Here is a 225,181-nt window from a genome sequence, read left to right as displayed (position 1 = left end):
CTAGACAGCCACGTGGGTCAGAACACAGATCAGCATTTGGAAAAGGCCAGAGATTGGCAGGGAGTGGGACTGCCAGAGCAAGACAGCTGGGAGGCAGCAGGAGCCAAGGGAGACCCCCACCAGAAGCAGGACCCCTTCCTTCCCTGAGCCAGAGAAGGAGCAGGACCTCCTGGAAGGCTGATCTGAGAGGCACTGCAATGCGAGAGACACCTCTCTGGTTAAGGTAAGGCAGCAGGTGGCAGGATGGCAAGTGCAGCAGGGTGCAAGCAGCTGGGAGCTCCCAAGGACAGTGCTTGTTACTGCCAGATGGTTCGGTGCTCTTCGCTATCCAAAAACCTCCGTGCTGTTACAGGCCTTGTTACTGTGGTATGTAGGCACCAAGCACAATGCAAACGGGCGTAAAGGAGGTTGGTACTGGTGAGAAAGTTCAGCTTCTAATAAACCCTTTGATGGCAAAGTGAAGCTTTTATTTTTGCAAGCCTTGAACTGTGAAACCAGAAAGCACGTCACAATAACGATAGCTCATCTGACTACCTGCCTACCAGACCAAGGAACTTCTTACCCAGCCATGGGGATTCTGGGAGCAGTAGCTGTGGTTGAGCTAGTGCATGTAGTTTAGAGGTCATCTGTTTGAAAGCTATCTCTCGCTGAAGAATCCAGCACATTGCCTGGTAAGTCATTCCTCACCCTTGTTACCTTGTGCCTGCTTCTAGTTTGACCTTGTCTAGCCTCAGCTCCCAGCATTTGATGCTCTTTAATACTGTTTCCCCCTAGGTTGGCGAGCCCTCTGATATCAAGATCTTTCCCTGTATGCAGCGACAGGCTCTGACTACGATCAGTTTATCCTTTTTGCCACCACACTGTTCTGAGTGTCTGCCTGGGCTGCTCATCCTCCGCCTTCCCCATGCTGCCTTGAAGTTGCTGATTTCCAAGCTGAAGTCCTGCTTCCTGTAAGTCCAGCCAACATTCTTTGTACGTTCTTGTGTTCGGCTGTATTAAAACATGGGTCTGAACAACCTGCTTTACTGACACGATCCAGCTTGTGCTGTGAAGCTGAGCTCTCCTGAGTATTTACCTTGTCACCAACTTTTCACCTGCAAACTCAAGAATGTGGCAAGCAGGCAGCATTGGAATGCACAAGCTCTTTTGGAAACAAAGCTGCCTTGGCTCTGGGAGAGGGACCTGATTCACCTGCTTGTTTTAACTGCGGTTGCTCCATTAGGAAGATCCTGTAGTAGTGCATACAGGAATCGAGGTTTGGTTCTAAAACCCAGTAAAGAAGAGACTGCAGCTGCTGCTGAGTGAAGGCAGCTCACAGAGCCCACGCCTCCAGCAGGGCAAGCACTGAGTCGGAGGCATGGGTGTAAAAAGTCCCTGCAGTCAGGCTGCTATCCTGTATGCTTAGTAAATCCCAGATTTGACATTTAGCATGAAATGCCGGAGGAGAAAGGACACACGCCAGTACAAGGTGCTGGGCCCTGAGATTTGTGGCCTGACCTGCACCTTATTTCACAGCTGGGGAACGGGCACAACTTCATCCTACCCTTTCAGAGGGAAGCAGTGGGAGTCCCTTAGACCATGCGCCGTCAGCCTAAGGATGCTGAAAGAATGTTCCTCCTGTTCTTTCTGCCCCAGTTCCAGCTCTGCAGCCTGAATGATGGATTGTCGCTTTCGGGGGATGCTTCAGAGCAAAGTGGCCTCATGCGAAAATTCTAGGAATTCAGGAGACTTGTTTAGTTTAACTTTGGCCATACACAGCCAGGGCAGGGCATTGAGACAGATTTCATGGTGTGGCCCAGAGCTTGGGTGACTACTGAGCTGACTTGTCGAAGAGCCAGTTCACACTAAGGTGCTTTTTTCAAAATGCCTTCATGGGGTAGGCAGGGCACATAGCATGTCAGTACTGGGTAGGAGACATGAAGCTGCTGAGATGTCCCCTCTCTGGGGTAGCTCGTGGTAAAGGGTACGTTACCCTGTCTATAGCGGGCTGTTAGGCTGTGCCAGATAACATCTGTCACTGCACCCTCAAATCCCAGCCTAGCCATAGGGGGAGGGCACAGAGAGTTTGTCTCCAACATCTCCTAAAAAACAACCACTCTTCCTCTTTCCTCTGCACCATTCCAGTGGTCCCGGCACGTGCAGGGTCTCCTCTGGGTCGCAGTAACCAGGGTGTGCGTGGAAAATCTGTTTGTCCTCAGCTGCTTTTCTTTGATGTCTCTCCAGTATATTTCTCTTGTGGCCAGAACTGGTCACCCACCCGCGCCAACACGTGGGGACCCATCCCAGGGCAGGGAGTGGGGAGCAGCATCCTTCTCCGAGCAGCCTGGGGTGTTTGTGGTCACCGCAGGGCGGCATCAGGATCAGGGTGAGAGGCTAGCTGCTGTTGGGGCCTGCGCCTGGTCCAACAGGGCAGGATGCTGGTACTCTTCCCCCTGACCCAGCAGCTGCACTCCTGTTTCCCCATTTGCCGGCCAGCATTTCTGCAGGGCCTTGGCACGTCCAGGAAGCTCCTGCGTTGCCCGCAAAGCCCTTCCCCAGGTTCTGTACTGACAGAACAAGGTTCTCCTGCTGCTCCCTTCCTCAGTTTGCGTGTTCCTCTGTGCTCTAAAGCCCCCTGAACAGGAAGAGTCTCCCCTCACTGCAGTGCTGCACGCACAGCAGTGCGCCGGCAGCAGTGGAGGAGCCCAGCTCTCCAGGCTTCATCGCCCCCTGTTAGAGACCCGGCAGGTGAGTCATTTCCCCTGCCGGTGGGTGGGAGTTGCATGGTCCTGAGAACCATGCCGGGGTCTCTCCAGCTAGCCAAAGCTAAGGCTGGACATGGCCTGTCAGCAACCACAGCAGCCAGGACCTGGTACCCAGATGGGGCCTGAGCACCAGAGGGAAGCAACATGCAGTGAAGGGGACTCGTACATAAAATTAATTTATTTTTCCCTCTGTTCGCAGGCTGCCTCCAGAGTCCACGCCCAACCGTGCTGCCCAAGCAGACACCTGCTGGTGCTATACTGCTCCCTTGGGCAGGGGCAGAGCCAGTCCCTGGGCCCGGGAGGGGCAGCCAGGCCCCATGCAGAGCCCCTCAGGGGCATGGAGCTGCCCAGAGCAAGGTGCTGGCGCCGTGCAACAGAGGGGCGTGGTCCCTGGCGTGGCCCTCAGTGCAAGGTGCTGTTGCTCTGCTCCTCAAAAGCCATCTTGCCCAGCAGCTGGCTCTCCAGCTCCACGCTGCCCACTGGCAGCTGGAAGAAGTTCATCTCGGCAGCCAAGGCCGCCATGGCAGAGGAGTCCTGGCCAAACTGGGCCCGCAGCATCATGTCCATCTTCTCCAGGCGCCGCTTGAGCCGCTTGGCCTCGCGCTCCCGGATGAGCCGCGCCTGCCGCTTCTCAGGGGTCTCGTTGGCACGCTTCAGCCGCATGGCCTCGCGGTCCCGCTGCAAGCGCCGTGCCCGCTGCTCATCTGTCTCCTGCATGCGCTGCAGCCGCTTGGCCTCGCGATCACGCATGCGCCGCACCTCGCGCTCCTCCGGCGTCTCATTGTCGCGCCGGCTCTTCTTGGCTGTGCGCTCCCGCTCCAGGCGCTGCAGCCGCACCTCCAGGGGCTCGTTCTGCCGTCGCAGTGCCCACTTGCGCACGCCTGGGGCCTGCGCCTCCAGCAGCTTGCGGTAGGCCGCGCAGTTGTTGCACACGAGGAGGACGCCTGCAGGGTACACAGGGCCGTGGAAGGCAGTGTCTTTGCCCTCAGCACCAGAGGGGCCCTCAGCACGGGGGGTGGGGAGGTGATCTGCAGTAAGCACCTCTGGCAGCTTCTCACTGCAAAACACAAATAGCACAGTCACGGCGCTGCCACAGATGCCAGGAGCCCTATCAGGCACAAGGGGCAGTGCAGAGGGTGGTGACAGTAGCTGGGCTGTGGGGGGAGCCTCCCTGCCTCTGCATGGCTAGGGACTAGGAGCATCTGGGCAAGGGGTCATGGCAGCCCTGAGCTAATGCTGGGCGGGAAGAGAAGGAATGAAGGGGGAAATGCATCTTGAGCTGGCACCTCCTGGTTCTACCTGCAAGTCCTTGCAGTACCAGAGAGGCAAACGGAGCTGGGCCGTGAGCTGCTGGGAAGATCCCATAGACTGAACAACAAAGGGCTGGGAGCAGCGCAAGCCAATGTGACTCCCTTGTGCTGGCACCGGGGACACAGCTCTCTAGAGCACAGGACGCAGCACTGGCTTCTCTCCTACAGAAGTGAGGCCCGTGTTCTCATGAAGCGAGGCTGGTGTTCACTGTGCAAGGGAAGCCTCTTGGACCAGCACTGGGTGTAGAGTCCCATCAGCCTGGGATCCGCATCCACCAATAGGCAGGGACAGTGGGAAGCAGGGTCCCTGGGGGAGCAGAGCCAGCCCTTCCCCAGCTCAGTGCTGTCGTAATTCATGATGCACTTGCTCCTGCAAGTGTTGTGGGAGGCAGCCCAAGGTAGGGCTGGTGCCCCTACCTGTGGAAGGTGGCGTGGGTGGTGAAGCGAGCCCCACACACGGCACAGTTGGACAGCTGGTCCTCGGAGTGGATCAGCAGGTGCCGCCCAAGGGATCCTGGGGAGCTGAGGGCTCTGCCGCACACAGGACACATGTAGCTCTTGGCGCTGACCACAGCTGCTGTGTGCTGCAAAGCAACCACAGGCGTTCAGTGACCCGGAGCCTGCCTTGCACGCAGCAGGTGCTCATGCATCCTTTGGGGCAGCCCTTGTCTAGCCCTCAGCTTGCCTCCTTGTGCTGCCCTGCACGAGTCCTGAGTGTGGGAAGTGGTATTCAGCACTGCCCTTTAAGCTACCATTTAGCACCTGGTCAGGTAGTGGGGTGGGTGCTCCTGAAGCACCATTGCTGTGGGTGGGTGAGCACCTCCTTGGCAGGAAGTCGACTGCCCTAGCAGAGAGGCAGCTGCCAGAAGTGTGCAGAGCTGTGCTCACCAACCCAGAGAGCTGGGGACCGTCTGGTGGGCCAGCCCTAATGCTGCCCATTCTGTCTGGGGATCGGCATCATGACTGGCTCCACAAACCCTTGCAGCTGTGGGTAGTGCACCCAGTGTGGGGTGGGGCAGGGCAGAGTGCTCTGAGAACTGGTCTCTCATCGGTAGGAGGGAGGAACAAGAACCTGCAGGACTGGGAGGACATGGCTCTGCCTGAGTACTGCTAAGTTCTGGGGCTGAGGCCAGTGGCAGCTGGTGCCCTGAGCTGGGGCTGGGGCCAGTGTTGGTTGTGCTCTGCGCTAGGGCTGGGGCCAGCAGCGTTGGCACCCTGGACTCTGAGCTGCAACTGGGGCTGGGGTCAGCAGCGTTGGTGATCCGAGCTGGGGCTGGCGCTGAGGCCAGTGATGTTGGCACCCTGGGCTCTGAGCTGCAGCTTGGATGAAGACTGATTTCCAGAACTCTATCCAGGGACCTGCTCATCCTTGCAGCCAGGATTGTGGTTTGGGAGATTTGCTGTCAACTTTGAGAACGTCTCAGATAGGGCTAAGAGTCTCCTTCTGCCACAATCAGCTGAGTAACCCCAGCACCCCTCTGGCAGCGTGGCGCCTAAGCACAGGGCCACAGAGGGCTCCCAACTGCCCTTTGCCACTGGGAAGGGAGGAGCCCCTTCTACAGAAGTTAGAGATGCAAGAGGTTTAGGGTCACAGAGATCCTGCAACAGAGAAGCTTTGTACCTGGTACACGTGAGCAATGAGCTGCTCTCTGCTGCCACACTCCAGCTGGCAAAGCGGGCACTGTGACAGCCCCAGCATGGGGTCTGCATTCAAATTCTCTGTTGCCTACAAACAAGGAGAAGCCAGATCAGGAAGACTCCCCGCTCAGCCCTCCCCAGGGCCTCCGCGGGCACCTGCTACTGGAACCAACTGCAATGCAGTCCATGGTGTGTCCAGTAACAGGCCCTGCCTCGCTCTGTGCCAATCTGTGCAAGCAGGAGGAAGAACAAGCCTACAACAGAGGCTGCAGAGCCAACGGGAAAAAAGCGAGCTCCCCGGAATATGATGGGGCCCAGTTCTGTCAACTGCTGACCATGGGAGGTGCTCGGAGCCTTGGGAGGGCCAGCAAAATAAACCCAGCGCTTGGGAAGCAGAAGCAGATCAGAGGGAGGGGAGCTGGGACACCTGCCAGCTCCTTGGAAAGGGTCAGGGAGTGTCAACAGGGACCATCCCTTCCATGGCAGCTCTGTACAGCCAGTCTTGGCACTGCCTTCCTACCTCCTACCAGCTATGGCTGAGGAGCAGGTGTGAGCAGTTATGCTGCCAGGAAGAACCCTGAGCCCAACCTGGCTGGATGACCAAACTCCCCTGTCCCAGGGGAGGGGCCGGGATGCGCTGCAGGAGCGGTAGTCGCCTGCCTCATTCTCTGCCATATGTTGGGTCCTGGCTACAGGCTGCTCTGTGTTCTCCAGTTCCTTTTTCACTTTAACCACTGCTCTGTCCTCCTCAGAGGTGTGGGAAGAGGCCTCATCCTGCGTGGTCTCCTCTTCATCGCTGTCGCCTGGAACAGAAAGGAGCTACGCTAGGGCCCTGCAGCAGCCTGAGGCAGTGGACTGTCATCACCACGCATGCACCACTCTGCTGCGCCCTCCAGCCACCCCATCCCATGCCCAGACTGTGCAGAACTCACTACTGCTGGAGTCGTGATCTTGCAGCTGGTGGATAGCTGGCCGCGGGTCCCCAAGTGCCCCAGGAAAGTCCGTTTTCATCATGGCCTGGCGGGCTTGTTCCTCCAGCCCTGCGAAGACCTGTTCCCCTGGCAGCCAGAAGAATAGAGGGGTCAGGCTCAGCAGCGCATTCTCCCAGGAGCTAAGCACATGCACACCAGAAAACCCCTCTACGCCAGCCTTGGACGGGCTCTGCTGTGACCCCTGCTCTCTCCTGCTCAGGACACCTGCACCCTTGCATTTGCCCAGGCCCTGGTCCTGAGAAGCTGTTACTGACACACAGCCCCCTCCTTCCCAGCAGAAACATGGCCACCATTCTCCGCTTGGCTGTCACTGCACTGGAGAAGATGTCTTTCAGCTGCCAGGAGCCCTCCTAAAGCCCAGACATATCCACGACCCACGTTCAGGTAAGCCCTGCACTGTGCTCTCACTGGGGCCCTAAGCTAGCAGCTGAGCTCTGCGATAGCAGTCATCACTCATTTAGGGGAGAAGCATCAGAGGGATGTGGTTATCACCAACTGCAGAATGTCAGCACCCCCCATCGTAGGCAGGCCTGTGCATGCCTGAAATCTGGAGTCAGTAAAAGAAATCTGGACACAGTGAGGTCTGGAAATCCATAGGCTGGGCCCTAAAACCACCTTACATCTGCTGGCAGCAACAGCCTTCACCTGGTATGGGTGCAGGTTAGTGTTTCGGATCCAGATTAGATCAACCTGATCTTCAAGATATTACATCAGACGTGTTCTCTCAAACCGTCCCTAACACCTCCCCTCTCTCCTTTCTGCCCCCCAAGACGTCTCCACAGGGCGGAGTTAGGATTATTCAGGTGTGAAAGATGACTTGGAGTTGAACACACAGGGCCTTTTCGGAGCGCAGTCTAGCTCTGGGCTGCCGCTGTGGGGACAGTTACAACCTTCCTGTGAAATACATTCCCCAGATGACTGCCAGCCACTCTCCGCATCCACCACATCTCCATAGGGGCTTTACCTGCAAAGCTATTTTAGTCATGTAAGGAGTTCAAGAACAGCAGGCCCCAGGATGCAGGCACTTGTGGCTATTTCTGATAATTTGAAGATAACAAGTGATACTTGTTTAACTCAGTACATTGAGCCGGATGTGCTCATATGCCCCAGGTGCTTTGCGGGTTCTGCAGCCACACAAAGCAACCAGATGACACTGGCCAGTCATGCTGGGCTTACAGCTGCCATGCACTGTCAGAGCATACATCAGGTCCCCTCCCTGTCCTCCTCACCCCCTGCACGCACTGCTGAATCCTCCCTCTGTTTGGAGGGCCACCCCTTTCTTCTGCAGCCTGAGCCCCTCTGGTGCAGGCCATGCTCTAGCTCTCCTTGCCCCATTTGTCAGCACCTCCCCCCCCCCCGGCACTGTTGAGTGGATCTGGTGCAGCTCTGGTGAGTTAGTTCTTTAAAAGTATCTTGGGTTGTGCTTTTTTGTCCTTATCTTCGTAACAGAAATGGGTCCCTCCCCTGAGGCTGGATGTATAAAAATGCTTTTTCTGAGAAGCTCCTGAGGAAGTGCCCTTGTGCACAATGGTTACCATGTCCCATTGCTCTCAGTGGGACTGAGGCAGTGGCTTCCCATAGCAAGGATCATCAAAGCCTTCCTTTGTTCTCCATGGGAGTGAAGCCAAGCTGCCCTCAAGGAGGTTGGTGCCACCCAACATGGACAGAAGACAGAGGAGGACACTTGGAGGAGAAAGTGAATAGAGGAAGTTGGCATCCTTGCCAAGGATGCCCTGTGTATAAGTTCAGGCTCACTGAGTGCAATGAGCAAAGATGCATTGGAAACTACTTGCGTTGCTCTGAAAGGAAACATTTGCAGCTTCTGCCAACCAACCAAACTTGCAGTTAGAAGGACAGCGGGGAAGAAACTGACTGTTTTGGAAGTAAAAATTTACTTGTAAAAACTACCATTGCTCCAGATCCAAGAATCTGCAGTTTGAGCTGAAATCGCTCAGGACAGAAAAAAGGTCTGCTGTAGGGTTCTAAATATCAGTGAAATAGTTCTTAATAAATTAAACTCTGATTGATAGATTTACTGGTAAAGTCTTAGGAAATGCCATAGTTATTCAAAGAGCAAATACGGTAGCACAGAGGCAGACACAAAGTACTTTTCATATGTGACAAAGCCAAACCTCTGCTTTAAGTGGGAAATTCAGCTTTAACCTTGGAGCCACAGCTGGTCCCAATACAATGAGAAAACTGCCCCACAGAGAGCCAGCCCTGTGGCATATAGCAGGGTAAGCACCATTGGTCTGGTGCTCCATGCTAGCCAGACTGCTTCAGTCCCCATTCTGCTCCGCCGCTGCGCTTGTGCTCCTTTCCTAGCACATATCCCAGAGCAACTGGCACAGCTTCAGGAAGCAGTGACTTGTGGGAGATTGCAGAAGGCCTTCAGACATGCCAGGGGCACTATGGAAGAAAAGGCTGAACTGGAATCCTGGAAGCTCCTGGCACCTCGGGGTACTATTGCTCCCTCCTGCTTCTCTCAGAAGGGAAGGTCAGGATGTGCACTTTATCATGAAAGGTTTCTGCTGGAGCTTTTGGAGTCAAGAGGACAGAAGCGAATGCCACAAGGCCTTGTCTTAGAAGATGTGGTGGAGGGTGTTCTGGTGGTGCTGGCTACTGAAAGCAGCAGTGCCTAGGGTAACTTGCAACACAGGCACACACACCCCAGTAGCACACAATTGTGCACAGTGCAAGTGAAAGGATGGAGCCACGTGCGTGTTGTGATAACTCAGACTTGCAGAACCGAGTTGTTCGAGGCCTGGGGCAATCAGCAGGTACTGCAGCATTTCAGCACCTCTGTTGCTGATCTCAACAGACCACGAAGAGCCCCAGGGAAAATACACTGATCACCTGCTGGTACCTTGCTACCGAGTGGCTGCCAGCCAGGGGGAATCATTCTGGAACCAGGTCTGTGGTGTGCTGCAGGGGTGCATCAGCAAGCAGTTCCACAGTGCTAGAGCTACTGGGGGAAGCACATGTCTGTGCTGTCCTCTTCCCTCCCTCCCCCAAGCCTGCGATGGGTTGTGGTCCCTGGGGAAGCAGGCCTTATAGGCCTGTTGTGGCAGGTTCCTTATCAAGTATGCAGAATGAGTGGACAAAGGTATGATGTCAGTTTCCAAAGCCTGGTACTTCACAGGAGTGGGCAGAGCACAGGACATGATTCCTGTGAACAGCACTGGCAGCAGTCATAGAGCAAGGCAGTGATGCTTGCCCACTGCCCTGTTACGCATGTGAAGCCAAGGCGGTGCCTCCCAGCAGCAGTGAAGCGCGGAGGCAGTACAACTTACAGCCGTTCCTTGCGTTGGTGCTGCATGCTCTTGGCATTCTGCCCACGCCAGCAGTGTGTTAGGGTTGCACACGTTCAGAGCAAACATATGCAGTTGAGAATAGAGGCAGGAATGTTTCGTTTGAACTCTGAGTGTTCCTGGGGCCACATTTCTCCCCACATACCCCACTGGCCTGGTCTCTAAGGAGTTTAGAAGAGTGCACTGTTGGTAATGGAGGAACCAGCTGCTGCTTTTCTGTGATTGGCAATGGCAGGGTTATACTGTTTGTGCATTTACACCTCTCCTGCTTCAGTGATGTTTGCTTCCCTTTGGAAAGGGAGCAGTGTCAGGAGAGGACAGCATGCATGATGCTGCAATGGCAGGCCCTCCTCCAGAAGTTTCTTTATTAAACACAGCTAACTGCAGCGCCAAACCCAGCAGCTATGCTTGAATTACAGACAGCTAGAGACAGAGAAACTTCATGAAAAAGCCTCTTCCCTTGGGTTCTTCTCTCCACAATCCTGTGAAGGAGCAGGACAGCCGAGAGTAGGGGCAGCCTCTGAGACTGTGCAGGAGGGACGTGCAGCAGCCAGAACCAGGTGGAGAATCGATGTGGCAGGCAACAATTCTTTTCCACAGTCGTCATCTCTCTGATCCATGCAAATGCAGGACACAGCTCTTGCTACTTCTGGGAAAAAGGCCAGCAAGGTTCCCTTGCCTTCCTGCTGAACCTGACAGGTCTCTCAAAGACGAGCACTTTATTCCCTTGTAGGACAAGTGTTTGGAGTCGCTCTTCACGTAGGGCTTCTGCATTTCCTTTTCCTGGACCTGAAATTTGCAAGGCTTTCCACCATTGTGGTTCCAATCCACTGCCTTTGTGCCTATTCTGGGATGTCCACAGTGGTTTAGGAGTCTCTGAAATGAAAGTGACAATTGAAGAGTCAATAACCACAGCAATACTCATGTAGTGCTTTTAGTGTCAAGGAGTGTAGTAAGAGTAACAATTTCTGCTCAGTTTCTGAAGCCATGAAGCCCTTCTCCTCCAGCCGCAGCTGACAGACAAAGCAGAATTCACACGCTGCACTTACAAGAACAAGAGATGGGAATGGAGAGTTCATGTGACGACGGCATCAGGCAAATGCGACCAGGAAGTTGGCAAGTGGAACTTACTGCAGACACCCCGAGCGCACCATTTTGCAGAGTCCCAGCAAGAAAGACAAAAGCAGCTGAGGGAAGAAGGAAAAGACTGACTCCTGCAGCAGAGCTGTGGGTTTGGATAAGAACAGGGGAGTCTGTAGGGGAGGTAGTGGTGGTCTTCTGCATAGTTGGAAGTAATTAGGGCAGCCATAAAGATTGATGCTAGGAGGATTACTTGTGTAGGAAGGTGTTCCTATATAAATCCTGACAACTGGGGAAAAGTAACAGCTAAACTGAATAGATTTGGTTTTAATCTGCAAGAGGAATACACCTGCACCAGATATTCTCAGTCAGCATGGAGGAGGCAGCATGTGGCCATCCTGTCCTGGTATTAGAGCTTGCATGAGCTGTGCACTGCTTTTCTACGTACGATTGTATTTCATGCACTAAATGCAAAACAAAATGAAGTATGTTAAAAGCGATTTATGAATTAGTGGCTGCCGACCTGTAAAGGGGCACTGGATGCAGTCACATGTGGATGCGTTGGCCATAGCACACAAGATGATGACTTGCAGTTATGCTCATTTGTCTTGTGGTTTCTGTGATGGTTTGAATTTTTCCCCCCATTTTCCAGCCACCTGAGTGTACCCACTAAGGCTGCTCATCCGGTGGCAATGCTTGCCAATTAAAGTAGGTCTGTACTAATTGGGCACAGCAGGCCATATGGTTGAAAATGCAGGGTTAAGGAGGGAGGAGGGCGAGCCTGGAGACAATGGGGGACTGAACCAGGCAGGCTGGGGAGGGACTTGCAGCTGTCACTTATCCAGAGGCTGATGGAAAAGGGAATGTGGACTGGCCCAGCAGGTGCAGAGGCAGAGACTTCTGCCTTCTTGCGGCTCTGCCAGTTGAACGGTGAACGGTGGTGCTCCTAGGAACTTTGGAGAACTCCTCCCAGCCCCCAGCTTGCAAAGTCGCACCGTAGTGGTAGGTATCACATAAAAGGCCGCATACCTGCTGTCCCAGCTCCTCCTCACAAACCATCTTTCCCTGAGAAGAAATTGCAGTAACATGCCTGACTGCATCCTGCTGGTTCACACCGTCTGCGAGCTGGTGCTCTCCACAGTCATGCTGCCCTGCACAGCAGTCCTGCATTCTTCAGATGCTTGGCTGGCGAGCCCTAGTCACTTGCTGAATATTGTGAGACAGGTAAGGTTTCTACTCTGCACCCGAGAGACCAGCATCGCCCTGGGCTCTGTACAGCCCATTCCACTCCTTCGTGCGCTTGTAGTGCTGCCTGCTGCTCCGGCCGATGCTTCTCTCACACTGGTACTCGGATATCTGGCTTTAGGCTAGTGTAATGCATGTGAAAGGGTTCAACTGGTCCCAGACCTCTCCCCAGGTGGCTACCAGAGCCATATGTCAGTCTCACGCCAGCTGGCAGCATGTTTATCAGATGGTCTCCTCCGAGACAAGCTGGTGATCGAATCAGTTGTGTTTTCAGAAACAGAAGACGACGTTTGCTGTGGAAATAGTGCACAGCTGAACTCCTTAATGTGTGCAGTGCTACTGCAGGAGTTCCTAGCTCCTGGACAGCTTGGCCCCATACAGCATAGTGCAGACACGGGCCTAAGCAGTGCGGGGCTCCTGTTCGCGTTGTTAGAGCTCTTGCATCACATCTCCATCCACACTGGCCCTGCTGAAGGATGCCAGCAGGCTGGAGACCCTGTGCTCAAAGCAGATCTAATCCAGACGACAGCTGCGGTGCCCGTACGCTGTTGGGGACAGCATGTGCAGGGACACGGGGTGCGTTACTGCCATGCCAGGAGAGCTGCACCATGGTCAGCGCCCCGTTTCTCCAGTGGAGGCAAGGCCTAGGCGTTAACGCGCTGTAGGCTAGTCACACCTGCAGTGCTCAGGTGGAAAGCAGAGTCAGAAGGCCAGGAAGAGGAGGCATCCTTAGCACTGCCCCTGGGGAAAGCTCTCGCCCTCCCTCCCCTCCCCTACCCAGGTGGGACCGCGTGCGCTTCCGCCTCCCAATCCGAGGCCTGCGTCTCAGTGTCCGAGACACGTGCTGACTTTTGCAGACACCCGTGTACATTTCTATTGCCTTACCCATAGAGACAGCAGAGAGGAACAGAGGCATGCAAGCCAGCAGCATCAGCAAAGTCAGGCAGTCACTGGAGCTCACACAGCTTAGCGCCGAGCCCTCAGGCCCAGACCCTACCCGTCACCACACCCCAGCAGCGCCCTGCCCCGCCCCGCCCCGCCCCGCGGCATGCCGCCTGCCTCCACCTTTCCCTAGGAAAAGCACAGCCGTGACAGGCTCCGGCCGGCCCCGCGCGCGCCCCTGCTGCACGGCTCCCCCGCCCCGCGGAGGCAGTCGGCACCAGCAACGCGCAGCGCTCGATTCACCGCCAGGTCGGTCGGTCTGTCTCCCTCCCAGCGTCAGATATCTCAGTCCGTGTCTGCCCACGGCGCTGACACGCAGCCGCTCCAACTGTCTCAGCATCAAACGCTGGGGCTTGACGCTGCTGAGAGACAGAGGGCTTTTCTCCCAGCTGGAAGGGAGCAGAGTCCAACGCCTCGTACCTCCGCTCACCCGCCAGCCACCAGCCAGCCGCTGGCCCGGCCCGGCCCGGCCCCTGCCGCAGGCGCAGGCGAGCGGAGGTACGGGCGGCTCGCGCAGAGTCCGGCCGAGCGGGAAGCCGAACCCAGGCGTCCCTGGCTCCCAGCACACTCAGGACACCTCCCACGACGCCGCGTCTCCTGCAACGAGGCCGCGCCAGCGCCCAGCGCCAGCCTGCGCTGCTGCCCCGGGCCTGCGCCGGCCCCACGGCCGCTCCCCACCGCCACCTCCCCCGGGCCCGGCCCCGCGCGGCGCCGTACTCACAGTGCACTTTGTTCGGAGTGGTCTGTTTCCGCCGGGACATGGTTCCCTGCGCCCGGCGCCTGCCGGCCTCCCAGCACCGCGCGCGCCTGGGGGCAAGAGGAGCGCGTCACCCGCCGCCGCCACCGCCCCGCCTCGCCTCGCCTCGCCTCCGGCAGCCGGACACCGCGGCACCGCCCCACGGACACGGACACGGCCCGGCCCCGCGGACAGGCACGGCCCGGCACGGCCCCACGGACGCGGCGCGGCCCGGCCCGGCCCCGCCCCGCACGGACTGACTGACTGACTGACTGACTGACGGGCGGGCGGTGGACAGCGCGCCCTCGCGACGCCCCGGCGGGCGCGCGTGCGGGAGCGTCCCCGGCCCGGCCCGGCCCGGCCCGGCCCGGCCCTCACCGTGAGGCGGCGGCGGCGGCGGCGCGGGGCGCGGACAAAGGGACCGGCCGGACAGACAGACGGAGCGAAGATGGCGGCGCGGCGGGAGCGCGCGGCTCGGGCGCGGGGGCGCGCGGCGCAGACCGCATCCCGGCCCGCACGGCCCCGCCCCCCACGTGCCACGTCCCGCGGGGCTCCGGGGCGGCCCGCACTGGCGCAGCCGCAGCCGCCTTCCCGCGGGGGCCCGGCCCGGCCCGGCCCGGCCCGGACTCGGCGCCCCCGCGGCCCGGCTCGCGCTGCTGCTCTGCCGCCGCGGCCGGGAGCGAGCCGGGCTGGGCGCTGCGGGAGCGGGGAGGGCCGCGCCTGCCTGTGCCCAGCTCCGGCCTGGAGGCGGGGCTACCCCTGTGGGCGGGGCTCCGGGCTGCTGGGGCGGGGCTACCCCAGTGGGCGGGGGCTGAGGCGGGGCTACCCCAGTGGGCGGGGCTATCCGGGAGGGGGCGGGGCTGGGTGTCAGTGGGCCGCAGCTGGCCGGGGCCGGGCCGGGCCGGGGCGGGCGGAGCGCCCAGACCGCGGGCGCGCGGCGGCTGGGCCGGGCGGGGGGCGGTTCCGCCGTGACTCACCGCAACGTCACTGCGTGCGAGCACGCGCCGCTGATCCCTCCGTCAGGTAAAGTAGTCCCGGCCCGTCACGCCCCCTGGCGGGGCCGCCCCGCCCCGCGCCGGGAGCTGCCGCTGGCCGCCGGCGGGCAGGGCCGGCAGGGGCGGGGCCGGGCGACCCGCTGCGGCGCGGATCCCTCCGCGTCGGTGCTGAGGCCGCGGCGCTGCCATCTTGGGTCGTGCCGCGCGATCGCGCTGGTGAGTGGGGCGGGGGCCGCGCCGGGCGGGCGGCCGCGGGGGTCGGCGGGTTCCCGCTCCGCGGTGGGACGGTGCGGGCGCTGGGGCAGGTGGGCGCTGGGGGGCCGGGCCGGAGCGCCGCAGCCCTGCTCCCGCGCTGGGACCCCGCCTGCCTCCGCGAGACGCGGCCCGCGCAGCCCCCGCCGGGGCCCTGGCGCTGCTCGGCGCGGGGGCCAGGATGCGGCCGTGCGGGCTCCCGGGGTTGCATCACGGGGCCGGGATCACAAGACTGCCCGCGCCGCGCCCCGCCCCGCCCCGCTCCTGGCTGCTCAGCTGGCGGAGCACACAGAGCCATTGTAGCCGGGCGGGCGGGCGGCCCCCCCCCCCCCCCGGGGCGCTGCCGTATCGTCTCCTCTCGCTCGGCCCGCACGGCGTGGGCGATCCCCGGTCTCTGTCTGCCCCGCGCTGCCTCCGGCGAGAAGGGCCGCAGCCCCCGTCCCACGAGAGCGCGCCCCTGCGGCTCCTGCGCGCAGCGGCGCCTGGCCCGCGGGCCCTGCGCTGGCCGAGCCGTGGCTGCTGCGGGGCAGTTCTCGCTTGCCGTGCCTTCCAGGGGCTGGCTCGCCCGGGAGGGCTCGGTGCTGCTTGGACTCCTGGCCTGGGGAGCAGCAGAATAAGATCGAGCGAGCCCTGGGCCCTCCCCACCCCCGTCTCTCGAAGCATTTAGATGCGCCTGGGTAACGCCGCCCAGCGCACGCTGCCCGAGGAAGGGTCACTGTGCGGCGCGTCTGCCCCACGCAGCGGGTTATCGACCTCATTTTGCAGCCAGCTTTTCCACGTGTGGCTGAGTCGTGTTCCTCAGGGTGGGAGACGCAATAGCTCTGAACTCCTCTCCATAACTGCTCCTCCGCTTGTACTGAAACCCGAAACTTCTTATGTGACAGCAGCTTTCTAACCTGAGGAAGGGCAGTTTTACCCGCCTTCCCGAACAGGCAAAGCGGGAGAAATCTCGGCCCAAGGATGGTGTGTCTGAAAACAAGGGCTTGTTCTGAAGTTCCTCCATATCTCGGATCTGTTCGTTGTATTCTCAGAACTGCTCCTGAACACAACATGCTGTTCACTGAAAGCTGTGACCGTTGTGTAACAGACGGTGTGGAAACTGCCCCTATGAGCATGACCGCCGTTAAACAGTAAAAGCAGGGGTGCGGGAGCCTGGGCTGCGCAGTTGCCAGTCTCTCGTTTGCCAGCCGACCGCTGCCGCAGTTCCGGTTCTGGGCTTTCTCGTAGACTCACGAGAGAAGTCGCATCAGACATTCCCCTAACAGCCTGAACTCTGAGCTAGGAGTCAGCAAGCCAAGGCCCCTAGGTTTTCCAGTTGCATACCTTCCTGGTGTGTGACTCACCCATCAGAAGGGCAGTGCAGAAAGATAACCTGAACCATTTCCTCCAGCAGTAAAAGGTGCGCGACTTGGCACAAGTTGTCTGGCACGGAAGGGGCCACAGGGCTCTCCTTGTGCTGACTGGACAGGATGGAGTGGGCTGTTAATGGAAGTGGCTACCCACCGGGCGTGCTCTTGTGCACATATTCATTTGTGCACGGCATATGCTACACAGCATGTACGTTGCTTGTATCTTGTGTAACTTATTTCAAGCTCCATGAATGTGTTTGTTTTGCAGCAGCATAATTGAATTACAGAAGGCTAATAGCTACGTAACTGCATCTACTGCTGCATTACTTCACAGCAGTGCTGCCCAGGTGGCAGCTATGGGCCGGCCGTGCTCGGCCTGCGAGGGTTCATTCGGGGCCCCCAGGCTCCCTCCCTCCTGTGGCAGTCAGTCTCCAGGCTCCCCTTCCCTTCTCCACCTCTTGTGCTCTGCCTCGGGGTGGTGCGGAGCACAATGCGCTGTGCAGGGGGGTCACCTACACATGGCATAGCGCAATGCAGCCGGGGGGAGCCTCTGTGTGTGGTGGGATACGGTACAGGGTGGGAGGGGGAGGAAGAGGGGAGTGTTCATGTGTGTGGCACGGTTGGGGGGGCAGCCCCGGGTGCAGCGTATGGCCTGGGGGCACGTGGGGCAGCCCTGACTTGCAGCATACAAATATGTTTCTATATCGGTAGTTTCCAGACTTTGTGTTGCATCCAGGATGACTCTGGAGGCTTTGTATTTTTTCAGGAGAAGCACAAAAGCCAAAACAAGCTTCTCCAAACTATATACTATATACAGGGTCTGTGGAGTCTGTCTTTGTAGTTAGGGCAAGTTCAGACTCCTGCACCTGTGCCTGTGTGTCGAGGAGCTTCTACAATGCAGATTCAGATTTCTGTATTCCCACCCATTTCTCTTCAGATGATGATCTCTTGGCTGTCTCCAGTAGGGAGCAGGGCAGCTCTGTCTCTTCTCACCTGGGGTCATCTTCTTAGCACTGCTCATCACAGGCCTCGGCACTTCAGTTCACTGAACTGTCCCCCCTTTTCTTACATACCGATCAATCACAGTGGTTCGGACTGAATGGCTTCTGTGATTTGGTTTCACTGCTTGGAGGAAGGGAGTGACAGAGCCAGCAAGGAGGAGTTAGAGTATTCAGGACTCCCTAGCAATTGGTTCACATACCATCATTTAAAAAAATGAAGGATTGCGTGCAAAATTTCCCTTGTACACATTTATATTAGGTGTGATAGGCTTAATTATTTCCAGACTATGGCAAAAGAAAATAATACTTCTTCAAATATGGCAGGGCTTTGCACAGTGAAAGCCGGAGGAACCGTGGTGAAGCAGCGGCTGTTACTGACGTCTGTCCTGTCGCTAAGATTACAAGAGACACGTGACATGAGCCACATTTCAATAGGGGTTAGTATGCTGCAGTGCTGTCAGCATCCTAGCCTTTTAACTCGGCTAACTGTAAAGAGCCTGGTAATTCTTGTCTGGATGTATTGTTTGATTAAAGTCATTCTGCTTACCTCTGTAAAAAAGTTGCATCGAGAAAAGCCGGAAACATCTGAGGAGCTCCTGGAGAAGGTGAAGACTTGTTGATGAGAAGAGGGGTACTTGCTTCCCAGAACCCCGCTGCTTTGTCACATGAGAGATCAGCCAAAGGCCTAGTTCTGCATGGAGCTTTGCTCTGCACTTATTTTGTGGCAGCCAGGGCAGAATAGCCAACCTCCCTCCCCCAGGGTAACCCGATTCAGACTCTGCTCTTTGATATGAACAACAGGGTCAGGATACATTTCTGAATCTTCTCACTGAGGACATTTTCCAGCCCGGGGAGTGATCGGCTGTTTCCCTGTCTCATGCTGTAAATTGCACTTCAACACTGCCCTCGTGTGTGTTAAAATCATAGTTTTTAGTCCTCCTACTGGCATCCAGATCATTGCAGGTCAGTCCTGACAGCCACATAACTCATTCGCGCAGTAATTGGCACGTTCAAAATTAGACCAACTGCATGACGTCTGAGCTTTGGACTGGAACTGGGGTGAGTCAGCACCTTCCCATGTGATAGCTCCCTTCTCGCTGGAAGGAGACGCTCTCCATTATGTCATACTTTATTGCACAAACCTGAAAATGAATGAATTCAGTGTTGATCCTTCAGGAGCATCCAGCTCTGTAGGCTGATCCAAAACACTCTTCAGAATGGCTAAGTAAGCATACCCTGTTCCTTCAGCCTTCCTCGCAGGTCTCGTTTCTTTTGGCCATCTTTGCTCTCCAGCTTATCTGAGCACTTTATTTCATAGATTTCATAGACATTAGGGCTGGAAGGGACCTCGGAAGATCATTGAGTCCAGCCCCCTGCCCAAAGGGCAGGAAGTCAGCTGGGGTCATAGGATCCCAGCAAGATAAACATCCAGTTTGGTCTTGAAGGTGTTCAGTGTAGGTGCTTGAACCACCTCCGGTGGCAAGGCTGTTCCAGACCTTGAGGGCTCGGACAGTAAAGAAATTCTTCCTTATGTCCAGCCTGAAACGATCTTGAAGTAGTTTGTGACCATTCGACATCGTCATCCCTTGGGGCGCTCTGGTGAACAAACGTTCCCCCAGATACTGGTGGTCACCCCTGATAAACTTGTAGGTGGCCATCAGATCACCCCTGAGCCTGCGCTTTTCCACGCTAAACAGCCCCAGAGCTCTCAGCCTGTCATCGTAGGGTCTGCTTCCCTGACCTCTGATCATGCGCGTGGCTCTTCTCTGGACTCTCTCAAGCTTCTCCACATCCTTTTTGAATTGTGGAGCCCAGAACTGGACGCAGTACTCCAGCTGCGGCCTCACTAAGGCCGAGTACAAGGGGAGAATGACTTTAATGGTATGCTATTCCACATCTTTCCACCAGGCCTCTCTGTTTCTGTGCATTTCCTTTTATGTTACCACGACTTAGCCACAGATCATTTGAGGAGGATCACCAGGATTTTTAAGGCAGGTTCACAACCCTGCATAGGCTGAAACGAGTGATGCCAAAGCTTCTAGACACCTTCTGCCATTGCGGGACGCATTCAAGAGGCTTAGCTGGAGAGTCTGGATGCGAGTAATGTGAAAATGGGTTGGGGGGAGATCCTGCTAAGTAGGAGATTCCTTGCGTAAGAGAGCTTCATGTTTCTAGGAGGCATTTTGCTGCTCAGCAGCTCCAGTCCCCTCTCGACCACGGCCCCAGGGTGCCTGGCTTCAGACTGGGAGATGATGCTAATTGCATCCAGCTGTGAAGAGCCCACAAGGTTCTCCTTAACCCTGTAGCCAGGCTTTTATGCCTGAACCCACCACTTACCCCATCCTCTCTGCTTCTGAGTTCCCCGTGACTCCCTGCCCTTCAGGCAGGGGCGGAGAGGGCTGCCTGGCTGCTGACCTTGGGACTTCCTGCAGCAGCAGCTTCAGGAGCTCGGAGCTGGCCATGTAAGGGTGCCTGTCTCTGGACGAGAGAAGCTCTGGTGGTGAGAAGTTCCTTCTCACAAGCTCCCCCTTTCCACATCACCCTGCAGCTCTGTGCTGGCCAAAGGACAGAGGCTGAGCAGGAAAGCAGCCAGCTGTGTGCCAGGCAGGAGTAGAGCCCCCGCACTGCCACATGCATAACCTGCTGCTGAATGACACTGCTGCACCAGCGTAAGCCTCTGAGGCCAGTGGGGTTTCACTTCCCGGCCTCTCCTGCCTGGCTACAGGTGCTGGTCAGGAACAGCCTCTGTCCTGGTTCTCGTTCTGCCACACAGGAGCCTCTAGGTCACATATGCTGAAGCATCCTTATGCTGAGCTGGGTCACTCAAAGGGGCAACAGAGATGACTCAAGGGTTTGCTGTTACTTGTCGCACCATCCCTAGACCCTTCTAGCTCTGCTGATGTTGGCTTACACTGACCCCAGGATTCTCCAGCATCTGTGCGTAGGCAATGCTTGATCCGGTGGTTGTGTTGAAGGTGCCTGTGTCTTGTGGTCTCTTGATCTTGCCTCCTCTGGCAGAAATAGCTTCTCGCAGAGGAAAAATCAAAGGTCAGAAGTGACTTCCTGCTGCAACCCGCTCCCTATTTCCAGCCCCAGCTCCTGCATCCTCCTCTTCACTCCCCATGCATGCCATTCTCCCCTTTTTGCAGTCTGCTCCCTGCCCCTGCTTCCCTTGGCCCTTTCCTGTAGGAAGACTTGCCTGCACACGTGGCTGAGCTGCCTGTCCCCCTCGGCCCTGTGCATTCTGCCCTCCTGGCATGATGAGCATCTGCCCTGTGGATGGCTCCAGACTCTTCCTCTCCCCTTGCAGCTGTGCCGTCCTATGGACCTCTCCTCGTTCTGGCTGTTTTCCATGTACTCATCCTCAGCTGGGGATGAGCAGGAGCTGGTCTCTGCAGGAGTTCTGCCTGGGAGGACTGAGCTACATTAACATAGCTAATTGGTCCCATACTCTCAAGGGTTGGTCTAAAATAGCCTTTCCTGGGCTGCGTTTTGTTGCTGCAGGTGATGTTGTTGCCTTGCCTTCCCTACTTGCAGCACTGCCGCATTTCTTTTGTGGGCACTGAGTCTGTGGTGAATTTGAAATAAAGCTCCACATGCATTGGTACTGTTAGATTCAATTAAAATAAAGTTGATTTGCATGTGCACATTCAGCACATCCACATATCTCAGCGTGTGTTGTACCTCTGCCAGTGCTGCTGAGCTGCCTGTAGTGTGCCTTGATGCAAGCAGCTGTCTGCGTGCCTGTTGTATGCACAAGCCACTGAAGTGTGCAGTACCTTACAGCCCTGCTGTCTGTGCTGGACATGAGGGGAGCTGGACAGCTGAGGGCTGCCGTGCCGTGCACCTGATGAATACTGTTCATGGGCAGTTTGGATCCATATGTGCTCTGTCAGTGCAATGCAGGGCTGTGCCTCCATGGAGCAGGCAGGGGCTGGCACTGGTGGGCACCTCTGCCCAGTACAGGGGTGGATTCTCCCAGCATCTCCTGGCAGCAGCAGGAGACCCAGTGACCGTCCTCTCTCCTCCCCATAGGACGTGCACCATGCTGGGCTCTGGGTTCAAGGCTGAGCGCCTGCGGGTCAACCTGCGACTCGTCATCAATCGCCTCAAGTTGCTGGAGAAGAAGAAAAGTGAGTAAAAGGGGGAGTTGGGGGGAGCCCAGGCACGCAGTTCAGTGCTGCTAGGGCAGGCTGTGAGCAGGTTGTGCAAGTCCCATCCTGTTTCCCTCTGCTTGCCCAAAGGGTGTTGGCTTTTCTGGGCAGAACCTCCGGTGCTTGACAGACTAGGAGGGGGCTCAGGGCAGGGAAGGTTACATCACTCCGTCATGGCCAGCATCTTGTGCCCTCTACACACTCTGAAAGTGGGTTTGGATTGGGGCTTGAAGGCCCCAGTTGCCCTGGAGGTCTGGGGTCTTCCCAATCTGGCTGTAGCCACTTCTAGCTTGGCCCTTGTGCAGGGGCCCTGGGAACCAGAGTGTTCATCTCATCTAGCCCAGGCAGCGGATTGTGTGCACCAGGGTGGGATCTGCGGAGCTTGTGCTGCCCCTTCTGGGTCAGGGTTGGACTTGGACAAACCAGGCACTGGGGAGAGACCCAGGCCTTTTTCGTACCCACCGCAGTGCAGGAGGGGCCTTGTGGAAGGTGTGGAACCCAGGTCCTGCTCGGAGGAGCCTGCACTGTGAGGGCGTGACCCCCGGGCAGGGCAGGCCTGGGAAGGGTGCCCCCAGCCTGGGTGGGGCAGAGAAGAAGAGGACTGGGAGGGGTCCCTTCTCTGCGGTCCTGAAGTACAGGGGTGGCAGGTTGCCCTTGCCCCTGGCATGACCCTGTGACTTGCCCTGCAGCGGAGCTAGCCCAGAAGGCACGGAAGGAGATTGCGGATTATTTGGCTGCTGGTAAGGATGAACGTGCACGGATCCGGGTGGAGCACATCATCCGGGAGGACTACCTGGTGGAAGCCATGGAAATCCTGGAGCTGTACTGCGACCTGCTTCTGGCTCGCTTTGGTCTGATCCAGTCCATGAAGTAAGGCCCTGGGCATCAGGCATCCATGGGGCAGGGGCTTCCCTTTGCACAGGGATGGCTGGGTCTGGGTCTTAGTCCATGAGGCCTCTTGAATGGCCTGGCTATGCGATGGGATCCTCTGGTCTGGGCAGCTCATGCTGCAGACATGGCTAACGCATTGTCCGGCCTTCTCCTAGGGAGCTGGACTCTGGCCTGGCAGAAGCTGTCTCTACACTGATCTGGGCTGCCCCACGGCTGCAGTCTGAAGTAACTGAGCTGAAAATCGTGAGTAGGGCGGTGCCCGAATGGGCAGGGTGGTGTGTCTGGTCAGGGCTGTCTAGAGCGACTCCCAGGGAGGTCTTGGTGCCTCCTATTTGTGTTGGTGCTGCAGGGCGCCTGACCAGGGGCCCCAGGCAGGGAAGGCAAAGCGCTGCTGCTAGGGCTGGTCTGCATGGGGCTGGGGAGCCCAGGGTGTCAATATGCTCTGACTCTAGGCTTGTTCCCTGCTGCAGGTTGCAGACCAGCTGTGCGCAAAGTACAGCAAGGAGTACGGCAAGTTGTGCCGCACCAACCAGATCGGGACCGTTAATGACAGGGTAAGTGGTGGAGCTGTGACAGCCGAGCACAGGGTGGGGGCAGGAAGCAGACCCTTCCTCTCCGGGGCAGTTGTGGCATGCATCTAGCACAGACCTGCATCCTGCTTCCTGGGATGTGGTGCCTGCATCGTTCGTGGGAGAGCCCTGGGGACAGCAGTGCTCAGAGCTGGGATGTCCCTGCTGCAGAGTCGCAGCCACCACTGCAGAACTGCTTGGGGCCAGGGGCAAGGCCTCCCCTTAAACTGTTGTGGCCAGAGAAGAGCAAGGCAGCTAGAGCCCTTGCTCTGCACCTCAGGCAGAATCTCCTGGCAGCTGGTCCCAGGCAAGGATGGCTCCAGAAGCCTTGGTGCCAGCACCCAACAGAGGGGTCCTGGCCAGGCCTGGCCTCTGCAGGTGCCAGTCACAGCCCAGCCACACCCCAGTGCTGGCACAGTGCCTGAGAGCCATGTCCCTGCCTTGCAGCTGATGCATAAGTTGAGTGTGGAGTCTCCCCCCAAGATCCTGGTGGAGCGGTACCTGATCGAGATTGCCAAGAACTACAACGTGCCCTATGAGCCCGACTCCGTGGTAATGGTGAGTGAGGCCCAGGCTGCCCCTCCCCAGATGCCCTTCCCCACGCCCGAGGCATTGCCCTGGTGCTGGGGCATCTCTGAGAAAAGAGGAGCAGACATGGCCACGAGCTGCAGCATTCCTAAAACATGTCTTCTCTTGTGGGCTCCCATCCCCTGCCCTGCACCCCCTCTCCACCCAGGCCCTTCCAGCCTGTGCTGCCGTGCCCCACCCCAGCCCCGTAGGCTGGGTCTGCAGTGCAATATTCAGGGCCCCAACCTCACACAGGCCCTCGGGACTGTGGTACCAGTCAGTCCTGACTCCTTGTGCTCCATTTCTGTGGCCTGCCCATGCAGGCCTGGGTTCCTGTTGCAGAGCTGGCAGGGGTTGCTGTGGCCACCAACACGAGCCTCTTCCTCCCTTGTCAGGCCGAGGCCCCTGCCGGCAGTGAGGCGGACCTGATCGGGTTTTCAGATGACGTGAAGAAAGGCGGCCGTGGAGGGGGGGGCGGTGGGTTCACTGCCCCGATGATGGGTGCTGATGGAGTTGTGCCCATGCCTATGCCCATGCCCATGCCATCACCAACCCCCCCCTTCTCCTACCCACCACCCAAGGGACCGGTAAGTGTTTCTCAGCTGGCTGCTGCTGCATGGGGCATGTGTGCTCTGAGGGGAGGGCCCCAGTGCACCTGTGGTGCAGATCTGTTTGGAGCCCAGGGAACTGCCCACCTGACAGCTTGGGCTTTGGGGAGAGTGCCTGTCCCAAAGCTCCCGGGCAGTTGTTTCTCTTGCACCCAGATACTTTGAACACTGAGTTCTAATTTCCTTGATGGATGTCTCGTTCCCTAGTGTGGGTCGCCTCCTAGGGCGAGTTTCTGTCCATGACTCTGATCAGTGTTTCTGAGACCAGTGTGCTTGGTGATGCTGTGATGTTGGGCCCCTGGGTCACTGCTGTGGGCACCAGGGGTGGTCTGGTGTGGGAGCAAGCACAGCCCCTGCTGGCAACACCTGATCTGCTTCTCTGTGCAGGAGAACTTCAACCACCTGCCTGTGGGGACCTACCAGCCTTTCACCAACCTTCACCCACCTCCAATACCACCCATGCCCCCGACCTATGAGTCTGTAAGTACCTGTGCCAGTCCCAGAGGAGGGCACTGAGGGCCACTGAGAAGACGGCCAGCTTCTTGGGTGTACTCCTCCCAACCCTTTCCTATAGGGATGTTAAAGGATTAATTGCTTAACCAATAAGCCCAGTTTAGTTTGAGGTGGGTGCCATTCGTCAGGGAAGAGGGGAAAGCTAGGGAGCTGTGGGGTGCTTCAGCAGGAACCAGAAGGCAGCAGGAGGGGAGGGGGGCTAATACCCATAGTCTAAAAGGAAAACAGTAGGGAGGTGGTCTAATGACTCATCAATTCAGCAATTGGTTGCTAGTTCAGGGTGCTCCCTCCCAGGGTGGGGCTGCATCTGGCCTGTGTTGGCTGGCTGGGCTTCCCCACCTCCTAGCAGCAGCTGTGGGAGCTGCTGTGTTACAGGGTAAGGGTTCAACCAATATAATTAGAAGAGGTTAAAAGAATCATTTTTAAACGGTATTTGCATCCCTAACCTGGGGGTGGCTGTGTACTGCTTGGTGGCATGCTGGTCCACAGGGCATGCAGGAGCCTCTGCACGGGGCGGGGAGCTTGCTAGAGGGCTGAGCCAGGGGCCCGAGTGTCCAGAATGCAGAGTAGTGTCTGGCCGTGAAGATCAGGAGGCTGCAGCAAGCTGTCCAGCCTGCCCATGGGACAGGCTCCAGCCTGTCCCATGGGCAGGCTGGAGCCCTGCAGCTCGTGTCACAGGTTTGCCTCCTGCAGCTTTCCCTGGGCACCAGACATGTAGCTCGGGGACTGCTGGAAATGGTGCAGTCTGCACCAAGCAAACTCCCCCTTGCTGGTGACTTTGCACCCAGCCCCAGAGAGGCAGGCAGGGCTCTGCATGGCCTGTCTGCATGCACTTTCCCAGTCAGTCACTGTTTTCTTGGAAGCTGCCTGTTGTCACATCGCCTTCACCCCATCTTCAGGCTCCATGTTCCCAGCCTGGGCCTGGCCCTTGTAAGGCCGGGGGCAGCCTGCTCTTAGTGTGTATAAGAGCTGCAAGAGCAGCTGTTGGCTTCTTGCCCCGGGACCACTTACAGCTCGGTGCCTTCCCCATTCTGACCTGGAATGAGTCCTCCCAGTGCGTATGCCAGGGGCCTTTGCAATTCATCCCTCCCTTGGGGCAGCCTCCTTCCTTGATGCTGAAGACAAGTTGTGCAGGTGCCAAGTCCTGATTAACCAGGACAGCATTCATCTGGCACATCTACCTGGGTGGCCCAGGCACGTGGGCAGCCCGGGGGGAGGCCTGGCCCCATGGTAACAGCTTGTCTGTTCCAGATTGACAACATTGGCCCTGACCAGGACGTGCCTTCTGCTCAGGTGGCTGGTGAGTGTGGCAGGGGCTTGGGGGCCTGGGCTGGCTGGGACCCTGAGGGAAGGATGCATCTGTTGGAGATGGCAGGGCGGGGGGCCCAAAGCAGGCGCTGGTGACAGGGGATGATGAGGTTTGGAACCTTGCAGCAGAGGCTCAAGGGAAACAGAGCAGGGCGCGTTAGAGGAGCAGGCCTGTGTCTAGCAGCGCAGTCTGCCCCAGTGTGGCTCCCTCTGAGCAGGCCCTGTGGGCTGGGGTCGCCAGCCCAACCCTGTGCTTCCCTGGCAGCGGTGGGTGGGCAGGCAATGCAGAAGCCCTTGTGGGGCAGTGGGGGCTGGCTCTGCACCTGTGGGAGCAGTGAGCACAGGGTGAGTGGGAGGTGGGACTGATCCCCAGCTTGTAACGCTGCCCTGTTGCCCTCACCAGGTCCCGGGCCGAAGCCAGAGACCTCTGCAAAACCCGCGGCCAGAGCACCAGACCTGCATGACAACTTCGTGCTGCCCGAACTACCGTCCGTGCCAGACACGCTGCCTGCTGCGTCTGCAGGTGCCAGCAGTGCTGCCTCTGAAGACATTGACTTTGACGACCTCTCTCGGAGGTTTGAGGAGCTGAAGAAGAAGACGTGAGGCCAAGGGGGCTGGGCTGGGCTCCCGTACGGGGCAGGAGCTCAGACTGGGCTGCTTCACTCCAAATGGTCTCCCCTAGCACCCGGGTCCTGTATTAACTGAAAACAAATGTTCTGTCCTCTCAGCTCTTCTGCAGTGCTTGTACCAAATGCTGCTGCTTCCCAGGCCCTTGCTCCAGCAGGCACAGGCTGGAGCCGCTGGGAGAGGGAGCAAGGAGCGGCTCCGCTGCTGTCTGTGGGGGTGCAGGGCTGGGGTGATGTTCCCCGTTCTCTCCCCATGGGCTCTGTGACCTTCCCACAGGGCAAGGTGACTGGGATTCCCTGTTCCCGGCCTCTCAGGGAGCTCTCCATGGCCTTGGCTGCTCCACAGGGGTAGGTCTGTTCCCCTCACAAGAGGCAGCACCGGGCAGGCCCCTGGGCACCGGCCTTGGGCGTGCACTGGCAGGGCACCAGCAGGTGGGTGTTGCACTCTAGCCCTGTCCTGAGCAGGGTGCGGGGCTGGCTGTGCCCTGTGCCCCCCACATCCTCTCAGCCCTGCAGTGCCCATGGTGTAATGTACTTGTACATAATATTTTCACTCCTCTTTTCTCTAATGGGTTTCAGTGGGTTTGTATTGGGTAGATTCCTTCCTAATAAAGGCTCAGGCCACAAGCAGCATGAGCGGGGCAGGTGTGCTTCTTTCAGCCAGCCTTGCACTGGGGGGAATTACTAGGCTGCTTCTGCATGGTCCTGGTCCTGGTCCTGGTCCTCTCCCTCTCTCTCTCTATAGGAGCCTCCTAGCTGCCTGGGCCCTTGTGTGGGGCCTGACACCCAGTGCTGGGCCAGTCCTGGGCACAAATTTAACATGCAGGGCAGAGGGGCATATTCACCCAAGCCCTGGGGGGTTGATGCCCTGCCCAGGAGCTGCTTCCTGGTGTCTCGCAGGGCTCCTGAGCTCCCTTGGTCCTGGCTGCTGGTGCCTGGCTGTGGGACTCCCTTGGGCAAGGGGGCCTGTGCCAAAGGCAGTAAGAGCTCAGCCCCCCTATCTTGGGGGGAGGCAGCAGGCTGGCTGGGAGTCCTCGACCAACCCTCTAAACTCCTCCCTTTCTTGAACAGGCAGGTGCCTGATGCAGGGGGGCAGCAGCTGCCAGTACCTGGAGGTGGTGGTGCTCTAAGGGAAGTGGAGGGAGGTGGGGATGGGCCAGGCTGCGCCATGAGCTGTAGTTCTCCTGGCCTGTGTGGGGAGGGGTCAGGGCATGGGTGAGGTGGGAGCTTGTGCTGTTGAATGGACAGTGTTGGCTGCAGGGTGGGGCAGGGAGCTGGGGGCTGCAGCTCAGGGAGGTCCCAGCTCCCCTCCATCCCTGCCCCCCTGTGCCAACGGCCGAGCCTCCCTCAAGCTCCCGGGCTAGGCCTGGAAGCGGCACAGGCAGTTACTGTAGGGCTCTGCTCCCCCACAGGCTTGGGCTGCGTGGGGCCTCGTGCTGCCGGCTCCGGCCCACGGGGCTCCCCGGGACTCGCAGCTCCCCCGCCCGCCGGACCCAGCTACCGTCCAGCCCCGCCCCGCGTCGCAGCACCGCAGACCGCCCTTGCCAAAGCACGCGTTTATTGGGACGCCGGGGCCCGCGGCGGGGCCGGGAAAAAGATCGGGGCCGGGGCAGGCGAGGCGGGCTCAGGGCGGGGCGGCGCAGGATGCAGGATCCCCAAGAGGCTGCGGAAGTCCCGCAGCAGCAGCTGCAGCTCCAGCACCAGCGCCGGCTCCTGCGCGGCCTCCTGCAGCGAGAGGGGCCAAGGGGCGCGTCAGGCCGGCGCGGCAGCCCCGACCGACCGACCCCTGCGGGCTGCGGGGACCCGCGCTCACCTCCCGGGCGCAGGCGGCGGGCAGCGCGGACACGAGGCCGAGCAGCAGGCAGACGAGCGAGGCGAGGCTGCAGCCCGCGAGCAGCGCGGCCGGCGCCGGGTCCAGGCTGCACACCTGCGTGGGGCGGGAGTGAGCGGTGGGCCCAGGGCGGGACGGGCGCGGGGCCGGGGCCGGGGCCGGGGCCGGGGCGCTCACCGCGGCGTGGTCCCCGGAGCCGGCCAGGAGCCGCAGCAGGGAGGCGGAGGCGCGGGGCGCGGCGCGGGAGGCGGCTGGGCGCCAGCTCAGCATCACGGTGCCCTGGGGGAGGCGGGCGTCAGTCCTTGCCCCGCGTTGGCCGGGAAGGGCGGGGTGCGGGGCGAGGTGCGGGGCCTCACCGCGAGCGCTGAGCCGAGCGGCAGCACGAGCAGCGCGAGCGCGGAGGCGGCCCCGTCCCGCCAGGCGCGGCGCAGGGCGCGGGGCACGGGGCGCAGCAGCCCGCACAGCCGCGCCGCGCCGAGCGCCAGCAACGCAGCCAGCACGTGCGTGAGCGCCGCGTCCAGCTCGGCCGCGGGGGAGAAGCTCACGAACCTGCGGGAGGGGAGTGGAGCCCGTAGCCCCCGCGGCCCTCGGTCGGGCCACGGGGCCGTGTCGTGTCCCGTCCCCCCTCCCGCCCCGCTCACCTGCCGCGGTCCCGGCGCTGCTCGGCCACGAGGCGATCCCGCACCGCCCCGCGCTGCACGTGCAGCGCCACGGCCGCTAGAGCCAGCAGCACCGCTCCCAGCTCCAGCGCGTTCCCGCCGCCGCGGAAGTAGCCGCTCCGCTGCCGCCACAGCCGCCGGCCCTGCGCAGCGCCCGTCACCGCAGCCCGCACCGCTCCCCGCATCCCGCGCCCGCGCAGCGCCCGTCACCGCGGCCCGCACCCCCCCGCACCCCCCGCCCGCGCAGCGCCCGTCACCGCGGCCCACACCCCCCGCCCGCGCAGCGCCCGTCACTGCAGCCCGCACTGCTCCCCGCATCCCGCGCAGCTCCCGTCACCGCGGCCCGCACCCCCCGCCCGCGCAGCGCCCGTCACCGCGGCCCGCACCCCCCGCACCCCTCGCCCCCACCGTGCGCAGCGCCCGCCCGTCCCCGCCTCACCTGCCGCGCGGCGCGGAGCAGCAGCAGCCCGAGGCCGAGCGCGAGCCAGGCCAAGCCGGGGCCGCCGCCGTGCAGCCGCAGCGTGAGCAGCTCGGCCCGCGGCACCAGGGCTCCTGCGGGGGGGCGGCCTCAGTGCGGGGCGGGGGGTGCAAGGCGGGCCGGTGCGTGTGGGGGGGGGGGTGCGGGGCTCACCCAGGCCGTCGGCGCGGAGCTCGAGCGCGGCCAGGCCCAGGAGCCCCGTGGCCGCGTTGTAGGCTGTGAAGTCGAGGCGCAGCGCGCACGTGCGGCCGTCCAGCCACGCGCCGTCCCGCAGCGCCCGCAGCAGCCTGGGGGGAAGCGCTGTGAGCGGGCGCCGGGTCCCCCACGAGCCCCCAGGCCCGGCCCGGCCCGGCCCCTCCCCGCCTACCTGCGCGCGTGGCTGGAGTTGGCGCCCAGCTCGGCCACGTAGCCGCCGCCCGCATCCCGGTGCGCCCACGGGTGCGGGCGCGGGTCCGGGTCCGGGGCGCTCCAGCCGGGACCGTAGGCCGCCGTGTCCGGGAGCTGGCAAGAGGCCCGCGGTCCCGGGCGCGCCCGCACCTGCCGCAGCTGCACCGCACCCAGCAGCAGCGAGGGCCCGTCCGCCACCAGGCCTGCGGGGCGAGGGGAGCGGGGGGGGGGGGTGGGCAGCTCGGGGCACACGCGGGCCGGGCCCCGCACAGCCCCCAGCGCTGACCTGGGACCTGTCCGGACCCGCGCCCCCGGGACCCGCCCCGCCCCGCCCCGCCGCCCGCGCGGAGCTCACCGGGGCGGGCCCCGTCCGGGGCGGGCAGCAGCGCGCGCTCGGCCCAGGCCCAGAAGGCGGGCGGCTCCCGCACGGGGCCGAGGCCGCGGAGCCCCAGGCTGAGGGCGCGGGCGAGGAGCGGCTGGGCCGGGCTCCGCTCCGCCCCGCACAGCGCGCACAGCGCGGCCAGCCACAGCGCCTGCCCTGCGGGGACCGGGGGTCAGCCCGAGGCTCCGGCTCGTCCCGCGGCCGCTCCCGGCCCGGGGCCCCGGCCCCTACCCAGGATCTCGCGGAGCTGCGGGTAGCGGCGCCGGGCGCTGTCCCGGTGCGGGGGGCGGGCGGGCGGCGGCGGGGGACGGTACACGGGGTCGCTGCGGTCGCGGATGGCGGGAAGCTCCAGGCGGGGCGAGGCCTCTGCGGGGAGGGGTGTCAGCGCGGGCCGGGACCCCTGTGCCCCCGGCCCCGCACCCCCGTCCCGCGGGACTCACCGAGCAACGCCAGCGCCCGCCGCAGCTGCGGGTCCCCCGCCGCCTCGTGCCACAGCCAGCGCGGCCGCAGCTCGGAGTGCAGCAACCGGAGCGCCGCGATCTGCGGGACGGGTCCGGGGGGTCGAACCGGGCCGGGCTGCTCGGGGCGGGGGGTGGAAGGGGGCCGGACCGGGCCGGGCGGTACCTTGACCGGCTGCACCAGGGCGCTCTGCAGCAGCGACAGCCCCGCGGAGCGCAGCCAGCTCGCGGCCCCGGCGCGGTCCAGCGTCAGGCTCAGCAGCAGCGTGTAGGCGGCGGCGACCAGGCTGCCGGCACCCAGCACGGCCCAGCCCGCCGCCCCGAGCAGCCCGGCCCCGGCCCCGGCGCCGGCCCCGGCCTGCAGCGCCACGCTGGTCTCCTCGCTGCAACGGAGCGGCCGGTCACGGGGCGGCCGGGGCGGCCGGGGCTTGGGAGGAGGCGGGGGTCGGTCGGTACCTGCCCGCCCCGTCGGGCCCGCGCTGCTCCAGCTCCAGCTGCCCCACGAGCCCCCGCAGGTCCCGGGCGGCGTCGGCGAGCTCCGGCCGCGGTCCCAGCGCCTCCAGCGCCGCCGGCAGCGGCCCCAGCGCCCGGCTCAGGTAGCGCCGCAGCTGCCCCTCGCGAGCTGCAGGGACCCGCGCCGTCAGCGCCCGCCCCCGTCCCCGTCCCCGTCCCGGGCACCTCCAGCCCCTGCCCCTGCCCCTGCCCCCGGGCGGTACCGTCAGGGCTCCGGGGCCGGCGGGCGCGCAGACGGCGGCACAGGGCGCGCAGCAGCTCGGGGAGGCGCCGGGGCTCGGGCTCGGGCTCGGGCTCGGGCTCGGTGCCGGGCTCGGGCGGGTCCGCGGCCAGCAGCGCTAGGGCGTCGCCCAGGTCCTGCGGGCGGGCGGCGGGCGCGGGCCGAGGTGGGCGAGGTGCCCGGTCCCGGTCCCGGTCCCGCTCCCCGCCCCGCGCGGGCCCCGCACTCACCTGGGCCAGGCGGGCGGCGGGGCGGCGGCGGCGGCGGCGGGCGCGGGGCAGGCGCGGGGCGGGGGGCGGCCCGGGACGGGCGCGGGACGGCGGCGGCGGCGGCGGCGGCCGGGCCAGGACGGACACGACGAGCCCGAGCGGCAGCAGCGCCAGCGCCGTGAGGGCGGCGGCCGCCAGCTCGGGCGCGGCGCGGAGCGGGGCGCGGGCGGGTGCGGGTGCGGGGCCGCGCCAGAAGAGCAGGTTGAGCACCAGGCCGCCCAGGAGCAGCGCGCACAGGCCCAGCAGGCGCCGGCCGCGCGGGAAGCGCCAGGGCCCGGGCGGCGGCCGCGCCAGCGCCCACAGCCACGGGTGCTCGCGGGCCAGCGCCGCGCCCAGCCCGGCCCGCAGCAGGCGGCGGCGAGCTGTGCGGGCGCCGGGGGCGGCGGCGGCGAGGACACGGTCGGGCCGCCCCGCGCACAGCCACGCGCCGCCCGGGAAGAGCCACGCGCGCCCCGCGCCCGCCTCGCCCACGGCCACGCGGCTCACGTACCTGCGGGAGCCAAGCGGGCAAGCGGGGCTCGTGGGGCCCAGCCCGGCCCGGCCCGGCCCGGCCCGCCCGCACCCCTCTCCCCTACCGCGGCGCTCACCAGGCCCCGGCGCCCCGCAGCCAAAGCCGCAGGCTGTGCAGCTCGCCCAGGCGCCGCCGCGCTCCCAGCACGAAGACGTCGGCGCCGCCGCGCTGCAGCACGCGCTGCCCGGGCCCGCGCAGGAGGTGCGGGCCGCTGCGGGCCTCGGCCCCGTACAGCGTCAGCGCCACCTGCGCCCCGCGCCCGTCAGCCGGAGCCGCGCTGCGGGCGGGGGCGGGGGCGGGGGCGCGGGGCGGGCGGGCTCCTACCTACCTGCGCGGTGGCGCCGGCGCCGCGGCGGAGCCCCGTGTGCACCTGCACCGCGTAGCGCGCCGTGGCGCCGGGGTCGCTGTCGGGGACAAGGACGAACTCCGCCTGCGGCCGCGGGAGCAGCGTGAGGCCCCGCATGGTGCCCGCAGCCCCGCACGGCCGCGGGGCCCGACGGCAGCTCCCGTCTCGCGGCCCGGCCCGGCCTGCCCACCTGTCGGGCATCCGCGCGGTCGCTCCTCCAGGCCCAGAGGCCAGCCAGGCCGAAGGCCAGCAGCAGGCTGCCCAGCAGTGCCGCCCCCACGGGATTGCTGGGCATGCGGGCGAGCAGCTGCCCGGCGTCCTGCAGGCGCACGGTGCGGGGCACAACCAGGAAGGAGCTGCCAAAGAAGCTGAGGTGGTTGCACAGGCAGCGGGTGCTGCTCATGTTGCTGCTGGGCCCCACCTGCAAGATGGGCTGTCAGTGCCTCCTGCTGTGCCCCATGGCCTGGCTGGCAGCAGCACCAGCTCCAGCTCCAGCTCCACTCACCTGGCAGCCACCTGTGGCCCAGGCCCGCTGGCTCTGGTCCCAAAAGTAGCAGCGTGTGGTGGCGGTGGTGACCGAGACACCCACGGGCCCCTGCTCTGGGCTCCATGCCACGACAGCCATGAGGTGGTAGCGCCCGGGGCCAGGCCACAGCCTCTCTGGGGGCAGCGCCCAGGTGTAGGTGTCTCCTGGGCACAGGGAGAGGGGCCATCTCACGAGGCTGCCCGAGGCCCAGGCCAAGCCGCAGAGCCAGGGCAGGACAGGGCCTACCGTGGGGTGGGCTGCGGCCCCGGGGCAGCGTGGTGCTGAACAGGAAGTGGGTGCGGTTGGGCGGGTGGCCAAAGCCCAGGTAGAGGTCAACAGGCAGGGGGGCATCGGGCTGCACATGCACGAGCAGGGCGTCCTTTGCCGACGTGAGGTTCAGCTCCATGTGGAAGTGCTGGGCACTGAGGTTGAGGCATGTGGGGACTGGCGCCACGGCCTCATCCCGCCACAGCCCGACCTGCAGGGGCAAGTGGAGGCCAGGGCTGGGGAAGGCTGGCAGCCTGCTCCCCCATGGCCTGCTCCCCGGCTGGCACTGGGGGCTCAGAGATGGGGATGGACCCCTCCAGGCTGTGCCCACTGGGCCACACCTCAATCTCCTCGCGCAGGCCGTGCACGTCCAGGGCACCATGGGCCGAGGTAAGGGAGACACCGCCCACGCTGCTGATCTCTGTCCTGTCCAGGTGTTTGAAGGGGTTGAGAGCCAGGACCGTGAGCTGCAGGCAGAGACTCCCTGAGCTGCCTGCTCCAGGGGCAGCTGGCAGCACTGAGCCTGCAGCTGGGCTTGGGCTGGGCTCTGGGCCCAGCCACCTTGGCTCAGAGCTCTGGGGCTTGCAGCGCACACTGAGCTCCATGCATGCCCCAGCACTGGGGCTAGGTCTGGGGAGAGCAATAGCCCTGGGGCACCGTGCGTCAGCCCACCTGGAGCTGCACGTCAGGGTGCGCAGGCAGGAACGTGGCCAGCACTGAGGCAGTTGGGAAGGTCACGTCCAGCAGGCGTGGCTGGGCCAGGCGGTGTGAACTTAGAGGCAGGCAAGTGATGCCACAGCTGGAGGGGAGGGACTGGGTCCATGCATGGCACTGGACCTCACCCCTTACCAGAGGTCCATGCCCCACGCCAGCACCGCCGGTACCTGCTTAGCTGTGTTGCCACAGTAGGCGTGCTCACAGTCACAGGGGTCCCTGTGTTGTGGTTGTACCACAGCATCGTCTGCACAAGGGGCAGTGCAGCCAGGGTGTCCTCCAGGGCCTGCAGCACGTGGCACCAAGAAAAGTGGTCACTGGTGCTCCCACAGGCAGCATCAGGCCGGTCTTCCCATGGTCAGGAGGCATGAGGGAGAGCCCCAGCAGGGGCAGTGGGGCCAGGCATTGCCAGAGGCTGGGCAGGAGGGTGTTCTCCCAGTCTGATGCCCCCTATCCCAGCCCCTGGGGCCTACCTGCTCCAAGGCTGAGCCAGGAGGGCCTGTGGTGGAGTCCAGTGCCATCAGGATGTTGCTGAAAGCCTGGAAGAGTGCCGTGGCGGCGGTGGCAGTGCTGGCGCCTGGGTGGCTGCTGTTGCTGGGGTCAGGGGTCTGCAGCAGCTGTGAGCTCAGGTACAGGAGTGACGCGCTGGCCTCTCTCTGGGGACGTGGAGCTGGGTGGGTGGGGAGCTCGGGCAGCCAGGGACCTGGAGCAGGCACCCCGCCCCAGCCCCAGCTGTACCTGTGCCGCTGGGGACAGCAGCGGTGGTGCCTCTGTCAGGCACTGGAGGATGTGGCAGGCTTGCTGCAGCTCTGGGAAGCGGTGGATGCCACGGATGGCCTGGCCAAAGCCCATCACCGCATCCTCCACGGCCTGCAGAGCCCAAGTACGTGGCTGGTCAGTCGGTGCTTGGGGCTGGGGGCAGCAGGGCTGGAGAGGGCCCCGCCACCCCAACTCTGGAGACCCTGGCCAGGGAGAGCACGCAGGCCGCTGGCCCCTACCTGCACTGCCAGCTCTGCAGAGAGGTTCTGGAGCAGAGCCCGAGGACTGAGCGTGAACGGGCCCAGGACGGAGCTGGGTGGGGGGGCAGACAACCCTGGCGTGGCTGATGGCACGGCCTGCCCTGGCCACAAGGAGGTGGGCACTTTGGGGGTGGGCTGCGTGGTGAAGTGTGTCATGGGTGGGGGGGTGAGGGGGGAGGTGGGAGGTGTGGGGTGGTGGAGGGTGGGCCACTGGGGCACGTCATTGTCACCCTCCTTGTCACGGCCATCGTCCTTGTTATCATCACGGCGGTCACCCTCATCAGGCTTGTCATCATCTGCCCTAACTGCATCCGTGTCCCTGCGCCATGGGCGGTGCCCTGTGGGGGGAAGCAGCTGGGCAGCAGGAGCCGACACTCTGCTCCCACTCACTCCCCGCCCTCCAGGTGGCTGCTGCCCCATCCCTCTGGGAGGCTGGGGGCCAGACTCAACCCGGGAAGGCAGCAAGCTCAGCCCAGCCCCTGCGCTGGCACTGCAATAGCCTGGCTGCCCCAGGGCTGCTGTCTTAGCACCGCAGCCACGATCAGCCACAGCCAGGCCAGGCCAGCTGGCATGAAGCAGGACACCCACTGGCCCAGGCTGGGCTCCTGCAGCCCGAGCAGGTGGGTCCTTACCTGAGGGGGCTCTGCTGTGGTTCATCCTGGCTTGGCGCACATCACTCAGGCCCCTGTCTGGGGAGAGCACAATGCGGGGATCAGCGTGTCCCACAGGGCCCCGATGCTGCACCCAGCTCTGCCAGAGCTCCGCAGGGAAGAGCTCGTAAGTGCTGAGTCCTACAGCCCCGGGCTGGGGTGGTGGTGTCAGCTCCTCTGTCTGGCCCAGATGAAAAGCAGGGCTTGGCCCCATGCAGCAGGGGCAGGAACCTGAGCCCCCTTCCCTGTTGCATGGGGCGCTATGCCCCATGTGCCCAGGGCCTGGAGCAGCCTGTGCGCCATGGAGCCCTGCTCCCTAGTGGCCCTGAGCATTGTGGTCCTGCAGCCACAGCCCTGCGCAGGGGCAGCCGCAGCCTAGACCGGCACTCACCGAAGTGGCAGATGAAACGCAGCTCCTGCGCACACGTGCCCCTCCCAGCGCGGACGGTGCCTGAGGCCCAGATGAGGTAGCTGCAGCTGGTGGGTGGGAGTGGGGGCAGCATGGCCATGGCTGCCCCTCTGGCCCGGAGCTCAGTGGAGGAGATGCCGCGTGTTGTGCTGCTGTGGCCCGGGCCAGGGCCGGAGCGAGGTGGCAGGCGGAGGCATGAAGCAGGCCCAGAGCTCTGGCTCCTGCCCCGGAGCCCCTTGCCTGGCTCCGTCAGGCTGATCCACCACCTCTCCCCCTTCCCATGGCGGCTGTGCACAGGGGGCCACGCAGCCAGGTGCGAGGGGTGTGCGAGGCGCCCGCCGCCAGCCTGGCACCAGCCCTGTGCTTCCCAGAAGCTGAGCTGCAGCCTGACAAACTCATAGCAGTTGTTACCCAGGCACTGCCGTGGCTGGGGGCGGCTCAGGGTGGTGCCGGCGCAGGCAACGCTCGCCCCCAGCCAGAGGCTGAGCTGGAGCCGGAGCTGCATCTGCATCCCCGTGCACAGCCCCATTTCCCGTGGCCTGCTCCTGCCGGCCCTCCTTTTATGCCCAGCAGGGCCTTTGTCTACGGCAGCAGGTGCTGGATGATCTGATCTGCTGCGAACAAAGCCACCGGCACTGGAGGCAGCTGCAGCCCGGGGAGGCCTGCATGGGCAGTGTTTACAGAGGGGCCTGGTTGCTCTCGCTGCCCCCCCTGCACCAAATGCAAGCTGGCGGCTGGCACGGGACCGCACACCTGCTGGGCAGGGCCCTGCCACACGCACGCCCCTGCCACCAGGGACGTGCAGCCGCAGCTCATCCCTGCGCATCAGGCAGCCCCGGCCCTGGGTCCCGTGCCTGCCCCGGCCCCAGAGGGTGAGCCAGGCAGGCCTGACCCTGCCTCCCCCCAGGTTCCCTGGAGCTGCAGCCAGCCCTGAGCGCTGTGGCCGGGCATGGTGTGCAGGGATGGTCCTGCCAGCGCCTGGCTTGTGCAGCCCAGCCCTGAGTTGGGCCCGGCCAGCATGGGGCAGGGCCTTGCACTGGGCTGGGCCCGGGACACAGCCCCCGCTTGAGCCTGCCCCTGCTCCCCGCCGGGGGCGCGTGGCCAGGGCACCCCAGGGACGGGATCCGGCCGCGCGCTGGCCTGGCCCTTGGGCGTGTGCACGGCCTGGCTCCCCAGCGGCCGGCTGGGCTGGGCTGGGCAGGTGTGCACAACCGCCGGGCTGCGGCCGGGCCGAGGGGCAGGCGCGGTTCGGGACCGAGCAGAGCCCAGCCACGCAGACACCAGGCAGCGCACGCGGGGCCGCCCGCCCGGTGCTGCCGGGTACGGTGCCGGCCTGGGCTGCCCGGGTGGGCTCCCGCCCCCACAGCTCCGGAGAGCGCCACGTGCCAGGGCGGCGAGTCGGGTAGGGGCAAGGGTGGCCAGGAGACCCCCGCCGGATGCCTGGGCTGTGCCCCCCTGGGGGGGCTGCAGCGTGCAGTGGTTACAGCACGAGCCGGGGGCCCGCGGGAGGGGACTCCCGCGTTGAGGCAGCAGGGCGGAGACACCCGCAGCGCAAGGCCCCGCCCCTCGACAGAGCGCGCGGCGATTGGCTGTTCGGACCGAGCCGCCACCAATCGGCGGGCTGGGCCTCGCGGAAGTGCGGGGCGGGGCGGGCACGTGGGCGCGGCGCGGCGCGGCGCGGCGATGGCGCTGCGGGTGGGTGTCTGCCCCTGTTCTCGGGCCGGGGTTGCGGGCCCGAGGCTGAGGCTGAGGCTGCGGTGCGGTGTTTGCAGCGGCTGCGGTGGGCGGCGGCGGCGCTGGGCGGCGGGGCGCTGCTGGGCGCGGCGGCGCTGGCGGCCGCGGGCGACGAGCGGTTCTACGCGGAGCGGCTGATGCCGGTGCTGCAGCGGGCGGCGGGGCCGGAGGCGGCGCACGGGCTGGCGCTGCGGCTGCTGCGCCTGGGGCTGCACCCGCGCGACCCCGCGCCAGACCCCGACTGCCTGGTGGGTGCCGTCGCGCGTCTGCACGTGTCCGCGCGTCTGCGCGTCCGCCTGTGCACGTGTACACACGTACATGTGTTTGCGTACTTGTGTCTGTGCACGTGTGTGTGTGTGCGTGCAGTCACGTGTGTACATGGGCTGCTCCCTACTTGGGGGTGTCCGAGCGAGTCCCTCCCCGCTTCCCACTCCCCACCGTGGCACGGGGGCCTGTGCGTCGGGGCCTGCGGGCGGGTGGGGGCCGCCCCCCGCGGCGCTCACGGCCGCGCTCCCCCAGGCGGTGCAGGTGCTGGGCCGGCGGTTCCAGAACCCGGTGGGGCTGGCCGCCGGCTTTGACAAGCACGGGGAGGCAGTGGACGGGCTCTATCGCCTGGGCTTCGGCTTCGTGGAGGTCGGCAGCGTCACGCCCCAGCCCCAGGACGGCAACCCCCGGCCCCGCGTCTTCCGCTTGCCCGAGGACCAGGCCGTCATTAACAGGTGGGCACGGGGCCGGGGTGGTTGGGCTTCGTGGCCTGGTGGGGTGGGCACCGGGGCTTCTGGCGGTGCTGTCCTGTGCCCATCTCCACGGTGCTGAGCAGCGCATGCAGGCCGGGTGCTGGAGGCCCAGGCCTGCCCCAGCTGAGGCTCCCCTCCTCGCCTGTCGCAGGTACGGGTTCAACAGTCACGGGCACGCTGCCGTGGAGCGCCGCCTTCGAGCCCGGCAGGATGCGCAGCTGCAGCTGACCGCAGGTCGGGGTGCTGCGGGCTGGGGGGCTTGCCTGGGTAACAGGGGCAGCAGGGTTGCGCTGCTTGGGAGACATGCAAGGCTGCAGCCCTGAGCCAGCACCTGTAGCTTGGGGGTCCTTCCCCTGTGGCCACAGCAGGCTGCTCTGCAGCTGCCTTGGGGGCTGCTGCTCGGGTCTGGGCAGCTCCGGGGCCGCGCGGCAGTGGCTGAGGCCGGGGGGGCTCCCTGCCATTGGCCCAGTGCTGGTCTGGCCTTGCTCTGTGAGCCTGGTGCTGGCTCTGGACCCCAGCAGCTGGCAGTGTTCATGCCTCTGCATTGGACCTCGCCTGTCTTGGGGGTGGGGGGCTGCGTCTCCTGGCCTGGGGTAGGGACCCTGTGGCTGGTGGCTGACCAGTGCCCGTGTGCTGCAGCGGGGCGGCCCCTCGGGATCAACCTGGGCAAGAACAAGAGCTCGGTGGATGCCGTGGCCGACTACGTGGCTGGGGTGCGGGTGCTGGGCCCGCTGGCTGACTACCTGGTGGTGAATGTGTCCAGCCCCAACACCCCGGGGCTGCGGGACCTGCAGGGCAAAGCAGAGCTGCGCTGCCTCTTGGCCAAGGTGAGTGACTGCCCAGCTCCTGGGGCCTCGTGTGCACTGGCCACCTGTGATGGGTTTGTGAAGTCAGGCCCTTTTCCAAGGGGGCAAAATGGGTGCCACCATCTCCAAATGGATGTGGGGCAGGGACTGGGATGTGCCTGAACATGGGGTCCAGCGCTTGGAGAGTGCAGTTGGTCTTGTACCGCTCTGCACCCTGCTCCGGGCTGTCCGTGCTGTGCTGCTGGTGGGCAGCTTGCACCTCTGGCTCTGCCAAGCCGTCTTCTCCCTGCTCAGACATGCCCTATTCTCCCCGGGCAGTGGCTGGGTGCCAAATGGGGGTGAGCTTGGCCTGGCCCAGGGCAGCACTACCTGGTGCTCATGGCCCAGCTTCTGCAGGTGCTGGAAGAGCGGGATGCACTGCCCTGCGTGCCGAAGCCGGCCGTGTTGGTGAAGATTGCGCCCGACCTCAGTGCGCAGGACAAGCGGGACATCGCCAGTGTCGTGAGCGAAGTGAGGCAGCACCGAGGGGGAGCATGGGGATCTGGGGCCCAGCTTGGGCCACAGACAGTGGTGCTGCAGAGCCCCCTTGGCAGGTCCAACGGCCGTGTTGGGCTGGTCTGGGTTTAATCCTTGTTCTGTCAGGTCCCAGACACGGCCCCCAGCCAGAGGCAGAGGTCATGCCCCGTGGTGCTAACCATGCCTGGATCTGGTAGCCCCCAGCCAGGCAGCTCTGCCTGCCCCTACACAGGGCAGGGGCTCGAGCCATGGGCAAGGGGCTGTGGGGAGACCCCTTTATGCCCTGTCTCTCTCCCAGCTGGGGGTCGATGGGCTGATTGTCACCAACACCACCGTGAGCCGCCCCAGCAGCCTGCGTGGTGCAGCACGAGCAGAGGCCGGGGGGCTGAGTGGGCAGCCCTTGCGGGACCTCTCCACGGAGACCGTGCGCGAGATGTACTGCCTTACCCAAGGTACTGGGTGGTGCAGGGCCTGGGTGCTGACTCCTGCCTCTGCCTGGCGCTGACCCCCTTCCCTGCTTGCAGGCCGCGTGCCCATCGTCGGTGTGGGTGGTGTGAGCAGTGGGCAGGATGCGCTGGACAAGATCCGAGCCGGGGCATCGCTGGTGCAGCTGTACACGGCGCTCACCTACCGTGGGCCCCCTGTGGTGGGCACTGTGAAGCGGGAGCTGGCTGCACTGCTGAGGTGAGTGCAGGGCCTTGCCGCCCAGGGCCACCCCACAGGACCATGCTTGCAGTGATGGGGGCTAGGGCCCTGTTGCCTGCCTCAGCCCCCCAGGAGAACTGCCTGGGCCTTGGCCTTGGCCTTGGCCTCAGTCTGTGGTCAGGGGCAGCTGGAGGCTGGGATGAGCTGCCCAGGCCATGCCCAAGAGGCACGGGGTTGGGAGGCCTCTCCCTAGCAGTGCTGCTGCGGGTGCCCTGGCCCCGTCTGGGTCTGGTCCTCGCAGCTGGGGTGCTGGGTGAACAGCGGTGAGTTCAGGGTCAGGGCAGGCATGAGGCTGGCAGCTGGCTCTGAGCTTGGGCCTGGGGATCATGGTGCTTTCATCTCGCTGCAGGAAGCAGGGCTTTGCCAGCGTCACGGAGGCTGTTGGGGCAGATCACCGGCCCTGAGGATCATGGGGCCAGGGGCTGGCTCTGCCTGCCCTCGCTCAGAGGAGCTGTGGGGCCTGAAGACCAGCTGTCAGCACTGCCTTGAGCGTGAAGTGACTTGGACTCCAGCCCAAGGCCCCCAGGCGGGTGCAGGGTGCAGCAGGAACTCAGGCCCAGTGCCCGTGTTGCCTCCAGGAGGCATGGTGGAGTGGGGGTCTTGGGGCAGCACTGCTTGGCCCAGCAACTGCTCTGAGTGTCACCCATGCTCGCACTGCCCCTGGGGCTGGGGTGGAGCCTTGTGCCGGTGGCCATGGGAAAGGGTGGCAGTGCCCAGCCTCTGGCCCTTTTGTGGCAGGAGGAATCCCCTGGGCTGCTATGGCCCCCTCTGCTGCCAGGCCCTGCCCTGAGCTGCTACCTCTGGTATTGTCCTCAGTGCTCAGCTGTCTTTCCCTGGGCTGGGGTCTCTTGGGCCTGGCCCTGTGTGGGGCTGGTGGTATCTCCCCAGCTCGGGGGCTGCATAGGGTCTCTGCCTCCTGCCATTAAACTTGGTGCTTGCTCACTCCATGGGCCTCATCCTTCCTTTGCTGCTGCTCCATGCCTTCCCTGGGCCCTGTGCTCGTGGCTCAGCAATGGGGAGGAGGGGGGCCCGCATGGGCCTGGCAAGGAGATCCCTGAGCAGGAAGGACGGGGGCCCTGGCATGGCATCTGAGGGGCTCTCCTACTTTCCTGCTTCTGCTGCGAGGGGGGTGGGCAGGCCTGTGCCCTCTATCCGGTGCCGACGGGCTGCGGGTCAGCACTTCCCCAGGCGCTGGTTCCGTGTGCGAACGGCTGCTCGTAGCGCAGGGGCCTGGTGGGAGCTCTGCCTGTTGCAGGCTGCGTCGGCCTGGTGGGCCTCAGCTGAACACGGACAGGCCAGGTCTGCTCCACCTGCGGTCAGCACAGGGCAGTTGGGTGAAGGGGGCTGGGATGCAGCCCATGCTCAGCTCCGCACAGCTGCTGTCGTGCTGCCCTTGGGGTGTGAGACGCCCCAGCCCCAGCAGGCTCCCACCCGGCTGTAGGCTCTGTCGTGGCCTTGACCAGGAGCTTGCTGTGGGCAAAGGAGCTGCCCTTTCCCTGCGCTACCTTGCCCAGTTCCCCAGCCCCCAGGCATAACCACCTCTAGCCTGGTTTGAGCTGTGGTTGCTGCCTCTTTCAGCCTATCCCAGCTGGCCTGGACTCCATCTGCACTGGCCCAGGGCTCCTGGAGCTTGTTTCCACATCCCTTCCTTGCTGCAAGCCCTGGATCCACTGTCCTTTTTGCCGCCGGGTGATCACTGGAGCCACAAGACCCCCGCCACACAAGGCCAGGGGTGCTGCACCAAGCCCCCAGCCCTATTGGGCTGCAGGGATGGTGCCACAGGGCAGAGGCGGAGGGATGGGCCCTGGCACAGAGCACTGCGCCAAGGCTTCCTGGCAGCCCCTGTGCCAGGTGAGCCCTGCAGCTGCGGCAAAACAGCACCAGCTGCCCCAGACCGTTTGGCACCCAGTAGGGGAAGGGATGGGAACATCCTTGCGCTATAGTTCCCAGAGCAGACAAAGGGAAGAGCACCTCCCCCCATTCCCCTGTGCGGCCAAAAATCACTCTTTTGCCAGTTCCCAAAATGAGCACAGCACGTCCCGATCTGAGCAAACGCCAGACTGGGGCCAGCTGAGCCGGGTGCAGGGGAACAAGGACATGCCTATTGCAGCCCCCTTGCCCCCGGCCTGGGACCCTGGGCTGGCAGTGGGGCAGGCTGGGCTGTGGGTGCCCCTGTCCTTAGCAAGCAGACATCCTCTCCCAGGGCCCTCACTGACCCTGTGGTTCTACCATGAGGAGACCACTCTGGAGGTGTTGAGGGTGGGCTCACCTCCGGGCCCTGCCAGCTGGGCACAGGGCTGAGCTACTGCACCCTTCCTGGACCTGCTGTGCAGCCAGGCGTGGTGGCAAGGGGCCTGGCCTGGTCATGCTCCCAGCTCGGTGCAGAGGAGAGATCTGAACCCAGGTTTCCCAACCATCCCACCCCCCCGGGTCCCCTTTGCCCCATGCATCAATTCCGGGCAGTGCCAGGGTGCTGCAAGCACCTGGGCAGCTGGCCACATGTTTGTTTGTGGCTCACTGCTGGGAAGGTCACTGCCCGGGCAAGGCTGCATTGGGGGATAAAGGCAGCGTGGAGGGAGCCCCCCTGCACAGGCAGCCGCAGCAGCCAGAAGAACAGCAAGCCACAGCTATGGGGTGAGTGCTGCAGCTGCTCTGGGGCCCAGGGGATAGGGTCTTCAGCTGCTGGGGCCGCGGGAGGGTGTGGTAGGCACTGGGGGAGGCTAGGACATGTGCTTTAGGCAGTAAGCGACTTCCTGGAACAACTGCGCCCCAGCCGTGGCACTGCTGTGGGGAAGCCTGCAGCACTGTGCCTCAGCAGGTTACAGTGGGCTGAGCAAGCCCCAAGCTCACGGGACCCAGGGGACGGGAGGATTCTCAGCCCGACACCAAGGGCCCGGCAGCTCTGCTCACACAGCTCTTCTCACAGAGCCCCGATGCTGCTGATCGCCACTTTGGTGTGGGGGGTGCTTGCCACCGCCAGCGAGGGCCCAGACACACAAGGTAGGGGCAGGGGCCTTGGCGGGAAGGGGCTGGGCTGGGTAGGAGGACTTGTCTGCCCCACCGGCCAGCGCTGCCAGGTGAGCCCGGGGGGTCGGGGCAGGGGCTGCCCAGCATCTGTGGGCCCGCCTCGCTGCTGCTGTCACTGTGGGGTGCAGTGGAGCGGATCCACTCCCGGAGGGGCTGCTGCCTGTCCCCAGTGTCCCCTGCTGGGACCTGGCAGTGCAGGAAGGAGGGTGCCTGGGGGGCCGTGGGGGCCATGTGCCAGCTGCAGCTGACGCCGGTGCTTGCCCCGCAGCGTGCGGGAAACCCAAGAACTCGCCGCAGCCGTTGCAGCGCATCATCGGTGGCCGTATGTCCGGCAAGGGCCTGTTCCCGTGGCAGGGCCGGCTGGTGTCGCCACACAACCTCACGGCAGGGGCCACGCTCATCAGTGACCAGTGGGTGCTGACCACAGCCAGGAACGTCTACCTGGGGCAAAACGCATGCGCCAGCCCTGAGGACATCGCCCCCACCCTGAAGCTCTTCCTGGGCAACAGGGGACAACTGCCCGCGGGCGCCGTGGAGCGTGTGGTGCTGCACCCCAACTTCAACTCCACCGACTGCAACGCCACCTCCCACTGCAACGCCACCTCCAACTGCAACGCCACCTCCAACTGCCACGCTGCCCCCGGCACCGGCACCGACCTGGCACTGCTCAAGCTGCAGCACCCAGCGCCGCTGGGGCCTGAGGTGCTGCCCATCTGCCTGCCGCAAAAGGACTTTCTGGAGGTGGGGCGCGTGGGCTACGTGGCAGGCTGGGGCAGGGGCGCCACCCTGGCCTTCGCCGAGTGGCTGCGCTACATCATGGTGCCCGTGGCTGACACCAGCCTCTGCGCCAAGTACTACGCGGACGGTGGCCCCATCGGCGTGGCGCCCGACCTGGGCCCCGACAGCTTCTGCGTGGGCATGAGCAAGCTGCGTGAGGACACCTGCCACGGGGACGCCGGCGGCGCCTTCGCCGTGCACGACCCCGACGACGACACGTGGTATGCGGCCGGCATCCTCACCTACGACCGCACCTGCTCCGCCGCCAAGTACAGCGTCTACGCCAGCGTGCAGCACGCCCTGGCCTGGATCCGCCAGACCATGGACGAATCCTAACCCCCCCACCCCCACATCGACCAATAAACCTTGTGCTCTGCCAGCCCTGCGTGGTCTCTGTGCGGGGTGGCTGGACGGGGGGGGGGGGGGGGGGGATCAAGTGCCCCGGTGCTGTGGGGGGGGGAATCAAGTGCCCCAGTGCTGTGGGGGGGGAGGAAATCAAGAGCCCCAGTGCTGCGGGGGGAGGGGGGGGGAAATCAAGTACCCCGGTGCTGCGGGGGGGGGAGGGGAAATGAAGCGCCCTGGTGCTGCGGGGGGAGGGGGGGGGAAATCAAGTGCCCCGGTGCTGCGGGGGGGGAGGGGAAATGAAGCGCCCTGGTGCTGCGGGGGGAGGGGGGGGGAAATCAAGTGCCCCGGTGCTGCGGGGGGGGGGGGGGGTGATCAAGTGCCCCGGTGCTGCGGGGGGGGAGGGGAAATGAAGCGCCCTGGTGCTGCGGGGGGAGGGGGGGGGAAATCAAGTGCCCCGGTGCTGCGGGGGGGGGGGGGGTGATCAAGTGCCCCGGTGCTGCGGGGGGGAGGGGAAATGAAGCGCCCTGGTGCTGCGGGGGGGGGGGGGGGGGAAATCAAGTGCTCCGGTGCTGCGTGGGGGGGGGGGGGAATCAAGCGCTCCGGTGCTGCGTGGGGGGGGATCAAGCGCCCCGGTGCTGCGGGGGCGGGCGGGTACCGGTGCACCGAGGCCCGGGCTCTTCCCCAGGATCGGGCGGGTCGAGGGTCAGGGGCCCGGTGGCTTCCTCCAGCCACCGGCCCCGCCCCGCCCCGCCCCTAGACTGCCCCCGGCCCCGGCCCCGCCCCCAGGTACCCCCCACATAGTCCCGTCCCCGGAACGCCGCGGCCCCACGCGACGCCCCCTGCCGACTGGGAGCGAAGGGGTGCTGCTGCCTGCGCATGCGCACTGCCAGGTACCCCCCCCCCAGGGGGCGGACCGCGCTAGGGTCCTCCCTAGTCGCCCCGCGGCCTCTGTAGTGTCGGGCCGGGCGGCCTGTTCCGTCTCTATGGTGCTGGCGGACTCCAGTGCGGGCCTCTGTACCCTCCCTCGGACTCGATGGTGTTGCGGATCCAGGCCGCGTCTCTATGGCCTTGGCTGACTGGGCCGCAGTCCTCTCTAGCCCCGCCCCGCGCTCTGTGGTGCCGGCGGACAGAGTGGCTGCATCTCTATGGTGCGGGGTGGGCAGAGCGCCGCTGCCGCGCTGCACTGTGGGGCGGGCATGGCGGCGCCGGGCGCTGAGGCGATGGCGGAGGCGGAGGCGGAGGTGGAGGAGCCGGAGCCAGAGCGGGAGCGGGAGCCAGGGCTAGAGCCAGAGCGGGAGCCGGAGCCGGAGCCGTCGCTGCACCGGCTGGAGGGCAGCGGTGCCGAGGAGGGCGGGCTGGTGCTGCGCAAGCACGGCGCGGCCGGCCCGGGCGAGCCTCACGTCTTCCGCGCGCCGCGCGCCTCCCTGCTGGGCCTCGACGTGCTGGCGGCCCGGCGGCGGCGGGAGCGCGCGGGGCCCGGGCCCGGGCCGGGGCCGGCCGAGCAGGCGAAGCGGCCGCGGGGCGCCGGGGACGGGCCGGGGCCGGAGCCGGAGGAGGAGGCGGCGGACGCGGACGCGGGCAGCGCTGGGCCCGGCCGGGGCGGCCGCAGGGACAGGTGCGGGGGGGGCGGGTGTTGCTAGGAGACGCGGGGGGGTTGCTAGGAGACGCGGGGGCCGCGCTGACGGTGCCGCCCGCAGGCACTACCGCTGCGCGCCCGCGGAGACGCCGTCGCACCCGGGCGGGGTGAGCGAGGAGTTCTGGGAGCGCAGCCGGCAGCGCGAGCGGGAGCGGCGCGAGCAGGGCGTCTTCGCCTCCTCCAAGGACGACAGGGAGCGCCGGCGCGAGCGCGGCCGCGACCGGGACCACGACCACGACCGGCAGCGGGAGCGCGGTGAGTGCTCGGCGCGGCGGGGGGGGGGGGGGCGGCTCCCGCGCGGCGCTTGACGGCGCTTTCCTTGCAGAGGAGCGCGACAGGAGCCACCACGGCAGCAGCCGCTCGGAGCGGGACGGCTGGTCCGAGAGGAGCGGCAGCAGGAGGAGCGAGCCGGAGAGCCCCCGGCATCGGCCCAAAGGTAGCGCGGGCGACGGGGACGGGGGTGGGGCGCTGGGGCGGTGGCCTGGGCCCGCTTGGAGGCGCGATCCATCCCCGCGGGGGAGCTGCAGCCCTTGGGGGAGCACGCCGCCCGCCCCGCCCCGTCTTGGGGGGCCCCACGCGGGGCTGCTGCCCCTCCCCCCACACGAGGTCCGTGCTTCAAGCGCGCCGGGGCCCTGCGTAAGCAACGCCAGGCCCGGCCTGCGCTGCCTGCGGGAGTCCCCGAGCCCGGGTGGCAGGGGCTGCGTCCGGCGTCAGAGATCCGCTCCCCTCCCAGATGCCGCCACGCCGTCCTGCTCGAGCTGGGAGGAAGATGACAGCGGCTACAGCACCTCGCGCCGCTCGCACTGGGAGTCGCCTTCACCTGCACCTTCCTGCCGGGACCGTGGCCACCGCACGCCCTCCTCGCGGGACACGGACAGGAGGGATCGGGAAAGGTGCTGGAGCGAAGCCTGGGTGGGGGCAGAGGTTGGGGCAGGCGGAGACGGTGGGGAGGGGGCAGCTTCGGGGAATGCCCCGTGGAGGTGCTGAGGGGCGGCAGGTGCCTGCCTTGCAGGAGGAGGAGGAGAGTGCTTGGGCTGCTAACCAGCAACGCTCCTCCGTGCTGGTGCTGTCCCAGGTCTGTGAGGAGCAAGTACCCAGACAGGACACCGCTTCCTACTCCTTCGTACAAGTACAATGAGTGGGCAGACGACCGCAAGCACCTGGGCTCCACGCCGCGGCTGTCTCGGGGGAAAGGTGAGGGGTAGGGAGATGGGGCTCTGGGGGCCTGACTCCTCTCACGGGAGGCACAGCCAAGAAGTTGGCTGCTTGGGCTCTCAGCAAAGGTCTGGCACTTGCGAGGGCTCCGTGCTGATCAGCTTGTTCTCCCTCAGGGAGGCGCGAGGACGGGGAGGAAGGGATTGCCTTCGAGACGGAGGAGGAGCGACAGCAGTGGGAGGATGATCAGCGGGTAAGAGCCTGGGAGGGAGGGGTGCTGCATGTCTCTGGGTCTGAGGCCCTGAGCCTGGAGCTTTGTCCCAGCGGGGTGGCACCAGGGCTGTCGGGGGAGGTGTCCCCTTGAAGCCTGCTGGGCACAGCTAGGGCCAGCATGGGTGCGTGAGGCACCAGGGCTGGTATTGCAGTAGCAGGTGCCTGCATGAGGAGAGGGGGTCGGTGCGGCATCGGCTGTGGCTTTTGGAGGAAAGGCTGAGGTGTGGGCCCTTTAGTACACTGGGATGGGGCAGGGATGGGTGGGGCGAGCAAGTGTGGCTTGGTGCAGAGCTCAGGCAGTGTGCTCATGGCGTGGGGGTGCTTGCAGCATGGGGCCCTGGGGGAGGGGCCGTCCCAGGGAACAGGAGGGGCTGGCGGCCTGCACGGGCTGCCTGGGGATGGCGGGGGTCGGCCCGCACAGGTAGCCGCCTGGGTCCTGTCCTGGGTCCTGCGCGAGCCGTTGGCTCCCCCGCGTGGCCAGCCTGGGCACAGCACCTCTGCCGTGTTTCCGTGTGGTGGCTCGGTGCAGACGTGGGACAGCCCTCTCCAGGCGCCCGGCTGCACGCTCCCGGGTTGGAAGTCCCCAGCCTCCAGGTGCCTGCGCGTGGGCAGGATGCGCAGCCTCCTGAGTCCTCCGGCTTTTCCCTTCTGCCTGCCCCTCTCCCCCTGGCTGCCACGTGTGCACAGCAAGCCGACCGGGACTGGTACATGATGGACGAGGGCTACGACGAGTTCCACAATCCCCTGGCCTACTCATCGGAAGAGTATGTGCGGAAGCGGGAGCAGCACCTTACCAAGCAGAAGCAGAAGCGCATCTCTGCACAGCGGAGGCAGATCAATGAGGTAGGAGTCGGTCCTGGGCCGGGCCAGGCTGACTCCTGGGGAGCCGGCCTCACCACCTGTTCAGCCAGTGTGTGCATGCGTGTGTATATGCACAGGGGTTGCAGCTCTGTGCTGGGTTGGGGCTGGATCGTAAGAGGATCTGCAGGTGTCGTGGATGCCTCGGCTAGGCAGACCTGGCAGTTCTGGTTCCTTGGCGGTTGGTTCTCCAGCTCCCCAGCCCTTTCTAGGGCCGTTTTCTGGATTCCTCCCTGGACCAAGATTTTCCTGCTAATGAGCGACCCAGACCTGAGTGTCGCCTTCCAGTGCGGTCTCCCTAGAGCCCAGGGAAGCTGTCGCTTCTCTTCCGCGTTGGCCGGTGGATCTGCGCAGATGCATTCAAAGCTCTACCCTGTGCTTTGCAGCACAGCTCAGCTGGAGTCAGACATGGTTTCAAGCCTCTGATTGTTTTCCCATGGAGCTTTTGCTGATGTTTTCCCAGAACGACCCTGCCTGCTCCTGCCCACATTTTCTCCCCTTCCCATCAGGAAAGCTGTCGCCCCTTGGCTGCATAGCCTCCTAAGCCTAGGCAGTCTGGCTGCCCCACAGCCTGCCACGTTGCTGGTTCCGTTGCCTGTTAGGCCACGGAGCAGTCCTGGGCTAGTCAGAGTGATGGCTGTGGGCCGTGTTACAACACAGCTGGGCCGTGCTGCGTCTCCCCTGTTCCCCAGCACCTGTGAAGGAAGCTGGTTAGGCAGGGCCCTTGTTTGAGATGCTAGGCAGGGAGCTGATGCTGCTGCATGTGGCTTCACAGGATAACGAGCGCTGGGAAACCAACCGCATGCTGACGAGCGGTGTGGTCCATCGGCTTGAGGTGGATGAGGACTTTGAGGAAGACAACGCAGCCAAGGTGCACCTGCTGGTGCACAACCTGGTGCCCCCATTTCTGGATGGCAGGATCGTCTTTACCAAGCAGGTGGGACTTGGCCAGCGCTGGCATGCTGCCACCAGGGCGCTCTGCAGGGGCTGGCAAAGATTTGTGGCTGGGGCTCACCGGCATCTCTCCAATCCTGTTCCCACAGCCGGAGCCAGTCATCCCGGTCAAGGATGCCACGTCAGACTTGGCAATCATCGCCCGCAAAGGCAGCCAGCTGGTGCGCAAGCACAGGGAGCAGAAAGAGCGCAAGAAGGTATGGGGCAAAGCTTAGCTGCCTTCACCTGTTCACCCACAGGCCCCTAATGCTGGGGGCATAGGCCAGGGGCTGGACCCTGCTGTGCTGGGCACAGGACAGACGGAACAAAGTGGGTGTTTCCCCTAAGCTTCCAGTTGAGGCATGGGACAAGAGGGAAAGGGGAAACGGGTAGATGAGTCCCAAGTAAGTAACCAGGCAGTCTGGGGACTGGCAGGGCAGCCGAGGGCATCAGCTGAGTGAGGCAGAGAGAGTCCCCACAAGCCTGGAAGTTCTTGGAAGTGACCAGGGGGGAGGGGTGTCAGGGTGGTTCACAGGTCTGGGGGTGGCTGGAGCAGGGAGTTGGCCAGAGAGGCAAGCGAGTGGCTCCTTCAGGACAGGACAGCTGACCCTGGGCTGTGTATCTTCAGACGAAGAGAGGCCACCCTTGTGCACCATGCCTGGCAGGGGCTCAGCTTGCTGTTGCCCAGCTCTCTCCTTTGCAGCACAAAGCTGTTGCATCCCGGGGGGTGGAGGGACCTCTCTGCGCATGCCCCAGCTATGCAAGTGTTCATTGAGGACATGAGCCGCAGTTTGGGGACAGAAGGTGGAGTTGAGCCAATCCAGGCGCAGACAGTAATGTCCAACCTATGGGCAAGGAGGCAGTTGCCACATCTGCATTTGCTGCAGTTTGCTCCCACGGGGAACAAGACAGGCTCAAGCGTGCTGCCAGTTTGCACTCATGCTGTACGAGGAGCAGGGAGCTCTGACAGCTGCATCACAGTCACTGACCCTGCCTTATCCTGCAGCTGGAGGCCACAGCTGGCCCTGTGCTCCAGCTGGAGTGAGGACATGGCTACAAGAGCGAGAGGGGTTACCCGCTGCAGCAGCCAGGGTGGGGCCTGGGCATGATAGCTGCTCCACTGAGGGCTCTCTGTTGAGACCTTTGTCTGCCTGCTTTTGCCAGCCAGCACCCAGAGCACAGTGCAGGAGGGGACAGGCTGGGGTCTCAGGCTGGGGGTGCAGAGGGTCAGGCTGGGGGCATTCTCTGGATGCACAAATGCTCACTTGGTGTGTGGTGCCAGAGGGGGTGCGTGTGGGGTCTGCTCCAGCTGGCCAGCCTGCGGTGACTCCTGCTTTCTGTCCTCCAGGCTCAGCACAAGCACTGGGAGCTGGCGGGCACCAAGCTGGGAGATATCATGGGCATCAAGAAGGAGGAGGAGCAGGACCAGGCTGTGGCAGAAGATGGCAGAGTGGATTACAGGTAGGGGCTGTCCAGGTCTCGTGGCTGGGGGTACAAGGTCAGGCAGTGGTCCCGTGCTCAGGCATGAGTTCATGTCCCAGGACAGAGCAGAAGTTTGCTGAGCACGTGAAAGAAAAGAGCGAGGCCAGCAGCGAGTTTGCCAAGAAGAAGTCAATCCTGGAGCAGCGGCAGTACTTGCCCATCTTTGCTGTGCAGCAGGAGCTGCTCACCGTTATCAGGTACTGCCAGGAGCTGCTAGGCCCAGGCTATTGGGTGTCCTGCCTGGCCATGTAGCATGTAGGGGAGAACCCCATCCACCCCCTGTGCAGTTGATGGCAGCCAATGTGGTCGCCACCCCTGATGGGAGCCTGGTGGGCAGAGTCACCTTCCTGGGCTGTGGGGCTGGGCTGGGTCGTCACTGCCTCCTTCCAAGCTGCAAGTGGCCTCTTTGGCTGCAGTGCCGCTGCCCAGGAATGCAGCATGGAGATCTTTCGCCCCTTCAGGGACAACAGCATCGTGATTGTGGTGGGGGAGACGGGCAGCGGGAAAACCACACAGCTGACACAGTACCTGCATGAGGATGGCTACACCGACTATGGCATGATTGGCTGCACCCAGCCTCGCAGAGTGGCAGCCATGTCCGTTGCCAAACGTGTCAGCGAGGAGATGGGGGGGCGCCTCGGGGAGGAGGTGAGTCAGGCCGGGCTGGGCTGGGGTGGGAGCAGCTGCCTAAGCCCTGGCCCTTGACCCGGCCCCGGCAGCACTGACCTCTGCCCTCCCAGGTGGGCTATGCCATCCGCTTTGAGGACTGCACATCAGAGAGCACAGTCATCAAGTACATGACTGATGGGATCCTACTGCGCGAGTCGCTACGTGAGGCTGACCTGGACCACTACAGTGCCATCATCATGGATGAAGCACACGAGCGCTCGCTCAGCACCGATGTGCTCTTTGGGCTGCTGAGGGAGGTCCGTGCTGCAGGGCAGGGCAGGGTGGGGCCCACCATGGGCAGTGTGCAGGCTGCAGCCTGGTTTCCAGCATGGGGGACTTCAGCTGGGTGAGAGGCACAACAAAGTGGGAGCAGAGGTGAAGCAGGGCTTCTGTGCCACGTGGGAGCTTCTGAGGCTGGCCATGTAACTCAGCAGCCTGCAGAAGTGTTTGCTGGCTGCTCTGGTCTTGTGCTGGGCAGCAGCAGCCTGCATATGCTGGGCAGGGAAGCTACAACATGCAGGGCAGGGCAGCAAGTCCTGTCCTGTGCAGCAAAGGTCATGCGTGGCCTCAGAGCTCTCCAGGGCTGCGTGCTTCTTGCTGCCCCTGTGCTCTCTACCTCCAGGTGGTGGCCCGGCGCTCTGACCTGAAGCTCATTGTCACCTCAGCTACCATGGACGCTGACAAGTTTGCCTCATTCTTCGGGAATGTTCCCATCTTCCACATTCCAGGCCGCACCTTCCCTGTTGACATCCTCTTCAGCAAGGTGCTCTGGGTGGAGTCCTTATGGCTGGGGTCATGTGCACACAAATGTGGTTTTGGGTTGCAGCAATAGAAGCGGTGTAAGGTGCGGAAAGTGAAGGTGCCTTTCTGCAGGGCGCTGGTCCAGTCTCATCTGGATACTGTGCTGCTTTGGGCTCCATGTTTTTAAAAGGACATAGAGAGGTCAGCTGAAGGCGACAAGGGATGATAAAGGGTTTGGAAAGCAAGTCATAAGAATAGAGGTTGAAGGAGCTGGGCATGTTCAGTTATAGAAAGGGTGTTTAAGGGACACAATAGCAGGTTTCAGATACTTGAAGGGCTGCCGTTAAGAAGAGGAAAAGTACCTTTTCTGCCTTGTTGCAGAGAGCAGAGCCATGGACCAATGGCTTGAAGTTGCAGGATCTCTTGAGTGCAATTTATTAGCAATTCATATTAACAGTTTTTTATAGAAGCAGGTTGTTGGCTGCCACGGTTCCTGTTTTTCCTATGGCAGATTAGAGAGCTGTGTGTGCTGTTGTGTCAAGGTTCACGGTTGTCTTACGTAAAGTGTAGTTGTTAGATAGATGTGTCTGGGTTGGTTTGGGCAGGGCTGATCCTGCCTCAGGCAGGGGTTGGACTAGATATGAGCTCTAGGGATCCCTTCCAGCCTCACTGCTCTAGGATTCTGTGGGGCTGGGACCAGAGTGAGGTGGGTTGTGCCTGGCCCTGTGGGGAGGGAGGGGTGCAGTTGGCTGGGCTCCGCTATCAGCTGCTCCCTGCCTTGCAGACCCCGCAGGAGGACTATGTGGAGGCTGCAGTGAAGCAGGCCCTGCAGGTGCATCTGTCCGGGGCCCCTGGGGACATCCTGGTCTTCATGCCCGGGCAGGAGGACATCGAGGTGAGCTGGGGCGAGTGTCTTATGCTGCTGCCCCCTTCTCCCTCCACGGACTGCCTGATGCGGCTCCCTTCTTCCCCTCCCCCCACTGGCATGCTTGGTCACCCCCTTCTTTGTGCCTAGGTGACCTCTGAGCAGATTGTGGAGCACCTGGAGGAGCTGGAGAAAGCACCAGCTCTCGCTGTGCTGCCCATTTACTCCCAGCTGCCCTCTGACCTGCAGGCCAAGATCTTCCAGAAGGTGCTGCCTGGGGAGCAGGCGGGGCCACCAGCCCTGTGCTGGTGCAGGGAGGGGGAGGGGGAGGTCTGACTGGGGTGGATATGAGCCAGGGGCTGCTCCCCTCAGGCACAGACATTGTCACCCTGCCCTCTCCCTGCTGGTACTAGTGCTGACCCCTTTCTGAGGTACCCCTTCACCCAGGATGCCAGCATTACCCTAGACCCCCGACTCCAGGTTGGGGGGACCCTTTTGTTCCCACCGTCTTGGGCCCAGAAGCTGAGGCTGGTGCCCGGGGTATTTACAGGCTCCCGATGGGGTTCGCAAGTGCATCGTGGCTACCAACATTGCTGAGACCTCGCTGACAGTGGACGGCATCATGTTCGTCATCGACTCTGGTTACTGCAAGCTGAAGGTGAGGAGAGGGTCTGGTGAGGGAGGTTGTGGGACTTGTGTGGGTCATAGAGCAGCTCCTCCTCTCCCCTCCCCTGCAGTCGGGCTCATTCTGTTGCTCACCTCCCCATCAGGTATTCAACCCCCGCATCGGGATGGATGCCCTGCAGATCTACCCCATCAGCCAGGCCAATGCCAATCAGCGGGCGGGCCGTGCTGGCCGGACGGGCCCAGGTCAGTGCTTCAGGTAGGAGCCAGACCAGAGCTGGTCACGTTTGCCCCCGGGCACTAAGCAGACACACCTCCTGCCTCTGCAGGGTTGGCTCCAGTGGCTCTCCATCTTCTGAGTTCTTTTGCTGGGGACGGGAAGGGGAAGTCAGCCACCAAGACAGGGCTCTCACCTGCGGTGTGTGGGGGGCATGTGCCTATGCCTGCAGGGCCTGATGGCACTCGCAGCCCCAGTGCTGGGCGAGGCCCCTGGCAGTGCTTGACCACAGCCCCTGGAGCCGGGCCCTGCTGCAGCGCCCTGCGGCAGAGCAGCTGCTGCCATGGGAGGGCAGGCGGAGGGAGTGGCACTCACAGCCTTTGCTCCTAGGCTCTACACACAGAGCGCCTACAAGAACGAGCTGTTGCCCACCACGGTGCCTGAGATCCAGCGCACCAACCTGGCCAACGTGGTGCTGCTGCTTACATCGCTGGGCGTGCAGGACCTGCTGCAGTTCCACTTCATGGACCCGCCGCCTGAGGACAACATGCTCAACTCCATGTACCAGCTCTGGATCCTGGGCGCCCTGGACAACACCGGTACGCTGCATTTGGGGGGCAGGGGAAGGGACAGGTGCCACTGGTGGGGCTCCCCCAGCAATAGGGTGAGTAGTGAGGTGGCCACATTTGTGGATGATACAATGATTGCAAGCCAGAAGAGCAAGGTGGACCGTAGGAATGAGCCTGTGGGCAGTTAAGTGGCAGATGAAATTCAGTGCAGATAAGAGTAAAGTGACACTCCAGGGCACAAATAGCCCAGCCTGTCCCTGCACTGTGGTGGGCTCTACACTAGCAGTTACAGTGCAGGGAAGAGCTGTGGGAGTCGCTGTGAACACTTTACTAAAAGCATCAGTCAGTGCTCAGCAGGCGTGACGGCGGCCAGCAAAGCATTAGGGATTGTTAAAAAGGGAATTGTTAGCAAAACAAAGTATCGTGATATCTATTTGTAAATCCACGGTGTGACCACACCTTGAATACAGTGCCCAGTCCTGGTCCCTGCATCTAGAAAGGAGACAGAATTAGAGAAGGGCAGCGAGGATGAGTGGTGTGGAGGGGCTTCCATGTGAGGAGAGACCGAGGAGGAGGCCAGGTCTGCGCAGTTCACACGAGATGTTTGAGGAGGGGCATGAGAAGCATTTACAAAATACTAGATGATGAAGAGAAAGTCAGCGAGGCTTTATTATTTTACTCTCTCTCTCAGTGCGAGCTCACAAAGCCTAACCAACAGACATTCTTTTTCCACCCGGTGTCACTACAGTGTGGGCCTTGTTGCCACCAGATGTGGTGGAAACGGACAGTCTAGCCAGATTCAGAAAAGGGATTGGACAAATTCCTGACGGGCATAATTGGTAGCTCTTGAGCAGGGAGTGAGGGGCATGGCCTCTGAGTCGGAACATGCTAGATCTTCAGTGCTGGAGGCTGGAAGTGGGAGAGGAGAAGCCCCTGGTCAGATCAGATCACTCTTCCCATCAGCATCCGCTCCCTGCTGCTGTGTGACGTGGGAGACTGGGCAAGACAGACCTGGGGTCTGACCCGGAGAGTGGTGCCTCTGATGTTTTATGTACCAGCCTGTGTTGTTCTTGCAGGCGGCCTGACCCCCACAGGGCGCCTCATGGTGGAGTTCCCGCTGGACCCAGCACTCTCCAAGATGCTCATAGTCTCCTGCGACATGGGTTGCAGCTCCGAGATCCTGCTCATTGTCTCCATGCTCTCTGTGCCCGCCATCTTCTACCGGCCCAAGGTACCTGCTGCCCACCCCCCTCAGGGGACTCCTGCTTCCGCCACTGGTGGCATGGCTGACCCCACGCTCTGCTCTGCACCCCCAGGGCCGGGAGGAGGAGAGCGACCAGGTGCGGGAGAAGTTTGCCGTCCCGGAGAGCGACCACCTGACCTACCTGAACGTCTACCTGCAGTGGAAGAACAACGGCTACTCCACGCTGTGGTGCAACCAGCACTTCATCCACGCCAAGGCCATGCGCAAGGTGGGGAGCTCGAGGCGGGGAGTCTGGGGGCCAGAGGGGGCAGGGCAGACCTTGACTGGCATGTGCTATGGCAGGTGCGGGAGGTACGGGCCCAGCTGAAGGACATCATGGTGCAGCAGCGCATGAGCCTGGCCTCCTGTGGCACCGACTGGGACATTGTGCGCAAGTGCATCTGCGCCGCCTACTTCCACCAGGCAGCCAAGCTGAAGGTGAGAAGGCTCCGGGGGGCTGGAGGAGGTGGGGGCACCTGCCTGCGGCCGCGCTGACCAGGCTTCCCTTCCGCAGGGCATCGGGGAGTACGTGAACATCCGCACAGGGATGCCCTGCCACCTGCACCCCACCAGCTCCCTCTTTGGCATGGGCTACACACCCGACTACATCGTCTACCATGAGCTGGTGATGACCACCAAGGTGAGCTGTGGGGAGGCTGGGCAGAGGGTGGAGCAGCGTGTATGGGGATTGCCGGCCCTGGGCCAGGGAGCTGATGGCGGCTCTGCCTGCAGGAGTACATGCAATGTGTCACGGCTGTGGACGGGGAGTGGCTGGCGGAGCTGGGGCCCATGTTCTACAGCATCAAACACGCTGGCAAATCGCGCCAGGTACGTCTGTGTGACCGTTGGGGCTGGGGCATGGAGGGAAGGGCCTGGCCCCAGCCAGGGTGCTGCCTCCTCTGTGCACTAAAGCCGGGGCGCAGGCAGGGCTGGGCCCTGGGGTCCTGCTGCGAGGCTGCAGCTCTGCAGGGAGCCTGCAGCAGCCCGAGCTAGACCCCCCACCCACGTGACTGTCTGGCTGTGGCAGGAGAACCGTCGTCGGGCCAAGGAGGAGGCGTCTGCCATGGAGGAGGAGATGGCCCTGGCTGAGGAGCAGCTCCGCGCGCGCCGGGAAGAGCAGGAGCGCCGCAACCCCCTGGGCAGTCTGAGGTAGGACCTGGGCTGTGCACCAGCCGTGTTGGACTTGGCCGTGGCCCCCCGCCTTCCTTGGTGGGTATGGGGTTCCCTGGGGCTGTGGACTGTGCTGGGTGGGTCCTGCTGAGGCTGGGCCCTTCTGCAAGCAGTACCAAGCTGGCACAGGCTGGCGGGATCCAGGCCTGGCCCCTCTGACCAGCTGTGCCCTCTCCTGGCAGGTCGGTGAAGATCTATACCCCTGGGCGCAAGGAGCAGGGGGAGCCCATGACCCCACGACGGACTCCGGCCCGCTTCGGCCTGTAGCGCCCGGCGGCCACATTCTGCGGGCACTGGCTGCCCTGAGGGCTGCAGGGCTGTGCGGGCCGTGCCCGTGGACTGTGCGCCCAGCGCTGGTCACCCCAGTGCCTGGCACCACTTTGATACAGAAGGGAGACGTGTTCATTTGTAAATATGCTGATGCCTCCTGTCCTTGCTGCAACGCTGCGCCAGGGCAGGGCAGGGCCAAGGGGAGGGGAAAGGTGGCTGCTGCCTCCTGCTGAAGTGAAGCCCCCAGGCGGAGCAGGGCCAGCCTGTGAGTCTGTGCTGCCCGTGGGCCACAGGCTTGGGGACAACGATCTGCCCCTGCTGTGGGCAGCGCGGGGCACAGGGGCCTCCCTTTGCGTGGCAAGGGGCATGGCGCATTCACAGGTCTGAGCGGGGCCCTGTGGGCAGCCTACCATAGCTTGACCCTCCACTGCAGCCTGTCAGCTTGGCACAGCCCTGCCTGCTCTGCGACCACCTCCATGCAAGGTGGCGGTGAAAAGGCAGCACCATGGCTGCCGGCATGTGCCCCCTCCACCCCGCTTGTGCTCCCTGCCCTGTTGCAGGAAACGCTGGGGCTGCAAAGACTGTGCCTGCACCACTTTAATGACACCAGGGGCTGCGCTCCTGCTTGCTGGGGTAGTCACAGTCCCTGCAGGTGCTGGCCTCATGCAGCCCTGTGCCCCCTGCCCCCCCCCAGAGCTGTTGCGCATGGTTTCTGCCAGGGACAAGGCTGTGCTGCCTGCCGGGGCTCGTGGTCAGCAGTGCTGGGAGGTGGAAGCGGTTGCTGTGCACAGGCAGGACTTCAGTCTTCTCCGGGCAGCGGCAGCCACGGTGAGTGCAGCAGCGCCCCTGCGTCCACGCTGCGGCCCTGGAGCGCCTGAAGGGAGATGAGCGGGCACTGAGGTTGTGGTAGCCTCACCACCCCCTGCCCCGCAGCCTCCACTCCAGCCAGGGTGGAGGAAGGGCTGGTGCCCTCTGACCCTGTGGCAGCCCTGGTTGCTGGTCTCTGCGGCAGCCATGCCCACTCACCCTGAGACGCTCGCAGGTGATGCGCTGCTGCTCTGCTGTGGCTGCAAGGCGCTTGTTCTGCTGCTGCAGCTGGACCAGGGCCTCCTGCAGGTGCCTGTAGCCAGGCAGAGGAGGCTGAGCTGTGGCTGTGCTGCTGCCTGTCCATGTGCCCAGCGCGGTGGTCACCCGCTGGCAGCACAGGGAGGTAGCCCCCTTCCCCCCCAGCACAGCCAGCACTGCCTCCCATGCCAGCTTCCCACTCCCTGCGCTGGGGGCTGCCCGCAGGGTTGGGGGGGGCCGCGGGCTACTTACTCCCGCTCCCCTGTCAGCCGCACCAGCTCCTTGCTCTGCTCCCGCAGCTTCTGCCCCAGCCTCTCGTTGGCTCGTCTGCAATTGAATGGAAGCAGGGAGAGGTGGTGAGGGCTTGGGCAGGAAGCATGGGGGGCCCTGGGCCCTGCCCTTGGCCCCCTGCTGCCACTCACTTCTGCTCCGTGGCCCACTGCCGCACATCTGCCAGCACCAGCTCGCTCTCACGCTGCAGCCGCTGACTGTCGGCACGGGCAGCTTCAAGCGAGGAGCGCAGGACGTCAGCCTGCAAGAGTGACACCGCCCTGGGCACCAGCACAGCCCGCCCCAGCCCCTGCCCAGGGGGCCCCAGGGCGGGCAGCAGTGGAGTAACTGGCCCCAGAGCATGGGCCCTTTGCAGCAGGGTGTGTGCATGCATGGGTGGGTGCAGACTGCTCCTGGGGGCCCCCCTGCTCGGGGCATGGGTGCTGCTGGCACCTGTTTGTTGGGCCTGTGCCCTGGGTTGGCGGGGGTGCAGTGGTCTCTTCCTTACCTGTCCCAGGGCAGCAGCCAGTTCCTGCTGGCTGCTGGCACGTGCCTGCTGCAGCTCCCGCGCAGTTTCCATGGCAGCCACCTGGCTCTGCCCTGCGCGGGCCTCTGCTGCCTGCAGCGCCTCCTGCAGCCGCCCCAGGGCAGCCTCATGGTGTGTGGCCTGCCGGGAGCAGCCCCCTGTCACTGCTGCAGCCACAGCAGGTGTGAGGGGTTGGGCACGACCCTGTGGCCACTCACCTGCTGCTGGGCCCCTTGGAGCTGGGCCTGGCACTGCCGCAGCTGCTCCCGCAGCTCCCGTGCCTCTGTCTCCAGCTGGCTCCTGTGGTGTTGCAGGCTGTGGCTTTGCTGCTCCTGGTCCCGTAGCTATGGCCAAAGTAGGGTCAGCAGCCATGAGCCTGGCCCTGCACCCCGGGGACCCTGGTCCTGCACTCACCGCCCGCTGGCTGCTGTTCAGCTGCTGTTGCAGCACGGCACCTGCCAGCTCCAATGCACTCGCCCGCTCTGTGGCATGCTGCAGCTGCTCCTGCAGCTCGTCGGCACGGCACTGCTGCTGCCTCCGCTCCTTGCACAGGGCCTGCTGCATTGCCTCCTGCGCCTGCAGCTGCAGGCAGAGACAGGGCTGGGGGCTGGTGTCATGCCAGGAGGCTGCAGCCTTGGGGCGGGGGTGGTGCTCACAGGGGCAAGCTGTGCGGGTGGCAGGGCATGATTGCCTGGTCCCCACCACCACCCCCAACCGCCCCCCCTACTCCCACCCTGCCAAATGCCTGGGGGTGGGGTGGAGGTGCATATAGACATGTGCATGCCCACCTGCTGCTGCAGGACCTGCGCCTGCTCCTGGCTGCTCCCCAGCTGCTGGGCAGCGATGGCTGCAGCCTGCTGCAGCTCCAGGCCCCGCTGTGCAGCCGCCTCGTGCTTCTCCTGCCACTGACTTAGCTCCTTCCTCAGGCGCTGGAGCAGTTCCCTGGGAGTGATGGGCAGGGCTGAGGGATGCCTGGCCTGGGGCTCAGAGCTGAAGCACTCACCCGGAGGCCGGGCCCTACCTGCTCTGCTGGGCCTCTTGCTGGCTGGTGGTGGCCTGGTCCCGCAGCACCCGCAGCTTGGCCTCTTGGCGCCGCCCATCCTGCTGGAGCCGCACAGCCTCCGCCTGGCACTGCCGCAGCTGCTCCTGCACGCTCTGCAGGCTGCCCTGGGCCAGCAGTGCCCGCTCCTCCTGCTGCGCCCGCGCCGCAGCTGCATAGGGACAGTGGCGCAGGTCTGTGCCCGCTCGGCTATCTCCAGCCTGCCCCATGTGGCCCTGAGCCAGCTGGGGTGCGCAGCTGGGGGCGGGAGGCACCCCAGCAGGCAGCAGGGGAAAATTGGGAATACCTAGTTTCTCTGTCTCTCGCTCACACACACACGTAGGTGTGTGCATATATCTAGTCACAGAAATTGATGGCTATACATGTACAGACATATATGTACACACAGAGCTATAAATAGGTACACATATGCGTGTGTGTGTGTGTGTATATATGCACAGGTATATATGTGTATGTATATGTACTTACATATAGGTAAGAGTGTGTGTGCCTACACACACACACCTGTGTGCAGATCTAGTCATAGAGAGATGGCTATACATATACACACACATATATAGATGAATAGGTACATGTGTGTGTCTTTGTGTATGTATGGGGCTCACTAGCTAGCTATGACTGTGTATTAATATACATACATGCGGGTGAACTAGTGTGTGTGTATGTGTATGTGTGCCTGTGTACACACACACACACACATACACACACACACGTGTACCTATTCTACATCTAGTCACAGAAATAGATGGCTATACATGTACACAGTGTACACAGAGATATATGGATATGTACGTGTGTGTGTGTGTGTGTGTGTGTGTTTATATACAGACACGGATGAGAGAGTGTGCATGTGCTATACACACACACACACACACGTGTGTGCAGTCACTCCAACTTTACTGGGGGGGGGGGGGGGCGTGATGGGGAGGGGAATAGGAGGATACTCCAAAAAAGGTGCCCAACCCCCAAATGGGTTTTGAGCGGACTGTGCTATACAAGGGCCCTGGGTGGTAGCAGCAGGATAGACAGAGATGATTTTCAAAATCATGTGCAATAATAAAAAGCAACTTCAGCCCCTCCGTCATTGCCAATCTAGTCTAAATTGGTGCCCCACCCAACGCTCCAGTCCTGAGACAGTCGCCACACTGATACCTAGGGGTGGATCCAAGGACAGTGCTATACATATACACACAGCTATATGAATAGGTACACGTGCACACGCGCGCGTGCGTGTATCAAGTCACAGAAATAGATAGTTTTACATATATATAGATATATATATATATATATACACACACACATATACACACAGATACATGAAAAGATGCACACGTGTGTGTACTTAAATATGGGTGCGAGTGTGTGCTAATACACACACACACACACACACACACATATATAAAAACACACATGCGTACACGTAAGAAAGTATGTGCCTATACACACACACGTGTGTATAGTCACAGAAATAGATGGCCATACATATACACAGATATGCATACATATGTGTGCGTGTGTTTGTAGCTGTATATGTAGCACACACTATGGTTGTGTGTGTATTTCTATACATATATATATATATGGATGAGTGTGTGCCCACACACACACACGTATGCAGAAACACACACTCATTTTCCCTTTCACCCATATGTATGTATATAAATACATACCATGTATATTTATACACACATACACATATAGCATGTAAATAGGTATGTGTATGCATGTGCCATGTGTGTGTTTGTCTTTGTGTATAGGTAGTTTGTGGGGCGCGCACACTCTCTAAATATATAGATATATGTATATGCATGTGTGTGTGTGTGTGTATATACACACACACACACACACACACACACACACAATGTACATGCAGGCATGTGTATATGTGTGTGTGTGTGTGTGTGTGTGTGTAGATATGTATAGATGGGTGGGTGAGAGCACAAGCAAGCAAATGCGTGCATGTATGGATCTGCATGTGCACCTACACACACACACACACACACACACACAGCATATGTGCACACACGAGCATGTGTGTGTGTGTGTGTGTGTGTGTGTGTGTGTGTGTGTATAGATTATAGGTGTGTATACACACACACACACACACACACGCTCACACAGCTGTGCACAAACATGCACACCTGTGCATGCATGTATATATGTTAGTGTGGTGTGTTTGTGTGTACATTTTATACAGCCACACAGCTTATTTTTATATTCATAGACTGTAGCCTCCCCCCCCCCACACACACACACACACAAAATGTATGTACATACACACACATCTATATACATTATATATACACAAAGCTCATATTTCGCTCTGTGTGTGTGTGTGTGTGTGTGTGTGTGTGTGTGTGTACAAGGAGCCCTGGGTGCCAGGAGCTGTGTTGTGCTGCAAGCACACGTGGTGGGGGTTGGGACAGGGCTGGGGGTGCGGGGCACACTCATGCTGGTGCAGTGCATGGCACAGCCCCTGCTCCGTGCCCCTGGCGGGGGCTGAGCTCCCCAGGTTTCTGTGGCGGGGGATGGGGATGGTGGGTGGTCCTGGCCCCGGCTGTGCTGTGCTGATGGGCAGGGCCGGGGGTGCCATCTCTTCTGTCTTGGGTGCTGCTGGGCAGTGGGGCAAGCTCCGGGTGTCCCTGGAAATGGGGTGGGGGCTGCCAGACCCCACGGGCAGCTGGCAGCGCTGGGGGCCCTGGCATGGGGCAGCGCCCATGTTGGGGGTGGCGGCCGCTCACCCTCCTGCTGCAGGCTCTCCCGCAGCCCCTGCAGCTCCTGGCGTAGCGCCGCGCTTGTCCCCGCGCTCTGCTGCTGCTCCTGCTGCATGCCAACCTGCGCTGCCCGTGCCTGCGCCAGCTCCGCTTGCACCTGCCGCAGCTGCTTCTCACGCCGTTGCATGGCCTAGGGGAATAGGGGCCAGCACGTGCTCCTGTGCACACGCGAGCCCAGCCTACCCTTTCCCCACCCTCACGTCCTCTTCTGCTGCCCTCCAGGCCCTGCGCTCAGCCCTGGGCCGATGCTGCAGGCCATAATCGCGCCCCTTCAGCTGCTGGGTGTCTTGGTGCACCTGGCTCTGGCCAGGGACCAACATGGAGGTAATGGGACTGCACCTGCTGCAGGATCCCGTGGGCCAGGTTGGGCAAGGCAGTGATATGCTCCTGTCTCGACTCAACTTTCCACCTCAAACGTGGGTTTCTGGAGGGATTTTTGGGCCCCAGGGCAGATGGGTGATGGGGTGGTGTGGGTTGGCATAGGGCCTGGCACCCTGGGACTGGTGGGGGTGGGCCCTGCTCCTCCCTCAGGGTTTCTGGAAGGGGGGGAGAGAAGATGGAAGCAGTGAGCTACGGAGAGAGGGGAGAGGGAGATAGAGGGAAGAAAGGAGAGAGAAGTGTGTGAAGAGGAGGGGAAAGGAGAGGAGCATGTGTGCACGTGTGTGTGTGTGTGTGTGTGTGTGTGTGCGTGTGCCTGTGGAGCCCACCGAGGCCCATGGGCGAGGCGCAGGCCATGGCGAAGTTGGGTGCCTGCTTGTGGCACGGAGGGCAGGAGCCGAGTGCGAGTGAAGCGACAGAGGCCAGGGTAGTTTGAGCCTTTATTTCCTGTTGTGGCTTCTCCGGGCCAGCGGTGGTCTCCGCTCTCTGACCCAGCCTGTCTTCGTGGCTGCGGCCAGGCAGGCACCACCGCAGCTGTGGACCGTGGGCTCCATGCCTGCCTTGGCTGTACCCCCGGGGAGCTCCAGAGAATCGGCAGCTCCCACTTCCTCGCCCTGCCCCCCTGGGCCCCAAGGCAGATTGCTGGGGGTGGGCTGGGGGACATCCTGCCCCAGTTCCTGCTGACCTGGGCCCTCTGGGCGCTGCGCTGGTGGCTCTCCTGCAGCTGCTGCTCCAGCCGCTGCACCTGCTGCTGCCGCTCGGCCGCCTCCAGCTGCGTGTGCTCTGCCTGGGCGGCTGCGTTCTGCCGCAGGCCCCGCAGCTCCAGCTCCAGCGCTTCTAGATCTGAGAACGATCTGGGCACAGGCTGCTCCTGCCCACCCTGCACTTGGGGTGGGGGGCCCACATGCGTTGCCCCACAGGGTGCGGGTGCCTCTGGCCTTGGCCCCCACTGCCCCCAGGTGCTGAGGGCCAGCAGCCGCAGGCAGGGCAAAGAAAGGGGGACCTGCTTCACACTGGGCAGGGGAGGCCTGGAGCCAGCTCCCCAGCTCCTGGCAGAGGCCGAATGCTCCCCTGGCCCGGCTGGGCCCACAGGGGCAGGCAGGGGAGCGCTACCAGGCGTAAAGAGCAGCCATTACCTCTCTTGGTGCTGTGCTTCTGCTCTGCCGCCCGCTCCAGCTGCAGCTCCCAGTCCCGGGCCAGGCGCTCGGCCTCCTCTGCCCGCTGCTGATGCACAGTGCTCTCCACCTCCAGCTCCAGCAGCCTCTGCACGTGCAGCACCATGCCATCAGCACAGTAGCTGGAAGCCAGCGCCCTGGGGCCCCCAGGCCAGGCCCGTGACGGGAGGGGAGGGCAGGCCTCCCTACCTGCTGAAGCGCTGTGGCCTGGAGAGCCAGGCGGTCATAGCTGGCATCGCTGTGGCTGTGAGCAGCCGCGTAGGAGGCAAACTCCGACTGAGCGTCCCTCAGTGCCGCCGCGCCTGCCGCCACCTGCATGCACCAGGGCCGTGAGGAACGGGGGAGCAGACATGGCCCCAGGATGGAGAAGGCAACAGGCAGCGAGACGTATGGGCGATGGGATCACGGGAAGGACGACGCTGGGCACCCGGATCCAGTGGGAAAGACAGGGCTCTGACAATGCCCCACGCCCAGGGCCTGGGCAGGAGGCCAGGGAGCAGAGGGCTCTCCGTGCCTGGATGTCTCCAGACCCAGCTTGCAGGCCCACCAGCTGCGCACTGCCAGTCCGCACGGACTTCGCTGCAGCAGTGCATGGCATCAGGCCGGATCTGCGGGGTGATGGTGGGGGTCGGCCTCACGCAACCCTGGGTGCAGCTGGGGGCCTGCAGACGAGCCACGCTCTGGCCCCGTCCCTGCTGCCCAGCCTCGGCGTGATGCTGCACTGGGGCTGGCAGGAGGCGCGCCCGCACTCCTGGCTCTTACCTGGCTGTGGCTGGCAGCCAGCTGCTCCCGGAGCCCCTGGGCCTTGTCCTCGCACTGCTGGGCCTGCTGCCGGCTGCGGGCCAGGTCCTCCTGGGTGGCCTGGAGCTCTTGGCGCAGCCGCTCCATGGCCTCCTGTGCCCGGCTCCTCACAGCCAGCCGCTCGCTGCGCAGGCTGGCGATGGTGTCGTCTCGCTCCCTGACCTGCGCGGGAGGGATGTTAGGGCCTGAGCCACGACCCTCTGGGCCTGGGCTCTGGGGCTGCCCCCGGATGCTGGTGCCAGCCAGCGGTGGCCAACACAGGCGCCGGCGCCCGCCCGGCAGCCAAGCCTCTGCCCTTGGAAGAGGTGGCGATGGCACAGACGGCCTGTGCAGCTCAGCGGCAGCCCGTGGCTGGGGACCCTATGGCTGGCCCTGGGCCAGGGCACTGCTGCAGCCAGTGACATGGGAGCCGCGTTGGGGGCTCGCGTCCACCCACAACCCACCAGGCCACTTCAGGGCCCGAGGCTGCCGGAGGGGCTGGCCTGCTGCCCGCTGCGTCCAGCTGGGTGGATGCTGGCAGCTCCCTGGACAGCACCAAGGCCCAGGCAGCCGCTGGCTCCTGCGGCACTGCCGGGGGAGGTGTGGGGTCCTACACTGGGAGGGGGGACACTCACCTGGCTGCGGGCGTCCCGAAGGCCCCGCTCCAGGCTCTGCACCTGGCTCAGCACCGCCTCATGCTTCTCCCGGCACAGGCTGAAGCTGCCCTCGGCCACAGCCAAACGCTCCTCTGCTGCCTGCAGCTGCTCCTGCCGCCGCGCCAGCTCCTGCGCCTGCTGCTGCACCTGTGGGTGCCACATGGTCGGGGTGGGGGCCGCATGCGTTGCCATACGGTGCCCAGTCTGGTCTCAGCCTGCCCGGGCACAAGCCCCGCTCCCTCCCAGGGCCCACCTCCTCCTGCAGCCCCCGGCACTGCTGCAGCTGGTGCTCCAGGTCCCGGCCCTGTGCCGCCATCACGGCCTCCTGCTGCCGCAGCTGCCCCTGCGCCTCCTTCTGCTGCCCCTTGCAGGCGTCCAGCTCCTGCCGCAGGCCCTGCAGCTCGGCCTGGCGGCTCTCTCGGCTCAGTCGCAGCTCTGCCTGCAGCTGCTCCAGCAGTAGCGCCCGTGTCTGGCCCTGGGGGGGAGAGCGGATGGCTGTCAGCATGGGGGGTGGCCACGGGCACTGCTCCCTGTCCACGCCACCTGGCACTGCTCAGCCCAGCTGCCGCCTAGCACAAGATGGGGTTGCAGCCCGTGAGATGGGGCGGTGTCTATGAGCACCGGCCCGATGGAGAGGCAATGTGAGCAGGGCAGGGAGCGAAGCGGTGCTGCAGCGTGCTGCTGTCGAGTCCGATCTGGGGGCTCTGCTGACCCCGGTGGGGGAGGAAAGTGCCAAGCCCTGACCGCGCCTGGTCTCTGTGCGGAAAGCAGAGAAGCGAGGGCCCCACAGCTGCCCATCTGCCATGGCAGAGCCTGTCGCCTGCCCTAGGCCCCAGCACCTCGCTCCGGGGCTTCCCACCTCGCCCTCAGCTCGTGCCAGCTCCTCCTCGGCAGCTCCCAGGCGTCTCCTGAGCGTTGCAACGATCTGGCCACGGCTGCGCACCTGCAAAAGCCCATGGCGCCAACTCCAGAGATGCTGCTCAGCTCATGGGGGGTGGTGGGGGGAACAACTTGCCTTCCCGGCCACACTAGCAGGGGCAGCCTGGGCCACGGGGGGAGCGCCATGCTCTGCCATAGCCGGGAAGGAGGGGGCAGCTAAGTCCTGGGGTCTCAGCCTGGCTAGGACAGCAGGCACCAGGCACGGGCTGGCAGACAGGAGGCTGGATGGGGCCCCAGTGCGAGCGCAGCTGCCGGAGCAGGCCACGGCCAAGGCGAAGCTGATGGGCTGAGCAAATGGGAGTGGGCAGGAAGAGGCAGCAAGGACCGGGCCCCCCGTGCTGGCACAGGGGAGAGGCTCCCTGCCCGGTGGCCGTGCAGGCAGCACAGGTACCTCACTCTGCAGCGCCTGCGCCTCCCGCCGCGCGTCCTGCAGCTGCTGCTCCTGGGCCTGGGCGCTGCCCTTGGCAGCCACCTGCGACGCCACCAGCTCATCTTGCAGCCGCTGCACCGCGTCCTCGCAGCGCCGTGCCTGCCACAGGCACGTGGGGCAGGGGTCAGCTGACGGAGCAGCCTGCACCCCTGCGCTGGCAGAGCCCAGCCTGCCCTGCAGCACCGGGGCCAACAGCCCCATGGCCCAAAAGCCCGCGATCCCTGCCACCCAGGGACGGATACGTGCCTTCTGCTCTGCAGCCTGGGCCTCGGCCGCTGCCTTCTGCAGGTCCCGGGTCAGCACCTGCGCCCGGTCCTCCGCGCGGCGCAGCTGCAGCAGACACCAGTGCGTGGCGAGGAGGGGCCCGGGCTGAGCCAAGCGCCCTCCCTAACCCTCCCACTGCCCCAGGTCAGCTCAGCACAGGCCGCCCGAGGCCACGGGTACCTGCTCTGCTGCCTGCTGCCGCTCGTCCAGGCGGGCCCGCGCCAGGCGCTCCAGCTGGTGGATGGTGGCCTCCTGCTCCGCCGTCCTCTGCTGCAGTCCCTGCAGCGCCGCGCTGCTCTCCGCTGCCTGCGCGGCAACGGGACAGTGAGCGAGGGCCCCGCAGCCCTGGGGACGCAGCGGGGCAGGGCACGGGACGCCAGGGAGGGGGCAGCGCATCGCTGCGCTCCAGGACCCTGGGTGACCCCGGCACGCGGGGGCGCGTGTCCTGCCCCGGGCGGCCACCTGCCTCCCTGCTGCCGTGTTTCCCGCTGCTGCCGGAGGGGCGTTCTCCCGCGCCCAGCACCGGGTCAGTAGTGAAGAGCCCTCCGGCCTGGGCCCCTGCTGCAGCCAACACGGACAGCCCCGGGGCCTCGGGCTGAAGGCAGCTGCTGCCTGCGCTGGCACACGAGGCCCGCAGCGGGCAGGGGCAGGGGCAGGCTCGCCTGCCGTAGCCCCCCGTGCTGGCAGCGAGGGCGGCTGGGTCGTCTGAGCCAGCACAGACCAAGGACACCGCAAGGGCGTGCCGAGGCCTGAGCGGGCTGGCAGCGAGCGCAGCGGAGGGCAGGCGCGCCCCGAGGCCGGGGAAGGGGCACGTGCGGTCACGGCCTGGCGCGGCGAGCCTGGCGGGGCAGCTCCTTGGCTTGGGGTCGTGAGCGGCAGCGCCAGGGTTTGCGCCGCCCCACCCGGGCTCGCCCCACGCTCCAGTTTTGCCTTTTCATAAATACTTTAACTGCAAATTTCCAGGCCGGGGCCGGGGCCGGGCTGCGCGCACCAAGGTGCTGTAATGGAAATCGTCGGTTGCCATGCCGACCGGCTCCGAGAGCAGATCGCAGGCACGTGAGCAGGGAGCGCGGCACAGAGCCGGGCACTTAACCTCCGTCACCGCCGGCTCTTGTGCGGCCGCAATTGAATTTAGGCCTCGCCTCTCCCCGCGGACTGCAGCCCGGCTCGGGCAGTGGCTGCGCACGGCCGGCGAGGCGCAGCACAGGCCCACGCCGGAGCCTCCGTGCCTTTGCTGCGCCACGTCTGTGGGCAGCGCTGCCCGCGGGGCCTCCGCTCGGTGCTGCTGGCGGGTGGCCCGCAGCAGGGCAGCAGGCCCGGGCACGGCGAAGCCCCCAGGAAGCTGCTGCAGGGTCCCTCGGCAGCCCCCCGGCTTCTCCGACCCACCTCCCCCGGCGCGCGGAGGCCACGCCGACACCGGGCCGCAGCGCGGGTCTTCCCTGGGGTCACGGCTGCTCTCCTCTGCCAGCTCTTTTTGCGTTAATTCTGCCCCGACCGCGGCGCGTGGCTGGCAAGGTGCCTGTGGACAGCTCGGGGGTGGCAGGCCGGCATGCTTGGGCTGAAGGAGCAGCCTCCGGACAGGGAAATCCCAGGCCACAGGGGACACGACCACGTGGACACTTACAGGAGAAAGGCTTGAGCCCTCCCCACTCTGTGCTCACACCACGCTGGTCTTCGGTCCCCGCCCTAGCTCCCACGACCCTGATCCCTTGCCCACGCGCTGGCTACGAATCACAGGCCGGGCCCATCCCAGCAAAGCAGCAGGGCCGCAGAGCTCAGCCCTGAGAAGCCCAAGACGCGGTCGGCGCACCTGGCCTCGCCCCGCGCAGGGTGACATGCCTTCGGCCCATGGCGTGCACCCGCACACTACGGCAGCGCTGCCAGGCCGTGGCCCCCACGTCTGCACTGGAGAAGTGAATGCACCGCCAACAGGCTCCCGTCTGCAGAGGAGAGCTGCTCCCACCCCGGGCAGATGAGAAATGGCTGGGCACGCTATCAAGCGTTCGACCTGCGCGGCTGCTTCGACCACGCTTCTGCGCCTGGCCGACGGCGCTCTCGGCCAGCCCGGCTGCACGGTGCTGGCGACATCACGACCCAGGGCCACCCGGGCTGGTGCAGACACTGCCCGCCTGCATGGGGCAGGGATGGGTGGGCACCGCAGCGGGTGGGCAGGGCCCCTGTGCACTCCTATGCCCCGAGCAGCTGCACGTGGCCCAGCCAGTCCCCGGGCCCAGGAGTCTTGTCTCCGGCAGGAAGGGACAAGGGGCAGCGGCTGGGGTGGGGGCTGCTAGCCCCGGGCCTGCCCACCCGCCCCAGGGACCACGCGGGGCTGCAGGCTGGGCCCTCGGACACCCCGTGCCGAGGGAGGCCGCTCCAGCCTTGGCACGACGCAGCCTGGGACGGGCCGTGCCGTGCCGTGCCGTGCGGGGAGCTGGGCCTGGTGCGGCACCGGGGTGCGGAGGAATCCTGGCTGCTCGGCAGCCCCGCAGCGGCCGCCAAGGGCAGCGCGGAGCCCGGCTGCGCCGCCGGCCCCGGGCCGCAGCTGACGTGACAGCGCCCGGCGCCCAAAGCCATGCGGCTCGCGGCGCCCGCGGCCTCCTGTGCTGTGGAATGACTCCGCTCCACGCAGCCCGGCGGGGCGAGCGCTAGAGGTGAGCGAGAAGCCCTGTCTCGCTTTAATTACTGCCTTAATGTTATTCTTTTCAGTGCCATGTTAATTGAAATTAAACAGCTGCCGCGTTCTGGCTGGGACAAAAGCGAATCCTTTCTCGCTGCTCTCTGATTTAATGAAGACTGACGTGCTGTGAGAAAACAAAAGGCAATTCAGCTGCCATATTTCACTGAAGCACACACAATCACCAATTAAAGGCAAAAGGAACTGTAAACCCGAGCCGGGACCGAGCTGGAACGGACAGACCCACTGGGCCCGTTTTAAAGAGACAGGCAGCCTGGCCTCTGGGCAGGCCCCGGGCCGGCCCTGGGCAGGGAGGCATCAGCGGGCCCTGGCGATCCCAGCCCTGCCCCGCCATCCTCTCGGCCCCCCCGCGGGAGACCTGCGTCGCCGCCTCTCCCACCACGGCCGGGGCACAAGACGCAGGGCAGACGTGGGCATCGCAGCAGGGTGGCAGAGATTGCGCCGTGCCCACCGACCAGCCCGGGGCTGGCTCCTGGCAGAGCACACGTGGCAGCCAGGGGCTGTGGTCTGGTCAGCGAGGGCACACGCGGACGTCTGCAGTTTCCAGGCTTGGGACGTGGCCAGGCCCGGGCAAGGTCAGAGCGCGGATGTCAGCGAGTCTCCACCGCCCACGAGCCGCCTCCCTTCCCAAACCGAGGGCGCGCCAGCGATGCCATTCCGCATTTAAAATATGCAAAACGAGGAGCCGGTGCAGACCTCATTAACACCCGCCTCCAACATCATTAAGATGTTTCCAAGAAAATTAATTGAGAGACTCATTAAAAATAAATTAAGAAAAATGTGTTGCAGAGCGCTTGCTCCCAGCTCGTAAATCATGGCTCAGAGCTTCGGGCCGCTGCACAGGCAATTAACGCCAGCCGATCTGTTTTATCCTGACTGCGAAAATTAGAAAGCAGACGTGGAGATTAGATTAGGGACGTCTGTCAGGCGGAACTCGGAGCGAATATTTTAGGATACAAAATGGAAATCAGGAAAACAAAGGGAGCTGAGATTTCACTCAGAGGAGCCGGCAGGCAGGGTGGGGGAGGGATTCAGAGGTTTTCTGTTGTGAGGAAAGGTTGGCGCTGCGCCGGTTCAAACGCGTGCCCACCCCACGCCAGCGCTTCCATTGGCACACGGACGCCACGTGCCCCCCGCGGCCGTGGGCAGAGACACTGGGGGCCCAGCATGGAGGACAGCGTGCACCGGCTGCGTCTCATACCCCCACGCCACCACGGCTCCCCTCCCCATGCTGATTACACACCACGTCCGCAAACACGGGCTGCTGGCGAGGCCACGTGCTGGTGACTCAGCTCTGCACCACGGCACCACACTGCCCATCCCTAACACCGTCCACCTGAGGATCGCGAGCCACTTCATCTTCACGAGCTGAACCTCGCCACCCTGCCAAGAGGCTCCAGCACTGCTATCCCCATCTTACACTGGGGAAGCAAAGGCCCAGATGCATTTAGCACCTGATTTTCAGAGCCTGAACTAACTGCCCGTGCATGGGCCAAGAGGGTATCTGTGCTCCCAGCAACAAGGTAAACACAGGCTGTTTGCACAGACAAGGGCCCCGCTAAGCGGGAGCAGGGACAGCCAGTAGCACGCAAACATGCGTGCATTTGCAAACTGAGCACAGGTCATTTAATAGCCCAGGTCCAACAGACCGTGCCAGGATCCGACAGCGAGCCTGCGCCCAGCTGGGACAGGAGGCCAAACTTCTGACCCTGTGTCTTGACCCCAGTGAGACGGAGGCAGTGCCTCTGGCCAGGAGACCGCTGCGCTGGTCCCAAGCCGAGCTCCCCACCGGCCACGCCAGCTAGCGGAGGGACCTGGCGTCTGCCTTCCATGAGCAGGTGCCCGGTTTCTTGACATGGCCCCTCCCTGCCGACCTGTGCTGGGCAGAGCTCAGGCTGCCGCATGCCAGGAAGGCGGGGAGATTTCACGTGGGTAGAGGGAGGTCGAAATGTCTTTGACTGTCTCCAGCCCATGACAAAGGCCCCTGCATGGTTCGAAGCCCAGCTCTGCCATGCACCTGAGTTACAAACCACCCTTTCCCCGCTCACCCTCCGTGCTGCACCCCTGAGCTGCAACTTGCATGCGCCCTGGGATCCCGCCTGCTTCTGGGGCCCATGCTTCAGGAGGGGCACGGAAAGCCTGATTCACCTGAAACGCTTCATGTGGACTTGCAGCCCTGAGCGATGGTATTTTTAGTCACCAGTGTCAGGCCATTTTGAACCTGTCCATGTTACCTTCCTCTGCCAACTCCTCATGTTCCTGAAAAGGCCTCCGACGTCCCGCGAGGAATGCACACACCTTATGCTTTCCTAGACTGCACCATCACCATTTCCCAAGGAGCTACGAGTCGACCAGCAGAATGGAAGAATTCACTTAGAGCAAAAAGCAAAAGCATCCCATTAGCGTTGTGACATGGGGACATGTTAGCATGACAGGCCTGGGAGGATGGCAGGTTTGGGACATGACGAGGGGCTGGCTGGACGTGCCCCATCCGCCAGGTCTCTGCGGTGCTGGAAGAGAACGTCAGCTTGTAAATGATACAATTAATGATACCATCTGCAGGCACCGTCTGGAGGAGCGGCCGAGAGCATGGGCATAGTTTGGCAGCACAGAGCAGAGCGGGCCACTTGGAAAACAGGTGCAGGGGAGGAGTGGCTCTGGGAGAGATGTGGGGTGCAGAGGATGCTCAGCTGGACATGCACCTCTGGCGTGACCATGCCAGCAGGGCCGGTGCGGTCCCTGGAGCCGTAAGGGGGCTCTACGAGGGCTGCCAGCAGGAGCAGGGAGGTCAGATGACCTCTGTATTTGGCAGTGCCCTGACCTCCACTGGAACAGTGCACCTGGTTTGGTGGCAATGCTACGAGGCTGGAGAGGGTTCAGAGAAGAGCCACGAAAGTGCCTGTGCTTGGAGGACAGGCCTTGCAGTGAAGGGCACGAGGGGCTGGGCTTACCCGAGGGAAAGGAGAAGAGCAGTCACTAGCAGCTCCGCGGGTCGGATGCATGAGAACTGGGGGCTCCTTCCCCAGCAAACAAGCACGTGCCAAGAACCAGGGCTGGAAGCTGCGGCCAGACCAAGCCAGAGACGTGCCAGGCTTGCAGTGCCCCTGAGGACACACTCCCCGTGGCTGGGTACCGCTACCCGCGGGCTGGGCCAGAGGCAGGAAGTGGTGCAGGGAGTGTCGCACAGGAGGTCTGACGAGAGGTCACCCGCCGCCTCTGCCCCGTGTTCCTGAGCTGGAGATGCCAAGTGAGATCACCTACTTCCTACCAAACCACTTATGAGTCAGGTTCGCTTCAACACGGACGTGCAGATTGTCGGACAAGTCTCTGGGAGCCTGGGGCAGGAATCCAGTCTTTTGCTATCTCTAGCTGGGATTCGGGCCTGTCGCAGGCCAGAGAAGAGACGCACGCGCTTGAACGTTTGTGAGATTGAGGCAGCAGCTGCCCTGAAATCTTCAGGTTTGTGTGCTCAGCACCCGCTGAAACCCTGCTCGTGGGTGGCCCTATTCCACACCAAGGACGCGAAGACAGTCACCCAGACACTTGACTAAGAGACTGGCATCCGCGTCTTAGTTATGGAGGGGTGGAAAAATACTTTCATGAGTGCCAACGGCAAATGCACCTGACCACGGGCCTTTGAAGAGGGCCATGGGAGAGCAGCTGTGCTTAGCCAGGGCCCGCGCTTCCCTGGGAAGCACTGACCACACCAACTGCACTCTAGTAAGGTGTCCGGGCGCATGCGCAGGAGGCCTGTGCTACTTATTTGATAGCAAAGGGTAAGGCGGGCCCACCTTTCTGACAGCAAAACACCCACATCTCCTCCTCTTAGGTCCACGCTACCGTGGGGTCAGTCTCCATGACAGAGGTCAAGCGCTGTTAGAGAAACATGTGGCAGTACCCCCGGCCCCATGAAAGCAGAGCAACCCAACAGAAAAATGCCAAGCACCCTGCAACTTGGAGCCACTGCAGGATCTGCTGCCTCCCGCAGACACGCGTGCTTCCACGCGCAGGCGGCACAAGATGCCTGTCACGTGGCAGACGCCTGTCCTGCAGCTGGGTGCTCTGCCCTCCCTCGCATACACGGCTCTCAGCACACAGAAAGCCAAACCCACCTGTAAAACAGCCCATCAGGCAGGGAAGCCACAGGCCCTGCTGCCTCCCTGCGGGTGCTCGAGGGCAGCAGAGCTGGGCTCTTTCAGCCCCGAAGCAGATGTGCCCCCACCAAGAACGCCCTGCAGCGGCTCCCCCCACTGCTGCAAACACTGCCAAGGGCCGCCCTGTTGCAGCCAACAGCAAAGCAAAGCTTCAGCTGGAGCGAGATGGGGTGCTGCAAACGAGGCGCTCCTGTCCTCCACACCATCCCCTCGATTTGCAGCCCTCCCACTCTCTGCAGCACAGGCCTCGGGAGATGCCCAGCTCTGACCGGAGCATCGCAGGCCCAAGCCTTGTGGGGGGGCTTCCACTGTGCCGCCGGCTGATGCCAGGCACCAATCCTGCAAAAGCTTCCCCGTTCTCCAAACCATCGCAGAGCAGGGAGCTGCCACCACCCCAGATGCAACCAACACAAGGAACCAAGACTGGAGAGGGAAAGCAGCTTCCTAGCAGCGGGAGACACTTAGGGGCCAGACCCGTGAAACTCTTGGCTGGGCACCTGTCACCCCAGGCAAGCAGCCTTCCAACCCCCTCGCGCCCAGGTCTCCTGGACATGATGCCCGGAGCAGCTGCCTTGTACTTTCTGGTGCCATTTGCTGGGTGTCTTGCTCCCCACGGTGCTGATGTAGGTGACAGGCCCTGCCATCAAGACAAGCAGCGGAGCTCCCCCAGAGCTCATGGGAAGGCAGGCGTGGTCCCTCTTGGCGTGTGCATCTCTGGTGACCCACCCTGGCCTCTCCTCCCCGAGATGCACAGGCAGCGCGTGAGCTCCCCAGAGGATGGCTGCTGCCTGCTGAGCTGGGTGAAGGCGGTCTAGAGGCATTTCTGGCATGAGGGACACGCCTGTGCTCATGGGTCCTCATGCTGCCCCAAGGGAGCACAAATGCCTTATGCAAGGGTGCTCTTAGATGCCTTGAACTTGGCAGGAAGGCCCTAAGGAAAGCCTGCAGCAAGCAGATGGAGCAAACTGGTGAGGACCCAGTGCCAACTTTGTGCACAGTGCCTGGACCCAGGCTTGTTCACAGGGCAGCTATGCTGGAGGGGCCGGTGCACAGAAGAACCACCCGACGCTGGCTGCAAGGCTGCTGCTTAGCAGAGTGCGGCAGAAGCATGCAGCGGGCTGTGGGCACCACTCGGTGAGGTATGACGTAGGTGTTCGAGTCTCTCCGCATGAGGGAGACGCAGGAATCTGCCCAAGAGCTGCAGCAGTCCTGGGAGAAGCCATTCTCCTTGGGGAAGTAGAGGGGAGAGGAGGCTGGTGCTGGCACTGACCTGCCGCTGCGGCACCCATGGGCACATTGGTGCTTTTATGCCCCAGCTATGCTGCACGTCTTGGCCGTGGGGGGACAAGGCTTCAAAGTGCTGGCTTTAAATCACAGCAGCATCCCTCTCATCAACATATCCTGTGTCTATTTATAGGTGCTCAGCTTTCAGAATAACACAGAGTCTGTCGGTGCTCATCTGGGCTATTATATAACAGCGCATCGCCGCTCCGGCACAGATAACTGGCTGCACTCCCCTCCTGGCGAGGAGTGGGGATACCTGGGACACATGACCCGATGTGCCTTTAATCAGCCTTTGTCTGCCAGGGATCGCAGCACTTGGAGTGGACAACCCCATCCACAAAGGGCCGTGTTCCTTCGCCTGAATCCAAAATCCTCCCCCTCTGCATTCGAGGACTGGGCTCTCAGCTCCCCACTGCTGCCCTGGCAGGCTCTCTGGCCTGAATTCATTTCTGGGCAGGTTTGGCTGCTCGTGCAGCATTTGGGGGAGAAAGCCTCGCTCCGCATGTGCGCTTGGTACTGAATGGGCAATGATCCACTCCGTAGGTACAGAATCCAGCCCCAAACGGCTGATCGCTAATTCCATCCCCTTGTCTGCTTTAACTAAGACCTTTCCTCCTGCATGTATAATTTTCATTAGTGCTGAAGTTATTTTTAATTTGTAATTAACGCCGTCTGCTTCCCAGGATGCATGTCTTGATGGAATGAAAGCCTCCAGACAGTCTTGGGGGCCCGGCTCCGGCGTGCAGTACCCGGGCAGGGCGGTAGATGTCTCTCTTTGCCTTCCTACGGCCCGCGCCCGGCCTGGCACCGTGATATAGTGCGTGATTCTGAAATGGCAGCTTTTTGAAAATTCACCTTGATTATCAGACATTAAAAGTGACTCATCCCGCAGTGACTGTCTGGCAGAAGGATGGGATCAGACAGCAGACAATGAGGGACTGGACGCATTAACACAGTATATTACAGAGCCCATCAAAAATACCTTTGTTCTGTCAAAGATCCAATCATTTCCTAGTTGTGTTCCTCTGAAGAGAAAGAATAAAAAAACCGTAAGAATTTAAAGCCTCCCCCAGCCTGGCGTTCTGGGAGGGGAGGGACATGTTTTCTTAATGCCCGATCAACACGCGCAGCGAGACGGGACAATGGGGACGAGCGATGCTGCGCAGCACTGCTCTGCTCGGAACGACTATCAAATTATGACTCCCGATGCCGCTCATTGGAAACTCATTAGTGGGAGATGCACAAGCGAAGTATTTGTGGCTGCACTCACCTCCGCCACGATCTTCTAATCGCACGCAGCATTACAGCACAGGACAAAACGGGGCTTTTCACACTTAATATTAAAAAACTCCAACAATGGAGCTTCAACCTGTAATCACCCCAGCACATTTCATCTGCCCAGGGAGAGGCAGTTTAGAAATGCCACCGCTGATAAGTACCTTATAAGCAGATATAATAGCCCATAAGTACAAGCACAGAAGCCGTCGCAATCCCTGTACAGCCTGGAGCCACACAGCAGACACACGTGTGTGTGTACACTACAGCGGGCGTGGGTATGTGGCTGGGTGAGACGTGCTAGGTCCCTTGCACTGCTGTGTGAGCAGCTGGCACGCTCGCCTGAGCTCCTGAGGAGACGGAAACAGCCCAACCGGGAGGTTCTGGCTCTGGTTTTATCATTGTGATCACTGGCTGATGCAGCCAGGGAAACTGTCCAGGGCTAAGCAGAGTCTGTATCAGTCGTGGAAAATACCCCAAAGGGAGCGTGCCACAGATCAAAGGCAGCTCCGCAGCCTGCGCTCACATGGCTTCCCCTGCCAAATACTTTCAGTAATACGATTAAAGCCCAAATTCCATAAACACCGATTTCCCATCTGTTTAATAGTCATACGGTTCTGTGTCACCGGACGCTCCTCTGCCCCACCAGTTGTGAACAGCCCATGGGAGCAACACCGTGCACAAGGCGATGGGTCCCGCATAGGGCAGAGGGTGGAGGGCGTGGGATGCGGGCAGCGCCGGGGCAGACACTACAGCCACAGTGGTTAGAGTTGCCCTGCCAACCAGGAGGCTGCCGCAGACAGACAATAGCCCTGGCCTGTCTTGGAGCATTTGTGAGCCCCCCTTGCTCCTCGGGCCCCAATGTCAGTCCCAGAGGCAGGACGGTGCAGCCTGCAAAGCCTCCCACCCTCCCTCTTGGTCCCTGAACTACAGCGGGGAGCAGTGCTTTCCCTTTGCTCAGGAGCAGGCAAAAGCAGGTGCAGGCATTGGGGTGACAGGCCGGAGACCAGCCAGCTCCTCAATAGAGACGTTGCCCTCAGATTTACGGCACGCTTCCCAGGAGGCGGCGAACATAAACATGCAGTATGCAAAATCTCTGCCTGAACCTGACGAGCAGATGAAACGGGGGAGAGGAGGGTCCCAACCGCCCACACACTGAGAGTCTGCGGCACCGGGCGAGACTCATGAAAGGGAAAACAGGAAGAGAGTTTTCGTTGGTAGAATGCTAATGAGCCCGAAAGGTTATTGCTCTGCCGTTCTAGTGATAATTTCCAATTCTCTGTGTTCACAGGAAACCGGTACCTCAGGTCTAATCACATCTGGGTACTGTCTGGAGCAGACACTGTACGTTCGGCTGGTGTGGAATATCAACACACACACACACACCCCACCAGCAGCATGGTCAGAGTCTAGCAGGGAGAAATAACGAACAGGAAAGTCTTGCACGGCTTTGCATTCTGCAAATGAAAATGATCTCATTATCCCTGCCAGGGACCCAGCCGGTCACTTGAAAAATACATATTAAAAACCCTCTGCAGCTCCAGGGAGCCAGTCCGCTCCACGAGGAAGGAGAGAGGCAGGAACGGATGTGCAAAAACAAACATCACGGGGACCAGTGAGGACGACACCAGTGCTGGGAACCTGCCTGGCTGCTGCTGGGACTGGATTTCCAATACTGGCAAGTCCTGAACTGAAGCAGGGAGCACAGGTGCCAGGTGCTGCCCACCCCACCCTGGGTCCCCACTGCAACACCCCACGGAGAACAAGATGCCCTTGCTCAGGCCTGGGGGAGAAGCAGCTAGAGTCTAAGCTACCTGCCCACTAGACCAACACTGTGTACCCAACAGAAGGTGCAATCAAAGCTAACTTCTCATTTCCCTCAGCCAGCCTGGAGGGTGGTGGGAACGCCTCCCGCGTGTGCTGGAAGTGGGGTCCTTGCCTGGGCAAGGATAGCAATCGCGGGGTGCGCTTTGATGGGTGGTACCTCTCTCAGTGCTGCACTGCATTTGCTCCTCGTGGAGACCACTTCTGCCTCTGCTCCGGCCAGCTGGGCCTTTGCTTCTTGCACCTGCAGATCAAAATGACACAGGGCTGGTTAGGAGCTGCCCTCCATTTCTGTAGGGAATTGTGAGACCAAATCAGCAAAAGGTGGAGAGGGGGGTGGATGAAGGAGGAGGAGAGAGCAAGTGGAAAGTGGAAACCCCCAGCTATGATCCCAGCATGCTATCATGCTTGGCTCTGGTCTCAGTCACAGCCATTAGCCTGCACATGCCGCATGTCAACTGTACGACTGACACAACACGTCTCCCTGGCAAAGCTGCAAGCTGCCCCGGCCGGAGGAGAGCCGGACAGTGAGGGAAGATCTGGGGGGAGACAGAAGGACCAGGGCGTGATGTACGACTGGGGACAGGGTGCAGGAGTGGGATTGTGAGGCCAGCGTGGACAGAGGGAAGTGGTAGGAGCGTGCGCGGGGAGCCCCAGGGCTGGGGAACTGGGCACAGATGGGAGCCTACAAGACGCACAAATGCACAGCTGTGCTAGTGCCATGCAAGAAGAAAGCTTTGCCTGGTGGTACCTTAGATGCTGTCAGGCACAAGCTGCCTTTCCTGGGGCCTGGAGGAGAAGCAGAGAGAGGACATGCTAAGTACCATTACAACAGTAACGGATGCGCATCCAACACAAGACGGGCTCAAAAAAAGCTGCTTTGTGCATGTTCCCCGGCCAACTAGGCTGCAACAACACAACAGCATTCCCAGCCCGTCATCCTCATGCAGCTGAGGCTGCCCTGGATGATGGAGTGTGGAGACTGGCTAACCTCACATCTCCCATTGCCCGGAGAAAACGAACTTTGGTACAGCAAACTTCAACCTTAGGAAACCAGGAATATCCTGTTCCTGTAATGCAGGCTTCATCCGCCGTGGGGACTGGCTACTGCTGGAGGAATGGTTTGGAAAGGAGGGTGCAGAAGCACACAGCCCCGTGGACTCCCCTTTCCCAAACGTCTTCCAGGGCACTCAGTCTCGATGGGTTCGTCAGTCATTCGTTGCCAAGCTGGATGTTTGTTACCAGGAGTATCTCTAGCCTGTGAAACGCAGGTCAGACTGAAAGACCAATGGTCCCACCTGACTTGAGTCCATGAATCCGCAATAACAAGCCAACAGCGTGGACTAGGAGAACGCACCATTTGCTGCCTGTGCGCAGCTGCAGGTTGGGTTCACGTGCGCCAACAGCAGGCACCGGCAGGGGTGACATGTGCCGGTGCGTGGGGGCAGGTCTTTGTTGCAGTGGCACGGATGTTCCCAGAAGTCCTGGCATCACAAAGGAGTGATCACGGCCCAGGAGCTCAGGAAAGACTTTGTAATGTTGAGACAGCACAGAGAGAGCTGCATAGGCATGCTGAGCCCACTGTGCCCACGTGGCCTGCCAGCCTGGCACTGCTTGGCAAGTCAGGACCTGCTGCATGCTAAGGATCTGCTGAAATTCTGCTTCGAGCCAGCGAGCAACAAGGAGGCAGAGTGAATGCCACTCCTGAGATGCCGGGCAGGCCAGGGGCCCTGCTACGTGCGGACGGGCTAGGCTCCTGCAGGTAGTGCATGAAGGCAGCTGTGAAGTGTCCCAGCCAGATTCCCTGGCTCAACGTGGGCTCAATCCAAGGTTCACGTGCAAGGCGCAGCAAGGAGGGAGGTAATTCCAAGACATGCCCGTGATGTCAGTTCATGGAGCGACTCTCTGCAGTAGCTCTGTTTCCCCAGCCACTAGCTGTGCGGTCACGGACACTGGGACATCTGCAGCAGAGTGAGGACTTCTTCTTTGATGTGCAGTGGGGAGTAGCAGAGAAGATGGTTATAACTTGCTCCAAGGGCACAAGCCTCCATCTGCAGAGGTGCTACACATCAGCTTAGGCAGCGAGAGCTGCAGATCAAGCAGCCCTTGAGTCGAGCTCTCGGGAGTCTGAGATGCCGGCATGCAAGGTCCGTGCTGCACCAGCCCTGGTGCGTGGCTCCATAGTAATCAGCGCTGTCCTTACAGCTGTCCTGCCTTGTGCAGCCTGGTCCCATGGCATCGGCTCGCCTCCTGGCCAGGTATTAAGTGCAACCAGTGCTGCTAACCACACAGCGTGGGCTCCCAGATTGCTCCTGCACACTGGGAGGCGTGGGATACAACACGGCTGGCACCGGCCAATCTGGCTGTGCAATCCCTGCAATACAGAACAAGGCCTTGCTCAGGTGTCTACAGGCCTGGGCCTGGCCCAGGACCTTGGTCTCCATTTCCCTGTATCAAGCGGCTCTTCTAGGTTTGTGGTTTCAGGGAATCTGCAAAGCTCCCTCTGCTGCCCCGAGGCTTGTGCTGCTCGCCCCCACAATGCTGCTGACCTTTCCGGTTACGTACTCAGGGCGGAAACCAACACTAGCTTGCCCACTGCCTGCTCAGGATGCTGGGCACCCGGTGCGCGTGCCAGATCCGTCACATGCTCAACCACGCAGCCCTCACAGCCGTGTCGGCCTGGTCTGCCCACTGCCGAGTTGCCCTCTGGACTGTAACACGCCAGCCTCGCTCTGCTCTGCCCAGGTGAGCTTTACAGACATCCTACACCTGCCTGGACTGGCCTCCCTGCTTGCTGAAGCTCTGCTACACCCGCGCTTCTCCCGCCGACAGCCCAGGACTCCAATCCCCCAGCCAGGGCACTGCATACCAGTGCTCAGAGACACGTATGAGCCGCTGGCACAGCTCCTTGCACTCAGTCCTGCCAGGCAGCATGTCCGTGGTGCTGGGCCCTCAGCATCCTTGGCCATCTCTGCAAGAGCCCTCAGCGATGCCAGGCAGCCTACCACGCACAGCCCCTGCACCAGTCCAAGCAGGTGCAAACCCCCATCCTTTTATCCACACAAGAGTTTACACGGACCTTCCCTTCTCTTTCTGCGCCCAGCCCAGTCCCTCAGGATGTCACGATGAACACCCATCTCGTCTACTCGGTCCCTTGGCTGCCCTGTGCGGGGTCACGCAACCGCTTGTGTAAACACGGTGGGCAACTGCACATCGCGCTCGTTCAGATCAGAAGCATAAAGGAGGGGCAGCTCCTTCCGAACTACTGTGCTGCAACCGCAGAGGCATCTCTACACCTGCGTGGAAACACCCGTTTCTGGAGCCTGTTAGCATGGAGCCAAAATTATAGGCTACAGCTCTCCCCATTCCTTCCCTTCCCTCTGAATTAAAGACCATCCATGGAAGACTCTCACTTCAAAACCCAGCCAGGCAACTTCTAATATCATGCAAAGAATAAATTGCTAATATCATGCCTGAAGAATAAATTGCTCCTATCAGAAATAAAGCATTTTAGTTTTGCCACAAGCAAGATCTGTGTTTATACACCGCTCCAAAGGCAGCTCCATCTCTACCCTCCTTCTCTTTTGATGCACAAGCCTGCATACCGCAGTGCTGTGATTGGACTTGGCTCTGGAGCCATGCAAGTGTAAATATTCATTGGATTCCAAGATCGTTCCCCCAGCCTCTCCTCAAGGCTCTGCGGCTGTGCAAACAGCCGTGGCTCCATGACCACCGCAGCCTGGAGGATGCCTGTTCCTCCGCAGCCCGCGGACTCCTCCTTTACAGAGGCAGATGTCGGGAGCCAGCCCTGCAGGCCATTTCAGCCAGCAGCAACGTTGTTTGTTCCCTCGGCAATCATCCATGTTTCGCAGTACGAGTGACAGGTCCCCGACTATAGCTACCCCGTGCCACAACCACGCTTCACACACAGCCGCCAACGACTCCTGCAGACACACACAGACTGCCTGGCCCAAGCTTTGAAGCCACATCCCCGGGCAAACTCACCCCATCCCTCAAGACATGGTACGTCTGCATGCTCTCCACCCTGCCCTCCCATTCAGCGTGCCCACAAGTACAAGCCCTTATGGACATCACATGTGCCCTTCTGCCCACTGGCCCCGGAGTGCACAGCATGCGTGCGTTCATGTGCATCTCCCACTGATCCACCCAGAGCTCAGGCATGCACGCGCACACACTGCACCTCCCCGGCACAAGCAGCTCGGTGCAGTCGCAATGTGCTCACCTCCGCCCTGCAAGGTGCTAAAATGACCCCAGCACGGCAGAAAGGTGCGAGCTGACAGGATGCGGTGCGCAGACTCCTCCATTACCTGTTGCTCTGAGTCTGTACTAAAAGCAGGCAGCTCTGTCTGAGCAGCCCTTAGAAGAACCGCAGACATGCCCAAAAGGCCCCCCTGGGGCTGGCAGGGGCCAGTCTCCCACAGCTGGTGCTGCTGCAGCCAAGAGGCACAGGTGATAGGCCATCCGGCCCATGGGACACCCAGCTCAGCCCTACCTTGGCCCTGCCTGTCTGTGGCCATGTGCCGGGCAGATGGCAGCTTTCTGCTGCTTCCCTGGGTGGTCTCTCACCAAAGGCTTGGAGCGAAAAGGGCGACTGGGCGTGCGTGCAGGAGTCAGCACGCAGCTCCTTGGCTGGGAACTGAACCAGGAGTCCTGACAGCAGATCTGCACTTGCATCTTGGCCTGGGCTCGCCTTATCTCTGTGGCCAGGGGCAGAGCCACACGGCTTGCTCCGGAGCCCCAGGCACAAGCAGCACATGTTGCGCAGATGTGCCGCCTCCCCACGCCAGCCCACCGAGGCTGCTCGCGTGTTTATGCTGTCAGTAGCATCTCTGCTCCTTGCTGGGTTTCAGCACATCCTGAGGCCGATGCCCAGACTCTCATGTGCCTTATTATTAGAGAGCTGGGAGCACCAGAAGCCGCCACCACCACGCCACGCCACGCCACGCCACGCCACGCCACGCCACGCCACGCACAGCTCCCCATGGCCAGGAAGGTGGAGGAAGAGTGCTGTAAGAAGTCCACTAAGGACCCTGGGGAAAGCAGCACTGTGGTATTACGGTGTGGGGACGAGGATGTCACAGCCAGCCCAGGGGCCAATGGTGGTGTGTCAGAAAGCCAGTAACAGCAGAGTCGGGACAGGCACTGGAAACAAAACAGTGTCCCCATGCTGGGCCCAGGAGAGCAACCCCTCAGGTTTGGGCACATGTTCCCTCCTGGGGAGACCCAGCCCTGCAGTCCCAGGTGCAGGCCCCTCTTCTGCAGCGCTACCGCTGTGCAGGTCTGCTGCTCAGACAGAAGCATTCACACGTTCCTGCGCTGGCTGGTGCATCTCCCGGGCCCTGACCAACGTGAGCAGCACTTCAAGCCACAGGGCCAAGCAAGAAGCGATTCTACTGCTCCAGAACATGGGGCCTCCTGCCAACCGACCACAGCCACGTCTGCTTTACAGCCCTGTGTCAGAGGCTCAAATTCATTTGGCTGCAGGCTACGATGTGTGGGGCAATCCACCTGCTACCTTCGCGGGGCTGACTTGCAGCCATATGGGCCTAGCATGACCCAAGCATGTGGCGTAGCAGGGAAATCATCCTCCACAGACCCAGACAAGTCAAAGAAAAGGAGAAAGGCAGTGAGCAGGGTTCAGAGGAGGCCACTCGCATGATCGGGGGGCAGCAGGGCAGGCCCCACAAGTGGAGGCGATGGGACCTGAACCTGTTCAGCCTCCACAGGAGAAGGCTGACGGGAGATCTGCTGGCCATCTACAAACTGGCCAAGGGGCACCAGCAGGCACTGGGGAAAGTCCCTGTTCCCCCGAGCACTACTGGGAGTAACAAGGAACAACGGCCATAAGTTGATTGAGAGTAGGTTCAGGCTAGACATCAGGAGGCTCTACTTCACTGTCAGGGCGGCTAGGATCTGGAACCAACTTCCAAGGGAAGTGGTGCTGGCTCCTACCCTGGGGGTCTTCAAAAGGAGGCTGGATAATCACCTGGCCGGGGTCGTTTGACCCCAGCACTCTTTCCTGCCATGGCAGGGGGTCGGATTTGATGATCTGCTCAGGTCCCTTCCTACCCTACCTACTATAAAACTATGAGCAGTGGCAGGCTGCTATGGTCTTTCAAGAGCATTCATGAGGCCAGTGAGATACTTGGGTGCCAGCAGTGGGAAAGCAGGAACTTGCTGCCCCTGCCTGTAAGTTTGCAAGGCATTGCAAGGGACCAGACAGGCCCAGCCTTGTGGGGAGAGGCCCTTCAGGAAGCAAAGGCATGGGGCTGCTTCCTGCATGGAAAGAAGCAGCAACTGAAGAAGTGCAGCCGGTCCTGGGGTGCAGGCTGGAAGTCAGGAGCTCTGGGCATCAATGAGGGCTCGGCGTCTCATACGAGCCCCTGGACCCCGCCTTCTGGAGTTGAAATGGGGGTCAAGTTCCTCTCCTTCCCCTACTGACACGGACACAGGCACAGAGTACAAGGACTGGGGAGCGATGCAGTGGCAGTGACACGAGGACTGCTGGAGGAGGAAAACCCCTGACTGCGCCCGACTGGAACCTGCTAAGCCCGGCTGCCCGTGGCAGTCCCCTTGGTGCGTCACTGGGCCAGGGCAGGCACATAGGCAAAGCTGTGAGGGGGAAGCCAGACCTCTCCCTCTGGATCAGTGAGTTTGTGGGTCATGGGCACCAGAAAGGATGAGCGGGCCCACCTCCTTGTGAGCAAGAAGAGCCATCTGGCTGACGCTGCAGAGTGTGCTTGTGGCCCCGCTGGGGGAGTGCTGTGAGACTGGTGCTTGCCAGTTGGGCCCGCAAGCTCGGGAGGGTGCTGCATGCTTCTTACCAGCCGGCTGGCATCCTGCAGCTCTGTCTGCAGCCTGTGCATTGCGGCCTCTTTCTTCCGCAGCTCATCCTGCAGCCCGGCCGCTCTTTGCCGCAGCAACGCCTGCTCTGCCGCCTGCTCCTCCCGCTCGCACACTGCTGCCTCACGGGAGAGGCACTCCCTGGCACGCTCACTGCTCCTCAGGCTGGCCACCCAATCCTCCACCTGGCGGGAAACACACGGCTCACTGCAGGGAACTGCAGCTCACCCAGCCGAGCCCAGCCACCCCTGCCTATGTGACGCTGTCCACAATGCAGTGCTGCATGCTGTGCATGCGGTGGCAGTGGCTACACCAAGGTCTGTGGCACCCCCCGTCCGACTGCGCAGCCTCCATGGCTGTGAGCGCAGCAAAGCAAAGCAGAGACAGCCTGTGGACACCAAAGCCCCAACTAACCACTCTCACCACTGTGGCATGGGCAGTGGGCACCGTGGGGGGGGACAGGTCGTGTGTTATTTCCCTTCCAATGCAAACTGCAGCCTATCATGGAGCAATTGCCTGAGGCACAGGAAGGGACATGGGAGTCATAAGGCGGTCAGCATACCTGGGCTCCTGGACCCTGGGGAACTGTACCGGCCACTCCAGTGCCTGGCTGCCACGGGCTCCAGGGCACGACGGATGGCTAGGGCTGCAGCCTGATGGGAGCCACACCCAGGCACAGCTCCTGGGAGCAGAAGTCCCCCCACTCCCTCTCCATCAGGAGCTGGAAACTCAGTCCTCTCTGGGTAGCACCCGTGCGGAACAGCCATCCATTTCCCCTGCCTGGAGGGAGAGTCCCTGGAAGCCCCAGCTCCGGTGATTTATCCGGGTCACAGTGAGGACAGGTGGCTAACTGAGGTTAACAGCTTTCTCAGCTCCATTTCAGAGAGACATTAGCATGGGGGCCACATTCACACAGATGTGCCATGCAGCGAGCTGCTGGCTGGGAGAGCTCACCATCAGGCAGGAGGGACCCATCTGACAGGCAGGGCTGAGCAGCCAGCCCTCCTGTAAAGGGCAGGCCCATAACTCATGTTCCTGGTGCTAAATTATGCTGACAGGGCTCCACAGCAGATGCCCTGCAGCAGCCTCCAGGGACTGCTGGTCCCCAGAGCTTATGAATGCTACAGATATGGAGGTGCTGCTCTTCCAGGCTCCCTCACTGTCTCCCTTTTCTCTCCAAGTCTCCTACCCTTCAAATTCCCATTCTCTGTTCCTCATTCCCTGCCTCTCAGCAAGAAAACCACTGAAAAAAACAAGAAGTATCACAAGTCATGATGAAATCTCATGATCTGACAGAGTAGTAGTAGTAACACTGAAAGGGGGCCTGGTACGACAGAGAAGAGGATGCATCTGGGATTCAGAATGACCTTAATAAACAGGCAGAATGGTCCTGGGTTAAATGAATGAGATCTGGTGAGGACAAGTGCAAAGTCCTGCATGCTTTGGATGGAACGATCACGGCGCAAGTACAAAGTGGGGAACAACTGGAGAGGCTGACGAACTGCACACGAAGTCCCTGGGGTCACAGCCGACCACAGACTCAGCAGGACTCAAGAGACTGTTCTTGTTGCAAAAAAGCAATAGTATAGTGGGCTGCATCAACTGAGCATCACCTGAAAGCCAAGGAAAACAATTCTGCTCTATTCAGCACTGAGGCCTCCCCTGGAAAACTGTGTTGTGTTTTGGGCTCTGCACTTCAAGAACTGTGGAAAAATTAGAAAGACTTCAGCAGAGTGTGACAAAAATCAGCGGCCTAGAAAACATGACCTACAGGAAAAGCCTGGAAGAGCTGGGGATGCTGAGACGTGGGAGAAGGCTCAGAAGAACCTCAAGACGGACGGTAAACCTGTGATAGAGCGAGGCCCCAGGAGCTCGATTTATGTAGCTTAGGGTCAAGGCAGGACTGGCTGACAGTGCATGAAACTCTACGCGGGGACAGACACTCAGGAGCAGAGGACTCACCTGCTTGGCAGATAAAAGATCTACAAGGACCTGACCAGGGGCGGCAGAAATGAGACAAATGCAGTAAAGAAAAGGCGCACATGTGAACTGCAAGGGGAATTCACCATGCAGATCACATACGCAGGCCTGTGCTGGTGCTGCGCTGGGAAACATTTGAATCCAGACAGGATGCTCTTCTAGAAGACCTGTTCCAGCTCAGTCAGGACTCAGTCCAGGGCAGTCCTACGGCTGGCCTTCTGTGGGAGGTCTGATGAGAGGATCTCTGGTTTTATCGCCCCTGAATCCACGTACCGGTGATGGCCTGTCCTGTGGCTGGCCTCAGGCTGAAGCTAAGCCTCAACGCTACAATCGTTCTTTTCTCCTTTAGGTAGACTGGCACCACATCTGCTTTCTCAGTGCCTGGGTGCCCATCCAGACTTTCTGAGCGCAGCTGCCAGGAGTTGGCGAGCTGTCAGCTGGGCCCGATGGGGCAGGCACAGCTCCCCTGACCAGCCTCTCACCTGCTTTCCCATGGTATCTGCTGCTTTCCCATACCTTGTCCTAGCGCTCAAGATGCCTCACCTCCAGCAGCTGCTCTCGCTGGTGGGCTCTGAGGGCCTCGTTCTCTCCTTCCACCTGAGCCAGGCGCACATTACACTCCGCAAGCTGAGGAAAAAGGCAAACACGACGTGAGCCAATGTGACAGGTGTTCAGCTCTGCCCGAGGACTCTGAACAACACAGCACGCGTGCAAGCCTGCAGCCAGGGTGCCTCTCCTGTGTCCTGAGGGGCCTGGACCCCAAAGGCTGGGCCTTGTCTCAGGAAGGGGTGTTGCTGCCTGGTCAGCGCGTGCAAAGGCCTGCATTCGCCAGCAGACAGGTGCCAGGAGCCCTGCCTGCCTCTGCTCTGATGCCCCAGTGAAGGGGACGTCAGGGCTGGGGTCACACCAGTGCTAGCTGCAGGCATCCTTCACATGTTGGCGGCAGATGCACGAGGAAGCCAGTCCAGGCATTGCGCAGCCACAGGGGGACGTGGCCCTGGCTGGAAAGAGCCGAGGAGCAGGAGCCTTGGAGAATGTGGACGGGACAGCGCTGTCAGGCAGGAGCTCCCAGACACGGGGCCAGCGTGGTCTGGCTGGGATCGCCAGAAGGCCTGGGCTGCCGGTCACCTTTCAGCCACAGGACGTTCCACCTCCAGCTGCTCGCTCCTCTGTCCTGGTCAATTATGCAAATGGCAAAATTCAATATCCTGCCTGCCAGTTGGGAGCCTGATAATACCAGGTTCTGGGAACCGGCCCGTCGGTTGGAACCGCCGGCTGCAGGCTTCACCTGCACACAAAGGAGCCAGACTGGGCTTGCCCGCAACACGCAGGAGCCCCAAGGAGAAAGGACAAGACAGTGCAGTGACCAGGCACAACACAGATGCACGATTAGCAGCACCCTTGCGCAGAGACACCAGCAAGACACACTAGGCAAGGGAACATGTGCGCTCAGACTTGCCTCCCTTCACATGGAAGCAGACATAGACAAATGCACACAAGACCCACAACAATGGCCACCTTGTGAGCAGGTTGACTACATGCAGCTCTGCCCATATCCACAGCACACGCAGACACACACACACACAAAACAGTGAATGACTCAAAAGCAAGAGGACCAACATGCAGCGAGACTCCTCCAAGGCAACCGCAGCACTGCAGCACCAACCAGCTGTGCAAAACCCAAACCAAACCCATCCTGCGGCCGTGTGAAAGCAAAATGCATTCCCACTCTACCATGCTGCCCTTGCCCTGGACCACCTCTGCCTGGCAGAGGATTCTCCCTGGCCGGTGTGCTGGGACCTTGGGGTCTGTTTCCAGTGGTGTTTCAACCTCTGATATCCTAAGGATATTTCATGACCCGTTTGCTTAGGCTGGTGGGCATTGCTGAGTGAGGCAGGGCACAGGGTTATATATGCAGGTGCAAAAGCAGCACTGGCAGGGATTAGTGGCACCAGTAGCTGCTGTGCCAAAGAGCCTGCTTGCTGTATGGATCCAAATGAAAGCCATGGTCCAAATCCCATCGCAACTCCCGATGCCGGCAGGGACAGCACGCAGGGAGCCTGGCTGGCTGGGCGCTGGGGAGGCAGGGCTTCCCGCCCAGCCAGGCGCGCACCATCTAAGCAATCGGGCGGCTCCAGGTGGAATCTGAAACTGATGTCTGAAAACAGAGGATCTGCAGCAGGGCAGAGGCTAGAGCCACACATGAAGGAGGAGAGGCAAATCCCGGACACTGACACGGACTGTCACAGGGAGGCCCCTGGTCAAGGCTGCAGTCGGCCAGTTCAGTCCTGGTCTCCCCGGGGAGCACAGATCGATACATCTGAATGAGCCTCGTCTCCTGGCAAACACTTAGCACTGTTATCACCAATTAAGACGGCTCTGCCCCAGGATGACGCAGTCCTGCCCCATCCTCCACAGGGCTGCCCTGGTGCTCTCCCTGGGAGGGGCTCAGCAGCGGGGTGCAGGGATCAATACCCAGGACATCTGCTCGTTCACAGCGGCTACACCCGGGACCAGCAGCTAGCGAGAGAGCACACATCTGAAGCCAGCAGCGCCATGGAGCTTCCCCTTGTTTTCCGGTGCCTCACCTTCCTCGCTGGGAGCTGCCAGGCTCCACTGCCAGGTCCTGAGCCCTTCCTCATGCTACATGCTTTAAATGAATGTAGGTCCAGGCTCCTAATGCATTAAATGAAGTCCCAGCCAGGCCCACAATGCTGGCACTGGAGCTGCAGCAAAGCAGAGCCTTCCCTTACCTGCCTCTGAGACTCATCCTGTAGCCGGCGGCTGGCCTCCACATCTTGTTCGAGCTGCTGGATCTGGCTGTGCTTCTGCTCCAGTTCTGCCTGCCTCTCCCTCTGCTTGGTCTGCAGTTGATAGATCCTCTGCTCTTGAGCATCCAGCTATTGACCCGCCCAGGGAAAGAAAGAAAAAATGGAAAAAAAAATCAATTAATACTAAACGGCTTAACAAAACCCCGAATAGCACAGGCCCGATGCTGCTGGGGGTGGGGATTGTCGGGAGGAGAAACACCCCCGCCCACTGCTAAAACCTGATGTTCTGGGGACAGGAAGCCAATATGGTAGGTGTGATCTGACAGGCACGCCAGCAGCAGCACTGACACGTCCCAGGCAGGGAGGCTGCAGACGTGCCGTCTGGGGCACCTGGCCTCAGCGCTCTGTCTCGGGGAGGCTTTGCAGAGCGCGGGCAGGGCAGTACACACCAGGTTCTTTCGGTTAAGCACCACACAGCAGCAGGCTCCCTCCTGGCACAGGCTTGTGCTGCAGCACCAGGCTACTCTGCCCTGCGCGGGCAGCCCGCCCAGCACTCTCCGCTGGCACCACCTGCCTGGAGAGGACAGAGATGGGAGCCACGTACCTCGGCTGCGAGGCCATCCCCTTTGTCCTGCTGGAGCAAGAGCTGGCTCTGGAGGCTCCGGATTTTTGCATCTCGGCGTTCCAGCTGGAAAGAGTTTACATGGGGAGGGAGCAAGCAAGGATGGTGAATGTCAACCACTGAGCAATTAGCATGACAAGACTAAAGTATTGATCTGCCAAAGCTATCTGTGCTGCTGCAGCCCCAAAGGGGGAGCCGGTCCCCGGCACTAACCCGGTGTCTCAGCTACCATTGCCTTGCTGTAGCCAGGCAAGACCGTGCAGAGGGCCGCAGCACCAGTGGCTCGGTCCATGAGGGCCAGGAGAGACAGGAGACTGGGACAGGGAGGCAGCAGATGTTGCTGGCCACACCTGCTGTTGTGCATTAGCCTGGGCCCTCGAAGACCCTCTGTGATGACTGGCCGGCCCCAGCTGGGCTTGAAGCAACACCCACAGGTGACATTGAAACCCCAGCACAGCAAGCCTCCCAGCACAAGGGCACCTCACAGGAGAGGCAGACACTGGGAATCTGACCCACACCAGGACTCTGGTCTTTATACTGAGGACAAGACAGCCCTGACCAGGGCCCCATGCATAAGGCAGCAGTGGGAAGGGGAGCAGGAGGACGCAGAGTTGCCTCCAAGACTCAGAGGCTCCCTCAGGCCAGGGCAGCAGGCACCGCTTGTGTCCAGAGTAGGGGCTTCCCCTTGGCTGGGACTGCCATGGGCCTCAGTGCTGCACCCTGTGCCCTTAGCACCGTGCCCGGCTGTGGCTCACGCCAGCTCCACACCCCAAGGCGCAGCACTGGCAGCAAGGCACGCCTGCACGGGGTCTCGTTTCTAGGCCGTGTGGCTGTGATGGGGTACATGGCTCAGGTGGGGCTGCCAAGGGCCTTTACCTCTGCCTTGAGGAGCTCGCTGGCCTGGGAGCAGGAGAGCTGGCTCTCAGGACAACACGGTGCCAAGGCGCTGCTCACCTAGAAGAGGACCACAGCGGGTGTTAGCAAGGTGCTAGCCCCCCCACTCACACCAACCTCGGCCCAGGCACCTCCTGCGCTCCAGGACTCTGCTCCCCGCCCCCAGCGCACACCAGCACAGCCGCCAAGGCTGGCACCCATCATGGCCCCTGCAGCTGCTGCTGTGCTGACGAACCCCAAGTCACCTCCATGTGCCCAGTGCCCATTCAGGAAGCTGTGCGGCTTTTAGATAGGCATCTAGCTGGGGTCATCTAAACCCAGCACTCTTTCCTGCCTATGCAGGGGGTCGGACTCGATGATCTATTGAGGTCCCTTCCGACCCTAACGTCTATGAATCTATGAACCCTCGGCAGGGGCTGGCTTCCATCATCTCCCTGCAGCTGATGCGTCACTAACATTAGGACTCGCTGACACTGCATCATGGAAGCCACAGCACTGCTGCTAGCACAGCTGTGGGCCATGCCAAGGATATGCTTGCTACAACTGGCCTGGGTAGAAGGATGTTGAGGCAGAGGAGGGTCCTGAGGAGGGCCTAGTGCTGCTACCTGCCTGAGGGCCTCACAGGCCAGGAAGGGCCCACTGTGCTGGTGCTGTGCAGACTCATGGTGACGAGTGTGTACCTTCTCCACTTGGCCCCTCAGCCCCCTTGCACTGCACGGCATCACGGGCAGTCTGCCTGGAGAGCCCACGAGGAGCAGGCTCCACCTGCCTGACACCTGCACTGCCCCTCCCCAGGTAGCATCATCCTCTGGGCTCCAGAGGTTCTTGTCTCACTCCTGTGCCAGGGGCAGGCAGGTCTTATAAGCAGACCAGCCTGGCAGCTCACCTTTCCCCTGTCCTCCACCAGGCTCAGCACCCCCCGAGCCAGCAGGAGAGCTTGGCTGAAGCCGGCTGCACCCCACGACCGGCACCTGGCCAGCTGGCCAGCACACGGGAGCCAAGGCGTGTGCAATTACTGCTCTGCCACCAGCTGATGGAATCCAGCGAGAATACTAATATTAATTAAAAGCTAATTGATTAGTAAAACATATTTACTGAAGACTGTCACCCAGCTGTCAACATCCAATAAATACATTAATAATTAATTTATATATAATTAACATAAATTACTAACATCTAAATTAAATCTGTGTTGGAAACTGTGTTGCGATCACAACATGTGGCTCCTTCCAAGCCCTGTCACATGTGTGCAGCCCATGTCGGCTGTGGAGGGAACTGCTTTAGGCTGAGGGAGCAGCCTGTGCACAACTTGGGTCATGCCCACGTCCAGAGCCAGCCTGCAGCACGGGCACATGGGCAGCCCAATGGCGACCCAGGCACCCTTGTGCCAAGTGCCAGTGATGGAAATGGCCTCTGCAAGTGCTTTGAGCACCCATGGACTTGAGCGATGCAATGATGTTGTTATTGGCCGGGAGCCCTGGGACTGGCAGGGCCTGGAGATGCAAGGGCTGCCCCTTCTGTCCGACCGAGGTCAGCACGTTCAAGGTAACTGCTGGGAACATCCTGCAAACCGCTTGCCTGGGAGGTTGGGATTTCCAGTCTTCCCTGCCCCAGAGACCGACCCCATTATTAGAAGGTTTCATGGGCGATTCCCTGCCCATACGCAGGAGGGAAGCAGCAGCTCAACCCTGGGGCTGGCTGCCCCGCTCCAGCAGGGGCCCTGAGCAGCCGAGCTCCGGGGCACTGGCACAGCTGACACGCAACTGGCCTGTGGGACTCGCCACTCCACCGTGTCCTCAGCCCCGCAGCCGCCTGGGTGCACGACAGGACAGCCGCGGCACCCTGTCATGGAACCATGCAGGATGCAGCGTGGCACGGTGCTCTGGGGACAAGGGTGCAAAGCACCTTCCCATTCAGCACATGCTACCCTGACATCTGCCCTTGGGGGAGGTCCCGGGCATAGGTGAGCACAAGTCGCCACATCCCAGGCCCTTGCCCTCTCAACTGATTGGGCTGTGTCCAAGTGCGTCTCCAGGCTGGGTCAGGGGCATGACTGCAGCCTGAACAGGAGGGAGGCAACTGCTCCTCAGGGTGGGCAGGGTGCAACTAGGGGACCAGCGCAGGAGGGGAGACCTGGCAAACCAGAAGGGACCCCCAGCGAGGAGCAGCCCAGGACCTGGCCTGAACCTTGCCTAGTTAGACGGGCTGCCAGAGGCTGGGGCCAGCTCAGCATTGTCCTGCCAGGGGACAGAAGGGCTGGGGGAGATGCCACATACCTGCTTGGTACTTGCAACAACAGAGCAGCAACCTCTCCCCTGAAAACAGGGGAATGAGCCATCACAGCAGCTGTTTGTGCCCAAAGGAACAGACACAGGGAGCCACAGGGCAGGGCTGCAGCACCTCTGAGGCTCATGGCATAATCAGACAAAGGACTCTGTCCTGCTAAGGGCAGCCCCACGATCTGAAAGCTCCTCACCCTCCTGCCAGGCTGGGTCCCCTGCTCCCCCTCCCCATGCAGATGCAGATGCAGGCAGCCATTTGCTTGCGGCTGGAAAGAGGGTGACACGTTCCGGGCGAGTGTCCCCCACCCCTCCTCTCGTTTAAGTGGAATCAATTGTGCCATTTCTGCTTTGCTTTTCAAAAGCAATTACTTTCACGTCATCTCTACAGGCATTTGCAGGGAGCAAGCGAGGCTTGATTATCCATCCCCCACCCTGTCCCGTGGCTTCAGCAACAGTGGCGAGGTATTAAATTAAATGAGGTGTCTATAGAGCAGCGATGGTTTGGGTCAGAGACGCTCTGGAACGCTGTGCGCTGCTCTGCGCCCGCGTATGTAAATGGATGTATTAAAACCACTGATGTCAACCTGCAACACTCGTCTCCTCTGCTCTCGGGTGATCAAAGCTGATTGCCGAGGCAATTACTGCAAAGGAAAAGAGAATCAGGGCCTCCTGCTCATCCCTCAGCAGCCGGAGTTTAATTGCTTGGTGTAGCTGAAGCAGCGGCTCCTGCTTCCCTGTGCATGGGTGCACCCGGGCACGCTTGCACACACAGTGGATAATTTTGGGAAGGGGCAGTGAGAAGGGCCCTGAACAGGGGAAGACCCCAACATGGACAGTACCAGCGCATTACAGTGACTCAAACTGCTGCCGTAGGCCAGTGCTAGACAGTGCTGTGGCACCTGGGCTGCCACTAGATCCCTGTCGGGGGTGCTAGGTGTGCAAACATGATTCACAAAGATAAACCCACAGGTTTCGAACAGGAATCGAGTGCTGAAAGCCTTCTGACCTGCCGCGGCCCAAGTTCTCCATGACACAAGACTTGCTCTGTTGTTGTTTTTAGTCAGCAGTAGAGTGAAAGCTCCGAGCTGGCATTTTCTGAGGGGGCCGAGTCTAACCAGGGGGCCCTTAGGCTGAAGATGCGGAGGACTACTGGCCAAGACTGATGGTGCTGGGGACAGCTCCGGGCCGCGGCCTGGCTGCCCCTCTCAGTGCCTCACCCTCTCCCAAACGGGAGCAGTGAAATCCCCGTCACTGCGGCCAAATTCAGAGCAGCGTGTTCTCCCGCTCCGTATCCTGCAGGTGCTGCATGGGCTTCACACCCATCTCTGCGCAGCGACAGTCCTCCGTCCCCCTGCGCTCCCTTCCCCTGTGGTTTAAGCAGCAGGAAGGGCTGGGGACAAGGCTCTGCTCCCCAGGGGATGCCCCACACACAAGGCAAACCCAGCCCTTTTTTATCACCTCCTTCTGGTCTCTACATGCACACCCTGCCTGCGGGGGCTCACACTGCATCCCCCAAGCAAGCAAGTGAGCTGAGCTGAGCTGAGATGCCATGAGGACAGGCCCTGCTCCATCTGGTGAAAGTAGAAGACGTACCTTGGGTACAGATACGGGGCAAAGCATGCAGCCCCCAGAGCTGTGGGAGCAAGGGCAGCCTAGGGACTGTGCACAGTATCCTGCCAATGCCTCTGGAAATCACAAGCCAAGCCCCAAAGACGCCGAGCGTGACAGGATGAAACACACTGGAGCCCCTCCATTTCCCTCCTGGGTTCTGAGCCTTTCCAAGGCACCTTTTCAAGCTTTTCTCCACGGCCTGGCAAGCTAAAGCCGACTGGCGGCACGTGAAGGCTGGCAGTGATGCAGCTGCGGGACATGCAGCATGTATCGCGAGAGCCCACCCTCCCTGCAGCATGGGGTGGGCCTTGCCAGTGGCTTGCCCTGGCTCTGCATGGATCCGAATTTCATCCCAAGGGTGTGATGTGTTGTACAAGCTGCCTGCCTCTCCGTGGCTCGCTGGGAGCGCTCAGAGCCCCTCCCCCAGCCGCACGCTGCTGTGCTGGTTTCATTCAATTCAACACTTGAGGGAACTGCAGATGAAATGTCTCTGAATCTAAATTGCCAGCGATAGATCTCACAGCCTATTCTGCTCTCCCCCCGCCGGCTCCCCTCAGACAGGACTCTCGCGCCCGCTGCCTCTGCCTCGCTCGGGGTCTGTGGCACAAAGGAAACAACAGAACAAGCAGCCCCGTGGTTTGCCCCACCTGCCCAGGTAGCGTGGAGGGGCCCGAGCGAGCGCGTGGGGTGTCCACATGGGGTAGGCACTGGCCTGGGGAGGTGGCAGTAGGAGGCTGCAGACCCTGGCGAAGGAGAGGAGGGCCCTGGCTGCACACAGCTGCATGCAGCAAGCCCCCCTCGCTGGGCAGGGCATGAACAAGGCTGAGCACAGCCTGCCCTCCACTGCCTCCCAGCTCACTGGGGAGCTGACGGACTCCGAGTCCCACCCCACGTACCAGCTGGGGGTAGGGGACGTGCCACGCTGGCCACTGGGACCTTTGAACTCCACCTGCCTCAACCCAGTTCTCCCCTCTGCCCACATCTTCTTGCCCCCATCAGATCCTCCCTTGGGGAGGCCTCGGGATGTGCCTGTGGTCCAAAGCACGTGGCAGTTTCTGAGAGTGGAAGGGGGGCTGTGAACCAGCGCTCTCCCAACACCATTCCCAAGAGTACGACAGGGGCTGCGGGCTGCAGGGGCAAGCAGCACAGTGCGACTGCCCCCCACATCCCTCTGCCTGCCTGCCCCAGGCCCCGTGCATGGCCTTGGCAGTGGGGAGACAGAGGCAAGGACCTTCGAATGGCAGCTCGTTCTGTTGGAGCAGTCTCTGCTGGACCTTTGATTAAACCTCCTAATTTCTACCCAAGCCTCTCTCTTTCCGCAGGGCAAGTTCTTGACCTGTGTGCACCGAAAAGTGGTCAAAAGGAGAATAACAAGGGGAGGGGAGGGGAAGGGCAGCGGCTGGAGACAGACGCACAGGAGCTAGCAGGCGGGAGAGCTGCTGTGCAGATCCCTGCAGCAGCCGCCCTGCCACTCGCCTGCCCCCAAGCCCGGTCTCGTCACAGGGCCTGGGCTGTGCAGGCCTGCCCGCTGCCCATCTCCAGGCCGCTCAGGCCTTTTAGACAGCAGCCGTGGCTCAGCTCCTCAGCACCAGAGTGGGGATCAGGCTGGCCAAGCGAGTGCCGGTGGCCTTGTGCAAGCCTGACACCTGTGCTGTGACATCAGCTCACCTGTGCGGGTCATGCCGGCATGGTCACAGTGACCTCTGACACCAGGAGTGGGCACTGCAGAGGGCCCAGGGGCCCCAGAGGGGCAGGATGATGGGGAGCCATGCTTGGGTGCCCACATGGTGCTGTGCAGGGACACTGGACCCATGGTCAGGACAGCATCTTCCCGTGTCCTTCAAATACACAAATGCAGCAAGCAGGCTGGACTCCTCACCTGGCCCTATGATTTCACTCACATCAATGGGCTTTTCCCTGACCTACACCACACACCGGGCAGACTGCACGCAATGGGTCACGAGAAGGTTAATGCCACCCCAAGGAGCAGAAATCCCCTCCCCAGCAGGGAGATGCCAAAATCTGAGGATAGGGCCTGAACCCTCTGGCCTCACGGGCAGTGACCAGCCCCCCAGGCTGCAGGAAGGTTTCTCCCAGAGACGAGGCATGCACGTGGCTCCTCTGTTATCTGCCCGGCGTGCATAGGGGAGGCAGCTGCCAGACAGGGCCCTACACATTTCCTCAGAAGAACACCTGTCTGTGGGAGTCTGGCACCCAGTGGCACGGGACCAGGGGCCCTGCTGAGGATGGCTGCCCAGGCAGGCCCTATATGGAGCCAGGGATTTGCACCTGAGTGCACAGGGAGAGACTGACTGCCACCTCTGAATGGCTTGGCCTCAGCAAAGGTGCAGCATGCTCTGGCGGAGTGACAGGGATGGCATGCCACATGAACCATGCCTGGCACAGCCCGCGGGCGCTAGCAGCAGCCTGGCTTGTGGGGGCCAAGCTTCATGCTGGAAGACAGGAACTGCAAGTCCCTGCTCCCCACGTCACAGACCACGGCCTTCCACCAGCATTACTTAGCCATGTGCTCCACCCTGCCAGGCAGCCAGACATCCTCACTGCCAGGGATCAGAGGCCCAGCCAGGTCTGAGTGACACGCGCCAGGTCATGCAGTCACCGTTGACAATGTCAACCAGAGTCGCCCTCCTGAAGAGATTCTCTGCCATGGGCACCTCAGATACGAGCAGCTGCATGCCAGCCTCCTGCCGCTCACAGTGCCTGCCAGGGGCAAGCCACGCAGCCAACAGCCCCAGCTGGCACAGGCTGCTGGCAAGCATGGTGCAAGCGGTCCAGGGAAGGGCGCACCTCTGGACATGGAGCTGCTGGCTGCAGAGAAGGAAGGGGTAAGCTGCAGTCCCTGCAACTCCTGGTATTCCACTTCCATGACCGGCTCCATGGAGCGGAGACAGAAGCCCAGCAGAAGCAGTGACAGCAACAGCCACGGAACGGAGGGAGCACGCAAGGGGCTGCACTACAGCTCACATGAGCCGCGGAGGGCACTTACCATCTGCTGCAGGGACTGGATCTTGGTCTCCAACAGGTGCTTCTCTTGCATTTCGCTTGCTGCCTCCAAGTCCTTCAGGGAAATTTCCTGGTGAAGGCCCGTGATGATCTGCTGCAGCTCCTGGATCTTGGCTTCTTTCTCCAGAACCTATGAGAGAGAAAGGCGAGGTGTAATGCCCTGGAGCAGGAGGGGCTGGCAGGCAAGTGCAGAGTGCAGCTTTATCCACAGCAGGGTCCTTGCGCACTGCAGTGCTACGATGAGAGCTGTCCCCCAGGATCTAAGCTTCGTCGGAACGATGCCGCCAGCCCCACAACTCTCGGAAAACTTGACAAGGGCACATCAAGAATAAGCTGCTGCAAAATCATCTCTGGAGCTTACAGACAACCTGAAGCAGGCAGCTGCAAGGTGTGGCCTGCCCCATTCAACTCCACAGGGGTTACTCCAGGATATTATCACAAATCAGCAGTGCTGATAATTCAGAGCTGATGCTCACAGAGATACCCAACAAATGTGTTAGCTCCATGACCCTAAAACGTCAAGCATGAAGGGGCATTAGCTCAAATCGTAGAGAGGGGAATTAGCTCAAATGGTAGCGTGCTTGCTTAGCATGTGAGAGGTAGTGGGATCGATTCCCGCATTCTCCAGATTGTTTTGGGGGTCGGACTCAATGATCTATTGAGGTCCCTTCCAACCCGAACATCTACGAAGCTCTCAGCTTCCAGCTGCCCACCACTGGCAGCTTCTGCAACAGTCCCCCATGCCATGAGTGCACCCTATTCAGTACAGACTGCTCGTTGCCAGCTAGACAGGGTAGCAGGATAAATCGTTCTGTCTCCTCTCTCCAAACCCTGGCTTTGCAGCATGTCTGGCACTTCAGTGAGTTGGGCTCTGGCAGCCAGGGGAGAAGCAGGGGAGAACTGCCCCACCAGAAAATGCCCTTAGCCACGGGGGGAAGGTGGTGGTGCAGCACCGGGCAGCCCCCAGCAGCGGATACAGCCAATGCCATTCCTTGGAGAACATCCACAGCTCCAACGCAGCCAGACCCTGCCCTGCCACACGTTTCTGGCATGAGAGCTTCACGCGCCCGGGACATGTGGCCAAGCAAGCGCTAACATCAGGGCTTGCAGGAAAGGGAGAAGTGGATGCATGAGCACAGCTGAGCCCGCCACCGAAACAGCGCCCTTATAGCCAACGAGAAGCAAAGCTGCAGCTCGCAGTTCTTGCCAATTCTTCCTGAACAACTGGAGATGCAGCTAAGACTGAACTGTGTCCTGTTGTGGACCCCCCACTAGAGAAAGGATGTGGTCACATTGGAGAGAGTCCAGCGGAGGGCAATGAAAACGTTTGGGGGGCTGGGGCACAGGACTTGAGGAGAGGCTGAGGGAACTGGGTGTATTTAGAGAAGAGAAGACCGAGGGGGATTGAATAGCAGCCTTCACCTCCCCGCAGGGGGGCTGCAAAGAGGATGGAGCTGGGCTGGTCTCAGTGGGGGCAGATGACAGGACAAGGAGCAATGGGCTCAAGTTGCAGCAAGGGAATTTGAGGTTAGGTATTAGGAAAAACTCTCACGAGGAGGGTAGTAAAGCGCTGGAACAGGTTACTCAGAGAGGTGGTGGGATCTCCATCCTTGGAGGTTTTGAAGACCTGGATAGACAAAGCCTTGGCTGGGATGACGTAGTTGGAGCTGGTCCTGCTTTGAGCAGGGGGCCGGACTAGATGTGACCTCCTGAGGTCCCTTCAGCCCTCATTTTCTATGATACATGATCGGACTTGGGCCAAGCTTCAGCGATGGTCTCTGCTCCCATGCTACCCCTACTTCCGGCCTGCACAGATTGCGCCTTGCCTGCTCACACCTGTGCGGAAGGCTGCCGTCACGATCAGCTTACCAGGCCTGTGCTGTTACCATGTGCACCCCTCCCTCCCTCCCTCCCTCATCTTTCAAGGCTCTCCGTGGCCCATGCCTACCGCATCTGTCGTCTCTCCTCCAACACTGAAATCGAGTCCTGCCCCATCTGGCCTGACGCCATCTCCTTGTTTCCTGTACTCCCTCTCCACATCCACCTGTCCTGTCATCTTAGATCAGAAGTGCTTTGGGGCAGAGACGGTGCTTACTGGATGTGGTCCTGGCCCATGATGGTGACTCCTGGGTGCTGTGGGTGATAAGCCACCCAATCTTCTCTTTAGCAGAACAAGGGGAGCGGGACACCTCAGTGCCATTCAGGAAGGACAGAAACACTCAGAAACAATGCATGCTTGTGAAGCCTGTGCAGATTACACCGTGTCCCCTCTCCCGTCACTGCAAACAGACTCTGCACGCACAAGCCAGACTGACCCTGGTGAGGTGCAATGAAAACTGAACCCATCCCTGAAAAGCAGAGGCTGTCCTGGCCACAAGCACGGGAGGAAGGCAGCCCAGCTCGGGCTGTGCTTGTCATGTTCACAGATGGCCCAGACAGTTGTGATGCGCACAAATTGCACCTCTGCTGCACAGCCAGGCAGCCATGATCCTGTCTGCTCCATTGACTCGCCGTGTGACCGCGGGCAAATCGTTCTATAACCATGTGCCTCAATCACCCAGCTGAAAAATTGGGTAACAAGCAGGAACTCCACTGAAGAACCTCAAAGAAAATTGTTACTGCATCTATCTTGAGATTTCCTGGGGAAATCGGCTCCCGTCTCCTCTCTCAGGAAGGATTTCAGACTCGGGTGTGGGAGCCAGTGCAGAGAGGATCTGACGCACTCCTGTAAAGGGTTGATTATGTTTCCTTGAAAGAGGGAAGCAGATGGCAGGAAACAACAGGTGCTGGATGTGGCGTTTGGGGGCTGATACCAGTGGGGTCAAGGCTTGCTCTGGGGAACTGGGATCTCCCCATACCACTGGACAAGGAAGCAGATGGCACGTATGTATACCCACTGCAGGCACGGGCGTCTTCCCCAGCCTGCGCTCCACATGCAAGGCAGAGTCTGAGCTCTGCCTCTGCCAGTGCTTCCGCTCCCACCAGCGACCCCAAATGCAGCGCAGCTTTTCCTCAGACCGCTGGCACCGATTCCCAGAAAGCCCTGTCCCGTGCCCCACGCTGAGGGGTGTGGGGGGCTGCCACACCTGGCTGCCAGTCTGCTGTGCCCTGCTTGGAAGCCTGACCATTTCCCAGAGGAAGGATTCATTACCTCGAGGCTTGCATGCTGCGGAGACCCTGTGACCACAGTAACAGAAACCTAGCCGCACGGCCACAGGCTGCAAGCGCGGCCGCGCTGTCGGGAGCCGGGCAGAGCTGCACTGGGGCCAGGGGGTTGTCTTGCCAGTCAGGCATCAGAGCCCGAGCAGGGCCGGCGTGGTGGGGAGCACACCTCGCTGCACCTGAGAGCACGGCTGTGCTGCAAGCCCCAAGGCTGTCAGTCTCCAGGCAGCGGCGGTGGTGGCACAGGCCTCGTGTCTGACACATAAAGGCCTGCCTTGCGCCAGACTGCTCCTGGGAGGGGTTGTAGGCGGCTGAGCCCTGTCCCAGCACTCGGGCTGTGTGCTGGCTTGAAAGAACCAGCAGCGAGGGCATGGCTCCGAGGCACAGCCAGCGCCCCCAGACCCTCGCCAGTCGCCACTGATGGGAGGCTTGGCGGGGAGAGCAGAAACTATCATGCAGATAAAGCGAGAAGGGAGGAGGAAAACCTGAACCTCGCTCTGCAAATGCAACCGCTTTGTCAAAATAAGAGTCATGGCGAAACTCTCCTGCCACACACCTCCCCATTCTGGGAACTGTTCAAGCAGAGACCGTTCCTATTAGCTGCCAAGTCTGCGCGCAGGAGGGAGAGACTCTGGCATAATATCTGCACAACAGCAGCTCCATGCAAACACCATCCCTGTAATGGGAAATATTAATGATGTAAAGCAGCAAGGTCACACGATGTGTCCAGGCAGCCCTTGGAAAGGCACAGTCTCTGCAGATATTACAGAGGAGAGCTCAGAATTGCTCTTGGTTCATTAGGCTTTGCCTGAGGGTTTTTCTTCCACTATTAACTACAAACAAGGTTCAGGTTCTTGTTACTCAGTTCCGTGCACACAATGCAAAAAGGTGAAGGGCAAGGTTTGCAAAGAGCCATTTGTAAATATGCTAAGATGATTCAGACGTGCTTTTAGAATCCATCAGACGCTCTGCGCAGCACATCACCATCACCCTCGACAGGAGCGCAGAAAAGCTGTATTGATACGGCCACGTTTCTTCAGCAAGGAACTGTATACCCACAAGGGTAGAGAGTCTGCCCATAAATATACACGCCGCACAGCGCCGCACAGCGCAATTCCCTTCCCCCTAGGCACTGACACGATGCTTCCCCACAGCCGGCCTCCTTCTCCCAGCTTTATGACCCCAATGAGATGAGCTCTCACTGTTTTCTTCCTCGTTACATTTTGATATTTCAAAGCATGGCCCGCTTCTCACTCCCATCTCCCTGCTCCACATTATTAATGAATTGGAAAGCAGACATCATTAGTTTTTGGAGACCATTTCTTTTAAAATTTACAGAACCCTTCATCTGAATCCCCAGAGCCAGTCTGCTGTTCTCATCTTAGAATCTTATTAGCATCATATCTTCTGTATCCTGCCATGCAAACTGCATTGCTATGCACTTTCTAGCACTTGACCCTTTTGCGGACGGAATTAATTTCCTCTTTGAAGATACAGCGGCATGCTGTTGTGCTTGTTAAAGAAAGAAAACTCAAGCAAGAAGATGGGGAAGGCAGAGAAGAATATTCTCAGTTCAGCGCTGGCCACTGAAGGATTTTGTACAGGCAAGCTGAGAGAAAGGTTGGTCAGGAGAAAGAACAGGTTGATGACTCTTTATTACCAAAAGCGTGTTGCAAAAGAGCATGTGGATAAACCGCCTGACAATACTCGCTGGGAATTTTCATTTTCACTTCCACGGCGTGTTTCTTGTTGGCAGCGGTCTCTTCGCCTGCGTCCCTCCACCTGCTTTCTGTGTATAACAGGTCCTGGGACTTCTGGCTGTACAATTAATGCGAACGCTACAAAGAACCGGGGCTCGCATTCTGCTCAGCGCAACCACAACAGCAGCAAAAATACGTGCTGCAGCTGAAAAAAATCTCCCCTACAATTATATTCTATTATAAAAAATCTCCCCTACAATTATATTCTATTGAAAAGCCCCAAATATGGCAACATCACTAAAAGGCTTCCCACCTCAAAAAGCAAAACATTTCTATGAGAGGCGTAAACTGGAGAACTTAAAACGTTTCTCGGTCAGTTGGGAAGAAGTAAGTCTAGTCCTGCATCCTGCTCTGCGTGGAAAGCTCTTGTACCTCAGAGGGTCGGTACCACTTTGGGTCTCTAGTGTAGTTTTAGCAGCCGCCCCACTCGGACGTCACTGACTCAGGGAACGACTTCCCCATCCTCCGGGACTGAACAGAAAGGAATTTAAAAGTTCAGGTTTATAACAATTTGCTGCAAGACTACAGAGGCTAGGGGCAGGACAGCTGAGCAAGGGCTAACCCTCAATCCACAGGGCTGCTAGCCTGGGACGGGGTTTCAGAGCGGGACAGGGCAGCCCAGGTGAGGGAAGCAGGATGTCCAAACCTTGCACCACTAGGGAAGCTGTTCACATTGGTGGCGACAGAGCCGATACCTTGGGAGGGCCCTTCGAGGGCCTATGTGGATAGCACGGCAAGGGGATTCAGATCGGCTGGGCCCACTGCCACATCAGACATGCCAGCAGCACCGACCCTGCCAGTGCTCCCAGAGGACCCAACGAACACCCCCTGGCACTCGGAAATGGCACGGCGGTGGGCCGCTTGGGGCACCGGCAGCCCTTGGTGATAACAGGGCTAAAGCCTTCAGGAAGCCTGCCTTGCATAAGCTGTAAGAAGAGAAGAACAAACTTGAGGGACCAGTACACAGGGAGCTCCTTCACACAGCGTCCCAGCCCTGGACACCTCCGCGCTGCTCCAGCTCTGCCAGGCCCACGTCATCGTGTCTGGGCAGACGCACACTGCTTGGGGCTGCAGAACAGGCAAAGGCTGGCTGCCACCTCCCGGGACCTCCACCGGCCTCGACCATGGCTCTGGCCAGTTGATTTGTGGCAGAGAGGGAGCCTAGCTGCTGCTCCGGCCCAGGCCCCCCGTGGTCTGCAGACTCGTATGCATTCTGCAGGAATTCAGGGGAAGGCACCGCGCTCGCAGTATCGACACCGCTGTCCCGGGGATACCAACGGACTGAGCTGCGAGTCTGTTCACACCTCTTCCACTACTGCCTCCAAAACTGCTGAGCAAGAGAAGACTGCCGCTGCTCCGACCCCGCTTTCTCTTTGTCTACTGTGCACTGCCAGCAAACTGGGGGGACGCTCGCTTGGGGCTCATCAGATCAGCAGGCAGCATTCAAGAGGTACAGCACACGTGCCAGACACAAACTGGCAGAGAGCTTATGAGTAGCACAATGAATGATCTATAGCAAGAGCCATGGGCAAGAGCTCGCCATTAGTCTGGGGCCGGGTAATGCACTCTTCAAGTACATTACTCACCAATCCATCAGGCAACTGCTATGGAACCGAGAGATTCCAGCACTTTTAAATCTGTAACGTGATGGCTGCCAGCCCGCACTACATGCCCTAGGTTACAAGGGCACGGGGGAAGACAATTCATTTTGTGTCATCGCCAGTATTTCTTCTCCTCCTTCTTCTGTGTGTACTTAAGAAATGGGCCTTCTATTATCTGCAGATTAATAGCCGAGAGAATGCTCTGGTGTCTCGATTAACATTAACTATTGAGAAAGGCTTTCAAGGAATGCCTGGCCGGCGCAATCTTCATTAGTTGGAGTGAGCAGGAAACACTCATGGAAACACATGTGATTCCTTCATTTCCAAAAAGTGCTGCGTACAACAGGACGATGCTGAGAGAGTGCTCAGGTTAGAGCCAGGCTCAGGAACTAGGAAAGGCAAGAGCGAGCGGCTACTGTGACTGCAAGCAGATCCATCACCGGTGTGCGCTGGGGTCCAGTTTTTAATTACACAACACACTGTCCCCAGAGGACTCCTGACTCATTCAGCACACAGGATGCATAAGCCAGTCAATATCCCTTTTTATCCGCGCCAGTCAGTGTGTGGCCCCAGGTCTCTTTTACTGCGCAACCCTCAAATCCTGCACTGAGCACAGCAGTTCATTTACTCATGTGAGTCCTCTGGCATTTGTCAGTGCACTACCCAAGTGCCCCTTTGCAAGGAACGGGGGCATTGCCCCTGTTTTACAGTGGGCAACAAGGACGAGAGATCAAGGTGCAGAAAGCACTGCTATGTTCAGGGGCCTGACCAGTGCTGTCTAGGGCCAGGCTTTTCATGGGTCCTAAACAGAAACAGGCTCCAGCTGCAGCTGTGAGGGCTGAGCACTCCTGCAGACACGGCCCCAGGTGCTGCCAGCTGCATACTCGGAAGAGGGGAACGTGTGAGCAGTGGCCACCTGCAGAAGGCCTGTGACAAGAGACTTGCCCAGTGACCTACGTGACACTGATCCCTGCAGGCAAGGCCGTCAGCCCTAGGCAGGCCCACCCTACCACTCCAGTCTACAATAGCTGATTCAGGATGGATCTCTGTGAACCTGGGCCAGGGCAGCACTCAACACCCCCACCCCTGGCACCATGGCTTGCCCCCTCCATGGCTTCCAATGTCAAGGCCAGGGCCCTGCAGAGAGCCACCTGCTTCATGACACAACCCCAGAGCAAGACCCACCTGTGCACTGATGGGGGCAGGATCCTGTGGAAAAAACGCTTTGATGATGCCTCCGTCGGCTGTGCTGTATCGTGCACGTGTGCCCAAGAGGGCAGAGCTGGGACCGCTCAGGCATTATGCACTTTCCACAAAGCAAGCCAACATGTCGCCACCCCATGCAGCTTTCCCACGCATTGTGTCAGCAAGTCAGATGTTTCAGACCGACTGCACAGGCCCCACCAGTAGGAGCAAGGGCAGCAACCAGCAGCAGTGGCTGGTCTGCAGAGGAACTGCCTGCTGCCAGGGGCCAGAGGCACCCTCAGCCAGGGGCTGAGCTGTTGGCTGACCACGAGGGAAAGCTGGTAGTCAGCAATCCTGGGTCCTGTGGGAAGTGTGTAGAAGCGGTGTCAGACCCCCCTGCCCCTACTGCTCGCAGCCAGTGCCCTCTGCATTTTACCTAGGGTCTGCCTCAGTGCAACCTGGGCAGAAAACGAGAGCCAGCGAGGAACCTGCAAACGGAGGAGGGAGAGGAGAGGGACAGGAAACCATGGAGATGCCATGAGGAAGGAGAGGCCCGGGCAGACAAAGGGGTGCAGGGAAGCGCATGTAGGCAGTGGAGGTGAGATTGAGGCCATAACTGAAGTGATCACCTGAAACCATTTTAAACCACTTTAAAAGCAATCTCACTGGACTTAGGTAGACATACTTATTGCAGGCTACGCGTGACTGACACGTCTGTTAAATCAGAGCAAAAGCGTCGCACAAAGTCCGTGTACAAAGTGAGGGCATCGCACAAGTTTCTGCAGTTTTGCTTATTTGGTTTCAAGATGCATCTTCAGCTAAGGCAGCTTAACATAGCATAAACCAGGCAAGGACCCCGCAGCCCCTGCTATCAGCCCCTGCGCACCTGGATGGAGACACGACCCCCCCACCCGCATTGCATCTGTACCCTGTTAGCACCTTTCCGGCTCATCTACCTCATCTAAAAGCTGCATCACTGTCTCCATTTACAGCGGCGGCAGTCTCACTGGGGAGAGGCTGCACACCAGAGGTGCGACTAGGCAACCCATCAATCCAGTGCAAGAGATGGCAGCAGCCAGGGGCTCCAGAGACGAAGCAATCGCAGGCTGCAGGGCTAACCGTGCTTCTGCTGCCTCCATGGGCCTGTGAACAACTCCAGTCACTTGAGCAAGCGGACTTTATTCACTTTCTTCTGCTTCCTGCCTCCAGGCTGCTGGCCTCGGAGATGGCTAGCATGCGCTGCCATCACAAGAGCTCCACATGGCAGCAAATCCCCGTCACTGTCATCCCTAGGAGAGTCCCAGCATTGTTCCTTTTCTCTTTGCACCCAGTGGTTGTTCGGAGCGCCCAGTGTCAACCTCGTGTCCATGCACCGTGCTTTGGTGCACACGGGGCTCCTGCACTGCAAGACATCTAATGCGAACAGCAAATTGAGCAGCGTGCCTTTCCTCGGAGGTGGCTGGTCTGATCAGCAGTGCTCTTCCTGGGTCTGGAGGGAACAGCAGCTGGCTGCAGTGCCCGAGGAGCAGCTCTTGCTCTTGCTCGGCAAGCACTCTGCCTCACGCAGTTCCCACCGCTCCAGGGAACGGCGGTCTTCTCTCCCACACTCCCAGGTGCACAATGCTGCACCGCCCAAGTGCTGAAGGAGCTTGGTACCATCGAGCAAATGGCAACATTTCTCGTCTAGGGAATCCAAGGGACGAGGCTGCTCTCTCCCTGCATTGCTGTCATATGAGGCTGACAAGATGTTTGGAATGACCTCTGCCCACACGTGTGGCTTTCACTTTTGCGTGATGGCAACACAGGGCAGGGTCTCAGTGGGCTGTAGAGAGTGGCTTTCCCACAGAGAGCTATGGCAAGGAGGCGGCGGCCTGGTTTTCCTGGGAAGCAAGTATTATTGCAGCTTGGTTACACTGTCATGAAATAAGGGAGGTGAGCTCAGCACAGTAGCTGGTGCCAAGCGCAGAGCCCAGGGCAAGCAGCAGAGGCCTTGCACAGAAGATGACACTTCAGAACAAAGGATCACCAACACAAGCACGTGCAGACGCACGCTCAAGGTGCATTTCTATGTTTGATAGAGGGCAAGCGTGGATGTACCAGACCTGGGTGGGGGATGCTCAGGAAGGGAACACGTGGATGGACGTGGAGTGTCATGATCAAGCACTGGCGGCCCAGAGCCAAGGGGAGAGCAGGGTCTGGGACAGAAGAGCAGTCAGAAAAGTGGGCCAAGGAGCCTCACCTCAGTCAAGGAGCTGGGGTGAGGCTGGGCAGGAACATGAAGAAAGGCTAGGTCATGGCAGGATCACTCACGGTCAGAGGAAGACATGATGGGCAGATTACAGAATCACAGACAAGTAGGGCTGGAAAGGGCCCCTTGCTTGAGGCAGGATCACCCCTATCCAAACCTTTTTTTCTTTCTGGGGACAACCCTCACACACAACGACCAGGCACAAGGTCTGAAACACCCAGAACAGCCATTAACCTGCCACAGGTAAAGCAGGGAGATGAGGCCAGTCACATACTGCCACTGCAAGGACAGGTCATTGGTTAAAATACACTCAAGAGATCCAGGGAAGAGGACCATGCCGCCTGCCTGAGAGGAAGGGGACCCCCTCCCTCCCTTGCACGACAATCTAATCAGGGGTGAGATTCCTTCCTGAGCCCGCGTGTGACGATCAGTCTGACACCGAGTGGAGGAGCACGCCCCCCCAGCCAGGGATCCGAGGGATTTTAAGTCCCAGCAGGAGCACTGGCACACCCCAACCAAGGTCCCCAGCCTTGGCTGCAGCTCCACCCAGTGCTTCTTAGGAAGGCAAAAACCCAGACACCTATAGGACCATGGAGGGAAAAAGTTCTTTCTTTGCCCTGCACAGCAGCAGCAAAGCCCAGCAGCCTGGGGACAATCCTTCCCAGCATCAGTGATGACGAGGAGACGCCACCCGCGTTTTCTTGAGTGGCCAGAAAGTCTGGCTGAAGTGGGAGCCTGTAGAGCCCTGCACTCAAGTTCACAGCCAGACCTTTTGGCCACCCCAGCAGTCCAGCGGTCAGAAATGCTGCATGGCTCTCAGTAGTACAAAGCCAAGACAGGCGACCTGCGAGCACGGTGGAACCTACCTCAGCTCTGGCCTCCTCCTGGCTGCGAGCCGCCTCCCTCCGCTGGACACTTAACTGATGGATGAGCTGCCCTTTGGAGGCCACCTGAGCTCCCAGGTCCTCTTGCTCCATCCCTCGCCCTGATGAAGAGTTGCTGAAACAACATACGCAACACACTAGTGAACAAAGGCCCTGGCAGAAGGAAGAGCTGAGAAAAGGTGGCAATCAGAGATGTGCCAGGGCCAGGGACCCGGCGGTCGCAGGGCCTCCTCAGCAAGCAAGCCTGGAAAGAAAGGGCTTGCCCAGCTCGTGGTAACCGAGGAGGCATCCTTCCCAGGACTCCAGGCTCGCACAGGATTCAGCTGACAAAACACAATTCAAAGCTGGTCACGATCCCTTCTGGCCCCTGAACAGCCTGTGAATGCCAACCCTGTGATGCCTGAGCAGACACCGCTCACATCTCCAGAGTCCCCACTTCTGGTCTGCAACCCCCTGCGCCAGTCTCTCCTGACAGAAGCTGGTCCCGCAGCCCTCTGCTTTACAATGTGCAGCTGCTTGCAGCAGCGGGGTCAGGAAAAGCCCCATCTGGGATCCACCCCCACCTGGCCTGGCAGAGCCTCCTTCTAGTGACCAAGAGGGGCAGGGCACATCCTGCCACGGGGGAGTCCCATACACCCTGCCCTGGCGTTCAGGCACAGCGCACAGCAGAGACACCAGCTTCACGGCTGTCGCTGCCCTTGCAGGAGCTCAGGCAGTGCCCCCCACCATGGGGCAGAGGGAGCACATCATACACATCTGACAAGAAACGGGGGAAGGGGCAAGGCAGACAGGGCATCCTCTGGCCCTCATGAGCGGGTTTCCCCGAAGGAGGATTGTCAGGAGAGCGGCAGAGACCACAGTGGCTCCCAGAGGCCCATGTGCCTGTCAGAGGAGGGGTCAGGCTCTCCTGAAGGGATGGGGTGCCTGGCTGCACAGGCACACGGGTGGCGGCACAGCAGGGCAGCGCGCCAAGCGGAGGGACGCTGGGGAGGTGTGACCTGAAGGGGCACGATGTGACCTCCCCCTGGAGCAGGACGTGCCTGGGTTTCCCTGCAGACCGCGGCCCAGCAAGCACGGGGGAGCACTGCCGGTCCCTCCTCGCACAGAGGCTGCTCCTGGTGCTCTTCCTGGCTGGCGCTGGGCGCAGGCAGAGCGGGGCCGCGGGAGCCGCTGCCCCATGCAGTGCCCACCCAGGCAGACTGTGCTGCCTGTCAAGCACGGCTGGCGCTCTGCTAGCAGGAAGCCAGGAGGGCATCCAGTGGGTAGGCAGGGCTGGGAAAGCAGCAGCCATTTCCCCACTTGTCTGTGCAGTCAGCAAGTCACAGCCAGAGACATGAACTCCATTGTCTGCATGTTCGTTTGCAGCGAGGGACTCAACAGCTGGGTACGAGGAGCGACAGACACTGAAGAGAGCCCACAAGCAAGATGCCGTTACAACACAACCAGCCCCGAGCCCGTGCGTGGGATGCGGGCGGTCGGGAGCTGTCCACTGCACTGTGCTGCTGCGGCAGTGATGAAGCAACAACCCTCCACAACAGCACTGGGGGAAGGAAATCACCTGGAAGGCTTCACGTGTGCCCGAGCTCTTGCTCGCACGCTCGCTCTCTTCCACACGCACAGAATGAGCAGATCTCGGCTCTGCCTATTGGGAACCTCAACCCTCAGGCTAACCCTAAAGCAAGCATTAACCTACTTACTGCACCCTCAGGCAGTTTGCAGGGGCAGGAAGCTGAGTGCTTGGGGAACAAGGTGAGCAGAGCTCGGCATTTAGCTGCACTGCCCTGTGATCACCTGAGGATGACAATACGAACAACTCACTGTATTAGCAAAGGAGTCGGGGGAGCCCCGCCATTTTTCAGCTGATTCCCCGACAAGGCTGGAGAAAGGTCATGCTGTTGAAACGCAGCATCGCTGCTTTGAGAGAAGGACTGCTGCCGCAGCTTTAAAGCCTTGAACCTCTGCTAACAGGTGGGGAGTAGAGGCCCAGTGAGCCTTAGTGCAGTTGTCATCCCCCCTCCCCTGCCCTTTGCGAGGCAGAGTGCAGCCCCCAGCCACCCCGGCACAGGGACCTCTCGGGGGTCACAGCAAAGCCAGGAAACAGAGGGGCTGCTCCGCTCCATCAGGCCTGGCCCTGGGAATACAGGAGACACGCAGCTGGACAGCATGCGGGGCCCTCGCTGCCTGGGGCTCTGCTCACGTGGAGCTCTGCCTGCCAGCGCTCTTCAGTTGGGCTGCACACGGTCACAAGACCCCCTGCAAAACGAGTCTTGCTCCTGCCGTGTGACCAGCTCAGTGAACCCACTCGCCGTCTCCCGCACGGCTCGTCACCCGGGGTCTCGGGAGCAAGCTGCATTGCTGCTGTCCAGGCACCTGTGGCACAGCACTGGCAGGTCCAGCCCGAGGACTCTCAGCAAATGGCTGTCCCCCACCCTGCTTCCGGATTTCCAGCCGCGTTTTCCAGTCCTTCCATGTTCGTCTATCCATAGGTAGCCCCATTACACCACGTGCAAGTAAGCAGGCCTGAGGTGCAGCACGAGCTAATACCTGTGCTCAGGCCTTCCGAAATTCAGGGCCTGTGCATCACGCTGAGCCTGGCTTGTGCCTTGAAGATGCCATGGGGGTCTCTGAAGAGCCGGCATCCTCCTGAGCGACAGCAGCCCTCGGAGCGTGCTGGGCCCGAGGCTCACGGGGACCCTGGCATTGCTCTGTGCCTGCTAAGGGGTCGGGTGCATGGAGCCTGCGCGAGTCCCTGGTACCAGCAGCGAAGACTAGTGGCCCAAGGAGCTTCAGGGGCACTCTGATGCCAAGCCAAAGCAGGTGCTATCTCCACATGCATCTGCTTCCACTTGACCCCACATCCAGGGGAACATTTTCTCCTCACTCCCACCTCATGCTAGAGCAAAGGAAATACAAGGTCCAAGCCACCCTGCTTGACTTTTCCTTCCCCACATATGCTGTCAGTGCCCTATGAGTGAGCAGCCTGCCTCCTCTTAAAGCCTGTAGTAAGCTTTAATCTACTTAGCTGGGATTAATGAGAGATTTGTTAAAGACTTAAAGATTCCACACACTTTGCTCACCGCTGTTAGTGACAGACATCAGGCAATCAGCCCGACGCAGTCAGGTCATTGCCAAGCACAGGCACTCGGCAGGCACCGGAGCTGCGGTGACTTGGTACTGGGATGCCGAGAGCGTCCTGGCAGAGGTCTGCAGGGGACGTGCGGGAAGAGACGCGACAGGACCCATGTGCCCCACAATCCTCTGAGGGCGAGGCTGGTGCCGCAGATTGTAGCTGTGCCTCTCGGGCCTGCCATTGCTGCAGCGCGTCTCTGCGATGCCTTCCAAGGCCTGTGTTTCCCCAATGGATGCAAGTGGCATCTTCCACGGGCCCACCGGGCAGCAGCACCTCCCAGGACTTCAGGAAGGGGGAAGAGACTGCTTCAGGAGGCGATGCAAGCACGTGCAAGGTGGGAAGGAAGTCCGGGCCTCTGGCCACCTCACAGCCACTTTTCTGACTCAAAGGATCCCGCTGGCCTCCAGTGGCCCAAGGTCTTCTCGCAGCAGCACCAGAAGACGAAGCGCACCCTCCCCTACGGTGCTACCCCCTGCCCTGCCCTAAGCAGGCAGATGATTTCTCTTTGCTGGTGACCAGCCTCCCTCCAGTCACCAGGGCTGCAGCACTGGTGCTCTGCACTCGCATCCCGCTGCACACGGGGCTAACACCTGCTGCTTGCCAGAGGACCCCGTTGCCACCTCCACACCCCCACAGGGCACGCTCCACGCACTCACTGCTCAGGCTGCAGGCAGGGTCTCAGCTCTGTTGGTGAGGACCTGTTGGTCGGGGGCACAGCTGGGGCTGCTGGCCGATGCCGCCTCTCACACAGGAAGAAGGCAGTGCACACTGAGGCTTGTGCAAGGCTCCACTCTGCAGCCTACAGGTGTGCAAGGCTGTCACTGTTTTCTTCACCTGTCGCCTTCCCTTCCACATCTCCTGTCCTCCTGGGGACAGGCAGCTCTTGTCTTGGGGTCCTTTGCACTATTTCACTCGCATACAGCAAGGCAGGATGGCATAGTCATCGTTAACGTTGCAGGTGTGCTCTGCCCTATACGGCTGAAGTCAAGCCTTGCTGCACAGCCAGTGCTGGTAAACGTGGTGCATTTCCATAACTTCCCAAAGTGAGTTCTGACTTTACACACCCCGATGAAACCCCCATGAATTATGCATTCCCCAGTGAAGGCAGCTATTCACACTCACCAGCTCTTCTTTGGCGCTAGAAGAGCTGAAGGCACACTTGGTTTTTACACAACAAGCTGGACTCGTGTGGAAAGCTAAACACCTTTCCCTGCCGGAAAGCAGCTTCTTGGCCCACCTGGACATAGGGGACCCAAGGCCAAGAGCTGCTGCCAGCCCCGACCTCTCTGCCTTCTGCGGCAAGGTCAGCTTGCACAGCGCGCAGTTCCTCTGCACATAACGTGTCACTGCCAAAGCACGCAGTGCACTTTGTGATCAAAACGACTCCCACCTGGACCACGGAGCCCGGTGTGTTCCCACACTTCACAGCCTGCCCGCCTGGCTGGCTCCGACAAGCCTCTCCAAGCACACGAGCCCTGGTGCCCAGGGGAACGTGAAGCACAGAAAGAGCCTCAATACCTGCCCTCCGCTTTCAGAGCACTCTGAAGGCTGGTCATTGATACTAGAAACAGCTCCAGCTACGAAGCTCCAGGACTCCTGTTCTGCACAGTGGCACCAGCAGCTCTTCAAAAAGGCAGGCATAGATCCCTCGCTCAAAGCACGAGCTGGGCACGACCCATGTCAAACACCACCATGGCCAGGAGTCCCAAGCACCAGTCCCTGACACACAGCGCCCATGAGCTGGATCATCTCAGAGCCCCGTTGGAAGGAGCAGCCTCTTCTCCCCAGTGTCCCCAGTCAGAACAAGTGAACGGCAGCTGGGATCACCCTTCCTTCTTCCTTTCCAATGGGTCAAGGAGCCCAGTGCGCCAGTCGAAGGGGCTGTGGAGAACTCACGAGTGAGAGGGGAGGCACAGAAAGGAAGCATGTGTGTGGCAGGGAGATGGAGAGAGAAAGGGGAGCTTCGCCTCTTGTGGGTTAATGAGCATTTGGCAGTGCAACGTCTGCTGCTGCAACCAGGGAACACTTGGAGGAGACTGCTCAGAGCCCTCCTGGCAGGGCAGCCAGCCAAGCCGCCTTCCCCGCGTCTCGCAGGCTCACTTTTTATAAATTATGGGAAACACTTTTAGACAGACACTGGCACTCATAAATTATACAGCCCATTTGCATATTCCAGTCATGAGACATTATGCAAATGTGACCTGATTTGCATAATGGATTCCTCTCGTCGCTTCACTTGCTTCATGCTTTTAAAAAACAAAATGAAATAAAATGAAAGCACGAAAGGTGAAAGCAGCAAGTTCCCAGCACTGCCACGTCCCCTAACTGCATTGTCCCCCACCCTTCGCGCAGCAGAGACCAGGGCGCGGGAGAGCGCAAGGGAAAACAAAGCGCTCCCGTGGTAAATTTGGATCGTAATTACAATGAACCAACTTTCCCCTGGTTGAGATTCCTCCCCACAAGCAATGCATCTGAGCCAATTAGGGAGAAAAAACAGCACAGGGACGCAGCACCAACGCAGGGAAGACGAAAGCGTTCCCACTCCCCACCCCACCGCTCCCAGTGCCTTGGGATGGGGAGCCCTCTCCTCCGAGCCACCCAGCGAAAGGCGGCAGGCAGCGAGAGGGCATTTGTTACCACCAGCCTGGGGGGCAGGGGGAGACTTGCTCCCGCGGAAACTTCCGCAGAGCTTGCATTTCTAAAGGGAGGGTGGGCAAGGGGAGGTGCGAGGTGGGTTGTTGTGATTATTTATAACAAACTCGAATGGCAACACATTGTGGAGGACGAGGCAGTGGCACGTCGGCTCCCATCAGCCGTACTCCAATAAGCAGGCACGGCTCTCTCAGCCGTTGCTAGTTTTGCTGCGGGCTTTTCCCTGCCCCCCTGCACCAGCGCGAAAGGCAGAATTGTGCCAAGCGGCTGGCGTCTGTACCCTGTGGGAAAAGTTAACTGTAATTCTTCAGCTTTTAAAATCAATTAACCCATGTGTTAATTAACGTCAAGTCGACGGGAGGAGGGGGAGGAGGGGAGGGAGGGAGGGAGGGAGGGAGGAAAGAAGAAAAGCTGCAAGGGCGGATGGCAGAAGAGTTGGCACAGTGCCATCCATTCAGTGGCAACGCCACAGTTCCGTGTGATAACAGCAGCGGGTATATGTTACGGGGGCCCTGTATGCGGGCCAGACAGTGCGGTAAAGCTAAGGGAGATTATCCAGACCCCCAGGAGCAAACAGCAAGCAGCAACCGAAGGCGCGAGTGCCAGGATTACAGACTAGGTTCTTCCAGCGCGAGCCCTGCCTTGGACACAGGCACTCGGCGACGGGGAACCGGGGCACTCCCCCGCCAGCCAGGCACAGCTCTGACTTCCAGCACTTTTTCCCCCCTTTAAACGTCATTCTGCCGCAGCGGAGCCAGCACAACGGATGCTTTCACACCCGGTGAGACAAAGGCCGTCGTCTCCGCCATGACACCGCTCCGCTCCAAGCCGAGGCCAGCATCCTGGAGTCTTTAAAAATAATGGGGAAGAGGCAACACCAGCAACGATGCCAGCAAAAGGGAACACCACAACAAGCAGCCCCTTGTGCCCATCCTCCGTGCCAGGGGCAATTTGGGCATCTGTCGCAGCAGACGGTGTTCGTGTGGGGCTTTTTTTTTTTTTTTTTTTTTTGCAAGCTGTTGGCGTGTTTGCCATTCAGGTTCGTTTATAATTAACTCCAAAAAGAGCCCACCCAGCCCAGTCAACAACAAACAAAAGGGAGTAGCCGATATCGATGGAGAAATGCCATAGGAAGCTGCAAGAATGCAGCCTACAGCTGATGCCATTTGCCATTCGGAGAACCTCAGGGAAAGATGCCAATTCTGCAGCTTGGGAGAGACACAGAGAAGGGAGCACAGAGGTCTCCAAACAGGGCTCCGAAGGAAGGAAGGAGGGAAGGAAGGAAGGAAGGAAGCAAGCAAGCAAGCAAGGAAGGAAGGAAGGAATGCTGCTCTTGCAGGGCAGGCTCATAAAGGCATACAGCCTCTGCTGGGAGGAGAGGGAATGTTTACAGACAAGTGGAGCAATGCCTAGCTGTGTATGCACACACGCACACAACTGCGTGTGCATGGACATGCACGCACACACAGCCGGAGACACCTTCAAACGTGTAGATGTGTATCCATGTGATGTGTGTGTGTGTGTACATCTGTGTGTACACGAGTGTCTATGTGTTTGTGTGTGCGCGCGCGCGTGTACACGCATACATATGTATACACAGAGATTCATATGCATGTGTGTACGAGAGAAAGAGAGAAAGAGAGGAGGGAGAGAGCGAGTGAGCTGCATGCCGTGTGTGCATGTGGGTATACTTCCCACTTTTTGACCCAGGTATACACAGAAGACAAAATAAAAATCATACTCCAGCAGCAAGCAGGCAGTCAGAGATTTATCTACATTCACTGCTATCACCAGGGAGATGAATGGGGCCGAGCTGGAGCCCTTTACAAGATCCACTATGGGAGTGAAGGAGGAGGAGGCATGCCACACAGACATGCACAAACTTGAAGACAGAGAGATTTGGAAGGTGCTACTTGTGCAGCCCAGGTGGCACACCGGAGGGTGCGCAGGGGAGAGCGCCACACACGCTCGGTGGGGTCTGCAGGGCGCCTGGGCTCCAGGGGACAGCTGGCTACTTACGTTGTCTGCGTTGCTGTGGATCCTGAAAGGTGTTCTGTTGGCACCGGGCGCTGAGCCAGGGACGGGCGCTGGAAACAAAAGGGAGAGACAAAAAATAAAGTCACGCAACGGGAATATTAATTGCCTCTCGTGCGGATTTTACAAAATACACAAACTGTTTTCTTTCCTTATTTTTTTTTTCTTTTTTTTCTTTTTACATGGATTGGCGCGCGTCCCCTCTGCACGGAAAATACTAGCGTGGGATTTACAGCCCAGCTACAGGGCTCGGGATTAACAGCGCTGGCATCTTTTGGGCATATTTTTCCTTTTAATGAATGAGCTTTCGCTGTTAATGAGGAATAATCGTTTGGCTAATGAGCTTTGAAACATTAAGAGAAAAGAGGTTTTTTTCCCCGTTAATCGCCCTGGTGCGACCGCATGGATGGATTACAAAAGACAGCAGTAGAAGCGCAGTACAAAGGGGGGACGTCTCCCGGAGTGGGATAAATGCAGAGATGGGTGATGCGTCCCTGCATCTCTCCGTCCTTCTCTCTCTCTCTCTCACTCTGCCAACTGCTATGGGTTTCCATAACTCTGCAATCAAAGTGGATGTTTGGGAAAGATTATTACAGTCAAACAGCGGAGCGTCGGCTGTTAATGTCTCCAGTGTTTAATCATCATACAGTAGAATGGTTTTATGCATATTTCATTTGCATATCATTAAACCGCGTTAGCGTGGGACATTCAGAGCCAGGAGAGGTACAAAGTTGGGGGGGGGGAGAGTGAGAGCAAGCGAGTGAGCGAGCGAGCGAGCGAGCGAGCGAGAGAGAGAGGGGAAGGTCCCTGTGATGCCTATCTTCAAAAGCCAGGGACTCGTTCCATGATCTCTCCTCTACTTTTACTAAAATCATTATGACTTGGAAACCTTTGAAGTTGGATATAACCTTGGATTCTTCTAATTCCAGCAGTGATGTATTAAAAAGGGGGAAATGGTGCCGCGCTAGACATTTAAAGGAATATAAACACCAGTGGTATGGAAATAGGAGCTCTTTGGGGAACGCACTGGCAGAGTCAGCCACAGCTTCGACAAACACCACACTTTGGGTTCATATTAATAAAGGACATCACAGTAACACAACAGAAACGAAGACAACATACACATGAACACAGGGATTATATTTCTCTCGTTTTGTTTTGGTTTGCTTTTTTAGGTAAAGAGGAGGATGGAGCCAGCGGTAATTTATACCCGACCTAGCGAACAGTTGCCTCTTTTTGTATTTCTTCTTCTTTTTCTCTCTTGCGCTTGGGAGAGGGGTGTTGTCACTGCTGAAGTGATTAATCAATTATTTGGTAGCTAAGATCTTTCTCCACTGGCACTGGCCAGGGAAGGAAGCTGGTGGCTGGGGGGAGGAACACAGTGGGCTCTTTGTAGATCTTATACATGCACAACATATTAATTGGGGTCTTTATAAGGCTTCCTCAATAGACTATTTCATTCCTGGTAAAACAGCAGCTGGTTCGCCACTGTTGGCGACTCTTCAAACATCACTTTTGCTGGGGGCTGTTCCGCCGCTGTCTGTTGTGTTGTTTTATTTTCCCTCTGGACAGCAGGAGCTGCGGCCGTGATGCTACCTCGCTACCCGGAGGCTCTGAACCGCGCGGGCACATTTGGATCTCGGACATTTCCTCGTACTGCGTGCACAACTCCATTGGAAAATGAAACGCTGGTTTATCATTTCACTGCTCCCCGGCGCCCCTCCCCTGCATCTCTTCTCCAAAGCTTTGTCTTGGCTATGAATATTCAGATGAGCCATGATGTGATTACACTGTACAATTACTTGTGTCCATGGTGGTGGCGAAGGAGCTGAGGAAAGGCAGAGCCAGGCTGGCTTGGAGCTTGGTCAGGGTTTGTTTTCTGTATTTTTCCTATCTCCGTGGCGCTGCGGCACATGCAGATGTCGCTGTTGTTCTTTATAAAGTCCTAATGATATGCGAAAGCATAACGACCCCATTTGGGTGCAAAGCATCTACGAAATATTAAGGGTGGGGGGGGGGGGAGAGAAAATCCTGACTGAAGGAATGTCCACATAAATTATTTTTATTTAAATGAGCTGGAAGGAGGAGGTGGCAAGTCGGAAGAAGTCACATGGAATACATGCATAGTATTAATATGCAGAAAGGTTATCACCAAGGAGAAGAGGCGCCGCGGCGCAGAGCTCGAGATGCACGGGCTCATTAGGGAGCGGCACGGCCCGCTGCACCATGGGCTTATCTACCCGCGCTCCTGTTGGAGCCGCAGCCCCACACGCACGCGCTGCCAGGGGCCTCTTCCGGCATGGCAAGCTGGCTGCCCAGAGAATTCCCAGTTCCATTCAGAAATGTCTCCAAGGGCATGTGCCAGGCGGGAGGAAGGGAGGGAGGGAGGGGAGAAGAGCAAACCCGGGGTGAGGCGGTTTCGTGTCGCAGTTGTGCAGCACAGACAGGTCCCAACGAAACAGCCCGGAGGGTGGAGCGAGAACGCCGCCGTGCACACCTGGCACAGCGAGCACCCTGGGCTGGCGAGGGCCAGGCTCAGACGTGCGTCCAGGGGCAGGGGCACAGAGCAGCAGCAGAGCGGGGGTCCCTGCCCGGCTGGCTTTGTTCCATGGCTGCTGGAAGGCCAGACGCAGGCTCCAGCATGGCGCTGGCATGGCTCAGCAGTCTGCGGAAGGGGGGCCTCCTTTGCCGTCATGAGCAGCTGATGCTTCGACAGGGTGGACGGAGCCCTCCCTCTGTGCAGCAAATAGGCCAGATCCTCCTGTCAGCTCAGCCCTGGCTTTGGGAGTTTCTTCCCAGCTAGTTTCAGCTCTCAGTGGAAAATCAGCATGTGCAGGCAGCATGAGGCTGATTAGAGGTTCTTCTAGGAGGACTGTTCCTCAGAGCAGCTGGGGAACAAGGGGCTGAACAGCAATGCCAGAGGTACAAGGAACCAGCGTCGAACCGCTGCAGGCCGCGGGGCTCCACATCCCCACCACGGATCCGTGTCTGGGGGTGTGTACCCACAACCAGAGCACGAGCAGCTCCCACGGCGGCAACAGCATGGGCTGAGCTGGAGTAGCAGCCGGAGCTGCTCTCCAGAGAGAGGCCTTTGTTCTTCTCCCTGCCGCGAAAGCAGGCGGTGCTCAGAGAACAGAGCCAGCCAGGTGGGCTCTGCCACGAAGAGAAATCCACCGTCACCCCATGCCGCAGGGAGAGACCCGCTCAGCTGCTCCTGAAACGCAATGGGCCGGGTAAACCAGCTCGGTTCCCCAGCTGCACGGGCCGCCCCCTCTTCACATGGCCATGTGTTTGAGGCTGCTGTAGCCAGGGTTAAGCTGGCCCTGCCCAAGCAGGGAGCAGTGCAGAAGTGAGCACAGGAGAGGATGGCGGACAGGGGAGCGCTGTCCTCTGGCTCCGATCGGAGGCTGGCAGCCGTGAGGAGCCCGTGCACCCTGTGGAGAGGATGACGGCCCTGGGTCAGCGCTCCCCTGCTAGGCGGCAGTGAGCACCGCCAGGACGAGACAATAGCGTCGGCAGAGGGGTATGAGAGTTAGCTTGGCACTGGGGCTGAATGAAGCTGTTGCAACAGTCGTCCCAGAACCACTAAGAGACTGCCAGGATGGAGAGCCGGAGGCTGGCCTCCCGGATGGAGCAGATCACCAGTTCTCTGAGAAGCACTCCCTGAGGCCTGGACCGCCGGGCCAAAGTCATGGCCCTCCATCCTTAGCATCGGCAAACCCAGTCTCACAGGAGCACAGTCCAGGAGAGAGCTGCCATTCTGCCTTGCCGTGAGACAGGCCATATGCTTTCACCCAAATACCCTCTACAGGCCCGAGGACTGACCTAGGCCAAACATTTTAGCCTCCACAGAACTAAAGCCCAGACAGAGAACAAGAGTCCCAGGAGCCACCAACCAGGTCCCCTGCAACAGCAGAGGCTGGCTGGACAGGAGATGCCCAGGTGATCCTAACCAGCAGTCTTGAGCCCGGGTTACAGAGCAAAATGATGCCAGCCCAGCTGATCTGGGGGGAAAACTTCCTCCTGATACCACACACCAGCCGGAGCTGAAGAAAGGATCTGCTGTATGCCGCAGCGCACTGGCACTTACGCTCAGCACACCGACACCAGGGCTGGCGCCTGTGCTCGGCACACATCACAAGCCGTGCGGGGAAAGCCCCGCAGCGACCGGGATGTGACAACGTTCACGAAGCTACTACACGAGCACTGGTGAGAAGTGGCTCGGTGCTGCCAGGCTGCGTACCTCCATGACCCTGTGCCTGGGCCAGGGTGCGAGGGTCACGGATGTCCTGGGAAAGGGGGAGAGATGCCCACCTTTTTCCTCACTAGGCGTGGGCGTCTTGAGGCAGGACTAGCTCCTCTCACCATCAGGGGAAGAGGTCGGTGTAACGAGGCCTCAGTCCCCACACCAGTCTCTTTGGCACCACAGCCCCCAGCTGTTTTGGGTGGGTCAAGGGGTAGAGACAGCCGAGGTCTGAAAGCAACCGTGCCTCATGTGTGGGAGCTAGGCCTCCCGTCTGACTGTGTGGTACAAGAGGGGCAGGGGTGTGGGAGGAGGAGCCCCCCTGCCTGGGCCTGGGCTCAGGTGCGAACTGCTGCCGCTGCACCCCTTCCCCAGAGGAAGGGCTCTTCCTAACAGCGTGTGCAGACAGGCGCATGCTACACCCGGGGCTGGGCTGGGTCCCAAAGCTGCAGGCGCTGTGCTCGGGAAAGCCTAGCTGCGAGCACTAAACTCCCAGGGCTGCACCCTGAAAACACAGCCCAGCCGGCTCCGAGACTGGCTGGAGCACCGCGCAGCAGCTGCAGTTTCCCCAAACGTGACAGCGAACCCCGGACCCAGATCCCTACACCCGCTCCGCTGTGCTCCCAGGAGCCTGCACCACCTGCCATGGCTTCTCTACGCTCTCGGCTGGACGGCAGGGAGCGCAGGGTGGCCGGCAGCTTGCCAGATGGATCGGGGAGGGAGACGTCAGACCCAGGTTGACTGGGCCCCGGCTGGGGAGGTGGCAGCCCCTTCCCACACGTGGCTGAAGGTGGCTTGTCATGCGGGATGGGGAGGAAGGGCGGTGCCAAGAGGATCACAGGGGACACGTCCTGGCAGCACGGGCCGTAGCTCTGTAGCTGAAGGCGCTGAGCCTGCCTCACACCGGGGCGCGGGAGCCGGTCCACAAGAGCCTCGTAAAGAGCAGGCTGTGATCCAGGCCGGTGCTGGTGCAAGGGGTCACCTAAGGGAAGGGAGGCCGCGTGGCTCGCCTGCATCAGCTGCGCAGGGGACGTGCAAGGCACGATGCAGCAGGGCCAGGGTCGTGGTGAGTGGGGGGTCATCGCAAGAACCCAGCTCCTGCCTCCAACGCAGACGTGGCAGAGCAAGCAAGGAAGGGAGCACTAAGAGCAGTCGCAAGAAAGCAAGGATATGCTGGGATCATAGAAAAGCAGGGGTCCTTTAGTCCAACGCCTGCCCAAGGCAGGATCATCCCTGCCCAAACCAGCCACACAGTCTTGTCTAACCTACTGCTAAAGCTACACACTCAGCCTGTCCCACAGCTACGGGGCAGAGCGCCCAAACCTGCCACGGACAAAGCAGGGGGGTGAGAGCTGTCAGCATCCTGCTCCCGGGAGGGTTGTTAAAAACCCTTGAGAGATCCAGAGAGGAGAGTCACAACCCTGGGACAGAGGAGACAAAACCTCCACCAGGCTCCCCCCACTCCTTTGTATCCTCCTGGGGAGCATGGGGGGGGTCATGCTTACACCGCGCGGGGTTTCTGTGTCAGGAACAGACAGGGGAGGTTGGCCATGCGGTGATGGATGCCAGGGCTTGGCCACGGGATGGTGAAACAGCTGCAAACGCAGCATGTGCAAAGCTTGAGTGGGACCACTGCTCCTGGAGAAGCGTGGCTGAACCCAAAGGAGCTGCTTGAAAAGCCAAGCCCGAGGAGGAAGGGAGAGCGATGCTGGGCACGGTCTCTGTGCCCAGCCAGCCCTCCCGCAAGGCATCGTACACACTTTCTTCTATTTAGTTTTCCGTAGATTGGTCCAGGGAACCCCCAGCAGAAACATCTGGGACATCTGCCCAGCATGGACACTGACTGCAGCCTTCAGCGGGCCTGCTGCTCCGTATCTGGTATGTTAACCACAAACAGTCTAAGTGCTGCATCTCCTGGCCTGCTTGTAAAGACAAGGGCTAGGACACAGACTGCCCTGGATCCTCTCACATCCAAGGGTACACGAATTCAGAAAAACAGGCAGCGAGTCCCTCTTGGCACCCTGATATGAGAACAAAGCAAAGACAGCTTCCCCCGTGGGACTTGCTTGGCCTTAGCTGGAGGGCAGGCTCCAGCCCCAGGGGGATCACTGCTGCTGTCTCCAAGCTGTTTTACGTGCACCGGTGTGAAGTGTCGCTGGCATCCGCTTCTCTGCTTACATGCAGGCCACCGCCCAAGGCAGCTCTGGGGAGGGGCAGTTGTTTTAAAGCTGCAGGAGCCATTGCTCTGCCTGTCATTTTACCAAACACCCTGAAGAAATTGCTACTTAGGAAAAGGAAAGTCAAACATTTATGAAACATATTGCTATTCAGAAAAAGAGAGAATTGTTTTGCAAATAGTAGCACTATTGAAAGGGGGAAAGAAGAGCATCAGTCATTGGATATTACATATAAGCAGTTTATTAAAGAATTAAATATTTATAGACTATAAAGCAAGCAGGGCGATGAGTCGCAAACAGCTTGCTGAGAAGTACATTATAAAACAATGAGTCTGTCAGTGATTGATAAAGTATGGAGAACACAAATGTTTTATAAAATCACTAAGCTAGCTATGAATCTCCAAAGCTGCACAATGAGACGCTGGAACAGCCATCACGGCTCCCGCCGCAGCATGTGCAGGAAGCCAGCATGGAGGGGACGGGATCTGAAGAGAGCTGCAGAGAGCAGAGATGAGCACAGCGCTTGTGAGGGGGGACTCAAAGCCATAGACGAGAGTCATTTTTTGGATTATTCTAAACAAACCTGTTTGCGTCTCCAGCATTTTGAATTCCCTACATTGGTCGGTGCAGATACTCCAAGTGGCAGCTTCCTCCCACCAAACAAACTTACTCAAGTGGGATTCAAGGCCTCTGCCCTCACTCAGTTTTGGCCAGGGCCACAGGCATGGGCATAAAGAGGAATTAAGGTCTCTACAGCACGTACGTGGAACGCATCATTTCCAGCCCCTTGTAACATGCAGCACTTGCCTGGGGCAGGGGCGCTAGAAGTCTGCAGGTTTTCTGTCTGTGAACACCAACACACAGTGTCGAGACAGCACCACCATTGCTCACCATGACTTTGGGAGAGACCCTTTTTTTCCAGTAACTATTTGACAAAAGACTCTCCAAATGTTTCATCATTTTTTGGGAGCCAGACCATGTCATATAGTATCATAGTTACCTGACCCTAGCTACTATGAAGTCCTAGAAACCTTTGTGATTTCTAATGCTAGAACTCAAACCTTCTGCTGTCACAAGTATTTTCTACAAATGTTTTCACAAATGTCATTCTGGTTTGATTTCTGAAATCACTCAAGTTACTTGGGACCGCAAGTACCTCTGAAATGCAGTCACGGCTCCCAAATCACTCTGGCACTTTTGAAAACCCCAGCTGTTTCTGCAAAGACAAACACCTCTACGGCTACAATCCTCCTCTGGAAGTAGGCAAACATTATTGCTGCTAAACGCACAGCGGAGAGGGGTGCAGAGGACAGAAGACTGTGGCTTCACCCCCAAATGTGACTTGAACTCTCATGAAGGATTATCTTGTCTGATTTGCACCGAGCCTGTCAAGAGAGTGCAGTGTGCCCAGAAGACCTCCAGCACTGGCCACTATGAATGCAACAGTGAATAAAGCTGTCCCCATCTGCGCTGCCTTCACAAGTCACCAAGCACTGCAATGATGTCCAACAGGCTACTCCATTTGACTGCACTGATCCCTTCCCCGCTGTATTCACCCCCTTCTGCACCCTCCTCTTTGTTGCACTCCAACTCTCTTGATACAAGCAGACCCTGGTCTCCCTGATCCCCAAAAAACATCCCTTGGCCTCAGGGTCAGTCCCAGCTTGCCCTCGGATCAGAGTCTCCTTTCCACATCTTACCCTCATGAGGTTTGGAGACACCAGGCCCTGCGGGTCAGAGATTCATAGATGCTCAGGTCGGAAGGGACCTCAACAGATCATCGAGTCCAACGCCCTGCCTAGGCAGGAAAGAGCGCTGGGTCAGATGACCCCAGCCAGATGCCTGTCCAGCCTTCTCTTAAAGACCCCCAAGGTCAGGAAGAGCACCATCTCCCCTGGAAGCCCGTTCCAAATTTTGGCCACCCTTACCGTGAAGAAGTCCTACCCTCCTGCCTCAAATGACCATGATGCCCCTGCCTCTTCAAAGAAGCCTTCTTCCCTCCCATCCCTTCTCTCTGGGGCTGCCCAGGCTCCACCCTCTCCCATATCCCTTTTCTCTCCTGCATCCAGGCAACCCACCCATGCACAGGGCTCCAGGACCTCTTGCTCCATCATGGACCTGCCTCCTCCCAGGCAGGAGTGAGTGCACCTGAGCTCGTCTTCCTGACATCTCTTCTTGGGCCTCTTGTCTTCAGCCCGAGCCCTCTGTGCTCCTGCCTGCTCCGTCACTGCCAGCACCTTTGCTGTAGCCCACCACTCAGGTCTGCAACCCAGAGCTCACTCTCGACTCCTCCCTTTCTCTTGTCCCGTACAACTGGGCTGTTTTCTTGTACACTGTTTCTTCCTCCCCAGCAACTCCAACCTTGTCCTCCTCTCTCTCTCCTCAAAGCTGCATCTCTTGTTCAGGCCTTGTTACATCCTGCCCAGATTACTGCAACACCCTCCTTTCCAGCTTTGCAAAGATGCAGGTGCTACCTCCCCTGCAGCCCATACAAAATTCACCCCGGCCTGGTGGCATGAGGGCATTACTCCCTATTCTGGAGCCCTTGACAGGCTCCCTTGTCCCATGGCATAGCCACAGCAAGCTCCTCACTGCTCCTCTCAAAGCTGTGGGTAGCTCTGCCCCTCCATCCTCACCCCATCTCCTCACTCTTTGTGGCCCTTCCACCATGCAGTGCTCCCTGCCTTGACCCCTTGCTGTCACGTTGCCACCACCCATCTTCTCCCATGAGCCCTCCTCCTTTGGCCAGACTTTCTGGCAGGCCCCTACACAGCCTGCCCACATCCAAGCTCCTCTTAGAAATCATCTCCACCTATGCTGCTGGAGGGATTCGTGCAGACAGCTGAAGCATCGACTGCCTCCACTCCTTTCCCCAAGCCCCAGAGCGCAGCGCTCTCAAGGCAGGTGAGTCACAGGCACCTGCAGGGACAACTCTCTGGAGAGCTGAGGTGTCAGCACGCAACTCGAGCAGATTCTCACCTGCGGTCAGCACACAGCTGCAGGACTTGACAGGGAACTCCAGCTAAACAGGAGCCAGACAACTGCCCTCCCAAAGTGAGCATCAGAGCCAGAGACCAAGCCAGAAACCAGCAGGGCCTAAACGCACGTGCAGAACGCCAGGTAGCAGCCCTACAGATCGCTCCGATGGCGAGCATCAGAGGCAGGCCATCAATGTCACTTTAGATCTGGCAGAGTAAACTCTAAGGCTAACGTATTGACAACCTAGCTCAGATATAAACATGCCTTAATGCTGAGCCTAATCCACTTAGACAGGCACTGAGTGGAAATGGCATTCCCTTTACGCACATCCCAAAAGCTGTAGAAGCCTCACAGACTTCCCGAATGCCTTCATCCCAGCCAAAGAAAAACACAAGCCCTCTTGCCACACATGGTCTGAGTCAAGAGTCCTGGGGAAGGGGCGAGGTTGCAGCAAGAATGCAGAGTCTGTGATTGGGTTCAGGTAAAACTCGCCCGCGTTGTCCTGCATCCACAGACGACAAGGATGCAGGACAGCTCTGCTCTAGAGAAGAGGCAGATAGGAAGGCAAGCCACTAGTCTGGGACGTGCTCACGTTCTCGGACACAATTAAAAATCCTGTCTGTAGTAACAAGTGGCACCAGAAACAGGCTCCTGTGGTGCAGGAGATGAATCTAGTGACCTTTCAGCCCAGGCTGTGGTCCTGTGACAACAGGATCTAGCTGGGAGGAAGGCATTACCTAGGAGCCTGGTCTGGTTAGGGTGGGATAGATGACAGGCACTAAGACAACAAGCAGTGCCCTGGAGGGAGAGGGTGGAGAGGCTGGAAAGGAAATGCCCTACTACAACCTGTAGTACAAAACTAAATGAACACAACGTGCTTATCCACTGCCTGCAAAAAGACTTCCAGACTTGAGAGAAATATCTCAGTTTAAAGTGACTCTGGAACCGCAGCAGCATCTCCTGCATGTCCCAAGAGCATGACAGCTCAGAAACAGCTGCGAGGTGAAGCTGACTCCTGAGAGAGCAGCCCTGATGACACTGGCAGGAGAAACACTCCCCCGAGAGATGCAAGAGATCTGCTTACCACCAGCACCTGGCTGGTCTGGAGCAAATCAGCAGGACCTGGGCACTATTTCATTCTAGTTTTTCAGTAGCAATAGAAGCAGTGAGAAGCCATGAAGAAGCTCTTTGCTCCCGTCCAGCAGGGAAGCAGCTGAAAACAAATCTATTCACCTCAGTCTGGAACAGAGCAAAGGGCCTGGCTCCATTGTGCTTGTCACAATGCCCATAAAGCAGGCAGCTCTACTTCTTGAACCGATGAGACTATACTTCTCCAGGTTTATACAGCAGAATGTACAAAAAGAACAGATCTACAATAAAAGTAACTTGCAAGAAGCTTCCTATTTTCACACATACTGGTCACATCAATGCTAACAAGACTTTGGGCAGAAAAGCTTACCCCCACAATAAAAAGGAAACACTGGAAGTTTTTGGTTCCTGAAATTCTGCAGTCATGTCTCCTTGTCATTACACACACATTCAGAAACATAAAAGCTACCTTGCTGTTGTTAACACTGGTCAAAAAGGCAAATCCGGATGCACAGACCATGGTGGAAGAGCAATCACAGTGGGAACAAGGTGTGTGAAGAGTATGCAGTGTTCAGAAACTAAATAAATACAGGTAAGAGCGAGGGGAAAGAGTGCTGTGTGAATGGGGCAATAGACTGCAAACATGAGAAAATGTATCAAGGATAAAACAATTAGTTGGGTCAAAGTCACTAGCATGAAGTGATGCTATTTTAGGCTTATTTTGATAAGTAGCAAGGACTTTTGTTGTACAAAATAATCTTGGATTGAGCCATTTTGAGTTGATTCTGTTCAACTAAGTGACAGAATTAACAACATTAGGTCTTGACATGTTTTATTTCAAAAGGGCGCTTTGAGAAACGAAGGAAATTAGTTAGTGAAGCCAGCTAGAGTGGGGAGCTCAGAGGCCTGGGTCTGGGCAAGGCCTGGATTTCTGTAAGTCAAATGTGCAAAGACTATCAGAAACTTGCATCCCGAACAATGGATGAACACTGGTAGGAAAGGACTCCTGACCTAACTGGATGAAGAGCTACCTCAGCAACGATAAGGAGTCAGCAGTCTGCAAGAAATGGGAAACAGGCACTGATGAGCAAAGGAAAGGAACGTCTGAGAGGTCAGGAATGTAAGGGTAAAGCAAGAATAGGCAAAGCTCAAGCTGAGTTAGGCCTTGCAAGGGAAATCAAAACAAACAGCAAGACTCATTACCCATACAAGTAAAGTAGAACTGCATCTGCCGCACAGTGTGGCTAGGGTCAAGATTAAAGAGAACCTAGGAAAGGCTGAAAACTAAACCAAACCCAGGCCTGTTTTCAGCAAGGACTATAAGGTAGCACACGGAGACAAAGGCAGCACAGCTCATAGGAGCAGCAAACAGAACTAGAGGTTACCAGCATCCTAAAGCTTAATGCTTTCAAACGAACAGACTGGATAATCCCCGCCCCAGAATCTCGAGAAATGGCGCATGACACTGCAAGTCCAGGTGCAAGCTCTTTTAACGCATGTATCAGGTTAGAAGCAATGTCTTTGGCTTGAAAAACAGAAACATGATGCATACATTCAAAGTAAGGGAAAAAGCTTTCCTGCCCATGGTAGGACTTCAATTATACACAAATTGCAAAGGAAAGATCAAATAAATCATTAGGAAGCAAACAGACAATGGGATAAAAGACAACATGGGTTGACCAGGGGAAGAGTGCGTCAGAGCAGCCTGATGTCAAAGTACATAGACATCCCAGACGAGCCCCTCGTTAGGCCTTGAGCTTTAGGGTTGGGGTCACTAACTGCCCCTTTATTAACCTAGTGAGGAGGGCTTTCAACTAGGTTTGCCAGGCGATGGAGACCAAAGCCCTGCAGTAAGTGGGGAAGCGGGAGACCTGGAGGAAGAGCAAGCAGGAGGGCAGGAACGTGCCCCCCTACTTCCTGAGAAATCAGGGCAATCAACTCATTACCTCAGGTGCGTGTACACGAATTCCTGGAGCCTGGGAAACAAGCAGGGAGAACTGGAAGTCCTTGCATGGTCATGGAGCTATGGTGTGACTGGAATAAGAGAGGCTTGGTGGGAGCTTGCATGCCTGGAGCACGGTCATGGAAGGGCACAACCTGTTCAGGAAGGACAGGCGGGGCGGGGCGTCAGACGACAGGTCACGGAGCAATGGGCTCCAGTGGCAGCAAGGGAACGTGAGGTTAGATATTAGGAAAACATTTCTCACTAGAAGGGTAGTAAGACACTGGAACAGGCAACCCAGAGAGGTGGTGGAGTCTCCACCCTTGAAGGTTTTCAAGACCTGGGTAGACAAAGCCTTGGCTGGGATGACGTAGTTGGGGCTGGTCCTGCTTGGAGCAGGGGGTCGGACTAGATGCGACCTCCTGAGCTCCCTTCAACCCTCATTATTTATGATTCCAAACAGCTGATTTTGTAGACAAAGGCAGCACCCATAGATACTATCTGAATGAAAAGAATTACAGCGGGTTAGCTCCAGACAGCACCTGACAGGGCACCACATGAAAAACTTCTAGTTAAACTGGAGAAAATGGGCATTAGGACAAGAACTGTAGAGCGTGTGGGGGACGGAGGGGAGGATGACAACAGGTTGTGCTGAAAGTGGAACTTCTTGGCTGGAAGGAGGTTGCTCGTGGAGATCCTCCAGGAGTGAATTTCATTAATGAGTTTAGCACAAAAACCAATAATGAACTAAGTCACTATGACTTTACACCTGAATGGAACAGGTTACAGTGAGCTAGCTCAATTTATGCCACCATAGGAGCAGACAGAGGTAACAGTTACACTGGAACAGTTTACACCAGCATAATTTAGTCCCAGTGTAATTCACCTCCATCTGCAGCCTGAAAGTCTCAGTGCGGGCCTATTCCACCCTGCTCAAGCCTCTCAAAAATATGAACGCAAACAGTGAGCAGATCTGTACATTGTCCATCAGTTTTTTAAACCGGGCACTCCTGGAGCAGTGAACATATTCTAGAAGCCACTTGCAGTCCTTCAGCTCAGGATAGCTATATCTAAACCCCCCGACACATCTTATCACCTACGAAGGCTCTGCTCTTGGAGCTGGGGAACTCAGCCCCGACAGGATGAATCTGTGATGATCAGGATGGTGGGGGGAGAGGACTGAAATGAACTCTCTCCAACAGTGTGGTAAAAGGCAATGCTCTTCGCACAGCGCACAATCAGGCTTCCAAGGCTCACTGCCACACAAGCTCATTGAGACCAAGAGATGAGCGGGATTCAGAACAGGTTTGGACATTTATAAAGATCAAAAGCATGAATGAATAAGCAAGAAACCCCTGGAGAGGCCTTATAAAACCTCTTGCTTCAGGACACAAGCCTGTCTTTAAATGGAAGGGGATAGGAAGCATCTTTGCTCGTGCACAGGCTATTCCACAGCTGTCCAGAGAGGAGTTCATTACATCTTTCCCTAATGCAGCAGATACTGGCCACTGTCAGGAAAGGGATTTGGGTCTAAATGGAGCCCTCGTTTCACCAGTCCATCGGTTTCTACGCTCCTACAACTGGGGATCTCTCCCCTCTCCTGAGGACTATGCAGCAGAGGTCCTGTGGTGTCCACATCGGGAATGAATTTGCTACCGTCGTGCTTCCAACAGACAGTGGTGGCCACAGCAGTGAGACTCGTTGATGCATGCTAACACCTTTCTCCTCCTTTCTTTCAACAAGCTGCCAGAAAAGCAAGTTCAGAAAGGTGTGGCAACTTTGTCCCTTCAGAAGTAACCAGACAACACTGACATCCCGCACCTCTTTGCACGGACCTTTCCCAACATTGCAGCGACATCTGGGTCCGTTACTGAAACAGAAAGCATTTAGCATTCCTGATCGGTCCTTTCTGTTTAAACACATCCCGTTTGTACCAGTCCAGTTCCTGTTTCCAGCTATTGTGGATGTTATAAATAGTCCTCTAAATCAGGTCAAGCTAAAACGGGGCTACGTCAGCCTCTCACTGAAGAGTTTGAGGATTTACCCTAATGCACAGGTCTTGGCTCACAGACCCTGGGGCCATCAGAAGACAGGGGAACTCGGATCAGCCCCGAGGCTGCTCAAAGTTATGCCAAGAACTAAGTCAATCTCCACTGCCTCTAGGGACTGGGAGCAATAAGGTGGCTGAAAGCCAACTCCCCTGTCTCCTAAAATTTCCTCTGGCTTCTCTGATAATGAGTAACATTTGCAATCATGCAGCTAAAAATAATAACAAAAACTATAAGCAAAACACACTAGGCAAACAGTTAATTTCTAAACAGAGAAGGAAAATAACACCTAATGGGTTACCGAGAGAGATCACTCACACAACCCTGGGAGGAACACAAAGGCATTATATTTCAGTGTCTAAATTCTCAACAGTCAAAACAGCAGTGAAGTAAAGAGATCAGATGATCTCTACCACAGCTGGTTATCACAGATCTAGAGATTTATAATAAAAGACCCTTGCGAAGGTCTGTTCTTGCTACTGCTGTGCTCCTTTTCTTCCAACTGGAGCAACACAGCACAACCTCTTGGCTCTTCCAACATCTACCAAAAAGCAGGGTTTTCAAGAATTTCCAGAGATCTAAAATTAAATACAAAGTAGTTATATTATGAATTAGCACCTGCAAAAGAAGAACAAGTACTTAGCCGTCAGATGCTGCGGCTCTTTAGAAACCATGCACAGTGTCCAAGCTGTAGGCAGTTCTAGAGAGGGGCAAGCCAGCCTGGCATGGGTATGGGGCCGCTGCTGAAGAGCTACTTAAAAGAGATGTTTCTTTTACCAATTTTTTAAATGTTTGCTTTTGCTGAACATTTCCAACCAGTTCTAGTCACAAGGGAGACTTGGGGCTACAATTCACAAAGAGTAAAACCTCAAGTTACCTAGACCTAGGATGAGCTTATTAGCAAACAGCGTCAGACAGGATTCCCACCACAAACCATTAAATATATATATTATTTTTGCAGTTAGAAAAATACAATTTACTGAGAAAAACAGGTAAGGTTTCATTTTGGATTTCAGTCAGCGCTCTTTTAGCTATATGCTGTGCTCCTCCCACTCGGCTCTACCTACGCCGTTAATGTTGTAGCGGGTGAGAATTTGAAATGTAGCAGGGAAGAGGTCCTTGCATTCAGTGTCCTGGTACCTCCAAGGGTCTGAAACCTGCAGATACAACGTGCGAGGTCAGTGTTTGAACGCAGCTTCTGCTGTCTTGGATGAAAGTGAGCAGCGCTGCAAATGCACACGCGGCTCGCGGAGAGCGCGACCTGGCACACCAGAAGAGGCACGGGCTCCCGGAGGCTGGAGAGCAGGAAAGCGCAGCCAGCAAGGTGCAGCAACTAGCTGGAGCGCACAGGAAAGGGAGGCGGCTCCACACCCTCCCCTTCCAAATGCATATTCTCTCTCCTCATATTTTAATGGTGTCTAGCTACATTTCCATAAAAATGCTGAAGGTCTCTCCAGCCCACCCTTTCACCCCTCTCTTTAAAGAATACAAACTGAACAAAGCACCCTGGGCATTTTTAAGTGGCAAAGCTAAGCAATCGGAAACTAGGAAGCACCAAACCAAAGGCTGCTTTCACAATTTTAACTCTCCCCACCACGTGCTTTTCTAATCAGGTATTCAAGAAGCTGGCCACTACTAATAGGGCTGCAGGCTGCTGCAGCCTCCGCTGCGCCCCCCGGCAGCAGAGGCTGCAGCGCTGGAAGCCTTTCAGCCAGGGCTGTACGCGTGCTCCCTGCCCAAAACGTTTCCTTTAGGAGCCTGCTGTCAGGCCAATCTTTGTGTAAGCCATGGGCAAAGCATGCTTTCTAGCAGCTGGTCCACAAAGCGAGGAGCAGACAACGCTCACTCAGCGAGCGCGGCAGCAGCCTGCGCCGGGGCCCCGGGATGCCGCTGCCTGCGAGGGAGCCCTCACCAGAACTCCAGGTTCCTTCTCCAAACCGGTAATTTAATTCAAAAAATGAAAAAAATATCCTTTAAAAACAGTTCTTAAAACAGGGAATAAATTGTACAAGTCACTACACGTGGCCTAATGGGCAGGGAAACGTTAGGCCATGCAGTGCCACGCTTCAGTCATTTCTCAAGTATCTCATGGCTCGCGTCACTGAGGCACACTTGGAGGCTGAAAGGTAGATGACAGGCTCTAGCGAAACAGTGGCCGCCCTCCCCGAGGGCAGCCCGTGGCTTCAGTCTTACTGGGAATGCTGGGACATGGCAGATATCTTCACTAGGGTCACCACCCCCGAGCGAACTAACAGCCCTCTTTGCCGAGCACAACCTGGGTCAAGGCCCGCTGGGTTACATCAGAGCTTTACAAGTTATGGGAAAGAAAGGCCATCTTGGTTAAGGCAAAAATACGACTATAATGAGGATGGGAAAATTAATCATTGCTTGGTAATAATTTTACAAGCAATTGTCTTAAAATGTGTATTTGAAAGTCCTTGCTAATAAGTTTCAGCTCTATGACAAGTCAGGAGGATAACGAGCCAGCCATTTATTAGGACGTGTTCCAAAAAAGTGTCAGATGTGGAAAATTTCTCAGTACCTCTAGCAATGAGAGAGATGCCTACACCTTCCTCCTGCTCTGATCATGCCGGCAAGGATTCTCCAGCACTCACAAGGTGCCCTGGTGCCAGACAGCCCCGCAGCAGCTCCCCAACTTCTCGTTCGGTATAGCCAGTTGCCAGCTCAAATGCCAGGTGATGAAAGTGGAGTTTCTGTCCTCTCCTCCTCCACCATCCTTCCCACCACCCCACACTGCACCCTGGACAGCTGACCTGGCTACCCCCGCCCTATAGAAATCACTGATAAGTCCTGCCAGTTCTTCCATTGTAACATTTCCAGATTTGCTAAAGCTTTGGCCCATGCTCTGGCCACGTCATGGTGACCACTCTGCCCTCCACCTCTCTCGCTTAATTGCTCTCAAATTGCATTCCTCAGATCCGCCTGCACTGCACTTGATCACGCATTAGCAAGTGCATCGCAAGCAGGTCCAGGGAGGTGATGCTTCCCCTCTATGCGGGATTGGTCAGGCCGCAGCTGGAGTGCTGCGTCCAGTGTTGGGCACCGTACTTCAAGAGGGATGCGGCTAACCTCGAGAGGGTCCAGAGGAGGCCACTAGTATGGTTAGGGGCTTGCAGGTAAGGCCTTACAAGCAGACATTGAGGGACCTGAATCTCTTGTGCAGGCTGAAGAGAAGGCTGAGAGGGGATCTTGTGGCCATCTACAAATTCATCAGTGGGGGACAGCAAGGGATAGGAGGTGCTCTGTTTACCAGGGCACCCCTTGGAGCAACTAGAAACAACAGCCACAAACGGACAGAGAGCAGAGTCAGGTCAGACATCAGGAAGAACTTCTTTACAGTGAGGGTTGCCAGAACCTGGAACGGGCGCCCACGGGAGGTGGTGCTCTCCCCTACCTTGGGGGTCTTTAAGAGGAGACTGGATGAGCACCTGGCTGGGGTCGTCTGACCCAGCACTCTTTCCTGCCCAGGGCAGGGCGTCAGACTCAATAATCTACTGAGGTCCCTTTCGACCCTGGTATCTATGAAATCCCCCAACCTGCCTGCCATCGCAACCTGCTGCACTTGGTTCTGCTTTTCCCCCGACAAACACCGCAGCTCTTCAGCCTGTGTGTCGAGGCCTGCCTATCTCCATCTCTTACCCAGGTCCTGCCTCCCTCCCACCCAGTGCTGCCGGATCAGCTTCCTACTGCTCCCACAGTTGTCTCCCCCCAAGCCCACCCATATGCCTAGACCTTCCTCTTGGACGCTGCATCCGCTTTCACATCATACCTTTCCTCAGAACTTGCTGCTCCTGGGAACTGAGGGTCCCGGAAGACCCCAGGCACTGCCCTCGGTCACGCATCCCCGATACTTCACATGCAGCCTCGTCCCTCCACCCTGTCCCAAGCCCTCTTGCCACCCTCCAGCTCTTGGGGCAAGGGCTGTCATTTCTACCCCTCTGCAAGGCACCACGCACACCTGCAGAGCCACGTAAGCCAGCAGTCAGTGTGCCAGGCTGCCTTGGCCACCAAGACTTAGAAGGGCTTTCCTCCCAAAGCTCTCCCCTTGCCCTCCTTGTTCTCATATAAAAGGTTTTTAAAGGATTTGTTTTTAATGAGCGGTAAGCCCAGAGTGGGAATGCTGTATTTCTTCCTCTCGAGTGATGAAGTAGGTGCTTGGAGTCCCTGCATTGATTTCCTATCTGCCGCCTGGTGCTCTGACAGGGAGCCTGTAAACCAGGCTCCTTCGACCGCCCCGGCGAAGGCTCCTGTAAATAAGCACAGCGCAGGCTGGCCCAGGCCAAGGGGAGGAGGTGACCAGGGCAGTCCCGGGGGAGCAGCCAGGAGCTGAGGAAGAAGTGCTCAGCGACATCCCCAAGCACCGGAAAAGGGGACTTCGTTGGCTTCCTCTGCCCAGTGCCACGGAGCACAGGGTGGGACCCACACGGCATCTCAGAGCAGAGCGGATTTACAAGGGGTGTCGCATGCATGTACAGGCCCCAGCATCTAAGACATGCAGCCGTGTGGTGGTAGGAGCGTGCCCATGCCGGGGAGACAATGTGGAAGCAAAGCAGTTCCTGCACCCTGACCAGGGAAAAGGAAATTCTGAGACAGGAGCCATTTCCAAACACTGCAGCATTTCTGCTTCCCTTGACCAGACCCGTTTTCTATTTTCCATGGGAAGCACCTGCCTCCCGCGGCAGGTAACCCAGACCCCAGGAAGACCTTTGTCGTTGGTACGACAAGGCGGTGCGGAGGCTGACTCGGTAATGCTGCACCCTCTCTGCTTTTTTGAAAAGGGACCCCCAGACACTTCTCAGCTCTGCACTGCGATTGGCCTCGTTTCCTGCACACGCCAGCACCCAGCACCTAGCCGTGGCACCTGCCGATACATCCACCAGTACAGACGCTGCTATCCAAGCGCTCTCTCACACCCAAACCACCCACCACTTTCGCTTTCATGAAGCCAGAAGAACTATTCTTCAAATTCACCCAACGCTGTAAAGTCAGAGCTGTAAAGTCAGATCTTTTCCTCCTTTAAATGTGACTAGCTATTTACTCCCTAACAATTCTGCTTCAGAGCTGATTTAGCATTTTTATTGGAATGTGAAAGCTCTTAAAAGAAGAAAAAAATCTAATCAGGCAGAAGAGATAGAAAACTTGCTGAATTTTCTCTCCCCCCTTCGCACCCCCTCAATCCTATCAAAAGCACATCTTCCATTCATTGCTTCCCGATGTCATTATGACAAGCGGCTACAAATCAATAGCAGAAGGAAAGGCAGGACCAGCCCGCACTCGCCAAGTGATAAAGATTCACTCTCAGCCCCGATTTGCTAATAGCACATAATAGCAGCCATTGGCGCCCCGCATTAAATCATACATTTCACTCTGCGTTTATTATGGGATTTTTAAAACTCCTCACCAAATTGGATTTTCTCGACGGTCTCTAATTTCCACATTTATCATTTAAAATTAAACTCCTCTGTGGGGAGGGGGAGGGGCAAGGGGGAAGGAAGAGAGAAGCCAGGCAATTCTGTATTTTCCTCTTTCTGTTTTTTATGAAAACCCATAAATAATCCCAGGTATCATCACCATCAACAGTGAAGTTTTATGTACATAAAAATGCCAGAAGTTAGGCTGAAATGGCTTGGGGACTCTGCTTACCTACATGCAGGTCTGTGAAAGGAGAGCAAACAGTAAGAAGACAGATTTAAATGAAAGAAATTCAATCAAAATGATCAACAAAGTATGCTAGCATTAAAGGTGTTATGGAATATTACCCTGGATTTCTAGGCTAAATCCCCAAAGCAACTAAACTGAGAGATCTTGCAGACCTCAAAATCCATGTCTGCCAATCACAGAAATGCGGGGCCTCACTCTGTTCACAGACAAGCAACTTGACAACAACTTACCTCCTTAAACAAACCCATGCCAGACCTACTTAACGTACCCTCCCAGTCCTTGCAGTGGCAGGATAACAACAGCGCCCTCGTCCCCCTTCTTTACCTGTGGCAGGTTAGGGTGTCCTTGGTGTTTTGGGGCACTGTGCCTGGCTGTTGTGCAGTCTTAAGAACAGGGCAGACCAGGGTGTCAAACATACAGCCTGCTGGGCTACCTGAAGCGGGGAGGGGTCTGCTGCAGAATTCAGGCCCCTGGGTCCTGATGGACATGGCTGGCGGTGGCAGGGGGCGAGAGCTGTGCTCTCTCGCAGCCCTGCGCTCTCTCGGCCCCACCGCTGCTGCCTGGGCCCACCCTTTGGGGACACTGAGCTTTTTGCATCACTATTCTACGCACTCTGGAAAGTCGAATGAAAAATAAGAAAAAGGTAAAGCCGTGCCATGCAGCTGAGGGGGAAAGGGAAGTTTTCCGGGACCACGGCAGGCTCATCCTCTCACCCAGGAGGGCTCAGGAACAGCTGGGGCAGTTCAGACATCTAAGACTAACCATTGATTTTGCCTCCCTCATTTGGAGGAAGCCCAGTGACGTGCACAAACTGCTGCCTGTGGGTAATGTTCCCACCCTGAGACTTGCTGGCATCAATAACTCCTTCTGCTTTACACTGCCCTTACCTCCCTGCAGCCTGGCTATACTACGCGATTCCTCTCCTCTTCGTTTCCAGTGCAGGGTCTCTACCACAGAGCCACCACAGATCTTTACGCCAGCACCCCCTGAAACCACTACAGGATGGAAAACAGACGGTGCAGGTTTCTCACATTGTTCTCATGCAGAATGGGCTACCTGCCCGTGTAACATCACCAATGTTCAGCTCTGGTTTCAGCATGGCAGCCAGGAGGTACCATTGCAGACCTCGCTCGCTCGCTCTCCCTGACTCTGGACTTTACCCAACGGAGCAGCACCGAGAGGGCAGCGGCACGGCTGGAGAAACCAAGTGTCTGACACAAGGCTCGGACCAGTTCAAGCTCACCTCGGCCTGCTTACGATTACAAGCGTGCTGCTCTTCTGTGGCTGATAAAAAACATGTGGCACCTCTCTAAATTAAAGGATGCGGGGGAGGAGGGGAGTAGTGACACCATGCAATAATCATATAATCGTGATTACAGCATGGTGTGTCTAGGTCTACAATAAACTATCACAGACTGCTAGATTTACTTAAAGACGAACGATAAAATTGAAATCTCTCATGCACATGATTCAAGAAGGGGGGGAGAATCACCCCCTGGTCCTGAACTTGCATGACACAAGGTCAAGGTCCTCACCAAGGCCCTGGACATTGCCAACTGAGCAAAGGGAAGGGGTATGAAGATACGAGAAGGAAGGCTGAAAGCCGCTGCTCAGCTCAACATGGCAAAACCAGCTCCTAATCCCTCAACCAAAGACACCCTCCCTGCTCCCTTCCTTCTGGCTAAGTAGGGACAGTATCACTGTCCAGCCAGTCACGCAAGCCACAACTGGAGTGTCATCTTCAGAGGTGTAGTGACATGGCTGGGCGCCTGGGCCAGCTGCCGCAGGCAGCCACAGCAACTTCTGGTTCCCACTGCCACCACTGGCGCACACATTTTTTCTGCTCGTTCCCTGCAAGTCAGTGCCCCCTGCCCCAGCTATGGCTCTGTCATCTTCAACTTGAACTGCTCTGTCTGTCCTCATGTCTGGGCTGAAGTTGAGGAGGCTTCCGGTGTAGCAGCACTAAGACGCAGCCACACAACGAAAACCAGCCCCATGTCCTTCAAATCCCTCCTGAAACCCCTCCAGTACTGTATTTGGATTCCCAATGGCCTACTGGATTCCCAATCTATCCCTGGTCCCTCACCTTATTCTTAACTCAGCAGTGCCACAGAAAAGGGACATTTCTGTTCCGCACCAGAGCAGCACTGAGCACAAATTGGTCCTGGCCCTGGCCCTGCTTGGGGCTCCAAGGCCTCACAGCAATCAGCTGCACTGCAGAGAAAGGGCTTTAAGGGAACTTTGGAAACTAGCTAACTGTCCCACTTAAGGTAATCACAGACTATTAGCAAAGCCTGACAGCTGGCCACTCCATCTGGTAAGATGGCTGAAAAATATACTGGTCCTTTTCTCACAAAGATGCAATGTTTTCTGTTCCTCCTCTTTTAAAGTCCACTTGGGTGGGCCAGGTTGGTGGGAAATGCAAAGTCTAGACCACACGATAGAACTGTAGAAAGTGAGGGTCGAAGGGACCTCAGGAGGTCATCTAGTCTGACCCCCTGCTCCAAGCAGGACCAGCCCCGACTACATTATCCCAGGCAAAGATTTGTTGAACCGGGCCTTAAAAACCTCGAAGGATGGAGATCCCACCACTTCTCTAGGTAGCCTGTTCCAGTGCTTTACTACCCTCGTGAGAAGGTTTTGCCTACTATCCAACCTCAGCTTCCCTTGCTGCAGCCGGAGCCCATTGCTCCTTGTCCTGTCACCTGCCCCCACTGAGACCAGCCCAGCTCCATCCTCTTTGCAGCCCCCGGCAGGGAGGTGAAGGCTGCTATTCAATCCCCCTCAGTCTTCTCTTCTGCAGACTCAATCAGCCCACTTCCCTCAGCCTCTCCTCACCCGTCCTGTCCTCCAGCCCCCAAACCATTTTTGTTGCCCTCCACTGGACTCTCTCCAACGTGTCCACATCCTTTCCGTAGTGGGGCGCATACCTGGACACAGGACTCCAGAAGTGGCCTCCCCAGTGCTGAACAGAGGGAAGAATCACTGCCCTCCATCTGCTGCAACGCTCCTCCCAATGCACCCAGGATGCCGGTAGCCTTCCTGGCACCAAAGGCACACTGCTGGCTCCTGTTCAGCTCCTTGTCCCCTGCCGCCCCCAGGTCCTTTTCTGCAGAGCTGCTGCCCAGTGAGTTGGTCCCCAGCCTGTCCCAGTGTCAATCAGGCGCGTGGGCATCCCATGGTTTCTCTCTCTGCGATGGAGCGTCTGGGTATGTGCCCTTCCTGGCAGTTTCATGAAGCATCCTGCCATGCACTGATCCACACACTGCCACCAGGCATCTAACACTTGCTTTCTTCCTGGACAAGGAATCAAAGCTGGACATTTGCAACACACCAATCTCCAGCTGACTGGAGCATGTGGATACTGAACAGTGAGTGTCTTCAGCCCCCAGGGACATCTTTCCCTTCATCTGTACCTGGGCTGAGCTGCTGTACAGGAAATGGTGCCCAGCTTTGCAGAGCAGAGGCTTCCAACCTCCCAAAACCAGGCGTAACAAAGCAAGAAATCAGGTTCTGAACAAAGCCAGTGCGGGGCATTCCCCAAACATGAATTTTCAAACACCTCTAAGCACCTCACTGGAGAATGCCCTGAACCCTGGCCAGGACAGCAACGAGAGCAGGCCCAGAAATGAGAATGAATGGAAGCAAGAAGATTCCTGAAGATTTATTCCACACACAAGCATTTTTTGGAGGATTTGTATGGTTTACTTAATAGGTTTCCCATTTCCTCTGAGAAGATATCAATAGCAATGAAGCCTCTCTCCTATGTCCTAATCAGCAGATCAAAGTACTGAAATGGCAAAAGACTTGCGCAAACTGAAGAGAAAGCAGAGCTAAATTACTGAAGAGATCAAGATAGAAGCTCATTTGTTTGCCATCAGAGGCAAAACCTTCATATTTTACGAGCAGTTGGGTACTCCTGGTTTCCAGCTGAGTGACTTGCTAGTCAGCCAGCACCCCCCTGCAGATTTAACTTATCCTATGCTTGCTGCGGCCGCTTCAAGAGACTCCTCGTCTTCTAAGGATGCTTCCCCCTCTTCAACCTTCTCCTGGACCCACAAAAACGCAGCCCATGTGGCACGTCTATAATTTACTTGGCTCAGAAGATTTATATTGAAAGTGAGTACCATCCCTACATACAAGAGGATAAAAGATGAATGTTTAAATAATTTAATTAATGATTTGTATAAATAACTGAATATTCATTTGGCTACAAAGACAGCCCTATAAGCCCAGCATTTGTGGCACCCCTCTGGCATGTAGGTGGTGGCCTCCTTGCTTGCCTGGTCTGTTTGAGTTTCCACTTGGGATATTCCTTAGAGCAGAAGCCTGACCGCAAGTCTCCCACCTCCCAGGCAAGTGCTCTGGCCAGCATGTTCTCATGGCAGTAGCATTTGGAGTGGAGCATTTCCATTTCCTGTTAGGATCATTTCAGTTTTGCTGCCAGTGTTCAGTCTTGTTGACCATCCCATCATGCTGCAAGCCTTTATGTTCCCACAGGCTTTTCTGAGCTGGGAATGAAGATCACAGATGAGAATGGGTACAGGAGAACCAGGAGGGGTTTTAGCTCAGTCATTTATCCATGGTAATTTCTGTTACTGGTAAAACATTTCCGGTTGTGAGCCAGGACTCGGGTTCTGTGGCATGCACATCTGGTCTTATCATCAGGATGAGGGAGAAGTCTCAGACAGATGCGTCAGCAGAGCCATGAAAACAGCCTGTACAGCACATGCCAGCTGGTTCCCCCTGGCACTACCAAACTCTTAACCCCAGGAGTAGCAAAATGCAACACATTTATATTGAAGTGTAAAGCTATTAAAACATCCAGCAGAGCCCCTGCTTCCTGGGAAGGAAGGCAAGGCAGACAGAGTCATAATACAAAGTGTATGATTTTGCAAGTGCCCAAGTCACAGTGCCTGCAAGGCAGAGACAAATTGACCTGCCTCTCTCCTCCTCATAAGGGGGGGGGTGTTGTTTTTTGTTTTGTTTTTTTATCAGAAAGGGCTCCTGCAGCTGCTGAAGCAATGGCACTGAAAGGCAGCTTCTAGCAGCAGCAGCAGCTCCCAAGTCACTTCACAGACCAGCCTTCTGCAGGAATTGTTTTTCAAATCCCCAGCTAGCCTTCTGACCACTACAAGGGTTCAGATGCCAGCAGTACCACTTGCTTTTTGCTGCTTGGGAATAGGTACCAAGTGCTAGGAGACCAAGATGCAGTTTACAGGAGCGAAGGGGGTTTTTTCCTGCAGCTGTGACTAGTCTCTTATCCCACAACTCAGTGATATGCAAACCTGCACCTTTCAAGTTCTCCAGCACTAAAGCCCTGATGCAAAGCTGCAATTACATCAACCGTTATTCTGCCATATCAGTCCCAGAGACCAACCCAACCCAGTGAAGCTGATTAGTAGTTGAACAGCTGCCTGCATGATGCTTCAAAACACACAATTAAAGGGAGTAACACAGAGGTTGCAGGATCACAAGAGTTTCCATTTCAAAAGGCAGCAGGATCCAGGTGAACAGGGAAGCCAGTTTTAGCACTAGAAATATTAGGCGTTTTGGAGCACTGGGATCAAATCTATCAGATGGACTTGGACCTGGAGACTCTGCCACAGCCCACCTAAGGAAAGTAAATTAAGATCAAGTAGTCCTGAGTAAAGCCCTCCCTTGCCACACATGCTCCTACCAAGTGCCAGGTGGAACAGCTGCCCCTCGGCAAGCCCGGACTGCTCTAGCATCACCCAGGACCTGAGGCTCCTCCTGATCAGTCCCACAAACAAGAAGAGCCAGCTGTTGGGGCTTCCAAGCATTTCTAAAGGTACTGCGCTTGAAAGAGAAGAAAACAGGTAAAAGCAAGTGCACACTGGGAGCTCCATTTTGTAGGGTCCCTCAGGCATTTGCTTAAAAATTCAATCGTTGTGCATTTCTTCCAGGCCTAGTGCAAGTCAGGAATGCTTCCCTGTGTCTGGGAGTCAGCAGTTCGTTACCTGAGCCCCACAGGTTTCTTTGCAGTGCACAGTCCTGACACAACCAGCTACCTGCTCACAGGCAGCAGAAGTGGGCCTCAGTGCATTACTGTTAGTCAATTCTTACCAGGATAAAACTCAAAGGCCCTGCACAGGGAGGGCATCGCCGGCCAATACAGGGTAGGAGACAGCCCGGGGAGAAGGGCTGGATTTGTGCTACAAATCCCAGCGTGTTGGATCTCACAGGGCCCCTCCAGTTGCCGAAACAGAATTTTTTCCCAACCCGCAGCCAAAACAGAACAGCTCACTTCAGCCATGGCCCTGAAAGCCCACAGGCAGCTTGTCCATTTTGTAAAAGCATTTGGGCAGGTCCGAGCTCATCTGAGGGCAGCAGAGATGGCTGAGGAAAGACCCATCCATAAGCACACAGGCTTCACCCCTCATCAAGGACTCATCTACGGAGTGGGAGGTGGGCAAGGGCCCTCCTCTTCTCCACAACCGACTCTGCCCCTGCAAATGTCTCCACAATAGTGACAGCCAGACAGACAAGGGAGTCTCTTACCCTGCCAGCACAGGACACGTCTATCTACATCACCCCATCACCAGCCCTAATCAAGATCAGAGCCCTACTGTGCTACACACGGGGTGCATCTGCACGAGACAGTTACTGCACAGCAGGCTAATTAGCTACACAGTAAATGTCTTGTGTCTACACGTGCACCCCTATTAGGCTGGAGTAAACCAACTTACTCTGCAGCAGAATAGCACTTGTAAAAAACACTCCACAGCAGCACACGTGTAGGCACTGACGGAGCTGGCTGGGCGTGAGAGTGCTTCAATGCGGGGGCTGCCTGCCAGCTAGCCCCACACTCAAGCACCCTCGTGCCCCGCCAGGCGCTCTGCAGCACGCTGAGCCAGGGGGAGCAGCCCAGGGCTGGCAGGCTGAGCCCTCCGTCCCCTGCCAGCCAGGGCTGCTCTGACCTGGCCCAACATGCTCTGGTCCTGGGCGCACGTGTAAATGGTGTGCCCGAGAGCAATCAACTCTGGAGCAATAAGCTCGGGAGTTTATTGCTTCTGGTTAACTGCATGTGTAGATATGCCCACTATGTAAAACAGAGGAAGAAGACAGTCCCTGCCCCAAAGAGGTTGAAGTCTAAGAAGAGATTTACGATTCATAAAGCGGAGGAAATCTAAACATGCCTGCGTCGGAAGTGGCTGCTCAGTCCTGTTCTAGTAACGTGTGGAGCCACTGCTGTCTGAAGACACGCACTTCATTTGCAGCACGCAGTTAACCCCGGCTCGGCAAGGAGGAACAATGGGGCTGAGGCTTTTCAGCCAGGCTGACAACTGGTACGACCGCTCCTGGCCACACAGCTGCAGAAAGGGGGCAGCGCTCGCGACAGGCGGACGTGGCTATAGCTGTGAATTTCTCAGGAGTGCTGGAGGCTTTGCCCCCTCTGCTCTGCAGACTGTAAAAGCTCTCAGTTGTGAAATACACAGCTTTGGGGGGGAAATGCTCATTTAATTCAACTAATTCCTCTTGGTATTCTGAGGAAAACAAGGTTTGCAGTGACCCTGAAATTCAAAACTGACAATTGCCTGCTGATCACAAGTATACGCTTCTTTTCATACAATGCTTTTTCGAATGGAGTCAGGAATGCCTCAAGTCCCTGAAGTGCATAATAATTTTCCATGGATTTTCAAGTGCCTTTTCTTGCCCATTCCACAAGATATTGGCCTATGACTTGGTTAAAATATCTGTGCAGATGCACTTTTTCTGATGAATAAAAATGGCATAATAAATAATTAAGCCTTTCTAGCTTATTAGTAGAGCATTTAAACCTCATTCTCAAGAGTATCCTTCACCTTTCACAAGGCTGTTCACATTTTTAACTCCCACTCGATCACATACAAGGCACAGAAAATACTGACGGAGAAGAACGCGGGTGTCTGGCGTATAATTTCCATGTCACTAGGACTTATTTTTGCCCCCTCTGGTGCGTGACCAGCCCCCCGTCTAATCAGCTTCACTCCCAAGGATTTTACTACCACCGCTACAGCCCTGCACAAGGACGGCGCTCCTGCAACAGCCGATCATTGCCACTGCTAAGAAGCAGGCAGGGGCCACCACCAGCAGCCTGGGGAGCAAGGCCATGCTTAAATGCTTTTCTCTCTTGTGCCTGTTTCCCTGTGTTCGCAGGGACTTGGTGGATACAGGCACAGAAAGAACAGTGGTATTTGCTGGGGAATATGCCATGGTGAGCACATGAGAGCTACAATAAGACACAGGATTAGTCTGTGAAAATCTGTGCACCAGCCTTAATTAAAAAACCAAGAAAGTGTTCAAACCTTCTCATTAAAATATCATTAGCAGCCTGATTCCAACCCACCAAAGGCATGGTGTTACATGTAAGGTTGCAACTCTGTCCTTATGCTTTTGTCATAAGCCTTGGCATTTCTGCAAACTGAAGGTGTAAATTCAGCTCAGTTGAACTGCAACACAACAGGCCAGCTAGGTTTAAGTGACAGCCTTAGCTCTTAATTCCTTGGCATTTGTGCGCTGCAGTCAGACCTCTACCATCATTTGAATGCTGGGTTTTATATTTAGTTTCATAGGGACTGCTTTTTTTTTTTTTTTTTTGCCAGTTCTGCACTCTAAGATTACTGCTTTTCCCTCACTGACTTCCTGAGGCTATGGCCCTTGGCAAAGAGAATGACAGGCAAAATATTTATAAGCCATAGACCTGTCATAAACTCCAGCCAGTCGGAAGGGCTGGTAGTAATATTCCTACTGCAACCTTATCGAAATCACGGAAGAGCTTCAAGAATTTTCATTTTTAATCATTTCAAATCAACCTATTTCCCAGACCACATAATCGAGCTGTCCGAGTCCAGTGGATGTCAGCAGGGCCACACGTTGCTTTTTCAGCCGGAGAGCAGAAGCCATTATAAATAATACTACAGCCTTCATGATGGAGATTGTCCTTTCTACAACTTACAGCCTGGAGGCTTCATTATTCCATTGGCCGTAATTCAATTTGCCCCTTCCTAAAAGATCTGTTTCTGTGACCCACCCCCACCCCTGGAAACATGCTCAGCTAATAATTTCCGATTAATGCAGTCAATTACTAACTCACCCCCAACCCCTTACTATCACCTGATTGGGCCAGAGAGGGAAGGAAGCGGCAACTAGCTGGAGAGGGATAGAAATGGGGGTAAAATAGCAATAAAAAGTAATTACATAAAAATGCTAAACATATTACATCTGTTAGTTTGCTTAGCCCACTGGGCTTGACAATTCCAGGTTTCTGCCATTGTCCGTGCTCAGACAGACAAGAATAAGGAAAACAGGGAAAGGATTTTTGAATAAGATTATTAAATCAGTGCATGAAAAATAAGAGTCGTCATTACACTGCAAAGGGAGAGAGAGAAACTCACTGAAATTTCTTTCTGCAGATTTGCCTTTGTGATCTGCAAGGTACTGTTCTCCTGCTTACACTCCGTTACCCTGGCAACGTACTCCTGTAAAATAAAGATTATTAAAGCGCATATGATTATTTGGTGGCTGAGTGAATGAGGCGGCCGCTTCTGAAATTCCTTATCAGAGAAATTCAATTTTAGGCCAAATTGTGTTTTCACCGCCTCCCAGCTTCTCCCTCCCCCCGTGCAATACCAATAAAACCATCATCTCCCCAGCCGTACACAGTATTTGTCACTAACTCTTTCACGCCTTCCCTTTCCCATTCCAGGTTTTATTTTTGCTTCATGAGAGTAAATTCTTTCCCTCGCTCGTGCAGTTTTTTGGTGGGTTAAGGCTTTTCAAATAGCTTCAGACTATTTTTCTTCTGGCATGTACAGCTAGCAGCAGCAGAGCCGGAAGGAGGGCTGGTGAACACCCCTGCCCCGCCGCAGGAGAGGACACCCCACGCCGGGACCGCCCTGGTGCTCTGCCCCTCGCTCGGCAGAAGCCCAGAGACGCCGCTCACGAGCATCCCCGTTCACAGAGAGCCGCTCCCACCGCTCCCTTCCCCTGAGCCCCAGCGCCCCGTGGCAGTGCCACGCTGCCGGCGCTCAGCTCACCCCCGCACCAAACAGCAGGGGCGGACAAGTACTTTGGGTGGAGGGCCGCCTAACGAGTTTTGGTGAGCTGGAGAGGGCCACATGGGTAGCCCCGCCCCTTGACAGTTGCCCCACCCCCTGGTTGCCATATTGGGAAAGGAAGTCCTGCCCCCTACTCCCGACCGTTGCCACTAGCAGTCCCTCCCCTTGCACCCCCGAAATACTCTTTTTGGGACAGGGTTGCCACCCTGGAACCGGGAAAAAACCACTCGTACACTAAAAGTCAAACACTTAGTAGAACAGATTTTAATTTTATTTCAAAAAATATTTTTGTCATGAGTTGTGTTTGCATAGCATATTTAGAGGGGATTGCATAAGGACTCAAAAGTAAATTCTTAGTCTTGTACATCGTGCGTGTGTGGGTATGGCGGGGTGTTTGCAAGCTCCCACCCAGCTGCAGCCTCAGCCCCAGCCACTTTCCTGCCCGCTGCCAGGAGCAACCTGGAGGCAGGGGAAGCGGAGCAGGTCCCCGGGGGCTGCAGCAGCAACAGCCCTGCTGGAAGCGGTGCTGGCTGGGCCGGGAGGAGCGAGGTGCAAGAGTGTATATTTAGGGGGGGGTGTACACATGGATGCTGCGCTCCCACCCTTGTGGGTGGAAGGGCTGGACGGGGTGCAATTTTTTGGTGGATGCTGTGGGCCGGATGAAGGTGCTTGGCAGGCTGTATTTTGCCTGCCCCTGCCGCACAGCCTACAGAAACTCTAGGCTAATATCTCCCTAACCCAGCAAGTACTGCTAGAGATCATACTCCATCCCAAAATCATCAGTGGTGTCCAGGAGACAGAAATCCTGCAGCGGCTTAGCAGGAAAGCCATGCCACAGCCTTTGTAAGGCTGACTGGGATGGCAGGGAGCACTGGGGAAGGCGCTGCAGCCCGGGGAGATGCACCGCGGATAGCTTTCAAGGGGCTGGATCGGGCAGCCGAGGCGTCTGGGGTTCCTTCAGGCTGCCCGTCCGAACAGCCACCTCGCGCCTGGCTGGTCTGCAGCCGCCCCGAGTACAACGCCGCTGTGGGCACGCTGCAAGCAGCGCCCACACTAGCTCCCGCGCAGCTTGCTTGGAGACGTGTACACAGGTGTGAAGGCGCAGCCTGCGCTGGGCCCACGCCACGTGGCTACAGACCCAACAGGACAGACTCAGCCACTGAGGACTTTTAAGGCACTGAGTACTGGAATATTCTAAACACCGACCGCTGTGCTCCGTTACTATGGTGATTTATGCTATTCCTATACCATAAATAGATTAAACAGCACAAAGAACATCCAAAGGCGCTCTCCCCTCCTCTGCCCATTTATCTGTACTCCAGCCGTGCGGGAGGGGCTGGCCCCGTCGTGCCAGGGACCGCGTGCACACACGACCAGAGGAGAAAATACGACTCCTGCCCCAATGGGCTTACAAGCAAGACGATCAGATAAAGCAAGAGCCATATTTTTCCTTCTTTTTGCTTCTGCTTCCCCCTCTTCTCTCTCCCTCTCTGTCTTTCACAGATTACCATTATGGAAGCACAGCATTACTGCAGAAAGGCTTTACTAAAAAAAGCTGTATCTTGCATTTCTCGGAGGCCCCTGGACTCAGGTTTCATCTGCAGCAAAGGCAGGAGCGGCTGACAGATGAAGCGAGTGGAGTACAACCTGCTACTAAGAGGGCCTTCCTCCTCCAGCAAGGACAAGAACAGCTGATGCGCACGGCAGACTGTAGCTCTGGTAAAGGGTGAACTACAGCATCCTGCCGCGTGGACCACGGCAAAACTGGAGGCACCCTGACAGCAGAGCACTGAAAGCCTGAAAGCAAAGGCAGCTGTAAGACGTGTGGGTTCAAACCCAAGCATGTCTCCAGACTCCTTTTTTCTTTTCTTTTTTAAAGAAGAGGCTCGCCCAGGCTCACACCATTTGATTTTTTTTTTTTTTTAAGAAAAGGCTGTCAGTCAGCCCCCAAAACTGCTCCAGCACCCCTTGTCCCCGGGGTTTGGTGTCCGAATGCAGGGTGCGAGCGGTGCTGGTGGACGGCTCGCAGGTGCCAGGCACTGCCAGCGCCGGGCAGCAGGGGGCACTACCGCCCCACCGGCTGCAGGAGCCCAGCCTTGGGGCGTGCAGGGAGCCGGAGAGCAGCATCCTGGGCTCTGCACAGCCACGTGGACCTTACCCTGGCACGGGAAGAGAGAGCAAGGGCCAAGAAAGGCAGCCTGCCATCACAGCCAATATCCCAGGAGGCGAGCAGGGAGCGCCGAGCGCTCCCAGCAAACGGGACCGGATTGGGGAGAGCAAGAAGTGTGCTCTGACCCTGCGGAGTTGCTTTATAGGCAGGAGAAGCAGAGCATGGCCCAGCCCTTCTCCCTGAAGCACGCTGCTGTGCGTGCTACATGGGGGCAGGCAGGCGCAAGGGGAGACGAGGGCGCAGCTGGGGTGGGATGACAGAAGAACCAAAGGCGATAAAACACGGAGTCTTTTGTTTGAGGAGCTGCACAAATTAACTCCAAATTACTGTCACAGGCAGAAAAAAATGGAGGCTGGGAGGCACAGGACTTGTTGCTGCACTCCATCTTGCCTTATTGTGGTGTCTCTCCTCATGTAGTAACAGCTAAAAGCTATCCCCTTCACGGTACTGCAGCTTTTAATATCTCCTCTTTTTTCCCCTGCAGTTTAATTAAAAAACAATGAACCTTTTAAGTAGCTGAATGAAAAATATAAAATTGCACTGTTCTATCAAAGCTTAAGATCTCCACATTCTGTGAGCATGGGGAGAACTCAAAGAATTTACTGGGAACTTGATTACACTCAAGTCCCTTGCTTACCTTCATCAGAAGGCTGGAGGCTGAGAATTAAAAATCAGGCCAAGGTAGATGCATCTGATTCAGCAGGCACAGGGGATTCGACTCCTTCAGGTAGTATTAAACAAAATTACACCGACTCCAGAAAGGAAATGAAATTGCTTCTTTTAATGATATCAAACTCATAATTGCTCCTATTTTTCTTCATGTTTAATAACTACGAGCCTAAGCAACTAATAGGCTTGATGTGCAACAATTAGTAAGCATCTGAAATGCAGAGTGGATGAGGCACTCAGATGAAGAAAGTGATGGCAGAAACTGCACAGGGTTACAGAAAAATCAGGGTGAATGTGTTTCTTAGAACTAAGTTGCATGCTTTTCTTGCAAAAAAGTAAATTATAGAATTTAGGACTCCTGAGTTCATGTCCTTCTTTACCACAGTCTTCCTGTGCAACCCCAGGCAAGGTACTTACCTCTGTCCCTCAGTTCCTAGTCTGCAAACAGAGAATAACAGGTCCCCCGACCTCACAGGGCAGGCAATGCAAGGACAAATACAGTACAAGCTGAGATGTTCGATACTCTGATAATGCATACAATAAGTACATGCAAGGGCCAAGAGGCCAGCATTTATTTTTTCTAGCGTATTAAGAACTATCATGCTAATTTTCATTCCAAGATTGTGTTCAGATTAAACTATACCTAAATATTCCACTCATTTCAGCACTGGCTTGCTCCCAGGTAGCCCAACACAGCCCCATCAAGTGCCCAATTCCTTCATTCAAGTCACTCATCTTGGCTACGCTCAGCCTCAGTGCGGATTGAACAGCAGCAGTGTACTGCTTTTGCCCTAGTGCCACATTTTGAGGTTAAACCCCACAAAAGCAGCAGTTAGGAGATCGCCAGGTTCTACTCCTGACTAGCCCTAGTGGAGTGATGCTGGCCCATTTAGTCAATCTCTTTATGCCTCATTTCTCGATCTGTAAAACGGGATAACCCTACGTCCCCTCAATTTCAGAAAACATTTCCAGATGCCTGTGCGAGAGCTTGGTGCGAGTACAAACACTTGCTACACTCCTGTGAAGGCCGAAGTCGAACCTCTTGCTAACACACATCAGTCATCTGCTGCTTTGTAGAAAGGTTGATCAGAAACCGTCCCAAGCCAATGGCGCTTGCCGCCAGCCTCCTCTTTCTCCAGACCTTGTCAGGTTTTCCTTTTTTTGGCAAGATTACACACAGGGATGACAAAGGCAATCATGTTAAAGAAGCACACTTGGATTTTTCCAAGGACTCTTACTGCCACATGACATTTTGATTAGACGCTTCCATGACGTGGAAATGAAAGAGCGCACATCAGATGGACCCAACACTGGCCTATGGACAAGTCTCAAAACACAGCTGTCAGTGGGCAGGTATTGGGCTGTTTGGGGCCACCTGGTGATTTGGTCTTGATCCCATGTTATTAATATTCTTAGCAACACTGTAGGCAATGAAATACTTTTCTGAGTAACGTCTGAAGATGAGATAAAGATTAGCAGGGTAGCAAACAATGAAAAACCACTTATTGCTCAGGAGTGTCCTGAATCACCCAGCCAAATACTCACAATCCAGCAAAGGTTGAAACAGGGAAACAAGGACGTAGGTTTTACCTACAGGAAGGGAGACTGCCTCGAAAAGCGGTGTGTCGGTGTCATCACAGATAGTTGCTTCAGCATAAACTTGCACTGCAGTGCTATGGCAAAAAGGGTTACTGTGATTCCGGGACACAAACAGGGGACAGAGTAGAGAAGTAACTGTGCCTTCGAGCGTGGCACTGGGAAGACTGCTACTAGGCTGCAGGAGCTCAGCTTCTTTAGACTAGTGGGAAAGGTTGAGAAGTGACTTGATCACTGTGCACAGGTACCTACTGATGTATAAAGACAAGATATCCAATGCTGGGGGGCCTTACAGACTTGCTAACAAAGGCATAGCAAGAATCAGTAGCTGAAGGATGAAATTAGACAAGTTTAACTTTGAAATAAGATGCAGTTTTATAGTACTGAAGATGATTAAACGTTGGAACACCTTTCTAAGGGAGGTGGTAGACTCACCACCCCTCAGGAGTCTCAGACAAAATTAGATCTTCCTCTAGACCACAGGCTTAATTTACTTCCTCGGAGAAATTCTACTCTACAGCCTGAGTGTGTAAGGGGTCAGGGCTGGATGACCGGGCTGATCTCTTCCGGTCTGGGAATCTGTGAACCTAGGGGATTCTTCTTCTTTCCCGTCGCACCTTCTTCCTCCACAGCACCAGAGACTGGCCACAACTGGAGATGGACCGTGGGAAGGAAAAGCACACCGGCAATGGTGAGGCGACATCAAGACTTGTCTCTCCAATGGCTGGTCAGTGCAGCGCTGCTCATGTGCTCAGATGTGCAGCTGAGAAGGAATTTTCCCCAGGCCAGGGAGGCAGGGACAGTGGGGTTGATTGATGCTCATTTTCTCTGATTTGGATTTCCTCTGCAGCACGTGGGGCTTAAGCTCTGTGAGGGTCACCTGGGCTTATCTCACATAACTATTCCATGCCACTGTAGAGGCCTTGGGCACTGGCGGCCCCTTGGTTTCTCCTGCAGCACAGAGCCATTTAATGTCCCCAGAACTGAAATGCTTTGGTCTAACTCAAGTTGTTGAGTTAAACAGCAGCATCTGGGGGAATTTAATGGCCTGTGATTACACTGGAGTCAGGCTAAGTAATCTCATGGCCCCTTATGTCCTTCACCTCTATGAAAGCTTCACCATTGAGGCTGAATTTTCAGGGACTCCAAACGCATCACCTCAGAGGCTTGCTGTAAAACAAGCTGCCATTGATATAATGGTTACAAGGTACTGCGTACCAGTTCTATGAGAGGTAGCACGTCAGGAAAAAAACCCAGTTTATAAACAGCCAGGATGAAAAGCATGGGACAATATACACTCCAAAAGGTATGAAAAGGTAAAAATACTTCAAAGTCTAATCCTCCCCAATATGGCTCTCATCCTGGCATTTTGTTAAGCACACAAGAGCAGGGTGGAGAGAGGTTAAAACGTAAAGTCAACTGAGGCACTGTCATTAATTCATAACAGACTATGCCTGGAAGTGGAGGTACGCTGGATTATGTACAGATACACCAAAGCATTAACAGTGACAGAGGCAAGTGCAGGTAGCATGGGACTGCTGCGAGAGCATTGCAAACCAAAAGCCAGTCGCCAAAGCCCAGGGCTCACAGTGGGAGGTCACTTCCCAACCAGCCATACCTGAAGCTCTGCCTCCAGCGTGGTCACCTTCCAGGCAGCTTCTCTCTCCAGCTCTTCCATTGCTTGCACTAAGACTTCATTCTGGTCACTCAGGTCCATTACATAGGACTGAAGAAGCTTCACTTTCATCTGTAAAGGCAAAAAGTAGCACCACCGTCAATTCCCACCCTTACCTGTATTGGGATAGAACCCACCGAACCGCATGGCACGGGTCCCATGAACACAGCAAGATCGTCCCACGTACAGGGAACGTGAAACGAGATGTAGTAGCAAGAGGGTGAAACAAGAGAAGAGAACAGGAAGGGCAGCAGTGACCAGAACACAGCTCCACAGACGTGCAGGCGGGCCAGCGATGTAAACCAGCAGGAGCTGGTAACGAGGACCAGCCAACGTAGGACATTCTAACAAGAGCCGAGCGGTGCATGGTCCTGTGGTCAGGCGGTCCTGCTTGGAGCAGGGGGTTGGACTAGATGACATCCTGAGGTCCCTTCCAACCCTCATTTTCTATGGTTCTAAGTCCATGAAATGAGGATAGAAATCACTCGTGCAGACCCCCAGACTCAGTTAATAGCCTCATAAACCAACTGATGTCATAGTCAGAGAAACGTCACTGGCACACAACAAACGGACCAGTGTTACACGGTATGCTGCCTGTGCTAACCCACTTCCAGCACGAGGGCATGAAGAACGAGCAAGCCCACGCTCCTCTTCCCTGCTACTGGTCGAGAAGCACTGCCCTAGGGCATGCCCAGTTCCACCCAGAACTGGAGCACACTGGCCAGGCAACAGAAGGCAGACCACTGCAGCTCCCCCTTGCTCCCTGAGCAGTGAACAGGACAGGCACACTCTCCACACAGCACAGCTTTAAAGCAGTGGTGCTCAACCTTACACCCCCGCAAGCTGGACGAGTGGTGCAGGGCCAGTCTTCAGGCCGGATCCTGCGGGTAGGTCGGTCTGCACCAGACCCAGCAGGGGGCGGCCTGCGGGGTCAGTCCACACGTATGATCTGGCTGTGCAGGGATGCCACACGTGGGTGTGATCTGGCACACGGGGCCATCATCCAACCCACAGGTCTGAGAATTGGGGAGGGGAAAGGTGGGGGTGGGCACAGCAATTAATGCTGCCACCGCTTTCCCTGTCACCAAATTTCTGGCCCAGAGGAGCCCCAGGGGCCGGAGAATAAATTCAGAGAATAAACGATTCCACTCTCAGGAAGAGATCAATGGGAAACCCGTCGCTGGGTGTTTCTAGTGGGATTCCGCCAGGGTCCCTAATGCCTGATGCTATTCAAGTTTCCTTGGCTGTTTATTTTTTTAAATCAATGATCCTGAAAGTCAATATCAAATCACTTCTGATTATGTTCGCACATGATGCAAAGATTAGCAGGATGGTAAACCACCACGGGAACAGTCGCGCAGAGTGACTGGACTGCTCAGCAAGCGAGGCCCGCTCCAACCCTGCTGTCATACAGGCAGATCCCCGGTCACCCATCTGGGACAGTGATTCTCCACCAGGGTGCCAGGGGATCCTCTGGGGCCACTAGATCTTTTGAAGGGTGTCATGAGGAGTGAGGAGAAAAACAAGGCAATAGGAGATAAACAGATAAACTAAGCAAATAAGCACAGGCCCTGCCTGGACAATCCCCCATCCCTGCTGCTCCACCCCTCTGCAAGGAGGTAAATCGCAATCTAACAATTCGTTTTTTGAAATTGGGTGTTACTCAGTTAGAAGTTATGGCGGGAGCCTTGAGTCCAATGAGGTTGAGAACCACTGATCTAGGGGCAAGGCAAGCAGGTTGTACCTTGGCATGAGATCCTGCACCCTGGAAAGCAGCGACACAGTGGCAGGACTCGTGGTATCCTTGGATGTACGAGGAGGTAGTGAGTAGCAGGGAGGAGAAATTTCATCTGTGCATAGCGCGCTGGGGAGACCAGTACTGGAATACTGCATCTGTTCTAGTGTCCACGTTTTAAAAAGGATGCTGGAAAATTGGAGTGCAGAGAAGAGCCATAAAAAATTGTCTGAGCACTGGAAAAAATGGCTTACAGTGAAAGACTTTAAGGAGCTCAATCTGTTTAGCTTATCGAAAAGATCAAGAGATGACTTGATTACGACGTATAAGTACCTTCAGGAGAAGAAAATACCAGGTACTAAAAGGGCTCCTTAATCTAGTTGAGAAAGGCAGAACAAGAATCAATGGCTGCAGCTGCAACCAGACACACTTAAATTAGAAATATGACACAAAGTTTTAACAGCGCAAGCAATTAACCACTGGAACAAGTACCAAGGATATTATGGGTTCTCCAACTCTTATGGGCTTGATATCGTGCCTGGGTACCTTTCTGGAAGGTATGCTCTGGCAGAAGCTGGCTCACTACTAGAGTAAATGGGAAATATTTAATAGCCCATGACAGAAGAAGAAAAAGCAGAATGATCTACTGGTCTCCTGTAGCCCTCTGCTACACAAAACCAATGAACATGTTGCATCGTGCAGAGATCTTCACTCATTAGATAAGCAGGGATCATGCAACGCTTTCACAGCTGTAAGACTCACCCCAAGCAGGAAGAAAGATGCTACCAAATCTTACCAGTGTATTACTTTCAAGTGGACTTGGCATCTCTGCCCATTAAGACTGTCTGACACTTCCCATTTCAAGACCCCATTTTCAGTTGCTTGTGAGTTTGTCAAACTTTGACCAGCCAGATTGAAATCCTCCATGTAATGCCGTCTGACTCAGCCAGATGCCCTTGAACATTTTCAGTCCAAACCACTCAGTTGATTCTGAGAACAAGGCCAGGAAAAATACACCTAACCATTGGTGGCCATCGTTTCTTTGAACACCCGTGTTCCCTTGCTTTGGAGCAGGAGCAGGAGCAGGCAGCCTACAGTTTGGCTTGCTTTTCTGAGGGAGGCTGCACATCAGGCAGACTTTTCCATAGAGATAATCACCAGTGAGGCCCAGGCTCCTTTTCCTTTCGGCTGATATGCTTCATACTGAACTCCGTAAGGTGTAATTTAGCCTCGTCCCTCCAGAGTATTGCTCTGCATTTACTAACAGGGAATTCTGACACGCACAACATCTTAATAGGACATGGGTGTTTTTTCTTGCTTTATTTCATGACACTCTTGCAGAACATGCCTATTTCAGCCTCTACACTGGCTCACACAGATGTTCCTTATCCTGCCTGCATACATCTCCCGAGCCACCGGAAGCAGGAGGAGCGATGGTTTCTTGAAGGCCTTTGGCGACGCCTGCATCTGCCTGCTTCAACTTGCTGTGCCTAAGTGAGCTAGGCTGCAGACCTGAGCAGCCACCGAGCGGGTGTGTGGGAGGGGGTACGAATTATGGATGGGTCAGCACAGACCCTGGGGCCCAGGCAGTTGGACTGCGCTGTCCCACCACCACAAAGGAGTGACTGAGCAGCTGGAGCCGATGGCTCCATAAGGCGGCGACTGAAGAGCAGCCAGACAAGAGGGAGATGAATGCAAGGTCCCCGGGGGCGTGTGGATCCAAACGGACCAGCACGGAAAGCTTGACCAGGACTGTGACGCTTCCTATGCAAATAGTTTCATTTGGAAAACTCACCTCCTTGGCTCTGCCGCACAGAGCACAGTTCAGGCAGGTCAGTTATGCACTTGGCTGCTTTACTGTTTCAATTACTTTACTATTTTCTGCAGAAATAAAACCTCCACGGCTGCTATACAATAACAAAGGTTAGAGAGGACCTCCCTGTCACGGGGTGCAATGACCAAATCCAGGGAAAGGAAGAGCGGAGAGCAGCAGGCTCCAGCGCTGCTTGAAAGCAGGGACTCCGGCAGAGCCCACGCCGGCCCGTAGCCAAGGGAGGTGTGAGCATGCCACTGCATCACCCCCAGATCCGCCACTGCACTAACTTGTTGCCCACCCACTCAAGATAACCACACAGAAAGCAAGTTGCATCCCTCCCATCACATGCAATGAGCTGCGGCTTAACTGAGAACAGCGCCAGTCTTCCACATTTTTCTAGCTCAGGCCCGCAGCATTCAGCCCTCCCCGCTCTGCAATGGTGCTGCTGCTCCTGCGCCCAGCAACACTCAGCTGCAGGGCCTTGCAGCAGGTCAGGGTCTGCTGGTCCAGGGAAACTGCTGCCATAGCGTTTCTGGCCACACAGTATAGGCAAACCAGTTACGCCTCCCAACTGTCCTCAGGAGGAGGGTTTACACGGGGAGGATCCTGCCTTGAGCAGGGCGTTGGGCTAGATGACGTTGAGGTCCTTTCCAGCCCTGCCTTTCTGTGATCCTACGTGCGTGAGTCCTGCTACTCTTAAACAGATGCAAACTTTGGATCTTCAACTGCTCAGGGCAATTGAGGTGTCAGGAGCCTGAACAGCAGTTCCTCCAGACTTCCTCCTGCCATACAACCCACCCCTTCTGGCTCAGCCATCCCTTGGCCATCAGGATAGAGAAGAAGACCACTCACCAGCTCACCTTCGGTAGACTTATGACAGTGCCTACTACTGACCTACTGCTAGCACTCAGTGCAGTTCATGTGCAAGGCCCTGGTTTCTGGTCCAAGGGGTAACAGTGGAGCCAGTAGCCTCGATCATAAGTTAAAACATTCAGAAAAAATGTCCAACATAAATCTGGCAAATAGGTCTGGTAAATTGTACCCAGTCTGCCCCTCAGACTGGGATCTCTCTCTTCAATATCTGTCCCCATGATCACAAATCTCACGTGCACCACACTCTTGTCTTGCAGCATCAAAAAAGAAGTTGCTAGCAGACTCCTCCGCAAGCCGGAGCAAATAACCCAGGTCTACTTTCCCTTTAACCAGCCTGTTAGTTTCATTGTGGGAGCAAAGAGGGATCTTCGAGAGTACAGCAAGGCAGTAGCCTCGATCCCCCGCTGGAAAGAAATGACGTATTTCCAACTGAACTGTGACAGTCACCCATCAAGACCACATTATCTTTAGAATCACTGGATTCCAAATACAGTTTAAAACTAAGCGTTTTCTTTTACCAGGATATAAAGTTACTTAAGAGGTCACCCCGGGAATACATGGCACCCTGATACCACAGAGTCTAAGGATAAAATCTCTGACACATCCAAGGCTAGAGGATCTTTGCTATTAAATCGAATGGCATGAGGATTTCACTCTAGACATAGAAAGGGTTTGCCAAGTCATGTCACCCATTTCCTTTTCAATGCAAAACTGTGCTACGTTCTCCCTTGCAATGTTAATGGACTCAGTGGGGTTTTCCATCATTTCCCTTGGCAAAATATTCTACAGCTTAATCAGTCTCACAAACAGGAACTATTTCCTGGTATTCAGCCTACGTTTTCCTTTGCACAGCTCCTCCCATAGCTCCCACTTGCACCTCTGTCCCCAGTAGAAGCAATTCCTCTCTCTGCCTGCTGTTTACACTATTCAAATGCTTGCGGACTGGTACAACCTCTGCTCAATCCATTCATTTGGCCAAGTTAAACATACTTAATTCTTTCCATCTTTACTCATAAATCATTCTTTCCAGCCCTACAGTTCTACTCAGAAAGTGACTTCACGACCAGGAGCCACGTTTATTAATCTCTCTGTGAGCACCACATCAGGTTTTCAAATGTTTTTCTAGCCACCAGCAACTTCCACTCCCACAAACAAGATTGTGTTCATGAGCATCAGCAACAGAAATGTATTCACACCTGCTCTCTGGGGCAGCCCCTCTCCTAACACTCAGTTCTGCCATCTTGCATATGAGAACGAAGGGGGACACAACCCACCAGCACAATCCACTAGGATCACTGAACCGCCCACATGCTTCCCAGGGCAAATGTCAAGGTCCCCCTCCTTGGTCCTCTCCCCGTTTCGGCTATCTGTGATGCTCACCCCTCGTGCAGGGCCAGCTTTGACTAGCAGGCCCTGCGTAAGCAGGTCATGTTACCCTGCTGGCTTCTGCAGGACAGTTCGCTCCCTTACCAACTGGTCAGCCACTTCTGCCAGGCAAGGGCCCATCTCGGAGCAAAGAAACCTAACAGAACAAAGCCCTGTGCCCCCTTCCAGACACTGGGAGAAAAGTGCCGTCCTGTCCTGGCCCTAGCACAGCAGCCTGGCTCCTGCTTGCAGCAAGCTGCTCCCTTCACAGCCTGCTTCTTCTCCCCCTTGCTTTCTCTTCCGGAGGGACCCTTCTTCATTACGCGAGCATCCCACAGCTGAGCTTCCTTAAGGGGGTGACTGTTCCTTTGTAAAGGGTCAGACCAACCTCTTACACCTGCCTGTCTACTGATTTATTTGGGGGCAACACTCAGCATAATTTTGGTGCATAAAAAACTATCCTGCAAACCTTTTTTGCCCTTTCTTACATCTGGACAATCTTCTATAAATAATAATTCTGTACACATAAATATAAGGGTAATTCTATAAAACCTTCAGTGGTTTACACACTTGTGACAAACTACAACAATTCTTTTGATGCACAGAGTAAATCTGGCTCCCTCGGTCTTAGTCTCCTGCAAGGCTGAGAGAAATACAAATGTTTGTGGTTTTTTAGTCACTGAAATCAGCAAAAGTAACTCTAAATAGCGGGTGCAGTCAGCTGAGCAATTACTCTGCTTTGCAGCAGGTAGGGATTTACCGCTCATCAGCATGCATCAGCCGATCAGCTGTAGCTTTCATCTGTTTGCTCTTGTCCCACAGCAAGCAAAGCTAAACTCCAACCATCTATTCCTGAATGAAAAGGGGGTTGGACTTGATGACACCTGGGTTTTTCCCCAACCCTATCATTCCATAAAACAGGTGGCAAATTATTGTGGTTTACCTTGCACTTACAGCAGGCTAGAGCAGACAGGCGCAACCGTTCCAGCAGATTCTGCTGAAGAGCCGCGAGTCAGCCGGCCGGGTCCCCTCCACACCTTCTCAACCGGTCGGTGCAACTGTCTCGTCCCTCTGTGCCCATGGGACAGCAGAGCTCCAGACTGAAAAAGCAGTCCCATTGCAAAGAGCAAATGCTCAGTAAAATGAAGCGCCCACAACTTCACAGTCACACGGGGTAGGGTTGCTCTGGGAGGCCAGACAGGCATGGGGGGGAAGCTCAGCACTTACAGCCCAAGAGGCCCAAAAAAGCTTCAACTACCTTCGCCAGGGGCTGGAGAAGCCCCGATCAGTGCTCCCTCAAACGTCACCCTTCCTTGCCTTCCGACGCCCTCTCCGAGTGAGCCACATGCCCTATCCTGGGATTTGCGAGGGGACCTGGGTCTCTCCCCAGCCTCGGTAACTGCACAAGTAGCACTGCAGGCACGTGCCCGTGGCACGCTTGCTGTTCTCTGTGGTGCTCTCAACCTACAGCCAGGGCTGGCTCTGGCTCTGGCTCGCAGAGCCGTGTCGTCCAGCCTGCGGGGCTCCCCACAGGAACAGAAATGTGGCGGTGGGAAGCGGAGGCAGTGTGAATTGCTCCCAGGGCCGTGGCGAGTAACGCTGCCACCGCTCCCCCACTGTCAAATCTCTGGACCTGGCAGAGCTCTCCCTGTGGTCTGGATGGCATGGCCCCGCACGCTGGCTGTGGTGGGCGTGCGTAGGATCCGGCCCGCGCCACACAAGGCTGCAGGGCAGAGTCCACCGAGCGCCACTGCCTGTCCCTGTGTATCCCCTACCAGCGGCACGGGCACTGGAGTAACAGTAAACCGTCGGTGTAGAGATTACTTGCGTCCATTTTTGAAGATCAATATCACATTTGCTTTTTCCAATCCTTTCATACTTCTCCAGTTCTCCATTACTTTTCAAAAATAACTGTAATGTTTTGCTAAAGTCCATTAACTAATTTCTTTAGCACCTTGTGATGTATGTTATCTGGAACCAGTGGTCTACGTATAGTCAATTTTTCCACATATTCTCTTGACTGAATTTATCCCACATCTTTATCTGAAAGGTCTTCATTACTTTCCAATTGCCTGTACCACTTTTCTTTCTTTTCTTGGTAAAGGCTCATTTATAAAATCAGTTCGGTAGCTCAGCCATTTGAGACTCCTAGTTGACTCTTCTTTTGTTAATGGATTTCTTTACTTTCAGTTCTCCCAATGTACAACTTAAGTAATCTGCTTTTCTTTCTCTTCAGCTCTTTGGCAGAATTTACTCAGCCTGCTTCAGTGCTGCCACTCTCTTGCACGTGCATCATAAACGATTTTGAATATTACTGTTTCTCTCCCCATCTTCATTTCAAATAAAGGTCCCTTTATACCTTCAAATCTTTGAGCTATGTTAGTCACTTCTTTTCTGTATTGTGCTTTATTAAGAAAAAGAAAACCTGTTCCTGTGTAATTATTATGTTGTATTCAGGTTCTTCCTGTCCATCCAGCCACCTTTCACACTGCTTCTTTGCAGTACCCTAAAGGCACATTCATGCATTTTAATATTTCTTGCACTATGCTCACTAGGTCTTAGTTCCTCAGAATTTGCTCTTAAAGACCAGTGCCTCGTACTGCTCTGCTAGTTGAAACATCCCTCTCCACAGGCACTGAGCACAGTGAACTCAGGCATTCAGCTTAAGCAAATCCAAGACGGTCTTCTTCTCACCGAACTCCATTCTACACGCACGCGGATATATAAAACTAGGCACCTCAAACGTCTTTCACCATTCACTGCCCTTTCCAGTGGCCCCTGCAGAAGAATATTGCTAGTTCTCTACTCCTATTCTAGTCTTAGGAACCATTACTGGAAAGATCCTTCCAGAAAATGATTCAGAAAATCCACTTAACTACATAAGAACAAGATGACTGGCTATGGGGGATACAGGGTTAAAAAAAAAAAAAAAAGTTTATTATTTTACTACTACTCATCTCAAATCATTTCTCACATATACATATATACATACACACACACACCTATGCGAGAGACGATTTCAGATGGGTAGTAGAATGAGACACGTATATAACACACACACACACACACACACACACACACACACACACTCTCTCTCTCTCTCAAAGTTTCCACCAAGCAGAAAAAAAATCAAGGCTGAGTTCTACTCTGCTCAAAACATTTTATTTTAAACTTAGCTTGTCTGTTTTCACACAAGAAAATGTGTGAAATGTGCTGTCAGGGATTCCTGAAGAACACGTTATCATGTTTGATCAACACACTTAAAGCACTTATCAATTCTCAATGCAGGAAGCCTGAAGGAACATGCTAAGCTAAGTTCTTCAGAAAAAAATTCTCTGTGAAGACCTGAGGGCATTTTTCTAATATACAGAGAAGAATTAAAATTTGGTTATCAGAAACATTCTTCCAATGCTGCACAAAGTCAACTAGCACAAGCCACACAGATGCTTGGTATGGCGCAGAAGCATCTACGCAGAACCCAGAGCAAAGCCCGCAGATCTGCAGTGCCAGGCGGGCTGAGAGATCTTCATTCCAACTTTGCTGGAAACAGCAGGTATCACTTATGTTAGAGGAGGCAGAGACGTTTTCAAGGGAAACATATTCTATTAATGGTTGCTGAAGTCTCTGCTGATCTTGAGGTTAGGATGCTATATTTATTAATGGAAAATCTAAATTCATCTACCAACTCACAGCCTCAGGACAGCCTACAAGATTCATTAATTGTTCTGCTAAAAGAGCTCAGTTAAGTGAATTTAAAAAAAAAAATCAAAATATGAAAGAAGACATGGTTAAAATCATTGTGTTTGAAGATAGCCAGGCAGAGCTCTCTACTGGTTGTCGAGTATTTTAACAAGGATTGCTTGTAGCCTTGGATGGGCTTTCTAGCTGTGAAAAATAAAGTACCTAAGAACAGGAAAAACAAGTTACCCATCCATGAGCAATTGTTCAGGCAATATTCATAAAATGTTTTGGCTTCACTCCACAACAACAGAGCAAGATGATGATGAGAAGGAAAATTGTAAATAAAGAAAAAAAAGAATCAGAAAAAACAGTTGCAAAGAAAGTAGTATATCCTGAAAAGTGATTTTCACTCTGAAAAGCGATGCTATAACAACACTTCAAGTCGCAGCTAACTGTGTCGTGGTGTTCTTCCACAGTAAACCTGCTCAGTCTGCAAGCCAAAAGATTACTTTCTCAACTGCTGGTTTTGCAAATTCAACCTGAAATCAGTCATTTTGTGGTTCCACTGTCACTCTGTGTCAGATGTGGCCCCACTGAATAAGGCGGTCATTTTTCTGACCAGATTTGCTTGTAGTTTGAAAAAAAGCCACCAAGTACTTCAACATCATCTTCTAACTAAACATAAATCCATCATCATTTGGTCATACTTTTGGAGGGCAACATTTTAAAGACTTAGAATGGGTTTTCTCTCACCAACGTCTTCAACTCAGTCACATTCGTATGCTTGTGACATATATTAACATTTCCATAGTAGCAGTGGCAGGTTCGATCTTTGAGAAATGAGTTAGGCATCATAATGGAAAGGGTTAGCAATGCCGCCACCACCAAGCTGAACAAGTTTTCTGCGTGTGGTAGCCCCATCTGGGACCACAGCTGGACCCCAAAGTGGCAGAAGACAGATGAGAAAAACAGACCAAATACCAGCCGCAGCAGCTTAGAAAAGTTCTTATTTTGTCAACAGTTAGTATTAATACCAAACACAGAAAAGGATGGGTCTTTAGAGGCTGTTTTTGTAATAAGGCACCTTCTTTGTTGTTTTGCTTCCCAGCAGAGGCTCCCCCTGCCCTAGAAGTAGGGCAAGGACCAGAACAGCGCGAGTACGGTAATTGCCACACCAACAGCGAAGGGAGGAAGGAAGCAAGGAGAACGCGCCCTCGTGTCAGCCCAACCAAGGACACCGTCCCCCTTCCCTGTGCTGCGTTTTGTAACATTCTCAAGGGCCGACTGTGGGAGAAGATGACAGCGGCTGCCGAAAGCTTCATCCCTGAGGAACTAGCTAGGATTTGGTCACCTGCTCCAGTGTGTCACACCAACCCTTGTCCTATTCCAAGGGCTTCCTTTAATCCCGTTGTCCAGATACAGCTTGATGTGATCATCCTCAATCTCATTACCACCTTGCAGAAGAGCAGGCGGTGGGCTGTCAGGAGTACAGCCAACAGTAAACCAGCCAATTCCAACACGTTCAAACGCAACAAAACCCTGCTAGTCAAATGATCCGGCTCTGTTCATGCTCACCACCGATTCCTTTTACCAAGCAGCAGAGCTCAGAGAAAGAAGGGGGCTATAGTGCCAACGTGCTGTGCTGCCAAGAAAAATAAAAGTTATTCCTGTTTTACACCAGCAAAACCTGTCTCCTCCACAACTGAGTTGTCAAGAACCTGCAGACAAAACCTTGCTGTGTAACACCACACTGATGGGTCCTGCGGTCCTCAACCATCTCTGTCTGTATTCCTCTCATGATTACATGCATTTCTCTGGCTTTTAAAGCACACGTGTGCATCACCCATGTCTTCATTTTGAGGGGCAAGGCCAAGAGTTTTGCTCCTTGCATAATCAGAATGAGTCAATCAATCAAGCTTAGCTGGATATTTAAAAATGGGGTAAAAGTTCGACATACAGAATTGTGGAATGAATTAACGACAGGTCACTACTTCAAATGCTAATTTTATTACCTGGGTCCCTGTGGCCCATTACGGGCACAGTCGCTCCAAAATAGGAGCAAGCACATTTAAAGCGAAGTGTGCAGGTTTTACTACAAACTCGCAAGTCATCTTGCTTTGCAAGAGAGCTGATTTGGGTAGCATCACTCAATGCCTGGCACGTAGGGATTTCCTTGTATACTGAATTGCAACCCCCACACACCCAAAAGGGGTCAAACGGATCCAGTACCCTGGCCCACACCGCTGCCAATACGCCAGGTGCTTCAGAGGAGAAACCCTGAGATCAGCCCCTAAGGGATAATCCTAATCAGCCCCAACTGGTAGTCACTGGCTTACACCCTGACGTGGGCGGGCCGGCAGCCCTTCTCAAATGGCCACGTGACTGGAACTGACTCACAGCAGCTTGAAGTCTTTTTGTTCACAAAAAGGTCCAATCCTTTTTTGAGGCCTGCTAATTTTTAATCTCTTGGCCTAAATGGCATGTGGTGGCAGCTGAGTCCACAAACTAACTGTGCATTACGTGAAAGAGGATTGCTTTTTCATTTTGAGTTTGCCTCCTCTGAACACCAACGCTGAAAGCACCCCCTTTTCCTCCAGCCTGCCTTCCCTCCAACGTTTAATTATTTCGCTCCCTTAAAGTAAAATGTTCCAGTGCTTTTCATCTCCCAACGTGATTTTTCTGTTTATAGAGCAATGGGAAAAAATCAAGCCTGGTGATACCCTCGTTCTCCTCTGGCACCTCTGTTCTAAGCAAGGTCTCATTTCTCTTTTTTGCTGAAAAACTCATGTCTCAGAAACTGCAGGGCCTGAACCTTCTCTCACGATACTCGGGAAAGCGCGCTGGCTTTGGTGGAGTTAATCCTGCATTACACCAAGCTGCCTTCTGAAGAACCTGCCTTTTCCTCCTAAGAGGTGTCTGACAGTCTGGCCTCCAGCCAGTGAAAGCATACGTGGATCAGAGCTTTGCAGCTGTTTGCTTTACAACTTCATTCACTTCTAGCAAAATCATTCTAATAGGGAAAAACACGTATTCTTGGGGCAGACTGTGGGTGTGGGTGGAAATGCTTGGGCATGCGTGGACCCACTTTAATCACTGGCTACCGAAACCTTGCACACTTTCTAGAAGTGAAGTGTAGCACTTCTACACACAGGCCCCCCGGTTCTTTCCAGTCATCCCAAGTCCCCGCAAGAAACCCATGCGGGTGCAGGATGTGGATCTACGCTGGCAGAGCCACTCACTGATAACCACCTCCTGTTTCTCTAGGAAGCTGCTTGTTAGGAGATCAGCTGTCCTGTGGGCCTGACGGTAAGCCAGGCTGCGGGACTACCCTGCTGACACGAGCACTGGAACGAGCGCCGCCACGCATGCCAGGAAGCAACCTTCTGCATTTCTGTCGAAGAAATGTTTTTGCGCGTGCTAGAGAAGCTGCTTTGGGACTAGGCAGAATGTATCGCATGACCTTTGTGAACCAAGACGGCTACCCGATGCAGCGTGCCTAGGGCTTGTCTACATCAGAGCAGAATTCAAATGAGTTTACTGTCCATTCACTTGAGACTTCACCCATTTGTAAAGGCTAGTGTGGATGCTCCAGAAACATTTGACCTATGCCAGATTTCTAGCTGTCACCAATTACCACTCAATAGAGATGATCCTCCCTGCTTTCCCCCAACCCTCTCCATAAATATCTATTCCACAAATAATACAGGAAAATGTATATACAGGTACTCCTCACTTAACGACCTACCTGTTTAACGACCGCGCGGACTTACGACCAGCGAGAACCGGTCGTAAGTACGAGAACTTTGGTTGTGGAAACGGCAACACGGTGTCTCAAGCCAAGGCACGCAGTATCAAGGGGCGGCTCCTCACTTATTGACCAATTTGCTTAACGACCTAGTCGCAGGAACAGAACTCGGTCGTTAAGTGAGGAGTGCCTGTATATGAATTTAAACCTACCAAGAAAATACTCAACTTCACAGAATAGGAATGAAAGAAGCCACTTCTGAGGAAGTAGGGTGGACAAAGTCCTCTGAGGCTGACAACACCCAACTGAAACTGCTCATTTAAGTAAGAGACAAATTTAAACCAACAGTACTGGTAAGGAGATCTGCTATGTCGCTACCAGGTCTGGCAACACAGCTTTGAAAGCAAAGGCAGGCCATAAATGAGAGAACTGAGCGGGGTCATTGTGACTAGATGAATTTCAATAACAATTTGCCCAAGTTAATCTTACCCCCCGTCTCTGGGTATTTCCCAAAGAAAACAGCACAAGGAATAAGTCCCTGGTAATGAACCGAGGGAGAGCTCACAGGCAACCTTTGAATCTGCTTCTTCAGCAGCAGCAGCAGCAGAGAGCATGTGCCGTCTGCCGGGAAGAGGGCTGCTGCTTCTGATGCCCAGTTCTCTGCCTCCCGACAAGCGTCGGACTGGAAAGAGCTTTGAGAATGATCTCAGCACGAGGATGCCCGACTCTTTAATCTGAAAGGTATTTTCTTCATAAAGACTGGGCTTGGCACGAACCTAGACAGCAAAAGTAGCTTGAAAAAGCTTCAGCCTGCCAACATCTGGTCCGCTTTGGACTGAAAACTCCAGACCTGCTGAAAGGCAGCTCCTCCTCAACGCTGCGCTGTGCAAAGTAAAACTCGGTGCTGCAGAGGAGGGCCAGCCACAGAGTCCAGCTGCTTGGTCGAAGCAACTACAGAAGCAGCCCCAGCTGGGATTTTCACACCCCCAGCCTCCGAGACCTTTCCACAGTCTAGCTGGACTACCCCTCCCTCAGGGGGTCTGCAGATGAGCTTCACACCATACCCGTCTCTTCTCCTCTGGCCTGTCCCCTCCTTCCACGTAGGCACCCCTTTCCAAGTCCTTCCCAGAAACATCCTCCCTCCCCAAAGGCAAACCACCTAACCACCAGCACTAATGCCCACTGCTATCGTCACACTGTTCACATACTGCCTCCCAAACCCCGCTCTGCTCGGGGCTTGCCTATCAATGGCACGGACTGTCTACTCCACATCTGTGCCGCACCTAGAGCAACCAGGCCTCACCCTTAGCTGCCACTGGACACGACTGTAAAAACAGGCATCAATAATGTGTGTTTATACAGTATACCCGGTACTTCTGCACACATAGGTTCTGTGCAAAGAAAAATATTAAAAATCAATACAATAAAAGAATGAAGTGGTGTAAGTGTACAGCCAAGCTGAGCCAAACAACGCAGCCACAAGGCAAACCCAGCTACCCCCGGGCTATTTTAGGAGAAGCAGCATATACCTGCTCCTGGGCCTGGGCCTCACTTCCTTGTGTCAGACTGCAATCAAGGACTACTGCCGTTTACAGAAAAGGTCTCTGCTTCGCAAGGAGCCGCCGTACACAGCTTTATCTTCAGAGACAACATGATATTGGCTGCAGCAACTTCAAGACTGGATTCAACTAAAGGGTGGAGATAGTAGTTTAAAAAAAAATCAAAATGTTTTTCACAGATTTGATTTTAATTAAATATACTTTTCTTTATAAAAATAAATCTATTTAAATTTAAATGTGAATTTATGACATCCTACGGTAATGCTTAAACTAACCACAATCTATTAAAACCATTTAAATTAAATTAAAATATTCAAGCAGTAAATGTCTGCTGCTGAAGGTAAAATGACTGACCTGATGGCAGTCACTAGCTTAGCATCTGGAACGGGAACCTGAAGTGCTAAACTAGCTACTGACAGCAGTAGCCTCTTTTGCAGGTGCAGAGAGAATATTTTCTTCATTTCAGTTTATGGAATTGATTCAGTTCAATGACTAGTTCATTCAAAGTTAAAAAAAAAAAATCAAGTGGGAGTTGAAAAAGCAGGAAAACTTGTTTCCCTCTTCCAATCCAGGAGTAAAAACTAGGTGTGAGAGGTGAGATTTACTAGCCTGAAATTTCTGAAGGACATAGTGTTTCTGGTCACTAACGGCAGATAATACTTCCTTTGTTTAATAAATCAGTTTTAATGCAAAACATGTTTTGATAAACTTGCTTTATGTATCCAGCACATTTAAGGTAGTTTTATATGACTAACAAAAACAATTTTAAAATGCTGGTTTTGTAGAGTTAATTGAATCCCAATATCTATGCAAATAGAACTTGACAAATCACTAATATAAAATTTAGTCCAGTAAAAAAGAAATGCATCATTCACTGTTTTCTAGAATAATAAAACACTGTAAAATGAAGAACCCGAATGAATGCAATACTCTATATCAGTTGAAATAAAGGGCTATTGATACAGCGTGTCCTGCTTAGCAAGAACTATCACGTTAGGGGTCCATTCAGTTGTAATTCAAGGCATTTTAACAGTTACCAGCCAACGAAAACTAACTTCTCTTTGGGAAATGACTACAAGTGCAAATGCAAAATAAGATTAAATGTGATGATTTAAGTCAAGGTGTCCTGCTTGCTGATTTAAGTTGTGATTAAAATCAAGGATTTACATCACTTTAGATTGGACTCGGTCCATCCGAAATATTGAGCCCCCCTCTGTACCAGCGGTTGACATATCCCGTGCAAAGCATGTTAAGAATGCGGTGTCCTCCGGCTGCTTCAGTCCAGATAAATTCAGAAATGTTTTCTTTGGATGTCTCAGATGTGCCTTTCCACAGCTCACGCACATGCAGGTAGTCAATAAAAACTCACATAAGGCCCTGCCCCGAGACAGGCTTGGTACGGGCAAGCCCTGGCAGCGGCGTGTGACCGAGCGAGCACAGAGGTCCGCCTGCCTGCAGACCATCGCAGGAACAGGTCTCAGTCTGTCTCCCGTGTACAAAACAGCAGTCCAGTGAGTCAGATCAGGCCTTGTCCTTACACCTAAACTTTTCCCCACACACAAACCCAGAGCAGTGGGGCTGGCAGGGATCTCCGGAGGTCACATCTAGTCCAGCCCCTGCCTGAGGCAGGATCAGCCCTCTCCAAACCAACCACAGTCTAAACTGTGTAGGACCACCATCAGCCCTAAGACAGCACAGACATAACTCCCTAACCTGCCACGGGGGAACCACGGCAGTCAGCATCTTGCTCCTATGAAATGCTGTCAATGTATGCTCAAGAGATCCCAGGCAGAGGGCCATGCCCCCCTGCAGAGGAAGGCAAAACCCCCACAGTCCAGACCAATCTGACCACAGGGGGAAATTCCTTTCTGACCCCAAACACGGGGATCGGTCTGACCCCGAGTGGAGGGGCAAGAGCATCTAGCCAGGAACCTCGAGCTGTGGTCCCAGCAGGAGCACTGGCACAGCCCAGCCAGGCCCCAGCCTTGGCTGCAGCCAGCACCCAATGCCTCTGAGGAAGCCCCCACAAACAACATGTAGCAGAAACCCCCCCTGACATGGGGCAACTAGCAAAGCCCAGAAGCCTGGGAAATTCCCAGAGCCGAACACAGGCATCGCTACACCTAGATCATCCCCAGCCAGGGGCTGTCCAACATCTGCCTGACAGCTCGCCATGGAGCCCACCCCTTCCCTCAGCAGTCTAGTCCACTGCCCCGCTATTCTCATAGCCAGGGAGTTTTTCTGAGTATCCAACGCACACTTACTTTGCTACAAGTTCAAGCCGCTGGTCTGCGTGTGCCCTGCTCTCTGCAGCAAGGCAGAAAAGGTGCGTTCCCTCTTTTTCGCGGCAGCCTTCCAAGTATTTGAAGATGGCTATCATGTCCCGTCTTAAGCGCCTTTTCCGCAAGCTGAACATGCCGAGCTCCTTCCGCCTCTCCTCATACGAATTGCCTTCCTAGCCCTGGATCATCTTCATTGTTGCCCCTGAACCCTCTCCAAATTCTCCATGTCCTTTTTAAAAAGATGACCTGAGGGATCTGAAATCCTCAAGCGATTGTGTAGGGGTGGCTACATATTTTGCACTCGCATGCATATTTTTTGGTTCTACTGTACAATTAAACTATTTTTTTAAGCTGGGCTTCCCTGCAGCACTACAGGTATAACTCAAGAGTCACCCCAGCCTGACTCCCAACCATATAGACATTTCTAGCTTGAGTTAAGCAGTGCTTAACCCATCAGCCAGCATGGGCGGGAACACTTGAACTTGAGCAAGTTGCACCAGGTGTGCAGCTGCAGACCATGAGGCTGAGTTCGCACAACTCATCTGCTAATGCCACCAGTCTGTGCAAGTGAAGTGTTGCTTGGTTGCTCTTATTCTATAATTTTCTATAAACTAGCTGCTGCAGTGAAGACAAGGCTGTCAGCTGTTTTCCATGTTTATTTCTTGCACTGATGACATGCTGCTGCTGCTGCAGCTCTCTGGTATCTTTATCTCCATTGACACAAGTTTCCAGTGTAGGTTACCAGCAAAAATCATCCTCATTTGATAATCGTTTCTAAACTGCTTTGTTTTTCATGCCATACACTAACAGGACCTTTAATGCACCATATAACTCCTTCCAGGCTGTCATTGCTCTGGTAATTTCTGAATATGTGCTGAATTCAGAAATTTGTTTTGTCGTCTTTTTTGGTTTATAAAAAGCAGAAACATTACGCACCCACTACTGGCTTGGAAAGTGAGGATTTTGTACAGCTTCCACAATCTCTGCAAATGTTTTGTTTGCTGGTTTTGCAGAGAGCTTTTGGCTTTGCAGCAGTTTAAAAGTTTTAATTCCCGTTACGCTCTCCATTTTCTCATTGCTTGCATCATTGGTGATTACATACTGCTCTATTTCTATATATTTGAGCCAAACTTCTACTAAACTATGAAAATAGATCAGGTTTTCCTAAATAACCAGACATTTATAACCCCTTTTCTTCTTAAAGATCAGCACGCTAGCGGTCCCAGATAGCCTTTTAGTTTCATTTTCACCTGGTCCCTTCAGTCGCCTTGTATTGCGCTGTATTCCTAGAACAGTCTCCTATGCTCACCCAGGGCCAGCCTTAGGGGAAATGGTGCCCCGGGCGACCTTTCTTAGAGTTCAAGTATGTAGCAGCATTAGCGAAAGATTTAGAAATAAAGCCCCAGGGGAGCTGCTGGGCTGGATCAGACCTGCTTTCCCACGGGCAAGCACCACTGGTGCCATGCAGGAGCAATGCGGCTGGACTGGAGCAGGTGCCTCCCCCCTCTCGTGCTCGCCTGGCCCGGCTCCTCCTCAGCAGTGGGTGGAGGTGCGGGGTGCTGGGCTGGGCACTGCTCCTCCTGGCTGGGGCGGGACACAGGGAAAGTGCTGTTGTGAGTGTGAGCTGCTCACACGCGTGTGCATGTGGCACCCCCGACCACAGCACCCTGGGTGGTTGCCCACCTGTAAGACTAGCCCTGTCCTCACCTCCAACTTTTGCATCATTTGCTCTTTACAAAACATTAAGAAAGCACGTCTCCACAGCTGGGTCCCAAACAACTATGCGTACTAATTTACTGACACCACACAAGCTTTCACATGACCTAGCGATAAACACACTGCCACGTTAACGAGTTTGGGGTACCTTTTAATGATGGAACAAGGTGAGCACCACTAGAGGGCTCACCAACTTTTTAAAGAGATAATGGCTGATGCCCATTTGCAATGACTTCTTAACTGCAACATCCCTTCTCTGGAAATGGTATTCATGTCTGGTCTGATGGAGAGTGACGTTATCTATGGTCTTTAGATCAAGATATTATATGGGGAGGGGAATAAGGAGAGAAAATGGCCTTATCTTTCCCAAATGGCTGAAGTGATTCTGCTCATGCTTTTCCAGATGTTTCATGTCACACAGGCATTACCCATGTGCATTTTGAATGATTGCAACTCTAATCATCACATCTGTGCTTATGCTGTACTAGTCGCAATCACCACTAATGTCAGACATCAATGGAGAACGGTTTGTTGGATGAGCTGAAGGACAGCAAGGCTCAGAAAAACTCACTGGCCATTGCCACCTGAAGCACAACACTTCAATAGGGCTGGACAGAGCTCTTGAGAACACAGATGCCCATGGGAAGCACGATTACTAGCATTATATGCTGTTAGATCAGTAAAGAATTGCAGAACCATTTGGAACTAATATTCAAGACCGAGGCACGACCTTTGAAATCTTGTACGACTATGCTAAACCTGCTGCCAGCCTTACCTGGGAAATAGCAACACTTTGGATGTGGTTCAAATATCCCTGACATTTTGAATGTTTTACTGAGGAACTGCAGTTTAGCTGGCAGAGCAAGCTGTCGGGAACCAAACTCTGGCCCCGAATTGCCATCTGGCACGAAGGAATGCACTCACCTGGCAGAAGCATGGCAGGGCTCCGCACTTGCCAAGTATTTGAGCATCTTGGATAGAAGGTGCTAGAAAAGAACTGAGCAATTAGCCATGGCAGCTTTTTTAGGACTCTGTCCTTTTAACTGTTTTCTGTCCCGAGTGCGGCCTTTTTGGCCGCCCCACCTCAGTGCTCACTCTGTAAAACGGAGCTCACCCTTTACATCAACTCCAAGCTCTGGAGCCCCAAATCCCTTCCCGTCCCTTCGCGGAAATCACCTCCTGGGACTCCTGGTCGTGACGTCAAGGCAGCAAATTCCACAGATGCCTGCTGTATAAATAAAGTATTTCTTTTTAGTAGCTTTGATTTTGAAACCTTTGCATTTCACTGAGCGTCCTCTCACTGTTGTGTTATTAAGAACCTGTACCCCCCCTTTCAGCTCTCTCTTTCCTACACCATTTACGGTTTGTGCTTCAACCACATCCAACTCAAGCTCCATTTGGTTCGAGGAGCCTAGCAGCCCAAGCCGGTCTCTCGCTAAGTGGGCCGTGCCCAGACTAACATCAAGTCCTATGGACGAGTTTCAGCATCCAAATAAGCCTCATGGAGACGCACTCAAAACAGTGTGACCCAGTGTCTGATCTGAATTTCAGCACTGTGGTGGTTAAAGCAGCGAGAGGAAAACAACATTGTTTTGCACTTAGAAACCTGTTTCTAATCAGCCAACCTACTCCTATGGGGTCAAATAAAAATGATTAGCTTATTAAAAGCATAGCTTTGCTATTTAATAAGCAAAAATGATTGAAAATTCTGCTCCAGATCCTGATAATTTTAGTGTTTCTAGTTAAGCCTGCAAAATTGCATTCATTATTAGTGTCTAGATTCATTAACAATTCAATTTATAGATATTAATGCTTATAATGCATGCTTCGCTTGCCAAAACTTGAAGAGAAATTGTTTCAATTAGGTTTCATGGATCATGAAACCTACCGGCTGGGTATTTTTAGACAAAAGATACAAACACATCCCCAAGCAATGCTAATGCACAGCTGGGATTCGTACGTAAGGTCAGCTAACAGTTTAAAAGGAAAAACAGTAAATGAGTTTTACCCAGAAGAGTTAGACAGGGACAGAGAGTCTTTAGCTCCCAATCAAAATATTTGTATGTCAGGCTACTCCCTCAAAGAAAGTGAGACCAGGACACTTTGCTTTTTATGCTGTATTTTTAAAAAGCCAAGCTGTGGAGACCCAAACTGGTGACTGGAGCAGGGGATATTTTACAGCATGTGACAGGAGATGTACTGGTCAGCATGCCAGATGCATTTACAAGGCCTCAGGACAAATTACTCTCTCCTCGGCTATACCCAGGAGACACCACTAAAGTCAATAAGGCTGCATGGAAGTAACCGAGGGCATAATTTGGCCCCTTCTTTCCTGTTGCACTGAAGAAAGCAAACTGCATGCAAACATCTTTGCACTGCCCCCCCCCAACTGAAATAAAATCCTTAGCCCCAACCAGCCAGGCTGCCTGTGTAGCCAGGTCACAAAACACAACCCCAACCGCTTTCAAATGTGAGGAAGTGGGAAATGCACACCAACGGCAAAAACTCCATCCAAACTCAGGTACAGCTCCGTGCCAAGACGGGGATGCATCTTGCCAAACACTGCCATGAAAGGCAGGTGAACTCACCAGGAACCATACGTGCGCACCAAGGGAGGAATACAGCCTCAGTGACTGACTGGCAGTGCTAATGTGGGTGTCTAAAATGAGATGCCCTGAACAGCACAGGTCCTCACCCTACATCTCAGTTTGCATTTGCCAGAAACTATCCCTGAGGACTCGGCTTTTCCTGCTTGTCCTTAGAACTGCCGCCCATTTTGTTCAGCTGAGCGTGGTGCCATCCGTGAGCAGAGAGGTAGTTCACCAGGGCAGAAGGCAGGGCAGGGTGGCACGCTGGGGGACTAGCTTGTTCAGAGGCAGAGGCCTTCATAGATGACAGCCTCCTTGATCAGTATGGTCACCTATGAGAGCTCTTGCCTCTAAAAGTTGGTCTCCAAGGTGCTACCCTGCTCTCCCTTCTGCCTGACTTCAAGCTAGCATAACTAACCACCTTTCCCTACTTAGAACTGGAAACAGCAATGGTGTCTGTCTGGAAACCCAGAGATTTTAAGGTCAATCACTCTTATTATTTAAATAAAAACAAAAATGCCCCAAGGTACACAGGATGCCCCTGAAGTAGGCTGTCTTCCTATCAATACAAGTGTTGTGGCTTCTGAGCTGAGTTACAGCACTGCCGACCCACCAAGTGACATGAACAAATGAACTTTCGGTCTTGGCTTGGCTTTTTCCTTTTTAATAATTTAGTCAGTCTGCTGGGAGGTGGAAGGGGAGGCTTCCAAGTCTTCCCTTTCCCGATTATGCGAAACAACAAGGGCAGGGCCATCCTAGCTGTTTTGCTGCCTGGCCAAAACGCTGCCACTCCTCCTCCCTATCCTCACAGAGTACGCCTGCTGAACCCGCTCTAGAAATGCAACTGCCATGGGGTGGGCTGGCCCTGCGCGATGGCCCTTGAAGCATGGACTGGAACATGAAGAAAGACAACCTGCATTTGAGACATCTGTGTGCTGTTGCTGATCTAAGGGACGATTTCTATGTTGCTCATGAAATGATGCTAGGTCACATCAGACTCCGGTTGTCCAAAATATGAGCACACATAAAAAACAGCTCATTGCCTTTTCACAAGCCCCAGACTTCCAATTTGTGGACTGAAAGAAAGCTGGAAAGCCCCCCTCAAAGACAACCAAGGAGCCTGCCCGCGCAGGGATTCTTTGGAGACTGGAGCTGGAAGAGCCAGCTCTGTGCCACTTGCTCCCCACTCGCACACATGTGCACACACATACTGTCTACAAAGCTCCCAGCAGAACTAGTGCACGGTGTTCCAGACAATCCTAGGCAGGCAAAGCAGTCTTTATGGGGCCACCGCAGTGTAACTTATAGCAGACCTCAGGCCTCTAAATTGCATCAGATGCCACCCTGCGCCTCAGCGAGCTTGAAAACAGGGCGGCTCTAGCTGCGCTCTAGTGCCAGCCCCTCCCGGCGCGCCTGGCAAGAGGAACACAGAAGTTCCGTTTAGCAAGAATTCACAATCTTAGCGTGCATCTCTATGTTACTGAATTCAGAAATATAACATTACAGCTTTAACCATCTTAGAAAAAATCAAATCAACAAACTAAATAAGTCATTTAATAACCGAATCTCCATTAAAAATGATCAGAAACAAAATGACAATGCTAGTCTCGCTGCCAACAGCTGTGGTCAGCAATGAAATCATTAACAATACCACATTGCTATTCAAGACCGTAATTCATTCAGTATTAGCAGGTCCGCAGGGGCCTGGCTTGCTTTGCCACATTAAGAACAGAGAACAACAGGAATCCCTGTTACGAGAAGCTCACTCCCCCCCACACACTTCCATCCATCTTCCATCAGCTTCTAAGTGCTACAATTATTCTTTTGTCTCTCCGTGGCTAACCCATCACCCAAGATACTTTTCTTTTCTTCCCCTCCTGTGCCTCTTCCTACATTATAAAGGTCGGTAACCTCATCAGAAAGTTACCTGTTTCCAGCCAGGTGAACAGGCAGACAATTGCCCAGAGTTGCAGGATCCACTGCCATACTGTGAGCACACGCGCTGGTAAGATGCAGACTGGTAGCAGAGAAAGCACCTGTGCAACTCGGCAGCCGTAGTATCACCTTGCACAGCTGCAGCTGTAAGAACGTCCAGTCTCCTGATAGCCAGGGGAAGCTTGCTGGAAAACGTAGCCTTGGCGCCACAGGATTAAACCTGCCTTAGGAGATGAAGTATCCCAACACCTGTCCTGCATGGATCACCCTGCAACCGTTACAGTGCAGAGGAATGGACCGTGTAATCCCCAGTGCTGGGTCTACAAAGGCTCCTGACAACAGAGACGCCACCTGCACCTCTGGAGGCCTGCGTTCCTTTCTCTTTGTGAGGTGGTGCGGTGAAATGAGTCACTTTTCACCTGAAAGTGTCACCAACCAACATCTAGGAACTTATTGTCAGAGGCAAAAAGAGACAGGTGTATGGGCTGGGGGACAGGGCAGTGAAGAAATGGCACCAGAACTGCCAGTCCACATCAGATTAGTGGCTCATCCAGGCCAGTCTCCTACACACGACACAACCAGAAAGGTGGCTTATGCAATGGTGTGAAAGCTAGCAGTGGGGAACTTTACTTCAAATGCTCTTCAGTAACTGATTTACATCAGGAAGAGCAAAGGATGACATCCCACCCCAATTTTTATTCTAATTATATACATTTTTAGTCACTTTTTAAAAGTCCTATTGAGATCTTGCATTCAGTGATATCTGGTGACAAGGAATTTCTAAGACAAATGCACCTGTTGTAATTGCCCAGGTAAATAAGTATTTATACTTAGATGAAGGTGCAAAGTGTCAATCATCTACATTCTCTTTCCTTTGCTTCTATCCATATTATAGTCCAGGAAGATGCATTCACAATTTATACAGGCTCAAAAGTTAGTTAGTCACTTTTATCAGGGGACTTTTTCTAATTGCAGGTTAACATACGATTCCTTTTCAACAGGATTCCTCCCTAAAAAAAATTTATGTCAACTTTAAAAGGAAAACAGTTTCCGAATGCCTTCTATGCCACATGGCTCCCTTCATTACCTTGGGCTGATGATAATGCCTGTGCTCTAGTCACCCTAACCCATTCTCTCCCCATGGGCTCCTTGTTACATCATAGGCCCATTTAGAGCCAGATACCACACACTTCACCCATGTGAACAATGCCTTTGGTTTCATTGGGACCAAATGTTTGCAGGAGGCTGTCTTGAAAGTTCTTCAGGCCAAGGACGGTCTTTTCTTACGCTGGCCAAGTGCCTGACGTCTTCTGGCTGCTAAGTAGTGCCAGCTGCAGAAACCAGCTTGGGTTTAATTAGCTGCACTTTGTGCAAAAAAGAGAACAAACAATACAACCCCCTTAGCCAGCCTGGATCCCGCATAGGGCATTTTCTATCAACTGCTAGGGATATTTACTGTCCTTCCTCACAGTAACCACTGATGCCATAGTATGAGTGCCCTGCTACGACTGCCCCTTGATGACCCCCCTAAGATAAGCTCATTTCAGAGTGCTGCCAGTGTCATACATGTCTAAGCATTTTGCAGATCTTTGGTTCTGTATTAGCAGCAGTAAAAACAGCAGCACAAAGACTGCGTTAACAGGCTGGTGTGCGACTGCAGGGTTCCAGGCTCACGGACTCCAGCAAAATACAGACCGACACCAACCGCCCACACAGCTGCCGCCGGTGAAACAGCACAGGTAAGTGAAGGGCCAGATCTGGTTAGTGCAGACATGCAAAAACTGACTCTCACAAGTAGACGCTGAAACTACTGCATGCAGAAAGCATGTGAGTGCATTGGAAAGCCTGCAGCAGTTCCCAAAAGTTTTAGAGCTCTGGGGTCTGAAGAGTAGTGAACATCTAGTAGCGGGTTGTGTTAAACAAAGTGTATTTTTCTTGGAGATCCCAAGGAATGTCTCCAAGACCCAGCTTCCTATTTAAAGGTCGTGGCAATGTGAAATATTTACCAGCTATGTGGCCATCTGTATTATTAGCTGAGTTTTCTGCTGCTGCTTTTTACAAAATTATGGTCCTGCTCATTCTCACCATCTGAAGCCTACGATAGAAAAGCACACGTGTGTCCCCCCCCACCTTAGTGTCTCTGTGTTTTTCCACCAAAGCCAGCCCTCCTTGAGAACCCAGACAGCAAAGTTTTCATTACTTGAGGCCAAATCTCACTATTTTCCCTTCATGAAAAAGATATCCCTATTTGGTAAACTTTTCACCTTTACTCCTAAAATTTAGTTATTTGCTTACTTCAGAGTTTTTGTACCTCTTGAAATTTGAGAAATGCTATTAAAAACCCTAAATCTGAATAAAATCACTTTGGATTTTGCACTGATGCCACACTTCTTTAGACTGAGCACTCCAAACACCTGAATTACAACAATGGCAACACAGAAACCTCTCTCAAGCAGCTCTGTTTCAAAACATTATAAATCAATGAAAACACCCTCGGGTCCACCCAGGCAGCTGATACAGATTTTGGAGCTCTAGGATGATGGGCTGCTGGAATACAGCTACACTCGGCATACTTATAATGCTCTCTAGCACCTGGGGCAGCAAGTCCAGCATTAACAGCAATGTAATAAAATGCTCAAGTGTCTGTCCTTTTTCTGCAATGTAGTTAACACTGGTTTTGCTGGGCAGGCGTTAGTAAAAATGTTAGATCACTTGTCTACAACACCCATGTGAATGAGCATCACTGCGGAAAGAGCAGATAGGTGATGCAGCACTTTTAGCAACAGCCCTTGGAGCAGGCTGGAAGCACCCAGTGGCTGCTCTCCACTACTGCTCCTGCCGTGGTCGGCAGTTTTCCCTGAAGTCCTCTGTGAAGACGAGTATTTGTTGTGGGCACATTCTGAACCAGCCTTGACTTCTAACTGGACTTGGGAGTGCAAATCACCTACCAAGGTCCCCCCCAAATCCATTTGTCTCATTATGAGCAGATGGGTGAAGCAGCAGGTGGGCAAGTGTGCTAAGTACCCAGGAGCTGCACAGAGTCAACATGGGAACCTGTGCTGCGAGCAGGCAGCCTGGTCCCACAGAGCACCCTCCGCAGCTTCTTCAGACCTACCAGCAGTCGGTCCAGCCTCTAGTTCTTACACAAACTTCAGCGTCACCTCTTCCAGGCTCACAATTTCACCAGCCAGCTGAAAACGAAGAGATGAAGCTGGACACTCAATGACAAAACACGCTCCAGCCATAAGAATGCACCAAACAGAAGCGCCCGCAAGAAAGAAACTCGAACCGCCTGCAACAGAGCGCTCTCGGAGCGTGCTAAGTGCCCTGGAGCGCTCCCTCGGGGAGCTCATGGACCACAGGAACAAGATGCTTGAGAGCAACTGTACCCGCCTCACTAGGGGTGTGTCAGCCACATAGCCTAGGCAAGACCCTGCATGGATCTAGTGCCATGGGCATATTATCCTCATAGGACAAGAAGTCAAAATCCTGGAATTTCTGCACAAATCAACTTCAAAAACGGTTATTTCTGGTCACTCAAAACATCTGCATTTAGTATGTTTTCATGTAACAAAGTATATTTTAAATTAAAGGTTATTCCAAAAGTTATTTCATGTAGGGCATCATCAACCTTTTTTTGGATCACAAGTGCCGATGCCAGGAGTCAGAGGGGATGAGAAAGAGGAAGTGTAAATGTACAGGTGGGGGAAAAGAGGAGGCGAGCGGTGTGAAGGTTAGGCAGGTAGGAATCACTGACTGGTGGCAAACAGAACAGCAGCTATGCTCCACATTTCCCTTTACCACTTGGCTGTAGGTTTTTATCCTCCCACAAATGTCTGGCTTCCTCCTGTGCTGCCCCTTTGGTGTAGCCTCCCCTGAACCAACCCATCTGGCCGCAGCCCTCTTCCTTCAGCAACCGTCTCACGGCTCTCTGCTCCAAGGGATCAGGGAGTATCTCGTGCCTTGGCTGCATGGCAGCAGGAAAGAGCTGTTTTCTGGACATGTCGTTACAAAAATAGCTCGTGTACAAAACAAGCCAGTCTCTTCATATCAGAGTACCCAAAGGCATGGCAACTTATCTTCTCCACACCCAGAGAGGTGGGGCAGGACCACTACTACAGCTGGAGGACCAGGAGTGACTGGCCCGAGACTTCTCCATCTGGGAAAGAGTAGGGAGTGTAATCCAAAACCACACTGCTGTGCCGCCTGCACCAGAAGAGCAGCTTTCCTCAGGTACGGCAGAGCTGGACCCCAGATGAGCTGCCCAACACAAGTTCGAGCGCAGCCTTTTGCCCCCGAGCCAGAGGTGAAGGCAGAGTACTCGGCTTTCGGGGAGAGTGCATCTCACCTGATCCCAAGCAAGGTCGCTCAGGGCTTCGAAGAGCACGCGCTGGCACGGAGGCAGCCACGGGCAGCCCCCCTCCGTCAAAAAGGAGGACAGCCTCTGCACAGCGAGGCCGGAGGCAGGTGATGAAAATAAATGGAAAAGGGAGGGGGGCGACACTGCAGGAGGCCAAAGCAATATCAGATAAGCTGTGGTAAGAGGAGAGAGTTATGAGTACTCCTGAGTGCAATATCTTCATAACTGAGCCGCAGGTCTTTCCCTCTCTCAAGGGACATAATTCCTGTGGTAACCTCAGCAGCCCCATTCATCATCCATTTATTTAACTTCTTTGGAAAAAGCAGAGGAGGAGGATACCCCACTGATCCCCTCCCCGCAAAAGGGTCAGTCCAGGGAGGCTCCTACAGTCAAATAAGTACTCTCTGGAGGTCTCGTTCTTTCTTCCTCTCTCTCTCTCTCTTTTTTGGGGGGTTGGGGTGGGTGGGGGGCAGAAGGAGCGAGGGATTACGTTGCGTGTGTGTTTTTAAACCTCTACAGGATTCGAGACATTTGGCTCTAAGGATTTCCATCCCAAGAAAACATGTCAACCTGGACATCACCACGACGTCCTGAACTTTTACCTTGTCACAAAAAGATTGGGAAATTTATAGCCTGCAGGAAAAAACCTGACAGATAATCACTCACATGCCAGAAAAACTGTTTAGCTGAAAAAGAGAACCCGCTGTCCCTCCACTTGCACCCACCCACACCCACGTTGGGGAGGCAGACTCCTTGCTGGTATTTGAACTTAGTGAAAGGAAGCCACTTCCTCATTAAGACATCTCCAACTATGGTAATAACATGGAGTGCCAAAAGTAGTAACAGATTTATTATTACCACAGTGTGGAAATAAAATATGTTTTTTTTCTCTGTTACCCAATCCAGTTAATTATCCATGCAAAATAAAGTTATTCCTGGCAGCCCTAAGACAGAGCTGTAACTGTTGGGGGTGGAGAGGTTGCTGTACGGGAGACGAGACTAAAGAGTCCTGTAACCCAGCCCAAAGCCATTACACTGGCATTTTTTACTAAACAGCCTGGTCTCTAGGGATTCAGAACGCCAGATTTGCTAGCTTTAGGCTTATCAGACTTTGTTACCCCAGGCCAAAGAGTCTGATCAGGGGTGGTAACATATCCCAAGGAGATCGTTTCTCAGGGACCAACCTTGAGAACAAGCTAGATAAAGAGCTTCAAACCTCTGCAACCCCCACTTCAGCAATGCAGCACGACCAGAACGGAGCGCCTGGGTGCTGCACGCACGCACTGGTGTTGCGAAGCACGATCCTGAAAGGCCACTTCAGCCGCCCAAGCAACTCACCGTGTCTTTGGAAAAAGCAGAGCCTGGTGGTGTGGGAGAAGGAGGGGAGCACAGAAAGCTCAGGCTCCTTCATCTTAGCGTTACTGGCATGAGTGCAACGGCTGGCAGCTGGCCACACAGGCCCTAAGTTCCCCTCTCCTAACCCAAATCCTGATGGGCAGGTTCCACCTTGGACAGCAGTACCTACATCAGGAAAAACGGGTGGAACAACATCAGTCTGCAGCACCAGGACACATCTAGGCACCACCACACCCCCTAGAAAGGGCTGCAAAGAGCAATACCCAGAGAAGCCCTCTCCAAAATACTGTGCATTTCGTCCTCCCACAGGTCCCACCACTCTACAAACGGTGACCGTTGAGAACACAGAGGAGAGCTCGGGGGGAAAAACCTCCTCGTGTCTTTTAGCTGTAGTAAAACAGACCACCAGGAACACACGGCCTTGAATACCCAGCACCAGTTCCCACACCAGAGCTGTTATTGTTGGCCTCCGTGCTCGAGTCCAACAAGCACAGTCAGAACATGCATTCTGCTAATGTTTGAATAACCCTTGCCAACAAATTGATCCCACAGCAGCCCGGCTCCAGGAGATGGTTTAAAACAATAAAGGAATGGAAAGGGGAGAAGCATTGTAAAGCTATTGCGCTCCTCTTGTACAATCAGCGTTCAGATGGGCTCTCTCTTTCCTCGCAGAAAGTGTTTTCCTTCCCAGCAAGCAGCGGCCCAGAAGGGCATTAGTGAACATCTGTAATGTACGTGCGAGGGAGATGCGATTGCCAGAGAAACGCAGATTCCACAGATGTTAACCCAGAGGACCATCCAAATTAAGCAGATCTCTAAATAAGGGCTGAAATGCGTGTTCTGATGAAAGGCAGAAGTTTTCCCAACCTGGGAGTAGGCAATAGCTGCCAGCTGAGCTCCCAGCCAGCAAATCACGTTTTACACCCACCTGCTTGTGCCACAGTAAATCCATCCCTCGCACATCCGTCAGTGATGTCCAGATCACTGGCGCAGACTTTGCGGTTCCCGGCATGTATCCGGGACCAGTCCCTCAGCCTCGTGTACTTGTCCTGTTCTCCCCGCTCTCCTTCACACTTGTTACCAATGAAGTGGGCCAGCCTAACAGCTCTGAGGACTGAAGACCTCATTAACCTACAGAGCAGTCAGCACAGGCAAGGACATACTGCGGCAGTCCTTGAGACTGACCTAAAGTGAATATCAGGCTAAATGTCCATTCCTCTTTAAGTACAACAGATTAAGTATTTTCTTTTAAATAACAGTCCCAAATCCCAAACAATTTTCTAAAGAGACGGTCCTTTAAGGCTTTATTCCTCTGATCTTTGTTTCCCTTCACAGGCTCCAATATTAAATAGGACCTGTCTCTTTAATTGTTGGAATGATTTTCCATCTCCTACAAGTAATCCTTTTCCATGCTAGAGTCTCTTTCTTAAGTTATAAATAAAACACCCCAACTATTTTCTTTTTCCCACAGATGAGAACATTAAAACACTGACATTTTAATCTGTTCTGTACAAGAGTGAGTTGTGTCAGCACACTGCTTCCAGCTACAACAACAGGAAAACCCAAGTTTAATTAAAGACAGAGCAGAGCAGCTGCATTGTGGTGTCTGAGCCACAGACGCACTGCGCCATCTCTTGCTCTCTCTTTCACCATCTTCAGGCTTAGTTTTCTCCCTGGATGACTGAGTCGGGAGGGAGGAGGGGGAACCTGTCTATTCTCAGATTAGATATGGGAAAGGTGAGCAAAAGCAGAGCAGATCAAGTAGCTGGCCTTCACACTGTTCTTCTCCGAGGAAGCTGTAGCGCTTCAAGATGCAGGGTGCAGGCACGGCTAGCAGACACGGGCCCTGCTCGCCCACTGGCCTAGGGCTGGGCCCTCTTGGTCACAACCAGCAGGAGTGCTTTAGTGCCTCAAGCTGCATCTGCCTGCAGCCAGGTCCCCAAGGAGCGTTTTCCCCTCGCACTGAGCTCTCCACAGGGAAGAGCTCGTGCCTGGACAATCGTTTCCCACCCGCAGAGCAGTGGCAGCCAGCAGCTAGCCTGTGGCCGGGGCTGCAAGACGGTGCGGTGCAGGGGACAGAAGAGAGAGCTGTACGGTACCTCTCCCCCATATACAGCCCGTCCTAGGGCTCTCTCTGCCGTCCGCACCTCCCTCTCTCGGTAGCTCCCAGTACTGGCTGGCCTCTGCCTCCACACTTCCCTGCTTTTAAGGAAAAGCTGGAAGGGCTGCTGCCTTCCCCCGGGGGGGTGGGAGGGAGAGGGGCAGACCCTGAAAGAGAAATCCTTGGAGAGAAATGTCACAGATGCTGCTGCAGATCACTCAGTAACTGCATCGTTAGCAGATGCATGTATTCTGTATGTCTAGCCCTGTGCAGGATGACGAGACGTACATACCCACATACAACCCTGTATTACTATGGCATCAGGATCCATAGAGTCACTTTTACCACAAACCATAACCTCAGGCAGCACTGGGGGCTTGTATTCCCAAGTCACAAACTTAATTTCTGTATTAAAATCATAACAACATTGGTGTAAAGAAGTTATTCCAGACCTGCGGTTAAACAGCTCTACCGGCTGTACTGTGCTTGCAGTCTGTCAGAAGCAACAGAGCTTCAGTGAGCTCCGCTGGTCGCTCCTGCACAGCTGGCAAAGCGGACACTGCAGCTGCTTGGCCCAGATCAGGGGTTTCTGCTAACCAATGGAAGAAGCGGCCATTCCCATACTCCCAGCTCATCTCCATTCAACGATCCTGCCATTTGCCACGACTTAAATATAGGTGGCAATAGAAGAGCTACTGTATTACATCCAACCATGCACAGGGCGCAGGCAGAACAGGTGGGGGGCATGAGGAGCTCAAGGCATAAGGCACACAGACTTCTCCACGGTAAAGAGCCCAGGACTTCTTAGGTCTAAGACACTCAAATTTTTTACAGGTTTTGGACATCCTCATTTTCTCCCTCTGCTCTTTCACCTCCTGGTTTCTTGTATATAGACCTATAACAACGCACCAGCCTTAGCGCTCCAGATCTAACAATGTGTCTCAGTTTACACTGGTCCTTTCCCATTAGCTCGAGAAGAAGCTGTGTCTTCCTGGTTCAAGCTAAACCACAGTCCCCCAGCATCCCAGAATGCTTTGCAGCCCTGGGCTGGGCTGCACTGTCTGCTCTAGAGAACAGGGCTGGCCCTGGCCCTCCGCTCCCTAGCTGGACTAGTGAGGGCTGGCTGACAAGCCGGGGGGGAGGGAGGGGGAACCCGGCTGGGGATGCAGCCTAGACTGCAGGGGGGACTAAGGGGGAAATCTGCAGATGCTGCTTCTCTCTGGCCCAAGTCAGGCTGGTCCTTTAAATGAAGTTATTTTATTTTGAGTGTAAATAAACTATAAAGAAAGTGAAGAGGAATATGTATTACTCAGAGTGCCACCACCCACAAGCAGCTCTCATCTACCTTTAGCTAAAGACTGCAAAAAAGCTTTTTAACCATCAGGTTGAGTAGCCAGGGAGATAGAAGGCTATGCAAGGACATGCAATAGTCAGTTCACTGAAAATCTCTGTGGACATATATCTAAAGAACAGCTGTTTTCTGCACCTCTCCTCCACCAAATACTATATAAAAACCATAAGCCTTTTCCCAAGCAAAAAGGAAGAGCATTCAAATTCTTGGCAAGCTTTTCACAAAAAAAAAGGAAAGGGAAAAAAACCCCAACTCAGCTTTCATTTAGGCACCCATATAAGTAGACAAATTTTCAGAAGAGCTCAACGTGTTGAATGCATGCTGATGAGTTATTTTGAAAATCTGGCCCAATTCTGGCCTCCAAGTCCTTGAAAATAGCTGTTTGTGCACTTCTCTCTACATGGGCTTGTGTGTTGCAGTGCCTGTAGTGTGCGTCAATTTTATAATTTTCCTAGTCTATAAATACTGCGTTCTAAATTTAGGACTTGTGGATGCTGGGTCACGAAGGAACTTTGCAAGAGCGCTCTTTTCCCTGTTCTCCCCTACAAAGGAGAAAAATCCCAAATTAAACTCAATGAATCCAAGTCTGGACTCCAGAGGTCCTTTTAGACAATTGAAAACAGGATTTTCCAACCAGGCAGCTGTAGTTCATTAGATCTGCCATGGACCGTGAAAGCCACTTGCCAATAGTGTCGAAAGACTATTACTCATTTCAATCTCTCCGAAGAGGACAGCTTGCTCTCTGACAACGCATTAGCAAAAAACAGTGAGTTTGGGGCTGTGACTGGAACAGCTCAGCATACACAGACGGAAGTTCAATATTGAAACGAAAGCCAAGTTGGGATGGCAGATTGATGTTCCAGCTTTTCATCTTCAGAGACCAGAGCTTCTATCTAGATTACAGAAAAAAAATGGTTTGGCAATAACAATACACTTGCAGTGTGCATGTTAATCAAACCATCTGACCTGACAGAAGTGTCAGTCTGAACAGCGAGTTCTCTGCATCTGACTGGACCTCGTTAATCCCAGCAGTTCAAACGAGGGAAAACTCCAGAGCCAATCACACTGGCTCGGGATGTCAGTCACTGTCCGAGCACTGCAGTTAATCATAAGCAGCACAATCTTCCTCTGAAATAAATTTCAGTCTAAGGCTGGGGTGGGCAATTATTTCGGGCGGAGGGCCGCTTACTGAGTTTTGGCAAGCCATCAAGGGCCGCATGGCAGGCAGCCAGGGGCAGATAAATATTAATTTTCTACAGTTTCAGGGGTCCCGCGGGCCAGATAGAATGGCCTGGTGGGCCACATCTGGCCTGCAGGCTGCATTTTGCCCACCCCTGGTCTAAGGCAACAATAGTGTGAGAATCTGGGGAAGACATGCTCCCGCTTTCATGAATTATGGAACAGGATAACAAGATGGGCGCCAGACCCGTTGGTGGTCACTGCAGTACATGACTAGAAAGAGACTACAAATTGTGCTCTTTTCCTCTGGTCATTGCCGCTTGTTTTACAAGTCTAGTAGTTTCACAAATACCATCACGTTGAATGTGCATGTAGTTGCATTCTGCATACTCACGTGGCATGGAGGAAAAGAGAGATACAGAGTGCCTGGAAGAAGGGAGAAGGCAGGGGATCTAAGGAGTCCCTGAAACAGGGGGAGATGAATGGCTTAGAGAAAAATGGAGGCATGCGAAGAGCCTCTTGTCTGCAGAAGCAATCACATACGCAACACTTGTTTGCTTATTGTGCCTACCTCATATGAAAGGTATGGGGTACTAGCCTGGTCCACCTGCACCAAAAGCTTGTCTAGCATGCCGTTACAGTGAAAGCAGCAGCAGGTCAATGGTCTGTGAGCTCATTCACTGCAGGCATCTGTACCATCCAGAGGATTTCTGGGCATCACTCCAACTCCCAGTGCCTGTAATTCAAGTGGGTTCATTTTTTAAATTATGATTTTATAGATAAATAGTCTGTAAGAGCCCAGTCCATTCTCCTTTCCAAACCGTGCCCTGTTCTGGAGGAGGAGAAAAAGAAACACAACTCTTGAACTGGAAAGTTGTAATGAAACATTGTGAACAGACAGCAAGTTGCACAACACAGATAATATCTGTTCTCACACATTTTATTAAAAGCTGAGGAAAAGTAGGAAGTTACATTCTACATGGAAGCTGTACTGTAGCCTAAACATTGCACCTACAAAAAGGTTCATGTCTACCAGACTGCTCTGTTCAGTCTAAACACGCTCTGGCAAAGATGGCTCATGGCGTGTCTTCACAACCTGGATAACCATGGCCCCCATTTTTCTCTAAACATGAAAAAGAGTTTTAGGCAGGACTGTTCTGTTCCAGAGTTTGAGGCCAGGAAGGCTGCATCAACTGCCCCTATAAATAAAGTCCAGCTGTGCAGCTAGCTGAGACACAGGCAGCAAACAGAAAGATTGTTCACACTCACTACGTGAAAGCAGAAAAAGAGCCCTCTAGAAGAGGATGCAAGAGAGGCATTCAAATTGTGAGTTTTATGAGAGAAAAAAAACCCAGGTAGTTCCACAGGTCCCTGAAATCCCAGTAGTGGTCGATAAATCGACTTCTGCTTCACCTTATATGAAGAGGCTGTACTTAGCAAATCACTGTGTAAGCTGCCTCAATAACAGCACTCCTGCTATCAAGTTTAGTTGCAACAATTCCAACAAAGAAATTAATTTCTTAGATGACAAGAAAAGGTTATCTAGAACGGGGAAAACACAGGAGACTGAAATTTCCACTAATAAAACAGACAAATATCAGACTCGGCACTGAATTTGAGGCTGTTCTTTTCTCTGCAAGATCTGAATTCCCTGTGGCCCAAACACTAGAGCTACAAAAAAAAAATAAAAAACCACACGCGCACGCGCACACACACACACACACAACTGTTCAAAAGACGAGTTCCTAAAAATACAAAGAAACTGTAATGAACTAGATATTTTATCCATAGGGGAGACTGTCCAGCATCTAAGACACCTGCTCTTCATGCAAAGGCCACATTAAGCAAGCAGCTCGTGACAATCCAGGACGAGGCAGCAGGAATCCATGCTCGCCAGTCACCCAAGGTTTTGCTGTACGCCACGAATGTAAAGACAATTTAACACGGGACCTTCCATCATGTTATTTACATATAGGTGGCTCTCCTTAAGGTTCAGTCAAAAAACAAATCCGTGCCACCCAGTTACCCTATTAACTCTCAGCGTTCAATTCATTCCCCATAGGTTATGACTGGCATGAATAGATTCAAATCTGCTTAAAAATAGGGTCCTTCTCAGACACCAGTTTATGGTATCTCTCCCTCCTGTTATACTGACTTTTAGTGGCTAGTGTCATTGTATTGCTCTTAATTTCTGTTTTATGCATGCAAAGTAAATGAAACAAAATGCACATATTAAATATGCATGTATTCCTGAAATGGCTTTCTTCAGTTATCAAGTAACCAACTCATTAGAAAGAGTATAAGACTAAGGACACACAAATATGCGCAAGATGCAATTTTGAAAAAAATAAAACAAAACATAGGAGGAAAAGGGCACTCCTAGTCTGCCTTCACTAGAAAAGCACTCGCACTATGAACTATAAGAACCTACATCAAACCAAAGCAAGGCGTTCAGTCAGAAATCAGTTCCCACATCCCATCATCAGCCGTCTAACCGGAGGTATCAGAAGCCTAAGGACAACACTTTAAATGTCAGCGTTAACCGTTTTGCTACTGATCGTTTTAGCTGACAAAGTGGGGATGTGGCCAAAGCCCGTGTTTTGGGAGCTGGAGCTGGTGCAGCAAGAAAGGGAGCGCAGGAAGAAGAGAGGAGCCCGCTGAGCCCTTTAAAATCTGAGGCTGCGAGCCCAACCTGTCGAAACAGAAGAGTTCTGGGAACCAGCCATGACAAAGGAAGTCACATGACACTTCTGTTAAATGGATTAAAAACTGGCTATCTGATATCTCAAAAAGTAATGTGGAGATACATGTTTCTAATGGGGTCCCACAGAAACGAGTCCCGCACCATTCAACATTTCCCTTGAAGACCTGGAAGGAAACAGGAGATTGTTCACTACCAAGTTGGCAGAGCTTCTTGGGAGAACTGGCAATCTCCCCGTTATCTCTGCATCATGGGTCCAGCTGTGGATACCAGGCTTTACAAAGACTGAAATTTCTTTTAGTGCACGGTCCTCAAGTGACTGCACTGGAGGAGGCCACATTGCACATCACCTGAGTCTTCTGTTGCTTGACTCTGGGCCCCAAACCGAGCAGCCCCTGTCTGGGGCAACAGCTGTTTGCTGCAACTGGGGCCAACTGTCGGGAGCAAAGCCAGCCTCATTGGCACCAGTCACCGCTGCCTGCTCCGGCCTTCGTGTTTTCTGCTGAGGGACAACAGTCTACTGTCTAATCTGTGCTGTACTTGGAAGCCTCAAGGTATCATGGAGGACTAATGGAAGACACATAATGAAGAGGAGCCTCTTTATGCAGCCCTGTCTGATGCCAATTGTAATGTGAAAAGGGTATGCTTGCACACCGCCAGTGGAGAAACCACCTCTCAGTCCACTGTGAAAGCCAACAAGCACCTGGACAGTTGTTTCCAGCAGTCCAAGTCTTGGCACTCAGACTCACAACATGGTTCAAGGAACAGAGAAGGGCGTGCACCTCTGCACTGTTGTCCCTTGGCGACTCCAAGCCCTTTTCTGGTGGTATTGAGTGCAACATCCCTAAAGGCTCTCCTGCAGCCTGATGCTGCTCCGTTTAACTTGGCTTCGCTTCCGGCTAGAAGTAGGGTGACCATACATCCCAGTTTGGCAGGGACAGTCCCAGATTTCGTAGGCCATCTTGGCGTTCCCCAGTTGGTGAAAATGGAAACAAAAGTCCCAGATTGGTGCCACCCTGCCCGCATTGCTCAGCCCTGCTTCTCCTGTGCAGTAGCTGGAGGCAGGGGGCAGGCTGGGCTACACACCACTGTTTCTGCCTGGGATGAGGATCAGTGCTCCAGACTGCCTTAAAAATTATATGGTCAGCCTAGCTAGAAGGCACTGTTGGAGGTTGGCAGTGACAGCGCTGTCCCATGGGTGTGAGGTATTTGGGTGGCCATGGTAACTTGCTTCAGCCTGCCATGAAACACCAGTCTGCTGCAGTCAAACTTGCAGTCCATGTGTCTTCAACCACAGGTGTCACAGACAACTAACGCAGTGCTGCTTCAGTCTTGCAGAGTCCATGGCGTGCCACTTTTGAATCACCAGGGTTGCCAAGAGTCTTTGGGAGAGGCCTGATCCTAGACAAAGGTGCCTGGGATGACCAAACCAAAGCTGGTGCAGTTCCCCCCAGGGTAAGCCCCACTCAGTCATGCTTCCCAAGCCAGGCTGCCTGATTGCTCCTGCCCACAGTCCTTCATCTGTACCAATGCACACACTGAAGCTGCCCAAAAGGAATACATCTGCCTGGCCACTGGATCCAGAGATCTCTTCCATGCCAGAAGTGACAACTTCAGTTCCTTCCTTCCGCTGCAGCCAGTGCCTGCTCCTCCATCCACAGAGCATACGGGTTGCATCCATTCAGAGATGGGGGGTCAGTATCTCTCAGCAGCAGGGAACACAACCACAGCGAAGAAGGGAAGGTATTGAAGAAGTCACAGCCCTTCCTGTTTAAAAGCCAACAAACTTGCATTGACTTGACCCCAGCAGTGCCTCACTGGTACAAGGCAAGGTTAGTAATGTCATTGAGGGTGAGGCTCTTGAGATACAGCCCATGCACACACGTTGCTGACTTCATCAAAACAAAGGTCTACTCACTAAACTGTACAAACTCTTCACACTTCCACACATGATGCCATTTAACATCTTCATATTTACCCATCATAAAACCTAGACCATCACCCCACCCCCAACCTCACCGATAACACCTCCCAGGGAGAGAAGACCCCTTTGCACAGCTGGTATGAAGCACAGTCTCTCTCTCTCTCTTTTGAACACAGAAGGAAGAAAAGAGATTCGGAAGAGCTCAGAATATCTGCTCCAAATCTCTTCATATCACATGTTCACAGCCTTGCCAAGATGTCCCAACAACCTCCTCCACCACTCAGCACAACTGTACCTGCCATGCTGAATGCAGCTGGAGCACACCCAGGTAGTCCCAGTGGCTACTGCTAGCTTCCAGGTGCCCAGGTAAGGTTATACGGACCTTCTCTTTACTAGGTTTGAGTCTGGTGAATACGATGTTCTGGAAGGGCAAGAGATAGTACTGAGCAACCTTAACTTTGTGTTAAAATGTTTTTGGTCAATAAATAGCTAAAAGCTACTAAATTAAAGAACAGATTCACCCTTGGGTCCTTGTGTAAGCTTCCCATTACACAAAGGCATGTATTCCAAACACAATGACATACATTTATCACTGCAACTTACCTATAAGGTAGGGGAAATAATACTTCCCACTCTGCATCTGGAAAGCTGAAACAGAGACTCGGGGAGGCAGCTGTGTGTTTTGAGTCGCACAGAAAACCTCTAATATGGCATTACTTTGGACACAGAACAAGAATATGAGGATCCTTAGATCTGCGCAGCATGCTGGTATGAATACCTGGGAAGACTTGTGCTTAAACTAGTTGGATATAATTGGCTAAGTTACGAAGTGCTAACACCATGTAATGCCCTGACTCCAGATACTGCCATCTCAGAGGCCAGGTAACTAGACTAATTCCACGTTGCCAAACCTACCGACAGGATTCCTAAGGCCGTACCTGCATTATACATTTGAACCATTGTTCACAACTGTTGTCAGCAAGTCACAGTTGGGGCCAACTACATTGGAGATACTGGGCGCATCTACACATTCACTAATGCACAGCAGTTACCGTGCATGTAGACAAGCCCACTGTCACCCACTTCTAGGTATAAAACACATGACTTCAAAGCTCAAAGGGCCCTTGAGCAAAGCCGGAGGAAAATCAATGCCAAACAAAAAAGAAACGGTTCTCAAACGATTTGGTTTCTCTAAAAACAAGAAATTCTTATTTTTAGACTACATCTAGTAGGTGAAGGTACTTCTTCTTTTAGTCCCCTGGATGGTAGTTAAGTAAATATACTTAACTATTCTGATGGTAAACGGGAGGGTTTGCATTTCAGTTACGATATGGAATACTTCAGAGCAACCTCATGCCTCATGCCAAAATGGCACATTTCTGAAGGATGCAAAGGTATTCAATAAAAAGCTTTTAAAGGCATATTTTTAAACTTGCAGCAGGAAAGCTTTTCTGTGTCAAGACAGTAATTCTTTTAACAGCATTGATCAAAATGTCATTCTTTTATGAGTGTACAATACCTTTTAATGGCATACAACAAGCCATTAGGGTTATACACCTCCGTACAGCAGACAGCTTACTGGAAAAAAGGGAACACTGGCCAAGATACAGTCACTAGTTTTTATGCTTCTAATAAGGTGCAGTTTCTTTCATTTGATCCCAGCTCCTCTTTGCCCTAAAACCCACAAGTGAAATTATCCAAGGATTAAACCAACTTTCTTATTTCTTTTTCCAGCCAGAGTCATTTTCACAGGGACCCCCATACAACATTCTCAAGAAATGCTTCTTTGTGAATACAGCAATTAGCTTGGCTGTCTGCCTGGGACTTTGCTACCAGGGACATATCCACCTCTGCCCTGCCTTCCCCACAAATGATCATAGTTATCCCTTAATCAGCACTGGCTGAGAAATCGAAGGGGGGTGAATGGCACATGGTATACAACTGCTTGGCTTCCAGAAATAAAAACCACTTTCTGACAAACTGATTCTGTCCCAAGACTCAGCCTCCATGAACCATCTGAATCCCCACAAGTGCATCAGCTCTTCCGAGGGTCTAAGAATACTGGAGATTGCATTTGCTCTGCTTGAATGGAAGGCAAGCAGGGGCTCCTCAGAAGTGTTCAGCAGCACTTCAGAGCCAGGCTTCAGTTAAAAATACCAAAGGAAAGCAAGTGGTTTCAGTCACCCCACCTGGGAGGACTTCCATGTTGAAGGCAGGGGGCTATTTGGGGAAGTTAGCTAAGAAACAGCAGCAAAGGAACTTCTTATTTTGTGTTCTCTGAAATAGTCACAGACAATATTGTATTATCCGTCAGCTACTTGTTCTATGGACAAATTGGCTGGACCCCATGACACAGCTATTAAAACTACAATATGAGGTGACCAAGATAATCAGAACAGGGAAAGCTACAAATACACGTAAGACTTTAATTAGAAATAACAGTAAGGAGATTTCTCAAAGTTTAGGAAGTCAAAAGATGGAGTGCGTTTCCTCTGACTAAGGAAGGCACCTAGGGCTCCAGGTCTCTGCTCTAGCCCATTCTGCAGTCTAGCAGTAGCCACTGTCACTCCAACTTCCTGCCATGAGGTTGACAGGACTGCAGCAGGTACCACGGGGGTCACAGCTAGAATTTGGAACAGAGTTGTGTTTTTGCATAAAATCCTTAAATGTGCTTGAAAAAAACTAAAAACCTTTTTAACTTTTTTTTAAAAGCAAAAAACCTTACACTTTGTAATGAAAGTGGCTGTTGCCCAGAACAGACCACCAGAAACCAGCTGCGTTTACGCCTGCCCTGCATCCATTATGAAACACACAGTTAAATATGAAGAAGAGATCTTGCAAGAGATTTACTAGGTCACCCTCAAATAGCATGACCTGGCCAGCCAGGTCAACTAATAATTCAGACCAAAACCAAGACAAGATTATTAAGGCCGTAACCTGAAACAGCTAGGACCAGGATATGTGCACACAAAGTAGTTGAGAACTGTCCGTAACAATATAACGGCAGGAGGTAGAGCAGGGTGGCACCCTAACGACTAACTTGTCCAGAAAAGCATAAGCTTTTGTAGGCAACAGACTCTTTTTTTGGATCCTACAATCAGACAAGAACTGCAGATGAGGTAACAAATACCTACCACGCTTGTAAATGCATGGCCAGCAGTAAAGCTTTAATTGTACACGTAGGCTGACTGGGACCCAGTGCTTTTGGGAGGTGCCACAAACTAGCCCGCACCATCCCCCCAGTTCCACCCCTGCAAGATCTGCCACTCTGCTTTCTGTTCCCTATCCTGGGCTCCCTGTCCAATCTGCTGCTCTGTTTTCTGCCACTGTGATGTCTGGCCCCTCCCTAATCCACCACCTGCCACATATGGAGGCTGCCCGTGCCATTTGTCGCACATGGCCCGAGTTGGCCGCCCTGTCTTGGGTGGAATATTTCTTGGTGTTACCAGAGCATCAATCATATTATCTAAAAACATTGTTAAACAGAGATTGTTTTCGTGACGGGTACCAGGGAGTTCACAGTTGCCAGTCAAGAGGGAATACTATTTCAGTACCTGTTCTAATGGTTAGAAAGATAAGATTTACTAGCTTATAGCTTGTGTCCACCCAGCTGTTGCACTTTGCAATAAATACCGATCTTTAAAACTGGTCTATCATAGGGACAGTAAACAAGGAGCAAGATGGAATGAGGACTGTCTCATATCCAAATTCAAAGCATCAAACAACAAAATCTTGCATTTGAACTTTAGCAAAGAATCTGCTTGCCAGGTAAATTCTAAAACTGTCATACTAATTTTAATTTGGACCTACCGCTTTATCCCTGAATGTGAGTTTTTATCTTGGCCTTCACTTTGAAAACAAGCAGCAGGCAATGCAACAGCATCAGCACCTTGATCTACATTAGTGCTGAAAACCAACCTCCTTGTTATGAATTAAAATTAAATTGTGCACAAATATAACCACTGATGGAGGGTAGGAAATAATGGTTTAAGTAGGCACAAGGATATCAGAGGTTACAATGTGAGTTGGCCAAATTACATGTAGTCCAGGAACAGAAGCCTGGTATGTACAAAAACATGCAGAGTAAAGATTTTTACAAGACATGAGAGCACCTTTTGGGTGCAAAGTAACATGCAGTTCATGAGACTAACCCTTGGTGCCCTGTGTGGCAGGGCACTGTGTGTGCTGCCACTTTAAGGGCCTGGAGCTGGCAGCCACCAGGTGCCTGACGAGGGCAGCCATTTTGGAGCTAAGGGCTGCCTATATAAACAGGGCAGTTTGGCTGCTGGGGGTCAAGCAACAACACTGTCTGGCTGGAGGGCTGCTGAGATCATCTGGAGGTAAGGAGGCTCCTGGTCCTAGGCATGACCTAAAACTGCACCCTGCCAGGAGTGGGTGGCCTGGTGGGGCTCTCAGTGGCGCGGGAACCCCCAGGAAATGCCAGGCCAGTTACCACCCTGGTGAAAGGTGGGTCAGGGTGCCTACTGGGTAACCCCAGTGTTTGTGAGGGGCCCAGAGGGCGGACCCTGGGAGACAGTGAGGGGCTAGAGACCCGACCTGAACAAGAGAGTACCCTCGACTGGCCCATGCTGGGGCCAGAGCCAGGGGCCCACCGCGAGGGATGCCCAAGAGCTGGGGGCCTGGGGTCCTGACTGGCCTGGAGGTGGGCCAAGACTAGTAGCTGGAGGTCCTGGGGGGACCACACCCGAGAGGGGAAAATGGTTTTGGGGGGCTAGGTAGCCCAAATGAAGGTGGATAGGCTGTCTGATTGGAGGGATCATAGAGGGGTCCTGTTAGGACGATTCTGGGGCCCAGCATGGGGGCCAGTGAGGATGTAAATGCCAAGATGCCATCATCGAGGCTTGGGCTGCGGTACTGGGGAGGAAAGGAGCTGCAGATGGCACCCCCTTAGGGGGGGCAGTATTAGGGCAACCTCCTGCTAATTAATACTAATTAATCAATTAAGATCAAGGCATGGCAGGTGAGTAGGCAGGCGGTTGCCCCAGAGACAGGTGTGTGGGCCACATTAAGGGCGGCCCAGAGCGGTGACCTGTTACACCCTAGAATCTACATATGCTGGATTTTGTGAACCACAACCCATGTGTGTTTCTAAAACTGCAGAACTGTGGGTTCAGTAGAGTACGATCTACCCCCCAGTGTTGGAAAGAGGGCTTGTCCCGTGCCCCCTGCTTTAAAGTTTCAGACTCGGAGGACAAAACCAGCTGAGAGCATGTCTAGCAGCTAAGCATTTAAAACTTCACATGTCTAACTGACCCACAGTATACATCTGTTACCAGTAGCTTCAGTGACACAAATCCAATTAATTCTGAACATTGTTACTATCTTATTTGTCATCCTTATTTTCATCACTTACACTTCAAGATGAATTGCATTCAGAACTAGCCTGTACATCCCAGATGTACTAGCCTGTGGATGTCTGTTGGCGGGGTCAGAATTTGGATGTGCCATCCATGTGAGGAGTCTGCAAACATTCAGCTCTGAATAAGGGGTCACCTGACGGCTCTGCATTTGAAAACACCACCTTGGACTCCAGACACTTGAAGAGAAAGTTATTTTCCTTTAATCAAACATTGACCAATTTCAAAGAAATTGCTTTTTCCCCAATAAAATTAGACAGCTTGCTGTGGTCAAAATAAGGCTTTGGACCAACATCTGGAGCCACAAAATAGATCAAAAACCAGTATCTGCCACTGCGCGCACACAGAGTGTTGGTGATAGTGTAAGTTCAATGCATTGTCAACCCAGCAAGCAAGCCGACTGGCCAGCCAGCCTCCCATCGCACCGAGCCTTGTGCTGCCACCTTCCCCCAGAGTGCTCCAAAATCAAGAGTGGCCTCATCCCTTTAGCAGTTTGTGCCAGGAAAGGGCTCCCGCCTGTGCAATTCCCACCCAGTCCCAGGGAGAGGAAAGGCAATGTTCTGTCCCGGGCTCCTGTTCACATATGCACTTTAGTTACAGGTGTATGTAAAATGCGAGACACGACAAAGTGAGCAGCCACTTTGCCCCAGAACTATTACAAAATGTGTGTGAATGAGCGCTGAATAAACTCAGGAAAAACTGTTTTGTCTTTGTTTCAATCAAAGCAGTATAGTCAAGAGTCCTCAAAACCCTTAATTAGGACATGAATTGCCACAATAATTAGATGTACTTTTGAAAATTCTCAGAGGTCAAAGTACCTGCATCCATAGTTTATGTAGGCTGATGGAGATGGGCACTGCCTACAGACCCTGCCTCAGTATCTCTCTCCCCCGCACTACCCATCAGCTCCTGAAATAATCTACCTGCCCTTCTTGTCAGGTCTACTCCAGTTAGCCTGTCTTGCTATTACTGGCTCTGAATCCTCTATGCCCTGCTTTCAGGCATCTGCATCATGGTTCAGGCAGGTTTCTCCTCTCCTTTTCTTAAAAACCCACACCTCTCCTGACCTATGTGAACAAATAATCGCTTCAGAAAAGGACATCAGAAGGAAGCAGGGAGCCTATAAGAAATGTAAGAGAAGGCTGACTGGCAAAAAACACTTTCCTGGACATCAGAAAGTATAGGGGTCAAGGGAAAATTGCCAAAAGTCAAGCCGAGTGAGACCTTGCAAAGGAAATTAAAACTAACAGCAGCGTCCTTCAACCATACAAATAAGCAGAGAGCAAGGCAGGAAGAAGTGGAGCCAGTAAGGGTGCAGATGGGGGGTGAGATTAAGATAATGTAGGTATGGCCTAAGCATTAAATGCATGTCATCTCAGTCTTCAGTAAAGACTGTGATGATGATGAACGTGGGGGCAAAAGTAGGATGGTTTAAGCAAGACAAGCACATGGAAACAGAAGCCAAAGCAAAGGCAGAAGCATTTAACTTGCTGAAGAGGGGAGGACCAGATAGTCTCCATCCTTTAATTCTGAAAGAATCGTCACGTAGAACAATAAAGGCAGCAAGGATTTTTAATGAATTTGGGTGACAGCATAAGGTTAGAAAGCAGCAAACACAGTACCTGTGTTTAAGAAGGGGGAAAGCATGAGCCGGATAACGGCAGGCCTGTAGGTCTGAGAGGAAGATTCTCCTCCTCAGGCGAGGAGCCCAAACCTGTTCTTCTACAGCAGTGATTCTTAACCAGGATGCTGTGGCACCCTGGGGTACCTTGAGCTCCTTTCGAGGGTGCTGCAGGCTGCCGTGCAATGCGGGTATAGCACTGTTAGGCATGCAGACATGAGTCACAAGATAAACCCAGAGATTTCAAATAGGAATCCAGTGTTAAAAACATTCAGACCTGTGGTGGTTTGAGTTCTTTGCAACAAGAGAATCACTATCATTTTTCCCCCAGTCAAAAACATGTAAAATCTAAGAGCTGGCATTTTCAGAGGGGTGCCTGCAGTCTAAAAAGGCTGAGGACCACTTTTCTAGAGGCTGTCTCTTCTTCCTAGCCCTGGTATCCTTGGCCCAGAAACTTTTGCCAATCCATTCCCATCACCAGCTCACTCTCACTCAGCACACATTTTCCCTCAGCAGACTTTTCAGGCTGGAACTGGATCCTCCTTTTAAGCCTTCTGCCCACTCAGCTAATGCTTTCTTTCCCAAGCAAGACTAATAACAAATAACATCCGTCTAGGACAGGAATGGAAATGATGTGATTTGGCCAATGTAATGCAGAAAGCCATAGGCAGCCCTAGTAAAGTAGCACGCTCATCACCCCTGCCCCCGCCCACAAAAGCCTCTAAGCACCAGAGAATGGTTTGGACTGGGCGTTCTGGCAGGACAACTGCTGGGCTGGCTGCTCCCTCACTTGGGCTTTCCTCCAAAGGAGCGCTCGGAGGAAAGAGGGTGCTTCCTTCTTGCTGAAAGACCCTAGGTGATGACCTGCCCCTGCCAGGGATCAGATCATGAGACTATTCCTATCTCGTTGCTGATAATAAGGTAAAACTCAGTGAGACTTTGACAGTATTCTTCTGTATCCCATCTCTATTGATCTTTCCTCCGGGCGTGCCCCCGGGCCCCAGATTTCTACTGAGCACCTCACTGCTTACTGCTCCTACATTCCCCACAACCAACGGACCAAGGCCCAAAATGTGGTGTCATCAAGTTTTAACTACACACGCATACACAGCGTAATTTCCTTCTGAGTGTTGGAAGGTAGCTCTTTGAGAGTGCCTTCATTGGAAAATCAAGACTACAGGGTACATGCAAAAGTAACTCAAATCTTATTATTAAATGGCCAAATCAGAAGCCATTTTTACAGAAAGGTACCTCCTTTCCCTTTGGGCCATCTCCTCTTAAAATGCAAGTGTTTCAGTCTCCTGGAGCTGCTATAAAAAAAAGTATTCAATTTTAAGTATATTTTCCTCCGATTTTATTTTATTTATAAAAATCCTGAAGATGAATGTTTGATTTGCTTTATTTTGGCTTGGGTTTTTCTGAGTTTGACTTGAGGGGAAAAACTCCCAAACCTTTTGACACAGCCCAGATCTGGAAAGCTTTGGTCTAAAAGGTCAGAGTTTTGGAAAACCTTATGGCAATATTAGCTTCTTCATCTGAATGCCAACTCTAATGCTTACTGAATGGTATGAGGTGTTAATGTTTCCATCATAACATTGCAAAAACATCCACACAAACTGCACCGTTGGCCCGGTTTGTTCTGGTGGGTTTCTGTTTGTTTTTGCAGTTGTTGTGTATGAGAAGGTCAGAGCTGATAAACTTGTGGATCCTTTTGGATAAGTGGCCACCTGCTAATGCAGGAGACTGGACTCCATAGGCCTTCTCAGTCCTGCGTACAATCTAAGAACATTATCCATACCCACTACAGGCTGGGTACCGCCTGGTCCTTGCCTGGGTGCAGGGCTGAGTTGGCAGGAGCAAGAGCAAGACACAACTGCAGTTCAGTGTTGTCCGCAGAATTTCTCTGAGCCTTCTCGAAGGTTTGGTTAAGGTCCTGTAGTGACTTGGGTCCCTGAAAGATTGACATTTCCCTGCTCTTTCAGTGCCACAGCTGTTCAGCTTCCATCATCTTGGTGCTTTTGGAATGGGAGACAAGTTTGAAACTCACTGAGGATCCAAAGATAACTCCAGGACACTTGTACATTGGGTTTCTACCACAAAAGCAACTTGGTGCCTTTTGGTGTGAGGGCCATGCTGACAAGCACAAGCATCAGGATCCCCTGGCAAAGTTAACAGCAGGTGGGTGCATCTGACTCAAAACTGCAGTTGTAAGTCATACCACATAAACCCAGGCTTTGCCTCAAGCTTCTTAGGACTCTGACTGGCACAGTACTTCAGTTGACAGGGACAGGCTGAGAAAGCAACTGCACAGCAAGACAGAACAACTACGAAAATGAGTCCCTGAAAATTCCCGTGAAATCCAACACTTCATTAATTGCTTGGAGCAGCACCCAAGATACATAAGGTAACTTCCAAGTACTCAGAGGGATTGGCTCCTATTAAATTAAACTGGGGAATTTGGGCAGAACTGCTCAGACAACTTTGCAAGACATCAGGAATCTGCACTGGCATTTAGTCAGAGAAGCAGCTGGGTTGCGTGGCCCACACGGCGCTCGGGCCGACCCAGCAGGCAGTGCTTTGTAGACAAGCAACAACACCGATGAGCAGAGCAGAGCAGGCTTGTCTGAGGCAAGCCGCTGACTTCAAGAACCAGAGCAGGCTCGAGTGCTTCTTGTGAAAAGGCAATGTGGGATGGCACCTCCCATTGTCAACAGGCTGAGGAATAACAGGAGCAGGGTCCCTTCATCCCTCCACAGTTGTTCTGAGGGAGAAAAAACACCTTTTCCCTCTGCACTGAGAAGGGGATTCCTCAACATGGCGTGGACGAAAGGAGCTGAAAACAGATATGAGCCTCCATTGCCCAGACTGGGAATTCCACTTACCCTTCTTAGAAAATGCTTCTAGAAATATTACGTAAACATGGATTTAAAACCGCCTCATCTCTATTCACGTGCAGCAGGAAGCAGGGTTTACATACAGGCTTAATTTTGCCTTTTTGCAGTTCCTGAGTGCTTAACCAAGCTGCCTTAACAGTCTCCTGATGGAGCTTTTTGTATTGAGTTTTGCTGTGTTTGAGCATCTGAGTCTTTGCACAACGGAACAGTTCAAATAAGGAATACACTTCAGTAGTATAATTTAGTAGCTTGTCTTTCTTGTATCGCTGCCCTTTAGAATTAGCACAATATAACCCTGCTAATCTACACGAGAAATGGCAAGGTGTCTCTATCTCCTGGTGAAGATTTAACAGCAGAGTCTTGCAGGGAAGTCGTGTGTTACTAAGGATTTATTACTCTTACAAACTGTACTGTAGAGATAGAACATCGTATAGCCCACCTGACACTGCTGTGTGCCCAAAGTACAACTGTCAAAATAGCAGAAGTCAGGTCAGCGCCAGCCAACATTTACTCTGCGCCGTAGTTTACGGGGCTACAGCTAGGGAGCCCAGCCCGTCTGCGCGGTCAGCCCTGGGCTGGGGCACAACAGCCACTACTGAGCTGCTTTCTTAAATGAATAAAGATCTGAAGTAAGAGCCAGATTCAGTCTCTCCTGTACCCAGGTCCTAGTCAGGTGCCTACAACAGCTGTAGCTATTAGATGCAGGCCCAAATTTGGCCCCACATAAATCCCAGCGGGAAGAGAAAACTTCATTTGAAGAGTTAAATCCTGAGGCACGTCGTGGAAAGCCAGTCGCACTGTTTCATGGGAAAAGTCTGCAGAACAATTATCTAATTGTCTATTGGAAAGGGAATTTGAGAGGGTTCAGGGAATGTGCAGTCTAATTTTATTTGGTATGTTCGATCCTCCTCTTTGTCTCTGACCTGCATTGCAAATCAACACCAGACACTGAAGCATACAAAAGCACAGCTATGAGCACCCGGCAAGTGCAAGGACGGCTCGTGAGCGCAACCAGCCCGGCCCTAACCGCGTGTAGAGGCGAGGCGAGGCGAGGCGAGGCGAGGCTTGGCGGCACGCTGCGAGGCTACCGAGCCCTTCCTCTGGCGCCCCAAACACGGCCCCGCCGAACGCAGCTGCCGGCAGGGGGCTCGGGCTCGGGCTCGGGGAGCCGCGTCAGCGGCAAGGCCCCAGGCCGTAGGAGACCGAGGCACAGCCTGTCTCCGTGCCCCGGAGCCATCCCGAGCTTCAGCCCCGTGTCGTTGCAGAGGGTCGGCCCAGGCGCCACCGGAGGCGGTGGCCGCCCGCCCCGGCCGTCTTCGCCGAGCGCCGGGCCTGGCCACGCGGCGAAGCGCCGGCCCCGGCTGGTCAGCGAAGGCGCTGCGTGCGGGACACGCGCTCCGCGCCTCCGCTCCTACCGCGCACGTGACGCGTGCAGACATAGCAGCGGGCCGCTCCCGACTCACCGCGAGCACGTCGTGCCGGGCGCCCCCCGCGCGGTCCAGCCGCCGCAGGCGCTCGCGGTGCAGCGCGTGGAGCTCGGCCCGCAGCGCCGCCGCCGCCCGGCACGCCCCGGCCATGCTCCGCGCCCGCCGTTCGAACCGGCCGCCGCCGCCGCCGCACCCGCCCCGCCGCCGACGGACGAGGCGCCGGGCCAATCGCGGAGCCCGCCGGCCCCATCCCCGCCCCCGCCGCCGCCGCCCGGCCAATCCGCGCGGGGCGCGGGGAGCGCGGCGTCACTCCACAACGGCTGCGACGGGGCGCTCAACCCTGCTGGGGCCTGGGTGGGAACTCGCGGCCGCGCTGCCCAATACCAGCGGCCGGGCTTGCTCTGCGGCCGCGCTGACTGGCTGGAAGACTCGAAAGGGGCGGGACTAGCCCGTGGAGAGGGCTGAAGTTCGCTGGAGAGGCGGCGAGGCGTCCGGTTGCCATGGGGACGGCGCGGGGAGCAACTGACGAGAGGCCTGGAGTTGCCATGGCGACGGAGCGGCCTAGTCCTTCCCTGCGCCACTCACACACCCGGGCGGGCGGGGGGGGGGACGGGACACGACACGACTCCCGGCTGGAGTCCGCTGCCAGTTGGAGCGGCCCGGCCCGGCCCGCGTCTCGCTTCACGTGCAGCTCTGCCCCGCCTCGAACAACGCGAGCCATCTGCTTCGCACTTGCACGTCGGTGCTTCGGAGCCCCTGCCACGCACGGACACAAACGCTCCCACCGCGGGGACGCGCCCTTGAAGCGTGCGACAAGAGGCGGCCGATGGCCACAAACACACGAGAGGAGGATCAGGGCGGTGGTGTCGGGGTGCGCGTAGGCTAGCCCTTGTTACTTAACATCTCGGTGCTCTTTACCTCAGACCTACCTGGAAGGCAGTTTGAGAGGAACCAGGCACAGGCGCTTGTTATGTAAAAGCAGCAGGACCCTTTTTACCGTATTGTCCTGAGGATTTACATGCACGGTGGTCTTATAAACCCAGGTTCAGGTTCACCCTGAGGAAAACAGCGTCCCCTGAATACAAGCGGGCAACTCCAGCTCAAGACCTTGGCCTGCCGCGGCCCTTACGCCACAGCAGTGCCCGTACCGGCCGGGCGCGCGAGCTGGGCAGACCGCCCTCAGCCCCACGACGTTTAGTACGGAGAAACGCAAAGTGCTCCGGGGGGGGAGAAACACCCACGACACGCTCACGGGCTCGGCCGTGCTCCGCTTGCCGGCACACGCCTGAACCAGACCTGGGTGTCGTGACAGACCACCACGCGAACACGAGCCACGGGCTCGGGACCGTTCAGCCTGGAGAAGAGAAGCCTCGGAGGGGACCCGGTGGCAGCCTGTCTGTGCCCCAAGTCACCCCAGGGGAGGGCAAGAAACAGCGGGCACAAACTAACTGAAGATCACGTCAGACTGGACATAAGGAAATCTTAGAGGAGAAAGGGCCTAAAGGGTTAAATGACCTAAAAACACTAAAATAAAAACTGATGAAAAAGTCTGATTTGGTATTTTATACTGCATACACAAAAATAGCGCAAGTACCCAAGCAAGACGCGGGGGGCCCAATGATAGGTCAACCCCGTGTATAAATCAGGCACAGGTTTTATGGTTCTTCTGAAGGGAAAAAAAGGTTGATATAATTAGAGTAACGCGGTAATTATGTCTGCGCGACAGGTGGCTAGTTGTTGGATTAGACTCCCACCAAACACATACCTGGCGGCATGTCAACAGATACCAAAAAAGCACTATACTTTGGCCCTACTAAGGGCTAAATGCTTTACTCCCAGAATAGGATCGTTTCATCCCGCCAGCCCATCGTTCCCCAGACCCGTATTTCACAGTCTGCACTGGCTGCCTACTGGTTTCTGGGTACTGCTTTTGAAGCCTGGACTGGACGGCTCTTCCAAATCCTGTATTTTGACCTACAAAACTCTGAATGGTCACAAATAAGATCTGATGTTTTAGGGCTCGATTCATCTCTCAGATATCAAATTAAATAAGGACCAAGAAAACCAGAGAGCTCTGACAACTCTAAACCAGGCCAGCCCTCTACCACCTACAGGAGTCCATCGCTAGCGGGGGGCTGAAACGGGCCGTGAGAGGACCAGTCCAACTACTGCTCGTTTCGGATTAAGGGGCCCTGTGCAGGTGCCTGTTTGCAGGTAAACTCACCTGCTGGGTTTTTGTTGGTTTGTTCTTTAATCAGTCACTGGAATGTGTCACACAAGCACAACAGCAGGCATCTGACACATCCACACCTCAGCCGCTTCCAAGACGGGTGCGTTAACTTGGCCTGTGCGAGCTGACAACGTGTCCACCCACCTGGAGGCAGATATAGTATCCTGAGTCAGAAAAAATGTTTCATTATCTCAGGCTTTTGTCCCTGCATCACAAGACTACCTATTGCATTAGTCACCCGGCTCTGCTGAGTTTTAGCTCTGGACAGTGTATTATTGTTTATATAGTAGTCTAATAAATGCTCCCCATTCCAGGCTGGGATTTGTGCTGTGCACTGTATGAATACAGACCAAAAAAAAGAGAGCCTTTGCTTAAGGAAACCTGCAATTTAAGCTAAGACAGTTTTAACAGTTAGTTTCACAAGCAAGGAGAAGGATGACGGAGACAGTAGTGTCTGTGTTTCTACATAGGCACACACTGTCAGCCTATTAAAATCATAAAAGTACAAAAAACCTCCCCAAAACAAACCCCTTGGAATCCTGGCAGATGCCTGCCATGCTGCTATCAGGTGGCATTATCCGGGTGAAGTTGTGCTTGGCCTGGATAAGGGACGGTGCTGCTGAAAGCACTTTGTGCAATGGTGGGAGTCAGAGAAATCCAGCAAAGCAAAATCTTTGGGAAATCACTGGGGCTGTGAACTCACCTTGCAGAGGAGATAACAACCACCGGCCAAGGCTGGGCTCCTCCATGCGTGCAACAAGCTATCTGGGCCAGTGCAAGTAGTGCACAAGAGAAGTGGGGCACAATCCAGAAACAAAATGAAGGATAAATTATTAACTCAAAGGAGAAGGAGTGCAAACGTCCCTCCCTGTCTGTCTCTGGAACTGATGTGTGACAGCAGAACAAGACAATGCCTGGAACTTTGTCTCCTACTTTAACAAAAATGAAGGAAAACATATGTTTTTCTGTATTAAAAAAGCCATATTCTTCTGGGGGGAATTTGTAGTCAGAGTTGTTTTATAAGCCATGCATCGTGCACACCAATCCTGCACTTACCCGGCTAGCCACAAGCACACAGGAAGCTCAAGAAATAACAGACAGGGCAGTTCTCACTATGGATGAGCCTTAACCGCTTCCATGCAGTTCCTCCCCAGGCCAAGCAACAGAACCAGCCCGAGCACAACCCGGTCAGTCCCCAGCCCAGTCAGGCCTCGCCGGAGGAGCCGCGCCACAACATCGCCCCATCCCAGCGCAGGGCTGCTGCACACCAAATGCAAGCACGTTCTAACAGCTGGCTGAAATCACTGGTCGGGTTGTGGGACGGGGCTGCGAATGGCACGCACTCAAGGAATCTCGGCCTGGTCCTTTTTTTTCCTTTCTACCAGCTGGATGTCAGGGCTAATATTTACATCGACGGATTCTATCTGGGCAGTAAATAAGCAAGAACCACATAAGCATTAGAGGATAATTATAAGCAGAGCTGCTCGCTGCTCATTAGAAGGCTCCATCATGGTTTCCATTATAGCTCTCTTTTCCAGTTACTCTCAACTTTCAAACAAAGACTTTCCAATCTTTTAAAATTCTTTCTTCTTTTAAAACTTCTTCAGCTGCAGTGTGTAAGTGTGAAAACTGAAAATGGGCAGTGTGGAAATAATCCACTCTGAGCAAAACATGGACTTACCACAGAATAATTTGTTTCTGATCTGCCATTCATGAGTAGCTGCATTAAGGTAGTTTTTACTGAGATAATTAGCTCATAGCTGAAATAGCAGATTCGGCCATCAAACAGAGCCAGCCTGGATACATTTGTTCCAGTCAGTGACCATCCAATGTCAAATATTCCATTCCTGAGCAAACTCAGAGAGAAGCTAGCCATGGCCAACTTCAAACTCATCGAGTTGAAACAAAGAGCCAGCGACCTATTTCAACTGGGAGTCAAGCCAAGACACGAAACTGAAGTCACTAGAGACCCACTGGTGAATGATCTCCTGTCAATGGGCGGTGGAAGACATTCCTCCTCCTCCTGGACCCCTCTCCAGTGCCTGATCCTGGTGGTCTAGGATGGACCTCTCCCTGGCCTCCCTGCCTTCTCCAACGCACACAGATAATAAAATGTGCTGTTTGCAGTTCTCTCTCTCCTGGTCCCCTGCCCACTTGTAAAATTGCATTGCAACATGTGCATTTTTACAGTTCTTTCCCTCTCTCTCGCACACTCCCCCGAACAAACAAACTACAAAAATGCATGTAGCTATATCACATGTACTTCCAAAACAAAACCACTCCACTGCCTGTCCTCAGGGAATAAGATGAAAGAACACATATGTGACAGACACTGGTCTCGTCACTTCATGCACAACTGGAAAGTGGTCAGTACCAGAAGCATACAGGACAGAACAGACTTGAGTGCACCTGAGGAAGCCCATGCTGCATGTGCATGTATATAGCTGCTGCATCAGCCATGGGAATGGCTGAATTCCCATGGTGAGGCCCTGTGGCAAGGACTGTTCTAGTGTTATAACCTCTATAGGTGAAGGCTCTATCTCCACTTAAACAAAAAGAGATATGGGTCAGCAGACCTGCTGTGTACAAACGGGCAAGTTAAAACAGGCACTGGACAGCTTGAACTAAAGTGAAAGGCACAGAGGAGTGGCAGAGCTGAGACAAGGAGCCCGAGCCAAGAGACTACACATTCTGCTAGCATTTCTCCAGAAGCCGGCGGGACGCCAGGATCCATCCATCTTGCCCTGAACCATCCTTGCAAGTGCCGCAGCAAAGGCTCTGTTAAGAGGCTTCAGGTTTGCAGTCAGACACTCGAACCCTCGCATGCCAAGACTGTACGCAGAGCCCTTACCTCTGCCCCTTGCGTGCCTGTGTCACAGGCTATTTTTTGGTCAGTACAACAAGGCACCTCACACTTTTTTCTTGCTTCTGGTAGCAGTGTGGACCAGAGCCGATTAAAAGGTTCACATGAGAAGTACGCAGTAATTGCCAGGTAGCCAACATCCTACTGGTGATCTTAAAGAAGAGAGTAATAGTGGAAATATGCTGCTCTAGTCAGGAGTTTAGAATTAGATGATCACATTCATGAACATAACACAACAGTATTTCATTAATACAGCTTTCTGTAAATAAAGTTACACCTTAATGAAATTCAACACTTTGCATCTGGGAACGTGCTGCCGTCTTTAAGCTAATTTATGGGGGGAAAAAAAAATCTGTTATTGTTGCCCCTTGTATTATGCTGATACACAAGGGCTCCAGTCATGGACTGGAGTCCCACTGTGCCAGGTACTGTATAAACGTCCCCAAGATGACGGCCACTCCAAAACACTTGCTGTTTAACCCTGAGACAACAGACAACAGTGGCAGCAGCAGATGGGGGGACGTGCCCACTAAGGGACAAAGACCACCGGTCAGCATAAGCAGCACTGGCCACAGCGCACCAGTGGAAGTGTATTCACTGCCCGGGTGTCTGACTTGCATGCTGCCTGTGCAGAGAAGTACAGTTTCTACATAAATATCAGTAAACATTTGCAACCATTAAGGAAATGGTGTTTGGTTTATTTTATTTATTTTACCTTCTCAGGGAAGCTTTATGACCGGAGCTTAAGCAACAATGACATGAGAAACAAAATAGTTCTGTGGGTGCCTTGCTGTTGCATGTTACGCTAGAGGGCTCAGTCAGGATTAGGCTCCTAGATGCTCTGCCTGTAAAAACACGTGCATACAAAGGCACAGGTCTTGTTCCAAAGACTCGACATGGTTTGCACCGAGTAACACGTGAAGGGGAGAGAAGAGGGATACAGTCCAAGAGACGTAGATAAGAGCTGTCTGGCTATGTCTCAAGACCACCCCACCTTGCATTCCTCTACAAGAGTGCTGAAATAGCGCCAGAATAAGTTACCTGACATACATTTGTGTCACAAAGGAAAGCGTCCCCTTCAAAACAAGGTCCGAGGATGCTGGGAAACACTGGGATTCCAGCCCTTAAAGCAAAAAGAACTTCACACAAAAATCTTCTTAGAGAGAAATCCCCAGACACCAAAATCAGTGGAAACTGCAGGTGCCTGGCAGGCTTCACAATGTGTCTGAATCAATAAAGACACTTTGTATGATATCGGACTGTATTATTAGAAAAGAAGCCCACAGTTTTACCATTAAAGGACTAGGGTCATTGACTCTAGCTGAGGATGTGGACACACCAGGGAGTTGGGGCCCAGGTCATGGATGCTGCCGTAACTGCTAAAGCCGTTTTTACAATATTTGCTCAAGCACAGGATGAAGGTGAAGGGACGAAAAGGAGCAGCCAGGGACAAGAACACACAAGGATTTAAAGTGCTTCAAATACTGGGAACTGGCTTCTTCAGTAAGGGCCGGTCCTCTGGAGTTGTTCCTCTCAGCAGAGGAGGGCTGGATACAGCCCCAGGGGAGCACGTCAATGCAACTCCAAGCACCAGCCAGGTCCAGTATCGGTGAGAGAGTCATGTTGCAAAATCCAGACTTCCAAGCAAACGTGGTTCCGGTCATGAAATCCTCCAAGAAAGGTACCTTTTAAAAACGCATGTGCTGGCATCACTGCTACTGGCTTGTCATTCTCTCTGCACTCTCAGAGAGGAAGATGTTCTCCAGTAACTTCACGTGTGAACGAGCACAAGCATTCAACTGTGAGCAAGAGAACAGCTTTGAAATGGTCTGTGCACAGCCAACCTCCAAATGCTGCTCGTGACACTGAACACTCACTCCACTGGGCTGCTGGATCCTGGGAAGAGGGCAAATTCTGTTCCACATAGCAATAGGATTTGAACAGGGTTTGTAACAAAAAACCACACAAATATTTTGATTGAAATGGAAATCTGATACATTTCCACTCTCCTGAAAGAAGTACCCAGGAAAAGCTAGGCTGTACGGTCACTTATCCATCAGAGAACAGCTGCCAGTACCCTTTCCACCATAATGCTTGCAGCTACAATCATGCAATCTGTAATATCTTGTTTCCCATCTCCTCTCCATGGTCCAGGATCTTGTAGTGGTGGAGGGGCCTGTGTGTCCCAATAATCCTCAGAGCTCGGTTGCCCCGAGTCCCACATTCATGGCAGGGTCACCCATGGCAAGCAGGCCAGAGGGTGGGGTCCAGACACACTACAGTCCAACCCCAGCGTCCTCAGCAGCGGGTCAGGTGGAAGATGTCAGGCTGTCACGGTGGAAGGAGGCTACAGCAAGATGGAGGTCATCTGTTGCCTCGGGCTCTCTTCCCACTGGGCCCAGATCTCCACCTTGTCAAGATTGTGCAGTTGCCATTTCTCTGCACCAGCTTCCTCACATTAAACTGAGTCATGCACAGGCTTCTACCACAGGAAAATACACACTCCTGTACCAAGTTGCAAAAGCCCTGTGGTGATGGATGAATGGTGACAGACAGGACTAGTGAATCCAGCAGACTAATCTGCATGCAGGTGGTGGTAGCCTGATGGTCGTCTGGCACCTGGGGTGAGGCAGGGGTGCAACTCAGCACCTGCTATCGTGACTAAGCAGTCCTCTTAAGGATCCCCTCTACTCATCCCACATGAGGAAGGGGCTCAAAAAGGTGCCCTAAACCTAGGCTATGTTATCTGCTTCTGGCTGGATAACTGCATCCAGCAGGATTACTCTCTGAGGTCAAAAACAATAAAAGGAGACAATGATTTTTGCAACAAGGAACTTTCATGATAACCAAGACAATAAATGACCAGAACGAAGGACCGCCGTCGCCTCCAGGGAACTAGCGAGATGCATCAACATTGCAGCTCTGAGGGAGACAAGACAACTGGATAAGGGTCAGCTGAGGGAAGAAGAGGGGGAAAACCAGGACAGCTGTGTTCAGGACGGCAACTTCACCATCAAGAATCAGCAGCCAACTTACAGTTTCCTGTGGGCATTAATGCCCATCTTATGACCCTCCCTCTTAAGCTCAGCAAAAACAAGTATGCCACCGTCATCAGTGTGCCACAACCACCAGTATGCCACTGCCCCAATGCTTGAAGCTGATGCCAAGGAACAGGTTTACTCCGACCTTGACCATGTTCTGACTAATACTCACAAGGAGGACAAGATCATTCCTCTCAGTGACTTAACACCAGAATTGGATGTGACCTGGAACTCTGGAATGGCACCTTTGGGAAGGAAGAACTAGGGAAAGCCAATGGCATCCTTCTCCTAAGCAAATGCATGGAGCACGGTCTTGTCATCACGAACACCATCTTCAAATACAAATACAACACCAACTGGAGACACCCTTGCTCTAAGCACTAGCACCTCCTTGACTATGCTCTTGTTGGAGCTTGTGATCAAATGGATGTTCATATTAAGCAAGCCACGCGAGGAACCAGTGACTGCTGGACAGATTACCGTCTTGTCAGATCCATCCTGAACATCCAGCTTGGTCCAAAACACCAAAAGCAGCTAAAAAAAATGTGAAGGACTCTCAATCGCAAATCTCTTCAAGACCAGAAGGCCCATAAGGATATCCTGACAGCATCTCCATGAAAACCTCTCTGCCCTGTCTACAAGCAAAGGCAACATTGAGGAACTCTGGAAGGGGTTTAAAACCACCATCCATATGGCCTGTGCCAAATTGACTGGCTATACCACCCATCAGCATCAAGACCGGTTCAGTGAGAGTGATGCTGAGATCCAAGCCCTCCTCAGCCAGAAGAGAAGGGCTCAATCTGCTTGGCAAGATGACACCACATTTCAGCACAATAAGGAGACATATTAGCTCCTGAAAGCCAAAGCTCAAAGGAGGAACTAGGAAATCAAAAATCAGTGGTGGCAAGATAAACCCAAGGAAATCCAGCTCTATGCTGACAAACATGACATGCATAGCTTTTTCCAGGCAATGAAAACCATCGATAGCCCAACTTCCCATGGGCCTACTTTCCGGTGATCACAGAACGCCTCAACACTCAAAGACAATGAATACATCCAAGCTAGATGGAACGAGTACTTTGAGGCATTCCTGAACTGCAAGTTGACTGTGATGGATACCCATCGAGTCTTTTCCCCAGAAGGGGATCCCTCACCGACCCTCCTATTCTAGAAGTCTGGCATGCCATCAAGGAAACCAAGAACAAAGCAGCTACCGGACCAATGGCATTCCTGTTGAAATCAACAAGGCTGATGGCGAGGAACTAGTACTGAGACTATGAATTTATTCTCCAAATTTGGAATAATGAAGAGATCCCTGACTATCTTCAAGAAAGGAGGTAAGTCTGTGTGTGGGAGCTATTGAGGTATCACCTTCCTTTCCATAGCAGGGAACATTTTCTTCCACATGCTCCTAAACCATCTTCTTCCTCTTCCTGAGGGAGTCCTGCTGGAATTTCAGTGTGGTTTCAGACCATCCCATGGGACAATTCACATGATCTTTGCTGCCCACCAGGTCCAAGAAAAGTGTTGGGAACAACATCAGGACTTGTATATGGCCTGCACTGACCTTACTAAGGCCTTTGATTCCATCAATTGCAAAGCCCTGTGGGGAGTACTGGCCAGATTTAGATGTCCTGAAAAGTACATCAGGGTCCTAAGACTTCTCCACGACCAGAGAACTGTGACCAGTTTAGAAACAGATCCATTTGTCATCTGAAATGGGGCCAGGCAAGGATGCATCATTGCCCTGAATCTGTTCTCCATTTTTTTGATAGTCATCCTGGTTCTCGTTAAGGACTACCTTCTTTCTGGAACTGGCATTGAATACCAAATGGATGAGGGGAGCTCTTCAATCTAGGATGTTTTTACTCAAAGACCAAAGTACTCAAAATAACCATCCTTAGCCTTCATTATGCTGATGACTGCACCATCCTTGCGCACACTGAGGAAAACCTCCAGGCCTTGCTGGAGAAGCCTACTGAGTTTTGGGCCTTTCTGTCAACTTGAGACAATTAAAGTGCTCCATCTGCCTGCCTCAAACCATGAATGTGACCTCCCTCTCCAAACTACCATCAAGGGAAAGACCCTGGAGGTAGTTGAGCACTTCCTCAACCTCAGTAGCCACCACTCAGAGATGAACATTGATGAAGTGACCCAGTGCACAAATTATGTAGGCATGTCTTTACTCATCATGATATCTGGAAAAACACCAAGATCCAGGTCTACAGTGCTCCCATCATTCCCACTCTCCCCTAAAGATGTGAAACATGGGTGACTTGCTGTCATCATTTCAAGAGCCTGGAGAGGTATCACCTATGATGTCTCCAGAAAATCCTCCACATCTAATGGAAAGATTGCCACACCAACACCAGCATCCTTGCTGAAGCCTATGTTACCAGCATTGAGTCAGTGATCCTCAAGTACCAGCTTCCCTGGACCAGATGTTGCGTGTGGGTGCCCGACTCCCAAAACAAGTGCAGTACTCCTAGCTTAGTAGTGGCCTGAGATTTTGCAGTATCCAGAAGAAATGCTACAAGGACACTCTGAAGGCAGAAAACGGATGCCGACATCAAGAGTTGGGAGAAACTGGATGCCAATCAACTCCAGTGGTGCCGCAACCTTAAACCAAGCAGCCCATTTCAAGGTAAAGCATCCTGCCCTCAAAGCAGAGGAGAGCGTATGGAGGAAGGAAGGAGAGGAATCCCAGCTGCAGCCTACTCTCCCCTGTAGAAAGACCTGCAACTTCTGCAGACAGATCTGTGGCTCAGGGATTGGAGCCACCTCAAGACTCATCAGCGAGCTGTGGTAGGGATCATCTTCAAATCAAGTGGTTCTCGATGACGCTTCCCGTCTTCAGGGCTCCCAGCTGCTGTCAAGCCCAAACACAGACCAGCACCCAAGTGGCTGCTTGTGTTGAGCTGCTTCCCTCTTTGTCGCTGTGACACTCTCAGCTGCAAGTAAAGTTGCTTTGCTTCTTCCACAGCCTTCTGTGCACAAGTCCTGGGGCTTTATTTGTTAGCTATTCCCTAGGATTGCTTGCGTTTCCATCTGCACCTCTACCAACTGTAATGCTATCCACACACAGTGTCGAACAAAACTGGTTTAGTTACTGGCCTGCAGAGCACAGCTACACCATCCAGACGCATCCCAGATGACAAATGACACTGCAGCATCCCAGGAGGTTGAGAGCTGAGTTCCCGAACCTGGAGCTTTAGAAAATGCTTGGATGCTGGTCCCCAGCAGTTCAATCCAGAGTCAAGAGAAGAGTGTCTGCCAGTCACAACCCTTACGACAGGACAGGGGAAGGGGGGCAATTTCTAAGCCAGCCGTGTCTGACTTCACAGAGCTTTGTAGTTTCGCTCATGTGTTTCAGGGAGCCCAGATCATCTAAAAGTTTGCAAGCAGCCTCTTGTGACAGTCTCAGCGTGTAATGCTGTAACTTGGAAATCACTGCTTCCACTCATTCCCACAGTACAAACTGTTCCTGTGTGCCAGCTCCTTCAGTGCACTTTAATCCAGCAAAGGCCATTACAGTGAGTTATAATGCACTGAGTTCTCTGCTCCGAGACTGTCCAGACACAGACAGTACATTACAGAGCCAGTGACTTCCCTTCTGATCCATGTTACACTGCAATGTAACACACATCACTGCACCATCTGTTCCACCCCTTATTTAAGAATGAAAAGCCCAGTATGTCATAATCCTACCAGTTTAAAGTCAGCTACATGGCATTTAATATAGCGTGCCTGCTCTTAGCACAATGAGTCTTTCACGTCTGATGTGTTTCTATGCATGTTGGGCACAGCCTGCCAGAAGAAGATGCCTGTCCTGGAGAGTTTTCTGGCACGTGAAGGGTTGTAGGAAGCATTACAAGTACCCCTGGTAACCCTCTTGCCTTTGACCTTCAGAAGGTCCAAGAACATTGCAGGGTTGGTTTGCGATGCTTTGGTCTCTGCTGGCTGGGGATATAAATCTGTCATCTCCTTGATGAGAAAGCACAGGACCCAGGGCACTCCTGAACTGGAAAGGTTACTGGGGAACATCATGTGGTCACTGGTGCTAAACACTCCTCCACAATATGCCCTTCTCCTGGAGAATGAGGCCAGGAGACACCAGCTTCTCCTGACTGCATACACGCTGCAGCTCAACGCCACTCCTGGCAGCTCCTGAGCCACGCTTAGGTACCCTGCTTGTTACTGGAGTCCTCGGGAGGTGCTTTCTGAGGCACCTCTACAGCTGCAATGAGCACAGCCAAGTGACACCTGAAAGTTTCTTAAGAACAACAGGTCATGGCATGTGCATCGGATCTTCCCTCACCTGCTCCCAGGTAATTGCTCATTCAGAGAAAACTCCTGCCTGTCCCTGGAGATTCTTCTTTTTCAGAGTTTGGTCAAAGACAGATGCGACTAGCCTGGCACATCATCTTGTACCTCCTCACAGTTTTCTCTTTCACCAAGTCTCACGATGATGACGACATTTTGCATGCTGCTGCTCCCTGTCTGAGGATTACCATCAAGACCCAGGTCAAGACCTAGGTCCCCGTTCTTCTTCTCATTCAAATTTTCCTGAATGCTTATTTGTTACAAGATGCCCATCAATACTGACCTGTGTTCAAGATCTTCATCCCCTCCCCCCAAAACAGAGAAGCTCTCAACAGTTATGTTAAAAAAGCCTAGTGTAGCCAGAGCCTAGGAGGAAAATCACTAGGTTCAATACAGGGGTAACTAGATGACCTTCAGCAACCTGTGTCACAAGGATGTCAAAACAGATGACTAACTGGCCCCCTTCCGTGCTTGAGCTCTCCGAACCTATGAAAGAAGGGCCAAGCAAAAGACAGATGACTTGTATACAAGAGACAAGTGAATAACCTGAAAGGGCTGGCCTTTTCATCTGTTTTTCAGTTACTACAAACCAATATAGATGCCAGCTGTCACAAGTTACTGCCCAGCCCTGCTTTCACGGTGACCAGCTTTGTTAAGTGTCAGAGCAAAAGCGCTGTGCTGCCTACACCCAGCTCTCATAGGGTGCGTCTACACGTGCACTATATTGCACAGTACACCAGCTTACTATGCAGTAAAGCATCACCACGTACACGTGTGCCACAATTACAGTGCAGCAGCTTAATTTACTCCGGTGTAGGATAGCCCCATCAGACACTGGTACTAGCCGATGGCAAGAGTAAATTACTGCACTTAAAACACACGTATAGACGGTGATCTTGAGGTTGGTATACTCTGGCTCAAATTACATCAGAGTTTTGGTCACACTCATTGCACATGTAGACATGCCCATAGATGACACGATCCCGAGGTGTTTACACCACCACGGTTGGACTTCTGTTTATAGTCTCTGCTTTGGGACGTGCAGGGATCCGCCTCAGGCTCTTCTCCCCAAACTGGAGGGTGGGCAACTCCTCCTTAAGCCAACGCTTACATTCAGCTGTATTCACTTGAGGTGCCCTGAGCATCAGCATAAACAGAACAGTGCTGCAGAAAGACCTGGAAAGAGCTATAAATATGGGATCCAGCTGGTTCTCCTGGTGGCGATCTCCACAGCAAGGGGCAAGCAGAGAAACAAGGGTAATGGAGTATGCAGGGCTGTATGCTCAAAGACTCAAAGGGGAAGGAAGGGAAGAAACAGCTCCTTCCATGGTCTAAAGCAGCATAGCTCCAACATCTCCCATGGGCCCAGATGAAATTTTGTGGCTTCAGTCAGGATAAAGATTCTTTCATTCTCCTTTCACTTTAAGGGGAAGGGTGAAGAGCAGGATTGATGCCTACAAGGAAATTTGCTGTTAATCCTTACTAGGCATCAGACAGTTACTAATTGCTAGCAAGGACAGGGGATTCTGTTGAATACCAGCTAAGTCTCATGAAATTCAGTTTATGAATGAACCCCTCTTTACAAAGAGAGACAATAAACAGAAACCAAAAGACGGTGAGAGGAGAACAAGCAAGCAGGAACATCTCATAGTAACTGCTCTCAGAGTTAATCCAGAACCCTGTAAATAAAACTGCAGACAGTTAATAAATTAGATGAATAAAGCCCTGAAATATTTTACAGTAGGATTAGTTCATCTGGAGGGTACCTGGTGAACTCATAGGAAGTGTTGGGGGAGAGGAAAAGACGACACTAAATTACCTTTCAGCTTTTTAAATTATTTCTGCAGATCCTATTACAGGAGAGAAAGGAGAAATGGCTGCAGAACAAATCATATGAATTCCTGTATCCAGCTGTCCACCAGTCCTTAAAAAAAAGGAGAGAGAATGCAAGTGCACCGTGAAGGCAATAAAAGATGCATTCGTGTCCCATTCATCACCATGTCATCTTCAGATGCATGCAGATATTGTTTAGCAGAGCTGGGCATGGGTGAAAATTAACACATACTCCGACTGCACAGTATTCCTCCCCTCCCCCAGGTCATTCACCAGGTTGCCCCCCCGCCGCCTTGTTCGAGGGAAATCTCACGTGCTTGCTGCTGCTTTTTCTCCCTTTTGTTCACTTTCCCTGCTGGCCAGGATGGTGCCTTGCACGCGGCAGTGCTGAGCCAACATCAGGAGACGGCGCAAGTGAAACGCAAGTGTGAAAAATACCTTCCGTAAGGAAAAGCATCGCAGGCCGAACTCCCGTGCAAAATACTGCAAGCTGACCAAGGTGGCACCCGCCACCCAGGAAAATGATAAATAGTTGTCTCCAGGAGATGAGGGCTGGGGCGCACCGTCAGAGCCACAGAAGCAGCGAAGGACCAGGCAGGGGTGCCCAAGCTGGGCTAAATGTGGTCCCAAGCCAGGGCTGAGGGTGAGAGTGGGGACGGGCGCCCTTAAATCCCAGATTAGCAGAAGTGCTGCGAGCCAGGAGCAGAAGAGCCACGCTGTGCCTGGCACGTGCTGCGCCACTGCGCTCACGTTTGGAAGAAGGGAGATCTCACACGTGGCATGCAGCCCACACGCAGTAATCGCTGGGGCTCCTTGGCAGGGCCCTGCAGACGGGCCAGCAGCTCAAAGCTGCGCACATGGGTGCCCAGCCCAGGGGCATCTCCACCGCTCCGGCAGGCTCGCAATAAATCCAGGGACCAGGACACGAGTTAACGCAAGCTTCTACTCCCAGCGCAGCAGGATTTTCTTCTAAAGAACTTCTGGGGCGGGGAGAGGAACAGAGCTCCTGGCCGCCAGGGTTATAAAAATATATTTCATCTGCATGGCAAATTCATGCTCTCATACTAAGCATTTCATGCCAATGAACATAAGGTGCCTCGCATGCGTGTGTGCGCACACGCATGTATGCATGTGCACGCGCACGTGCGCAGGGGTTGTCAGTACTCCAGAAGGAATGGCTGAAAAGGGAAATGCTGCCTCTGGCAAAGTTAGGGCCCCATGGGCATCAGGGAAAGCTCGCTCTTCTTCACCATGCTGCCCTTGCTTTATTTTAAGAAACACTTCTAAGCGCAGCAGTGGTTGTTTTTTTGTTTTTTCCCAGGAATCAGGTCTTCACCTGTGCTCAGAGGCACTTAACTTTCAGGTCAACAATTTGCGCTGGGCTACCGCAGGCCGGGTCTCCATAGTCCACGGTCACAGAATCATACTTCAAAGGCTGAGCTTTCATCTCAGAAGGATGTCATTGCTTGCCCTTATGGCTGCCAAGGCAACTCGGTAACTGTGACCTGAGCAAAGGCCGATGCACCAATGACCCGCATGCTGCCGCCAGTCTGAAACAGTAGCTCCAGGAGCTGTGGGTGGTCCACATGCATCTCAAGTAGGTTGTTAACTCTGAAACCTAAAGATAACAGTGGAAACGCCTAGGCTGTTAGCTATTTCACCACTGTCTTTTTACAGAAACATCTAGCTAACGTTTTTTACTCCCCAAATACCATGCACAAATTCTCAGGCAACACAGCCTCCAAATACTGCAACTAAGCTATCAAACCCTCTGGCGCATTGCAAATAAAAAATCCATGGTACACTGAAATGCTAAAGAGACAGGGCAAGTGCAAGCAACTGAATTTAATATCACAATAAATAAGGGGGGCTTCTGCACGGACTGTTTTATTCTCTGCATTTCCAGCATGCCTTGGAGCCGACAGACGTCTCCAGGGCGTTCTCAGTCTTCACAGTAAGTTTTCTGTGTGTAACTTCCAGCATCTGGGAATTATATTATTTATCAGTGTCATCTCGTGTTTCACAGGCTATTGGTGCTCGTATGTCACTCATGCAGTGATCTCATAGCTGCACCGTGCTACAAACGTATAGGCAGTGCAGTAGACAGTGATACACCTGCACGCACACGCGCGTACACACACACACACACACTAAACTGCCTCTGGAAAATAATTACAACACGGAAGCTGATCCTGTTAGATTAAGACAAATTAAGAATCTAATACATAGGTTTGCTGTCAGGTCCTTAGGGTCAAGGGTCGATATAGTATATTGCAACAAGGCTATAGGTTACCCATGCCCCAATATTTTATCATAATAAACCAAATGGGGATGAAACACCCAGCAGTAGCCCATAAATCTATTAGCAGTGAACTGTCAATGTCCTGTATACCAGGGTAATTTGTTAATTCAGAGCTGGGGCTCTTTTTTCAGTAGACCTTGTAAACTCTTTTCTGAAACATCAATAAACCATCTGCTTTGACTTGTTAATCAAACGACTTTATTCAGTCCAAAGCAATTTTTTCCTAATAAAAACAGAGTATTTATCTCCATGGCTATAAAAGAGGATTGTTTTCAACTGTTCACTTATAGTTAAGAAGCACATTTAGTTTGGATTGATTTCCAATGCTTCGGTCATATCTTGTCACTTTCCATTTCTTACACACAGCATCTCAGTTTAGCTACTTAGCAGGGGAAAAGCAACCCAACCTGGGGCTGGGAGTGGCTCCGATGGGAGCAGCAGGCGCACAGGTGAAGGGTTTGGGGAACCGAAACAAAAAATGACCCAAACAAAGAGCAAAACATGGGCAACCACCAACCCATAGCACCATCTCCCAGCGTCCCTATTCCCCTCCAGTTGTGTTTTCACACCGTACCCAGCTGTCCTGCTCGGTCCCCATGCTGACACTCCTGCAGCCGCGGGTCACGACTCGCGTTTTGGCCAGGGATGCTTCATCCTGCATACCAGAGCAAGCTGCGTCGTCATATCGCAAAAACTTCCTCAGGCTTCATCACGTCGTCAGCGCCTCCTCCAGGCCTAAAGCTAAAGCATGGAGCAGCTTCTTCCTCCTGCAGCAGCTTGCACGGAAAGGAGGCAGGTCTATGCAAGGTACCTGGGGGTGGAGGGAGAGGGAAGTCTCCCCCACGGGGTGGGGTGGGGTGGGGTGGGGTAGGATGGGTGTGAACGTGCATCTTGGCACAACTGGCCCACTGCTTGCCCCCGTGTTTGGAGCCGACTGCCAGGAGGCAGCTCTGACCTTTACCATGAGCTCTGTATTGGTTAGCAAGATGAAGGCTAGGGAGGGGGGGAGTCCGAGTTAGCACCTGGCCCCATACCCAGAAAACACGGGAAAAAGGCCTGTGGGGTGCTGTTAACGGCATGCTCCCTCATGACTCCCTGGGTGTATTCAGGGAGCTCTGCTCTCCAAAACACAGGAACAAGGAGAGCCCTTCCCCCTGCTTTGGTTAACTTCTCGTCTCTCCTTCCGCGGGTTTGCACCTGGAGCACGAGGGGATATAACCAAGTAGCAAGCTCAGAGGGGCCAAGGCTCAGGACACAGGGACTCTAATAAAAGGCTGCAGGTTGAGGGGCGTGCTGTCCAGCCTTCATGCTGAACGAAGCATGGTTTCCCTGGCCCATGCCATGCCCACGGCCTCCTAGCACTGCCACGTGCTGCGTGCCGATCGCACCACGGGCCCACGCCCTTCTCTGCTGGATTCCTCGCCCAGTGACTGCAGCGATTTCACCTTGAACCTGGCTGTGATCAAGCCTGTCTTTATCAGAGCCCACGCAGACACTGCACGCGGGGTGAGGCAGGGGCCTTTCAGAAAGAAAAGCAAAAGATCAGACTGTTTTGTGACACATATACAGGGGCAGTCGCACTTGCCAAAAATTAAGGTTTTGTGAGCATTTCCTGACCGCATTGCAGCTGTAGTGCTTCCTCAGCAGATTTCAGTAGAAGAGGTCCTTATTATTGTTATGTTTTAAAGGAAAACCTAATCGGAGAAATCCCACAATATTCAGCGATAGGAAGGGAGCAACCAGGAAAGTGCCCCACGCTGGAGGCACACCACAGAGCCGATTACATGGCGGAGGCCAAGGTGCCCGCCACACCCAGGTCCAACAAGGGACAGTTTTCTGTCTCGAGGCAGTCAGGGCCTCCTTCCATGTCCCTCCACGGTACAGAATCACTGACGCGTGCAGCCTGCCCTGCGCCAGAGAGCCTGCCCTCGGGTTCAGCTCTGCACAGAACGAGGCCCGCGAGGTGGGCAGGGGCACGTTGAATCCCCGAGCCCTTCCAAGCTAGCCCATAAGAGCTCCCCAGTTTGCAACTCCATCGTGCAGACCCGCTAACCCGCACAAGCGCGCTCGCGCAGTCTACAACACGGCCCTTGCACGAGCGGACAGGCGCAGAGCCCGCGCACGAGGCGAGGTGCCGTTTTGGATGCACGCGAATCAAAACGGACTTTTACTGACACTCCCACAGTCAAGCCTCCGGCTGAGGACCTTTGGGATCCATGCCCACCGCAGAGACAGACCTAGGTTTTCTGAAGGAAGTCTCCTTTTTCAGTCCCTTTCTGCTCAAAAAAGATCAAACTTATTTGCTTAAATTTCCCAAGAATTCCTGGTCAGACAGGAATCAGACCTGGATCATTTCAACCTAAAGCAGCCCCCAAGGATGCACACCCTAAGGGCAACCTTACTACTTATTGCATAATGAATAACAATAAAGACCACCCTCTTCTTCACAAGCTGGTCAAGCTCTCCCTCTCTGGCTGATGCCTTTCTAGGGCACCCATCACCACGGCACCTTGTGCTGCACCACAGAGGTCACTGGGAGCAGCACGCACGTGTGGGAAACAATTGTGCAAGTCTCCCACCGACCCGCTTCTTGCCCAGGGAGTGCATCTTTATCCAAAGGGCAGCTTCCCCTGTTTTCTCTCCACCAACTCCAGCACAACTGCCTTGTACCATCTCGCTGGTGGAGAAAACCCTGCCCGCGTGCTCCTCCGCCTGCCGCAGCAAGCACAGCCATCTCAGCACTTTCTCGGCAAACCCAGGATTTCAGCTAGGGCGGCCTACTTCCTCGCTGACAGGGAAAGGCTCTGCCCGATCCAAGCTGAGCCTAACCAGAGTCCGCCCTTGTCAAACACCTTCCGTCCCGGGCTGAGAAAGCGCAGAGCTTCCGCTCGGAGTTTCTTTAACAAACGCTTCATTTAATTCAACACAAAATGAAGATCCCAACGAGCTGTGGAGCACAACAGCCGCTGCACCGGCCCGGGCCCTCTGCTCTGGCAAACACAGCCGGCCCCTTCCTGGCAGGTCATCTGCAGAGTGCAATCTGGGACGCACCTAGCCAGCAAGAACACAGCCATTCGCGTGCACCACCGGTCAGCGGCCCATGCACACGTAGTCTGGACCTCGCTAGCCCCTTCAGCGCTGGCTGACACCGTAGCACAGCCTATTCTTCAAAACAACGTTCGTGGCTTGCTAATCCTCTCTCGTGCAGGGTTGCTGCCTTACTGCGACACCAGGTGACTGAGCAGCACTGCAGTGAAGTTGGCATCTCTCTGAAGATTTTGAACGGCATCCAGGCACGTCATGCAGCTACCACGGGGCGCACATGGTGCTACACTCATTCCAAGACATGCCACTGAAAAGGATGTCTGCAGCCAGATGCACATCCCCTTTACAGGCAGAGCCGTTCAATCCAGTGCTCGGGCGAAGCTATGTTCCCTCTTTCAAACAAGGACGCACTTGCGTGCATTTGGCACATGGGGTAAGAGAATCTGAACCACTACTTGGCATGTCCCAGTTGGTCTGCTCTTCCCCCACTCCAACCCAGGCCTTGCCAGCTTTCCAGCTCACCTGTCCTTTGACTGGCTCAAAGGACCACCTTACAACCACCTCCAACATCCCCACCTCACCTCCCAGGCTCATGCAGCTCAGCTGCCAAGACGCCCCTGCTCTCTGCCCTCATCCCTCCCAAAGTCCCAGCCCTTCGCAGGATGCTCACAGGGGAAAGGTGGCATGGGCTGGTCACAGAGACCTTCTACACTCAGACATCTTTGGGGTAAGCCAGGTGTTTTCTGTCTACAGTTGTAGCAGTAATGTGCAATTCTGCTCAGTTAGTCCGCAAGCCAGGGGTACATCAAACGGATCATCCCTGCTAGTCCCATGTGAAAGAGCAGAGGCTTTCTTTCAGGAACGTGTCTCCAGGATGCTCCGAGACTCTTAGCAAGAAGGGGGATTGCTGTTAGATGCATACGAACCACCTCATCACGTTACAGGAAGGAGATGGCAGAGCCTGGCCAGCAGCCTGGCCATCCGGTGTCCTCCATCCATTTCCATGCACCGATCACGGTCTGATCCAGCCGCTCCGAGATACAGGACAGGCAAAGGCCCATCAGCGACCTCCCAGTCTTGGAGCCTGGAAGGCCTGGAGAGCAGATCATCTGCAGGTGAGCACGTACAGGACTATCCAGCTAATTTCAGTCGGAAAAAGAAACGGAGCCAGCACAGGAAGACCTCGTCTGGAGCCGAAAACCACACTACTGTGCTCGATATCCTCCCTGCAGCTCAGCGGGACTTGCAGTGCAAGACACAACCTCAGCTTGCTCACTCGCTCCAGTGCCTCGGGCCCAGGGAGCAAGGACTGTCGCGGGAAACAGCCGGGTCGTGTCTCTGCCAAGCGGTCTCCGCAGGCAGAGCTGCGCCAGGCAGCTGGGGGTCAGTCACAGAGCCGGGCACGACTGCCCTGGGCCGGGCGCTTCCAGGGACCCCCCCGTAACTGTAGCCTCAGGTCCTGGCAGTGGCTCCGCTGTAGCTGGAGGCCAGACCTGATGCTGCACTCGTGGGAGTCCCTGGGAGCGCCTGGCCCTGGGGTCGGGCAGCCAG

At 55.5% G+C, this 225,181-nt stretch overlaps 8 protein-coding genes across 23 annotated transcripts; 4 read left to right on the top strand and 4 right to left on the bottom strand.

Annotated features, from left to right (window-relative positions):
• Window positions 1-2,904: 2,904 nt before the first annotated feature.
• On the bottom strand, window positions 2,905-14,732 carry ZNF821 (zinc finger protein 821). 11 transcript variants are annotated; one of them, XM_019477955.2, is made up of 8 exons: window positions 11,425-13,338; window positions 11,045-11,182; window positions 9,978-10,871; window positions 6,625-6,750; window positions 6,281-6,495; window positions 5,676-5,780; window positions 4,472-4,638; window positions 2,905-3,801 (listed from the first exon to the last, which is right to left on the bottom strand). In XM_019477955.2, the coding sequence occupies exons 3-8, from the start codon at window positions 10,012-10,014 to the stop codon at window positions 3,147-3,149; spliced, it is 1,305 nt and encodes a 434-aa protein (XP_019333500.1). In that variant the 5' UTR covers window positions 10,015-10,871; window positions 11,045-11,182; window positions 11,425-13,338; the 3' UTR covers window positions 2,905-3,146. The 11 variants fall into 11 exon arrangements, with proteins under 11 accessions (XP_019333500.1, XP_019333501.1, XP_019333502.1 ...); XM_019477956.2 differs by having other exon boundaries at window positions 11,599-13,338; XM_019477957.2 differs by having other exon boundaries at window positions 12,105-13,337.
• A 374-nt stretch (window positions 14,733-15,106) lies between these two features.
• On the top strand, window positions 15,107-27,464 carry IST1 (IST1 factor associated with ESCRT-III). 2 transcript variants are annotated; one of them, XM_059714028.1, is made up of 10 exons: window positions 15,107-15,209; window positions 21,631-21,728; window positions 22,439-22,619; window positions 22,796-22,883; window positions 23,111-23,194; window positions 23,657-23,767; window positions 24,172-24,363; window positions 24,772-24,864; window positions 26,149-26,197; window positions 26,609-27,464. In XM_059714028.1, the coding sequence occupies exons 2-10, from the start codon at window positions 21,641-21,643 to the stop codon at window positions 26,806-26,808; spliced, it is 1,086 nt and encodes a 361-aa protein (XP_059570011.1). In that variant the 5' UTR covers window positions 15,107-15,209; window positions 21,631-21,640; the 3' UTR covers window positions 26,809-27,464. The 2 variants fall into 2 exon arrangements, with proteins under 2 accessions (XP_059570011.1, XP_059570012.1); XM_059714029.1 differs by lacking the exon at window positions 15,107-15,209 and adding an exon at window positions 17,317-18,032.
• Window positions 27,465-28,363: 899 nt separating this feature from the next.
• LOC132243616 (zinc finger X-linked protein ZXDB-like) lies at window positions 28,364-29,639 on the bottom strand. The gene is made up of 4 exons (XM_059713924.1): window positions 29,019-29,639; window positions 28,840-28,941; window positions 28,645-28,758; window positions 28,364-28,556 (listed from the first exon to the last, which is right to left on the bottom strand). Exons 1-4 carry the CDS (start codon window positions 29,637-29,639, stop codon window positions 28,389-28,391), a joined length of 1,005 nt encoding a protein of 334 aa, XP_059569907.1. The 3' UTR covers window positions 28,364-28,388.
• A 2,401-nt stretch (window positions 29,640-32,040) lies between these two features.
• On the bottom strand, window positions 32,041-38,165 carry PKD1L3 (polycystin 1 like 3, transient receptor potential channel interacting). Of its 2 annotated transcripts, none has more exons than XM_059714017.1 (10): window positions 36,044-36,441; window positions 35,131-35,749; window positions 34,866-35,048; window positions 34,563-34,678; window positions 34,351-34,477; window positions 34,020-34,145; window positions 33,658-33,889; window positions 33,391-33,575; window positions 33,076-33,306; window positions 32,041-32,969 (listed from the first exon to the last, which is right to left on the bottom strand). In XM_059714017.1, the coding sequence occupies exons 2-10, from the start codon at window positions 35,242-35,244 to the stop codon at window positions 32,802-32,804; spliced, it is 1,482 nt and encodes a 493-aa protein (XP_059570000.1). In that variant the 5' UTR covers window positions 35,245-35,749; window positions 36,044-36,441; the 3' UTR covers window positions 32,041-32,801. The 2 variants fall into 2 exon arrangements, with proteins under 2 accessions (XP_059570000.1, XP_059569999.1); XM_059714016.1 differs by adding an exon at window positions 36,453-38,165 and having other exon boundaries at window positions 32,797-33,306; window positions 36,044-36,100.
• On the top strand, window positions 38,138-41,913 carry DHODH (dihydroorotate dehydrogenase (quinone); the record flags this gene model as incomplete). The annotated part of the gene is made up of 8 exons (XM_059713923.1): window positions 38,138-38,452; window positions 38,724-38,923; window positions 39,093-39,175; window positions 39,581-39,768; window positions 40,144-40,257; window positions 40,562-40,715; window positions 40,788-40,947; window positions 41,318-41,913. Coding segments are annotated over 8 exons (1,269 nt in total), but the record flags the coding sequence as incomplete, so codon positions are not given.
• Window positions 41,914-42,006: 93 nt separating this feature from the next.
• LOC106737681 (haptoglobin) lies at window positions 42,007-45,151 on the top strand. Of its 2 annotated transcripts, XM_014600226.2 has the most exons (3): window positions 43,525-43,602; window positions 43,895-43,968; window positions 44,264-45,151. In XM_014600226.2, the coding sequence occupies exons 1-3, from the start codon at window positions 43,598-43,600 to the stop codon at window positions 45,106-45,108; spliced, it is 924 nt and encodes a 307-aa protein (XP_014455712.1). In that variant the 5' UTR covers window positions 43,525-43,597; the 3' UTR covers window positions 45,109-45,151. The 2 variants fall into 2 exon arrangements, with proteins under 2 accessions (XP_014455711.1, XP_014455712.1); XM_014600225.3 differs by lacking the exon at window positions 43,895-43,968 and having other exon boundaries at window positions 42,007-43,602.
• An 899-nt stretch (window positions 45,152-46,050) lies between these two features.
• On the top strand, window positions 46,051-57,965 carry DHX38 (DEAH-box helicase 38). 2 transcript variants are annotated; one of them, XM_059714015.1, is made up of 26 exons: window positions 46,051-46,265; window positions 46,815-47,008; window positions 47,079-47,189; window positions 47,487-47,646; window positions 47,829-47,947; window positions 48,085-48,161; window positions 48,869-49,024; window positions 49,815-49,976; window positions 50,083-50,190; window positions 51,321-51,433; window positions 51,514-51,651; window positions 51,916-52,102; window positions 52,195-52,380; window positions 52,746-52,886; window positions 53,649-53,759; window positions 53,880-53,996; window positions 54,280-54,387; window positions 54,500-54,612; window positions 54,961-55,169; window positions 56,216-56,370; window positions 56,456-56,611; window positions 56,686-56,820; window positions 56,897-57,022; window positions 57,115-57,210; window positions 57,410-57,531; window positions 57,735-57,965. In XM_059714015.1, exons 1-26 carry the CDS (start codon window positions 46,180-46,182, stop codon window positions 57,817-57,819), a joined length of 3,471 nt encoding a protein of 1,156 aa, XP_059569998.1. In that variant the 5' UTR covers window positions 46,051-46,179; the 3' UTR covers window positions 57,820-57,965. The 2 variants fall into 2 exon arrangements, with proteins under 2 accessions (XP_059569998.1, XP_059569997.1); XM_059714014.1 differs by lacking the exon at window positions 46,051-46,265 and adding an exon at window positions 46,294-46,732.
• A 436-nt stretch (window positions 57,966-58,401) lies between these two features.
• Window positions 58,402-204,173, bottom strand: PMFBP1 (polyamine modulated factor 1 binding protein 1). 2 transcript variants are annotated; one of them, XM_059714013.1, is made up of 31 exons: window positions 204,030-204,173; window positions 154,350-154,478; window positions 147,634-147,717; window positions 118,061-118,128; window positions 110,242-110,374; window positions 99,403-99,549; window positions 92,485-92,562; window positions 91,591-91,674; window positions 90,969-91,115; window positions 88,759-88,842; window positions 86,217-86,420; window positions 79,532-79,615; window positions 68,320-68,445; window positions 67,837-68,205; window positions 67,366-67,449; window positions 66,760-66,981; window positions 66,486-66,653; window positions 65,833-66,033; window positions 65,260-65,382; window positions 65,032-65,158; window positions 64,581-64,738; window positions 63,485-63,647; window positions 60,705-60,894; window positions 60,472-60,625; window positions 60,098-60,265; window positions 59,902-60,027; window positions 59,666-59,824; window positions 59,310-59,419; window positions 59,140-59,214; window positions 58,849-58,942; window positions 58,531-58,696 (listed from the first exon to the last, which is right to left on the bottom strand). In XM_059714013.1, exons 1-31 carry the CDS (start codon window positions 204,141-204,143, stop codon window positions 58,622-58,624), a joined length of 4,248 nt encoding a protein of 1,415 aa, XP_059569996.1. In that variant the 5' UTR covers window positions 204,144-204,173; the 3' UTR covers window positions 58,531-58,621. The 2 variants fall into 2 exon arrangements, with proteins under 2 accessions (XP_059569995.1, XP_059569996.1); XM_059714012.1 differs by lacking the exon at window positions 147,634-147,717 and having other exon boundaries at window positions 58,402-58,696; window positions 58,849-58,932.
• Between the last annotated feature and the right edge of the window lie 21,008 nt (window positions 204,174-225,181).

The sequence above is a fragment of the Alligator mississippiensis genome, chromosome 10 (genome assembly GCF_030867095.1).
Source record: "Alligator mississippiensis isolate rAllMis1 chromosome 10, rAllMis1, whole genome shotgun sequence".
In the NCBI taxonomy this organism is placed as follows: Eukaryota; Metazoa; Chordata; order Crocodylia; family Alligatoridae; genus Alligator; species Alligator mississippiensis.
This window is presented reverse-complemented; position numbering and strand designations above follow the sequence as displayed.

What these genes read in the sequence shown, in the direction of transcription:
- ZNF821 (XM_059714022.1), bottom strand. Translation starts at nt 14,504, where the DNA reads ATGCGGTCTGCGCCGCGCGCCCCCGCGCCCGAGCCGCGCGCTCCCGCC. An exon ending in CACTCCGAACAAAGTGCACT is followed by an intron (nt 6,751 to 13,983) that starts GTGAGTACGGCG and finishes TCTGGCTGCCAG; the next exon opens with GGGAACAGGTCTTCGCAGGG. An exon ending in AGATCACGACTCCAGCAGTA is followed by an intron (nt 6,496 to 6,624) that starts GTGAGTTCTGCA and finishes TTTCTGTTCCAG; the next exon opens with GCGACAGCGATGAAGAGGAG.
- IST1 (XM_059714028.1), top strand. Translation starts at nt 21,641, where the DNA reads ATGCTGGGCTCTGGGTTCAAGGCTGAGCGCCTGCGGGTCAACCTGCGA. An exon ending in AGCCCGACTCCGTGGTAATG is followed by an intron (nt 23,768 to 24,171) that starts GTGAGTGAGGCC and finishes CTCCCTTGTCAG; the next exon opens with GCCGAGGCCCCTGCCGGCAG. An exon ending in TGCCCCCGACCTATGAGTCT is followed by an intron (nt 24,865 to 26,148) that starts GTAAGTACCTGT and finishes TGTCTGTTCCAG; the next exon opens with ATTGACAACATTGGCCCTGA.
- LOC132243616 (XM_059713924.1), bottom strand. Translation starts at nt 29,639, where the DNA reads ATGCGGGGAGCAGTGCGGGCTGCAGTGACGGGCGCTGCGCGGGCGGGG. An exon ending in CGCTCGGCTCAGCGCTCGCG is followed by an intron (nt 28,942 to 29,018) that starts GTGAGGCCCCGC and finishes CGCCTCCCCCAG; the next exon opens with GGCACCGTGATGCTGAGCTG. An exon ending in GCTCCGGGGACCACGCCGCG is followed by an intron (nt 28,759 to 28,839) that starts GTGAGCGCCCCG and finishes CGCCCCACGCAG; the next exon opens with GTGTGCAGCCTGGACCCGGC.
- PKD1L3 (XM_059714016.1), bottom strand. Translation starts at nt 35,244, where the DNA reads ATGGGCTTTGGCCAGGCCATCCGTGGCATCCACCGCTTCCCAGAGCTG. An exon ending in TGCTGTCCCCAGCGGCACAG is followed by an intron (nt 35,049 to 35,130) that starts GTACAGCTGGGG and finishes CCACGTCCCCAG; the next exon opens with AGAGAGGCCAGCGCGTCACT. An exon ending in GGGCCGCAGCCCACCCCACG is followed by an intron (nt 33,576 to 33,657) that starts GTAGGCCCTGTC and finishes CCCTGTGCCCAG; the next exon opens with GAGACACCTACACCTGGGCG.
- LOC106737681 (XM_014600225.3), top strand. Translation starts at nt 43,413, where the DNA reads ATGCATCAATTCCGGGCAGTGCCAGGGTGCTGCAAGCACCTGGGCAGC. An exon ending in CAGCAAGCCACAGCTATGGG is followed by an intron (nt 43,603 to 44,263) that starts GTGAGTGCTGCA and finishes CTTGCCCCGCAG; the next exon opens with CGTGCGGGAAACCCAAGAAC.
- DHX38 (XM_059714014.1), top strand. Translation starts at nt 46,314, where the DNA reads ATGGCGGCGCCGGGCGCTGAGGCGATGGCGGAGGCGGAGGCGGAGGTG. An exon ending in AGGCCAAGATCTTCCAGAAG is followed by an intron (nt 53,997 to 54,279) that starts GTGCTGCCTGGG and finishes GGGTATTTACAG; the next exon opens with GCTCCCGATGGGGTTCGCAA. An exon ending in AACCCCCTGGGCAGTCTGAG is followed by an intron (nt 57,532 to 57,734) that starts GTAGGACCTGGG and finishes CTCTCCTGGCAG; the next exon opens with GTCGGTGAAGATCTATACCC.
- PMFBP1 (XM_059714012.1), bottom strand. Translation starts at nt 204,143, where the DNA reads ATGGCCGGGGCGTGCCGGGCGGCGGCGGCGCTGCGGGCCGAGCTCCAC. An exon ending in CGCTGGAGGCAGAGCTTCAG is followed by an intron (nt 118,129 to 154,349) that starts GTATGGCTGGTT and finishes TTTTGTTTCCAG; the next exon opens with CGCCCGTCCCTGGCTCAGCG. An exon ending in TCACCTGCGAGCGTCTCAGG is followed by an intron (nt 58,697 to 58,848) that starts GTGAGTGGGCAT and finishes ATCTCCCTTCAG; the next exon opens with GCGCTCCAGGGCCGCAGCGT.